The sequence below is a fragment of the Oryctolagus cuniculus genome, chromosome 14, assembly GCF_964237555.1.
Source record: "Oryctolagus cuniculus chromosome 14, mOryCun1.1, whole genome shotgun sequence".
Lineage (NCBI taxonomy): Eukaryota > Metazoa > Chordata > Mammalia > Lagomorpha > Leporidae > Oryctolagus > Oryctolagus cuniculus.
The window spans coordinates 63,688,812-63,977,169 of record NC_091445.1 but is presented as its reverse complement, the minus strand read 5'-3'; the positions used below and the strand labels follow the sequence as shown (position 1 = coordinate 63,977,169).

General features: G+C 47.2%; 2 protein-coding genes across 8 annotated transcripts; one reads left to right on the top strand and one right to left on the bottom strand.

Annotated features, from left to right (window-relative positions):
- The first annotated feature begins 5,993 nt into the window (after window positions 1-5,993).
- LIFR (LIF receptor subunit alpha) lies at window positions 5,994-73,264 on the top strand. Of its 4 annotated transcripts, none has more exons than XM_070056650.1 (21): window positions 5,994-6,198; window positions 29,827-29,986; window positions 31,402-31,501; window positions 33,658-33,797; window positions 39,911-40,074; window positions 44,296-44,470; window positions 46,408-46,662; window positions 47,375-47,504; window positions 47,904-48,073; window positions 50,111-50,256; window positions 51,401-51,563; window positions 53,470-53,540; window positions 54,850-55,063; window positions 57,385-57,564; window positions 60,207-60,308; window positions 60,854-61,021; window positions 63,365-63,526; window positions 64,360-64,453; window positions 65,851-65,929; window positions 66,792-67,280; window positions 67,613-73,264. In XM_070056650.1, exons 2-21 carry the CDS (start codon window positions 29,848-29,850, stop codon window positions 67,745-67,747), a joined length of 3,276 nt encoding a protein of 1,091 aa, XP_069912751.1. In that variant the 5' UTR covers window positions 5,994-6,198; window positions 29,827-29,847; the 3' UTR covers window positions 67,748-73,264. The 4 variants fall into 4 exon arrangements, with proteins under 4 accessions (XP_069912751.1, XP_017200179.2, XP_017200181.2 ...); XM_017344692.3 differs by lacking the exon at window positions 5,994-6,198 and adding an exon at window positions 6,669-6,971; XM_017344690.3 differs by having other exon boundaries at window positions 6,060-6,198; window positions 66,792-73,264.
- Window positions 73,265-92,974: 19,710 nt separating this feature from the next.
- On the bottom strand, window positions 92,975-285,426 carry EGFLAM (EGF like, fibronectin type III and laminin G domains). 4 transcript variants are annotated; one of them, XM_070056648.1, is made up of 24 exons: window positions 284,687-285,032; window positions 220,037-220,146; window positions 218,552-218,635; window positions 215,448-215,474; window positions 206,488-206,605; window positions 205,312-205,447; window positions 175,455-175,621; window positions 142,711-142,826; window positions 141,806-142,124; window positions 140,738-140,838; window positions 139,524-139,624; window positions 137,007-137,151; window positions 133,493-133,682; window positions 129,697-129,822; window positions 128,146-128,389; window positions 123,928-124,039; window positions 119,299-119,415; window positions 116,596-116,776; window positions 110,198-110,221; window positions 107,565-107,643; window positions 104,665-104,808; window positions 97,806-97,889; window positions 94,884-94,987; window positions 92,975-94,075 (listed from the first exon to the last, which is right to left on the bottom strand). In XM_070056648.1, the coding sequence occupies exons 1-24, from the start codon at window positions 284,781-284,783 to the stop codon at window positions 93,921-93,923; spliced, it is 3,081 nt and encodes a 1,026-aa protein (XP_069912749.1). In that variant the 5' UTR covers window positions 284,784-285,032; the 3' UTR covers window positions 92,975-93,920. The 4 variants fall into 4 exon arrangements, with proteins under 4 accessions (XP_069912749.1, XP_051709471.2, XP_069912750.1 ...); XM_051853511.2 differs by lacking the exon at window positions 110,198-110,221 and having other exon boundaries at window positions 284,687-285,426; XM_070056649.1 differs by lacking the exon at window positions 215,448-215,474 and having other exon boundaries at window positions 284,687-284,981.
- Window positions 285,427-288,358: the final 2,932 nt, after the last annotated feature.

Genomic DNA, 288,358 nt, shown 5'->3' with positions numbered 1-288,358 from the left:
ATGCAGAGCAGAGCTACCTGGCGGAGGCTGGAGGAGGGCTGCAGAGACACAGTATTGAATTCAGTCAACACCCAGGAGGACAGCAAGTCATCTGATCTCAGAGAGCAATAAAACCCTGCAACAGGAGTGACAAAGAGAGGGTTCTAATCACCCCAACAGAGACCATGAAAAGGGGCAAATTGGACTGAGATGACAGAGAATGCAGAGGGTGTCCTGCGGGCTGGGGGAGTCTGTATACCGTTCAGCCAGAAGTCAACTTTGCCAGAGCCTCCCCCTACAGCAGCAAGTTGGAGGCTAAATTCTGCGAAGCTCCAACAACTAGGAATGGCAGGAGAGGCTGAGGTGCCAGCACTGACAGTTGGCATATGGCGCCCAGTGTGGAGTTAGCAGTGTGGGCTTGCGGCTGGACTGCGCTGGTTTGGATCCCTAGGTTGTCAAGAGTCGTGTGGCCTCTGGCTAGTTATGCAACCCCTCCTTTGTGAATAGAGATGACAACACTTCCTGTAAGTGTTATAAGGAGATGGGATGAGATAGTACACAGCACCTGGCATACCATAGGTGCTCAATAAATGCTCACTGATGCTACCTAGTGACTATCCTGAGTCCTACACTGGTCTTCCAAGTCATTAAGTTGTAATAACCGTGTATAATGAATTAAACAGGTTGGAGCTTTGATGCAAATCTTCATTATCCTACTTCCTTGGGCATTTGGCACCTTCATTGGGAAAGCAGGAATAATAGCTATGGACCATGGAATGCACCTAGCAGGGGGACTGTTTGTGTTCCTAACCAGATAATCCTCACATTATATTTTTCATCTGAGCGTGAGCTGCACCACTATGCTTGTCTTTCTTAGAGAAGGGGAAACCTAATGTGGTTAGTTAGGCTAATCGGTATAGTCCAGGTGAGGCCCATTTAGGTGAGTAGCGTGGGCTTCTCTTACGCACCTGAATTTGAGTTGGATGGCACTTTGATTTAGGCAGTGGCAAGTGGCAAGGTTTTTTTTTTTTTTTTTTTTTTTTTTAGCTCTTTGAGCATAAGATTCTGTGATTAAATAACAGTCAGAAACCCAGATTTCTTAGCATGTGGCAGAAGAGAAACCCTGGGCTTCTATTGTGCCCTGTGAGAGGCTTGGTCTCAGCCACTTTGCGTTCCAGTGGGGAAGCTGTCAGTAGAAAGGTCTCTGTTTACCAGAGCTTCCCTGGTGAAAACCACTTCTGTTTTCCACTAAGAGACCCAGGCAGTGTAACAGATTAGGCACCAGAAGGAAACCCTGGGGACATTACTGTTACTCAAATTAATTATTGAACCGACTTGTTATTTTTCAGCTATCCAACTTTTCCGAGACCTTGAATTATGCCTGTTGGCAAATGTGTAACCCTTGAAAACTCTTTCCAGCCAGAGACTGAAATAAAAACTCACTGTCCTGTAGTTTTAGGTTTTTGGGGTTTTGCACAGAACATTGAAGGCTGTGGATTAAGTGCATTAGTTAGAATAATATATTCAAGGATTTAAGGAATTGGGGTCCAATTTCGAACCACCCCACTACCTCTGGCTGGACCTCAGCTCAAGCCCTTAATCTTTTGGCTTCTTTCTCCATTTGTACAAGATGCCTCTGGCAATGCACTGAGTGCAGTAGCTGTAGGAATAAATTAAATAATGGTCTTAACATCACCACTGAGAATGGAGTAAATTGCTCTTCTGCAGGATCCATTAGCTCGACTGAGAATATTAACACAGGATTCTGGGTCTGCGCTGGACCCTAGGAAATAAGGCAGCATTCATTTTCATGTTTTGCTTTGCCCTTAAATGACTCTGAACAACCAGATAAGGAGGGGAGGGGACAGGAGCAGGGACAGCAGAGAGGGTGCTAGGTAGAGCAAAAGGGGGGGGGGCAAAAGGATGCGAGACAGGAGATAAGGAATGAGGTGTGGGTGGAGACTGGCGGGGAGGCAGGAGAGGGAATGGGAAATGGGGGTGCCAGACAGAGCAGAGGGGAGGGTGACTGAAGGGCAGGCTGTGTGAAGGCTGTGCCCCTTCCAGGGGCTCCTCCCTGTGCCAGGAGCTTCGGGTCGCCTTCCCCAACCCCCCACCCCCACCCGCCAAGGTGCCCTGGCTCAGGCAGTGAGTTAGATTTAACAGCACCAGGCACTTAACTCTCCCAGGAGCTCGTGCCCCTGAGAAAGTTCACAGAAAAATACAATTCAAAGGTGAGTTTATTTTGGTTCAAGAACTTGTGGAATCCAGGTATAGTTTTTTTCATCACACCCACCTTCCATGAACTCTCTGAAGACCCCTTGCATAGGAAATGGAGTAAGATTCTTGAAGGTGACAAGCCTCCAGGATCCAGGGAGCCAAGTACATGTTAGTCTGCTTGGTGGTGGTGGGGGGGGTCCCTTTAGTCAGGGCTCCTGAAATCCCAGGATTGAGTGACCTTGGCATAGAGGACAAGGTGGGTGATGGCCAACAGCGCGAGGGAAGGAGAGGGAACGACGTTTGTCTCGTGGGTTTTGCAGTGAAGCCTCCGACTGCCGGTTTGACCCTCCATTCTAAGTACCTTACCACCATCCCTACCCCAGAAGGAGGCACCCATATTTGTTTTGAGATTTAGTAGTGGTGGTAGAAATCATATTCATGGTAAGATTCACAGAGGATGTTTACTGCTGGCTTTGTGTCAGGCACATAAGCAATGCATTCTTCCAGAGGGAATTCGAGGTGGGACTATGATTACAAATAAAAATAAAAAACCTCCAAGACAGGAGGACCAAAGAGACATCCATACCCCCTGGTTGAAGGAAACTATGGTAAATTTGACACAGCAATAAATGATTTTTACAGAAATTAACTCATTTCATCCTTGGGGCCATCCCCTGCTGCCTCCCACGACGCAGGGAGCTGGGTCAGAGGTAAAGCAGCCAGGACTTGAACCAGCGTACCTGTGGATACAGGCATCCCAGCTGCAGCTAAATCCATTGCATCACAACACCCACCGGAGGTTGGTGCTTTTAATTACCCTTTTGCTACAAAAGGAAATTGGGTCAACCAAAAGTTGTTATTATATCCTTGGCTTTATTAAAAAATCGGACTTTCAAAAGTAGCAATTTCAGTCATCACTAGAAAAAGAACATAATAGCTCTGTTTGCCACCAAAAGATGGCCCAAACTATTGTTGTCTGGAGTCCCTCTTCACATAGGTGTTTCTCCTATGCTGACCCCTCTGACAAATTCCTCTCACAGCTTGGGCCAGGAAAGACTTTCTCCCAAGTGAAACTCCACTTGACAGTGAGAGTCGTAAAAACCCTCACTTCCCTATTTCACTGCTACTAGGAAGCTGGGAGCTAAGTTTTGTGCTCACAGACTATTGTTTGTCTTAGCCAGTTTTTTTAAAAAAAGAAATTTTTGGCGGGGGGTAAATATTTGTCTTCCATTGTAAACCACCTTAAGTCCCTTTTGGAGAAGGCACAGTATAAATAAACAAAAGACAAACAAAATGCAGTCCTGTTGGGGCCATGCTAGGGATAGAATAAGTTACCAAAAATATTTTGCATAATACTCCTGCAATCATTTTATCTGAATGAGAATATTCTAAACAGAACTCTGGGCAGATCCCATCTTTCATGGTGATTATTACATTTTTTCATGCCCCTCAAATAGCATTCCCAACCACTCTGGGTAAAGACCATCAAATCTTGAGAAAATTAGCTAATTACTCTCATATGTCTTCTTGTTACAGGGATCTAATTAAAGTTTTGACTCTTGTCCAAAACTGTGCTCTAAATAAACCAATTTAAACCTACATTTATCAGTCAGGCTTAAAAGTTAATAACTTTGCTTAATTTGTAGATTTGTATTCAGTTCCAAAATTTCTTCCAGGAACACGGCCATATCATGCTCTCCTGATGGATAAACATTATGCACATGAGATCACATAGCCACAGAAGTCTGTTTAAGGGTCAGAATGTTGGTAATTTAATAACCAAACCCCTATCATCTCAAGTTTGCTGCTGTTGTGAGTGGTCCTTTTAAAGAGCAGAGCCTTTTATTTCCAGAACTTTCATTACAGATGTGATTCTGCTTATTGTTTCACTTAGCATTATTTTGCATTTATGGAATCTCATTACAAAAAGAAAAAAAAAGAAAAGAAAAGCAGGGCGAATAACCAATAGCTGGAGACAAGAGCACAAATAATTAACAAAGAAGCCAGTTCTGCTTATCCAGCAAGTACTCACGGCTCAGCATCTGCTGCTTCATCCCTGTTCAATTTCAGCTTCTTATATAACCCACAATTTTACTTCCAATTATGTGATCTTTCTATTTCATTATTTTATTTATTTGACAGACATGAATGGAGGGAGACCTGCTATGTGGCAGCCTCTTATTATATAAGCATCAAATAGAGCACATACCCATTCTGATGCTTATTTTGCAACATGTCATGAAATCACAAACAGTAAATATTACTTAAAACAGTGTTTACAAATAGACTGGTCTATGACAAAGTAAATAGAAATGCTGTCAACCCATGGCAATTGGAATTGAACTGAAATTTCTTTAAGAATGCAAACTGATTAATTCATACTTTCATGCAATAGAGAAGCAAAATGACAACATAGACAATAGAACCATCTCAAGTAACCCAAACTGGGTTATGGCCCAAATATTGGTAATATATATTTAAAGTCCTTGCTTTATGGCATATAAAACCTATTATTTATGGAGATATAGAATCTATTCTTTCTCATGAAAAAGTGTGTATACCACAACTCTTCAAACCATACCTTAGTCTTACGTGGATAAAACAGTGTTCCTTTGAAGCTATCGCAAATTCCTAAGTGTCTTACCTATAGAATGTGTATACATTAGGGGACGGTTTTCTTGGAAGCCCATAAACTTCTGGGCAAGAATCTTTTCGAGGTCCCCATCCAAGACCCTAGCAGGAGCCTTAGCAATACATTCATGTGGTGGTCTGTTTTTATACAATTCGTCTAAGTAAAATATTTTAACCACAGTCAGCTGAGACCGAGGTCTCTTTCCAAGGAGACTTTCTGCTGTTTTCCCCTGCGTTGGGTGGTGCTAGAGCCCTTTGGGCATGCTTTATTTATTTATTTTTAAAGCGGACCGCCCAAATTGTATAAATTTCAAGCTTCACAAAGCCTGCATGGGCTCCTAGGTGTGACAGCAGTACCACAGGCGTGTTGACATGACTGAGACAGGAAATGGATAACGCCAGACGCATTATCCAGTGTGTGGAGGCAATGGGTGCTAGTGTTTCTTTTTTTTCCTTTTTTTCCTTTGGATTTGATAAGAAAGCAGGAAATCTCTGCGGGGACCCTCCAAGTATTGTGGGCCTTAGGGCCTGGGCTTCACAGGATTCTCCAGTATGAATAATGGTAAATTTCCCAAACCATCAAGAGCTCCAGAACGGGGTAAACAAAAAGCAGGGTACATCTGAAAGGGGTTCCAAGTGCACATAATACAAACACGCTTTCCCAGCAAGGTCTCAGCCACGACAGACAGGAAGCGTTTGGTTTCAGTATTGGAAACACGCACATAACAGAGTGGGCCACTGGGAGCCGGTAGCGCCCACTCATATCTTGCTGTGCAAACAACGTATTTTCCTCTAAGGAATCTACTTTTCGATCAAGAGGGGAAAAGTTGTTTTAGAAAAGAAGTTTCATTTTGCCTGTCTGCAAATTTGCTTTGGGATTTCATCCAAGATTTTTTTTTTTCTTAAAAAAAAAAAAAAAAAAAAAAAAAAAACCATGTCGACCTTGGTGCTGGTGCATCCAGTAAATCACAGTTCAAACAAACAAGCCGCTTCCCTTGAAAGGTGTGTCTGCGCAGTCCTATGGCTCTGCGTGCCAGGGGCTCTCTCTGGCACACTGCTCAAACTTTGCAAAAAATTAATCACGCCATCAAACGCGTCCGGCCCGGAGCGTAAACATCTTCCAGCGCCGAGTCCGCGCCCCCCAAAACGCGCTGCAGCTCACTTCATTTGGTGCATTCCGCTGGAAGAACACCGAGGCCAAGTGAAACTGCGGAAATGGAGACAATGCACCGAGGAAAACTCTCGCCCCATTAAGGGATCCGTTTCTTCTCTGCGCAAATAAGCCCACCACGCCTTCGGAGGCAAGACTGGATGGCTCCAGGATATTCTCAGGATGCACCCGCGGGCCCCTGGCGCTCCGGGAGCGGGAAGGTGACCCGCGCCGCCGCGCCGCGGCCTCCCCCGGGGGTTAGTTCAGGTGCCCCGCAACGTCTACCAGCCAGGCATTCGCCCCGCTCCCAGCCCGCGTCCCAGCGCAGAGCCGGCCGAAGCAGGCAAGGTCTGCAGCGCGCACTGACAGCGCTGCCCGCAGGGCCGCCGCGCGCTCCGGCCCGGCCTTCGGCGACGATTTGGCCGGCCCGGCCGCGGCGCTCCCCCCGGCTCCCTCGCGACCTTGGCGAGCTTGGCCCGGCGACCCGAGCCTCGAGCACAGGCACCACCCTCGGCGCGCGGGATCGGCGCGCGGCCCCGCAGCTCCGACTCCCAGGGGCGGTCCCGCGGGGGAGCACGCGCGCGCGCGCGCGCGGGGCTTCCGGCGGGGGCGCGCGGGGCGGGGCCGGGGGCGGGGCCGGGCCGCGGCGCCCCCAGCCGAGCGGCGTGCAGGCGCCGCCCCCGCGCGCCGCAGTCCGGGCTGGAGCGTCTCCGCCGCGGCAGCCGCTGTTCCCGTTGCCTCGCGGCGGCTCTGGCGGCTGCTGCGGCTTGTGGGGTTTGCGGAGGTCAGCGGGCCGCCCCTCGCCCGTGGCCGCCTGGAGCAGCGCAGCGCTGGGACGGACCGGGGAGCCGAGGCGGCGACGGCGGCGGGTCGTGCCGGGCCCCCCTCTCCTCCTCGGCTGTAGCCTGGGGCAGTCTGCGGACTCCGAGCAGCCCCGGGGCGGCGGCCGAGCGGACGGCGGGGGCATGGCGAGATAGCGGCGCGGGAGCGGCCCGTGAGTGCCGGGGCGCGGGTGGGCGCGGCACGGCGACGGGGAGGCTCGGAGCCTGGAGCCGAGTCCCGAGGGCGCGCGGCGCCGCGAGCGCCCGCGGCCCGGGCCGAGTGGGGGCCGCGCTCCGGGCAGCGCTGCGCGGGGTCCTGCGGCTCTCCCTCGGGTGCGGACTCCCGGGCCGCGCGAACTTTGGGGAGCGAGGTGCGAGGCTGGAGGGTACCTGGGGGTTGGGAAGGAGCCTTCAGATCTGTTGCGTTTGGGACTGGGGCCCGCCGAGCGGTGAGGTGTCCCCGTGCCCGAGCTCCTCACGGAATTCCTTCCTGGTCCCTGCCCGTACTTAGGGTGCGTGGGGGCTTGCCTGTGTTTTTAATGTGCCTTCACTCGAAGGCGCTGTGGTCGTTTTAAACCCAAAGTGTCGGCGGTCAGAGTTGGGCTGTGTGAACGATGCTATTTCTGAAAACGTTGTCGGGCAGCGCCGAGCCGGACGCCTCCACACGCACGCGTGGGCTTGAGTAGTGAAATTCTGGTCCCACCGTCGGTTCCCCAAATCGCATGCGGTCTTCTCTGTGCAGTCGGGTGCCTGTGTTCCGCGCCTGTCTCTGTGTGTTTAATGCAGTCCAATGTTGATACAAAGCGTGTTGTTGAACGCCCTGGGTAGGAAAACACGTTCTTTGCATTTCTTTTTAAGGTGCTCTTTTAAGATGCTTTTTCTTTTCTTTTTTTTTTTTTCAACAGAAGTTTCAGTTTAGACTTTGCCCTCCAAGCTGTGTGTCTTCAATTCCAGATTTGTCTTTAAAGTATTCGCTTGGAGTAAGATTAGTGTGACTTAGCAGTGTCATTTGGTCAGTGGCTCCAGAAATGATCCCGAAACCGAAGCAGACCTCCCTCCCTCCCCGGCAGATGCAGAGTCCGAGTGTCTGTTAGGTACAAACGATGCCTGCCCCTCCCCGTCCGTGGTCACTTTGCTGCAAATCTGAAATCGTATTTCACTTGTATCAGAAAAGGTTCCTTGTCTAAGCTTGGCAAGGGGAAGGAGGGCTAAGTATAGCCCGCGTTTTTATAAACAGGACGCTGTCCTCTCGTTTCTGAGGTGAGGTAGCAGGTGGAAGCTGTGCCTTCGCAGTCTGCGGTATAGCAGGTTGCAGCTCCGCTGGAGCAGAGGTGCGTTTTCAAGGTGAACTGAGCAGCTGTTTCTTTTTCCTCCAACAACTGGCTGGGGCACACTGGCTTCGCAATATGTGAGATCCCATGAGGACCCCCTGAGGACCCCTGTCGTTAGGGGAGACCTATAACCCCCCCCCCCCACACACACACATGAGAACCAGGCACTGGGGGAGGGAACCCACTTTTGTGAGTTTTGCATGGAAGGGTGGTGTTGGCTGAGTGTGTTGGTAAGGGTAGAAGTTACTCGTGTTAGAAATTATCATGGGAGGGCAGGCAGTGTGTTCGCACTGGAGAAGCGTCCAAGGGTATGACATGAGAGCATAGCAGGTCCGCCGGTCCCAGCCGCCCTTCAGCCCCCAGCCCTGAAACCAGGGTCATGTCTCCTTGTGACTGTCTTTCCAGACGGAGCCTAATGCTTGGACAAACCGTCCCTCTGTGTCCTCTTTATTTGTCTTTCTGCACATCAGGACATCCTGTATGCTGACTTCTGCCCTGCTCCCCTCCCCCCAGTACTAAATCCTGGCAGTTCCTATCAGTACCAAAGAGAGCTGTCTCATCGTCTAACAGCTACTGAGAACTCCATTAAGGACGAGCCATAATTTATTTAACCTCTCTTGTATTGAGACTCATGTAGGTTGTTCCTATTATTTTGCTATAAAATTATTGTCAGGCATTAGTTTTTGAGGTTTTTAAGTGGATTCCAGGGACTCCCAGAGGGCGGGCAGCCGTTAGCTTGTCTCTTTCCACAGCATGGCGGGAAACAGAGCCCCTCCCTCGCAGCCTACCTTGTTTGTTCTTTGCACGGGGGCACCTCTGGTGTCTTTGCTGTGAAGTGGGAGCCACTGTGGACAGTAACTGGAGTCAGCTGCAGTAACCACTTAGGAAGGGAGCAGATAGACAGTTTCAAGATGGGCTGTAAGAACATTTGGAGGAGATGAAGTGTTTCTGAGCAAGGAGAGAGGGCTGATACTTTTCCTGCGGTCGGCTATGGGATTAGCTTGTGTTCCCTGGACTAAAAGCCTGCCTCCTGTGGATGGTCAGCCCTGTGGTTTAGTGTGCAGAATGGCTGCACACCTAAAGCGGGGAGGGAATGCTTTTTCAAAATATTCGGCTTTTGCATTTTTTTTCCTAAATGAAAATTTGGGGTCTCAGAGCACCTTTAAAAACAGAGTAAACTATAGTAGTATTGCTTATGCTAGACTGGAGCCTACTGCGTTACAGAGTTTGAATAAGAGCCAGCGTTGAGCTTTGATATTTCCATTATGCTTGTTCTTGATGGTTGTAAGCAGTGATCTTTTGAAAAATTTACTTAAAAAAAATCTGATTCAATCGGTTAGCATATAAAATACTGTCTTTTTCCTTTGTTACTTGCTACCAGTCGTGTTTGTACACAGTTAATATTGTCTGCATTTGCTCTTAAGTAATGATTTATTGGCCATCTGTTACTAGTCCAGGGAACTTGCTGGGGACCCTGTCCTGACGAGTTCCCATCTTAGAGGGGGAACTGGGTAACGAGCAGAAGGGGAGCAGTAAGGGAGGTATTAGCAGATGAGGGTAAGGACTTGGATAGGCATGGGAGCGACAGCACGGGGCTGCGGTTTCAGATGGGGTGACCCCAGCTGATTTGAGAAGTCTATCACCTGACTGTCCAGCCAGGCTCTGGCCCTTGGCATTGCCTAATCAGGTGCACTGCCCACATTTTCTCTCAAATTGTTGCTTTAAATGAATTGTACTTGATTGCTCTTCCATGAAATTGAAGTGTGAAGCCTTCAAGACACACCTTTTCCAGTAAATTACAGTGATTTCTGAGGGATTCAGTCAGCATTTTCACCTTTGATTTCAGGAGAGGAGCCCTTTGCTTAAGTGCCAAGTTTTCAAAGATGCCCTCTCTTGTGTATCGACTTCTAATTCCCGTGGGCGCGTGACAGGCCACAAGGAGCAGTTCAAGGTTTGCGCCCTGTGCAGGTGCTTTTATTCCCAGCGGAGGAATGTGTGCGCGCTCTATTTTAGGGAGTATCAGGAACTTGTGGTATTTCCTCTTCCCAACTTCTAATCTGTTTCTCTTTCTAAATATATGTTCCTTTATATTAATTGAAAGCTGGGGAAGTGTGTTTTAGGTCAGGCAGTTGTTACAGATGTCTAATAAGTTGCTGCTCTCCTCTTGTCCATGACTTCTGGGCTTTTCTTTGCTATAAGGAGTTTCGTGATTTTGTAGAATTGAGAACTTTTTTTTAATTTCTTATTCTAATTGGTTGGTACCTGGACATCGTAACTTGTTTATGTGCTAGATAATTTTCTTTTCCAGCTTTCCCTCTGGGCTCTGTGTGAACTCTAGGTGATGGGTGAGTTCTTGAACGCCTCAATCCTAGTTAAAAAGCCTTGTCCTTTTGTCGTCATGCTTGTAGCGAAAGCTTTTCAGGTACATGGCAGAAGCATGCCATGGTTGCTGTAGACTTCACAGCTTAGGTGTTCAAGTTAAACGTGTATGTATCAGGCATTTTCAAGGAAAGGTCAAGGCATTGGCCTTTAAATTCAGTCTTGCGAGCTGTAAGAGTTCAGGAATTGCAGATTTGTCTTAGAGCGTCTGAAATGACAACCAACAGGGACGTCCATCCCAGTTGCTCGTTGTGCCAGTGCTGCTCAAGTGAGTAAAGCTGTGGTTATGGTTTTGTGTTGGAAGTTGAGGGGAGGGGTGTGGATTTTTCATGTACTGTAGCACAGTGTGGAGGAACCGTGGCTCTTACTCATACTTCTGGTGTATGAGGTAGATGAGAGGAAGAATTGGCTGCGGGCGTGGAGTTGAGAAATGTGGCAGAGTCCTGACAGGCCGCGAGGAGGCAGTGCTGCTTCCTGGAAGTGTGTGTCCCTGTGTCTGTGTGTCCGCGTGTCCGCCCTCTCGCCTCTGAGCCCTAGGAGACCTGCTCTGCCTTCCTCCAGCTGCAGGCTTCTCCAAGGAGACCCTGATCCAAGGACAGTCGGAATGGTGGGAATGTGAGGTGGAAAATAACAAGTGGTGACAGAAGCAGTGGTTCCCAGCTCTAAGATTAGAAATGCTAATTAGGTCAGGGAGTTGAGGACATGGTGTAGACAGAATGGTGTGTGCCCGTTGTGTTGGGGGTGGAAGTAAGCCCGAGAGAGGTGAGACTCCACCGTCAGAACTTGAGTGTTGCGGCCTGAGGGCACTGCAGCGCTGAGGCTGGAGCTTGTTGCACAGGACTGCATGCCAGCTGCCCCAGGGCGCGAGGCCTGGGACCCACCACCGCACTGGGGTTCACTGAACCCTTAGTGTTACAGTGCAGTGCAGGAGTAAAACCACCAGGACGTGTCCGAATCTCTCCAAGGACACTGTTAAGATTTGGGCTTCATCCTACATTGATTCCTGGAAGGTACCTGTGTGGGGGGAGGAGTGGGGAAGCCTGGTTCTGATTTTGTCTAAGAAGTTCAAGGAGCTCAAAATGCAAAAGCTCTTGTAAGTAATAGAAAATTCAGCATTCAAACAAAACCAAAAAGAGTATGGGCTTGGAGAGCCCCAAGGGGCCCTCAGAGCATCTGGTCAACCTCTTAGACCTGGGGGCACTGGGACTTGCAGAGTGCAGTGGTTCCTGACCGGCCTTGTCTGGAACAGCAGCTCCTTGGAGGTAGGAACTCCCTGTACGCGAACAGTGCCTACTCCATAGTGGGCGTGCAGGTAAAAGAATTTTGAGAACTGTCAGTTGCCACATTAGCTATTAGATAATACTTAGAAAATTTGAATGAATATGAAGTTTCATGAGTTTCTTATTTAAAAAAAATAATAGAACATGTTGCTGTTAAAACCCAAACTCTGAAGTCAGACAGACATGAACATGCAGTGTCTTCCAGCTGGGCGCCTGTCTGAGCCTGGCTTCATGAGCTTGCAGCCCTGTTAAAGTAGCCATCTTGTTTAGTTCAGTCTTGGTATTTGGTATCATTGAAGTTTTGTAATTTGTACTTGAAAATATATATGAGGATAATTCAGAAAGTTTATAGAAAATAGAATTAAAAGATAGGCTTATTTTGGTGCAAAAAATTGAAATCTACATATAGTATTTTCATAGTATGCATTTACCATGAACTTTTGAAGATTCCTGGAATACTTTAAAATCTAGCATTTGTTTAGAAAATCTAGCTTGTTTGCAGTTTTTCTAGATGTGTTTTATCAATAGTCTCACTATTTTTAAAACTCATGACCATATAGGGAATTGGTTCTTCAAAAACAAATCCAGCCAACTGGAGGGTTTTAGAAATTGTCACTTTCAAATGGTGCTGGTGGGTGTTTCAATTGTTCTAACTTTCCAGGAGGGCAATTTCATATTACTCATCAAAAGCCTCAAAAATGCGCCCTGTCCGTTAGTCAGGCATTCCCACCACTAGGAATTTAAAGAGAAAATAAAGTTTGTGTACAGAGAGCAGTGTATGGGGTGGCTCCGCCTGCCTGCTGCATGTGTGCGTGGCTTCTTAGCCTGGTGGGAAGTCCACCCCCGGGGGTGTATCAGAATCTGCAGGAGGCCCTCTGACTCACCTCCAGGCACTGATGACCTCCTGGGAAATGTACACACCTGAGCAATGGCTCCCTTTACTAAACTGATTTTTGCAACTTTGTTCTGAATAGTTCCTGAGCAGAAATGGCCTACATGCTCAGTACAGGGAGAGGGAGGGACTGAACTGGGGCCCTCCCAGGTCCTGGAGCTCCCTTTCCTTGCAGCGAGGTAGAAAACGTTTGGAGAGGTGAAGGACATGCCAAGTTTGGGACTGAATTGTGACTGAAGCGTCGCGTATAGGCTGATCTGAGTTTTTGCTGCTGCTGTTTTAGTTCTTGGAGACTGAGTGTGTGCACCTTTTCTACATGTTAGGTAGGAAAATTCCAGAACATAATGGCTAATCGTTTGGTTAGATGATTTTTCTGAGGTTCTCTCTTACCATCCCGCGTTTCTAGTGTGTAAAGCTTGTCATGTGGTAAAGGGGCCGGGTCAGGTCCACTTCTCCCTCACTGGATGTGCACTTGGGCAGCAGCAGTGTTTTTCCTTCCCCGTGAGATGGGAACAATGATACTGAGCTCTCTGTGCCTACAGTAGTGTTAGGTAAACGTTACCTTGGCCTCACTGATCTGATCTGATGATTAAGACACATATATTCATAATAGCACAAGATTCCTAAACCAAGTAGCTTTGTTTTATAAATCCCACCAAACTGTCACGAAAAGTGTTTCAGGTCATTCTGATCATTCAGGTCATTGCTTCTGATCACTGGGAAGCAGTTCGTTGTTTTTATTTACTTTAAGTCTGAAATGCTTTTCGTTGCCATTGAATTTTACTGGGAGGTGATAGCATTTTGTCTTTTTCTTCCATAGCCCTGAGTGGTCCTGTATAAGTTCTTGATGGTGAGCGTCCAGTATCCTTGCCCTTTTTGTAGCGGTAGTAGCCTGAAATGTGATTCCTGACTGGCTCAGCCCTCAGTGCCATTTCTTTGCCAGGTCCTGGTTAAGCATCTGATCAATACACAGTGGCACCGCTGCCTTTGAGTGACATGGGGGTGGTATCACGGTCAACACCCGATTCCTCTTCCTCTCCTCTGCAGCAGGTGTAATGATGTTACTTTTCGGTGACTCACAGCATTGCCTGTTACTTATTCAGCCAAACCCGAGAGCCAAGGCTGGGTTATTTCACCTTGTTGCCTTTCCCAGATGACTTAGTGGTGACTTACATTAAACACCTGTGATTATATCTTGGGCTAATAGGCTTAAAATCGCTACTGTGTCTTCAGTGAAGGAGGTCTTGGAACAGCCTGAGTGGGACTTTGTGTCTCCTGAAGATGATCGTTTCCGAAGCTGTGGAGACAGGGCTCCTCCCTGCTCGTCACGGATGTCCCGCAGGAGAAATTCCAGCGCATGCTTATACTGAGAGGAGAGCAAGGAAGCTTGCGGTGTAAAACGATATTCCCATCTGACGGTCTGCACTGCCACTTTGGTTCTGTAATCAGTTCTGTGTAGAGACTTTGTTTTCCAAAGTCGGCAGCAGGTGTAGATACACAGTTTGTGCAGGTGCCCTGTGTCCATGCCCAAGTGGTGATGCTAGGAGGCAGTCAGGAAAGATGTGTCCGAGACCCTTCCTGGCAACCACTGTGACCTTGACTTTTATTTCCCTCAGGCAATCAAATCCAAGGAGACAGTTTCATGAATCATGTTTCCTTATTGCTGTAGAATCCATGGAAGGTGAAGCCAGGTTACAGGTCCGGGCCACTGGCGGGGCCCTTAGTCTGCGCTTCTCCTGTCTACCTCTGCTCTCTGACCCACTTGACTCCTCCCGCCGCCCCTGGGTGCCAGCAGTTAGTGTTTTGTTTTCAGGGGTGGGGTCACTTTTCACAAAGAAACACTCTGTCTTGTAATGAGATCTACTGAGAGCGTGCTGGCAGGTGGGCAGTGAGAGAGCTGTGTGGATGTGCAGACGTCAGCTGCTGGCCCGGCTTAGCCCTTAGCCAACCCAGCCTTTCCCCAAGGCCAGCCTCAGCACACTCATAGGTCACTCTGGGAGCATTTCAGCCCTCACGTGCTGTCTTCATGCGTGCCACAGGCCATGCTGCTGAGATCCAAACAGGAACCGCGGAAGCTACGGAAGTGGACAAGGCAGGCCTGACCTGCCTTTTGTCTTGGTGCTTTCGCTAGAGACCTGGGAAATATTTCACTGTATTGTAGAGACAGCCGTGACGTTCTAAATGGTGAGTGGCAACTGAGACTTGTCCCTGTTTGGGTGCCAACAAGGAAAGGTGAGAACCATGTAAGCTCAAGGAGACGGCTCTTAGCTGGCTTTGATGACTGTCTTGTGGGGTGTGGGTTTTGAGCTTTGAATGCTCTATTCTGCAATATTGGCAGATAATTCAGCTTTTTTTTTCCCCCCAAGCATATAGTTATAACAAAACCCATGTAAAGGACTAGGCTGTAGGGTCCTAGCCTTAAACTGTGAGATTTGATAGTTCCTTGTCTTTTTCCCTCATTTCTTCTCCTACAGAGTGTAAGTTTTGCATGGTATTCAGTTTTGTTCCCTTTTTTTTTTTTAATTAGCATTTTTATGGGACGCTTCCCCCGTTCCTAACAGTTCTTAAGTAGGTCTGTAAATTTCCATTCTGAGAATGAGCCATAATTTGAACATTTACATTGCTTTCAGTCTTTTAACTAATAGATAAAGGAATAGTCTTTGGGCATAAAGCTTCTCTCTTTTTTTCTTCCAGAAAGTTTCGGATTTGTTACTTCCTTTACCGAGTCAAAACATTAAATATTTTAGACTTTTGATACAGTTTGCATTATTTTGTTCCATATTTGAGTACTGGAAATAAAATATTTGGTCATTAGTTTTGTGCATTATTTCTTTATATTGTATTTTTAAAAGATTCATTTATTTGAAGGCAGAGTTAGAGACAGAGAGATCTTCCATCCACTGATTCACTCTTCAAATGGCCACAACAACCAGGGCTGGGCCAGACTGAAGCTAAGAGCCCGGAACTCCACGTGGGTGCAAGGGCCAAAGGACTTGGGCTATCCGCTGCTGTTTTCCCAGGTGCATTACCAGGGAGCTTGATTGGAAGTGGAGCAGCTGGGACTCAAACGAGCACCCATAAGTGATGCTGGCACCACGGACGGCAGCTTTACCTGTTATGCCACAGCGCTGGCACCTTTGTATTCCATTTTTAACTGTATTAAATATTTTTTAAGAATTATAAAAGTGCTTATTTTTAATAGATAAGAAAGTTCAGAGACTGTAAGTAAAATTAGGAAAAAAATTTCCATCAAAGCACCCAAAGGGAACACTAGATAACATTCTGGATTAATTTCTGTACATCTACATGAGTTACTGTCCATACCTCCAGATGCATTAAATCATGGTTGCAGTGTATGTACATACCTTCTGTAACCCGACTTTTACATTTGAAGTTAATCACCTTCCATAGTGCATGATTACGCATTGTATTCAAGCCATAAATTCACCCATTGAGTTTGTGCAGCAGATATTCTGAGCCCGCGTGTGTTGTGCCGGTTTCTCCAGCTGCTGGGGACGCAGTGCTGAAGAGAGAGGTGGTCTCCAGCGTCCCGGGCAGGCCTTCTCACAGCGGAGGGAGGGCCAGGAAACACAGGCCGCTGAGTTCGATAAAGGACGTTCAGCGGGACACCGTGATGAAGAGTGAGAGGCATGTGCACTGTGTTGTGAGACCTGGGGGCGGCGAGGGGTGGCCCTGCTCCCTGGCGGGATGAGCAGCCTTTCCAAGGTAGTGACAAGCAGCACCCCCCCTCCCCCATTAGGAGAGCCAGGAGGGAGGCCCCACGTGGTGGGAATGGCAGGTGCAGAGGTCCAAGGGGAGCAGGTGTGGTGTGAGTGAGGAACTAAGCCAGGGTGGAAGGAGAGAGGTGTGTGTGAAGGGCATGGAAGGGAAACAGGCCCGGACAGGGGTACAGGAGAGAGCGCGGGCTGTGTGTGTAAGGAGAATCCGCCAGGCGTGAGCTGATGGCCCTGCTGCTTTGTGCGGAGCATTTTGTGCGGGGAGGAAGGAAGGATGTGAGGACCACGTCAGAGGTGTTAAGGAGCAGTGCAGGCGAGAGAGGTTGGAACCTTTCACGTTGAGGGGAGCAGAGGGGATGCTGGGTGCTTCTGGCTTCAAGTGCATCCACACTGTGGCTGGTTAGGGTCTTGGGGGGACAGGCTGTATGCATATCTGGAGAGAAGTGAGATGAGAGGCGGTGTGTACATTTGAGGAAAAGTCAGCGTCTATAAGATAAATCCAAAAATCACTACCTGTAGATTTTCATGTAAATTAGCATGTTCTTTTTTAAAAAAGACTTAAGTATTTGAAAGGCAGAGAGAGAGGGAGGGAGGTTTCTGTCCAGTGATTGACTGTCTAAATGCCTACAAGAACTAGGGCTAGGCCAGGAGTTGAAGCCAGGAGCCAGGAACTCCAACTGGGTCTCCCTAGGGGTGGCAGGAACCTAGGTACTTTGGCCATCATCTGCTGTCTCCCAGGGTGTGCTTTAGCAGGAGCTGCGTTGGAAGTGCCGCATAGCGGAGACCAGAACTAGGTGTTCCGATAGGGGGGATACGGTGTCCTGCCGAAGCACTGGTCCCAGCCTGATCATTTGAGTTATGTGAAAGTACAGAAAGAGAGGGGACCTGCAGGGGAGATTCCATGTGCTTTCAGCAGTCCTGAAATTGATGGACACTGAAGTTCTTTGCACGTTTAGGTTATGGATCACAGGCAGTGGACATCATTTTTGCAGTCTTGCCTCCTACCTGCTGAGGAAGAATTCCTGGAAATGAATGCTAAATTGCATGTGAAGTGCTTGACACACAGCTCGCCTAGCATAGGGAGCGCTCAATGAGTGTTGGCAGCTTTGGCTTTATCTTCCTCCTCCTCCTCCTCATCGCTACTAGCCAGAGTGGAGGCTTCTGATGAAGAGGGCATCGTAAGGTGACAGCTGAGCTCACAGTCGGAGCCTGGGTTCAGACCCCGGCTTTGCTCCCTGAAGCCCTGAGCCCCTGGGCTGGCGCTTCCTCCCTTCCTCACGTGTGGCATGTGCAAGGCCCCACACCCGCTGCACACCCGTTGTACTGAGTGAGTTTGCTGGACTCTTCGTCACGACATCCTTTGTGTTCGCCATTTTGCCCATTCTCTCCGGTCCTCAGATGTGATGGACACAACCACTGTACTTTGCGGTCACTAATGAAAGTGTCAGCGGCAGAACCCGCCGCGTCTGTGGGCTGTGTCACTTCCGTCCAGGGTGTCTCCACCGCTTAGCGCTCTCACGGGCCGGGTGGCCACAGCGCCTTCGCACAGCTCACACGGCCCGAATGTCCTCTTGCTCCTGAATGTCGTTCGTTCATGTAGCGGAAGAGGTCTGGGTCAGGCTGAGGTTCATGTTGTGTGGCTGTGCCCTGCACTCTCCCACTTCAGTAGCTCATCCTGTAAGCGGGGAGGCCTGCCAGTGAGCCCTGGTCTCCAGTCTCTTTCTTCAGGCCTTCTGTAACCTGACCCAGGCTGGAGGACCTGCCTTCCAGACAGGAATGCCCCATCCTTCCGCTAACAGTTCTGCCAGTCGGTTGTCTCGGGTTTGGGTATGGTTTTCCCTGTCTGTCCCACTCTCAGGTCTTCGGAGACTCCGGTGAACAGGCTTTGAGATGTCTTCGGCCGTGGCTTGAAGCTAAATGTGGTGTTCTAGTCCTTTTTTTTTTTTTTTTTTCACAGTAATTTACAATATAAGATGATGCTTAGGATTTTCAGATCTGGGCTTAAATAAAACCATAGAGGAAAACAGAATTTTTAAATCTCTCTTGCCATGCTTTCAGATTCTGACCCCAAAGAGTGTTAGCATATTCCAGCATATTTTGGTCAATGTCTGTACGTTGAAACAAGACTAAATCTTAAAACGGTTCAGTTCAGATTTTGTGACCGTTTCAGCAGCAAGACAAGAATTTTTTTTAACACCAATGAATTTTGAGACAAGTTATTAACTGGCGCCCTAAGAACTGTATTTGGCCTGCAGATGTGTTTTGATTGGCCTGCATGGTTTCTTTTTTTAAACGGAATTAATTGCCAACATTTAAAAATCAGGGGATTTCATATTGGAAATTGAGAAGACCCCTCCTCTTGCATGTGTTATTGTGGGGGAGGGAGCCAGGGAGCATTTGCCCTGCCCCAAGATGAGGATTCCTGTGCCACTGACAGAACTCTGTCGCAAAACGAAAGATAAAGCGACAACAGAGTTTTGAGTGTTTTGAAAAGCTGGAAGATCTGTGACGACTGGCCCCAGTTCCTGGGTGGTGCAAAACACATAGGCGCTAGCTAGAGGCCCCTTCATTGGCTGTCACGGGGCCTGCTTCACTCACTCTGCACGGCAGGCTCTTGGGAGTAGGCTGGAGCTTGCACCTGCTGAGTTAAGAGCCTACCCAGTGAAAAGCCGACTTCCAGTTGGGAGAAGAAAAGTAAGACTGCAGTCATTTTCCCTTTGGTTTCCTGAATATGGACTCTCTGATCTTGGCCGTGACGATTATTAAAAGCGCCTAGGACAGCAGCTGGGCTTCCCTGAGTGACAGTGTTAACCCAGACAGGCTGACGGAGAACAGCAGTCCTGATGGCACTCTACAAGCAACGTGTCCTGAACATAAACCTGTAAGCTCTGTGTGATGTGTACTGTTGGGAACGCGGCCCCAGGTCCTGGCTGTGTCCCTGGGGAGCTGAGACCCGTGATGCTAGCTGATTCGCCTGGGGGGCTGGAGACAGACTGGAGCCTAGGGTTCCTGACTCTGGGGCAGGGAGTTTTTCTGTTCTGCGTGTCACCATTCATTGGGGTCGGAGCTGAATTCGTACTCCCCAGCAGTACCTGTCCCTCTGTGTGAACTTTCTATGCCTTAGTTTCCTTATTATAAAGACAATGAGAATAATGGTAACTAACTCCATAGGATCGTTTTGGTTATCAAATCCAATTTCACATTTACAGAACTTAGGGTACCTGTGCCTTAATAAACAATATGTAAACCCTTGTGAGCTCTGAGCACTACTTGGTCGCTGAAACTGGTGCTATAACTACATAAAGTTACTAGTGGTTTTCCTCTCCCAAAATTGCTGTGAGGGATAGTGTTACTCTGTAGCTTTAAAGGTGATTCAGTCAATAATTTTTTCATAGATTACAGAATGCAGGGATGCCTTCGTAAGGATACTGCTCAGCTTAGTCTTCAGAATGTGAAGAAACAACTTTGGTGGCCTTAAATTGTGTTTATGCCCCCCCCCCCAACTCCATTGTGATGGGTTTGCTTAAGTTACCAAATAGATTTTGAGTATTTACTGGGAACAAAGCCCTCCTAATGTAAGGCTGTTGTAAAGATAAAGCTTAATGAGGCCAGCGCCGCAGCTCACTAGGCTGATCCTCCGCCTTGCGGCACCAGCACACCAGGTTCTAGTCCCGGTCGCGGCGCCGGATTCTGTCCAGGTTGCCCCTCTTCCAGGCCAGCTCTCTGCTGTGGCCCGGGAGTGCAGTGGAGGATGGCCCAGGTGCTTGGGCCCTGCACCCCATGGGAGACCAGGATAAGTACCTGGCTCCTGCCATTGGATCAGCGCGGTGCGCTGGCCGCAGCGTGCTGGCCACGACGGCCATTGGATGGTGAACCAACAGCAAAGGAAGACCTTTCTCTCTGTCTCTCTGTCTCTCACTGTCCACTCTGCCTGTCAAAAAAAAAAAAAAAAAAAAAAAAAGATAAAGCTTAATGGGGAAAAGGGGTAGAGGAAGGGAGGGAGGGAGGGGAAGTCTCCTTAGTACTGGTGTGATAGGACAAGTGCCCAGATTCCCTGCAGTCCCTGTGCAGGAGAGCTAGGAGGTGAAGATGCCCCTGGCACAGGGGGAGCAGGGGGAAGGAGGAGTTTGGTCCTAGTTGCTAATCTGAGCTAGTGGGACAGCTGGCAGACATTTGCCCTGGAGGTTGGAAGAAAGATAAAGGTTGGAGATACAGGTGTGATTTATTTATTTATAAAGATTTATTTATTTTGACAGGCAGACTTACAGAGATGGAGAGAGAAAGATCTTCCGTCTACTGGTTCACTCCCCAAATGGTCACAATGGCTGGGGTTGGGCCAGGCCAAAGCCAGGAACCAGAAGCTTCATCCAGGTCTCCCTTGTAGGTGCAGGGACCCAAGTACTTGGGCTGTCCTCTGCTCCTTTTCCCAGGCCATTAGCAGGGAGCTGGATTGGAAGTGGAGCAATGAGACATAAACCAGTACCCATATGGGATGCCAGCGTCCCAGGTGGTGGCTTTACCTGCTGTGCCACAAAGCTGGTCCCTAAAGGTGCTATTTAAAGCCGTGCACTCACTGTGGACTACGGAGTGACCGTGAGGCCCTTGCCAGGAGGCTACGTAGCAATTTGAGTGACCTGGTGCTAGGGGCCCAAGCCAGAGCGGCGCAAATGGGCATGGGGTGGAGAACAGGGAAAATCTAGGTTTTGGGGCAAACCTGGGGAGTTGGTGGGAGAAGTGAGGAGGAAGGAGGAGTCGGGGCACCTGTTCTGTGGGTGACCCTGAGCTGGCCTGGGGCGTGTGACTGCAGGTCACGTGGAGTTGTCGAGGAATCGGTGAAGTTTCCAGTGGGCAGGAAGCATCAGGATGCTGCAGCCTTCCTGACCGGCCTTACTAGAGTGCGTTCGTGGAGATGAGAGATTGCTGCTTGGTGTGCACTGTGAGGAGGCTGGTCCTGGGGGCACAGCCTGGACGACACAGCTCAGGGAAGGAATGCAGGGCAGAAAGCACAGTGTGCTGGGGCGGCCCTGGCCGGCTGAGGAAGAATAGTGCCTCAAGGGTGTGTGCAGCCCTGGAGGGAAGCAGTGGATTGTGTAACCCATGGCCTTGGGTAACCGGGAACCATGTACTAGGGGAAAAGGCTAGGCTCCTTACTCGTACTGTACACCAAAATTAATTCTCTGTGGATTAAAGCTTATGTGTTAAAAGCCTTTGTATACACTTGAAAGCAGCATAGGTGAAAATTTTTATAATCTTGGCGTGCGAAAGACCTTTATGGTCAGAAACCATGAAGAACCCAACTGATTTATTCAAAGTCAAGCAAAACCCTTGTTGGAGAGTATGAAAGCAGCTGGGAACTAGATTTGCAGTATATAAGTAGTTAATGTGCCTACCGTGGGCCGGTGCTGTGCGTAGTGTGTGAAGCCTCTGCCTGTGGTGCTGGCATCCCAGGTGGGTACTGGTTCGGCTTCCGATTGGCCCAAGTCTGGCTGTCGCGGCCATTTGGAGAGTGAACCAGCAATTGGAGAACCTTTCTCTCTCTCTCTCCCCCCTTCTTTCTGTCTGTAACTCTGCCTCTCAAATAAATACATAAACCTTTTTAAAAAAAAGTGCATGTTGTGATGTTTCTTTCTTCAAGATTCATTTAAAAGGCAGAGTTACAGAGAGAAGGAGAGAGACAGATCTTCCAGTCCGCTGGTTCACTCTCCAGATGGCTGCAAAGGCTAGGACTGGGCCAGGCTGAAGCCAGGACCCAGGAGCCAGGGGCTTCTTCAGCGCCTCCCATGTGGATTGGGGTCCAAACACTTGGGCCATCTTCCACTGTTTTTCCTAGACCATTAGCAGGGAGCCGGATTGGAAGTGGAGCACCTGGGACGCGAATGGGCACCCATATGGGATGCCGGCATTGCAGGCCATGGCTTTACCCACTGTGCCACAACGCCGACCCTGTGATGTTTCTTTCCCAACAAGCAGTAAGGAAAAGATGAATGTAATACCAAATGAGGAAAAATGGCAAAGATAGAATAAGCAGTTAACAAGTAAATCATTGCAAATTACTAACAAATATGTGAAAAGATTTTTTGGCTACATAGTCAAAGGCCATTTGTGGCCTAAAGTTTAGGAGGGAGGTTTTTTTTTTTGTTTGTTTGTTTGTTTTTTTTTTTTTTTTAGTTAAGCCTTGGTGTTGGTGAGAGAGAAGCAAGATACCAAGAACTGCAGTTCTTCCAGGTTTTGTTGAAGGCAGTTTTTTTTTGTTTGTTTGTTTTTGACAGGCAGAGTGGACAGTGAGAGAAAGAGAGACAGAGAGAAAGGTCTTCCTTTGCCATTGGTTCACCCTCCAATGGCCACCACGGCCGGCACGCTGCGGCCGGCGCACCGCGTTGATCCGTTGGCAGGAGCCAGGTACTTATCCTGGTCTCCCATGGGGTGCAGGGCCCAAGCACTTGGGCCATCCTCCACTGCACTCCCGGGCCACAGCAGAGAGCTGGCCTAGAAGAGGGGCAACCTGGACAGAATCCGGCGCCCCGATCGGGACTAGAACCTGGTGTGCCGGTGTCGCAAGGCGGAGGATTAGCCTAGTGAGCCGTGACGCCGGCCTGAAGGCAGTTTTTAATCAGTGTTTGCTGCACGTTGCAAATCTCTCAGGGCAATGCTGTCCAGACAGTTTAGTAATGGAGTGTTTCGCCCTGGTGACAGGAGGATGACACAGGTTTGTCTGGTGTTCCTTATTGATACTAGGTGGGGGCTCTCACTTGCTAGTCGGTCTGACACCCAGTTGAGGTGTGAATAATAAGGTGTTCTTTGGTGAGACAGAGCTTCGGACAAGACAGGTCGCGATAGATGGGGACGAAGTGGAAGTATGGGGGACATGCAAGGGATGTTGCCCAGAGGCAGAGGTTTGGTTGCCCTGAGGCCGTGGGAGCGGAGCGTGTTTGGGGGATGGCTGTGGCTGTGGTGTGGACTCAGAGGCCTCCTTTCAGGGCGTGGTCTGCCGCTCGACCTGGACCTTTGTGCTGAAGCAGCGGGCGCCCGCACAGGGTGCTGAGCTTGGCAGAGACACGTGCGAACTTGCTTTGACGGACGTCGGTAATGACCGGGCTCTTGAGTTAACTGGGAAGGTTCCGCTGCAACCAGGTCTTCCAGTGACCTGGAAGATCTGCAAGCACAGCACATCTGGAAGATAGTGTATTAAAAGTTCCCAGGAAATGCAAAGAAATTAAGACCAAAATGGAGAGAATATTTTATTTGAATCTCAGACCAGTAAGTTCTTCAGGAGACTAGGTGTGCTACAGCATTGACAATGACAGATGACATTTTTATAATGCAGCCAAAGTTGATGCTGTTCTCTTGCTTGCAGGATGCAGGCTGAACTGTGATCCAGTGGACTCCCCAGGCAGTTAGGCCGTCCTCTACTCAGGCTCCCAGACCTTGTCAGTTCACAGTGCCTGCAGCCTTACACTGATGTTTTTGTGGTGCTCCCAGTCGAAGGAATTATTCAGTTCTTTTTAGGAAGTACTTAGTTACCAACAATTGCCTAATATTTTAGTCGCAGTTGGAAAAAAATGCATATGAAGTTAGAAAAGGAGTATTTTCTTTCATCCTTAAGAAGCCACGGTTGCTGATAGGCTGTGTGAACCTGCTCATACTGCATAGCTCCTCAGACTTGGGAAGGAGATTGCATCTCCATTGCTGTGTTCTGAATGCATGTAGTTGTCTAAACCCCAGAGTCATCAGTTCTTAGTACCGAGAGGGTGGAAACTTCATCCAAGTCCCATGTATAGGAGATGGGCCTAGTGGGAGGTCCCTGGATCTGTGGAGGTGTGCCTTTAGAAGCCAGTTCTCACAAGAGGGTTGATTATAAAACCTGTAGTGGGCGCATCCCCTCTCTCTGCTTCCTGTCTTGCATTCAGACTTTTGCTCCATTCCCATCTACCACCCTTGCCAGGCAGCCTTACCAGTGGAGCCTGCCTGATCTTAGGTTGTGAACCTTCCAGACAAGCCCACCTGCTTCCTAAGTAGCCTGCCTCAGCTCTTTGTCGCAGTAGCAGGGATGGCTGGGAGCAGTCCTCATTCTTGCTCCAGCGCTGAGTTTGGAGTGGTGCTCGTGTTTTATTCCAGCAGTCACTATCCCTTGATCTCTGAAAACAGCAGACCACAGAGAGGAATGTAGCATGACCAGATGTTGCCGCTGTGACAGACCTTGAACTAAGAATCTCACAGTAGTGGACCCGTGTTACTTGGCTACCTTCAGACATTTAAAATGTCCTGTGAGGGCCCTGTTGGTTTGACAGGGTGCCTCGGTGCGTGGATTGGGAACCATAGCGTTAATTGATGTACCCAGTGTTGTAGGCTCTTGGATTATCTCACAGCCTCTCAGTGGATAGTGGGGACATACAGTCATTTGTGCCTTGGTGCGGCTTGAGAATCTTTGGCCAGTGCTGTGACCTCAGGGACACATTTGCTCCCAAGGATGTGAGTCTGTGGGGAGAATCTGAAGATCTGCGGGTCCTGTGGGAGAGAATATGGAATTAGGACAACAGTTGCATCAAAGTGTTTAAACAGTATTTTGATGGATCCTCGTGGGAAACGATGACGACAGGGACACTGAGGAGAGTGTAAGTCAGCGGTGCAGATACCGTTTGCCCTTCCCTGGACTCCCTGGCTTGGGCCGAGCTCCCGGCGTCTCCTCTCCCGTGCATGTGTGACCTCATCCGTTTATGTTGCTGTGGAGTGGTTCCAAGCCTCTTCTGCCTCCAGTGCTCCTGCTCAGTGTTTAGTTTATTTGGTGAATTTACGACTAGGGAGTTACCTCCCTGTGGTGGCAGAAAGATAAGGCCGCCCTTGGTGGGGGTCTTTATCCTCTCCCTGGCTGAGCAGCTGTTTCCAGGGCTCTGTGCAGGTGCAAGCAGGCGCCTGTCCCGGTTCCCCACTCCATTCCATCCACCTGTTCCCTCCTCCACACCCCCACCAGAAAAGCAGAAAAGACCAACAGACTAAACAAAGTATGCGGGGGCCAAGCTTTCCTGCCTCCTCTGCACTCCTCGGGTCTCCCCCGCAGAAGACTCCTGAGCCGCCCTGCACGCTGGGACCAGCATTCTCCGAGTTGAGGAGAAGCAGGTCAGGGCTCACGTGTGAAGATGCCGTTTCCACGGGAGGGGGCGTGGAGCTCAGAGGGCTGGCGGTTGACAGGCCGGATCCTGGCCACGGAGGCCCAGGCTCGGGTTCCGCCGGAACTTCACCATGTCCCTGGTGACGTCAGCTCCTACGTCAAGAAACAAACACCAGATTTTCTTTCCATGCAGCAGTTTTATAAATGGATTCTGCATGATTGCTTTTCTTGAGCAGAATGGCGTACTGGTATTTCTGAACCCTCTACAACAGTCCTGCTGTATTGGAAGCAGTCTGGTGGTCTTATGCAACATCTGGTCTGCAGGCCTATTTTCTCTGGCTTGAAGGATGTCTTAAAAATATGAATTAGTTGATCACATTTACAAATTTTGCTATTTTGTACAGAACTCCAGATTTCTACCTTGTCTTGAAAGATCAGAGAACTTGGCACAGCGTTGGCCAGGAGCTGCTGCCTTGAGGCCGGGCAGGTGGGCTGTTGCCCTGCTCGCCTGCTGCCCATGCTGCCGCCCTGAGGCACTGGCCTTCGCACCCTTGGCAGCGTCAAGAGACAGCTATGCTGATGATTAAGGTCCGCTCCGGGATTTCTATAAAAAGCTGCTCTCCCCTAAGAAATAAGGCACCGGCGGGGAGGGACATCAATCCAGGCAATGTTTCTGTCAAGAGAAAGCCGAGGAAAGTTCCACAGGCACCCTTTTGCCCTGAAAGTGCATTGGAAGGTCGTGTTCACGTATCGTTTCAGCCCTCAGAGAAGTCCATCTGAAGCTCTGGTTGGTAGGGAAGTCGCTACCACTGTAACCATACTGTTGTATTGGCCCAAACGACTTGTTCGGAACCTCCTGTGTCAGTGTTACGACAAAAGAAAGTCCTCCTTGTTCTCCTGTTTTTAGGTACGCAAGCTTCGGTGAGGCTGCCCACGAGCACCTCTGTTCTGGGGCTCGCTGGCCTCCTTGGAGAGTCCTGCCAGGTGGCCGCTGTTGGCAGGTGGTGTGGCTGGCCAGCTCCCGGCCCCGGCCGCCTGCTTGGCTCCGGCCAGCACTGATGCAGGGTTACAGCTTAGCTTTGGGAAGTCTCCGGCGCTGACCCTGGGTAGAGCTTCCCTGGGTGTCGTGCCGGTTGAGGCTGAAGCCGGGAGGCGTTAAGTGATTCACCCCCAGTCACACTGCTGATTAGTAATGGAGCTGAGATTAGAGCCCTAAGTGTGGCCGCACCTGCTGCACAGGGGCTTCTCCCTCACCCTGTCCTCCTCTCGCCCCTGCTGGCTGGCGTGGCTGTCTGGCCTGTGTCTGTTTTCTGGAATAGCTGTGAGCTTGCAGTGAGGTGTTGGACCCCTCCCCTTTACCAAGCCTACTACTCGTTCTGTTCTCACCTCTCCTCTTCCGTTGTCTGTGGAAGATTGCTCACCGCGTCATCTTTCCCACTGGTGTTTAATGTCAGCCCAGGGATTGAGCCCCTCAGTGATCTTTGTTTCTGTCTGTCTGTCCATTCCTTGTGTCCTTTTGTTTTTATGGCTGTGCTGTGTTGGCTCTAAGGATACAATGTAGGGGTTTTGGGGTTTTATTTTCCTTTTTTTCTTCAAGTTTTCTTGTTTTCTGCGTTATCCATGTTTCTTCCTGGGAGTGATTTTGATTTTCCTTTTGGTTATCCTGTTTATGTGACTTTCCTTTAAAATGTTAGGCTTTGCTCGTATGTTTTCTGATCCTTGGTTCTCCCTGCCTGTGTAAATACTTAGGGAGCGTTGCATCTGACAGGGAGTTCTTAGTGCTTTGAAGGCCTGGGATGGGAGGTTCCTAAGCGTGCAGCGTGGACAGCCTTCGTGGTCGGAAGCCTCGCCTGTGTGAGCTGCCCTGATAGTCCTTTTAAGTTCTGTAGGGGGTACCTCTGCTTGGAGTGGGGACTGGGGTTGTGTCGAGGTGGACGTTGGCAAACGGATCTTCACGTCCTGCAGTGTCAGCTCTACCTCAACGTACCCAGAGAGGACTCAGCGGGCCCTGCTGTCCACTAGGTGGGGCAGCCACTGTTACCTCCTCTCCTCCCTGCGCCTCGCACAACACACCAGGTGCGGGTGTAGCTCGTGCCCTGTGCTCTCCACCGTTCCGAGTGCTCTGCCCTTACTCACTCGCTTGATCATCCCAAAAAACTTAGGAGTAAGAACAGTTATCACCTCCGCCCCCCGCCCCCCGTGATGGTTGAGGAAACTGAGGCACGGTGCAGTCAGGGTCACACCATGTGTATCGTAGGGCCTGTCTGGGAACGCACAATGAGTGGCATGGCCATGTGGTCAACTCCCCATTGCCCCCGCTCATTAGCCACAGCCCCTCCATCCCCAGATCCATCCCAACCTCCCTACCCCTCACCACTCGCACTTGGAACTCAGTGGTCTCCTTCCTTGTCTCCTCGTGTAGCAGTGAGAGAAGTTTTTGCAAAGTGCAGACTGGAGAGTGGATGTCTCCTGATGAACTCACTCCAGGTCTTGTCCTCTCGACCGCCGGAGTGAAACTCCATGCCCTGGCCATGGCTGGGAGGCTGCCTGTGGCCCATCAGCCCGCTCTTCTGAGTCCTCTCTCCCCTGCTGCCCTCTCCCTGCCCCTTGCACCTGCTGAGCGAGGCCTGAGCCGTCTGGCTGCCATCGGGGGCATCTCTCTCTGCCCCCCACCAGTGCCCTCCTCCTTGCACTGGCACAGACTCTCACTCGTTCTCAAGCACGCAGGAGCACCTGCTCTCTCTCGTTTGTGTTTGTTCCTCCAAGCTAGAGAGAAAGCTCCTCGTGGATGCCACAGGGCCTGGCTGAGGACTCTCCTTGAGAGCTTGGTGACCTTGTACAGTGCCTGCCTCTGCTGCGGCCCCGCCCTGCGGCCCCACCCCACCCCTCACAGTCACCGCTCCTGCCTGTGCTTTCAGTTTGTAAGGGAGGTGTCTTTCAGTCCCGCCCACCAGGATCCCTTTCCCATCACAGTTTTGGGTCAGTGCCTGTTACACTGCAGCTACTTCTGGGCCAGTTGACACCTGCAACCCTCCTCCCCGATACTGTTGCTTACCCTCATTCTTACTCTTTATTTACATTGAAGTTTAGATGAAATGGAAGCTGTGTATCACAAGATAAATGGAAAAGCAAACCAGTATTATCTGTCATAAATAAGTGACTGTGGAAGTTGATGTGTACTAGTTAAGAAAACGAATCCGTGTGTCATTTAAGATTGTCAGAGTTTCAGTTTGTGTGCTTTTCTGTAAGCTGGTGTTCTCCTGGAGTGGAGAGCGGCCAGGGTGGATTTAAGGACTGACATCGTATTGGGTCCCCATGTTTGGTCGTTGGTGTCGGGCACAGCAGGGCATCTGCGCTGTTGGTCAAGTCAGCTTTTCTCAGAGCCTGCTGGCCTGGCTTTCAGCATCTGTGTGCATGGGCACAGGGTGGGCCGTGTCCTCATGGCAGCGTCTGTGTGCACAGGATGGGCCGTGTCCTCATGGCAGCGTCTGTGTGCATGGGCACAGGGTTGGCCGTGTCCTCACGGCAGTGTCTGTGTGCACAGGGCGGGCCGTGTCCTCACGGCAGTGTCAGTGCACGGGGCGGGCCATGTCCTCACGGCAGTGTCTGTGTGCACAGGGCGGGCCGTGTCCTCATGGCAGTGTCTGTGTGCATGGGGTGGGCTGTGTCCTCACGGCAGCGTCTGTGCACGGGGTGGGCCATGTCCTCATGGCAGTGTCTGTGTGCATGGGGCGGGCCATGTCCTCACTGCAGTGTCTGTGCACAGAGCGGGCCATGTCCTCACGGCAGTGTCAGTGTACAGGGTGGGCCGTGTCCTCACGGCAGTGTCTGTGCGCACAGTGCGGGCCATGTCCTCATGGCAGTGTCTGTGTGCATGGGGTGGGCCATGTCCTCATGGCAGTGTCAGTGTACAGGGTGGGCCATGTCCTCATGGCAGTGTCAGTGTACAGTGCGGGCCATGTCCTCATGGCAGTGTCTGTGCGCATGGGGTGGGCCATGTCCTCATGGCAGTGTCTGTGCGCATGGGGTGGGCCATGTCCTCACGGCAGTGTCTGTGTGCATGGGGTGGGCCGTGTCCTCACGGCAGCGTCTGTGCATGGGGCGGGCTGTGTCTTCACGGCAGTGTCAGTGCACGGGGCGGGCCATGTCTTCATGGCAGCGTCTGTGTGCACAGGGCGGGCCATGTTCTCACAGCAGTGTCTGTGCACAGGGCGGGCCGTGTTCTCACAGCAGTGTCTGTGCACAGGGCGGGCCGTGTCCTCACGGCAGTGGGGCTCTGTTTGAAACTGCTGTCTCGCTCTAGGACTAACTGCATCACACCACCATGGATGTTCACTTGGAGCTGAGACGGCCGTTCCAGGGGCTGCACAGTAAAAGAATGAGGATGACCTCAGGTTTCCGGTGGCTCCTAGCAACACTGCCTCTCCTCTGTCTGATGAGTCAAGTAAACGGCCAGAAGAGGGGTGAGTGCCTGACTCGGAGGGCGTGAACAGGTTGCAGTTCTGCGTTCATTTTGATCATGTGGGACACCTCAGGCTCCAGGTGGTTAAAATCTCTGCACTCTCGGGTTTTCCTTTTGAGGCCCTTATAGATCAAAATAGTCCTTTACGATTAAAAGTTAAGCTATACTATATACACAGTGGAACTGACCCCTTAGCGTCTTGCCGGTCCATTCGGCAGTGTGCCTGCCCGCACAGAGTGCAGAGGCTCAGAACCTGCAGTGCTCCATGGAGCTTCTGGCCCCACCTTGGTCGGGCTTCCAGTCCTGCTCTCCACCGGCACTGCTCTGGGGTTGACACAATAGAGAGATCAGAATGAATCTGTGTATTTGTTATCCTGTTCTTTACATGTATGTTACGAATGGCTGTGTAGATTATTACCTAGCTTACTTCTGTAAAGGATATCATTATCCTGCTGTCCCTTGCTTGAGCTTTTACATTTTCTCCACAATTAAACAATGCTCCCCCACCAGGGTCATAAATTAAATAACCATATTGTTATGACTACTGATTTTTAATGTGACCACTTCTAATGCAGTGTTTCTGTTTTCTGTCTTACATAAATAGCTTTATAGTTTATTGCTACCATGAATATTCTATTAACCTTGTATAAAGAGAAAAATGCCCATCTTCACCAGCATGTACAGAGACTGTTCATACGACAGTTGTTCTCCCCTGCCTTCCCCCCTCCTCCTCTTGCCTGCTTGCCTCTCTCTCCTCCCCTGTGTGACCTCCTTTCTGGGTCATCCCACCTGTACTGCTCATGCGGGCCCTCGAGCAGCAGTGATTCACAGACGTCAGCGCTCTCAGGACTGTGGTCCTCCGAATCGGCTGTTGCTCTCGGTTGTTGTAGCCCTGCCTCAGGCATGGAGGAGCTCGTTACTGTTGTCCTGGCCGTCTGAAGGTTGCAGGGGGGGTTCAGTGTCAAGTGTCCTTGGGTAGCAGCAGTGGGCAGCAGGGGGGCTGTAGTGGCTGGGGTGTTTAGGGCTGGGTAGGACTGTGTGAGGCACATATAGCTTACTTTTTTTTTGTACATGGAGCCGTGCAGGGTACAAGGGGGCAAGAATTGCCCAGCTCTGTCTTGGCCCCATCATTGAATCTGCACATTCAGTCCTCTCCTTCCACCTGTGGTTGTTGTCTGGAACCAGGATCCTTGATGGAAGCCTCACGCCACAGTGCAGTAGCAGTTGGCTCGCTTTCGTCTGCTCACTCTCTAGCCTTCCTGGACCCATGCTGCAGATCAAAATGCCTAATCCTGCAGAGTCCTTTCTTGCCCGAGAACATGGACGCTGCAGCCCAGGTGTCTGTGCTGCGGCGCTCTCGCAGTGCGGCTCGGTCAGTAGGAGTGCCGTGTTGCGAGCGTGTTTCTCCCCCTGCAGGGGCTCCCCGGGAGCTGAAGTGTGTGACTGCCAGCTTTCAAGTGTGGGACTGTTCATGGAAAGGCCACGGGACCTTGTACGAAGTCTGCATTGAAGACAGGTAACGGAAATCCTTCGAGAAGTCCTCTGAGCTACTCCGTGCCCTAGTGTTAGGTTGTAAAGATTTTATTTTGGAATCTTAAAAAACAACACTCTGACTCCTAGCTCCCTGTTTGTTAGAAGTTCTGAGTGACCTCAGTAAAGATGTATGCGGAGCTTTGGTTCTTGCACTGCAGGGAGAGCAAGTGCACCACTCGCCGCCAGCTTGCTGATCCGCTGGGGGCACACACTGCTGCCCCAGCTCGTGCTGCCCGCGTCAGCCAGGAGAGGTCAGGAGCAGTGGTTCAGCACACAGGAAGGCAAGGGGCAGGTGTGCGGGGCTGCTGGCATGGTCGATTGTGGCCATACAGGCCCAGTTCCTGCTTGTCACCTCCCTGCCATCTTTACCAGGTGATCTCACAGATCAAGGGGTCCTGGGGGAGCAGCACCATGTCCACACCCCAGAAGCATGACGGAACCAGAAGGTTGATTTTCTTTAAGAGGGCTTCCACCTCACTGGCCAGAACCCAGTCGGATGACCAAAGCTGGCTACCCAGGGGCTGGGCAACGTGTCTTCCCAGCTGGTGCAGGCAGTGTGCCCAGGAAGCCCGGGGCTGGGTTCGTTTTATTAGGGAAAGGAGAAGTGGCTCTGCTGCCACCATCTTGCCCTCCTCGCAGGTGATTGGGGAGGGGGGGGGTTTGTGTGCCTAGAAGCTCCTGAGCCTAGAGTGGAGCCCTGGGGCCGCCTGCATGCAGGCACAGTTCCTGTTGCTTTTCCCGAATCCCAGCAGGCCACTGGGTTGCCTAGCAACGCCAGAGGAGTTCCAGCCTGACTTTCCCAGTCCCAGTTTGCTGATGAATGGTCCTAACATAAATGGAGATAAATGTGTATTTAAATCCGTCGAGTCTCTCCCCACTCGGTGTGTGTTTACTTAGCATCAGTCTCAGCACTGGGGTAATTTATCGGCCGGGCGCTGGCTTGTGTTGCAGAAACAGCCTTCAGATCTTGGCTGCCTCTGGCTGTGTTCTGTGTCCGTGGGAGGTCAGCTGGGGTCTGTGCCTTAGGTCTCTCCCTTAGAGCCCCAGGCTTTCCCAGCCTGGTGGCAGAGGAAGGACACAGGACACAGCTGCCCTGGCTTTCAGAGCTTCCTTCCTGGGCCCACAGAGGTGACAGTCACTCTGCGCCTGCCTTGCTTTAGAGGGGCAAGGAAAACAGGTCTTGCGAGTCAGAAGGAGGAGGCCTGGAAACATGGGTGGGTGGGCCGCCTGCAGAAGAAGCCAGTTCCCAGGAGGCAGTAATGACGCTGGGCTGCCGTGCGGGCAGGGAAAGCTACCTGGGAAGGGCCAAGGGAGCCAAGACCAAGGAGCAGGCAGGTCTGGAGAGGCGGACGGAGTTGTGGAGTCAGCACACTTCATTTTCTCAGCCGAAAACGAGCAGGCAGACACTCCGGCCTGGACGGGGATGGGCACCGGGGACCGGCACTTGCACATGTGCAGTCGAGCCATTTGGGGAATTCCGCTGCTTTGGGGTCCCTGGTGCCTGAGCTGCGTGAGGTTGAGGCGAAGGTGAGCTAGCCCCGCTCAGGCCCGTGTCCTGAGCACAGAAGGGACAGAGGCCTGTGCTGGTGCTGGGTTGGGGCGGAGGTGCGGGAGGCACCAGCAGGCCCTCTGCCCCGCTGCAGGTTTTCCTGAGAAGCTAGAAGGGAACAGGAGTCATCACACCAGGACTGTACACCTGCTCTCCAGGAATGCAGAGGGCCGTGGAACAGGAGAGGGAGGCGTTGTTGTCTGTGGGGCCCCCGGAGCAGCTGTTGAGGGTGTGTTTGGAAGGGTGACAGGTGGGCAGTTTGATGAGCACCCCTGGGCCCCCCACCTTAGCCTGAGGAACTGGCGGCGGTCTGAGCTCCCAGGGTCAGTGAGGAAGGGGCGGGGCGGCTCCAGGGGGAGTGCTGAGGGCACTCTGCGACGGCTGCCATTCCAAATGTCCGGAGTCCCGGCTGTGCCTGCTCACGGTCTACACACTGGTAAAAGCACCACGAGCCTCTGGCCAGTCTTCTGCCGTGGTTCTGTATTCAAAGGAGCCTAATGTCTTTTCCATTGTATTTTGCGTTCATCAAATTTTTATGAAAATTGGAGCATTAATTTCATCTAGCTGAAACTCTGTTTATTCTATTTCAGGTCCCATTCTTGTTATCACTTAGAGAAAGCAAATATTAAGATTCCAGCTCTTCCACCTGGTGATCACGTCATAACAATCACTTCTCTCCATGAATTTGGAAGTTCTAGAAGCAAATTCATACTAAGTGAAAGAAACGTTTGTAAGTATTAGGAAAGAAACTTTACGTTGAAGTAGAACAGTGCTGCTGGTGGTATCACGTTGCTTTCTGCTTGGCAGAAACTTCCTGTTCTGTGAATTTCATTTGTTACATGAGTCCTTTCATTTTCCTAGTAACCTTATTATGGGCAGTCGAGCATCGCCACGTCAGGAAGGAAGCAGACTTGGCTTCTGGTCAATCGAAATAGACACCAGAATTCAAGGTCCGCCCAGCGTGCGCCTAGTGCTCTCCCCGGCCCCCGGAATTTCTCAGGCACTCCTAGCTCTGGAAGGTCACTGACCACCCACTTCCAGAGGAGCGTCCCCTTAGGCAGCCTGTGCTTCTCTTGGGATATGTGGCATGGCTTGTGAGGTGGCTGGTTGCTGTTCCCTGGGGCGGGCGTTTGTCTTCAGCACTCAGTGCCGTGTGCAGCACTGTGCGCGATGCAAGCAAGTGTTAGGAATTTGTTGATGGGACGTCTAGAACAGGGGCAACAAGAAGATTGGGAGAACAGAATAAACCCAGGTTGACAAAGGTAGACATTTTGCTCTGCAGTTAAGACCTTACAGAACTGAGCAGCTCTGACTTTGACTAGCGGAGCAAGCAGGTTTTCAGCTGCTAATGACTGTCACGGGGTGGCATCATAGTGATGTCATGGTAAGATCTCGAAGGACGACTGGCTTTGAAGCCAGGGCAGGAAAATGCGGCTGGTTTGGTGATTTGTCTAATTTGAGGACAGGATGCCTGTGTGGAGTGGTTTGTGTCTGCGAAATATTGTTAGTCCTTAAATAGATTTTCTCTGTGTATGCACAGTATGAACATAACCTGCTAAAGAGAAGACGTGCAATAGATTTTCAAGTTGCTATTTATGTAAATACACATTATTTTTAATGGCTAGGTCGTATTCCGCCAAGTGGAGGTTCCATAAGTACTAAAAGAGATCTATGATTAACATGTTTTTATTTCCAGTGTTTAAATATGACAACTCATGCCTTAATATCTGATGCATTTACATGTTTCTGAATCTGTCTGCTTTACTTAAGCTGAATTCCTAGAATTGAAGTGCTAGATTAAAAACACTCCCTTTTTTAAGACTTTAGATAGCCATTGTGCAAGTATTCTCCAGGGACTTCACAGCTCTTTGTATTGCGTGAACACCTTATCAGTACATCTGCTTCCCCACCTCACTAGGTAGCACTCTCTTATTTTTCCATTCTAATCTGATGGCCCCAAACTGTGTCCTTACTGTTTTTTTTGTGCCTGTGATTATTGGAAGAGCTCCTGTGTCAGCTGTCTTCTTTTCTGAGCTGTCTTTTCACGACCTTCATGAACTGTTCCTCTTGTTTCCCTCATCCATCCACAAGAGCTCTCTCTATGTTGTTCTTAGTAGCTGTGTCATGATTGCTGGAGAGACCTTTCTGAGTTTATAATTTTTAAAAATGTGATATTTTTCATACCACCAGTTTGCATTTTTATATAGCAGAATTCTCCATTTTTATTTATGAGTTTTTGATTTTGCTCTCATGTTTGATTTAAATCTTTCAGCTATCTGGAATTATTTTGTAATAAAGTATGAGGATCTAACTTAATTTTATTGCAAATTTAAAAAATTTCCTGGAGTCTGTAAGAGAGCCAGTTTATGTTGTCTGATTACTTTAGTAGGTAACAAAAATTCTTGCCTGGGAAGCCATTTGAAAATTACAGTGCTAGATAAAAAGAATTAGAAAGGCAAATCAAGACAGACTCTGAGTCACTGCTATTTCATAGGTCATTGTTTCTTCACATAGCTTGTAACTCATTGGTAGCATTTCAAACAGTGATGATGGGCCTGATCATGACTGGAGTAACAGTAGTGAGATGAGAGGAATATAAGAAACGGAGAGGTGGGTGCAAGTCTTAGTCTGTTTAGGCTGCTGTGACAGAATCCCTCAGATCAGATGATGTGAGAACAGCAGACGTTGATTTCTCCCAGTTGTGGGGCTGGGAAGCCTCGGTGTCTGGTGAGGCCTGTGTGTGTGTGCTCCCTGCAGACAGAGGCACAGTCAGGCCTCATCTGCAGGATGCACTCAGGACCTTCATACCGTGGCCTTGGAGATTGTCAGCATAGGAATTCAGTAGGACACACTGAGAGATAGCAGTGCATCAGCAGATCTTTGAGCACCTACAGTATGCAAGGGAAACACTGGCATGCTGTGGTGCCATAGCTGTGCATTAAAAAGCCTGGGCTCATTGACAGCCTGCTACTAAATGAAAGTAGAAAAAACTGTTTTCATCAGATAGGAAGATGGCTTCAAAAGTGTACATATCAAGCAAAGATTCTATAGGCATACACAATGTAAATGTACCAAGGGGGAAAGTATTAAAAAAACCTTGGGCCGGCGCCGCAGCTCACTAGGCTAATTCTCCATGTGCGGCGCTGGCACCCCGGGTTCTAGTCCCGGTTGGGGTGCCAAATTCTGTCCTGGTTGCTCCTCTTCCAGTCCAGTTCTCTGCTGTGTCCCGGGAGGGCAGTGGAGGATGGCCCAAGTGCTTGGGCCCTGCACCCACATGGGAGACCAGGAGGAAGCACCTGGCTCCTGGCTTCGGATCGGTGCAGCACGCCTGCTGTAGTGGCCATTTGGAGGGTGAACCAACGGAAAAGGAAGACCTTTCTCTCTGTCTCTCTCTCTCACTGTCTAATTCTGTCAAAAAAAATTAATTAATTAAAAACCTTTCTAAGGCTTTTAATATCCAATTTTTTAAAAAGATTTATTTGTTTATTTACTTAAGAGATAGTTACAGAGAAAGGGAAAGAGAGAGAAAGGTCTTCCATCTGCTGGTTCACTACTCAGATGACTACAATGGAGCTGAGCTGATGCAAACCAGGAGCCAGGAGCTTCTTCTGGCTCTCCAAGGCAGGTACAGGGTCCCAAACACTTGGTCCATCTTCCACTGCTTTCCCAGGCCATCAGGAGAGAGCTGGATTGGAAGTGGAGCAGTTGAGATTTGAACTGGCACCCATAAGAGATGCCGGCACCACAGGTGGTGCCTTCTAATATCCAAGTTTCTTAAACTAACCTGAAAATTTGGATCACTGTGAAGCAGAATAAATAACATGGATCCTATTTAAAAAAAAGAAAAACAAAAAAAACTGGAAGCCTCCTGTCTCCTGATGTTCTAAGGAAGACAGACCATGTAAATTATGGGTGAAGCCTTACCAGCTCAGAAAAATAAACAGGCAAGAGTCTAATTGAATCCTTTTCCTATCTGCAGAGAGAGCTCTGCATTTCTAGAAAGCAAGTTAACATCATCCTCAGATGCCTGTTTCAGTTTAAAACAAACGCAGACAACAGTTCAGGAGCTATGTAGAAAAGGAAGCCAACTGTGTATTTTTTAATCAGTTGTAATTATGGCCGTTAATATCTGTAGCTTGAAATGTTGGACGTGACTTGTATTTTGAAGGGTAGCCCACTGCTGTTTAGATAACCTGTGAATCGCATGGGCCTTCCAGGAGGGCGGGCAGCCTTGTCACAGATGAGGATCACCTCTGTCAGATCCCCCGGCATTTGGTGGTTTCTAAGTTGCGCATCGTGACGTCTTCAGTTGTTGGGGAGAAGCAGCACATTCTTGGAAGCCCTTTGCTCCTCTCTGGTCACTCTGGCACTCTGACCTTTTATTCTCTTGGCCCTGAGTCAACTTCTCACTTCTCATTTGTCTGCATTTTTTCCTTTCTCCATGAGCTTCCTACTTAGGACTCCTGTAGAGTGTCCTCTGCTGTCGTACACAGCTATCTGAGTGTCGTGTGGTTCAGACGTGAAGGCCACATGCTCTAGGTCCTGTGAGCCCTAAACATTTCCTGGAGAGCCAGTGTACGGAGAAGGTTGGGCTGCTCCTTGGGACGCCTGCCTCTCAATCAGAGTGCCTGGGATAGCACTCCGCTCTGATTCAGCTTCCTACTAATCAAAAAGTGACTGTGAAGCTGTAGAGGATCGCCCAAGTGCTTAGCTTCCTCCCGCTCATGTGGAAGACTTGGGTGGAGAGCCAGGCCCAGCCCCAGCTATCGCAGGCGTTTGGGGAGTAAAGCAGCAGGTGGAAGATTGACTTCTCCTCTCCCTCCCTCCCTGACACCCCTTCCCCTCTCCTCAAATGGATAACTCTTTAAAAACCCAATATGGAGTACTGTGTCCAGCAAATTTAATTAAAACTATTTTAAGAGCTTATTTTTAAGTCCTAAGACTAATTATGATGGTTTGTGATCCAGCCCACTCACCTGCCCTACCACAAAGACACTGCAGCTTCGTGCTTACTGTGACTTTTAAAAAAGCGATCCTTAGGCTTCCTGGGGAACAACTCACATAGAAATGGGAATTTTGGGGTCTGGTGCTGTGGCACAGTGGGAAAAGCTGCAACTGCAGTACTGGCATCCCATGTGAGCACTGGTTCGAGTCCCGGCTGCTCCACTTCTGATCCAGCTCTCTAGTGTGGCCTGGGAAAGCAGTCTTGAAAGATGGCTCAGATGCTTGGACTCTTGACTCTGGAGAAAAAGCTCCTGTCTCCTGGTTTCTCCGGCCGTTGCAGCCGTTTGGGGAGTGAACCAGCAGATGGAAGAACTCTCTGCCTCTGCCTCTCTAACTCTGCCTTTCAAAAAATACATAAATCTTTTAAAAAAGATGACGAAATGGGACTTCTATCGCACCTTCACCTTCACGTCATTTGAGACGTACTAGTGTCTGCACGCCCCTCTGCCCCTTGTCCTTGAAAGCCTTCATTTTGCAGAAAGGAACCTTGCTTGTTTTCCACTGATCCTAAATTATCAGCCATCTGCCCATCGCTGCAGGTAGGGAGGCCTGCAGATTCTCAAGGACAACTTGGTGTTTGTGCTGCGTTTTCTCGTGTAGCCATCCCTCCCTGTGAGCCGCCCAGGTCCATGAGCACGCTTGGTTCCCGCTGTTTATCCTGCAGCCCCGCAGCCCACGGCCCTCTTTGCTCTGTCTTCCTCTTCGCGGAGCCCGGATGACGGCTCCTTGCTTTCATCTCAGTGACCGCAGATTTTCCCTGGTTTCTGCTGCTGCTGCTTCCCTTCCCTCTCTGCACTCTGGCCAGTGGTCCCCGGAGGTGTAATTTTCTGTGGGCGGCCCCGGGGATGAGCGCTGGCCGTGCTCTGTCTGCCTTCCTGGTCCTTTCTTGAGCTGCGCTCCGCGAGTCCCTCCTGATGGTGGTCTGTGGCCCTGCTGTGGCCCTGCTGTCCCACGTCCCCCTGCTGTGTACAGAGCCCCGACGTTCCGTCAGGCGCAGCCAGTCCCTGTGGCTCTGCACAGTGGTTCCTGTTCCTTTTGCCTTTCTCATTGCTTTCTAGTGGAACCTTGAGAAAATAGCGTCTGATCCCTTTGTTCTTAGAGCCAGTCCTTCGTTGCTTTGATAGGACCGTTCCTTGAACTGTCCGGAAGAGTTTTGTCCTTTCTTTTCCACGCGTGGCATCCTAACCCCTACCTTTATTGCTGTAGCCAGGATTTCTGCAGGGCTCTCCTGCTGATCTCCTTCTCGGAGTCTCGGTCCCCTGCATGCTGCGTTGCTGCCTGCTGCTCAGTGAACCTTCGCACAGTAGTGCTTACACCCTGCCACCGCAACAGTGTCCTAGTGACTGTGACAGTGCTGCTGCCACTGAGTGAGACCCAGAACCAGAACCAGCCCAGGGCGTTCCTCCCGCGGCTGCGTCTCCCTGTCGGGTGGGGGCTCTGATGCTGGGAGATACCTGAGAAGGCTGCAGAGAAAATAGAAAGCTTGGCCTTCGCACCTTGCCCCAGTCCGTCGTCCTCTGAGGCCTGACCTACAGCTACACAGAAGGAGCCCTGTGTTTCTCTCTGGTGCGGCCCAAGGGCTCCAGACCTGACAGCAGTGGCGCAGCGAGGACCTCGGGGCTTGGTCGTGGGAAATGTCTTCGTGCAGAATCCTCTTCTCAGGTCTGCCTGATCAATCCCTGGGAGCTGCCCGACACAGATGTTCGCTTTCTGCTTGTTTTGAGAATTTGCTTTTAATTCGAGATGATTTGTTTTTTATCCAGAAGACATAGTTTAGTTAATAAATCTGAAAAATGACCAATTTAACTGAATTTTCTCTTTCATTTTCTTTTTTAAAAGCCTTAATTCCAGAGACTCCAGAGATCTTAAATTTGTCTGCTGATTTCTCAACCTCCACGCTGTCGATAAAGTGGAACGACAAGGGCTCTGCTATTCCCCACCACTCAAATGTCATCTGGGAAATAAAAGTTCTACGCAAAAAGAGTATGGAACTCGTAAAATTAGTAAGTTGTGAAACAGAAACCAGCTTTTTTTTTTTTTTCCTGTGACATTAAAAAAAACAATTTTTTGAAACTTTTAAAGGTTGTATCAGTGAACTTTTGAATTATTCGAAAAGTAATCAGGTATCTTTCAGAGTTCATTAAAATCTTCATGTTCTGCTTCAAAAATTACTTGTGAATTACGTATTAAAATAATGCCTAACCATTAGCAGAGGTTTAGAAATTAAGGGAAGGGGCTGGCGCTGTGGCGTAGCAGGTAAAGCTGCGGCCTGCAGTGCTAGCATCCCATATGGGCACTGGTTCGAGTCCTGGCTGCTCCACTTCGATCCAGCTCTCTGCTATGGCCTGGGAAAGCAGTAGAGGATGGCCCAAGTGCTTGGGCCCCTGCACCCAGGTGGGAGACCTGGAAGAAGCTCCTGGCTTCAGGTTGGCAGAGCTCTGGCTGTTGAGGCCAACTAGGAAGTGAACCAGTGGATGGAAGATTGATCAATCAATCAATCAATCAATCTCTCTCTTTCTCTCTGCCTCTCCTCCTCTCTCTGTAACTCTGACTTTCAAATAAATAAATAAATAGAAAGAAAGAAATTAAGGGAAGTGTGACTCCACCACTTCAGCACCACAGTGTTGTCTCCTGGCCTCTGAACACCATTACTTACTTGAGAGACAGAGAACTCCCATGCTCTGGGTTCCTCCTCTCGTGACCAGGACACCCAGGGCCGGGGGTGGCCCGAGCTCAGTCCCCGTCTCCCATGACCGTGGCAGGGACCTGAGTACTGGAACCTGCATGAGCAGGAAGCCAGGACTTGAACCCGCCTTGTGCTTTTTACATAAATGAAATGAAAGTACATTTAATTGGATCTATGTCCTTTGTCTAATATGATAAAACATATTTTACCAAAGGATTTTTGAGAGTTTAAATATGAATCTGCAAGCTTAAATTTATCAGAACGTGAAATGATGTTCTTATGTTGAGTATATGCTTTTTTCCTCTCTGTTTTAAAAAGCCTGTTTGTGGTTGGTTTCCTTATGAGCTACATTCAGTGTGCTCTTAAATCTAAGGGGTGAGGAAGAACACTAATGAAAGCTTGACAGCTGATCCATAGTGATTTATTTCCCCTTTTAGCTTTTTATTTGTCCTCCCTAATAGATTTATAGTGGGTGTAGTTGTAGACTGAAGAATTGGAAGACCATCTCATGATTTTACAATTTATTTTCCTAATTATATACTCAGATAAGATAGTAATGATAATACATAGGATTATTTTCTATTCATAGCTATTGTTATTTTCCCTCTTTAACAACCTATATGTATATAGGGAGCATAATCATAGTTAGCCTGTACCTGGTGCTTGTCTGCCTTGCCTGACATTGTTCTAGAAGCTCTGCAAGTGTTAATTCTCATTCTCACACGGTTCTGCGAGGGGGATCTGTAGTTCTTACCCGTGTGCAGGTGAAGGTTCAGTGCTGGGGCAGGACTGGAGCCTGTGCCCCTAACCCCCGCCTTGATACTTTGTAACGGGTACTTTTCCCTCTGGATGCCTCCTTTGCCTTTTCACCTGCCCCAGTTGAACACACACTGCAAGGGCCAGGGCAAATCCTACAGCTCAGCTGAGAGCCCATCCTCACTGCTTCAGTGTGAAGTGCTCTTCTCTGAATCTGATGGTGAATCTGTCCGCCAGCCAGCAGCTCGCGCTGATGTGGCTGTGCCATGACTGTCCTAAACCTTCAAGTCATTTAGAATTTTGCTGCTTTACTTCTCACTATTGAATATAAACACTGGCCACTACTTCCCCCACTTTTTAATGTAATATTGTACGTTTCCTGTTTTTCTAGCCCATTCCTCTGCTTTATTAATTCAGTCCTAAATTCTCTCCATGTTATGAGACTCTCCATGATTTTCAAATACACTAGATATTTTGTCAGTTTATCCTTTTAAGTCTCTGAGGGCCTTCTGCCTGGTTTCCCAGCCTTTTTCACTGAGGGCTCACAACCCTGGCTTACGTGTGTAGCCCCGAGTGTGGTTAACAGCAGAGACTGCCTGTGGGCGGGGGTCTCCCAGGGCTCCAGCAGGCTCAGCCCCTACCAGGCAGCCCGAGGCTTGGGGAATTAATACCTAGATAGATCCATAACTTGTTCAGGACAACCCGGTGTCTTTGAGCACAGGCTTTGGGAAGCTGTGGTCAGCCTTACACGTTTTTTCTTGTGATGGAGCCTCTTTTTTCTCAGTCTCCTTTCTTCCTCGTATTTCCTCATTGTGGTGAGAATATGGAGGATCTTCAAAAAAGTTTATGGAAAATGGCCATTATGAGAAAATGCTGCGTGGATTTCAGAATTTTTGTTGCGCCATTTTCCATGAACTTTTTTTTTTAAGTTTTTTTTTTTTTTTTTTTTTTTTTTGAGAGGTAGAGTTACAGACAGTGAGAGGGAGAGACAGAGAAAGGTCTTCCTTCCATTGGTTCACTTCCCAAATGGCTGCAATGGCCGGAGCTATGCCGATCCGAAGCCAGGAGCCAGGAGCTTCTTCCGGGTCTCCCATGCGGGTGCAGGGGCCCAAGGACTTGGGACATCTTCTGCTATCCCAGGCCACAGCAGAGAGATGGATTGGAAGAGGAGCAGCCGGGACTCGAACCAGTGCCCATATGGGATGCCGGTGCCGCAGTGCACCATGGTGCCAGCCCCTCCGTGAACTTTTAAAAGTACCTCCATGTGTTCTGTAGGTTGAATATCCCTTACCCAGAAGAGCTTGAGCCTAGAAGTATCTGAGCTTTGGAGTTTCTCAGGTTTGAGAACGTTTGTGTAGCCTCTTCTGGTGGAGCCTCCCTCGTCAGAAGGCACATGGTGCTCTGAACTCTGTGATTTCTGGAGCGTCATGTTGGTGCACAATACATTTCGGATTTCTGAGTATTCGGGATTTTTGGATCACAGATACTCAAACTGAACTTGTTATTTGCTACTAGAGTTTCTACTAGCCATGGTATCGAGCTTGCAGGTGTAATTTTTTAAGTTTAATCATTAAAAATGTAAAAGCCTGTCCATGAACTAATACTGAGAAAACGCAGAACTGTTGGACTTGTCGTGCGTTGCTGGTGGGAGCACGAAGTGCTCAGGTGAACATGCGGAGACGCAGCGTTTCTGGAGAGAACTGGGGTCTGCACTCAGGCATGATGACTAGTGTAGGCGTAGAAGACAGGGTGGACATCCTGCTGGAGATGTTGGTGACATTGTCCCTGTGTTTCTTCCCATGTATCTGGGTTCACCTGTTGGACCCTCTGTATGTAGTCTACGAACATTGCTGTCAGCTCAGGAACTTCTCTTGTTTCATTTATTTGCTTTCCCTCCACTGTCTCGTTTTCCTAGGACCTCGGTTCTTCCAGAGTGCGCCTTACACCGGCTCTCCTGTTTTCTGTCTACTTTTTTGTGCCATTCTCTGAGAATTTTCCCCTAAACTTTGTCTTCTGGTTCAGCTGTTGAGTTTCTATCAGTTTAGTGTGTATTTTCAATAGATACCTTTTTTTTTTTTAAGGATCTCTGTTCTCTCTCTCTTTTTAATGTACCCTGTTCTTTATTTATGAATGTAATATATTTTCTTATATCTAAAGATATCAATAATGTAATTTTTTCTTTCTGTAGATCCTGTGTAAGGTGCCCCCCTCCATGTTTTGACTTTTTACTTTAATATTAAAATTTTTCTGAACTCTGGTTACTTTTAGTTTAACTGAGGGGTTCTTGAAAAACAAAGAACTGATTGGAACTGTGGTTTAGCTGGATGGGACATGCTGCCTCGGGGCTTCCTTCCTGGGTGGTTAGGATGGGCTGTCTAGTTGGGGAACTGCTAATTCTGCTGTAGGTACTGTATCTTGTGCTGTGGGCCAGCCCCAGACAGGTTTGCCTGGTGAGTACGGGCCTGGCACCCTGGATGCTGAGGCTGACGGGCGGGGCAGGAATGCTTCCACCTTCAGATTATCTAGGCCAGCAGGCCCCTGTGTTTGGAGGGGAGGTCCCCCATCTCTGTTCCCTCTGAGAGCCTTCAGTCCACGGGGATTCGGCCCCAGTTCCCCAGAGTGTAAATCTCCGTTCTTCTGCCAGGGTAAGCGTGGTTTCACAGAAAGGCAGACCCATAGCTTACTCTGCTGGGGACTGGATCGTCTACTGTGTCTTAGTGTAAAGGAAGGCAGAACATACCAGTATTTGGATCTATGGTTTTGTGTTTGTGTTCATTCCTAGGCAACCCATAGCACAACGCTTAGTGGTAGAGACACATTTCATCACTGGAACTGGACCTCAGACATGCCCTTGGAGTGTGTCTCTCACTACGTGAGGCTCAGAAGCTACATTGATGATCCTCATTTCTCTGGTCACAAAGAGTGGAGTGACTGGAGCTCACTCAAGAACATCTCTGGTAAGCTTGTACCAGATTGGGTTCGTCTTGCTTAAGAATATGGTTTGGTTTAATCTGCGTTCTGAAATGTAGTTGGCTACCTGAAGGTCACTTGGGACACTCCCAAGCCCACTCTGCAGGAGGTTTTGGTTTCAGAAGGTGAGATAGGCTTCAAGAATCTGAGCGTTTGAAGAACTTTCTGAGCAACTGGGTAAATACCCAGGTGGGAAAATCACTGTGTTTTTTTTTTTTTTTTTTTTTTTTTTTTTTTTTTTAATGATTACAAGGGTTAGCATTGGGCCTAGCAGCTTAGCCAATCTGAAAGCCCACATCTGACGTTGCATGCCTGCCTGGGGTGGAGTTCTGGCTCTGCCCCTGCTGCAGATCTCGGGAGGCAGTGGTGATGGTTGAAGTAATTGGATTCCTGCCACCCATGTTGGAGGCCCAGGTTGAGTTCCTGGCCATGGCATTGGTGGGCATTCAGGGGATGAACCAGTAGATAGAAGATCTCTCCGTCTGCCTGCCTTGCTCTGTTGCCTTTCAAAAAATATAAATAAAACAACCAGTTTCTGGCTGATTTGCAATTACACAAGAAAACGTAAATAAAGTGCATATGCAGGAAGAGTGTTGGCAGTGCAGGGGGGCGGGGGAGGGAAGGCCAGGGAAGCCATTGAAGTCCTGAAGAGGCTGGACACCGTCGTAGGCAGACCGCTGTAGGGACAGTGCCAAGAAGCAGATCGGAGGAAGGAGAGACCGGAAACAGGTGGATAAACCAGAAGAATGCACTGCCATTGGACGAAAGCTAATGCAGACGTTTATAAACTAGGACACTTGGGTTTAGAAACCGAAACCGAGACGAGATGTGCAGACAGCGCAGAGAGCTGGAGTTACCAGCTGGCTGTGCTTGCTGAAGCAGGAGTAGAGCCAAGGAGTTTGGGAGGCTGGTGGCAGCATTCACCAAGTCTGAAAGTGCATGAACAACTTAGGCAGAAAGAAGAATGTGTTTATTGTGATGAGCTTGAGGCATGTAAGGACACCTCCAGGCAGCGAGGCTCAGAGGCAGGTGACCGTGGAAGACAGCGTCCAGGTGAGGAACTGTTGCTGTGGGTGTAGATTTGTGGGTCTTCCATGTGTACATGTATGACATGGCATTTGTAATCTTAAAGGTTGTAACATATGGAGAAAGGAATGGGGACCCAAGGCATAGCCCTTAGAAGTGTGTGTGTTTAAGGATAGAGTGCAAGGGAGAGAGATGCATAGCCAGAGGCTTAAAAGTAGCCCAGGAAGCTACCCAGAAGAGGAGGAAATTTAGGGGAAGATTGCCGAGAAGTGGCCATTGCCTTGAGCTGTCTCAGTGGAGTGTAGGAAAAAGCCAAATTGCAGGACAGAGCAAGTGGGTAGATAGGAGAACAGAAGTGATGAAAAAGATGGGCTGTTTACAGGGGGTGAGGAAGGTGTGGCTTTTTTAGGATGTGGAGTACTTGACCATATATTTACACCAATGGAAAGGAAGAAATCTGCCCTAATACATAAAATAATTAGAAGGAATTGAATTATTTAATGGGTGATTTTTTATGGTGTGGACTTTTCACCTATCTAAATAAGCTCATGAGTTTTTCACATGTGAATATAAATACATGAATTTGAACCTTGAGACTTGGTAGGCTTTAACCTATGACCTGGGATGTTGACCCATGATCCACTTCTCCCTCACCATCACCCCTTCAGAAGAAGGTAGAACGACACACACTTCTGTTTTTATGTGTAAGTTACCCCTTGGGAACCTGGGGACATACTTACCTCTGGGCAGCCATGGTTAGGACACGTGTAACAGTGTGTGTCACATACTGGGCTCTTTTAAAAGAGGTTGTTTTTTTTTTTTTTCCATAAGAAAGCCTATGGAGACAGCTTTACATTAAAGACTCTAAAATATTTATAATTCCTTTTGTTCTTTCCAGAGATTGCTGATTCTCCTACTAAGGTTTTCCCTCAAGACAGAGTGGTACTTGTAGGCTCAGATATAACATTTTGTTGTGTAAGTAAAGAAAAAGTGTTATCAGCACAGATTGGCCAAACAGTTTGTCCCCTGATCCATCTTGATGGGGAAAATGTCGCTATCAAGATCCAGAATATTTCTGCGTCTGCAAACAGCGGGACAAATGTGGTTTTCACAACAGAAGATAATATATTTGGAACAGTTATTTTTGCAGGATGTAAGTATATAATTTTAAAGAGAGCGTTCCTATTAACCTGTTTTAAGTCCTCCATGAAAACCTTAAATTCTTTTCTTAGGAGAGAGGAGGTTAATTCTGCATTTCCCTTATTTCTTTGCTCTTTATAATGATCTACAGAGGCACTAACACTTCATGTTTTAAAAGGAGTTCTAAGCTTGTTTCTACATAACTCTATCTGTGTGACTTATATGAGTTTTGTAATAAGATTTTGAAACACCAGCTGCTAATGTTTAAATTCTTAGTTAACAGCTTTTTTGAGTTAAGGGTAGTTAGTATACAATATTTCTTAATTCAGCATTGTTTGGAGTTCTTTCATGTAAATTAATTTCCCACCTCAAGGAAGTATATCGTTTTAACTAAATTAAAGAAATTGTAATGATTTTACATAAAGTCTTGGAACAGCAGTGTATCTTCTACACCTTTTAAATAAGAATAGTCCATCTGTCAAATTGCTGTTGGAAGTTTCCAACTGAGCTGTAAATCACTTTTTAATCCCTCATTTCTGATGTGGTATGAACTCTGATAAAACATACTATAGAAACAGTGACAGTTCTTGCATTGTTCAAAAGTAAAATGCACAGCAAATTATTTTTTGCTTTAAGGAAGCTGTGCCAATGTTATTAACATTCAGAACACATTATGTTTTGAAGGGAAATATAGTCTTAACCTCATTATTTCTGTTTCCTATTAGATCCACCTGATGTTCCTCAAAAATTGAATTGTGAGACACATGACTTAAGGGAGATCATATGTAGTTGGAATCCAGGAAGACCAACCTCATTGGTGGGCCCACGCAATACAAGTTACACCTTATTGGAAAGGTATGGTAGCCAGGAGGATATGTCAAGTGACAAGGAGTACTTTGTCAAAAGACATGGAGAAGTAGTCTGTTTCATTTCTATTATGAGACAGATATAAAATACCCACACATGCTAGGTAAAATTGCATCCACTGCAGACACTGTGTGGACATGGGACACTGTGTGCTTTCTCTTTCCAGAAGCCCAGGCAACCCCTCAAATGTGAACAGAGACTTTCTGGGTGGTTGACTTAGAACTGATGGCTTTCTGTTTTCTGTATCATATGTGTTTTTTTCTCTGAGTATGTAATATGTCTGTAATTAAAAATACAAGCTTTTAGTTATTAGAACTATGCCCATTCACTTTTCCCTGCTATATGTTTATCTCTTGCCATTTTGAAATTGTTTCTCTTTTAATTCAGTTTTTCAGGAAAATATGTTAGATTTAAAAGAGTTGAGGCTTCTACAAATGAAAGCTATCAGTTATTCTTTCAAATGCTTCCAAGTCAAGAAGTATATAACTTTACACTGATTGCCCACAATCCTCTGGGGTGGGCAGAAACGACACTTTCAGTTAACATAACTGAAAGAGGTAAGTCGCTACATAAACCATTTTCTTAAAAATAACTTGATAAATGGTAAAATGCCTTGAGATTAATGCAGAGTGCTTTCAGGAAGTGCTGTTTTCTTTATAGTTAATGTTGTGAATTTTATTTTAAATGCTTTAAAATGTGTAGTTTCAAGTTTTAACATTTTACTCAACTTAAATGCAACTTTGAATTAGTCATTTACATGTAAGTGGCTTTATCTAACAGTTGTTGACTTCTGAAAATTTTGTCCCAGTCTTACGTGTTTTGAAGTACTTAGAGACTTACTAGTAGGTGCAAAAATGACAACTTAGAGCCTTCTGAACCTTGACCCTGGTTTTCCATGGTGACATTTTATGTAACTTGATTTAAAGTCAAAACTGGGAAAGCCAGGAGGTTCACACTGGTGCTGTGTTGCTAGCTGGACCGCTGAAGACTTGTGCCCTTGCTCGGTTCTCACGTGTGCGTGCTCGCGCGTGTGCGTGCGTGAGTGGGTAGTGCTAGGCCGTGCATTGCACAGATAGATTCAGTGACCATCTTCACAGTCCAGATGCAGACCTGCCCTGTCACCACAGAGGAGCTCCCTCACCTTGTCCTTCTGTCTGTGGCCTTGCAAGTGTACACACACGTGCACGCGTACACACGCATCCCTGTCCTTTGGCTGCAAGTAGCCTTCTCCTCATCTCTGTTGCTTTGTCATTTTGAGCCTGCTGTATGAATGAAATGGGATAATAGGTAACAATTGGGAGTTGGTGTTTTCAAGAATAAGGTTCCTGAGAACCATTCAAGTTACTGCATGAACAGTTTGTTAATTACCGATTATTTCTGATTTTTTTAACCAACCAGCGTGTTAGTATCTCTAAACAGTGAAACATGGCTGATCTTTGTGACATTCATATGCAGATGCATAGAAGTGGGCATCGGCTCCACACCCAACTCTGCAACATGAAGAGCAGCGGCAGAGGCCACAGGGCTGAGGACTGTTTTTCCTGCCAAGGCCATTTGGATATTTGTAACACATTTGCGAGATAAACAAAGTGGTCACCTTGAAGTGAGCTGGCTGTAGATGCACTGAACTCTGAGCCCCTCCTGTGGTTGTCTTGGCAGGGTCAGAGCAAATGGTTCTGCAGGCCTGGTATGGCCTGCATGCAGATTGGTGGTTCCCCACTCGCCTTTTTTTTTTTTTTTTTTTAAGATTTACTTATTTATTTGAAGGAACTACAGAGAGGGAGAGAGAGAGAGATTCCATTTGCTGGCTCACTCCCCAGATGACCACAATGGCAGGGCTGGGCCAGGCGGAAGCCAGGAGCTTTATCTGAGTCTCCTGTGTGGGTGCCAGGGGCCCAAGCAGCTGGACCATCTTTTGTTGCTTTTTCCCAGGCCATTAGCAGGGAGCTGGATTGGAAGTTGAGCAGCGGGACTCCACCTGGCAGCCTTATGGAGTGCTAGTGTTGCAGGTGGCAGCATTACCCTCTGTGCCACAGTGCCGGCCGGTCTGCACCTGCCTTTCCAACGTATCGTGCACATTGCTTTGCTGCATCTTCGCTCTTGCCAGGATCCTGATCTGCAGTGCTTTAGAACATCCATGCTGCTAGTTTCAGTTTTTCTTCCTTGAAATCTGGTCTTCAGTTCCAGTGTCACAGTCCAGACTCCCCCTACTGTGCTTGCTTTTAAATTCCTGTCGTAGTCCCATGCATCTAGGAGTTAGCATATGCGGCCTTGTTCGTTTTCTTTCTTTTCCGTTTGTCATTCCCTGAGTACAGCAGAAGTTCCTTAAAGGTAGAGACTGTGCCCTGCTGCCCTCTGGTATCCCTACCACCTGATGAGCAGCTGGAGCATGACTTGTTCCCAGGAACTGCCGGCACGAGGCCAGCAGCCAGCTTGTGGAGTCTGTAAAGATCGGGTAGGGTATTAGTGGTCAGCACTCCTGTTTTCTCCTGGTTTTTGTTTTCTTTCGTTCTAGTTTCTCATAGCAGAAGACAGCTTTTTGCCTTCAAATAACTATTTAAAGTGATTTATCTTTAATTTTTTTTCTTTTGCAGTTTATCCCCATACTCCTACTTCGTTCAAAGTGAAGGATGTTAACTCCACAGCTGTTACACTTTCGTGGCGTTTGCCAGGCAACTTTGCAAAGATTAGTCTGTTATGTCAAATCAGAATTAATAAACCGAATTCAGTACAAGAATTGGTGAGTGTGGTTCTTGGTAAATTTCCTTTGTGCTTATCTTAGATAAGACACTTGATTTTCAAAAAACATCAGTTGTTAAGTACAGGCTCTCCGTTTATTATTGAGATGTACTAAGAACCGAGAGAGGGAGATTAGGTATCAGTGTGATCGCACCATTTTGTCTGAAGATTATAAAGGGTAAGTGTGACTTTGTGCACAAGGTTTCTCAGGTCTGGTATAGCACCTGGCATGTAGCTGCTGTTCGATAAATTTGTGAATGAAAAAGCAGGTTTTGCTATAACCTTCAGCATCAGTTAATGCACTCATTGGCACCAGAAAGTAGAAGTGATCTTTAAAACTACAAAGTGCAGCAGTAGGAGCAGTTATAATTGGTAATTAGAAGTCAAAACATGACTTTTTAATGCTTTTTAAATATTTAGGTTGACTTATACCAGACCATCTTGTAATTTGTGGTAAGTCAAAAGTAAATTACATTGTTCTTAAATATTCATTTGGAAATTTACTGATTTCTAGCAAGTCAGTAAAAGTCAGAACTGTAAAACGTAACCTGAAAAGCTGCTTGAAATAAGTGGTTAGGAGCTCAGAGACTTCCCTGAGACATACAGATCTGCCATTTTGTTTAGGATTGCTTCATTTTAATTTTATTTGCTTAGCTTAAGTAACTGTTGACCGTTACTACATATTTCGCACCATTGCTACAAGTTCTGAGTGCACATTAACAGAGACCTAGAAATGAGTGCCTTCCTCTGAGAAGATTCTGATTAATCCTTGGGGTCTTTTCAGGTGGCTAAACTGTATTAAAGGTTTATTGCATCACTGTTGAAAGTTGATTGATTATCACAGTTATGTCATTGACCATCATTAATTAGATTCTAAATTGGGATTAAAAAGGCATGCCAGTTTTTTTTATTGCTATTTCCAAATTGGATTTCACTGCTTGATTGGGCAGTTATATAAGAGTTCAAATACTACAGTGGATAAACTGGCTTTGGTGTTATATTTGCAAACTCAAAAGGACATCCAGTTGATGTACGTTACAAATGTAGGAGACTTTCTTATCAAGAAAATGTGTGCTGGTACATGTGTAACTATTCATATACACATGGCATGTACACAGTGGGTATACATGTTTGTTTTCTAATAGCGGAATGTCACCATCAAAGGAGTAGAAAGTTCAAGTTACCTCGTTCTTGTGGACAAGTTAAATCCATACACCATATACACTTTTTGGATTCGTTGTTCTACTGAAACCTTCTGGAAATGGAGCAAATGGAGCAGTGAGAAGCAGCATTTAACCACCGAAGCCAGTAAGTTACGAGAGGACTCATGGCCAATTATACTTTGTATCTGAAGTTTTGCAACTTTTCTTTAAATAAAATGTTATGACGATGCTCAAATTTTGCAATACCTGCTAATAAAACATCAGACATTTTAAATTAGAGTTTTTAAAGCTTTGTGATAGTAGGAAAAAATGTTTGACACAAACTCTGGGAGAGGACTTCAGAACCTATCTGTGATGTGATCGTGACTGTAGTACAAAGGTGCATATGCATAGGAAATCAGACTTGAAACCAGGGTAAGATTATAGGGTGATTTTCTCCCACTCTTTCTTTCCTGGGATTTTTTTTTTTTTTTTTTTTTTTTTTTTTTTTTTTTTTTTGACAGGCAGAGTAGACAGAGAGACAGAGAGAAAGGTCTTCCTTTGCCGTTGGTTCACCCTCCAATGGCTGCCAGGGCCAGCGTACCGCGCTGATCCGATGGCAGGAGCAAGGTACTTATCCTGGTCTCCCATGGGGTGCAGGGCCCAAGCACTTGGGCCATCCTCCACCGCACTCCCTGGCCACAGCAGAGAGCTGGCCTGGAAGAGGGGCAACAGGGACAGAATCCAGCACCCCGACCGGGACTAGAACCCGGTGTGCCGGCGCCACAAGGCGGAGGATTAGCCTAGTGAGTCGCAGCGCCAGCCCTTTCCTGGGATTTTAATAATGCCTCTAACTTAGATTGCCTTTCTCTTGAGAAAATCATTAATGGAAAAAACTTGTTACAATTTTTATTTGCAGTCTAGATCTGAGAAATGATGCATTGGAAGTCTTGAGTGTAGTATACAAAACTGTGGTATGGGCCGGCACCGTGGCTCACTTGGCTAATCCTCTGCCTGTGGCGCTGGCAAACCAGGTTCTAGTCCCGGTCGGGGTGCCGGATTCTGTCCCAGTTGATCCTCTTCCAGTCTAGCTCTCTACTGTGGCCTGGGAGTGCAGTGGAGGATGGCCAGAGTGCTTGGGCCCTGCACCCGCATGGGAGACCAGGAGGAAGCACCCGGCTCCTGGCTTCAGATTCCCACAGCGCTGGCTGTGGCGGCCATTAGGGGAGTGAACCAACGGAAGGAAGACCTCTCTCTCTGTCTCTCTCTCACTGTCTATAACTCTCTCTCTCTCTCTCTCACTGTCTAACTCAGCCTGGCAAAACAAAAACCTGTGGTATGAACTCAGACAACTGGTGTCCTGAGTATGACAATTCCAAAAACAGAATAGTATAATTTTCAGGAATCATTGGAGCAAAAGCCCTACTTGTACTACATAATGTAGGAAGTATAAAGCTTCTCTTCCCACAATTAACAAACAGTAAAACAGAAAAATGATAAATGTTAGTCCAGATTTTTGTTTTTCTGCACGAAGAATAGAGATGAGGCACTGTGTGGTATACATACGAATTATTTGTAGTATCAGAAATGGAACTTCTGCACGAGTCCAAAGAGGGAATGTACTACCAGTTTTCTATAGTCACGTGACAAATTATCCTAAAATGCAGTGGCTTATAAGAGCAGACGTCCGTGACCTCAGAGCCTGTCCAGGTCAGCTGGCTGGCCCTGGCTGGGGCTCTCTGGAGGCTGCAGTCAGGGATCTGCATGGGGTCTGGAGGAGCCTGTCTCAGAGGGCCCGCCGTCTAGGCTCTCAGCAGGAGCCAGGCAGTGGGGGACCAGGCGGGGAGCCGGGAGGGTGCTGTAAGCCATTCGAGGGAAGTTCAGCTTCATTTTCTAAGTGGGAGCCCCTGAGCTGCTTCACATTTTACTGAACCTAAATACCTGCGAGAGAAGCCAACAGCGCCATCTCAGTTGGGGATGATGCCAGTTGGCGTCTGTGTAGCACTCATCCGCTCCGTGGGCACGCGTGTCGCCTCCATCTCCAGACACTCACTTTCCAATCTCCTTCCTAGTTCCTTCAAAGGGACCAGACACTTGGAGAGAGTGGAGTTCTGACGGGAGGAATTTAATAATCTATTGGAAGGTAAGTACCTCTCTCGCTCGAACATCGAAGTAACTGCTCTGCTGAACTGTTGGCCTTACGTGGGGATTGGGATTACAGGAGTGAGGGTTGCCCAGACGAGCCCGGGCTGCGGAGCAGTGTTGCTGAGAAGTTAGCCTTGCTCCCAGAACTTCCATAGTCCTCCTGCTGCTGCCAATTAGGCATTTTAGTGGTGATCATCTGTCTCGGATCTGAGCATTCTTCAGTTTGGTTTTATGAGGTCTATAAATGACCTGGGGATTTCAGGAATTCCTTCACCTTCACGGCAGTGAGTAACTCAGCCAGAAACCCACTGCAAGGTAGAATCCTAAGCATTGCCTACATTTTTCTTCTTTGAATAAATCAGTGGGTCCCCTACACTGTCGTACAAGTTGGGGTAATTGTCCTGCAAAGCATTTTAGCTGTAAAAATATGTCTGAATGTTCATTTCCTTTTATCCAGTGAGTTCACTTTGGGAAATCCATATTAGAGAATTAATCCCAGTTACTATGAAAAAGGAGAAAAATGGGGCACAGAAAGGTCCACCAAAATTTGTTTAGTATTATGAAAAATTGAGAACTTAGATTTCATTGATTTATAGACTTTTTAAGTGTACTGGTAAAAGTGTCCATGAAACATAAAGCCACTTTGGTATAAAATTACATTATCATGGGCAGTGTATATTACAGAAAAGTGGGAAAAAATTGAAAATTGTATAGTATGTTTAAATAAAAAATCTGGGGCTGGCGCTGCAGGTTAAGCCACTCCGGTGACATCTGCATCCCATATGGGTGTCAGCTCATGTCCCGTGTGCTCCACTTCCAATCCAGCTCCCTGCTGCTGGCCTGGGAAAGCAGTGGAAGATGGCCCGAGTGTTTGGGCCTTTACTACCCGGGTACGTGGGAGACCCAGAGGAAACTTGGTTCCTGGCTTCAGCCTGATACAGTCCTGGCCTTGGCAACCATCAGGGGAGTGAACCATGAGATGGAAGCTCTCTCTCCCTCCATGACTCCTGACTTTCAAATAAATAAATCAGTCTTAAAAAACATTGCTGCTGACACTTAGGAAGTGAGCACTGTTTTGGCTTAATGTTTGAGTTTCTGTTCCTCGTACAGCAAAGTGTGTCTTCAGTGTCACCTCCCTCCCTCTCCGTGGATCTCTCATCTGTGTTCCCCACTGCTAATGACTTCTTTGCTGCTGCGGGACCTCGGCTCTGTGACTGGCTCATCCAGTTAGGCGTGATGGCTTTGCTGAGTCATCGTCTCTCTCTGCGACTTCTTAACGAGAGAATTTATTCGTTTGTCTTTGATAGCCTTTGCCCATTAGTGAAGCTAATGGAAAAATACTTTCCTATAATGTGTCCTGCTCATCAGAGGAGGGGACGCAGTCCCTCTCGGAGATCCCGGACCCGCAGCACAGAGCAGAAATGCAGCTTGATGGACACGGCTACATCATCAGCGTGGTGGCAAGGAATTCCGTGGGCTCGTCCCCACCATCCAGAATAGCCAGCATGGAAATCCCGCACGGTGAGTGCCTGCCATCACCCCCGTGGAGGCCTGGAGAGTAGGCTGGCTGTGGTGTCACGAGCCCCTCTGCTGGAGTCCACGGAGGGTGGGCCGAGAGCTTCATGTCCCCACACATGGAGAGTGTGTGACTGGCAGCTCCGAAGTGAAGCCTGCACACGGGACTGTCACATAATGCCGGGGAGCGGTGTGGGGAGGGGTAGTACTCGTAGGGAGAAATATCTTTGTTTATTCAAATACCGCTTTAAATCCTCTCCAAGGCCGAGGGAGTTCGCACCTTGCCCACTGTCAGGAGAGAGACTCATTGTAACCGACAGAAATTCTGTATTAATAGGAATTCTTGATTGATAACCATGTCTTCAGACAGTATAAATGAGATATCATAGGCTTTAAAAAATGTGCTGTACTTTGAGAACCCACCTGTAAACGCTGTGGACTAGCGGTGACTGGGCCGTTCCCCCTAAGCTGCTCCCTGGACGCCTTTTGAGCTGTGAGCTTACGTGGCCACTTCTGCCTCTTCTTCCAGTTCCCTTTCTTCTCATTTCCTGTTCCCACTTTGCTGTCCCACCCCAAAATAGAACTTTGCTGTGACACCCACTCCTCAAGGTAGGAGAATTGGGCCAGGAGGGTCCTCTGAATACCTTGCCAGCTCTTGACCGAGGCGGTCTTGTTGCTCGCCCTTTAACTGGCTGTTTGCTGTGTGAGGTGGCCACAGGACAGTTAGGAGGAGTGGGCAAAGCACGGCACATTTCACAGATGTGGAGCACTGTCTAGAGCCCAGCTGGCGGTTCTGTCTGGAGAGGCCCTCGGGGCGGGCATGGCAGGTGCCAGGAGCTGGGGGTTAGGACAAGCCACGCTCCCAGCCCTTGGTTTTATGCGCATCCTCAAGTAGATAATGTGTTGATGTTGATGATCTCGCATTGCTGTCGCAGTGATAGGCAGTAGCCTTATTGTATCACTTATTTATTTGAAAGGCAGAAGCAGAGACTTCCCATCTGCCGATTCACTCCCCAGATGCCTGTGGGCCAGCCCAAAGCCAAGAGCAGGGAACTCGGTCCAGGTCTCCCACGTTGGTGGCAGGGACCCAAGCACTTGGGCTGTCACCTGCTGCCTTCCAGGGTGGGCATCGGGAGCAGAGCCAGGCGTGGAACGCAGGCACTTCCACGTGGGGAGGCCGTGTGCCCCGTGCTGTGTTAACTGGAACTCCCTGCTCCACGTGTTCCTCCGAGGCGGTCGTGGCCCAGTCGCCAGCTTGCAGTCACCGCAGCCCGGAGCACATCGTGCTTGTGAGCACTTCTCGAGTCGGAGGCTCCACGGCCTTGGCTCTGGTTTACGTTGTGGCTTTGTAATCACTCTGAGCCAAGAAGCTGTTTTCTGTCCAGAGTCTTCTGTATGCTCCGCCAAATTGTTGTCTTGTTTTCAGTAGCAGTTGCTTTATGAATGCAAATTTTGTTCAAAAAAAAAAAAAACCCTATGACTTTTTACTGAGCCCTTAAATAGAAATCAGTTCCAGAAACTGCTGCTTTTTCTCCAGTGACTGGGAAATTTCCCGCTCCCTCTAACCTCACTCCTGTTGCTGTCCTGCAGCCTCAGGCCCCACGTCTCACCTAGGCCAAGGTCGGGCAGGACCAGAAACAGGATCTCCTCAGCCCCACTCCGTCTGCTGCTCTCCCCCTCTTTACAGTGCACCTGTCTGCAGCCCGGGTCCGTGCGTGTGTCTCCTTACCGGCTGCCCACTGGGCACATCCCTACTCTCCCCTCCTCCCCCAGGAAGCCCACGGTCCCCGTGGCTTCCTTGGAAGAAAGAGAAGGGACTAGTCCATACGTTGCTAACATACATGTTCACTGTGCAACAATTCTGTGTGCTCTGTGCCAGAGGCTGGAGACAGAAACGAAACCCCCACCTCCCCTGCACCTGTGCCGCATCCCCTTAGTGCCCTGGCCCGGGACGTCCCTACCCAGCCCCAGGTGCTGCTTAGCTTCTGTGACCAAGTAAGTGCTGCAGCTGCTATAATAAAAAGAATAGAGCCACACTTTGAATCTTTGAAACATTTATCTAGTTTGAGTCTGATTTTATAAAGAGTTTGGTAGGGTTCTGGCACTGTCAGCGTTCTGGAATAGATTCGGAAGTATTGGCGTTAGTTCCTCTCTTGGCATTTTCTCGAATTCAGGTGCACAGCCACGAGGTCTTGGCCTATCTGGTGGGAGAGCATGGTGTTCTAGTCTCTGTATAGTGAAGTGCTCTCGGCGGCTGTGCATTTTGGTGATCTTTGCCATTTAGCATTGTTTGTCATGCCGGTGACAGACCCTTCCTTCTGTCCCAGATGATCTCCAGGTAGAGCAGGCCGTCGGGATGGGAAGGCGGATTCTCCTCACCTGGCGCCTTGACCCCAAAATGACGTGCGACTACGTGATAAAGTGGTGCAATACCTCCCGCTCTGAGCCCTGCCTCATGGACTGGAAGAAAGTGCCTTCCACCAGCAACGCAACAGTGATCGAATCTGGTAAGCTGAATCGGTGGCTCTCAGTGAACTCTGAGGAATGCCCACGTGGAGCTGGGAACGGCGGAGAGCGCGTTCCCCCTCGCTGCTGGGTGGGTGTGAGTCTGGCAGCTTGTACGTGAAAGGATTCTAATCCCCTGCTCTAGTCATTGCTTGTCGAGGAATTTGTGCTAAGATGCAATCAGAAGCAAACAGATTTAATCTAAGCATGCTCACCGCAGTATTAGTTATAATCATGAAAAGTTGCAAACACCTCAGATAGCTAGTAAGGGAGTGAGTAACCGGTGGTACATCTTGAAATGGACTGTTAAGTAGCGGTAGCACACATCAAAGATGGAACTCGCATGGGGTGCTCCGGAGAAAACCACAAGGCCACGAGTCGGGGCCCTTGCCTGTGTTGGCCCAGGGCTGAGGCTGCAGGCTGGGGGAGACGGAGCAGCAAGGATCTGCAGCCCTTCCATTTCCCTGTAGGAAATGGGGGGTGGAGGAGGGGGGCTTGCCTTCCCAGGGCCTGGCCGCTGCTGAGGTGGCGAGCTGTAAGGCGAGCCGGCTCCCATAGGAACTTAGCCGCTGAGAGCTACTCGGCCACCCTCAGGCCTGCACCCGCCTCGTCCTTTGCAGTTGGAGCCCTTTTCCCAGTTCCCTGTGCCTTCTGAGCAGCTGCAGAACTTGTGTCGGGCCAGGCACCCCAGGGGAGTGACGCTTCCTGAGCCTCTCACCCCCTCCCCTGGTTCTCCCTCATGGGCTGGTGGAGTATAGGACAGCAGGCAGCCCGCTGGGCACTCACCGGGGTGCTGTGTGCAGTGCCATTCGCGGCATCATGGGTGGGTTCAGTTGGCTCCCCAGGGCTATGTGGAATACGGCAAGACTTCTCAACTGCACACGACTGGGCAAAGCTGGGAAGGTCTTAGTAACTCGCTTCCTGTCTCCCTTCCTACCGGAGCCCCCACCCGCCTCTTCCCTCCTGTGAGGCTGGCTGATCGTCACAGTCCCAGCCCATCCTTGTCACTTGGGCTATGCTGGGGAAGGGTGGAGGGGACATTGAGGATGTAGCCAGGGATGCAGGTTTGCGCTGAGATGCGTGAGACGCGGAGGCGCCGGCCCTGTGACAGCTGAGCAGGAACTTTGTGTGCGAGTGCGGACGGGCAGAGGCCCTGCAGGGAGAGAGGAAGCCGAGGCTCAGGGGAGCCTGGCCACTCGCCCCGGGTCACACAGCTGGCATGCGGTAGCACCAGAATTCCAATCCACAGCCAGTCAAAGCTTCAAGAAGCTGCAAACTCTGTCCTCTCTTCCTGCCGAGCCTCTCGAACAGCAGGTAGCACGTGGCAGGCACTTCTTCCTCCTAGGCAGCCATGCTCCCATTCAGCCCTCTTCTGTCTCTCATGACCTCTGTGTGTGTTTCAATACCCTGACCCACTCCACTTCTTTGACACATGGTGGGACCCTGTGGCTTACTGACGACACATAATTGTAACAAAACAGGGTACATTCACCTAAAACCACTCTCAACATCACCCCCCAAAAAAGGTTTTAACACTAAACACATTTGGCTTAGTTTGAGTTTTCCAATAATCTTTACTTAGTACTTGCCAGCACCTAGCAAACATTTAAAGAAAAACTCAGCAAGAAGGAAAGGTAAGATTGAGACAAGTCAGTGCAGTTTTTCTTTGGCTTCTGTAATTTTAGAGGTTGACGGTCTGACTTTTGTGTTGCATGGACACATAATTGGAGAGCTGATGCTCTAACCACACGGGAATGGTGGTATTCTACCCAGTACATGCAATCCCGTGTGCTGTATCTCCCCGCACCCAGCATCTTCATTTTCCCAGGCGACCCCTGAGGTGTTCCTAATGGCCCTTTTCATATTGCTTACCCTGGCTCCCAGGGATCTGCTCAGACTCACTTGGTCTCTGACTGAAGGTTCCATGGCATCTAATGTGTGCTCTGGTACAGTGTGGGATCTTGTCTTGTTCACCTGTCTTCCCCGCCTCTGCACGCCAGGACCACGGGTTACGAAAGTGACCTGGCACCCAGTGCAGGAAGAAGTCCTCATTGCTTGCATTTAAGGAATAAAAGCACTGGTCACCTTTTTTCTCTTCAAGACATTATCATCTTAGAGTAATAATCTTTGCATTACAACAGAAGTAAATTTAATTCTAGTGTAGTGCATTTCACTCTGAATATTTACCAGTTCTGAAAATGATGCATTTTTTATTTCTTCATGTTTTTAAAAGATTCACTTGAAAGAGTTACAGAGAGACAGGAGAGAGGCAGCTATTCCCTCTGCTGGCTCACTCCCCCAGATGGCTGGAATGGCTGGGGCCAGGCCAGGAACTGCTTCCAAGTCTTCCACATGGGTGGCAAGGGTACAGGGCCGTCTGCTGCTGCCTTCCCAGGCACGTTAGCAGGGAGCTGAATCGGATGTAGAGCAGCCGGGACTCCAGCCGGCGCCCATGTGGGATGCTGGATCTGTGGGCAGTGATTAAAAATGCAGGCCTGGCACTGTGGCATCACAGGTTAATTTTTTAAAATTCTGTTTAAAGTTTTGGAAATTTCAGAGAAAGTTATAAATTTTTATTTCTAAAATAAATATTCATAGTATAATATACATTAATGAAAGTTTACTGATTGTGTTCCTCTTATAGATCAGTTTCGGCCAGGTGTAAGATATAATTTTTTCCTGTATGGGTGCAAAAACCAAGGATATCAATTATTACGTTCCATAATTGGATATGTAGAAGAATTAGGTAAGTATTTTTTAGAATTCAAGGTCACATGAAAAATTGAAAGTTAACAACAACAGTAAGATTTATTGGATTCAGATGTTTAGTTCAAAGAAGATAAAATAATTTGATATTTAAAATTTTGTATTTGATTATTCATAATCTGTTTAATGGATATAAGTTTTACTGTTATCTTAAAATTAAATCACAATTAGAATGCCAAGAATAGTTAATGTCCCCTTAAATCCGTTTGGAGAAAACACTGCGTGGGAAGCAGAGGTGAAGTCCTAGTGGCCACTCCAAGGTGCTGCAGAGGCCGCCTCTGCAGATGCGGGTTTTGTCTTGAACTTGTACATTTAGACTGAATGTCTAAAAGTATTTTTTCAATGATTTTGTGTGTTAGTTTCACTGCAGAGAGCTTGTGATAATGTATCCGAAGGTTTCTGTTTGGCTAGAGGATAAGGTTTGAATTCTGGCGTGAGCTGTTTGCGGAGGACAGACAGCTCACAAACACAGCGGCTTCCCGGGGAGGGGACGCGGCCTGCAGTGGTGACCTTGTGCTTTCACAGCCCCGACCGTCGCACCGAACTTCACCGTGGAGGAGACGTCCGCGGACTCCATACTGGTGAAATGGGACGATATTCCCGTGGAAGAGCTTAGAGGCTTCCTCAGGGGATACTTGTTCTACTTTGAAAAAGGAGAGAGAGACGCATCCAAGATGAGGGGATTGGAATCAGGTGAGGAAATCGCCAGTGTGTGAGGAGTGTTTTTTAGACATTTCCCAGTAGTCACAAAATAAAAGAGGAAAGAAGGTATTGCTGAAACTGTCTGAAAAGCCGGGACATACGCACGGGGAGCCACTTTCTGAATGTGCCTGTGTTGTGTCACAGAAGTTACTCAGCCACTGATTCATAGGATACAAGCCATCTCTGATTGGCTTCGTATGAGCCCTAACAGCATCTTTTTTTTTTTTTTAACTGCATTTCAAAAGTCATCTCGTACGTCTAATAGTGGAGGAGAAAACTGAGAAATCCGAGGAATGGCTTTAGAGTCTCCCTCGTAATCTTAGAAAAAAGCCAAAAGCACAGTTAGTGTCTTCCTCCGCCATAGCCTTAATAAGCCGGGAAGCTTAACTGACTTCATTGGAGACTTGTGTATCCAATCAGTCTTCAATAGTACAGCCAGCCCCTGTCGCCTGGTAAATGTGTGTCGGACGGCCATGGAGAATGCTGGAACGTTTATTCAAAGTGCTGGCTCTCCCTTCCGTTCTGTTTCTGCCCAGAGGCCACCGATCCTTACGTCAGAGCTGCCCAATGCGGGGTCATCACCGCAGTCTGAGAGCTTCCATTTCCCTTGATGGTAATCATCTAGTGCCTGACAGAGGAGAAAAGCAGGCTGCACCGGGGTGCTGGCCGCGGGAGTGGCTGTGCTAGGTGGGCCTTTTCCCAGGATGCTGAGCTCTGTGTCTGCTGAACCCTCAGGATTGCCTTTGGTCAAGGGATCCCTAAGTAGTGAATTCTGCAAACACCCAGAGCTAGTGAAGAGCTCGGGAACGTTACACCCAAACCAATTGAAATTGGAGCAGCCGGATTTCCAGTTACGCGCGGTGCATTAGTCACTAAAGTCAGAGTTAAGGGTGCGGGGTGGGCAGGATGTCTCATGAAGCCACAAGGAGAAAGACAATGGGAGAGGCGGGACGTCGACAAAATGAATTCAGAAATTTAGAGGTAAAATTGGAGCAAAAGACTGAAGAGTATGGAAGTGGGTAGTCGGTGTCATTGGGATATAGTGTGAATGATCGTATAGCACCAGTATTAGAGGCGAGTGGGCTGAATAGAAAGGGTTGAGAGCATGGAGTCGAAGGGTCCAGCAGAATGTGTCACTGTGAATGAATGCTCAGACACCTCACACCTGTACAAAAGGACTGGAGCAAAGCAGGGCAGGGAGTAGCAGCAGCAGCCCCACTGTGCAGCGAGGTCTTGAAACTGGCGCGGGAAGGGGTTTCCACCCTGTGATCCCGTACTCTGCCAGTCCATCACCCAGTCTCAGAGTGGAAACGGAGTGGGGAGATCCTGAAAGCAGCAGAGGAGAGAGACAGGGAGCTGCAGAAGGCAGGGTAGGGTGTCGGGGAGGCGGTGGGGGAACTGGACTGTTCTTGTGTTTGGCCTTATGGGAAACTACACTGAATATTCATTGAAGAGGTGGGCAGAATTGGGAACTGGTACAAAGAAAAATCAAACAAATAGCGAAGCCAACAGAAGCCCGGCAGTTGCAGCAGCAGGGGAACTAGAGGGAACAACAGTGGGATCGCCCAGTGTGCTGCTAGTGCCCTGACCGCCATGGGGGGCGGACACACAGTGGCGACGTCCAGGTGCGGAGTCTACCTCTGCCCGTGTAGGACATGAGTCCGTACTGCCTAAAATGGCACAGTCGGCAACTGGCACTCTCAAGCTTGTTCTTGGAAATACAGATGTTGATAACCAAAGAGAGGAGATGGGGCAAGAGAGGGGCTGTGGGGAATTGGCTACTTTTGTTATGAGCCATTTAGTATGAATTATGTGAACGATTTCCTTTTCTGGTTAAAATTTTTAAAACTAAAATGAGTTCGCAGTTGTTGATACCTTTCTTTTGAAGTGCCTCCCGGACTGTCCCCTCCCCCAGGTCTCGCCCTTTCCCGGTCTGATGTCTGCTCTGCTGATGTGTGCGCCTGCTCCCCCCAGAACAGCCTGGGTGGGTGGGGACGGCGGTGGTTTGCAGGCTTTTAGGAAGCAGAGGGAAGTGACATTTGTTAATTGCCTGCTGTGTGCCAGGCATTTTCTTAAAAGATGTGTGAAAACTTCACACAGGTCAGCAGGTAGGCCACAACACTTTGTTCTCAGAGAAGACTCAAGTTCAGAGTGGCTGCAGTATGACCACAGCCTGGCACAGGTGCGCCTTGAAGGCGGCTCTGAGCGGCTGCAGATCCTCGGCCAGAGGTGGCCGGCACCGCATTTAGGAGGGCAGTGGGTGTGACAGGGGTCAGTGCTGATGTGTTTAAAATGGTGCAGAGGCGAGTATCCATATTCTTCTTTTAAAAATAGGTCGTTCCGACATAAAGGTTAAGAATATTACGGACCTATCCCAGAAGACACTAAGAATTGCTGATCTGCAGGGAAAAACCAGTTACCACCTGGTCTTGCGCGCCTACACAGATGGTGGGATGGGCCCGGAGAAGAGCATGTACGTGGTGACCAAGGAGAACTGTAAGTTGCAGACTGCCGTGTCTTGTGTGCTTGCGTGCACGAGGTTCCTAGTGGCTTGTGGTTGATGTAGGTAACCTCCGGCCCGGCCCGTTGTTTCAGCTTTTGTTCCTTTGTGTGGCGAGCAGAGGGCAGTGTGAAAAGGCCAGGAGACTACTTCCTGCTTGTTCTTGTTAGCTGGAGCTCTTCCAAAGCGGTACCTACCTAGGAAGGACTTAGGTATAGCTCAGCACCTAGAGGTCTAAATTCCCAAAAATGTGTAACATGGTCAGCTGCCTTAAAATGTTTTTGTTCAGCTAGTCTGATTTTTTTAAAGATCTAGGGAAAGTTAAAAAAAAAAAAAAAAAAAAGGCGGGGGGGTGGGGCGGCAGTGCTGTGCTTGGCTGCCTCGTTTCCTACCCTGAGTTGGAGTTCCTGTGCAGCTCTTCAAGAAAGAGCCATAAATATGGGGCTGCCTCACACACGGGGGCCCCCTGGGGCCCCCTGGCCACGTTTGGTGACACTTGGTCATAACTAGGACTGCTGCTGCTGCCTAATGGTTAAAAGCCAGAGATGCTGCCACACTTCTGCAGTGCCCGGGCTGCTCCTGCACCCCAGCACAAGGAAGGCTCTGTAGTCGGTAGTGCTGAGCCCGAGAAACACTGCTCTGGCGCACTGAGGCCTCTTGTGTCAAACTTACTTAAGACCTGGAGCTTACATAGTCATAGCGTTCCGGTGCTCCCGAACAGCTTTTTAAATGCAAAATTACCACCATAAAAATCTCATCCTAGCAATGTTTTCAATGCTTTACACTAAAAGTGGCGATTTTTACCGTTTGCAACAATTTCTCTTTCCAGCTGTAGGGCTGATTATCGCCATCCTCATCCCGGTGGCCGTGGCTGTGGCTGTGGGTGTGGTGACAAGTATACTTTGCTATCGGAAGCGAGAATGGTAATGGTGTTGCGTATACACTGCTTTGGTGCTTAGCTGATGTATTCTAGAATAAGCCCATCGTTTGCATTAGTAAAATATTTTTAAAGTTAACATTAGACACAAACTTGACCCAGTATTCAAAGCAGAGTGAAAGTATAAAGTTTTCCTATAGTTTTCGCTAATAATTTAAAGTAATAACAGTTGTACTAAAGATATTTATAGGCATAAATAAGACAGTGGATACCTGCAAGAATTAAGCTCTGCTGTCCTTCAGAAAATCTGGTCCCCTTGGTTGTTTATTCACTCAGTCCGAGTGGCCCCTTCCATGTGCGGGAGGGGACACAGTGAACGACGGACTCATGGTCCTTACGAGCTTAGAGCATGGCCGAGCCCAGGAGCATGAACCTGCCAGCTCCATTCAGTCTGTGTGTGCAGGCAGCTGCCAGAAAGATGGGACCTATAGGGCCGTGTCAGGAGGGGTGGTCAGCCTGGCTGCTCTGGGGAAGGCCCCAGAAAGGTAGGGAGGGCCAGAGTGTTCCAGAGAAGGGCACTTCCATGAGGTCCCAGCTCAACCTCCAGAGCAGTGGAGAAGAGCCGGGCGAGGTGAAGGGGCAGAGTGCAGGCTCTGAGCCACAGGAGCCGCCTGGGCCGTCACTGGCCACCCCATCACGAATGACAGACAGGAGGAGGTATCCCAGCAGTCCCACTTCTGAATCACGAGGCTAACAGTTGTATAGCCGAAGCTCAGCTCAGCTCTTACTATCAGAGTTCACACTTGGAAAACAAGTCTTAAGAAGGGATTTTAGAAGTCAGTGTTTGATTCATATTAACATTTTTGTTCAGGAATTTGATTTTTAATGTTAGCTGTAAATATAGAAATGAGAAAACTAAGAACTCTCATTTGTGTTTGCATTTAGTTCTTGCTCAAAATTAATAACCTACCTTCTCAGCACCGCAAGAAAGGTGCTTAGGGAACACATGGCTGTCCCCTCAATTGCTGCTCGCTTTTAACCACCTTGGCAAAGCAGCCTCGTTGCACCACAGCCGTTTCTTGTGCAGTCCAGGCCCTGTTAAGAGCAAGAGAGCACTGGATATGCAAAAGTATTGGCCAAGTCATGGATCATTCTTACTAATTGGGAAACTTTGGTTCTAAGAACAATGCCTGTGTTTTACTTCAGACTTGATAGCATAGTCACCACTGGAATTGTTTGCCATTTCGAAATGGAATTACCGTAGGGAGTCGATCGGAACCTCTCCGTTGTATAGAAAGCTTCAGCGAAGGCTCACTCAGCATCTCCCACTGCTGCTCAGACAGGCATTAACCTGCATGGGAAGCATCCAGATGAGCTTGATGACTTGCTACTACTGTCTGATAGCACAGTTACTAAACTGACTTGATCATTCTTTATTTAAAGGATTAAAGAAACCTTCTACCCTGATATTCCAAATCCAGAAAATTGTAAAGCATTACAGTTTCAAAAGAGTGTCTGTGAGGTAATCCTTTATTTTCTTCCATTTGTCTTTCAAGTACTGGCCTTTTCATTCATTGTTTTTGTCTACTATGAATGTCTTCCTAAGTGAAAAGTAATGAGAAAATAGCATGCTTTAAATCTGCTGGGTTAATTTTTTTTTAAGATTTGCTTATGGATTTAATAGGCTGAGAGAGAGTCCCATCTGCTAGTTCATTCCTCAGATAGCTGTGTGGGCCGGGCCAGGCCAAAGCGCAGAGGTCAGAACTCCATCCCTGTCTTCAGTGTTCGTAGCAGAGAGGCTCAAGTACTTGAGGGATCAGGTACTGCCACTGCCTTCCCAGGCAACTGAGAGTAGCCTTGACTTGGAAAGGCTTTAACCCACTGGGCTACGGTGGCCACTCCCTTTTAAAATCTTTTTTACTTTGCGTTTACGGAGAGAGAGAGAGAGAGAGAGAGAGAGAGAGAGAGAGAGAGAGACAGGTCTGTATACTTGTTCACTCCCTGGATGCCCATAGCAGTAGGGACTGGGCCAAGGGACCCAAGAACTGGAGCCATTACCGGCTGCCTCTCAGGGTGCACATTAGCAGGAAGCTGGAATAGGAAGTGGAGCCAAAACTGGAACCCAACCCAGGCATTGCAGCCTGCACCCTAACCAGTGTGCTAAGTGCCTGTCTCTGCTGAATTTCTAAAAGCAACTTCAAATAGTTTATACTGTGCTCTTTTCCACTCCTATCACCAGCCAGGAAAATACTGATAGGGAAGCAAAAAAGTGACTTGTCCCAGAGCGTCAAGTGTTTAGCAGCAGCTGTGGTAAAAAATTGATCCCCCTGTTATGAAAGGGACATTACCGCAGCATTTTTAATTGCCTTAAAATTTGTTTCTAGGGAAGCAGTGCTCTAAAAACATTGGAAATGAATCCTTGCACCCCAAATAACGTCGAGGTTCTGGAAACTCGCTCAACAATTCCTAAAATAGAAGATACGGAAATCATTTCCCCAGTGGCAGAGCGTGCCGCAGAGCGCTCCGACGCAGACCCGGAGAACCACGTGGTGGTGTCCTACTGCCCGCCGATCATCGAGGAGGAAATCCCGAACCCGGCGGCCGAGGAGGCCGGAGGGCCGGCGCAGGTCATCTACATCGACGTGCAGTCCATGTATCAGCCTCAGGCGAAGCCCGAAGAGGGACCGGACCTGGACCCTGTGCCGGCCGCGGGCTACAAGCCGCAGATGCGCCTCCCTGTTAACTGTGCTGTGAGCGCCACGGCTGTAGAGGACGACCTGGGCAAGACTGCAGGTTACAGACCTCAGGCGGATGTCAACACCTGGAACCTGGTTTCTCCAGACTCGCCGAGGTCCACAGACAGCACCAGCGAGGTGGTTTCCTTCGGGAGCCCGTGCTCTATTAATTCCCGGCAGTTCTTGATTCCTCCTAGAGATGAAGACTCTCCCAAGGCCGGGGGCGGAGGGTGGTCCTTCTCAAACTTCTTTCAGAACAAGCCCAACGATTAGCCGCGGTGCCCCGGCCCCGAGCCTGCCATCTCAATAAGCTCTTCCTGCTGCTGGCGCCGCGGCGGCGCCGGAGGGATCCTGGGAAGTGTTGTTGGCGGCGACTTGAGCACGCGCCAAGTCCCGCGCAGAGTGTTAACGTGCTTTTCGTGTAGTCCAAAAGCCAAAGTGTACTGACTCAGAATCCTCCGTCCACACAGCTCGAGCCGGAGCCGCTGGTGATCGAGCCAAAGCATCCGCCGTGCTCTGCCTTCCAGAAGCGTGCTGCGGCTGACACCGTCCGGCGCATCCACGCAAGACGAATCCCACAGCAACTGTTCTCTGTGCCGCTGTGAATGGTTTTCTCATCTGTGCGCTCTGTGGCATTGCCAGTGAATTTGCAGGCGAGGGAGGAAGCTGTCAGAGTGGCCTGGCCCCTCCATTCTTGATGAAAACCAAGCACAGATTTTCAAACGTGTAAGATGATTCTCCTCTATCGACAGCATTTACAAAACTTAATATAATTTTTAACATAGCGAGAGCTCTTTAGCGTTTTGTTTGCGTATGCTGATTTCTGTGCCTACTGTATAATGGTGATCAAACAGTTGTCTCAGGGGTACAAACTCGGAAAACGAGCATGACACTGACCAGCCCAAATTGGAATCCTGTTTTCTTGCCATGTTAAGCTGTTCCAAACCTTTCTCTCTAGGTTTCCTGCTAGCATTGGTTAGGGAACTTGATAGCCCTCACATCTGAAGTTTAATTTTCTAGGTTTGCATCCCCAGGTGTTTTAAAAGCCCGTCGTATTTTTGTGCGAGTTATCAGCCGGTGAGACCAGTGATTCATGCTGGGAGGTGACTACTAAGCAATAGACAGCGCCATCAGTGGCCCGTGTCACCCTTCTGTTCCTCCCTGGGGTGCGGCTTTGCGCCCCCTGAATGATTATTGGTTAAAACCATCTGATTCACTCAGATTTTTAAGTGTGACGTGAGAGAAGGCTTCTTCCAGAAACAATTACTCAAGGGCTGTTTCCTATGACAAGTCATAAAACCCATTTGAACCAAGGTGCATGCCCAGGTTAACAGGTGCAGCAGGTGCCTGCTGACCTGGGCTGAGGCCCTTCTGTCCCCTCCCCCTTACCTGGAGTGAATGTGGTTTGAGAAAAGCAGAATGAAAAGCTCCCAAGTCTGTCTTGTATTTTCCCTGGCCTCAGGCTGTCTGCGTGGTTTGTCCTTTGCTAGTTAAGGTGAAAGTACTTGAAATTTTGAAATAATCTGGATGAAGGTATACTTTTTAAAAAGTTCTGAGGTTGTGCTGTATACTTGTAGAAAGTTTTTTTTCTAGTTCATATTGTCATTTCAAAACCATATTGTAGAGAAACATCACAGGGTGACAAGGGATAAAACTCTTTTTAGGTACTCACTGTAGGAATCTCATTTCTCACTGCTAGGATTCAACTAAATTTTCCAGCCTCATGCTACACGGATATGTGCAATGAAATGGAATTAATGCACACATACAATCCATTAAAACTATATAATCACTCACAGAAACTGACACTAATGAACAACTCACCTAAGCAGAGCTGTCCATAAAGCGTGAGCGTCCGCCCCGGAGCCTCAGAGCCGCGGCTGCCTGCTCCCCCTGCCCTACACTGCCCTCCCTGAAGCCTTGTTCCCTGCTGGAACTCAGAGGTCACGCACAGCCTCGCTGTAGGACAAGGTCAGCTGATCTGAACGACGCACAGGAGGGTCAGGACAGAGTACCAGGTCCCTGTCATCAGTCCCCGTGCAGTTCACGTGTAACCATCTGGAGCCAGGACCTGTGTGGGGCTGACAGTTCTTGACTTTACTCTGGGTCTTCAGTTCGTTTCTGTAGACAGCTCAGAGTCCGCTCTCGCTCCCTCCGGAGTTCCCTAACAGGATCGCTGGGTTCCCGAGCAGCAGAGTAGCACTGTGCAATCTGGGCAAACTTCTTCGAGCTTGTTTTATGCTTTGAAGAGTGGGGCTTAGACATACAGCCCAAACAGAGTTCCTTGTCTTTCCCCTGGGGTGGACAGCAGCCAGCGCCCAAGATTTTACCTCAACCCCACCGGTGGCTGTTGGGGGAGCCTCAGCGTGCAGGTGGGAGGGAAGATCCTTTGTCACGTATCTGGTTGTGTGAGAGACCATCAAAATTTTTTAAAAAGAAGTCGTTCCCTGCAGCCCTTCCTGCCTGGGGAAGCACTAGGGAAATCCCCCTCTCTACTAAGCCATTAGTTAGAACATTCTGAAGTCTGAACCAGAAGCCCATCCCATTAGTCTAGAAGTGCATACAGGACACAGCGTCCCTGCTCTTAGAAACTATTTCACTTATAAGCCAGTTCCACACACCGTTCCCCTTTGAAAGAAAAAATATTTAACATCAGAATATTCTTGAAGACTTAGCTCTGACGGGAGACCGTGTGAGTTACGTTCTTAGCGATGAGCGCACATGCGCAATGCGAGCCCTCGGTGCGTTGAACCTGCAGGGCCCTGGCAGTGAGTGTGGCCCCAGCCTCTGCACAGTGTGTTTCTGTGCTTGTGGGACAGAGTTGCTTTGTAGCGGCGGCCGGAAACAGAAGCAGCCATTCACTGGGAGCTGTGAGGGGGAAGCGGCACGTCCTGTCCCACACCAGCATCGCTCTGACACTCATGGAGCTGAAGAACATGGAGCATGTAGAACACCCCGTACTACTGCACACTCAGACACTCTGGGTGGTAAAAATCATTCTCAGAACTCCACGCCACTTGCGTTCCTGCTGGGAGTTCATTCTGCAGCCTCCCGGCTGTCTTCACACTGTACCTATTTAAATAACATCACAGTGCTTGCTGTATTTGGATCATTAACATGGGCTCATTAAATGCAGTTTAGTGAAGGAGCCTAGAGTGTGCGCTCTTGCAGAGGCAATCTGTAATCAGTGTTGACGGTGTCCTGAAGTTCAAGGACTCCCTAACGTGTCAGGATCCAAAAGATGTCCTGAAGTTTTCTATTGCTCAGGCACATAATCTGATAAAACTGTTCTGTCGTCGGTTTGCTCTAAGGTAGCATTTGCTGGTTTTTAAAATTTGTATCCCTTTTATAAGATGCCTTTTGTCTTATTTTGAAAGTGTCAAATTGGCCATGTCAGGAAAAGATGAGGTCCGTAGTGCAAGTTGAGTGAAAGTTGAGTGACTTCATAAGGGCTGAGACCCACCCGGAGCGTGGCAGACTCAACAGAACCTTCCTGAGGGGTGGGTGGGACATGCCGACATCTGAGCGTGTTGGTTCAAAGATGGAAATCGCCTACAGGAATGGCTCCATGGTTTGAAAATTTGGAAAAGACTCTTGTGTACGTAGCACTAGCTGTCTGTCTTCTCTGTGATTTTAAGTGTTCATGGTTTATTTTTATCTGATGGGTACACAATTTGGGACATGTTTGTCCCAACCAGCGCATGTTCTGACAAACGTAGGGACCCATCTCCTTGATAAAATACTCCTTCAGAGCCTTTTACAATGGTATATTCTGCAGAAACGAAGTTTCATGGTGTTAGGCCCATCTTTTATATCCAGAGAAAATTTTTACAGAAAATGATTTGTGGCCACACTTAGAGGACATTTATCTTTTAGACAGCCTTAGAGTATCATTGGAAATGACTTGGCTCGCATTTGGTTTATTTATATCTTCATGAATTATGTGCCAGAGCAATTAATAATACTTACACCTCTCATATCACTAGAAGGACTAGCTTTTTATTTCTTTCAATGAGTACTTTGGTCTTAAGTATTACATGATGATCATATTCCACCGATTACAATACAGCTGAACAAATTGTAAGGCTGGTTACAGAGAGCTAAGAACAATATTCAGTTAATCGACTGATATGTTAGGCTTTATTGTGTAGAGCAAAATTTCAGGGATATGATTTAGTCCAGATCCTTACAGTATCGCGTTATGAGAGGGTTCCATTCTTTTTAACCATGAATAGTGCCTGTTTTTCCTCGATATTAAGAATGCTAATATTTTGGATTGAAAGCATCCAAGTTTTAAGTAGGATTTTACCTGTGTAAGACAAATTCTGTGAAGCAGTTTTACAAAATGAAAAGCGGTGTTTTAAGCCAGAAATCCTCTGCGTGTTTTTCTGAGTAAGTGCCTAGCTAGAGGACCACAGAAGCAGCAAGTTCACAAATATTTACATCTGTAACCGCTAGCTGATAGAGCAGCCAGTGAATATAGGACTTTCTGGTTGCTAGAACTGGATCCACTACAGACTAAAAGATGTGAATGAGCAAAACATGAATTCTAACTGAGCAAATGGATCTTTAATATATTTACATGTGTCTAAGATTGCCTTTGCAGTAAGCAACCAGAACTTCAAGAACAAACAAAACTCTCACACAGACCTTGGGCTGCAGACGCCAGGCATACTTGGTACACCTCACTGAATGGCTCACTCCTGTTTTCATTAAATTTCCCTGTGTCTTTCAAATGTACTTCCCCTTAGAATTATTCTATTTGAGATGAGTAACTTTCAACTGATGTGATATTTTTCCTAAGCATTCCAGAGCTGTATTACAAGAGATGGGAAGATTGCTAGGTGGTCATACAATTTTCATTAGAACACGGGCAACTGTTACCAGTACTATTGTTACAGTTGATCACAGTAGATTGAAAAGTGGCCTTCACAAAAAATTGTTTTCCAGACATTTCTCCCCCAGTTTGAGTCCAGATATTCCCCCAGTTTTTTTATGTAATAAGCTAATGATTCTTTCCATTTAATTTTTTTTCTTCCAACGTGGTATTTAGGAGGAATATTAGTAGAGTTGTGAATAGTTGACACAAGAAACCTGAGTAGTGAGGGGAGGTAGGTATTAAGGGGTGCCCCGGGATTTGTTTCATCATAATATTTCTCAAAAAGGAAAATGGCTTTTTCTTAAATACATTTCAATTCAGAATTACTTGAAAAATACTGGCCTGGATAAGAAAGTAGGTATCCTGAATTCGACTGAGGAAATACCACCTTGAATGTGGTCAACTAAAGAATGAGCTTCCCAGGACTGATGTCTTTGCCTTTTCTTCTCTTTCATTCTCTGGCCCTAAGTCCCTTTAACACTAGGAAATTACCGTGTTTTACTTTCAGAACTGCATTATAGTGAATTACTGTTTACAAAATACACATACTGTGAACAGATACAAGTTTTTGTCTTTTATAAGGTTGTTTGTAGAATGAGTGTTTTGAGAAGATGTTATGTTAATATTTTCAGTTTTTTTATAAATACTAGTAACTGTTTACTAATTTTTGTTTGGTCAGGTGTGTGTAAATGTAGCTGAAAGATGATAGGGAGAAACTGCCCGTCCAGGACCCTTCCCTTTTCATTTATAGAAATGTTACCACTACAGGCTTTTTTAAAAACATGATTGATCAGTTGTGATGTGCTGTACCTAAAATCAAGTCTCATCATATAAAGAAACACTGAAATATACAGGAAGTAAAATATTGATCAAAGTGGATCTGTCATATTCACAGAATTTTCAGTTTAATACGGGATAAAACAACTCCACGTACAGAGGTGACAACTGAAGTGTTTCCTGCCTTGTGAAAATTTTAAATATTACGTTGCTTCAGAATGGGCAATTCGGACATTTCATATCACCATCTAATTTCAGAATTTAGGTTCTGTATCTTCAGAAAACATGATTATAGCAAGAACATAGAATATAAGTAACCTATTACTAAGATACCATAAATATCAGTCTAGTATGCTTGACTGTTAACTAAAGATGTTACTTATGTCTGTTTTTAAAACGTGCATGTATTTAACAATTTTATCATAGTATTGTCATGGAAAAAATAAATATATTTTCTTACATCTTACACTGACAGATTGGGGCATTATTTTGGGGGGGGGGGTTGGTTTTTTCCCTCCTGTCTTAAGCACTTGGGCAAAGTGGCTTCTGCTTGGTTGTAGCTAGTATTTTTATTCTAGCCCCAAAGAATTACAGTGGTTGTGAAGCAGTCATCGAGGGCTGTGGCTGTATTTTTTATATTTGAGTACATTGCTATGCCATGGGTACAACTTTCCACTCAATCACCTTTCTATGTACCAAGAAAAGTGAACATAAAGTACTCAAGCAGTGGGTATCCAGCATTAGCAGTAAACAGTGGTCCTTAAAGTAAGATATTGAATTGATTTCCCCTGAAGGTAGCCTGAGCATCTGCAGGTTCTGGGAATGAATCAGCAATTCAATTTACTGATTTTTAAATCAGTCATCGATTTTGCAACACCTCAGTAATTTTGAGATATAAAATGATCTGGAGTGACTCTAAAAAGGAGAAATGAAGTTCTCCATCCTAACACAGCCCACAGTCACAACCTAGCCGTGACTGGCCCTGGCCTTAACCTGAAGAGGCTACAACCAACTGTAAATTAACTGGGAAACATATGTCAGCATTTAAGCGCCAGAAAGCTCATGCATGGAGTCTGTCGGGGAATTCTCAGTGCATAACCTGTTTCCCAGATGGTGAATGCCTGAGCCAAAATACATAGCACCATCAAGCCCAGGAACTTCAAATAGGTCAAAGACGAGGAGTGATGTAATATTCAGGGGGCAAGAAGAGATGTACAACACTTGTGAAAATGCATAGTATTTAACATTCCACTAAAATGTTAGCTTGCGAACTCAAGTTCTTTACCAAAAAGCTGGAGAAGAAAGTTGTTTTAAATGACCTGTTTGCCTACTGCCCTGCCTCTTGCAGTAAGCAGCAGTAAAAGTGAGTTCAGAGTATTTAGTCTGCCAGACACAGGGAAGCTAAAGTATTACGAGATGCCTTGAACCAATTTTGGATTAAATTGGAGATGATTTTGTCCCTGGGTGATTAGCCTGAGATTAAAGAGACAAGCATCCCAAGGCGATTCTGATATAATTGTCAAGCAGGAACCATGGGAAAATGGGTACCATCCCAGTATATTGGCCTCTCCTAACTACCTAAGCATTTGGAAGGCGGGACAATGTCAGGTTTCAGCTGGGATTCCATCTGGGTTTCCCCTCTGCCTCCAGCCAGCCCCTCCCTGCTGCATTGCCTGGGGCAGGAACCAGACTTTCCCATGGCAATGCAGGGGTTGGCACCCACTCCTCATTCAGAGCTGGGGCGTCCCAGCAGGGAGGCCTCAAGGCAGTACAGTGTGGAGAACAGATGGACTCCTGTGGCCCCAAATGGCCCAGTCACCCAATAGGTGGAGCCCCAGTCTGCTGCCCTGTGCTGGCTGGTGCCAGCTTTCACACATTGTTCCACGCTCTGCGGGGAGGCTGCGCAGACTTAGCCCAGCCCTGAGTACTGGGGCTACCCTGGAGAAGTGCCTCAACCTCTCTCCCCATGTTTCCCTGGGGAAACGCAGGTCCTAAGGCCCTCCTTGGCAAGACTGTGGGAGGGGTGCAGACAAAGCAGGTGTCTGAGGGGGGCATGCCTCTCTCCTCCTGAGAAACCTCAGGCACCCCTCACACTTCTCGGCCAGCACTCTCAAGTCATAAGCGGCTTCAAGCCGGTGTAGACACACGTCAGCCCATTGCCCTGAGTGGAAGCTGCACAGCCCAGGGCCTGCTGGGCAGACCAGAGGGTCCAGGGCTGCAATCCGCCTTTACTCAGGAAATGTCTTCCACCCGCGGTTTCCAGTGGAGACACTGGAGGCTGAGACACCTTGTCCGGGGTCCCCAGGACCTCGGTCCACTGCCCTCACAGCCCAGACTTCCCTGAGCCCCATACCCAGTTCTAAGGCTCCATTTGGTGGCAGAAATTGAGGGTTGTCTCACGGATCTGCCACATCGCCAGGGCCTGAGCAGTGTTTTGTCCATGTGCCTCAGGGGACTTCACTGGTTTAATGTGTTTCCCGAGTCACAGAAAGAGACGATTTTACAGGCGTGACCCCCACCATGGAGTAAGCTTTCACTCTGCAGAGAGGAGTCGGGCACACTGGAGAGGAGGTGCTAACAGTGAGTGCCCTGGGTGGCTGGGGCAGACCTGAACCATGGCTTCTGGCTTAGGTATCTGTTGTTGAATGCAATTCCCTGATTCTCCCCAAGGAAATGTGCCTCCATCCTCTTATCCCTCGCTGGTAGGGGATGAATAGGCTTTATCTCAAGTGATAACAGGTACAACCCTTCTAACCCCTGCCCCATCTCCTCCTCACCAGCTCAGGCTCCGTATCTTTCCAACTTACTTGACAACTCACATGATCAACTACCCATTCCCATTCTGCCTGTCTTCTCACACCAGCCAGCTGGCTTCCCAGGGTGACAGTCTTTAGATTGCCCCCAAGTCTTAACCATCCTCGCTGTGGGTAGATAAGTGGGATTTGGCCCTCAGGCCACACTGCTGTGGTCTCCTACTGTATGTACCAGAAGTAACACACATCTCTATGTACGGAACTCTTCTTCCCTCAAGCCAGACCTCCCTAAATTGCTGGGCCTGTGGTCCCAGCTTCCGGCAAGCATACAGCAGCACAATTAGTTGAGAGCGCCCTATCCCGCCACCTCCTAGTGCTTGCACTGGCCAACGTGGTGTGGCCAGGAGGGCTTCCATTCAAAGCCCATTTCCTTGAGTGTTGCCCAAGGACCAATCTCCTTAAGAAGGGGATGGAATTCCAGGTGGACAAAGCAATACTTACAAAGGAAAAACCACACTACAGGTAAAGGAAGAAGCAATCACGCAATTTTCTTATGCATCATTAGTTTTTTAAAACTTTTTTCCAGAGCAGTTCCAAGATGAGAGAGTAGGGAGGGCCCTTCCTGCTCGAGACCAGGAGAAGATAGTTTTGAAAAAGTGCTAAAAGTAGAGTCTCAGGGAAGAGTTAGGGAGAAACGGCAGAGGAAACTCCACCGAAATCAGAGGGACATGGAAGACCTATGTGGAGGGCGTGGGCACCCATGGCTCAGGACTCAAGCAGCCCAGAGCCTATGTACCATTGTTGGAAAGTGAGGTGAGACCAGACCGCAGCAGTCCAAGCCACTGGCGAAAAAGCTACAGGAAGAGCCTAGAGGGAACCCAGCTTAGGGCCCCGTGGGGGATAGTGTACCAGCCAAACTAAAGGAGGAAAAAAAAAAAAAGGACAGGACAGACACATTTCTTTCTCCCCAATCACTTTACAACAGCATCCTGTAACAAGCCAATAATGCAGGCACCATTGGAACATACTTAATAGCTGTGCCAGCTTGTGTCTGTGCCCAGCAACCAGCTGAGTGGAGACTCCTGACTCTGCTGAGGAGAACTAACAGGGGCCTAGGAGCTTGTGACTGTGGGAGGCTTCCGTATGGGACTGTGAGAAGTGTGTGGGAGGATGCACAGTGCGGCTGGGACTTTGGGAAGTCACTGTGAGAGGCTCCACACACTCAGGGCTTCCTGGTTACCTGAAGAGAGATACTGCTATGGAAACTGAACTTATACTGAGGACTGCACAGATCTTTTGTGTGGTCCTTGGGATGGAGCAGACAAATATGATGCCCACTGAGGCTAGTGCTCAGTTACTGGTCTCCATTGAGGAGAGGAGTTCAGCTGAGCAGGATAAACATCCCTTCTGATTTGAAAAAAAGGACACAGAGAGATAGAAAGATTTACCATGCCAAACCTGGGTATGTCACCTTAGGCACGCCCTTAACCCTGGAGAACTGAACAGAGCTCTCTGGCCACACCCACTACAAGCCTCTATAAAGTCACTGAAGGCAGACATTCCACTTCTCTACAGTCACAGTACAAAGATGAAAGCCACCACAGCAGGAAAATTAAAAAAAAAAAAAAAGGAATATCTCCACAGATGCCAAACAACAAATGCACCAATTCAAGAAACAAGAAAAAGAAGACAACATGAAGTCCCCAAAAGGATATAACATTTCAACACTAGATCATGAAGATGATGAGGTAGAAGAAATACAAGAAATAGAACTCAAAAAATTGATCCCAAGATTATACAGAAGTGGGGCCAGTGCTGAGGCGCAGAAGGTTAAAGCCCTGGCCTGAAGCGCCGGCATCCCATTCGGGTGCTGGTTCTAGTGCTGGCTGTTCCTCTTCCAATCCAGCTCTCTGCCAAGATCTGGGAAAGCAGCAGAGGATGGCCCAAGTCCTTGGGCCCCTGCAACCACGTGGGAGACCTGGAAGAAGCTCCTGGCTTCGGATCAGTGCAGCTCTGGCTGTTGTGGCCATCTGGGGAGTGAACCAGTGGATGGAAGACCTCTCTCTCTGTCTCCACCTCTCTCTGTAACTCTTTCTTTCAAATAAATAAGATAAATCTTAAAAAAAAAGATTACATAGAAGTAATCAGAAGAAATTACACAAAACACTGAAATCCATACAGGACATGGAAGAAACTTTCTCCCATGAAATTGAGATCTTAAAGAGAAATCAAAATGAAATGAAGAATTGAATAGAATAAAAAATGCAGTGGAAAGCCTTAAAAAAAAATCAGTGAACCAAAAGAGAAAATATCAGACTTAAAAGACAAAGCACAGGAAAGTATATAGTCAAACCAAAGCCAAGAAGAGGAAATTAGAAAACCAAAAAACACTGTTGGGAATCTACAGGGTACTTAAAAAAAAAAAAGAAAGAAAAAGAAACCAACATACAGGTTCTAGGAGTTCCTGAAGACACAGACAGAGAGAAAGGATCAGAAGGTCTTTTTAGTGAAATAGGAGAAAACTTCCCTGGTTTGGAGAAAGGAACATCTAAGTACAGGAAGCATATAGAACTCCTAATAGACATGACCAGAAAAGATCCTCACCATGAGACATTATAATCAAACTCACCATAGTAAAACATAAAGAAAAGATTCTAAAATGTGCACAAGAGAAACACCAGATTACTTTCAGAGGATCTCCAATTAAAGTCACAGCATACTTCCCATCAGAAACCCTAGAGGCCAGAAGAAAATGGCAAGCTATAGTCTAAGTCTTAAGAGAAAAAAACTGTCATCCCAGAATATTTATGAATGGAGGTGAAATAAAGACCTTCCATAACAAACAGAAATGGAAAGAATTTGTCACCACCTGTCCAGCCCTACAAAAGATGATGAAGGATGTGCTGCACACAGAAACATGGTTATCACCAGGAAAGAAAGTAAAGGATGCAAATCTCAGTAAAAGTTCAGAAGAAATTCAAAGTAAAAAATAGGAATATTTTTGGAAAGATGGCAGGGCAAAGTTAGTTAACAGTCACCTTGAATGTAAAGGGCCTCAACTCCCCAGTTAAAAGGCATAGACTGGCTGCGTGGATTAAAAAACAAAACCCATCTATTTGCTGCCTGCAAGAAACACATCTCATCAACAAAGATGTATGCAAACTGAAAGTGTAAGGATGGAAAAAGATATTCCATGCCAAGAGAAATCAGAAAAGAGCTGGTGTAGCCATCTTAATATCAGGCAAAATAGACTAACACAAAAACCATTAAAAGAGACAAGGGCACTATGTAATGATTAAGGGATCAATTCAACAGGAAGATATCATCATTATTATAAGCGTATATGCACCTAGTTAGAGGGCACCTGGATATTTAAAATAAATGTTAGTCAAATTAAAGGGAGACTTAGACTCCAATACAATAGTACTGGGGGACTTCAATACCCCACTTTCAGCAATGGACAGGTCAACCAGAAGAAAATCAACAAGGAAACAGCAGATTTAATCAAAACTGTAGACCAAATAGATCTAACAGACACCTACAGAACTTTTCATCCTACAGTTGCGGAATACACATTCTGGTCAGCAGTGCAAGGACCATTCACTAGGATTGACCACATTAGGCCATAAAGCAAGTCTCAGCAAATTCAAAAAATTGAAATCATGCAATGTATCTTCTTGGGCCACATTGGAATGAAGCTGGAAATCAGCAACTCAGGAATCTGCAGAGCATATGCAAACACATGGAGACTGAACAACATGCTCCTGAGTGAACAGTGGGATATAGAAGAAATCAAAAGAGTAATCAAAAAATTTCTGGAAACAAGTGAAGATGACAACACAACATATCAAAACTTATGGGATACAGCAAAAGCAGTGTTAAGAGGAAAGATTATAGCAATAGGTGCCTACATCAAGAAATTGGAAAGGCACAAAATAAATAAGCTGTCAATGCATCTCAAGGATCTAGAAAAACTACAGCAAACCAAACCCAAAACTAGTAGGAGAAAAGAATTAAAATTATAGAAGAAATCAACAAAATTGAATCCAAAAAAATTACAAAAGATCAGCAAAACGAAGAGCTGGTTTCTTGACAAAAATGCACAAAATTTATGCACCATTGGCCCAATTAACCAAAAAAGACCAAAATTAATATAATTAGAGATGAAAAAGGAAATGTAACAACAGACACCCACCACAGAAATAAAAAGAATCATCAGAAATTACTACAAAGAGCTATATGCCAACAAACTGGGAAACCTAGCAGAAATGGACAGATTCCTGGACACATACAACTTACGTAAAATGAGCCATGAAGATATAGAAAACCTAAACAGACCCATAACCAAGACAGTAAAAGGCCCTCCCAACAAAGAAAAGCCCAGAACAAGATGGCTTCACTGATGAATTCTACCAGACATTTAAAGAAGAACTAACTCCAATTCTTCAAGTTATTTACAACAGTTGAGAGGGAATCCTCCCAAATTCTTTCTACAAAGCCAGCATCATCTTAATTCCTAAACCTAAAAAGATGCAACAGAGAAAGAGAATTACAGACCGATTTCCCTGATGAACATAGATGCAAAAATCCTCAACAGAATTCTAGCCAATCAAATACAACAACACATCAGAAAGATCATTCACCCAGACCAAGTGGGATTTATCCCTGGTATATGCAGGGATGGTTCAATATTCACAAATCAATGTGATACATCACATTAACAAACTGCTGAACAAAAACCATATGATTATCTCAATATATGCAGAGAAAGCATTTGATAAAATACAATACCCTTTCATGAGAACTCTAAGCCTATTGGGTACAGAAGGAACATTCTTCAACACATTCAAGGTGATTTATAACAAACCCACAGCAAGCATCATAGTGAATTGGGAAAAGTTGGAAACATTCCCACTGAGATCCAGTATCAGACAGGGATGTCCACTCTCACCACTGCTATTCAATATATTCCTGGAAGTTTTAGCCAGAGTCATTAGGCAAGAAAAGAAAATCAAAGGGATACAAATTGGGAACGAGGAAGTCACCTATCCCTATTTGCAGATGACATGATTCTATATATAGGGGATCCAAAAACTCCACTAAGAGATTATTGGAACTCATAGAAGAGTTTGACAAAGTAGCAGGACATAAAGTCATTACACAAAAAATCAATAGCCTTTGTATACACAGACAATGCTACAGCTGAGAAAGAACTTCTAAGATCAATCCTATTCACAATAGCTACAAAAAAATAAAATAACTTGTAATAAACTTAACCAAGGATGTCAAAGATTTCTATGATTAGAATTACAAAATATTAAAGAAATAGAAGATACAAAAAATGGAAAAATTTTCCATGTCCATGGATTAGAAGAATCAGTATCATCAAAATGCCCATTCTTCCAAAAGCAATTTAGAGATTCAATGCAATACCAATCAAAATACCAAAGATATTCTCAGATCTAGAAAATGCTGAAATTCAGATCTAGAAAAAATGCTGAAATTCATATGGAGACACAGGAGACCTCAAATAACTAAAGCAATCTTATACAACAGAAACAAAGCCAGGGGCATCACAATAGCAGATTTCAAGACATACTATACGGCAGGTATAATAAAAATAGCCAGGTACTGGTACAAAAACAGATGGATAGACCAATGGAACAGAATAGAAATACCAGAAATCAAACATCTACAACCAACTTATATTTGATCAAGAAGCTAAAACCAATACCTGGAGCAAGGACAGTCTATTCAACAAATGCTGCTGGAAAAACTAGGTTCCCACATGCAGATGTATGAAGGAAGATGCCTATCTTATACCTTATAAAAAAAATCCACTCAACATGGATTAAAGACCTAAATCTGCAACCCGACACCATCAAAATATTAGAGAACATTGGAAGCCAGCGCCGCGGCTCAATAGGCTAATCCTCCACCTAGCAGTGCCGGCACACTGGGTTCTAGTCCTGGTTGGGGTGCCGGATTCTTTCCCGGTTGCCCCTCTTCCAGGCCAGCTCTCTGCTGTGGCCCAGGAAGGCAGTGGAGGATGGCCCAAGTCCTTGGGCCCTGCACCCCATGGGAGACCAGGAGAAGCACCTGGCTCCTGCCTTCAGATTGGTGTGGTGCGCTGGCCACAGTGTGCCAGCTGTGGTGGCCATTGGAGGGTGAACCAATGGCAAAAGGAAGACCTTTCTCTCTGTCTCTCTCACTATCCACTCTGCCTGTCAAAAAAAAAAAAAAAAAAAGAGAGAGAGAGAGAACATTGGAGAAACCCTGCAAGGCATTGGCACAGGCAAAGACTTCTTGGAAAAGATCCCAGAGGCACAGGCAGCCAAAGCCATAATTAACAAATGGGATTACATCAAATTGAGAAGTTTCTGTACTGCAAAAGAAACAGAAAAGTGAAGAGGCAACTGACAGAATGGGAGAAATTATTTGCAAACTATGCAACTGATAAAGGATTATTAGCCAGAATCTGCAAATAGATCAAGAAACTCCACAACAAAACAACCCAGTTAAGAGATGGGCCAAAGATTTAAACAGACTTTTTTAAAAGAAGAAATCCAAATGTCCAGCAGACACATGAAATAATGCTCAGGATCACTAGCCATCAAGGAAATGGAAATCAAGACCACAATGAGGTTTCACCTCACCCTTGTTAGAATGGCTTACATATAGAAATCAATGAACAACAAATACTGGTGAGGATGTGAGGAAAAAGGTAGCCTAATCCACTGTTGGTGGGAATGCAAACTGGTAAAGCCACCATGGAAGACAGTTTGATCTATGGCCATACCACTCTGAACACGCCCGATCTCATCTGATCTTGGAAGCTAAGCAGGGTAGGGCTTGGTTAATACTAGGATGGGAAGAAAGTTTGGAAATCTGAATATAGTCCTACCATACAAACCAGCCATCCCACTCCTTAGAATTTACCCAAGCGAAATGAAATCAGCCTGTAAAAGCGCTATCTGCACCTCCATGTTTATTGCAGCTCAATTCACAATAGCCAAGAAATGGAGTCAACCTAAATGCAAGTCAACAGAAGACTGAGTAAAGAAATTATGGGATATGTACTCTAAGGAATACTACACAGCAGTAAAACAAAACAAAACAAAACCCACGACATCCAGTCATTTGCAACAAAACAGATGAACCTGGAAAACATCATACTTAGTGAAATAAGCCAGTCCCAAAGGGACAAATATCATATGTGCTCCCTGATCTGTGACAACTATCAGAGCACCTAAAAGAAAACCTGAGGAAGTGGAACTGACACTATGAGAAGCAACGACTTGATCAACTCTTGTCTTGACTGTCAAGGAACAGTTTATTATTTTATTTTTTTACTATTTTCTTTTTCTAATTAATGCCATTGGTTGAACTCTTTACTTAACAGATAATTATTCATAGGTGTTTAAATCCAATTGAAAACAAATCCCAGTAAAAAATAAGAGTGGGAATAACAGAGGGAGGAGATGTACAATTTGGCACATATTCTCCTGGACTTATCCCTAAGGGTAAAGCTAAAAACCTGCCATGAGATTCCAAATCCCATTATGCTAGGTGGTATGAAGTGATCATTTTAAGTGTATAATTGATCATATAGATAAGAATAAGTGTCAAATGGATCACATAAATAAGAACAAGTGTCTGCTAATAATAATAAATAGAATTAAAAAGGAGAGCATGATCCAACATGGGAAGCAGGCCACACAACAGACTCACAGAATGACAAAGGCCCTAAACAGCACTCTGACCTCAGAATCAGCCCTTAAGGCATTCAGATCCGGCTGACAATCCCATGACAACATTTCAGGCATGGAAAGCCAAGAACTGTGGCAAAAAATGATCTACATGAAGGAATTCTGAGTGAGATCCCAGTGGAAAGAAGAGGCCATCAAAGAAGGAGGTACCTTTCACTGAAGGGAGGAGAGAACTTCCACTTTGCTTATGGCCCTGTCTAAATACTGACAGAGTTTGTGGACTCAAGAGGCTTCCATAGCCTTGGAAGTTCGTGATAAAAGCCTCAGGTGATCACTGACATCATAAATAAGAATGTCAATTGTTAAATCAACAACAGGAGTCACTGTGCACTTACTCCGCATGTAGTACCCCTGTCATTAATGAGTTGTACTATGAGAATTAATGGTCAAACTTTCCTTCAAACAATACTTTATACTTTGTGTGTCTGTGTGGGTACAAACTGTTGAAAATCTTTACTTAGAGTTGGTCTTCTGTATATAAAGATAATTGAAAATGAATCTTAATGAAGAATGGGATGAGACAGGAGTAGGAGGTGGGACAGGAGTGTGAATGGGAGGGTGGGTATGTGGGGGGAGAACTGCTATATTCCTAAAGCTGTACCTATGAAATTTGTATTTATTAAATAAGAGCTAAAAACAAAATTTTCCAGATATTTCCCTATGTGAAAAGATTTGTGTGTGTGCACATATATATGTATGTATAGACACAGAGTGACAGTATACATTCTATTTGAGAACTTGATTCTTAAACATACTTTGAAAATATTTTCAAGCAATGAAGCATTTCCATGGAATTATTCTTTCATAGATTCATTTATGGGGCCGGCACTGTGGTATAGCAAGTAATACCAATGCCTGCGGTGCCAGCATCCCATATGGGTGCCGGTTCAAGTCCCAGCTGCTCCACTTCTGATCCAGCTCCTGGCTAATGTGCCTGGGAAAGCAGAAGACAACCCAAGTCCTTGAGCCCCTGAATCCACATGAGAGACCCTGAAGAAGCGCCTGGCTTTGGGTCGGCACAGTCCCAGTCATTGTGGCCATCTGGGGAGTGAACCAGAGGATGGAAGACCTCTGTTCTGCCTCACCTCTCTATATTTCTGCCTTTCAAATAAATAATTAAATCTTTAGAAATGTATTTATTTGAAAGTCAGAGTTGCAGAGAGAGAGAGAGAGCTGCAGATTCACTCCCTAGATGACTGCAACGGCCAGATCTGGACCAGGCCCAATCCAGGAGCCTGGAACTTCATCAGCGTCTCCCACCACTGCCGGAATCTCCGGTGCTTACCACTCTTTGTTCTCCACCCAGCTTGTGTCGGTATCTCACGTCGGCCAGGCAGTGCCCAATCCCTGATGAGAATGCCCCACCGTAAGGTGGAATACTCCTCAGGCACAGACTGCACAGACCCCTATGTTGATGCTGATGGCAACTAACCCACACCTGCATCCCCAAAACCTGGGTTTTAACCCTTGGTGCCAGGACATAGTAGGTGGGAGAGGATGTGAGCATGGATGGGAGATTCGTGTGAGAGGGCATCCAGCTCCCTGTCCCAGCGCTGACAGGCCCCAGTCACCGAAGGTCACCAGGGACACAGTACACATTGCACTCCCCACGCCATCATGCAACCAACACCACACGCAGGGCAAGCTGTCCAATGGGAAGCCAGAGGAATGCGTCTGCTCCAGACCCCCATCCCACTAACCCCGGAGCACCAACTATCGGACCTTCCATCACACAGGCCCCTTTATAATCCAGCCATGTGTTTACCCTAAACTAAAGGGCTGTTATCTTTCCCAATTGAGAGCCTTATCTTTTCAGAGACAGAAGGTCCAAGGACTCGGAGCTTTCAGTCTAAAGAACTCCAGAGGTTCAGCCACTTGGTCAAAGTCAAGGTAGGAATAAGCCATTTAGCCGGAGTATTTTAACCACAGCTGTTGGCCAGATCCAATCACAGTCATTGTCATCACTCAATCAAAAAATAAAAGAGGCAGGTAACACTAACTACTTTAGGGCACAAGTAATGGAAAAACCAAATGATCCCATTATCATAAAGCTAAAGAGAAAAGTCATCAACAAAATGTAAATAGCAGGGAATAAAAATCTACCAAATTAAAAATGGATAGTGGATCAAGGTCCCTCTCTCCAGGAAACAAACGAGTCTGGCCACCTGGCGCACTCCCCTCTTCCCTTCCTGGCATCTGAGAACGAGCGAGGGCACAGACATTCCCAGGAAAGGAAACTGAGGCAGAACAGGACCAGCACTCCCCCAGCCCGATGGCGAGGGAGGACCAATGGAGGCTGCCCTCTGGCTTCGGGAGCAGCCGTGTGTTTTCTCACTCTTAGCCGGCTCCCCGAGTCCCAGGATCCACAGTGGACCGTGACAACAAGAATCTCTCTGAAGAAAAGCAGCAAAGGCCAGCCATCTTTCTTCCCCCTTCTGACGAGGGCCGCGGTCCATACGGTCCTTTCTCTGCTGGGTTTGTGTCTCATGAGGAGCCCCGACAGGAAGGGTGTGCAAAGCAGGAATGGTTTACTTCAGAAAACAAACGTGAAGGAAGGGAAGAAACAAAACAAAACAAAACAAAACAAAACACAACACAACCCGACAGCCCTAAGAGGGACCCCTGAAAAAAGCCAAAGTGGGAAGAAAAAAACTCCCAGCAGCACTGAGGTGGCTCTAAGGAGGCGGCCATCTTGAAGGCTGAGGGGGGCTGAGGTTTTATAGGCTGTAAAACAGGACGTTCTTCGGGTTGGTACAGAAAAGGGACGGTTTTCATTGGTTGGCTGGATGGTAGTTCCAATCGTGTCCCAACAGGAAACATGAACCTTTCCCCCTAAGATGTACAGAATTCTCATTCTCCAGATCAGTCACCGCAGCGCAGAAAAGCCTTGACTACAAGGACCAACACCTGACACCGGCAGCACTCACAGGCGCTGCGTGCTTGCTTTTTCTTATCTCCAGCTACTGAGGAGGGGCGGCTTGCTCCCTGTCTACCTGGCCAGGACTCCATCACCACGTGCATGGCAGGAGCCCAAGCACTGGGGTCATCTTCCGCTGCTTCCCCAGGCGCTTGAGCAGGGAGCTGGCCCCGAAGTGGAGCAGCCGGGACTTGAACCAGTTCTCATATGGGATGCCGACATCACAGGTGGCAGCACTAGTGTTTTGTGGATACATAAAATTCCAATGTGCAGATGAAACTTTGAATTCTGTTTTCTTGATTTTTTTTATATTGCTCCCATTTTTCCTTAAATAATACATGACTTGGGAAGTCAAACATAACTTTGGGGCATAGCTTTGGTCAGAACTAGGGAATAACTCCTGAGTTTCATGCTGAAAGCTGACTTTTCTATGGTGAAGTGACTTCATGAAGATCTGGCCCAGCGCAGAGCTGTGTGCCCCTGTATCTCGCGTGGCAGCTGGCCTGTGGGAGCTGGCAGCAGGGGCAGCTCAGGGCTCAGACTGGGAGGGAACTGTTGCCTGAATCAATTTCCTCAGTCCCCAGGGCCTCAGCCCAGAACCTGTGCTCCATCCTGCACCCTCAGCCGTTGCTAAAAGGCCCTTGGACCCCAGGAGAGCAGCGTTTTTCAGAACTGCGTATGGGCAATTTAACCTCGTTCATGCTCTAGGAATAGAACTTCCTTTTTCCTGGGAGTCTTTGATGCCTTGTTTAGGAAGTCACAGACTGGCACCTTCCTTACCTGAGAAAGCATGGGACAGCCACGTTGTAAGAGTGAACCTGTTTTTCCACTAAGTATCACTGCAGGTGGGAGAGATTAGATGTTAGAGGAGTAAGGGTCGTGGTAGGTGGGATTCTAAGAGGACCCCCGATTATTGCCTCCTGGAGTGAAGGGTTCTTGTCCCAAGCTGTGAATGTGATGGGCCGCCCCTCCCGTAATTAGGTTCCTAATCAGTTGCCTTGTAGTTAATAAAATGGGAGATGTGGCCAGTGCTGTGGTGCAGACAGCTAAGCCACCACCTGCGGTGCCCCTATTGGAGCACCAGTTCAAGACCCAGCTGCTCCATTTCTGGTGCCGCTCCTTGCTAATGCACCTGGGAAGGTAACAGAGGCTGCCCCAAATACCTGGACCTCTGCCACTCATGTAGGAGACCCTGATGGAGCTCTAGGCTCCTGTTTTTAGCCTGGCTCAGCCCCAGGTATTGCACCAATTTGGGGAGTTAATCAATGGCTGGAATTCATATTCTCCCTCTCATTCTCCCTTTCAAATAAATCTTTTTTAAAAAATCTTTCAAAAATACATCTTTCAAAGTAAAATAAAAATAAATCTTTCAAAAAATAAATCTTTTTAAAAAATTTTTAAAAGATTTATTTATTTGAAAGGTAGAGTTACAGTGAGGCAGAAGCAGAGAAAGAGAGAAAGAAATCTTCCATCTACTAGTTCACTCCCCAAACAGCCTTAAGGGCTGCAAAGCCAGGAGCTTCTTCCCAGTCTCCCACGTGGGTGCAGGGACCCAAGGACTTGGGCCATCTTCCGCTGCTTTTCCAGGCCATAGCAGAGAGCTGGATTGGAAGTGGAGCAGCTGGGACATGAATCAGTGCCCATAGGGGATGCTGGCACTGAAACAGGCAGCTTTATCTGCCAAGCCACAGCACTGGCCCCATGAATAAATCTTTTACAAAATTCAAAAGGGAGACGATCCAGGTGGGCCTGCCTGAATCAGGCAAACCGTTATAGGAGACTCGGCCCTTCCCGAAGACAGGCTCCACCTGGCTCTGAAGGAGCGCGAGGCCAGGGAGCCCTCAGCCCAGGCCCAACAGCACCCGTCCAAGAACCAAGTCTTCGCTATCGTGTGCAGCCTCAGCGTTCTCGTGCAGGGGCTGCCTGTGAACAGCAAGCCCTCAGTGAACCTTCATGAAATGAGACGTGTGGGCGAGGGCATGAGGAGGGCAGGGCTAGGGTGCTGGCCCCAGCGCATCACATCACTGCCCCACCCTCCAGTCCCACAGCCTCCCAAGGGGCTCCAGGCCTCCGGGCTGGACGCAGGTGCACTGCAGCGAGCAAGGCCTCCACTTCCAGGCACAGCATCTTTCCTCCCCGGCGCAGGCGAGGGCCTGCGGTGCACGATGGCCCAGGCTTCTCTTGTTTCTGGCCTGTGGCCGGGACGGCCAGCGGGCACCGTTTCCGGGTTCCACTATTGTGACGGGGCCTCATCCCACTCCCAGCCTCTCCCAAGGGCAGGAGGTCACCTCGCAGGGGCCGTGCGATGCCGCCCACCCCTGCTCCCCTCTGCCTTCGCCTTCGCGGTCTGACAGCCCATTTTCCCGGCCTCTGCTTTCTTTTAGCTGGTTTCCTACCAGGGCTTTCCTCAGCTAATCCCCTGGCCCGGTGCCTCTGACTTTTGTTATTAAATGAGTATAAATGGCAAATTCCTTGAGCCTCCCTGGCCTTCCTCCTCAGAGGCATTCCAACCCGGGTCCTTTCGTAGCCAAGTCAGAGCTGCGGCCCCTTAGTCTCAGGCTGTGCAAGGCGGCCATGGCCGTAGCCTGGGCCCTGGCTTAGTGGTAGCCCCCCAGGGACAGCAGCGGGGGCCCCGACACATGCTGGGACATTTCCGGGCCTTTGTACGCTGTGTGGATCTTGAGTAAAACAGAAATAAGATAGATGAATAGAAAAACCGAGATCTCCTCCCTAAGTGCTGAGCCACAAGGCCCCTCTCACGTCCTTCCAGGAAAGGGCACGTGCTCTGGGCTGCCAGGCACTTTCTCAGACCGAGAAGGCTTTGCAAAGGCCGGCAGGGCGAGGAGGGGAGGCAGGGCGAGGCTTTCCCTGCTGTGCCTGCATCTCCAACTCCTGGCATGGCCAGGGCTCGGCGGCCCAGGGGAGCCCACTGCTGCACAGAAATAGTTTGCAACAACTCCCCTGAGGGAGGGAGGGAGGTTATTTGTGGAGATGCCAGGCAAAGGAGAGAAGGGAAAATAATTCAACCCAGGCTTCCTTCTCTGTGGAAAAGCCTGAATCCCACTCCGATGGGACAGCTCTGGTGGCTGCATTCAGATCTGCTCAAGCCAGCGTTCTTGCAAGATAGCAGCTTTGGCACAAGGCTTCCTGAACACACCTACGGCAGGAGACTGACCAACAGAGCCCTGAAGACTACCCTTTGCCCAAGACCCACCCCCCCCGCACCCCCCTCCCCATATGATCACATCACTCAGGACAGCAAAGCCAGGGAAGCCCCAGAACTCTGCTCAGTAATCCCTGTGCCCTTGGAAGGCTGCCCTCAGTGGAAGGCCAAGGTCACGGCTAGACCAGTGCTCCAGTGCAGCACTGTGGCTGCTCCCTCATGCTGGGACCCTGGGCAAGTCCCTCCGCCTTTCTGGCCAGCTTCTGTCTTGCCAAGACACACAGGCCATGCCCATCTGCCCTGACCCTCCTAGAAGGGCTGTCACAAAAATCAAATATGTCACCATTCTGTGGACATGAGGTCAAGGTGCATCGACTCTTCTGGCCTAGAGCAGAAGCCAGTTCCCCTGTAGAACTGGATTCCGCGATTTGCTGGCCTGCATGTGCAGCCACCTGCAAACTGGAACTTCGCAATGCTACCAAGAGCCACCAGCATGCATGCCTTCCAACGTGCTACTGCTTCCCGGCCTCCCAGGAGCTGAGACGGGGGCACCGGTATTTCCCTCCTTTGTTCGGCACCCGCTCAGTTATGCACACACAGTAGTGGTGCCGGTGAACGCCCCACGTTCTCCATGGTGAGAAAGGAGTATGGGAGTGGACAAAACACACACCCCTTCTCTTGGACTGACTTTGATTCTACACCGTCAGCCGTCTCCCCCAGGGCTCCTTGCGGGAGGAAGCCCTGGAGAACTTCTCTCCTGCTGTAGACAAATTCATCTTACCCTTTTCTCTGCTAAGGGTCTGGGCTTCTGGGGCGTGCCCAGCCAGGACGTCTATTTCCAAGGGCAGCTACTCTGCCTCCCTGGGCCGGGCAGGGCTGGAAGAGGCAGGCGAGAGCCTGGGAAGCAGTGCCTGCTTTGTCCAGCACCCTGTCCTCCAGTATCATCTTTGTACTCCCACTCCCTACTCCTCTTCCTTTGGGAACGCGGCAGTGCTAAAAACAAGCTTTCTGTGAACCATGTTTTTTTCTGGGTTAAAGGCGAAAAATGCGGCGCTTCCTCCAAGTGGAAAGCACTGGTCCCGCCAGCTCTGGGCACATTTCCTAGATCCTTCCTCCCTCACAGGGGGGAGAAGCGAGGAGGGGGTGGGGAGGGAAGGAAAGGGCAGGCAGGGCAGGGGAAGCCGCAGCCCGTGGGCTTGGAGCAGGCCTGTGCTGGGAAACGCAAGGTCAATATGGAGGTGGGACAGGGCCCACCACTGCAAGCGGGCCAGGCAGGCCGGGGCAGCTTCCAGGCAAGGGCGGAGGCCAAGACCCCACAGAGCTTGTCTTCGAGAATCCCCGCCGCGGGAGTTGTGAAAATCTGCGTTAATAGGAAAAGCAAGCACTTGACGACCCCTCAGCGCTCCCGCAGTCAGCCTGGCTTGGGACGGAGGACGGGGAGTTCTGAGGAATTCTCTCCGGTCCCGACTGTGGGACAAAGGCTTTTCAGGAACCCATGCCTCACTGTATCCTTCCTGCACAGGAAGGGGACTGCAGCTACCTCCCAGCTCCCTGGCGACTCCCCAAGCCTCTGTCTCCAGCCAAGAGCCCGGCCGCCTTCGCCTGCATGCCTCTCTGCAGATCCCGCCCTCGGCCTCAGCACAACAGCCAAGTGTCGGGCGATGGGGGACAGGTTGGACAAGCAGAAATGGGCCCAGCTGGTGGGGCTGGGGAGGGGCAAACGCTGCTTCCCCTGGACATGGCCTGGCCATTCCCTGAGAACATCGCAGCCCCCACCCCAGCCATGTCTCACCACTTCTTTCATCAATCCATGATTTGCTGTGATGGACTGATGGCACGATCGGCCCGCTTTTTCAGACCTCCCTGTGTGCATGCCCCTTGCCAGGTGACTTGGAAGCTCCCATGCCAAAGGGAAGAGTCCCTAAGTGCTACGGAGTCTTGTCCTTTATCTCTTGAATCTATAGATTGGGACTAGTCTGATAAGGATTAAGTGCCGGGTGACATTTCCAAATCTGGGCCAGAAATTCAGTGCTCTTGCCCGCTGGCTATCATCATGAGAAGGACAAGCTTGGGCTGGACCATAGTCTGAGGAGGATGGGGAAACACATGGAGCAGACCCAAATCACCTCCATGACACCCAACACCATCCTAAATTAGCAACACCTACACACATGGGCAAATCCAGCTGAGACCAGAAGAACCGCCTTGTGGAGCCCAGCCAAGGTGGGCAGAGCTGCAAAGCTGACCACTCGGGGCACATGGCAATCAACTTCTGCCATACACCATGAAGCGTGCTGGTTGTCAGGCAGAGCCGCTGTGGCAATAAGCAACAGATACACCTAGAGAGAAAACTGGCACATCCTCAAGTCCGAGCTGAGCGCCTCCCAGTTCTGCCTATCAGGTTTGCATACCCACCACCAGCTCTGCTATAAACTTGTTCCACATCTCCTAATTCTCATCTACCAAGAGGACCAGAGAGCCTTGTTCCAAGCTTGGAGTATTCTGTGTCTCACTCGGTCCTCTTACCCCGAGCCTGCCATGCCATCATCTCCTCTTGCATCTTCCTATTCTGCTACCCTCCCACCAAGGAGAGCCCTCATCCATGACCTGTCTCTCCCCCCTCAGCCCCATCTGCTTCCCCCCCAGGGGGAAAGTGGTCTAAATCCTCTCCAGCTTCAACACACGCTCCCAGGCCCCCATCCCTGGGTCACTGCACTTGCCTCTGGATAACACTTGCATGGAACAACTCCTCTGAAAGACAACTCTCCTGGCTTCAACTCAGCTGAATATTTTGCTAAAATCACAATGACTTCTTTGTCTGGAGGCAATCCATTCATAATGCACTATAAAAGCAAGGCTATTACAGCTTGGGAAGCACTGGCCCCAGCCGTCTCCAGGGAACAGGTGTTGAGGCGAGGGTGGCCGGGAGATGGCAAGAGCCATTTCTCTCCAGATTACACTCACTAGGTGACATGGGTTGGACAGGAGGATTATTATTCTTGTTGCCACTACGATCACCGTTATTCCTCAGGTAGGAAGGAACCTGGCTAACAAAGCTTCCCAAAGACAGAAGGCATAAGGCAAACATACTCACCTTTTAGAATTCTTCAAGTGCCTAAAACTGTGCTTTGCACACAGCTCACACATCGTGGCTGAATGATTGCCACACAGACAAGAGTGGAGTCATGGCTGGGACCAATCACACAGATGCCGGCGTCTGTTGGCTCCATTTCTGTCCTCACCGGGTGGTGTTCAGCTCACCTTTCCCTTAGCAAGACCTGCGGCGGGGATTTGCCAGGGGAACAGCTGTCTCTGGGATCAGGGGTGTGAATACGTAGGAGGCAGCTCTGTTTCTCCAGCTCCCCAACCCCACGACACTCCGAGCACCCTGAGGGTATCCTCCACCTCCTGCTCATCCTTGGGGACATTGACCATCTTCTATGTCCTCTGCAAAACCTGTGTGACACCTCCATAGATGAATGAACCAACAATGAAGTTCTAGCTTTCTTTATGCCTTTTAGTCATTTGTTTAGATACCCCCCCTGTCTTAAACCAAAAATGACAGTGGCCTGCCTCGGTAACACATGTTTGTTTTAATCTGCTTATTTTGGAAACTTCATTTCCATCTCCTTGTGCCATCAACATTTCCTGGAGGAGAATGGTTCAGCCCCCCGAGTTGCCCACCCAAGTCATTGGTCCCACTCCACTGACATCACACATGGCCTAAGTGAGTCTCCCTTGGGAGAAAGTTTTTAGGAAAGTATGCAAGAATTCAGGATGGTCCGCTCAAACTTCCAAAAGTATACTGTATGGTAGTCTGCAGCTATAAAAATATACACATACAAAAGTACAGCTACAAAATCATGGGGCCCCTTTTCTTAGAACTGCATTATAAAAAGTGGGGATTTTGCATTGAGAGGAAACTTTGGGAAAGAGGGCCACATTACGATTACAATTCCAGGTTTGTCTCCCCCCAATCTTTATTTTTGTCGAATAGTCAGAGTGTATGGAACCAGCCAGTGAGGAGGGGAAGTGGCTAAAATGAATACTCCATGGACCAAGAAGGGAAATGTGAAGTTCAAGGTCACACAGTCATTCTGCTGTCAGTAAGAATGTCATTAGTCAGGGCAAGAGAGAAGTGTTTCAATACTGCCCCGTGGGTTTCTGTCCCCCCGTCTCTCTCTTTGCACTATGAATCACAGCATAGTCAGTGAGCTACACCAGACAGGCTCTGGAATTTGCACTGATGTATGAACTCTGGCAGCCACTACACATTCAATGGGCAAAGTCTGATGCTCTCGACCTAGAGCATTCCTTTGGGTTTGGCCCACAGAATGTCGGCAGGAAAGGCCACCCAGGGACTGCCGTGCTGGTTCTGTTTCTCATCAGGGTGTGCTCTCCCCTTGATGAGAGCAAACACACCTGGTCCCCGGGCCTCTATGTCCAGCATCAGGCTGGGGCTCAGGGGCCCCAGGGCTCTCAGGTTAGAGGCTCTGTCCCTTGGGCAAGGCCAGCTGGTGTTACTTGGCTCCGCAAGTGTTGATGTTTTTCCCATCCACAGCATCTTCCACGAGGGAAACGTGGTAATCCGTAGACAGGGTGAAGTGAGAGATGCAGCCCACGAGGCCTCTCATGTACTGCCTGCTGGTGTGCAGAGCGATTTCCTTCATTCCACCTGCCAGGAAGCAAGAGGGAGGGAGGGTGAGCCAAGGGTCAGATGTCAGCACCGGACTCTCTCTCTCTCTCTCTCGGAGGCCTTTGAACGCCCACTGACCAGGATATCTCCTGGCTGCTGGGAAGAGGGAGGGTTGGGGGCCCCTTGACCTGTGAAGCACCTCCCATCTCTCTGTGTCTCAGTTCTCCTTGAAGAAATCGATTGACTTGGGTCAGTCTGACACAAAACCAAAGCCTGTAAAGGCACACCTCACGCGTGATTTCTAGCCCCACTGACCGCGTCTAGCATCTAGTAAATTTTGAATTCTGGTGTCATGTCACCAAAACACAGTCTGTCAGGAGCGCTGATGTCATCTCAAACCACAAGAAACCCACCGACGTGGGATGCTTTCAGCTGCACTGTTCAGAAGCCTCCTGTGGAAGAAGCCGTCTTCTCGTGTTTACGTGTCTGCCCTCGTGGGTTACAAGGCGCTCACAGAAATACTACGCAGTCTATTCTGAGAGGGGCCAGAGAGGCAGCTCCTCCTTCCTCAGAGAGAATTCACGGAGCTATTTGGAGTAGGTTCCTGTTCTATAAACAAGAAAAGCATGGCTTTCCTGGCGAATTGGTCCAAAGCACTTGAGTGAGTGCCTTTCTGCCCTTCAGCTATGAGTCAGAAGTTCAGCGAATGGAAGAGTTGAGCATCTGGACAGCTTCCTGATTTCCAGGTATTTGACTGACCCAGTGAAGTGCACAGCCCAGCAAGACAAATGGATGACTAACAAGGAAAAGCACTGGCCTAATTTAGATTTGGCCAAAGGTCACTTACCCACATATAGCGCTCCATTGATGTTGAGCTGTCTCATCATGCCCGGTGATTTCCCTGTCCTGGCTCCGTAGTCATCCACAGTTATCTTTCCTGATTGTCCGTCCCTACACACACACACACACACACACACACACACACATCAGATAAACACACAAAAAACATTTTTTATAGTTTAATTCTTATATTTGTTCTACTGTGGAATGCTATGTTCAACACTGCCTTTTTTGGCACCCATCCCATTGTGCACTTGTTTTAATAAAGATGCATTAAAGCACCTACTATGTGTTTGGCGCTGTGCTAAGTGGAACTGAACAAAATGCAAAATGCAAAACAAATTCCTGGCCCTTGGGAGTTTATAGTTTTCCCAGGATGGTGAAAATTCAAATTGTGAATGATGACATAGTTGTCAATGCTCTGCAGAACACAAGGGTGCTATGGAATCACATGGGCGGAGCCTGATGCAATCCCATGACAATGGAAAAAGACAGGAATTAGTACAGACCGAGCGCAGAGAACAATGGGGTAGGGGAATGGAGAGGTGAAAGATGACGTCAGAAGCAGATGGCACAGGGCACTGTTAAGGACTTTAGAACAGAACCTGAGGTGAGAAGGAGCCAGGGATGAACTTGAAAGTGAAACCAATGGGTGGAGTAGCAGCAGCGTGGTGAGGCCTGCTGAGATGTCAAGTACAATGAGGAGCCAAGAAAGCAATGTTGGTGCATAGAGGATTATTCTAGTGGAGGAATGAGATTGCCTTACAAGTTTCTACAGGACCCACAGACCTCAAAAGCAATGGGAAATACTATGCCCATCATCCAAGGCTACTGTGGCAATCGGATGCCACTCCTGCCAAGTACAGGGCACAGTCCCTGATAGCTCTCGTGCACCGTAAAGACAGGAGAAGAAGGATGTTGCAACTGTTATCATCACTGCATCACCGTCTCCACCCATAAAATGAAGCTTACCAAACCCAAGTGGCTGTGCATACTACTGAGATAAAGTGTGTACAGTACCTGGCACCTGGCAATGCTAAATAAAGGAAAATTCGTTTTCTCTTTCCTGATAGGATTAATGCTTGTGAGGCCAGAATTCCCCAGAACAAGACAGTGCACAAAGCAGGGCTCCTCTTGGGTGGGTGGGTGGGGGTGTCTCTTCTTCACTGTTTTCTCTATCCCTGACCATGGAGCCTGCTGCAGAGAACTAAGGTATCCACTCAACTCTTCCTGTCATGTTGGTACCCATGGCCTTGACCCAATTCCCATGCAGATTTATTGTAGTTCCTTCAAGGCCCATCTCACAATTCATAATATCTGCTTGAGTCCTCCCACCCACGGAGCTCCTGGGCTCAGCCCCTGCTGTTCAGCTCTCACTGTAACCTAAGCAGAAGCATCGATGATGCCAACAGGAAGAGCCTCCTCTGCTGAGCCCTCTGCGTGGGGCCATGCTGGATGCTGTCACATCGGAAGTTTTTCTGGTGCAGCATTCCACTGCCTTCTCCCTTCCAAAGAGCAGAAATGCTGGTTGTGTGTGGGCTGCATCACGGGGTGTCATAGAAAGACCTTTGATCTAGGCTCTGCCCACAAACAATGGTATAGCTTCGGGAAAGTCACTCAACGTCGCATTCCTTAGATGTCTAGGAAGTGCGTGGTTTCTCCACAGCATGTATCTTGATGTACATAATCCAACCACAACAATGGTCAAGATTTCAAAATCCTTCCACAACGTGTAAGTGTTCTACCAACCAGCTCTGCTCAAGGAAACTGAGAGCGTTGTGCGCCTTGATGTTACCAAAGTGGGGATTGTGGGGATCAAGGGTGGTTGGAGCCAAGAATGCAGGCATCTGCTACTCCCCCTTGGTGTTTCTGTGTGCACCCTTTTAAGGATGGGTACGAGAAATGAGGAACTCAGCAGCCACCAGTTTAGAGCATTTGGGAGTTAGGTTGGTCTTTGTGCATTTTGACTTGTATTCCAGAGCATGTTTTGAGATAAAGGCCTATAAATATTTACGATGGGAAAAACATCTCTCTTCTCAACAAGCTACAGTTGGGGCTTCATGGAAATCTCTTTTTCTCTGTCTCAAGGGCTTTCTAGGCCTCTGGAGAGCAGATAAACACACATCTGCCTCTGTGCCCTCATACTTCCTTTATGATACCAAAGACAGGCACAGCAGCCAGAGCAGGGCGCCCCACACAGCTGCTCCCACCACAGCCTGCAGGAGCAAGGAAGGAGCTGGCAGTGCAAAGCCCCGTGCTTCCCAGGCCTTGCTCACAACCTCAGCCACTGAGTCCCCCAGAAAGGGTTATGATAACTTCTCAGGGAACCCCAGAGACTCTGTGTAGCTTATCCTCCCCTGGGACCTGCAGCTAACACGTGGTGTCGCTGTTTCTGTGACTTGGCTTGCCACACGCTTTCGGAAAATAAACTGTTATGAATATGGATCTAGGTCGTGAAACTATAAAGAAGAGCAAGGCAGTGATTCACCCAAAGTTAATCAGAAGTCAGGGTTACTTCTGTGAGGGGGCAAGGTAGCAACTGGGGCTGGGTGAACCACGTACGCCTTCTAAGATCGAAAAAAAAAGGCATGGGGAGAATGTAATGGCCTGTACAATGAGATGCAGAGCATCGTTCAAAGTCCATGCCCTGAAACCCCTTCTCACTAGGTTGAGAGACTCCCCTCCAGCGTGTCCATCAGCAGGCCACTGAGCGGTGAAGGAGTGGGGTACAGGGTCTCAGCCTGACAGCCTCAGTGGAAGGAGGGCACAGGTGGAAGTTGGGAGTCAAAGCCTTGAATGCTCTGGCCCAGGAGTGCTAAGGTGCTGGGCGAGGTGGGGGCCGCAGGTGGAACGAGAAGGGCACCAGGCACCACATCCCACCCCTGCTCAGCTCCAGCCCTGCCCTCCCCCTCCCCCCTCTCCCACTCACCTAACAGCTTTGACTCGGTGCCACCGACCATCGTTGAAGGAGCCATTCACCATGATGGATGCCACACCACTGCCCAGATTGTAGCTGAAGGCATTGGGACAAAACAAGGCAGAGGACAGAATAAAACATCGAAGCACAGGCACACACCCACTCTCCTTGCCGGGAGTTCTTTGGAATTCTGAACTGCAGCTGCCTTCACACAAAACAGTGACACAAACGGTGCTTGACTTGCAGCTTAGCCCATGATTAAAATACTTCTACAAATCTTAATTGTGGCAAAGCACACATTAACACTTACCGTCTTAACCACCTCTAAGGGTAAAGCTCAGTGTTGTTAACCACATGCATTCACGTTGTAGCGCAATTTCCAGAATTCTTTTCAACTTGCAGAAGGAAACTTCTGTTCAGATTAAAGAGCAGCTCCTGAGTCTGCCCTCTCCTCTGATGACCACCCTTCTATGTTTGTCCCACGGATCTGATGATTGTAGACTCCTCATATAAGTGGAACCACACATGCTTTGTCTTTTAGTGCCTGGCTTACTTCACTCAGCATGGTGTCAACAAGGCCAACTCTTCTCTGAAGCGTCACGTATGGAAACATCAGCACCACAGTCCCGGGGCAGGAAGGGCTTTATCACGTGTCCTATACTGCACTTGGTTGCATAGTGGCTACCCCCCCACACCAAAGGCATGGCCACCCTGAACCTCAGAATGTGAATTTATTCAGAAACATGGTATTTGCAGATGCAATTAATTAAGACAAAGTCTTACTGGATCAGGATAACCATAAACCCAGTATGAATGGTCTCCTTACAAGAAGATGAGATTTGGACAGAGACAGATACTTAGGGCAGAAGGCTCTGTGAAGACGGAGATGGGGATTTGAATGATGCACCTACAAGCCAAGGAAGACCAAGGATTGCCAGCGACCAGCAGACCTAACAGAGTCATAGAGTAGATTTTCCAGGGGGAACCAGCCCTGGCAACACACTGCATTTGGATTTCTAGCTTCCAGAACTGTGGGAGAGTGAGCTGTTGTTGTAAGCCATCCAGTTGGTGGAAATTTATTATCTGCAGCCTTAGAAACTAATACAGGCTTTTTTTCCCCAAGACAGAACATTACAGAGTAGGCTGAACCCCAAAGAGATTAAGGGAATTTGCCAAAAATCACAAGGCTAACATGTCCAACTTGAACTTGGTGTTCTATCTGTCCCATTCCCCATTCACTCTGCTGTCAGGTTCTGCCCACCAGCTTCCTAGTTTCTATCTTGGTTCCCAGATTCTCAGATGCCCTAAGGGTATCAGAAGCATGGACATGTTGTTTACCAGAGAACTAGCCCTCTTAATCCACTGTCCATTTGATTATTCTAATTCGATTCAATTCAACAAATATTCAGGGAGTGACTACTGGAGGGCGGGCATTAGGCCAACTGCCTAGACTTTCCCTGGATAATAAGATAAAGCCCATGTACGTAGGCTTGTGAAGGGCGGCGTGTTCCACTCAGGACAACTCTATCCTCATCAGCTGAAAGGAGAACTCTCCCTTATCTCACTGCCCAAGGAACAAGAATGTGGAGGGAAGCCTGGATCCGCTACTGAGCACTCATTCTAAGAAAAGAGCAAGAAGAGAAAGTGCCTGGCCTTGCCCAGAGAAAACACTGTAGGTCATTCCCTTGTTCATGGAGGCTCAAAGACACAGCCCACTGACATTTAACCAAGAATAGAACTCGGGATGACTGGGCAAACCATGGGACAAAGCTGCCACCCCGACCCTGAAAGAGCCACTGTTTTCTAGCGAATTTTCCCACATCAAGTGTCTCCTTGTAGAAAGCAGCCTGGAGGTGGAATTCTCAGATTTCATTATGTGGCGGCCAAATGTTTGAAGCAATGAATGACCATGGAGCCAGGCGAGGAGCTGGTTGGCAGAAACTTGGCTGAATTGCTCTCCTCGGCTTTCCTGCGAGGCAGCTTGGGGTGATGGAGGAGTGACGCCTGGGTCTCCAGGCTTGCCAGCTTACTAGCTCTGTGACCTGGGGAGATCTGCTTCCTGTCTCTGAGCTGAATATCCTCAGCTGTCATAGTACCCGAAGGATGGCAGGGAATGTGAGGATAACCCATAGAAAGCAGACGCACGTAGGAGGAGCCGAGCAGAGATCCCTCCCTCCTCAGCCACAGGCAGCTCGGATGTCACCAGGGTGACAGCGCACCTGAGGAGCCAGCAGGAGAGGTCAGCAGGTGAGGCCTCATTCCTGGAAGGGCAGCCAAGTGAGAACGCACCCACAGGCTGTCAATATGTAACCAAAGCAGCCAGGAACACCAAGATCTCAGGGTCCAGGTGACCTGGGACTGATGGCAGGGAGGCCGGACCAGAACGGTGCTGGGAGAGGAGACCTTTTCGGTTGGATTAGATCCCGGCTGGACCAAGCGTAGGCTTTCTTCCTATTGGTGCTCAGGGTGCAGGGAAGCCAGAGTGACCGCCGCAGACAGGAGCCAGCCCTCCCTGTGGAGGGGGCAGCTCAGCTGGTTTCTGCAGGGCCTGACGCCACCCTCCCACTCTCTCTGATGTCAGACCTGCCCAACGCACTCCTGCTTTCCCGGGGAAGGCTGATAACTCACCCAAGATCAGCTCCCTGCGTTCTGCCACAGCAAATGCCCAACAATCGTGGTTTCCTTCACTAGAAGGGGGGAGGGGGAGCCTCTCTGGGCGGTGACAAGGTGCTGGATCTTGTTCTGGGTGGCAGTGATGCAAGGCTTACCCATTTTACTATTAAACCATACGTTGAACATGTGTGCACTACACACAGCTAACACCTCAATACAAAATGCAAAAATGAGTGAACGCACACCTGGTTTCTCTACCAATGTCCTGTGACTCTGGCCACCTCCCTGAGGGGCCTGTGTTAGTCACGTCTCCTTAACACCCTTTACTGTTGTCAGAGCTCGTGCCTCTCTCTGCTGCATGAAAATATTAGGAAGTTCAAGTTTGGGGTGGAAGGTGGCCAGATAAACCTGCTGGCAGGTGTTATGTCCCACTTATAACCATAAAATCATACTCATTTGAGTAAAGTATTTCGATTTCCTTTTTCCTACTCAATCTGGCACCAAAACTACGAATAAATTTGTTATCCTTTTAAGAGTTCCATTGCGTTTCTGTGTTCCCTAGCAGAAGGGCTTTGAGAACGAAATCATAAAAGGACCAGCATTTAGGTGAGGGAGAGTCCAGAAAGTCGAGAGCGTATTTTCTTATCTCGGGATTCCTTTGGCGTTTGCTCTGGGCCCAGATCATGCACCAACAACCTCAAGGCTAATTTATCTTCTTCACAGGACGACCGACTCTCTGAGATCCAGTGATGAAAGCTCCTGGAGGAGCAGAGCCCGCGTCTCCTTCCAAACAGCAGCTGCTGGGGAGCCTCGCAGTTCAAATGCCTGCATCCGTTATCAGAGTGCCTGGGTTCAATTCCCAGCCCTGGCTGCTGAGTCCAACTCCCCACCAGTTCACACCCAGGGAGGCAGCAGGTGATGGCTCAAGTAGTTGGGTTTGTGCCATCTGCACGGGAGATGTGAAGGGAGCAACCCACTCCCGGATTCAAGCTGGCCCAGTTCCAGCTGTTGCAGGCAGTATACTAGTGAGAAAGGTGGGATCTCTCTCCTTCCCCCTCTCTTGCTCTCTCTCTTTCTCTCTGCCTTTCAAATAGGTAGAAAATAATAATAATTTTATAAGCCAAAATTTATGAAGCAGTTATATTGTGCTAACACCCTCACCTGTCACCTCTCCCAGGTAGGGGCTTTGAGAGCCCAGCATACACACAGCCAGGACAATAATTCCTAGGGTCATCATCACTAATAACTAGCTCAGTCACACCCTGAACTCAAATTCACTCACAGCTCACCCTGAACTTTGACAGACAAAAAGGAACAGAGGCTCAGAGAAGTCAGGTCACTTGCATGGGATCACACAGCCATGGCAATCCTGCATGTGTGACTTCAAAGCCATGTGGGGCCCTGATTTCTAAGACACAGTTCCTGGAATCACCTGGGGTACTTGTTTCCTGTCAGATCCTGGGGCCCACCTGGCCCTACTCCCTCAGCATCTCAGGGAACACAGCAGGATTTGGAACAGGCCCCTGGGCAATTTGCTGTCTGCTGACATGTACACAGTCTTGGCCTACACCACCATTCCTCTCGGTGCCCAGCCCATGGCAATATTGCACAGGTCTGTGCTGGGGGCACAGACGGGGCAGATCACCGCCCAGAGGGAAGGGCATTTGGTGGAGCAGCAAGCATGCGGCTCCAGGCCCAGGCAGACTTCTGCACCTGGGCCTCATCCAGCAGTGCATCTCACACATAGCACAACCAGAAGACTCCATGATCAGAGGGCAAACAGAGCCAATTGTCAGAAGCCAGAAATGCACCCACGACAGAGAGGGGACTGGGAGAAGGGTACTAAGAGCCTGGGTGAGGGCAGAGAGCCCTCCTCCCAGGGCTGGGGACAGTCCTGACCTTCTCCAGGTTTCCTCTCGGGCTGGAGTGGGTGGTGGATAGGCCTCCGCTGGCAATTTTGGGGGGAAGTTGGGCCATCCCACCCAAGGCTGAGCTACTGTTTCAGTTCCCTTTTCTGGGCACAGTCAAGTACTTGAGGCCTCGACGAGGTTAACCACAGGAAAACCACAAGAAAAAGGCTTGGAGGCAGCCAGGCTGAAACTCAGTGTGGGGAGCTCCGTGTCTGACCTCTGAGCCAATGCCGGGTGGGATCCCCAGGGCAAGGGAGCAGACAGGGTGAGAAGCTGCTGTGTACCTGCCAGCCTCCAGCCTACGGCCACACCTATGTCCCCAAAGTCCCCAGTATCATGGGAGCGAAGCACTTAGTACGCTCTGCTTACTTAGGGGCTAGCGTGATGTTGGACAAGTGACAGTTCCTCTCATAATGCCTTTTCCTCACTTTGAACAGATTTATGTCAACCTCCTCTGGCTGTCAGTCATTCCCGCACGCGACTCACACAGCCCCAGATTAAAATGCTCACCTCCTCTGTCGTTCAGCTAGCTCTCCCTTGTCTGTTCCCATTCTCACTAACCTCACAGCATTTCGTGAACCCTCGCGCTAGACACCACAGCGGGGATTACAGGAGTTTGGCGCAGTGAATTAAGACGTCACTTCGGACACTCATGTCCCACAGCAGAGTGCTGGGGTTCAGGTCCCGGGTCTGCTCTCCATGCCAGTTTCCTGCTAATGCACACCTTGGGAGGCAGCAGGTGATGGCTCAAATAGTTGGCTTCTGCCACCCATGCTGGAGAGCCAGACTGACTTCTGGGGTGCTGACTTTGGTCTGGTCCAGCTTTGGCCACTGCAGGCATTTGGAGAAGATGGGAAGTGAACTGCTGGGTGAGAAGTGTCCCACCAGATGGGAGATTTCTCTCCCTCTGCGCTTTGACGTGGGGCCTGTGATTTGGAGATGGAGCAGGGGTGCTTAAACCTTAGCAGGCCAGAGAATCTCCTGAAGAAGTGGTCCCGGGGCCAGCACTGGTTTAAGCTGCACCTGCGATGCCAGTCTCTCGTCTCAGAACATGAGTTCATGTCCTGGCTGCTGTGCTTCCAATCCAGCTCCCTGATACTGCACCTGGGAAGGAAGCAGACGATGGCCCAAGTGCCTGGGCCCCTGCCATCCACCTGGAAGACCTGGATGGAGCTCCTGACTCCTGGTTCCAGCTTGGTCCAGCCCGGCCATTGCAGCCATTTGGGGAGTGAAGCAGCGGATGGAAGAGCACTCGTTTTCTGGCTCTCTTGCTCTCTCTTCCCCTCTCTGCGGCTGTCTTTCAAATGAATAAATCAATCTTCAGACAGAGAAAGGAAAAACAAACGCTCACAGCACACATTGCCGGGCCCAGGCCCAGAGAGTTTCTGGCTTAGCAGGTCGGGATGAAGCCTGAGAATCCATGTAACAGGCTGCCGGGTGTGGCATGCTGCAGCTGCTATTTGGAGGCCACAAGTTTAAAGCCAAGGTTCCCAGAGTTCAGATCTTCAGCACCCTGAGCTGAGGATGAGCTAAAGACTCCTTCCGAACTCGGCGGGATCAGCACCCTCTATTTTTTATTTTTTTCCTATGATTTTATTTATTTATTTGAGAGGTAGAGTTACAGAAAGAGAAGTCTTCCATTTGCTGGTTTACTGCCCAAATGGCTGCAATGGGTGGAGCTGCGCTGATCCAAAGCCAAGAACCAGGAGCTTCTTCCAGGTTTCCTATGTAGGTGCAGAAGCCCAAGGACTTGGGCCATCTTCTACTGCTTTCCCAGGCCATAGCAGAGAGCTGGATTGGAAGTGGAGCAGCCGGGACACAAACATGGGGTACACCCACATGGGATACCGGCACGGCAGGCGGAGGCTTAGCCCACTACGCCACAGCACCGGCCTGGCATCCTCTTCTGTTTCATCCCAGCCGGAGAGTGGGGAGCATACAGAAGGAACACACTAGGACAGGGTCACAGATTTGCTCTGAAATGGGCCAGACTGCAAATGTTTTAGGCTTTGCCATACAATTCTTACCAAAAGTTACTCAAATGTGCTTTTGTAGCAAGGTCACAGTCCTTGACATTACATGGATACCGTAGTATTCCAATACAACCTTATTTACAAAACCGGGGGCGGGGGGGGGGCAGGTTTGGCCCATTTGCAGACTTTTGCTCTAGATTAGTGGATGGATTCTGGAAAGGGCCAGAGGCTCAAGTAAGCCCAGAGCTTCAGGCTACAGCCAATTCCAACGGCCTGTGTTTTTGGCTCATGTTTGGAGCACTGTATTTGGCGTGCTCTGTTCCATCTGAGGAAGACGAGAGGACACGGCTGCACGCAGGCCGGAGGGGCGGTTACCTGAACACCAGGGCTCCATCCCGAAGGCCCAGGGCAATGAAGTCACTGTTGGGTCTCATGGGGCTGTCTCCCCTCCACATCAACAGGCCATCCTTGGCGGTTGTCTTAAACCTCATGAATGCATTTGATCTTGAGCCTGACACCCTGGAAGGAAACACATAAACAAGTCCGCCCCATCAACCACCAACATCTGTTTCTGAGTAATCCCAGTTGCGTTGGCCAGCCCTGAGCAACCAGGTGTAAGGATAATCTTACTTCCAGGAGGTTAGAAATAGTATCACCCTGCACACTTGGCTCCACGCATTGTGAAGCCCCACGGGAGAGCACTTGCTGAGTCACAGTTCAGCAAGTCTGTGGCCAACGCCATTCCCAGGCTGCACCCCTGTACCCACCTCAGGTTTTGCTCTTTCCTATTACTCACAGGCCATGGGAAACCATTCCCACCCTGTCCAGCAGAAAGCAACTTTCCCAATTTCCAAGGGGTTCAAGGGGCAGCGCTCCCCTGGCTTTGATCACTGCTGGGAATGGCCAGCTCTGGTCATGGCTGTCTGTAGGGGCAGGATTTGGACCCAGGGACTGGAAAGGGGTGGGCTCTTAGACAAGAGGGGCTGATGGCTGGAAGGGGTGTTGAAGCAGAGGCAGGGTGGAGAGGGTCAGGAGGTGGTGAGGGAAGAGGGCTGTCCAAGCTCTGGGCTCCTTCCCCAAGCTGGAAACCAGTGCAGGTGTCTGTGTACTGTCACCCACTATTGGAAATGGGCTAGTCCAGAAATTCTCACTACAGGGAGCAGGTTTTCAACCGATGTAGGTAGGGGAGCAGGCATGGGATTCCTCGAACAAAAGGTGAGAGAACAGTAAGCAGAACTTCTTATTGCTAATAGGGCACTACTTGACAAGTTTCTTCTTCCATTTTCCCATCCCTTTGTCTGTCCCACAACCCTGGGTGTGGAGCTGTCAAGTGCATTCTATGGGGAAGAGTGGAGGGACTTTAGTCTTGGATTCCTAGAGCCCAATCTAGGCAGAAAGAGACCGAGTTTGCCTTCCCCTTGGGGGACCTTGAAGTAGTGAGGGGGAAGCAGTGCAGTCCTGGCCGCTTCCCTGGGGATCTGCTTTCCCCTACTTTTGCTCCAGATGCCTTCTTCTCCGAACCCTTGCCTTGGGTCTACTGATTGGCACATGTCAATCAAGATGCTTCCATTTCTTTTGTCAGTGGTTGATTTTGGGGTGGGCATGTGACCCGCAACTGTCCAGTGAAATAGGGGAAATGTTCCAGGTGTGTTCTAGGAAGGATTTCCTTACTTTTAAAAAGAATCACATGACCCAAGCCAGGAAGTCTTGTGTACTTCCACTGGGTGTGGCTGTGTTTTACAAGCACCTGATGGACAGCTGGGGAGGGGCCTCAGAGAATAGGCAGTGGATAACAAGGCAGAGCTAGGGATGAGACCCAGATCCTGGATGATGCAGTTGGTGCCCGAAATTAAGCAACCCAGGATCCAGCCCAAGTCTGAAACAATCGCTATATGAAATAACAAATACTGATCTTGTTTAAGACATTTTAAGTTTTCTGTTATTTGCCACCAAGTATCAGAAACAGACCCTGAACTTGACCTACATCAAGTATACTTTCATACATGTGCACATGCATAAATACCATCAGAACTGCTGTGGTGGGGGCGCCCTACTTCTACTCTGGCCCACCCCCTGTCCCCCTTCCCTGATCACCCAGTATCTCTCACTAAGCTGCAGGAGTTGAAGACCAGGATCACAAGATCCCTGCTTTCTGGGGGAATGCCGTGACCTTTTGTCTTTGCAAATAAAGAGCTGAAGAAGGAGGAGGCTCCCTCCTGGCTGGGAATGTGTTTTACCTAAGTCCCCATGACAAGACAACATAGGTGAATACCTCCTGGGATTAGAGAAAGGAAGCAATGTCTGTCTGGTATGCGATCAGAGTACCAGGGCCATCCAGCGCCCCAGGAACATTTCTCTCAAGCATTTTCATTCTTTGTAAAGTCATCGAGCTCTGAGCCTAAGAGCCGGATGCCTTTAGCTCAAAGATTGGCCTGCTCTGTTATCACGAAGTCAACTTGAAGAGGAAAGAACATTCTAGCATGGTTGTGCTGGGGGCAGAGAGGGTAGGTGGCACATTATAAACTACGAAGAATGAGGGGACATGAAAGGAAGAGAGAAGGTGTCAACTCAAAGTGTCCAAGACAAGCTTGGCTGGTTGGAAGACTTTGCCAGCCTTGCCTCCTGCCATGTGACTAGGCAAAACCAAGGCTGGGCCTGCAGCTCTGGCTGTGACGTGGGCATCTCCTTGGGCCATGCTCCTTGGACCAGCACCTCTGTGAACTGGCCAGAGCCTGATGAGGACATAAGACCTTTGAGGTGGAAGAGTTAGGGTAGGTCCTGAGCCAGCAGGATATGGGCTTGGAGCTGCTGTCTGGGTAGGGGAGCAGCTGGCCCTCTGGCTCCTGGTACTCAACAGCACTGCACACAACGGCTGTAGCAAAGCATCCAGCTCACTGCCCTGCTCATGGAATCACATCACAACCTTGACTTCAGGGGCATCCAATTCTCCTGCTTATCAAAGCATCAGCACTGGAAGGAAGCCCCAGTGCTGGGTCACACGACCCTCTCCAAGCCCACTGGCCAGAGAGGGTTTGCATCAGTTGTCAAGGGATTGGTTTGAAAAACTGATTTTTTTCCTCCCAAGTTTGGTTTGTTTTCTTTTGTTGTGTTCTAGTTTCCATGTTTATTTTGTGCACTTTTTTCCCCTAAGGCCATGGCTAAAGGGCCTTCTTGGAGAATTATCTTCTGGCAGGAAAGATAAGCAAAAGCACTGGGAAAGACATTGAGAAATTGACCTGCGAGGGGATAAGGAAACCACTGTTGAAACACATTACCTCTTGAGGATATCTGGGTTGTCATACATCAGGTAACTCCGGCCTGTAAACTGCGGGATCTCAATGGCTTCTGTGATGGCTGGGACAGAACAGAAGACGGGAGTTATATGGTCTGTTGGCTCTCTTGACCTCTGCACTCACACATGAGGCAGGGAGACACCCAGCAAGCCAGCCCCTGGGACTGTGACATTTCACAACTTGTCAGCCCCTTGCTCTTGGGCTGCACGCGTGCTTGGCCAGGTTCAGAAATACCCGACCTCATGACCTGGCATTGGCTTCCCCACCCCCCAGGGGGCTGGCAGTCACTGCCACTGGCCAGAGCTACAGAGCAGGCCTTGCAATGTGCTGACACTGTTCCCAGTGATTCCTGGAAGCCAGAGAGCAAGACTTGGGCCACGTGGGGAGCAGCTGGGGAGAATCCCAGATGTTCTCCCAGGGAGGTGCAGAAAACAAGCCCTAATCCAGGCCCACAAGGCTGTCTTCATTGGAAGCTAATCCACCCCAGGTAGGACCTCCAGGGACCTGTGGCATGCAGCAGGTGAGGCTTTGACTTGGGTTTATCAATCACTGTCCCCTGTGATGTTTTCTGAGGTCTTTGCCACAGCCTCGTGGAGTAGCAGCAAGAGTGGGGGAAGGAGAAGGCTGGTTATGCCCATTTTACAGCAGAGGAAAATGATTCCTAGAAAGCACCGAGGATTTGTTCAAGATCACATGGCTGAGAGAGCCACAGACCACGAGCCGGTTAGCCTCTTGGTAACTGGGCCTCCTGGTCCCTTTTCACTTTCTGGGATTTTAGAAATCCATTGCCTTTCCCCCAGCTTATCAGTACACTGTTTTTCCGAGGAATCACTCTCCTGCAAAAGAACAGGTTAAGCAGCTGTGTTCGGTGTCACAAGCTGGGAATGAGGCTAGGGGGTTTCTAGGAGAGCGGCAATAACTAAAGATAGAGGAATGGAAGTTTAACGGGATGAAGGCAGAACAAATCTCAAATGCAGAGAAACGTGCACAGTGCAGGCTGGAGGGGAGAATTATCCACTTCTGCAGCTGCTCCTAGTGCTGGGGTTGGCGTTTGGTGCAGTGGTTAAGATGGAACTTGGGGTGCCTGTATCCCATATTGGTGTGCCTGGGTTTGAGTCCTGGCTCTGATTCTGCCCCTGGCTTCCTGCTAATGTGCAGCCTGGGGAGCAGCCGGTGACAGCCGTAGTACTTGGGCCCCCGCCAACCACATGGGAGACCTGGATTAAGTTCTAGTCTCCTGGCTTTGGCCTGGCCCATCCCTGACTGTTGGAGGCATTTGGGGAGTGACCAGTGGACGGAGGATCTCTGTGTCTGGCTGTCTCTCTCTGCCTTCCAAATGAATGAAAACAAATAAATACTTGATTTGTGACAATTAGAGTTTCAAGAAAATATGTGGTTGGTGAAAAAGTCAGGACTCTACTCACAGAACAATGGGCGAGTTTAAACTCAACTTTTAAACATTAAAAAGAGGGAGAGACAATAGCAAACGAATGCCCCTGGCCTGCTACGTCCAAGCCCCCATGATAGCAGGTAGGCACGGCAGGCTCCCAAAATCTTTTCAGGGGAAATTAAAAGGAGGGCGGGAGTGACAAGTAGGGAGGGAAAAGAGAAAAGGGAGCCAGAAAAGCGAAGGAGGAGAAAATTGGCAAAGGTCATTGCTGAGTTAGGCAGCGACGCACTGCCCACTGGTTCTGCGAACAGCGCAGCCCTGGACAGGGTTCTCTGGCCCCCAGGGACAGAGGGACAGGGAGGAGGAGGGCAGCCTCTGCCTGCCCCGCTCCTGGGCAAGGCAGGTAGGAGGAAGAGCTGGCGAGGAAGGGGAGTGGAGACAGGAAGGAGTGGGAGGCAAAGCATCCAGCCTCAGGACAGGCAAGGAGCCCAGGAGCAAACAGCTGTGGCAGAGAAGGAAAAACAAGGGGCCGGCCGCCTGGAGCAGTGGAGGGCACGACCCCTAGGACCCCGACAGACAGAACCGAGGGAGACACAGCAAGGTGGCAGCCCCCAGGCAGGGAGAGAGGGAGAGGAGGAGCACGGAAAAGGAAGGAAACCAGCGGGGGGGGGGGGGGGGAATCAGCCCCCCAGGGAAGGGGAGGGGAGACAGCAAAACAGGGGGTGGGGGCAGGGCTGCCAGGGCAACAGCTCAGGAACCAGGAGCCACGGAGGCGAGAGGAGGATTGGACATCTAAGGGGCTGAACGAGGAGCCCCCTCGAAGCTCTGGCTTGGGCCCAGGGTGGGAGGCACAGCCAGGGCCCGTCCCTGCTGTTGTTGGCCATGGCCGTGGGCCTGAGGCCAACAGCCCTCATTGCCGGGACTCCGCGAAGTGGTCAGGACGTGACTGTCACACATCGGCTCTGCATATGGAGCCCTGACACCGGCTGGCTTAGCCCGGGCCCCAGGAGCTTCAGCAGGAGCTTGGTGGGGGTGGGGAGGGGGCTCCTGGGCCGTGCTGGGGTGCAGAGGGAGGGTCCCCGCGAGTGCTCCCACACAGCCCACCCCCGCGTTCCTCTGCTGCATGTGCTCGGCCTGCGCTGGGCCCAGGACCTGGCCGCAGCCTGGCCTGGCCCTGGCAGGAGCCCAGGGCGTCTCGGCCTCTCAGAGGACTCCTTGTACTTACTATTGAGGCAGTAATTCCCGCACTCTGCCCGGTGCCAGCATGAAAGAGAACAGGGAGAGTCAGACTTTCGCAGCCATTGCGGAACCCCTGGTCGAGCGGTGGGGACAGAGCGCTCAGGGGACGGCTTTGGACCCCTTCACAAAGCCCAGGACCACCTCTCCGGGAACTCAGGCCCCACCAGACTCCGCTGGGCACCTGTGGCACCCGCCCACTCCCTCCCCACTCCCATCTCTGTTGAACTGCTTAGAGGCGGGAGGCAGACCAAGGAGACTTTATGATAATGAGTTATCTTATTATTCTTATCGCTTCAGAAGCTCCTTTGCCTGCCACTGACCACCCACGTCTTCCCAACCTGCAGAGAGAGCTCCTTGCTGAAGAGCTCGGGGCCCTGCCAATGCTTCTGACTTCTCCTGGCTGCAGGCTGCCCGTGAGGAAGCATCGATAAGGCTGCGGCTGCCTCTTTCCCTCCACTGTGCAAAACAGTGCCCTAAACCCCACCCCAGCATCCTTTGCAAGATTCCAGAGCCCTGGTTATCCTGTGATGGACAAAGGGCCAGGGCACGCTCCAGCAGTGGACATGACATGGCGAAGATACATTCAGGTCGGTCAGTTTGCATGGGGGAAAAAGCCCTTCTGTTCAAAACCATGAGAGCTGGAAATGACCTCCATCCAGCCCTGCTGGGCCCCTGTGGCTTACGTCAATACTACTGGGAACTCCAGCGCACCTGGACCCAACCTCTCCGCCCAATTCTCTCTGCGTTCTTTCCCTGGGACGATGGTCTTCCTGACGGTCCCCGGGGAATGTGTCTTGTCCTTTTCGCACCCACAACAGCCGAATGGAAGTCCCACAGCCCAGGCAGGGCAAACTGCCCACCGGAGGAACTTTATGTTCCCCAGGGGATTCTAAAGAGCTGCAGGGACAACCGCCCTTTCACGCATGCTCACAAGGAAAGCGGCTTGCGGGTACCCCCGCCCAGCTCTCCCAACAACTCACTCCTCCAGCTGCAAACTGGGTGGAGGCCCCTGGGGCCTCACCCCCTCCACGGGCAGTCTGCTCCTCCCCAGGGCGTTCGCCCCCTTGTCACACAGTTCTACCTGCGGTGGCATCCTTTGCCCTACAGGACAAGCAACTCCAATCCAAAGATCTGAAGTCTAAAAGGCTCCAGAATCTCAGTTCGGGTACCAACCTGATGGCACGAGTGGAAAACGTCCCACATGACTCAGATGATGGGTAAAGTCAACATGCATGTGCACCACAAATACGGTGTACGATTACCCTCGGGCCATGTGTGTAAGATGTACGTGAGACGTAAGTGAATCTGCATTTACACGTGAGTCTGTCCTCCGGCAGAAATCGCATTATGCATATGCAAACGCTCCAAAGTTTAAAAAAAATCAAGATCTGAAACACATGTGGTCCCAAGTGTTTGGGATAAGGGCTACTCAGGCCACAGTAGGCAGATTCTGTAGCCACAAAGTAGAAAAACAAACTTTGTATGATTAATTCTTCAGCTATTGAAAGACCAGCCTCTGGGCAAGAGACCTCCAGCTTTCCCATTGTTTAATGAGAAGCCACCCTAAGAAGATGAATTCTCTGTAGTATGCATAAAATACGTTTCACTAGTCTGTGCCTTTTTTTTTTTTTTTTTTGACAGGCAGAGTGGACAGTGAGAGACAGAGACAGAGAGAAAGGTCTTCCTTTGCCGTTGGTTCACCCTCCAATGGCCGCCGCGGCCAGCACACCGCGCTGATCCAAAGCCAGGAGCCAGGTACTTATCCTGGTCTCCCATGGGGTGCAGGTCATCCTCCACTGCACTCCCTGGCCACAGCAGAGAGCTGGCCTGGAAGAGGGGCAACCGGGACAGAATCCGGCGCCCCGACCGGGACTAGAACCCGCTGTGCCGGCGCCGCTAGGCGGAGGATTAGCCTAGTGAGCCACGGCGCTGTCCCAAACTAGTCTGTGCTTTTACGTACACAGTCTTCTTCAAGTAGGGTCTATATTTACAGAAGCTATGCTTTTTCATCCTAGGATAAAAAAAGAAGTCATCAGAATCAGCCTCGGCAACATGAGGTACGTCTACCAACTACAGCGTAGAAGGTTGCCTGTGTGGTCCATCGGCATCCACGGGGCGAGCTCTGCTCTCTCAGGGCTGTGCATCCCTGAAGAGACGTGGCCTAGGCTCTGCCATCCACAGCGCACTCAGCAGAGAAACATCGCCATCTAGTGGCCAGTAAGGGTAGGAAAAAGAGGAGCAGTGCTCAGTTCTTTCCCAAGTGGGCTGTTTGCTACTGGCTGGGAGAACCCAGGAGGAAACACCAGTGCCCTGTACCTTTCTACGGATGCTCAGGGCATGACCAAGGCTGAGAAGTTCTGCAGAAGATGGAGCTGTTTGTTTACTCAGCCAAATGTCTTGGACCGCAGAACCTCGCTTGTCATTTTGTGTATGTAAACGTGTGTTGTGTATGCCATAGTAATTCACACTATGTAGAATGCAGGTCTCTACATGGGTTTGGTGAAACTCGCTGTCACCTGCAAACACGTTAGGTGCATGCGTTCCGAGGAACTGGGATACAAGATGGATCACTTTGGATGAGAGAGAGAAAGGGGTCGCTCTGAGGATGGGATTCCTTTTCTGAGAGGAGGCCTTGTTGATAACCCTGGGGAGAGAGGAGAAGGGGCCTGGGTGGTGGGGAGTACATGGTTGGAGGTGTGAGGTGGAGGACGACATCTACAGGTGACAGCCGGCACTGGCACTGTGGTGTCCTGGGTAAAGCCATCGCCTGCGACGCCAGCGTCTCATACGGGAGACAGTTTGTGTCATGGCTGCCCCACTTCTGATCCAGCTCTCTGCTAATGGCCTGAGAAAAGCAGCAGAATGGCCCTAGTGTTTCGGGTCCCTGCCCCCAACATGGGAGACCCAGATGAAGCTCCTGGTTCCTGGCTTTGGCCTGGCCCAGACCTGGCTGTTGTAGCCATCTTGGGATTAAACCAGCAGATGGAAGATTGATATATTCTCTGTCTCTCTCTCTCCCTCCCCCCCTTCCTCCCTCCCTTCCTTTCTCTTTCTCTCTCTCTCCATAACTTTCAAATGAATGAATTTAAAAAAAAAAAAGAATATGAGTCCAGTGCTGTGGTACACTAGGTTAAGCCTCTGCCTGTGGTGCTGGCATCCCATATGGGTGCCAGTTTGAGTCCCGGCTGCTCCACTTCCAATCCAGCTCCCTGCTGATGGCCTGGGAAAGCAGCAGAAGGTGGCCCAAGTGCTTGGGTCCCTGCACCCACGTGGGAGACCCAGAGGAAGCTCCTGGCTCAGATCAGCCCAGCTCTGGCCACTGCAGCTTTGTGGAGAGTGTATCAACGGATGGAAGACCTTTCTCTCTGTCTCTCCCTCTCTGTGTCTATAACTCTGCCTCTCAAATAAATAAATAAATCTTTTTTTTAAAAAAAGAATAAAAATGAGAACCCTCAGAAGTGGGCATTGATGCAGTGGCTAAGACACTGCTTGGGTTGGCCATATTCCATGTGGGAGTGCCTGGTTCAAGTCCCAGCTCCACTGCCCCTTTCAACTTCCTGCTAATGTGCACCCTGGGAGGCAGCTGGTGATTTCCCAAGTACTTGGGTCACTGCCACCCACTTGGGAGACTTGGATTAAGTTCCAGGCTCCCGGCTTCAGCCTGGCCCAGCCTTGGCTGTTGCAGGTATTCGGTGAGTGAACCAGTAGATGGAAGATCTCTGTCTGAGATCCCCCCACAGGTGGGGAGCCTGTGGCAGCCTGAGGGCACTGCAGAAGTTCAGCGGGGATAATGAGGGTCCCCACCGCACCGTGCGTGCCTGCAACTTCCCTGGGGTTTCTCTGAGTGGCCCTTGTCCTCCTGTGCCACCAGGAGATGAGCAAGCTTCAAGCTGTGGCCCTGGTGGGCTCTGACTAGACTAGAGGAAGCCAGCCTCCCTGAGGAGCCACAGAACCACTTACTCTCCGCTTTGGCCCATTTTGCAGGAAAAAGGGCTCGCATGCCATGCGAATACCCCGGCTTGCTGTCCATTCCCCCAGAGCTCACCAAGCTGGTCTGGGGGCCTCCATGGGATCCGCCCTATCACTCCGGTGAGATCTGCTTCTCAATGAACTTGACCCTATTGCAACAAAGCTGCCAACGTGAGCCCCTCTTATCAGCCAGGGCCAATGTTCTACAGCAGGAAACAAGGGCTAACACAATCACAAATTAACCTTTCCTTCTTTTAATGCCCAGAGCTAAATGCTCACTTACACACTGGCCCTCAGTGTGAGGCAAGCCGGAAGTGCCTGTGGTAGCACTGCAGACTTAGCTAACTCAAACACAGATGTGGGACATCCAGACCCAATTTTATGAATGAGCAGGCCTCTCTTGCACTTGAATTTGAGTACTGCAAGGCCATCCTATTAGCTAAATGGTGATTTGCTTGTTAGAATTACAGGATTGAAATCAGGATAATTCACAAATGCATCAATTACTCTTCTTTGTTAAAAAATACATTGCATGTTCAATTTTCAAAATTCATTTAAATCCAAGAAATGCTACTGAGTCTTCTCAATGGAAATCGGTCATCTTTCATGTTCTCCAGGGCTGCTGCAAAACGACTTCCTCTGCTATTACCTGATACCAAAATATCTACCTGTAATTGATAGTTTTTCCCTGAGCCACAGATTTGATGGAAACCCAAGGAACCAGGAAATAGGTAGAGGGGAGGGAAGGAGAGAGGGAGAGAGGGAGAGAGGGAGAGAGGGAGAGAGGGAGAGGGAAAGAGGGAGAGAGGGAGAGAGGAAGAGGGAGAGAGAGGGAGAGAGGGAGAGAGGGAGAGAGGGAGAGGGGGAGAGGGGGAGAGGGAGAGGGAGGGAGAGGGAGAGGGAGGGAGAGAGGGAGAGAGGGGGAGAGGGAGAGAGGGAGAGAGGGAGAGAGGGAGAGAGGGAGAGGGAGAGAACATCCCTTCACAAGCTCACTGCCTTTCTCCCTTCAGGCCTGTTTGTTCTTTCCCTCACTCCCTCTCTCCCTCTCCCCCTCTCCCCCTCTCTCCCTCTCCTCCTCTCCCCCCTCTCTCTCCCTCTCTTCCTCTTTCCCTCTCTCTCCCTCTCCCTCTCTCCCTCTCTTCCTCTTTCCCTCTCTCTCCCTCTCCCTCTTCCTCTTTCCCTCTCTCCCTCTCCCTCTCTCCCTCTTTCCCTCTCTCTCCCTCTCTCCCTCTTTCCCTCTCTCTCCCTCTCCCTCTCTCTCTCTCTCCCTCTTTCCCTCTCTCTCCCTCTCCCTCTCTCTCTCTCCCTCTTTCCCTCTCTCTCCCTCTCCCTCTCTCTCTCTCCCTCTCCCTCTCTCCCTTCCCCTACTCCTTGCTCCCATGCAGGTGAGGGCCACACTGACCTTTGAAACAGGAGACCCACGAGGCCCAACACAACCGACATACGTGTGCAGGCCTGTCCTTGGTGCCAGGACCACAGCCCCTGCAGGTGCAGAAAGCAAATCCAGCAGGAACTCATGGTCTATGACTGCCCTGGCTCTCAGTCAAGGGCAAGATGGGAACTGCATAGCTCAGGCACTTGCTAATGCATTTCCTTTTTCCTACCAATCACAAGAATGGCTCCTTCTGGTTGAGTACTTACCAGGCACTCTTGTAAATGTCTTCGATGCACTGCCTCACTCACAAGGGGACTTCAAAAAGTTCATGGAAAGGTCTTGGTGAAAAATTTTTGAAATCCATGAATAGTTGCTTCATCATATGTACTTTCTATGAACTTTTTGAAGAACCCTTGTATGCATGGATCTCAACAATTTTTTGCACCAAAATAAACATATTATAACAACCTACTGTTATAGAAGTATGTCAGATATTATAACAACCTACTGCTATAGAAGTATGTCAGATTTTAATTCCTATGAAGAAATCATCGGGGGCATGTGTTCTGGCACAGCAAGTTAAGCCACCACCTGTAACACTGGCATCCCCAAAGAGTGCCGATTTGAGTCTGGGATGCTCCACTTCTGATCCAGCTCCTTGCTAATGCACATGGGAAAGCAGCAGAAGATGGCCCAGGTGCTTGTGCCCCTGCCACCAACGTGGGGGACCCAGATGGAGTTCCTGGCAGGCTGGCCCAGCCCTGGCTGTTGAGACCATTGGTGGAGTGAGCCAGAAGATGGAGGAATCTTTCCCCCCACCACTCTCTTTCTGTAACTCTCTTTCCAATAAAGAAATACATTTTTCATTATTAATTATATACAATTAAGCATCCAATAACTAATTGAAATCATTGACCAAAATAACCAGTATGGCTGAACCAGTGTAACCAATCCTGCCATTCAGAGTGGGAGTCCCCCAGCAATCCACCCAGTCCCCCAACTCCTTCGAGGAAGCAGTGGCTTGGGACCCCCGAGGGTACCTTTCTGGCAGTGCAGCCCCTCAAAGCCCAAGGGGCAGTCACACTCATAGCCCTCCTTCCGCGGCCGGCAGCTGCCCCCATGGGTGCAGGGGGCCCCCAGGCAAGGATGGGCAGCGTTGTCCACGTTCACCCCGGATGTGAAGTCGTGTTTCACATGGATGGTTCGGTCATTCAGGACAATCTTGGGAGAGAAAAATGGAAAAAAGTTCAGGATTGGAGGAAACACTTTTGAGGTCTTCCGGAACTCCCTGAACACACTCAGCTGAGCTCCACAGGGCGAGGGCATGGACAATGTGAGAGTGCAGGCCCTGCTTTTACGGACTTGTAAGTGGTGCAGGAGCTGAAGTGCTGGGGATATGCAAGATAAATGACTCCTTTGGTTCTGGAAAATTAACCTCCCAGGGAGCTCAGAAAGGAGTCCCAGGAACCTGAACGTTTGGGTCCTTCAACTGCCAATGCCCCGCCCACCAACGCCATGGAACCAGAATCTGCAGGGGCGCCCAGTCCTCAGTGACTTATGAAAGCCTCCAAGAATCACAATCTCAACCAAAGTTGAGAGCTGCTGTTAGAAAGCGGAGTGAGAGCTCCAGATCGAGGGTCCAAGGGCAGGAATCCCTGGGGAACAGTGGCCGTGGGGGCTGTGGAAGCCACCGAGGCTTCTAGATACTTCTGGCTAGTGCTTCTGTGCCATCTCCTTGAACTCCATCACTGGGCCTCCTTGAGTGTCCAGCTCACTCCTTCTGCCCTCCTCCCCCAACTCTCCTGTGCTCTCTCCCTCTCCCTACCACTGGAAAAATTGGAAGTGAACCGAGGTTACACTTCTTGCCCCGCTGTGCGTGTATTTCCGGGGGGTGAAGGGTTGGGAGAGCTCCTTTGCACCCTTTATCCTACAATGTGGCTCTAGGGAAACTGATGAATTCCCAGTAGGCATTGCAGGGCTCCCTAGTCCCCAAACAAATGGATCTAGGTTTTGCACCTTAACTGGGAAGGTGCAGGTATTCTGAGCTGTTGCTGGCTTTGCAGAATTCAGGGACAGAGAGAACCCCTGCCATAGAAGCCCCAACTGTCCAGGAGGCTTTAATGGGTTAGCAATGGCACTTCCTGCCAGGAATCCATGTCACCAAAAGCTTGCCTGATCCTTGGGGAGCGTGGGGAGAAGACTTGGCCCCAGTCCTGAATCTGAAAAGCTGCTAGGGAGTGGCCAGAAACTTTTTCCCATCCCCACCCCTTCATGATGAAAATGTAGGCTAGTGAAACCAAGCGACAGGTGTTTGAGATGGGGTTAAGCTTGGCCCTGCTTGCTGCCGGCTAGGGCTCAGCCAATGTCTCTTCATGGGGAAGGGAGAGCTGCCCTGCCAGGGCAGTGTGTGGCATGGGAAGGGTGCACAGAGCAGGTGAAACTTCCCAGCATCTCAAATGTGAATGTCAACAGACAAGGGGCACAGCCAATCCTCACGGGCAGACAAGGAAGTGTCTTTGACATTGAGGTTCAGCTACACAGGGAAGCACACCAGAGTCAGGGCTGCACACAGGGACACAAGACAAAAGAGACACAACTCCAGGGGCCCTCCTGGGTGCTGGGTTGTGCCCACCACGTTAGAACCTTCTTCCACCCTTCCTCCCTCGTGTTAGCCTCCCTCACACTTCACCTCACGCCCCAAACCTATCGGTGGCCCACACGGCTCCTTGGTAGCTAAAGGAAAACCGGTGAAGCCAACATCCAGAAGGGAACATGCTGTTCCCCACTCCTTTCCCTGCAGTGTTTGGTTGCCATGAAGGCAGGGGCTGTTGAGTCAAGTTGCCAGAGACCTCCGGCAGCCGCTCGAAAGGGACTAAGCCTCAGACCTGGGGGGATCAGTAGCTCCTCCTAACTGAGTCGTTTTCTCCTGAGCCTCCTGGAGAAGAACTCCTCTATGTTCTCAAGGGCTTTGGGATGGTGAAGACGCTGCTTCGGAAGCCTGTACCCCACAGAGGAGTGCCCGACTTGGAGTCCTGGTCCCTCCACTTCTGCTTCCAGCTTCCTGCTCACGTGTTCCCTGGGAGGCAGCAGGTGATGGCTCAAGTACCAGGTCCCTGCCACCAGGCCAGGAGACCTGGATTGAGTTCCTCGCTTCTGCCTGGCCCAGTCCTGGTTGCTGTAGGCATCTGGGGAGTGAACCGGTGGATGGGGGATCTCTATCTGTCTCTCCATCTGTGTCTTGTTCTGCCCTTCAAATAAATAAATCGATAAATAATTTCTAAAAATAAGGGCTTAGTTCCATGACTGCTGGTCAACAGCTGCTCAGGGATGGGGGTGAACACGAGAGTTTGGCTCTTGAGCAAACTCAAGGCCAACGAGAAGCACGAGCCAAGAGCCGCCGTCGCTGTCCACTCACCCGCTTCCCTGCTGTGGAAGCGCGTGTCCACAGCAACCTGAGAGATGCCTGCTGCCTCCCTCACAGGCCCAGAATATTTTCGTGGATTTTCTATAAAAATCCACCTTTGTCTAGTGGCATGCATGGAATATCGACCTAGCATAGACTCAGGAATGGATGTGGCAAGACAGTGGGGTTGGAGAGCTACGCTGTGGGCATTAGAAAAGTAAAATCCTCAAACTCTTCTCTCACCACCTTCCTTAGGTGCAGCGAGCCCACTGGGCACAATCCGCAGCTCCACTGTCTACAGTCGGGGGGCCCAGGAAGCAGGAGACAGTGAAACCTCTACCTTCTGGATGCTCCCAGTGAATGGCTTGAGGACGCCCGAGTTCTTCTTCACATCGTCGTAACTGGGGACTCCACCAATAAAAATGTCTGTGTTGCACTTAATCTGTGTGAAGCCTCCCTGCCAACAGATCACACACAAAGCACAACATCACTGTAAGGAGATGCTTACGGGCCTCAAACAGGCCTGCGCGGCCACCTGGTGGGGGACCCTGGCGGCAGAGACATCCTCAAGACCCAGCACAGCAAGCTGTCCGCGCACCGGCCTCACCCCTCCTCTCGCTTCACTTCCCTACCTAACACCTGCTGGACTGTTGGTAACTTCCTGATGTTTCCAAGGCTCTGTTTCAGGAATCCCAATAGGAGAATACTTCAAAGAGTTTGTGGAAAAGTGGAATTCAAAGGGAAGTTTCAGGGTAGACATTTGGTGCTGTGGTTACCATGTCACTTGAGACACCCTGCACCCCATATGGGAATGGCTGGGTTTAAGTCCTAGTTCTGCTTCTGTTTCTGGCTTCATGCTAACGTGCACCCTGAGTGGCATCAGGTAATGGTTCACACACGCGGATGCCCGCTACTCACATGGGAGACCTGGATTGACTTCCTGGCTCCTGGCTTTAGCCTGGCCCAGCCCTGGCTGTTGCAGGTATTTAGGGAGAGAACCAGTGGATGAAGTTCTCTGCCTTTTTATTTCTGCCTTTAAAATAAATAAAACTTAACTTAAAAATATTTTGAGACCCATGAATCTCTATTTCATAATAGGCATTGCTCATAAACATTTTGAAGTAGTTTTGCATGCACTTTGTCTGTGGGTCACAGTGAATGTGCAGCCTGCATTACCATTCCTTGGTGCACAGCACACAACATCAGGGCCCTCCTTGTAGGAAAGGGAACCATGTGACCTGCGTTAGCCAATAAAATGTGAGCAGTGAACCGAGTCCATTCTGTTTTTTTTTTTTTTTTTTTTTTGTGGACAGGCAGAGTGGACAGTAAGAGAGAGAGACAGAGAGAAAGGTCTTCCTTTGCCGTTGGTTCACCCTCCAATGGCCACTACGGCCGGCGCACCGCGCTGATCCAAAGCCAGGAGCCAGGTGCTTCCTCCTGGTCTCCCATGTGGGTGCAGGGCCCAAGGACTTGGGCCATCCTCCACTGCCCTCCCAGGCCACAGCAGAGAGCTGGACTGGAAGAGGAGCAACCGGGACAGAATCCGGCGCCCGGACCGGGACTAGAACCCGGTGTGCCGGCACCTCAGGCAGAGGATTAGCCTAGTGAGCTGCCGCGCTGGCCTCGAGTCCATTCTGGACAGAAGCTTTCAGAGCCAGGGAGTGGCTCACCAGGGCCTCTTCTCCCTGCCTCTGTTCCTTCAGCCCAGCCTCAGATTAAAGGTCAGCTAACCACAGGTGGGCACGCTTGGATGCGTGAGAACCAAACCCTCCTTATAAGCTGTTGCTATGCAGGGGTTGTGCATGACTGGCTGTGGCACAGTCTGGCTATGCTGCTGACTAACACTTATTTAGTGCTTGGCCAAAGCTGGAAGCAACATCATTTTTTTCCAATATGATTGGTATCATTACGTTCGGCAATGGTAAGGATGGAAGCTCTTGGAGGCCAGAAAGGGCAGGCGTGGATTGAGGGAGGAGTCCTTGTTATCAAACACAAAGTACACAGACAATCTCAGTGGAACAGGGTACCCCAGGGCGAGACCCCAGAGGCTTCCTTTCCTTGTAGAGGCTTTAGCAGTTGGTTAAACACTGCAGTGGCTGGGCCAGACAGCAAGCGCTGTGTAACATTTACACCTGAACTCAATCAACTCTAGTGATACAAGCAAAATTCTAAAATCTTATAACACTTTGAAATAAACAAAATTTGAGATACCTGGGGGTGAGCACATTCTAGGCACATAAGTTACTATTTTCTTGGGTTTGTGATCCAAGAAGAACAAAGAGTAGCAGCCTTTAATCATTTAATAAACAAAAATCATTTAATAAACAAAAACTAGTAGTGCCTGCTATGTTCCAGGCACTTGTGTTAAGTGCTAGAACAACAACAACAAAAGACCCAGGTCCTAACCTGTAAGGGTTTACACTTTACACTGTGGGGAATACAGGTAAGTACACAGGCAGGTGGTAACCAGCACTGATGAGGTCTGTATAGGTGCCTATGGGTGACTTGGGGAGTATGGATGCCTCATCCCCTACTCCAGACATGGGGAGTGGGGAGGTGGCCAAGGAAGACTTAGAATTGGGGACACTGGAGCAAGCCAGGGTTCTGGAGGGAATGTGGGCAGAGGGCAGGATCCTGGCTTTGGACTGGCCTGGCTCTGGCTGCTGCAGCCATCTGGAGAGTGAACCAGTAGAAGATCTCTCTCTCTGTCTCTCCCTCTCCCTCTCTCTGTAACAAGAGATGCAGCTGCTCCACCCACAGGGGACTCCAGGAAAGAAGAAGAAAACCTCCCCAAGTGAGGCCTGCTCTGCAGGGGAAGTGCTTGGTGTAGGATCCGTCACTTCCTCTTGGCTGGAAGCATTTTGAGCAGACCCCTGGGCTGGGGCTGGCGGAGCCCTCAGCAGCCCTGCCTGCTAGGGGTGGACCCAACCCTGGGATCTTGGTACTTTTCAGGGCTGTCTGCTTCCACTGAGAAGGGTCAGGTTGAGTCTGGACATGGGCTCCTGGGTGCCTACATCCTGGGTTTGCCTCTCAGACTATTCTAACCTTTGTGCCCATCTGCCTCCTAGAGCTAAGACCATCGCCCCTGTCAGCCAGGCTTTGAAGATGGAATGCAGAACTAGGGTGCTGGAATGCAGAACTAGGGTGCTGGATTCCAGAATCTCTCCAGGGGGAGAGACATGATTAAGGTTCAGGCCACAGAGGTCAAGCATCAGGACTTCCCCCACCTGTGGGCCTCAGAGCAGCCTCTGTAGGACATGTCTCAAAGGCACACGCAATGTACACCCCACCATCCAGGGCGGGGGCAGCAGCTCCAGTCAGCTCCACCCAGCTGCAGGCAGTTGAAAAACTATACAGTGGGTGCTGGCTCTATCTTAGTGCTTCTGCAGTGGTGGTGATGGAAACCCTGAGGTACACATGCTCCTTTGTGTCTCCTGAACCCTAAAGGTAAACACCACGTCCTGAAGAGTTCCTTATTTCTAACCAGAGACTTGACCTCACTGATGGTCACGGACAATCCCATCCTACGTGTTCATTCCTGTTGTACAGGTGACTGAAATTGAGGCCTAGAGAGATACAATGCCTTTCTGAACTTATAGGATTAGGCCAGCATATAGCCAGTCTACATCTGGGAGCCTCTAATTCTGTTTTGGATACAAGTGAGCTGTTAGAATTTTCTGGATTATGCCACAAGCGTCCCTGGCTTTGAAATCCACTTCCTTCATCCATCTTCCTTCCCCCTTCCCTTCCCTGCCCTCCTCTTCCTTCTCCTGCCTTCTCTCCTTCCCCCTTCCCTTTCCTCCTGTTTCCCCTCCCCTCTGCCCCTACCTCCCCTCCCTCTTCCCTTCCTCAAATACTTATGGAGGATTTTGTAGGCGTGAAGGGTGCTCACCTCCTGGAGAAGATCCTAGTTTCGGATTCTTCTCTTTCCCAAGGAGGTGCTTGGTTTGCACAGGTCCTCTCGCCACTGTGGGCCCCAACACTGTTCTAGACAAGTGAGTCCTCTTTGCTTCTGTCCTCCTGGGCCCAAGACCTCATTCCCCAGTGAAGGTCTCCCTCCCTCCTTTTCCTTTCTCTGCCAATCCACTGCTGACTGATCAGCACACCCAGCTTCATCAGCGCCCTCTGACCCTTGTTTTGCACAGAAGGAAGACTATTGGGAACTAAGACACTGGCACATCCAAAATTCCCTGTGTTTTTAGGGGCTGTGCATTTTTGTGCACGCAGAATCCTAGCAGGTTATGGTTTAAAGCAAAACTTCCTTTAGCTCCTTTTAAAAGTGTTTTCTTTGGACATGACCTTGGGAACAGAATCACGGAAGAAAGTTGTAAACTTGAGTAGAAACTTTGAGCTTTTGAATCATGAAAGTACACTAGAAGCTAATTAGAAAAATACTTTTAAACAGCTTCACAGTCCTGATCTCCTGTAGGGCATTGCTGTGTTTTACAAGTACAATTAGCTTATTTCTTATTTCCGTATGATTGAAAGCACCATCATTATCACTCTCTCCTCATTGATATGAGGATAACTGTGAGTTGAGAAATGGACAAGGGGTGACTGGGCTCAGCCCACTGGTGCATCATGAGCTAGGTTTTGAGCTCCAGGAGTCTGGTTTTACACTCTCTTCTTGTCTGAGGTGTCACTCCCAAACCAATGGTCCCACCCCACACTACATTACCCTGTCCATAAGTGGGGGGTGAAGGGAGTAGAAGACAATTTTGTAAGGGCTGTGCTTATTAAATATTAATTCGCTTAATCCCTACAACATTATGAAGCTGGTACTACCATTATTCGCCTTCATAGTTGAGGAGGAATAGAAAAGTTAAGCAATTTGAGCAGTGGAAAGCCGGGATTTCAACCGGGGTACTGGCATTTGTGTGCTTAACCACTCTACTGTGCTATTTTTGTACCAAGTAGAAGTCAATCTGGTTCACACTAACCACCAAGAGAAAAGGTGTGTTTCTCTTACCTCTGCCATTCCCTCAACCACCTTCTGCTTATCCACCTGCAAGATCCCATTCTTTGCTGTGCGAGACACCCGTAGCTCGTGCCAGTGGCCAAGGGTGAGGGGTTCTTCACTCCTGTTGAAGGAAGACACGGTGTAAATTTTACGGGTCAACTTGTCTGGGCTAAGGGATGCCGAGAGAGCTGGTACAACATTAGCTAGAACACTCTTTTCTGGATGTGTCTGAGAGTGGGCTTCAGAAGAGATTAGCCTTTGCATCGGTAGATGGTGCAAAGACCCCTGTCCCCGAGTCTGGTGACATCACCCAACCTGCTGGGGGCCTGAATAGACCTGGTAGGTGGAGGAAGGGAGAAGAGCTGAAGCGTCGATCTTCTCCTGCCCTTTGGCATTGATGCTCTTAGTTCTGGGGTTTTCAAGACGCGGGCGGTTCTGAGGCCTTTGGATTTCAACTGGGATGTGCACCGTGGACCTGTTAGTTGTGAGGCCTTCAAGCTTGGGTAGAACTACACTACCAGCTTTGTCGAGCTTCCAGCTTGTAGACGGCAGGCCATGGCACTTCTCAGTCTCCATAATCATTAAGCCAACCCCTCCCAAGCTACCTTTTTCTACATATCGAGAACCAGAGCCTGTCGGCTCTGCGTCTCTAGAAACCAAGCCTGGATTAGCATGTCAGGGGGGATTTTCACCCATTTAGTTATGAGGCGCCTGGTGCCAACCTGAGGTGCACTAATTCATGTAGCAAAAAGAAAACAATAATCCCCACCTAGTAACAACAGCAGATGAGCTACCAATTATTGGATCCTTTCCTGGTAGGAGCACTGCATTTATTGTATTATGCATCCCTTCTAATAATCCTGAAATGTGGGGACAGTGCATCTGGTCTTGTAGACTTGGGTGACACGAGGGTAAAATACAACCATAACTGAGCACAGGCTTGGAAGGGTTCACGAGCTTCCTATGGTGATGGTGCAAAAAAACTCATGTCTGCAAACATCCTTTTTAATGCATGGACAGAGGAAGGAAGGAAGGGAGGGAGGGAGGGAGGGAGGGAGGAAGGGAGGGAGGGAGGGAGGGAGGACGAATAGATACAAGGATGGCTAGATGTGATAAGGCAACTCATGAGGTAGTGGTCAGAGGAATGGTTCCTGTACAATTCTCTGCACTTCTCTATGTTTAAACTTTTTCATCACAAAGTGCTGGGGTACCATGGTTCGGATGTGTCCCCCAAAGTTCAAGTGTTAGAAACTGAATCCTCAAGGCAACAGTGCCAAGAAATAGGGTTTCTCTGTGATTTGGCCAAGAGATTGCTGCCATTATTGTGGGAGTGACTTCATGATAAAAGGATGGATTCAGCCTCCTGCCTCCTCTCTTCCTCCCTCTGTCTCTATCTCTTGTGTGCGCACGCGCATGCATGTGCACAGTGGTTTAAGCTGCCGCCTGAGATGCCTGCATCCCATGTGGGCGCTGGTTCCCATCCCAGCTGCTCCACCTCCTATCCAGCTCTCTGCTAATGTACCTGGGAATGTAGTTTGGGCCCATGCCAGAGGTGCCTGGCTTTAGTCTGGCCCAGCCCCAGGTGTTGTGGCTATCTGGGAAGTGAACCAGTGGATGGAAGATTCTCTCTCTCTCTCCCTCCCTCCCTCCCTCCCTCCCTCCCTCCTTCTCTTTCTGTAACTCTGTCTTTCAAATAAATAAATAAATCTCTAAAATAAATACATAAATAAATAACCAACCCAGTCTCCGGGATTCTGTTACAGCAGCACAACACGGACTGAGAGAAGGGGAGACAGAGCTCGTGTTTTGTGATATTGTGGCAAGGATGAAAATCGCTTTTATAAAATCCAATTACTAATTGAAGGTAGCAGCACTTGAAGTTTAGATGATATTTATGGGAGTTCCATGCGTTACATTAAATAGCGGGGTTTGCAGAAAGAGTATGATGATTGCATGCGTCTTTCCAACGATGCCGCGTCCCCAGCCATCACTGAACCTCCCAATTACTTTTCGCTCCTGGATCCTCTTCAGACAACCATAAGGAATAGCAATGGGCACAATTATTGAAGGGTCACCACCCCCTAACTTGATTTCTTTCTTTTGTGCTGGCAAATGCTTTTGTGATTTGTCCTTAGCAATTAGAATTTAATCACCTTGCCTAAATCAATATGCAATAAAGAAACAAGGGGCCCTTTTTAAGTGGTCTATCTCCATAATAACTAACAGCACCACTCTCACGTCCTGCCTCACAGAGGTCCTTCAGGGTCAACACCCTGCCTTCCCCTAGCACAGGGATATCGATCATGGCTATAAAGAACTCATTCCAACTGTCTCGATTTTTGAATCAAGTTCATAATGAATTTGCCACCTTCTCCTCCTCTTCGAGCTAAAACCACGTGGCCAGTCCCTCAACTTCCTGTAGTTCAGCCATACACTGAATTTTCTTAATGAGCGGAAAGTCTCTGAAATGGTTTTCAAAATAAACAGCTTCCAAGGGAGCGGCTGAGGCATCAACAGGGCTGGCTACTGTTGGCTTAGGCTGGGCCGAGGACGGGACAAGGACCCAGAGGGTGCCTCCTTCCTTGGAAACTCCTGCCTCATTTGCGTCTTCTGACACTCAGAGAACCTGTTTCCCACTTCCCTTTCCTGACAGTCTGGGAAGCAGCAGCTTAGGTCTTTAAAATTTGAAAGCACCTTGTGTCACAAACAGGCATGGAGTTATGAAAGGGAGAAACGCGGGATGTGTAAGGGGTCCTTGGGCCTGGGATGGTAGAGCTGGCGCTGCCGCCACCGAGCAGCAGGACAGAGAGGGCAGCCTGTCCGGGAGGAGGGTTGACAAGCCCTGGCCTTCCCTGCCTCTCTCTGGTCACTCCTCATTGAGAAAGAAGCCACTGCCAATTGCAAGGTGATATTCAAGGTGTCTTCCTTTCTCAACTTGACATGTAGTTCTGAATGACTTGTTTAGGCTGTTTTGCATAATCATATGTAAATGGAGTCAATTAAATACCCACCAAAATTGTCATGAGATATGGGATGTTTTTGCATAATCAGAGGTACAAAAATGTTGTCCAATTCCCAAGGTGGGACATGTCACCTGGGTGTAGCAGTTGAGCCACAAGGACAAAAACTAACCCCGTGCCCTTTTTACAGAATTGTTGAAACAACACTGTGAAGATGTCCCAGCAGCCTTAGAAAATGATCAGCAGTTCAGGGTGATGAACGGTGGTGACACCGCACCTGCAGACTCTTTCTATAAATGACAGGTAAGCAATACGGACGGTGACCGTACACAGCTGCAACTTCCCTTACAACAACACACTGACTGATATCCCGATCCAGGGCACCGCGGAGCAGTAGGAGACGTCCTACTGAATTTCAGAAGGGCAGAATCAGGCAAGTGGAGAAGCAAGAGGCATGCTGCCATTAAATTACCGTGCATCTGGCTTGAAGGTTAAAACCGACATGGGAGGAACGATGTAAGAAGGGGGAGACATAAACAAAGGAAAATCCAATACCTGCCAAGCACAGACACTGAGAAATTCTAAGATACATGGCCTCACCTGTACGAGAACAAGCAGTTTCCTAGATGACCCCACAGTACAAACTTCATAACAGGAGGGACAATTGGACTACTCCTACCAAGTCTGAAAATACCAGCCAGTGTTTTTAGGAGAATCCATTTACCACCACGCTAATCCAACTACTCGCCATATACTGGTCAGGGCACGGATCTTTGTGCTGTTGGTGACTCATTGGCAGTTTCCATTACAGAAATAGTTCAAGAGGAAAGTCAGAATTTAAAGTGATACCACCAAGGACATTTCCCTTCAATGAGATTTGCTGATACTTTTTTTCCTAGCCAACACACATTGGTGAGCGTACACCGTGTGAGGTGATGGTTTGTTAAGTTTATCAGGTTTCTAATGACAGCACCTTAGGACCCAGGTGGAGACAAGGAGTCCACCCCCACCAGAAGCAGGTGGTTCAAAGCATGAGCATGGTTCAAAGCAGAGAACTGCTACCTGCTGGGTAGCCAACTTGTGCAAAGGCAGGAAGACAGAATATAGAGGGAGCCTGAAATAGTTAGGAAGTAGACAGGATCCAGCAGCTGGACCGTGCAGGGGAGACGGGAAGAGGGTAAGCAGGGGGCTGTCGTGGGAGGTTTCTCCACAGTGGTTACTGATTGGCATTTTGGAGGAGGGAATTCCAGCAGGTGGCAGCCCTCACCTGAGAACACCAGTCCCGGAGCCACAGTCAAAGCGGAACTCCACGTGGCCCCCCGCCATGTTGAGGGACAGGAAATCTTTGCTGTCCGTGTCGTAGCTGTACAGGAGTACCCCGTCTCCCGAGTCCGGCCGGAAGGTGATCTCCAACTCCATGAAGGACAGGTAATGCCGGGGCTCCAGGGGCCAGGGTGTGGCGGCGAACGACCGCAGAGACTCTCTGAACTGCGGGATGCTCAGGGTGAAGGCTGGGGAGAAACGCAGGGGTCAGAGAGCCCTGCACCGCTGGTTCTGCCCCCACCGCTTGCTCTGGTCCTCCGGGGTACAGTCCTGCAGCTCACTGCCCAGCTTCCCTGCAGCAATGGAGGACCGAAGGCACTAAAACAGCCACTAGACAGTGGGGACCCCAGTCCCCGAATGATTGCTGGGAGCAGGGCTGCTCCCATGCCCCTACAGGCTGCAGTGATTTGTCATATAAGAATTGGCCTGGGCTGGTGCTGTGATGTAGTGGGTAAAGCCACCACTGGTTCAAGACCCAGCTGCCCCACTTCTGATCCAGCTCTCTGCTATGGCCTGGGAAAGCAATAGAAGATGGCCCAAGTCCTTGGGCCCCTGCACCCACGTGGGAGATCTGGAAGAAGCTCCTGGCTCCTGGCTGCAGATCAGCACAGCTCCAACCATTGCAGCCATCTGGGGAGTGAACCAGCAGATGGAAGACCTTTCTGTCTCTGTCTCTCTCTGTAACTTTGTCTTTCAAATAAATAAATAAATCTTAAAAAAAAAAAAAGAATTGGCCTTCTCTTCTAAAAGCTACTGAATTCTGCAATGCTGCGACAGTAACAGTTACCTTGACTCACATGCCCCGGTCACAGGAGACCTGAGATTGTTACCCCATTAGAGTACTATAGATCCAAGTCTGAATTACTCGTGATGCCACGTGACTAGCTTTGCAGACTGAGTCACAGTTTAGTTTTCATTTTGTAAATCAGGAAAAATTAAAGCATGCTTAAGCCCACGTGGCTTTGTAAAATCTTTGAAATGTTGTTATCTGTATGCATTTTTGTGTTTGCATGTGTGCGCATGCGTGTGTTTCAATGATGCACATATGTGTGTGCATGTATATATTTCCATATCATATTCGGTACTGAGATGTTGAGAGCAGAATCTGTCAGTAGAATAGTACAAAGAAGAAAAAGCAACATCACTTTTGGCCTATCACATTGCTAAGGTTTCTGCAAATACTTTCTCAGTCTTTTCTTTGAAACTGTCAGAAATTAGAACATGCATTTCAAATGCTTTGAATTCGGTCTGACAGAAAGCACACAAGATAAGCTTCTGGCAAGTACTTTGAGAGGCACGAAGAGCCCACCCGCGCTCATCATCTATAAATGAACTAGTCTTTGATCGGTTTGAAACCGGCGCACCTAGAGAGACTCCAAGTGCTAAGAAAGATTCTCTCATCCCTCCCCTACCAGCAACACCGATGTGAAAGCCACATCCACGGGAATTAACACATAGGGAGAATACTGTTGGTGTCCGGGTTCCTCTCTCTCACCGTCTTCACAGTGGCGACCTTTGAATCCGAGCGGACACAGGCAGATGTAGGAGTCGGCCTTGACTGCTGTGCAGGTGCCGCCATTGACGCACGAGGCCTCGTCGCAGATTCCACTGCTGCATTCCCCTAAACACAGAGTGGGAGTTCCACAGCCCATCAGCACCTGGGCCAGTCCCCGGCACGCCAACAGCTGCCTGTCCTGAACGGGGGAGGGGCCCTTCCCTCTCCTGGCCGCCTCCCACCCCGCCCCAACCCACACACACACACACACAGCTGGATTTCGGCTTGTCCTTTCTGATGAGCTACAGAGCCTTTATTTAAATTGCGGTGGTTACAATCTATCACCTAAGAAGTGGCTGGGCAATTTTATGACCCCCGACAGAGATGACTGAGTTGTTGCTGTTCTAATCCATCTCACGGTGCTTCCCCCGGGGAGTGGCTTTCAATCCCTCCGATGCCAGCAGAGGGTTTGTGCTAAAAGCATTCTGATTTCTATGACCCCAATTAGCTTAAGTGCTCCCGCCTTGTTGGTTCATAGTTAGGACGAGTGGGGACAGCAGGGAAGGAGTTAAGCAGCCCGTGTGTAAGCTCATTGACTCATGAGAACTGTGGACTCTGCTGTCTGGGGCAGGGAGGGCTCCGTGATACCTTAGGGCGTGGCTTCCAGAACCCCACCTCCCACCTCTAAAGTTTCCATCCTAGGAGGGCCAGGGAGCAGCCCTACAGCCACACGTGCTGAAAGGCTGCACATCACGACCTCCTGGGCTACTGTTGTGTGCTGCTTTGCTCTTTCTTTTGTCTTTAGGTGGAAGGACCCCAACCCAGGCCAGAGCACCTGGTGATGGAGGCAGGGGTGCCACTCTCTGGTCCCTGAAGGGTCCAGCTGTGCCCCCTCTCACTCCCCCAGTGCTCCACCTGTATGAGCTGGGGACTGACCCCCGTGTGAGCAGGGCGAGTCTCCTTTCCCCACCCATCATCTGCTTCCACTGAACAGATCCAGTCTTCCCTCTTCATTAAGACTCCTAGGAGGAGTGGGCAGGACTGGGCACCGGGGCTGGACCCAGGAAAGGAGCCTGACCTCACATACCATGAGAGAATTTAATTAGGGCCCTCTGAAAGGGCTGCCACCCCAGCCAGGGCAGGGTGGCTCTGTGAATTGCAGCTCAGGCAGAGGGGCTGGGGGTGATGGGCGGCTTCACTGTGGGCACAGCCCTGAAACCACCATCCCCAGCACTCGCAAGTCTCCCAGGCAGACTCCAGCTTTGATCTTCCAGAGCCAAACTGGCAGGTGCCTGTGGCCCCGACGATCCCTGCGGGCTGCGATTCTTCTCGGAAAAGGGCTGACTCCACAGCAGGATGTGGAGTCCTGGGGTTATTTTAGACATGCATGGAAGAAGTGACTTTGCAGAGCGTCTGCACTGGGACGGTCTTATTTTGAAGAGGTGAGGGCGGGGTTGGGAGAGGGCCCGGAAGAGGGTCAGATCCACCACCCTGCCAGGCTGGCGGTGGTTCAGCAGTGTCCGCAGGGATGGCAGGCAAGCAGAGCTGTGAGGGCACGGGGGTGGGAGGAAGCTAAGAAATCCTCCGGGGAGGGACACAGGGCCCGGACGGGCAGAGCGCGCGGCCAATGGGGAGGACTCCAGAGACACAGGGAAGAGAAATCAGCGATTCGCTCTTGAGTTCCAGGATGGAAAAAGACTCCCGCATGGCCTCAGGGTTTGTCGCTTGCAAGACTGAAAGAAAGGCGACAAGAGTGAAGGAAGGAGGGAGGCTGGGAACAGGCACTGGTTTCACAGAAGAAGCCGAGGAGTTTGCTCTGGATAAGCGCGGGGCAAGAAGACTGGGGTCTCCGTGGCTCGCTCAGACCCTCACGGGAAGGAAAGAGGCCCCCAGGATCCCAGCTCCGCAGGCGTGGCGGGGCTATGCCAAGCATGACGCTGGTGTGAGCTGGAGAGAGGACCTGAGTGGGTGTGGATAAGCCAGAACTTGGACAGGAAAAATAGTACAGCTTTATTTTCCCTATCCTCAGACCGAAATTGTTTCCTGCAACCACGGATGCAGGCGACGTACTTGCCGTATGAGCAGGAGTTTGTGACTTGAGACCAGCAGCCCTCCTGGCTGTTGTCCCATTCCACTTGTGGCAGATATCACAAAAATATCATGTAAACCCTCTGTTCGTTTGAAATCGTGTAGTGATTTCACCCACTGTTAAATCATGTTGTTCTTTCATGCTTTCCAGAGAGCCCATACATCATTGTCATATCAAAGCCTAAAAATATTTTATGGCTTATTTCAATATAATTGTTTCCTCTCGTACTATGCTATAGATTAATTTCCTGCACTTAAAGACATCATTCTGGGTCCAAGTGGTTGGTGTGCAGCAGGTAAGATGGCCTGGGTGTGAGTGTCCGCTATGATTCAGCTGCCAGGTCCTCTGGGAGGCAGTGGTGATGAGCCAAGCACCCGAGCACCTGCCACCCACAGGAGAAACCCAGACTGAGTTCCAGGGTCCTGGCTTTGGCCGACCCCAGGCTTGGCTGCTGCAGGCATTTGGGGAGTGAAGCAGCAGATGGAAGATCTCTGTGTCTGTCTCTGTCTCTCTGCCTTTCCAGTAAAAAATATCCTCCTGAGAGGAAGTCCACAGGTTTCACCAGACCGTGAAAAGGGTCACGGTGAGGAAGTGTTAAGAACGCTTGGGCTCTGGAGAAGGGCATCCTGGCTGCAAGGCGCCCAGGAAGCCTGGAAGGATGGGCTCAGAGAGTAGACGGATACATTTACTTCCAAGAGAAGGAAACTCCCAACCCCGAGGGTGCGAGGAAGAAAGTGTGGGTGCTGATGGAGTCAGTGCATCCACCCAGCTGCTGAGCCCTCCTCGTCAAGATAAAGGAACTTTGACCCCAGCTCTGCCTGCTTGTGGATAAGCTATCTGACTCCTAGAAGCCCCACTTCCTTCATCCTTACAATGGGTACAATAATTTCTGCCTCCTAGATAATAATGTCATCTTCTTATATGAGGAGAAAATGAGAGTGAAGAGAAGGAGTTTGTCCAGTGGCTAAGGATTGGAATTCGGGGGCCGGCGCTGTGGTATAGCAGGTTAAGCATCTACCTACAGTGCCGGCATCCCATACAGACACTGGTTCAAGTCCTGGCTACTCTACTTCTGATCCAGCTCTCTGCTATGGGCTGGTAAAGCAGCAGAGGATGGCCCAAGTCCTTGGGCTCCTGTACTAACATGGGAGACCCAGACAGAAGAAGCTCCTGGCCTCTGGCTTTGGATCTGCCTGGCTCCAGCCATTGCGGCCATCTGGGGTGTAAACCAGCAGATGAAAGATCTCTCTCTCTCTCTGTCTGTAACTCTGCCTCTCAAGTAAATAAATAAAATCTTTTAAAAAATAAAAAATAAAGAAAGAATTAGAATTTGATCACTTCTCCTGAAACCGAGCCTATGGAAGCTCTTTTCAACGTGGCTGCACCTGCTTTGCCAATGGACTTGGTGTGTCAGGGTGTGGGGACAGACTTGTTGGCTGCTTTGTCCAGTGAGACCGTGCCACGAGTCACAGAGAGGTCCGGGCTGGCTGCAGAACACAACCAAAGGCACGTGGGACAACACTGTTGCCATATTGTGGTGCTCAGGCTCAAGGTCAACTTCTATGCAGATAGATCCCTCACCTCCCTTCTGAAGCTCTACATCTCCCAGCCCCCCAGGCTTGCAACCCAGGTCACTATCACCTCCCTGGCCCACACCAGAAAGACAACCCCACAGGAGTGTCCCAAACCCACAGGGCAGCTGCTCACCCACATCAGCCCCGCTGAGTGCTTTGCCCAGCGGCCAGGGCCTCATGTCAATTCTCTTCCCATTCACCTCCAGTGACTGCACACAGCCTTGGAAGCCCCGGTTGGTTCCCGTGGCTCGGACCAACCAGTAAGCGCTGGGAGCTCCACCAACGTAGAGCGGCGTCCGGAAAGTGATTTTACTGTACTGTCCCTTTAAGAAAGAGGAAACGTCCATGTCACTAAAGGGCAGATAAAGCAGGACATGTTCCAACGGATGAGGCTCTCTGTGAGCATGTGGGTCACAGCACCCCGGTTCAAGCTTCTGTCAGTGTTTCTCTTTCAGCGATTGCCCGCCTGGGAAATTCAACCATGCTTGCCACAGGAAGCTCAGTGAGCCTGCCAGGGGGCTGGGTTTCCAGAGAGAGGAGTGAGGACTGCCTGGAAGGGGAGGCAAGAGCCGGCCAGAGCCACAGCCACCCCAGCAAGCAGTGGGGCACGCGGTGGACTGCACCAGGTGTCCCAAAGGGCACCCTCATCCCCATCCTGACAGCAGCTCGCTCTGACCCTTGGCCACCCTCTGTACCTCCACAGGGGCCAGCGGTGGTTTTGCAGGTGAGTGGGCTGACCCTGGCCCCTCCCCTGTCCTCGTCACCCCTGCACCATATCCTGCAAGAAAATCGCCAAGTAGATTGTGTTGTAAAATCATCTAAAATTGATTTACGGACACAAACTTTTTTAATTTTTAGTTTTCTTTCTCTCTCCCCTCCCTCCTTCCCTCCCCCTCCCTCCCTCCCTCCCTCCTCCCTCCCTCCCTCCCTCTTTCCCTCCTCCCTCCCTCCCTCCCTCCCTCCCTCCTTCCTTCCTTCCTTCCTTCCTTCCTTCCTTCCTTCCTTCCTTCCTTTTTTTCAGTGTTAATGACAATGAGGTGGGGCAATTTCCAATCTTCTAATTTTAGACCAAACCAGAGTCTGGACTGCAGGTTTTGAGGTTGTCAAATAGAGAACTGAATATTAGGTGGGATGCAATTAAGATGTCCTTGGTTATTATTATTATTATTACAGAAATATATCAATGACTTGGGTAAAAGGGCCAAAAAGGACTTTGGGGAAAGGCACATTGACAGAACATATGCAATGCCAAGAATCTAAGCCAGGGAAAGCAATCTGTATTCTTTAAATGCTCACTACAAGCAAGTAGAAAAGCTACATTTTTGTTTTCTAATGAAAAAAATGAAGAAAACTTATAATGAGTAGACTGAGTGTGAGTGAGGCAGCTGTACTGTGCTCGCAGTGGGTTTAAGGTTCGATGACTTTGTTTGCCAGCCACTGGACTACTCCGCTTTCGTGAGATCAACCATGTGCTCTCTTGGCTTCTTTCAAGATCCTCAGAATTTGCTTCTGGGTCCCATTCTCACTCGCTGGTCCTGTTCCATGATCCAGGATCATAACAAGATATCTGAAGGCTCAATCTTTTTTTCCTAGAACATTAAGTGCATTTCGGGGTAGTTCCTTTTGCAATATCCCAAAGTTCTCAAGCCTGGCCTTTGCCTTTCTTTGATGAGCTTGCCTTCAGGTCCCTGGTGCTAGGCAGAGAAATGGAAATACCCTGGAGTTTGCATTCCCCCAGGACAGCCCTTAACAGTTTGGGAAAACTTAGATATAATTTATATGGTGGAGCTTCCCTGTGGGGGTCAGGCTAAAGCCATCCATTGAAGCACTTCCGGGAGCTCTCTCTTGCTTACTTCCTCCTCTCTCTGTTCATCTTCTCCTCCTCCCCAGCTTCCCCTGGGAACACCCCCTTAACGCAGCCTGTGCACAGGACTCCTCACCCCAGGCTTGTTTCTGAGCTTAAGAGACCCAGCACCTCCCGAGCAGGGTGAGCAAGCATTGCACATCTGTGCTTCTGCTCCTGCCACTGCCGTGGTGAGTCCCAGCGGCACAGGCGCACACGGCGCCCCGAGGGGCCAGAAAACTGCAGCCTTCTTAGGATCAATTCTTATGTCCATTAAAATCCGAGCCTCAGGACTGGGAAAACCAGGCAGGGAAGCTCCTAGAACCCCAGTTCCCGCTGGCTGCTGGATCCCTTGTGTACCCCCTTCGACAGATTTGGGGAAGTGACTTTTTGAACGCCTTCCGCCCGAACAGGGCGATGGCTGCTGAGACCCACTGCACTCCTGCACGCCTGTGTGTGATCGGGGCAGCTAGAAATGGTCTCCCCGCAGCTCTCCTCATGTGGCCTCAGCCTTGGGGGTCCACAGAACAAATCCTCCCCCCTGAGACATTTCCTGCGACTCGGTGACAAAGTCCACCATCCACGCCTTCCTCTTCTCTAAACTAAACAGTAGCGTCCAATCAGCCCTTGAAGGAAGGGTATGTCATCCGCCCGCCCCTCCCAGGTGCTTCTTCCCATTGCTGTGGCGCTCTGACAACGTGATCACAGGTATAAATGGAGTTCTCTCTAGAGGACCGGGGGAAGTGACCAGAATGGAGTTGGATCGTCACCTCCCTTTTTCTGCGTGCTATACTTCTGTTAATGCATCCTGCAATGTCTTTAGTTGTGCCCTGTTCCTTGGTCACCATCGAACTTCCTTGCTTTAAACCCTAAGACATGTTCCCATGTGCGGCTTCTACTGCAGCTTCTCCATACGTCTTTGCATGGTGCTGGACCCAAGTTGGAAGCTTCGTTTTTCCTACGGAACTTCAATGGATCGCGTTAGGCCTATTGTTCTGGTACCAACTGACTCTGTGGCTCATGTACCCTGTCTCCTCCCTCGCTAGCAACACGGGCAGAAGCAACTGCCGGGATCCACACCCGCCAGGTTTGGATTCGTGTCCCTTTACAACCACGAGGGCTGAGATTAAGGGTTTTTTTTCTCTTCGTTTTTAAAGACTTTTGGTTCAGCAAGACGGAAGTTAGAGACATGCACACCAAGGCTTTCTTGCTCCATCTTCCCTTGGAGAACCCGGGCACCGCCTGATTATAATTACAGCCTGGGTTCCTAATCCAAACTGTGTGCTCTCCACACAGCACTAAAATGGCCCAGAGCACAACAAATTGGCGGCGCCCCGGTGATTGGCTGAGTAGCCCAAAAGTCCTGTTATTTTACCACTTCCTCCCAAACCAGGTGGATGGATGGATTTTTCCTGCTTTCGGGACCATTTTCTACAGCCACAGGATTGCGCCATCTCTGCTTTAAAAGGAAGCTTTGTGTTTGGCATTAATAATGGGTTCTGGCCTCCAAGAGAGGCCTCCTCTATCCCTGGCCTTGATGGCCTTGTGGAAAGAGAAACGGCTCTGGGCACACAGCCCCAGCACCCCGAGGGTGTGGGCACGCCACTGAGCCAATACTTGCACCGTGCAGTTTATCCTGGTATATGTGGGCGGGGAATGTGTACTGAAGACCACCGCTAGGGGGCGTGACAAGGAGCTGGAGCCCATCCAGCTTCGTTGCACGGGTTGGCCATAAAAACGGGCGAATTCTGCAGACTCTGCCTTGGCTCTGTTGTGCGGCGACGCCCTCCCGGGACAGACTCACCTGGGACTGGCCCGACACCGGGGTGCCATTGTTCAGTTGTAACAGCCCGTTCAGCCCATCCCTGTAGAGCGTCACCGTGTGCCACGCCCCCAGCTTGATTCTGGCCTCACTCACGAGGATGGCAACTCCAGTTCCGCAGTTAAACCTGGGCCGCAGAAAAAGGAGAGAGGACAATTCTTTGATGCATGAACTCGTTATGTTTTTAGAGTCACAGGCGTCACGTCCAGCCCCTGGCCCCTTGCAGAGTCTCTGCTCGGAACCGGGCTTATGAATCTCAAATGCAGTTTACGTCTGTCTGTACACGGAGAACGGGCCGCCTCCTTCCCAGGGTGCTCTCGGGCTGGGCACCTGTCAAGGGAGGGCTTCTTGTACCTGATCCTCTCGCAGATCAAGCGAACGCCAAGCCCCCAGGGCCCTCTGTTGCCTTTTCTAAGACTGCTGATGCCTACAGTGGGTTCAGGCACAGCGACCTGGAACATGAGTCACTGTGCCCGCGGGGTGCCCTCCCAGGACTTGCCCCAGCTCTCAGTGGAAGGGCCCAGCAGTGCTGCTGAGACGTAAAAAGCCAGGTCTCTGCGTTGGCTTTGGCGAGCTGGCCAGCCCTGCCGTGTGTGTCCTGCCAGGTGCCAATCCAGGTGAGACTCACAGGCGGCCCCAGCTCAGGTGAAAGGTGAGGGACAGAGAAGCACCCTCAGAAGTCTGCGCTATTCTCGTTTGGTTCCCCACCCCCAGAGCCCAGGGGTGCCTGATGGGAAGCATTTCAGTCCTTTCTGGCCACCGTCCAAAATGCCACCACGCCCCTCCGCGTGAGCCTGGGAAGGAAGCCGGCCAGCACTATCCTGTCCTTGCTAAGAGTCGCTTTATCCGCTGCCCGTTTCTTATCTCCTGACCCTGAACAGAGTGGGATGGGGGTGGGACAGTCTTGCCTAGAGGGGATATCGGGATCTCTCAGTGGGAGCTTCAAAGCTGGAAAACTGCTTCCAGCCAACAACGGCCGTGATGCTAAGAGTATGTCCTGCCCGCCGCGTGCTGGGGTCCAACAGGATTACATTCGCTGCCTTGGATCTTGGTGTCTAACTTTAAACTTCTAGGAGTCCAACCATTTAGCAAAGGATGGGGACCCATGTTCTGGCCTAAATGGGGTGCTCAAAAGTTTCCCACTTAACCAAAAGTACTTTTTATGCTAAATACAAGAATGGTCGGTGTTGCTAAAGTGCCTGCTCTGGGGCCTTTTTATTCACTTCTATGGATAAACTGTCTTCAAGACAGCCCCGTGGGGAGATGCAGGCAGGAGAGGTTATCGGCTGAGGGTCAGGCAGCAGTGCCTGGTGCCCTTAGGATCTCGGCTAGCATGCTACGGAGAAGGCCATGGCTGATGCGCCCTGCCACTGACAGACAGCTGCTGCGTATGCCTCTCGTCCACCTGCAAGACTCTGCCCCTCGGAAGACCACACAGAAGCTTCCAAAGCATGCTGGGTGAGAAAGGATGGCGCAGAGGAGGGAAGCCACAGTTCCGCGCAGCCCTGGGCAAAGATGAGGCTGGGACTTGGGCCTCTAGAAAGCGTTAGGGCACAGGGGTGGGGAACACCTGGCCCACAGGCCATATCAGGTCTGCAAGATCATTTGGTCTGGCCCTATCGGCAGGCAGAACTCAAAATACTATGAATATAGCAGATGAATGTTTAGGTTGGCAATTTTGTATGGGCCACGAATGATGTTATAAATATCCAAATGGCCCTTGGCAGAAAAACAGGTTCTCCACCCCTGCTGGGTCCTCCTTGCCTTCCATGGTGTCGGACAGATTTACCACCGGGAGCTTAGGAGAAGCCCACCGGCTCCGCACCGTGTGTGTGTGAGTTTTCCAGGCGGGAGGGGACTTCATTTCTTTGCACAGGATCTAGAGCCTGGCCGGTTCTCTGTGGGCACTCAGCAGCCGGCAGCTGGGGCTGGGGCTGTGGCACGGCAGGTCAAGCCGCCGCCCGTGACGAGCTGGCATGAGCACCGGTGTGAATCCCAGTTGCTCTGCTTCTGATCCAGCTCCCTCTCGGATGCTCCTGGTAAAGCAGCAGAAGAGGACTCGAGTGCTCAAGTCTCTGCCACTCATGTGGGAGACTCAGGTGGAGTTCCTGGCTTTGGTCTGGCCCAGCTCAGGCTATTGCAGCATTTGGAGAGTGAACTGGAGGACGGATGACCTCTCCCCTGCTCCCTCTCCCCCTCCCACCCCCAACTCGGCCTTTCAAATCAATCAATCAATCTTTAAAAAACAAACAAACAAACAAACAAAAAACCAGAAGAAGACCCGGTGGTTGTTGACTCAATGGGTGGTTCCAAAGTTCCCAAACTCAAGTTCCGGAGTTTCCTGATGACGCTGATTGGCCAGTTACTTTGTAAAGTGGCCCAGGCTCATCTTCTCTTCCCACTGGAACCCATCCTGTACAGATCTTAGTCACACAATAGAAATGTAAGCATACTGCAGGACAGGGCAAACAAGTGCACGGCCCTCTAGGCAGCAGTTACCTGAACTGGAGGGAGCGTCGGACGATGGCCAGGGACATGAAATCGCCCCTCCCGTGTTCGCTCTCCCCGCAGTAGAGCAGTAAGCCATCCTCTGCCTCTGCCTGTCAGTGGAGAAACAGAAGCCCCACAGCAATGAGTGAGCCCCTCCTCCTCCTCCAGAAAGCCCCATCGGGAAACCCCGTGAATACCAAACTTGGGCATCTCCTTGGCGACCCTATTTACCAAAGGGCAGGCAGGTGGACTCCAATTAATTCCCAGGTACCCAGCCCAGTTCCTTTTCATTAAATGAACGGCTGCGATGGAAACTGTGTGTGAGGACTGGCAATGTGGGGAGAGGAAGGTGGCACTCGCTCTGACCTGCTCTTTATGTGGCTGTGTGGACCCAGCTGCAGAGCTGTGGGAAGACCATATGTGCTCAGAACCATGGTCACACGGCTTGCCGTCTCGCCAGCATCAAATTCTGTGCTCACAAAGAACATTCCTTCTTTTCCATTATTCTTTTACCTGCACCTTTCTCCCTGTGGGGAGGCATGCAAATTTGCTCCTCCGCATTTTATCAGAACAGGATGGTAAAAAGTACCCAGCTGATAGCCCCTTGCTCGCTGTCTCAGCAGGGATAGGTCACCTCTTGGGCACTCAACACCGTGGGACTCCACAGTGTGGGACCCATTAGGACCCCAAGGGGGGCTCATTTCCAGACCTCCCAACATGTTTGTTTCTTTGGAGCTGCTCTGTGAGCTGAAGTCCTGGGTTGAATTCTGATCTGCAGCCGCTTCCAGTCAGGGTATCCACTGGGCTCTCACCATAGGCCAAGGTTGTGTACAGCACAGCCACTGTATGCATTCAGTTAGGGCCATTCTGAAGAAGGCAGAGATGGGGCTCCTTTAAAGGGGTTTGGGAATGGAGGATATATTCTGTCTTCTGAAATCCTGGCATGGGACGGGTCCCTGTTACATCCGACATCCTCACTGGGCAGCTTTGGGCCAACCGCTTTCCTGGCTCAGAGACAGACCGAACGCACCCTCCTGCTGCACCCTTGAGCATGAGAAAGTGCCCATCATTCCTGCTGCCCTGAGGGCCACTGGAGGAGCAGGCTCTGGGTCGCATGCACCCTGGGCCGCTCCCCCCAGCATTTTCTCTCCCTTTGCCCCTCCCACTTGTTGGAGTAGGTATGCAGACTTCCGATCAGTAATCAAACAGCTCGTCCCTCTTACCCTAAACTCAAGAGTAATCTGAAATGCCTGATAGGAGTTCTTCAGAGGCTCGAAAGTGATGTAGGAGTGGCCAAAAAACTGAGGGTACTGTATAGCAACATCTGGAAAGAAAAAAAGACGACACGGAAAATGCTGTTGCCTCATTTCTTCAAAAGCAAAAAGCAATGTCCACCACTGCCTGGAGGGTACCTGGGGAAACTCCTGCTCAAATTAGCTGGCTGTTCTCTCTGGCTACTTGTTACACTGACTGCTCTCCTTCTTGGGGAGCTGGAGCTTCTGAAACACTTAGAAAGAAACTGCATTGCTGGAGGCTGCACCTGCTTCCCTGAGAAGCAGTCTGCCACTTCCAGACCCCCGTCACCACTTTCCAGCAATGGAGGTGTGTCATGGAAGTTGGCTCAAGGGTTGTTCTCCCAAACCCGCACACACATGCTATGGCTACAGTTTCAGAAGAGATGGGTGCACAGAAAAGCCCACCTCCCCAGGGTGTGTAGGGATGATTGCTCCAAAAGGACTACATGTTGGACAGCCATAGCAATAGGGCTGCTGGGGGCGGGGTTGTGGTGCAGCAGATTAAACAGCCACCTGCTATGCTGGCATACCATTTAAGCAGCAGTTGGAGTCCTGGCTGCTCTACTTCCATTCCTGCTCCCTGCTAATGTGCCTGAGAAAACAGAGGAAGATGGCCTAAATGCTTGGGCCCCTGCCACCCACCTGGGAGACCCAGATGGAGCGCCTGGCTCCTGGTTTCACCTTGGCCTAATCCCAGGCATGGTAGCCATTTGGGGAGTGAACCAACTATGGAAGCACTCTCTCTCTTTCTCTCGCTCTCTCTCTCTCTGAAAATGCCTCTCAAATAGAAAGCATCCTTAGAAAAAGAATTACGGCTTCTATCGAATTATAAGCAATGGAAGCTACCTCCCAGTTTTCAGAGCCAACTTCATGACAAACATGAAGAAGGTGATTATCTTACAGAGCAAATAGGAACCAGATGTAGACTACAAACCGCCCTCTGGCTCCAGGCCTGGCCAACCCCCGACCCCTTCTTCCCGGTCCCCAAGTACCTACCTTCCGAGCAGCTGTCGCCACCTTTCCCCAGGTTGCAGTGGCACCGCGAGCCCCCCCACGTGTAGTCATTGACACAGAAGCTGTCGGCAGAGCACAGGGTTTCATCACAAGACGCGTCAAAGAGCCGGGGCATCGTGGCCATGCCATTCTTCCCCTTCCGCTCTTCTGGAGTGGGCTGGGGGGCGACCTCGGGGGTGGGGAGCGAGGCTGAGGTAGGGGGGATGAGCCTGGGAACAGCCTTGGGGTTAGGCAAGGACGTCATCTTCTTTTCCACCACGAGTTTCTTCTTCCCTCCTTGGGTCGCAGGAAGTGGTTTAACCTGAAGCCAGAGAGGGAAAAGTGGCCAGGAGGAACACAGCATGGTAATGAGGGCTTTCTTTGTGGCTGCTGCCTGATATTGGAAAACACAGGCACTGTCGCTACTTCCAAAAACCCCGAGTGCGGAGGGAGCAAATGGCACTGACGTGTGCTCGGAGACTTTGAGGGCCAGAGATGTTTAGTAGCTTGCCCCGTACTCTGAAAGGCAATGGTAGCACTGATGCTATAGGATTTCCTCTCACTGCAACTAATCACAGATGCGGTACTTTGTTGAGGGGTTGTTCGTGTCTGAGTGATACCTGGTTGTGTAAGATTTCACTTGGCGGGAAATCTAGATATGGTTTCACCAGGCTGTGAAGTCTGCCAGCAGGGCCCGTCCACCTGTCCATGGAACATCAGCGTGGTTGCTACTTCTCTAATGTCCCTACTGCTAGCTGGTGATCACATGGGGGCCTCGTTGTTGGAGGAAACAAGGAAGTGTTAAAAGCAAATGGGCTTTTAAAAAACACTTTTTAAGCAAAGTGTTCACAGTCCATTGGCTAAATTGCCTTGTTTGGCAAGAAAACAAAAGCACAGATAATTGTTACCTCCTCAAAGGAAATATCCAAATCTAAGTCATCTTCAAATCCGTCATCATCATCACTGATTCCCATGTCGGTGACGTAATGGGGTCCATAGCGTCCACTGCCTGCTTCCTCGGTGCCTTCCCAAAGAAAAGTAGCACAGCTTTGATCAACATTTGCCTTCGCTCCGTCTTCTATCCTAACTCAGCCATAGGCACAGCTGTGCCTTATGGATCAGCAGGTACAGGAAACATACAAGGAATTCAACACAAAAGAGGAAGCATCCATGACCAAAAACCATGAGAAATGTTTCCTCTAGCAATAAATCAGGGAACTATGCCAATTAAACCCAGAGAGAGCTATCAGTTTATACTGCAGGCTGGCAAAAACGGGAGGCAGGCAATACAAAAACACCAACAAGGAGGGGATCAGCGGGGACTCAGCTGCAGACGTTAGAGGCATGATCTGATCCTTGAAAATATTTAACTAGGTAGAAAATGGTTCTGGCTTTTGACCCAGAAACTCCACTTGGACTCACAAAACCTAGAGAAACCCTTGTGCACGTGTTCCCAGAGGCATGTGCAAAACCAGTTCGTTAGCAACAGAATTTGCCATAGTAAAAATTTTAAAAATGCCCCAAACACTTGCTTGCTATTTACAAGAATAACCCACAACCCAAATGTCCATCAACCCAGAATGGATAAGTGAATTACAGCTCGTCTATGGAATGCAGAACTATACAGCAGGGGAAATGAATGAGCCACGTGATGCATCATATGGCTCAATCTCACATGACTTCATGCAAAAAAAAAGCCAACTTTCAACAGATCACCTCCAGTTTGACACCACTCAGGAAAAAATCAACAGACAGCAAAGCATCATGTATTATTTAGGGATCCATAGGCATGTGATTTAAGCTCTCACAGAAAGCAAGGCAAGGACAATCACAAAAATATCTAGTGGAGGCTGGAAGACGGATGTGAATGGAGCATGATGGGCAGGGGCCTCAGATAGTAACATTGTAATATTTTATAAGGTAACTGCTGCCTGTGTGGATGTTCTGCATTTTATTTATATATGTATATATAATGTACTATGTATAAGAGCACGTGATATATGTGTTTTTACTATATACTTCATTTAAAGTTTTTGGAACAAACAAAGGAGATTATAATAAACAGTCCTACATCCTACAGAGGCCCCATGTCGTATGCTGAGGCCAATGATTTCTATGGTTCTTGGCAGGACAACGGGGTCTTTCAGAGCCAGACAGCAGGCTGCAAAAAACCCTAGTGGATAAGACAAGGCATTTTCCTTAGATTTTCTTTTTTATCTAATTGAGGTGGTGGAGAGGGAGAACATGCAAGAGTGCTTCCTCCCCTCCTCCACTGGTTCACCTCCCAGAAACACGCTGGAGACAAGAACCCAGTCCAGGTCTCCCATGTGGCTGGCAGGAACTCATTCCTGAAGCTATCATCACTGCCTCCCAGGGTCTGCACTATCAGGAATCCAGGAGCAGGTGCAGGAACAGGAGCTGGAGCCCAGAACTGAACCCAGATACCCTGAGGTGACGTGGGGGCCGGGTGTCTTAACTGCTAGGCTAATAGTTGTCGTCCACAAAACCCAGTGATCGGGCCGGCGCCACGGCTCAATGGGCTAATCCTCTGCCTGTGGCGCCGGCACACCAGATTCTAGTCCTGGTTGGGGTGCTGGATTCTGTCCAGGTTGCTCCTCTTCCAGGCCAGCTCTCTGCTGTGGCCAGGGAGTGCAGTGGAGGATGGTCCAGGTGCTTGGGCCCTGCACCCCATGGGAGACCAGGAGAAGCACCTGGCTCCTGGCTTTGGATCAGCACGGTGTGCCAGCCGTAGCGGCCATTGGGGGGTGAACCCATGGAAAAAGGAAGACCTTTCTCTCTGTCTCTCTCTCACTTTCCTCTCTGTCAAAAAAAATATTTTTTTTTTTAAACAAAACAGTGATCTGCAAGAGCCCTGACTCACGCTCCACACAGGCAGCAGCACAGCAGGTGGTGGCCTTGCAACAGGCCACTCCATGTGGGCACAGCGACCGGCCCTACACAGAGCACACCTGGCCCCAGCTGGTAGGGCACACACAACACCAGCAGCAGAGGCTCCCAGAGGCTGCTGGTGCCCACCAGCTCTTACACATCCAGTGCTTGGACCACTGATGGAAAAAAAATATGACACTTAAGTCAGAGATTGTCTTTAAAGGCGTTCAGCTCTCCAAATAAGCTAACCAGAACATCTTTCTCACAACACCAAAATCACCTCCTCATCTTCACCCATTCTGGACACTAAGAAAATGTACAGAATCAGGGTGTCTTAGAAACCACAGATCTTTATTTCCCACAATGCTGGAGGCTGGGAAATGCAAGACCAAGGAGCCAGCCAACTCGGTATCTGGTGATGTCTTGTTACAGAGGACAGCTTCCGTGTGTCCGCCCATGGAGAAGACACACACGGCTCCCTCGGCCCCTTCTGTAAGAGCACTGATCCCATTCATGAGGGCTCCACATTCGTTACTTAATTACCCCCTCACGGCCCCGCCTCTCCACACCATCACATTCAGCTTAGGATTTCAATGAATGCATTTGGGGAATACTCAGACCACAGCACTTCTCTAGGCCAAATGGCAAGCAAGTTGCAGGGAGTCCTTCCTGTCCTTTCTCCTCTGGGGGAATCCTGGTGTGCAGGTGATTTGGAGACAGTGGGGAATGAGCTGTTCTCTGGGCTCAGGCACATCTTGGCAGAGGTGGGATAGCATAGGGGAGGTGATACTCTCACCTCTTTCACGTCAATTCCCCACAGTTTAATTTAAAACAGCTCAGCTGACAGTCAGCTGGCATTCAAGCCCGTCACAGCCAGATTTATACTTCAGCATGTGTATATACATGTGTTCTCTCAAGACACCTGCATGCAGCCCAGCTGTGTGCCAGCTGTGTTCATGGAAAAAGCCCTAAGGGACAGCTCCTTCCTCTCCTCTCTCTCCTTCTCCTATCTTTCTCCCTCTCTCTCTTTCTTCCCTTGGTCCTTCCCTCACTCCCTCTCTCTCTTTCCTATTCAGAATTGTCACACTTCAGAGGAAAGCATCCATTTGGCAGTAAAAGAATTACACAGTGTGTACCTAAAGAAAGCTGCTTGTGTCTTCAGCTGGTGGGTCTCTGCTTCCAGGGTGCTTGTAACACACTCTTGACATTCTTGTACATATTGTCAGCAATGCCCAGATCCTCTTCAACTTCATCGTTATGGTGTGCTATCTAAGTCTAGGCTTCTTGGTCAAGGAGTCAAGGACCTCAGTGACAGCAACACCTCTTCTGCCTCCATCACCATTGTTTATGGAAACCCACTGCCTCTCTCCTAGTTACCTTCAAGTGTTGCATATAATGCATTTATAAGCTTTTCAACAACCTGCAGTACAAATATGACTGACCTTCTTTGGTAGATAGATAAGTAAACTGAGGTTAAGAGGGGTTAAATAATTTGTTTGAAACCAACGACTTAGTAACTGGCTGAGCTTCACTCAAATCTCAGGTCTGTCTATCAGAGAAAACAACACCATGGAGGTAGAAAGAGACTGGGACTTGAAGAGTTAACGCACATTGTTCATTTTCAGTGGGTCAGGAACTTTTCATATCTTGCCTCTCTCAATCCTCACAAAATCTTATGAAACTGGCATTATTATCCCCATTTTATCAGGTGGAGATAAAAACTCAGAGAAATTAAATAACTATCTCAAAAGCACAAAGATAATAGATGGTAAGGCTAGAATTTATCCTTGGTCTCTCTTTTGGCTACTTATCAACCAACTCCAAATCATGTTTTCAGCTTTTTTTTTTCCTTTACAAAAGCCACATTATGGTGAAACTGGTTTACCAGCTGAACACAGCTTGTGTTTTCTTACTCATGACCTTGGTCAGTGTTCTCCATGCTACCATCTTGCCTCTCCCCCCATCTCCTCACATACATCCTGCCCATCCTGCCCCTTGGCATGAACTCTGCAGCGACAGAGTGGAATGAGCACCGTCAAAAGAGCACAATCTGGTGATGACATGGAGGACACCACACTCTCCTGGGAAGAAGACAGCATGGCCAAGGTCAGGCCAGGCCATCTCCTGGGACGGGGCTCTCTACCCTTGGATGTTGGATGTATGCCCCTAACCCTGGGCTCAGAGTGAGCTTCCAGCACTTGATGACATGAACGGATGCTTAGAAGGGTACTTACATCTTCTGAATTCCCAGCTTTAGAATGCTGCTTTTGTGTTTTCAAATGCAATTATGAACCCTGAGAGGGCAGGGACCACATTTTAGACTTCTTAACATTCCTTCCCTTCCATTATGTAGCTAACATTTCCCATATGCACCAAAGGCCAACTCCTCTCCCAGGCAGAGGAGACACTGCCCACAACACTGAACTATGGTGCGACTCTATCTTGGGCCAGGACCATTTAATTGGGGAGGAATCTGGAGAGGAATGCTTACATGGTAGGACTCTGTCCCAAACCTAAAGACAGCCCCACCAGCCCCCTAAACTTCTACCAACCCTGTGCCTTTCCACATCACAGAATTAGAAGTTTGGAACTGAAAGAGATCTTAGGTGCCATCTGTCCAACTTTCTTAGTTTATAAATGTGGAAACAAATCAAAGGTATGTGTCTCATTGGCAGAAGATCCCAAACTACAACCAGATCACTAGTTCAGTCCCCAAAATGCTCCATCATGTCTATATATTTTGGCACTAAATATCTAAGATGCTTTAGTCAGAAGAACCTGGAATCCAGAGAAGCTGGGTGTTGGAGTAGAGGTAGCTTCCCTATCTTTATCTTGGAGGGAATTCCTTGGGGAGAAGGACCACAGCTGCATTTTGCTATGCGATGTTATCATGATGAGAATGGCGATGATTTCTGCAGCCGGCATTATGGTGCAGGGAGTTAAGCTGCCACGTCAGATGCTAGCATCCCACGTTGGAGTGGTTATCCATGTCCCAGCTGCTCTGTTTCCAATCCAGCTTCCTGATGAGGTGCTGGAAAGTTCAGAAGATGGGCCAAGTATTTGGTTCCTGCCATCCATGTGGGAGGCCAGGGTGGGCTTTATCCATTGAATTACACATGTCTAGCTTTGGTCAACCAGTCCACTTTACAGAGGAATAAACTGAGGCTCTGAGTCCACGTGATTGGCCTGGAGTGACAGCTCATTTATGGTAAAGCTGATCTGGAATTCTGGGCTCCTGTTGATGTACCCTAGTACCTTTGCAGCATCTTCCACTGCCTCTCATAACAACTCGGGCTAAAAGTCATTTCCTAACTTTAATATAAGGAAAGACACAAACACAAAGAGAACCAGGCACAGCATGACTCAAAGAAACCTGGAATTAAAGCTCACTGCTCGTTCCCTGACAACTCACCACCTCAGATCTCAAATCCACGGCATGCATCAAGATCTCACCAATGCTTTTTCCAAAGTAAGCACAGAAAGTACAGTCCAAGCCAGTGATAAGAATTCTCCCAGTAGCATGGGGTTATTGTAATTAAAGTGCATAACTTATCTCTTTCTACTTGGCACTTTGTTAATTAGGAAAAGAGAACATTAAAAAGGAGACATTTATTAGAACCTGAATAACCTAGCCACTAACTGAATACAAAACAAGTTCCAGGCTTATTCCACTGCAGGAAAAAACTATAAACAAAATGGAAATTTTTGTTAGTAGACAAAAAGAGGACCTTTATTTTATAAAACCTTGTATGTTTGTTTTACTTAAGGCATCAGGGGTTTCCTATAAATCATGAGTTTCTCTGATATAGCAACAGGAGGTACTTTGAAATATCTCCAGACACAGGATCCAAATGACTGTGCAAGGACACGTACGGCTGTGTGACCCTGGGTAAGTCACTTCACCTTTCTGGGTCTCATGGTTTCCAACAAAACAGGGAATGGAATTGGCCTGCTGAAGTGCGAGGTCCTTTTTCGCTCCCCCTCTTCATGGAGGAACGACACAAAACCCTGCCTAGGCTTCATATCCGAGTCACGGCACCATTATGTCGCTCCCCGTCTTCGTGGAGGAACGACACAGGACCCTGCGCTGTTCTTTCGTCTGCTCGGCCCTCCCCGGGTTTGCTGCTGGTTCTTCCCGGGTTGGCTACCGACCCTTCCACCTCCGTGGAAGGGCGGTTCCCCCTGCCACATTCCCCACTTCCGCGGGGGAGCGGCACACCGCCGGCTGGCTCTCTCGGGGGCTGCACAGGTGTTCCTTCAGATAGATGTTCCCCTTAGATGTTCCTGGTGCATGTTGTCTCTCTCCTCCTTTATAGTCCTCTTCCACCAATCCCAACTCTGCTACCCACACGCCGAGTACGCTGCTCTCCTCCAATCAGGAGCAGGTCCTACAGTTTCTTGGTTGAACTGGAGGCAGCTGTGTAGAAGCTGTTTCCTTCTCTCCCAGCGCCATATTGTGGGAGAGCAGATGCATAGAATGTCTTAATTCCAGTAACTTAGTCTAGTCCGAGTTGCTCCCCACAGTCCTTTCCAGGACTAAGGTTCTCTGAGCCTAGAATTCACACCTGATGTAGAAGGACCTGGCACCACCAAGAAAAATCTGGGAAAGAAACTACAAGATAATGTTACTTACTTGTATAAAAACTGAAACAGTGTAGCATGGAAGTCAGCTGTGCTGGGGACTGCAGCTATGTGTTCCATGTGATAAATCCCCTAGAAGATGTGCATTGCCATCACGTATCAGAATCCATCCTCAATCAAAGGGACCAGGTTGTACATTGAGACCTTTCCCTTAAGAACGCTTAGCAGCATGAGGGTGGTACTCTTAGACCCCATTCCTGAAGCTCCAGGCATGAGAAGAGACTTCCCCTAAGTTTTGTTGGATTCTTACCCTTTCTCTCTGTGTGGTGGAAGAGATGGTGATTCAGCCGCTGGGGGAAGCACTTGGCTCACATTTCTGAGTTGTGAAAAGCTTCGCTATCAATGGAACTGGGGCAAGGAGGGAACTGAGGGCCAGTTTGGTCCCTCATGTCTTCCATCTCCACCTGAACTAGTGCAAGGCGGTGAGCTGGGTAGGGGGAGTCCTGTGTATTCCCAGTGTCCCCTCAAGAGCGCCCTCCTGTGGTGGAGAAGTAAGTTTGCTAGCCACCAGGACTTACAGAAAGTCATGTCTCCTGAGCCAGTGGAAACAGGGATGGTATGTGATCCTTCATCTACTGGCTGAGTGGTCTTCCTTGTCGACTGATTCTGAGAGTGGGCAGACGGGAAAAGTGCTGTTCACAGGGTCTCCTGAAAACCCCTAACACCCATCAGAATCAGACTGACGGGAGAGAAAGGTTTCCTCTTGAAGCAACATGGAACCAGGTCATCCCCTTGGTGCAATGGTCAACAACTAGTCAGTTGGATGGAATGATGACAGGTCAGACCTGGGGCCTGAGTCTCCGCGAAGTCTCCCCAAACCTTTGTGACTTGGCTCAATGCTTGTGCCTCACCTGCATCCATTCCTCCTCCCTACCCTCGACCGATCACCCTGTATCTTCCTTTTAGTTTTTTTCTCGACACCCATGCTTTCTTCTGCCTCAGTGTTTGCACCTGCTGGTCCAGATGCTCTGAAATCTCATCTCTCACTGGCCATCCTGTTGTCTCTTAAATTCTTTGATATCCAGGTTCAAACTCACTTTCACAGGTATGTCTTCCTTGTATTCCTGGTAAGGTCAGGTGCCATTCTTGTTTGTTCTCATGAGCTCCTCTTGGACAGCCTGGAGTTTGCAACTATATGTTACCTATGTGATGATTTAATGAATGTAACGCCCCAACCAGTTGTAAATTTCTTGACGAAAACATGACCTATTTTGGCTTCTATGGTATACCAACACCTGGCTCACTCCTGGCACTCTGTAGGAACTTAAACAATGTAATGGGAGTAGAAAGGGTAAACTTTTGGGTAGTTTAGGAATAACACAAGTACATGATAACAGCAGTCACCTGAGTTCTGAACAGTGCAAGTCCAGCCACAAGAGGAAGCATGCAAAGGGTTTAAAAGCTATGAATAACCCTTTCCAGGCTCTTAAGGGAACCATCCTGCAGAGTTCTCTTGGGAAAATGATGGGTACCTAAGAGGCAAATAGTCTGTTGGAATTTCCCTTCCTTCTGTATTTTCTTGGGCTGTGAAGCTGGCTGCAATGGCTGGAACTGCAGCAGCTGGTGCATTCCCAGGGGAAACAGATGGTGCTGGAACAACAAGATTAGATCCATAGCTTGGGAAATACTGCAAGTGTGGCTGTGCTGTGTCGGGAAGTCACAAAGCCCAGCTATGTGCCCAGGGCCACAGCCTTCTGGATCAGTGTGAGTCAGTCCTGGTCAGTAGCAGCCTCTGAGGCACAGGGACCCAGGGTCTGCGGGGATGCTGCAGGCTTTCCTCTGCTTCTCCATCTCCCCCAGACAACTTGCCTGAACCATCTCCTTCCAACCAGAATGCAGGGGTACTGGCTTGTGGGGAGCAAACCGGACTAGACTGAGTTACTGGAATTAAGACTTATTCTATGCATCTGCTCTCCCACAATATGGCGCTGGGAGAGAAGTAAACAGCTTCCGCACAGCTGCCTCCAGTTCAACCAATAAACTGTAGGACTTGCTCCTGATTGGAGAGCAGCGTACTCGGCGTGTGGGCAGCCGAGTTAGGATTGGCGGAGGAGGACTATAAAGGAGGAGAGAGACGGCATGCACCAGGAACATCTAAGGGGAACATCTAGCTGAAGGAACACCTGTGCAGCCCCCGAGAAAGCCGGCCGGCGGTGTGCCGCTCCCCTGCGGAAGTGGGGAATGTGGCCAGGGGGAACTGCCCTTCCACGGAGGTGGAAGGGATAGTAGCCAACCCGGGAAGAACCAGCAGCAAACCCGGGGAGGGCCGAGCAGACGAAAGAACAGCGCAGGGTTTTATGTCGTTCCTCCATGAAGAGGGGGAGCGACATAATGGTGCCGTGACTCGGATAGGAAACCTAGCTCGGATAGAAAACCTAGGATGGATAGGAAACCTAGGACGGATAGGAAACTTAGGAGGGAAGAAACGGGAAGAATTGGGAAAATACCGGAGAGAGAGACTAGTAAATAGCCTAGGGAAAAGCCGGACGAAAGAGGTGCCGGAAGAAGCTATTGAAAGCCTAGGCATAGACTCAGATACGGACTACAGGGGGAAGCTGGGAGAAATCTCTAAGGTCGAAAGCGAAAGTGAAAGCTAGAACAAACAGACTCGGACGCGGACTCTGGGGAGAGGCCAGGAGAAATGAGGGAGGAATATCGTTGGAGGAAAGTTTGGGGAAACATACCGGGTAGAGAAAAATGTTAGGGAAATTGAAGCCGCGGGGGGCAGGCCAAGGCGGAAACGAAAGCCACTTTGGGATTCTCAAGTTAGCCCGGGAATAGGGGGCGAAAAGTTGAAACCAGAAGCTGAAACGTAAGCCAGATTGGGATCCGTCTGATTAGCCCGGGGAGCAAAGGACGGGAAGCCAGATCGTGGGGCGGAAACGTGAGCTGGGTTGAATTCGCCAGGCTAGCCCGGGGAACTTAGATTGAATGCTAGTGGCGGACACGTAAGCTACGCTGTGTGACTCGCGGAGGCTGCCGCGCGCAGACAGAGCGTGCGGGGCTCAAGTACATAGGGAACGCTGGGCTAAGTGTGAGACCGCGGAGTGTGCGCGCAAAGCCGAGCCGCGCAGATGAGAGAGGCGTGGGCTGAAGTGGCTCAGAGCTGGCGAGGCGCCGAGAAGCAGCCTCGGGGCGGAGTCCGCTGGCGGGGCGAGGAGCCGGGAAGCCGCGCGGAGCCGTGAAGCTGCCGGCAGGGCGAGGCGCCGGGAAGCTGCAGGGATAAGAGAAACAGAAGTTTAGAAGTAAAGTGAGAGAAATAGGAATGCTGGAAGATAGAAGTAAAATGGGAGAAATAGGAATGCCTGGAGATAGAGAAATAGAGAAATAGAAAGGCCTCCCCTCAACATGGCAATGAGAAAGCTTGGATTCGGTCTGCCTGATTAAGTGAGGCGATGAGCACCTGCGGCGGCTAGCAGCTTATGCGCCGCAGGTCACCGAAGACAGGCACGAATTAACATCAGTAAGGCTTCCCCACAATACAACAATTAGGAGGCTTGGATTCGGTCTGCCTGATTAAGGCGGTAAGCACCAGCAAGCAGCTCGACCAGAGTATGAGCTGCAGGTCACCGAAGATAGGCACGAATCAACACTAATAAGTCTCCCCCACAATACGGCAATGAGAAAGCTTGGATTCGGTCTGCCTGATTAAGGCGGTAAGCGCCAGCAGGCGGCTCGACCAAAGTATGAGCCGCAGGTCACTGAACACAGGCACGCATCAGCGCCTAAAAACCTCCTCACAACATGGCGAAGAGAGGACCTGGATTCGGTTTGCCTGATTGATAGGACTTGTAAGAACCTGTGGGCAACTCTAGCAAGTAGAGCAGAGTGTGTGCCGCGGGACACCGAAGACAGGCGCATATCAACGCCAAAAATAAAAAGAAAGGGGGATCTGTGGGGAGCAACCGGACTAGACTGAGTTACTGGAATTAAGACTTATTCTATGCATCTGCTCTCCCACAATATGGCGCTGGGAGAGAAGTAAACAGCTTCCGCACAGCTGCCTCCAGTTCAACCAATAAACTGTAGGACTTGCTCCTGATTGGAGAGCAGCGTACTCGGCGTGTGGGCAGCCGAGTTAGGATTGGCGGAGGAGGACTATAAAGGAGGAGAGAGACGGCATGCACGGAGGAACATCTAAGGGGAACATCTAGCTGAAGGAACACCTGTGCAGCCCCCAGAGAGCCGGCCGGCGGTGTGCCGCTCCCCTGCGGAAGTGGGGAATGTGGCCAGGGGGAACTGCCCTTCCACGGAGGTGGAAGGGATAGTAGCCAACCCGGGAAGAACCAGCAGCAAACCCGGGGAGGGCCGAGCAGACGAAAGAACAGCGCAGGGTCTTGTGTCGTTCCTCCATGAAGAGGGGGAGCGACACTGGCTCGATAGTAGCTGGAGTGGGGCCGTCGGGGGAGAGCAGCCCTAAGTACCTGTCATGGGCAGATCTGCTCAGCACACACAACCAACATCCAGAGCCCTTGTCTTCCAGGGCTTCTCTGATTCCTTTGTCTTCCTGCACGTACACACCTAGGAAGCACTGGCAGCACTGAGCCCCCCAGGGGGCTCCTCCTCAGGAGGAACATAAACCAGTCAACCTAGCCAAGCTGCTGTCTTTCTCCACAGGAGGCTCCCTTTCTGAAGATAGTGGGGCTGCAGGGAGTTCAACCGATGGCCAGAAGCCTACGTGACTTGCACCTGCTGCTCTGGGGCTGTTCATGGAGGGGGATACAGAGGCACAGCTGTCAATGCTCTTCACATACATACTGGGAGTAGAAGCAGATGGGAGTGGATTGAAGAGCGACTAGGAGGTTATGAAAAATGCAAGCACTGTGAATGTATCACAGTAACTCTGGGTCAAAGGAAAGCAGAAATGGGAAGGTAGGTGGAGGGTTGAGAGGTCAAAGGAAGCTTTTCTGTGAATAGGAAATCTAGCCTTATATGCTAATGGGAATGACCTAGTAGCAAAGATTAGATTGACAGGTGGATTCAGTAAGAGAGAGGAGATAACTAATACAGAAGTGACATACACAGTCACTCGGCACATAAAGACATTTCGGTCAACAGTGGACTGCACAGACCACAGGGGTCCCCTAAGATTACCGCAGGCTGAAACGTTCCAGTGACTCAGTGACACTGTGGCTGCTGTGGTGTTGTAGCCCAGTGCATTGCTCACATGCCATGGTGATGTCGGGGTAGACAAGCCGACCGTGCTGCCAGTCGGGTGCAAGTCCACGCACAGCAGGCACTACCTGATCACGAGAACTGCCACTTACTGTCTATGTGCTATCCTATCCTTCTTAATCATTGTTTCAGATCAAAATCATTTTACTGTGAAACAGTCCGCTGTGTCACCACAGTAGCACCCGCATGCAGCTTGCGCTCCCTGTGTCTTGACTGCACCCAGAGGCCACGGCCACGGCGAGTGACTGACCTATGCCATCCAGGTTTGCGTGAGTGAATGCTACAAGGTTTGCTCAATGCAGCAATCGCCTAGCAGAACCATCCCCCTTGTGACGTGACATGTGACTCTAGCCTGGCCTCCAGTTGGCTCACTACAGGAGAGGGCTCAGGCCACACCCTGCCTTTGGGATCCGTGAGCTAGAACAGGGACACTGACATAGCAGAAAGAGGGGAGATGGGCTCACAATCCGGGGGGTGGGAGACACAGATGTTTCCAACTCTCCGTGGATTTTCTGTGCTTCTATAAGTGGCTTCATATTTGGGGATCATCCACAGTTCCAATCTCTTTTAAGTATTATGACGAAAAAATTGTTCAATTCAGACCCACTTAAACCCTCTCATCCTTTCTCACTCCTGTGAGACAAAGAACTAGGAAGAAATACTTATCAACATGAAATTCTGTATTCCGTTAGACGACTGATCAACTGTAGGAGTGAAACAAAGACATAACTACAGACCTGAGAGAGGATTTATTGAAAAGTGTATCTCAAGAAAAAGTACAAGGAGAGAGTAATATGCAAAGAGTTGTGGGCAAAGAAACTGATGAGTGTAGAGAAAAATATAAACAAGCGATTACAAAATATTTTAAATGCCTAAACGTGTGACTAGTAACAACAAGGTGGAACAAAAAATACTCCAAAGCAATGTGCCAGACAAGCAGGAGATGATGAGTGCATTAGAGCCGCTCAGGTCTTTTTACGGTTTTGGAGGATAACATGTGGATGTGCTCTAGACTGTTAAGGTTGGAAAGCTACAACTGATGGAGAGTAAATAAAGTAACACAAGATTTCATCCCAATAAAGGGACTATTAAAGATAGGAAAATACAGTCAGCCCTACAGAAAATAGCAAACAGAAACAAATATCTTCCACCAAAAAAAAAAAAAAAAAAAAAAAACACTGGAAAAAATGAAGTAAAGTGGGCGGCGCCACGGCTCACTAGGCTAACCCTCTGCCTGCAGTGCCGGCATACTGGGTTCTAGTCCCGGTCGGGGTGCTGGATTCTGTCCCGGTTGCTCCTCTTCCAGGCCAGCTCTCTGCTGTGGCCCAGGAAGGCAGTGGAGGATGGCCCAAGTGGCTGGGCCATGCACCCGTATGGGAGACCAGGAGGAAGCACCTGGCTCCTGGCTTCGGATCTGTGCAGCACCAGCCGTAGCAGGCATTTGGGGGCGTGAACCAATGGAAGGAAGACCTTTCTCTCTGTCTTTCTCTCTCTTACTGTCTAACTCTGCCTGTCCAGAAAAAAAAAAAAAAAAGTGAAGTAAAGCACAAAATTGTAGAAATAAAACATGTCAACAACTATAATAACTGTAAATGCAATAAACTTGTTGCTTAAAAGACAGTGCTTTATCTGATTGGATTTTTAAAAGTTGAGCTACGTTGTGCTTCCATAAAGTAACCAAAATATGAGACACAGAAAGATCAAAGGTAAAACATGCCACAAATATCCCAGGCAGTAGTACCTCGTGTAGCTATGCTATTACTGGACAGGAAAAGCCTTCAGAGAAACAGGGAGAAGCATCATTAATGACAAAGATGGCTATTAAATAATGATTAAAAGAATCACCAGGAATATAAAATGATCTTCAATGTGTATGTACCTAGTATTAAAACTGCACAGATATATCAAGAGAAAAATTGAGACAGGTGCAGAGATAGAGTGGGAAATTTTAATGCACCTCTCTTTGTAACTGATAGATCAAATGGACAAAAAATTAATAAGGACACATAAGAGTTGAACAATGATATTAAAAGTCTTGATAAAAATTTAAACAGACGTGAAGTATAAGAGACTTAGCAATAAATCTGATAAAAGCTATAAAGGACTTTTAAGGAGAAAAAGAATAAAGTGCACAAAGACTTTGAAGATGATCCAAATGAGATGAAACATGATCATGATTGTATAATTCTACAGAATAAAAACATCAATTCCTCCAAAAATGAATTTATATATTGAATATATGTTTAATTTTATCTCTCAAAATATTTCTGATTTTTTAAATCCCCAAAAGTTTTTTAAGAAATTGAAAAATTGGTTCTAGAATTTCTATTGACAAACAAAGGCTCCAGGAAAGAAAGACAATTTTAAAGAAAAACAAGGTGGACTAGAATTATCTACCAGATGCCACATCATGAAGTGTAGAAATTAAACATTGTGATGCTGAAGTATGAATGAGAAGTTGGCAGAACTCAGAAGCAGATCCAGAAAGGCATGGAGATCTGATACATCAGAAAGATGTCAGACAAATTAACAAGAGGCAGGAGAATGATTCAATAAAGGGTGCTGGGGAAACTGGCTATCTAGATGGAAAGAAATATTAAATTTGGTCCTCCATACCTAAAAGTAAAGCCTATGTAGATTAAAACTCTAATACAAAGAGGAAAATTTTAAAACATTTAGCAAAAACAGTAGGCTACTGCCTAATGACTTTGCAAAAAGGAATTAGTTTTAAAAAACAGAAAGCATAAATCACAAAGGAAATTCTGGTATGTTTAACTACATTAAATTAAAGTACCTCTACCTGGTAATGACTACCCTAACTCAGGTAACAGGTAAGTCACAAACTGGCAGAAGATACTTGCAACACATATTACTGAGTAAGGATTCATATTTAAACATAAATATTTAATATTTATTAAAGACATTTACTAACATATAATCATATGCCAAAATATATTTATTATATAGGTATAAATAACAGTAAAAATGAACAATCACATAAGTAGTCAATTTATACAATGAGATAAAATTACACTGAACCTCATTAAAAATGGAGAAGTGCAAATCAAAACAATAACAATGTATCATTTTATATCCATCAGACTGATCTGAATTAAAAGTCTGGTAATACCAAGTGTTGGCAAGGATGTAGGGCAAGAACTCTGAATACATTGCCAAACACTCTGAGGTGTGTTTGTGTCATACATAGGAGAGCTGAAGATGTGCCTGCACTGTGGCCCAAAATTCTACATCTAAGCACACGCACAAGGAAACACGCAAGACGGATCATTTCAAGACTGTTTGTAATTGCAAAAATTGAAGCAACTTCAAAGTCTAACATCAAAATCATTGATGAGCAAACTGTAGCATATTCATATGGCAGAACACCAACTATGCAGCAATAAAACTGAACAAACTAGAATTTTGCAATGCAACGTGCATAAAAGCAAAAACAACTAATATGGTGGGAAAAAAAGAAACCTGTTATGCCACCCTATTTATAAGAAATGCTAAAACATTCAGATCAATACTTGCTGTTCACCGATACACACATACGTGTTAGTAAAATGATTAAAGTCTGGAAGGGGAATCCTAAACATGAGATGCAAGCCCCTCTCCGGAAGAAGGAAGGGAATAGCGTTGGGAAGATCACAGGGGAAACCCCCATTCCTATAAGATCTTAACTTCTGTAGCACCACAGAAAATGGGGCACCTGCTAAGATCTGACAGGGATGGGCTGTGGACATGTAGTATGTTCCTGGTATTTTTATTTTGCTTAAAATAATTCATAACATGGGGCCAGCGCTGTGGCGCAGTGGGTTAACTCACTGGCCTGAAGCACCGACATCCCATATGGGCGCCGGTTTGAGACATGGCTGCTCCACTTCCCATCCAGCTCTCTGCTGTGGCCTGGGGAAGCAGTAGAAGATGGCCCAAGTCCTTGGGCCCCTGTACCCACGTGGGAGACCCGGAAGAAGCTCCTGGCTCCTGGCTTCAGATCTGCACAGCTCTGGCCATTGTGGCGATTTGAGGGGTGAACCATCGGATGGAAGACTTTCTCTCTGTCTCTCTCTGCCTCTCCTCTCTCTGTGTAACTCTGTCTTAAATAAATAAATAAATCTTAAAAAATTTCATAACAAAAATAAAATGGGGGCAACACTGTTGCACAATGAGTTAAGCCACTGCCTGCAACACTGGCACCCTATATGGATGCTAGTTCGAATCCATGCTGCTCCTCTCCAGATCCAGCTCCCTGCTGATGAACCCGGGAAAGCAGTGGAGGATGGCCCAAGTACTTGGTCACCTGCACCCACACAGGAGACCTGCAAGAAGCTCCTGGCTCCTGGTTTTGGCCTGGCCCAGCTCCAGGTGTTGTGGTCATTTGGAAAGTGAACCAGCAGATGGGAGATCTCTGTCTTTCCCTCTCTCTCTGTAACTCTTTCTTTCAAATAAATAAATCTCAAGAAAATAAGAAACCAATGCCTAAATTTTCTCAGGAGAATGCCAATGTACACCTAAAATAATAAGGAAAATCTACTCTGTAGAAATTTGAAGCTTGAAATGGGAAATGAGTTTGAACAAATCTCCCAGAGTGCTGAGAAAGACATCAACGTGATGAATATCAGGAGAGAAAATGCTAGCTAAGGGTGTGGACATAGAGGACAGGAGCTACCTAAGGGGCTGTGGTGTTTTGCTGGTATTTATCAAAATAAAGCAACAAAAATATGAATTGAAAACAAAAAATTAGGACTTGTATGAAGTGGGGAAAATAAAAACCTTGAGAATAGCTTGAAAGGGCTTATGTTTCAGCCAAAATGAAGAGAACTACACCTTCATAACTACTGACAAAAGTTTTATGGAAGCAAGAAAACACTTTAGGATGATAATTTCCATGTAAAGAAGTTGGGACAGTCAAATGGTTGATGTTGAAATACATCATGCAGGAGGTCATGTGTCTGGACTGCATCTGGCTCAGAGCAGGTTAGGAAGGCCAAGGGAAGTTCTACTACAGAGAGAGAGGGAGAGGGAGGGAGGGAGGGAGGGAGGGAGAGAGGGAGACTGACTGAACTAACTAGAATTCAACTACTTCAGAACTGCCCCTTTGGAGGCAGGCAGCCAGCCTAGCCCTAGGACACCTGTGTCCCACATTGCAGCCCCTCGGGTCAGGCCCTACTTTTGGCTGGTGATTCCAGCTTCCTGCCAGTGCAGATCCTGGGAAAGCAGTGGTGATGGCCCAAGTGGCTGTGTCCCTGCCAAACACACACACACAGGAGAACTGAACTGAGTGCCTGGCTTCAGCCCTGGCCTGGCTGAGGCCTGGTCATTGTAGGCAATCTGCGAGTGAACTGGCAGGTGGGCACTCCGCCTGTCTGTCTCTGTCTGTCTGTCTGTCAAATTAATAAATTAAAACATTTGAAAAGTAACTATCATTTTCAACTGTGATGTAGAAGACAAACATCAGCTATTCAATCGCAGAATATATATTAGTGGGTTGTCTAGAATATACACAGGACTTTGCTGAATAGTTCTAAGGAACATGTTAATCATCAATGCTTCCAATTTTCTAAAGGTTTTCCTTCTGTCAAGTTCAATCATTCCTGCAGAAAATCAGTTACACTACCACGATTCAAACTGACATCCTTAATTTTAATGGGAATCACTAGGAATCTAGCCATACAAAAAATTTCCTTATTTACCACGAAACTGGTATGACAGTCACTATTCATTAAAACACTCAAAATTCCTTATTCAATAGCTCTGCCCTCTAACTATTCAGGGAAAAAATGATTTTCTCTGAAAAACTGGCTTGTGTCTGTCAGTTAGAGGGTTCTTTTAGACCTTGACTTCTTTCTTGTTTCTGCTAATAGGAACACCAAAGTTAAGTGGCTTCCAAGGCTTAAATTACTGTCTCATCTCTAGGTTTTTGAAATTTTATTTATTTATTTGGAAAGCAGAGAGAAAGCTCAAACTATCATTCGCTGACTCACTCTCCAACTAGAGCTAGGCCAGGCTAAAGACAGGAGCCTAGAACTCCATCCATGTCTCCCACAGGGGTGGCCACTGTCTGCTGCCTTCTCAGCGGCATTAGCAAGAAGCTGGATCAGAAGTGGAGTACCCAGGACTCAAACTGCCACTCTGATATGGAAATCATATTGTACTGAGCAGCAGCTAAGTCCACTGTGTCACAGTGCTTGCCCCATCTCCAGTTTGGATACAACTATGTCCTCTTCCTGTATCTGATTTCTGATTAGCTTATCATACTTTTTTTTTTTTAATTGAGGGGTGTGTGTGTGTGTGTGTGTGTGTGCATAAACTTTCTCAAATCATTTCAGCACAAAGTGAACTATCCACATTTTAAAAGACAATCTAGGGGCTGGCGCTGTGATGTAGCAAGTTAAGCTGCCGCCTGCAGTGCTGGCATCCGATTTGGGCACTGGTTCAAGTCCTGGCTGCTCTACTTCTGATCCAGCTCTCTGCTATGGCTTGAGAAAGCAGAAGAAGATGGCCCAAGTGCTTGGACCCCTGCACCCACGTGGGAGACCCAGAAGAAGGTCCTGGCTCTTGGCTTCGGATTGGTGTGGCTCTGGCTGTTGTGGCCAATTGGGGAGTGAACCAGCAGAAGGAAGATCTCTCTCTCTCTTGGCCTCTCCTTCTCTTTTTGTGTAACTCTGACTTTCAAATAAATAAATAAATCTTTAAAAGAAAAAATCAAGTAGTCGGCGTTGTGCTATAATGGGTCTCCCTGTAACTCTACCCTTTTAATAAATAAATCATTAAAAAATAAAAATAAAAATATAATCTAACAGAACCAGTGTTGTGACATAGTAGATAAGCTGCTGTCCACAATGCCGGCTTCCTACATGGGTACCAGTTGGTGTCCCGGCTGCTCCACTTCTGACCCAGCTCCCTGCTAATGGCCCAGGAAAAGCAGCAGAAGGTGGCCCAAGTGTTTGGGTCCCTATAGACTCAGATGAAGCTCCTGGCTTCGGCCTCGCCCAGCCCTGGCCTTTGCAGCCATCTGCGGGTGTGAACCAGTAGATGGAAGATGTCTCTCTCTCTCTCTCTGTGGTCTCTCCTTCTCTCTAACTCTGACTTTCAAAAATAAATAAGCAAACCTTTTTACAAGTAAATAAAATAAAATGCAAACATGTTGAGTTAACTCACATGACCCAAGTGTGCACGGCTCTGCCACTTCACTGTAGGTGGAGCTCAGCAGTGACTACGCCAAGGGGAGTCCTACACATGCCCCCCAGTGCAGAGAACCACTCTCTTCATCCAGATCAACCTGCCGTGCTGCCTGCTGATGCTGGAATAGAAGCCTGACTCACGTCCTCATCGGTAGCCTTGTCAAGCCCAGCACTGGCTCAGAACCCCACAGAGCAGCCACGACAGGAACAAGCCAGCCTCTTGCTGGCTCATGAGATTAACTTGTGCCCAAGGAAACTTCTCAAAGTTAACAGGAATGAGAGTAATCTCTTCTCAGAACCAGTCAGCTTTAGAGCACAGTGGGCTAAGCCACCACGGCCTGTGACACTGGCATCCCACAATAAAATACCAGTTGGAGTCCTGGCTGCTCCACTTTTGATCCAGCTCCCTGCTAATGCACTTGGGAAAGCAGCGGAAGATGGCCCAAGTGCTTGGGCTCCTACACCCATGTAGGAGAACCGGATGAAGCTCCTGGCTCTTGGCTTCAGCCTGGCCCAGCCCTTGCTGTTGCAGCCATCTGAGGAGTGACCCATTGGATGGAAGATCTCTCTCTGTCTCTCCATCTCCCTCTATAACTCTGCCTTTCAAGTAAATATTTTCTTAAAAAAGAGTAATCTATTCTCATTTTCAAATAGGTATGGTGTACTGGTTACACAAAGATGGAGAGGACAGCCCAGGGGTGCAGCCAGTGGGGGTGGGGACGTGCAGCATGAACCTTCAAACCCATTCTCCATTGGAGAGAAAACCATGGCATGCGAAGGCTGGGAGCTCAGCGCCTGCCTGATGAAAGCAATTACCCGGCCGGCTCGCCATGGCTGACTTTCCTGGAACAGTCTCTAAAGCAGGGTGCACCCTACACCTTGGGGAAAATGGCAGCTCACTGAGATGTAATGCATAGAGAAAGAGGAGGAGGCAGAAGGGCAAGCCAAGCCTCTAGGGAGTGGGGACAGCTGGAATGCCACCTGCTGAGGCAAGGGTTCCTGCCATGAAGCCAGGAGCAGCAAGGCAAGATGGGTAGGCAGGGGGTGGAATGTGGAAGACTTTGAACCTCAGGCTAAGGAGTGTGGCCTTTATCCTGTGAACAAGAATGGATGAGGGAGCCAGGATAGGGGAGGTGTTTTCCCATCTGTGCACCTATTTCTTTCAACCCCTGCACGAGGCCTGTGCAGCAACACTCAGCCCGTGAAACCCTCTGCCTGGATTCTCTGGTTCCTCAACCCTTTGGGGACACCCCACACTTTCTTAGCCACACAGAGACACCTCACTGTGAAACCTTTGCTCACCCATGTCCTATTCCCCAACCCACAAAGGTCAACTGCTGCCTTCCTCTGTGTTTCAGACTTCGTTTCTACTACACACACTCCAATCCAGTGGCGTCTATGCATCGGCTCACTGAACTTGACCATGAATGCTTGGACGGCAAGGACTGCTTCAGTTCTCTTCAAAAAGCATTTGGCAAACAGGAATACTTGTGCAATTAATGTCTGCTCTTTTGGGTGACTTACCTAATACTGCCTTCCTTTATCCTTTTAAGTGCCAATAATAAATAGTTTATGGGATGCTCTCTTCACTGTCCTTACAAACCTGACTCAGTACTGTTCAAACTACAAATTTCAATCCATTAGTGGATTGTGAAAATCACTCTGCAGGCCACAACCACAGTTTTTCAAATGGAGCCAAAAGGCATCAAAATGAAAAGCTCCTCCTTCAGCAAGGCTGACTACCCGGTTGTTAGAGACCCGTGCACACACACACGGCTATTTCTGAAAGTTTGTGTGTCCTGGACTGCCTTGCGAATTCCATGCTCTTTCAGTGGGCGGCACTTCCGGAAGTCTGAGAGCTGCTTTCCTCTAATTGTTTCTTTTTAGCTATCAGTTAATTCTCCAGGTTGATGCCCATTTTTCCCGGAGCCGGGGTTAGGTTTTCTAGCTTTGTTTTTTGGTCTTTCTTAATCCCACCACTGTTACTGGCGTGTTGGGGGGCTGTCCAGTGCACTGCAGTATGACCACAGCCTCCTGGCTGCCAGCGACACCTGCCCCCTAACTTCCACCTTTTTTGACTCTTAGAAACAAATTTAGTCCTTGTCAGGACCTGCAGGCTCCACACAACTTGGCTCGTGGTCCCTGGCTAACATGTCCTCATTTCCGGTCACTTTCCTCCTCACTTACCACGTTCCTGTCACATGAGTCTCCTACTATCCCGAGCCCACTTTCACCCTAGGACCTTTGTCCTTGCTGTCCCGCCACATGGAAGGACTCTGCTCTGGTCCCTCCAAGGGCAAGCAAGCCTATGCCACACAGCAGCTTCCAGCACCCTCTGTGCACTCATGCCTATTCTTTTCCTCTTGGCAATCACCATCATACACATTATTTATGGCATATACTATAATATCAACTTTGCTATTTACTGAGATGTGGCACCCCACCTTGCTGTCGATGTTTACTGCTAAAACCCCAACACCCAGTCACTGCCTGGAATAGAGAATGAGGACACGTTTTTAAAAGGACTTGGTGAATGGGTGCTCCAACAAGCAACATAATCCCTGGAGCCTCGGAAATACTCTTTCTTGAACGACACCAGAACAGTTAACCCAAAGCAAACAAACAAAAGCAGAAGCTAAAAGGCCTGGCAACTTCAGGCTGTTGATAGTTCCTCTCATCCCTCACTCTCCTACTTTTCATTGTCTTAATTCTTTCTGCATTTACAGCTCTTTATTTCATTCTGGAAGGAAATGTATTAGTTTTCTGTATCATTAGAATCCAGCATTGATTACAAATGCTCAGATCACTGAAGAAATGTCTATTTTGGCCTTGAGCTCTTCTCATGGTTGCAAGAAGTAAAATCTAAAAGTAGCTGCCCTCTCCTGTTGGGTTGGGACTAGCGAACCTAGTGGAGCTTCTCCCTGGGGCTTTCATTCCCACCGCTTCCGGGACTCCGCACAGATTCTGCAGGGTTCTTCCAGCTCAGAAAGTCTGGGAACTATCGCCATCTGCTGGATACATTGCAAACTACCATCATGGGCTGGCTGACTCCTGAGTTGCTCTCGAGGGTCGTTCCCCGACACTGGTGAGTCTTGGACTCTTCCCTCGGCCTCTGAATTCCTATGCTACCAACCACGTGATCAAGCCCGGTCATTCGAGGAGTCGTCCACTGGGCCAAATGGAGACAGAGTTGCACTTTCCAACAGGGTAGATGGAGGTAGGGCTGCACTTTTAAACAGGGCAGAGCCAGGGCTGGCGCTCAGTGGCAGCAGTGATAGGTGCTCTGAGACAGGCCTCCGGCTCTTCCCATTGGTGGGAATGAGGCTGAGACGCCCACCAAGTTCCAACATGATGCCCAACAGCTCTCTATAGCAGATGGCAATTTTTTTAAAAGTATTTATCTCAAAAGGCATATAGAACATTCCCTGTGAGTAAAAGATTATCTACTGTAGCATGAATGAAAGGCTAAATTATCAGGTAAGTCGCTTGAATGTCCACTGTCATCCACGTTGCTGCCTGGCTGTGCACATCCATCTCCCTCCATAGCTAACTAGAGAAGGAATGGTGTTGGCCCACTCTGCTTCCCAGAGATACCTGAAGAGTAAAGTGAACTTGCAGAAAATAATATTGAAGGTCACAGTTAAGAGGCCCGGCTTTGGGCCAGTGCTGTGGTCTATAGGGTAAGCCTCTGCCTGTGTTGCCAGCATCCAATGTGGGGGCCGGTTGGAGTCCCAGCTCTTCTACTTCCTGACCAGCTCTTCTACTCCCTGCTGATGGCCTGGGAGGGCAGTAGAAGACGGCCCAAGTGCTTGGGTCCCTGTACCTGTGTGAGAGATGTAAAAGAAGCTCCTGGCTCCGGATAGGCCCAGCTCTGGCCGTTGTGGCCACTTAGGGAGTGAACTAGCGATGGAGGACCTCTCTCTCTCTCTCTCCCTCTCTCTCTAACTCTGCCTCTCAAGTAAATAAAATAAATCTTTTAAAACAGGAGAGAAAACCGTTTGTAATAGTGAAATATCCTAAATATCCATCAGTAAGGAATTAAATAAATGCAGCAGAGCTTCACAATGGAACACACGGTCATTATTAAAGTTAATGATGCATTTATATTTAAAATGTATATAATATTTCGTTGGACAGCAAAACTCTATGCAGAGTGATCAAATCATTGGATTAAAAAACAATGCTAGGAGATACTATCCACCAAAATGTTAATAGTGGTTATGTCTAGGTGCTGAGATTAACAATAATTTTAATTTTTTAAAGATTATTTATTTGAGAGGCAGAGCTACAGACAGAGGGAGGGAGGGAAGGGGAGGGAAGGAGGGAGGAAGAGAGAGAGAGAGAAATGTCTTCCATCCACTGGTTCACTCCCCAATTGGCCACAATGGCTGAAACTGCACCGATCTGAAGCCATGAGCCAGGAGCTTCTTCTGAGTCTTCCTCGTGGGTTCAGGGGCCCAGGTACTTGGGACATCTTCTGTTGCTTTCCCAGGCTATTAGTAGAGAGCTGGACGGGAAGAGGAGCAGCTAGGACTCAAGCTGGCACCCTCATGGGATGCTGTTGCCGCAGGCAGAGGCTTAACCTCCTATGCCATAGCACCGGACCCATCATTTTAATTTTTTAAAATAGTTTTCACATTGCTTGAATTTTTTTTCTAATAAGCATTATAAAGCGCAATCACCTCTTCCTATTTAGAGATAACCAAAAAGTTCCTTCAGCTTTAGGGTTATTGCAATGGTTTTCCTCATTCCCTGCTCTTGTCCTCGACTCTATTCTACTATGAATGATTTTATTAAATCCTAAGTAAGGTTGTTTGCTCCTCTGGCCAGGTTCCCTGGACCTCCCAGTCTCTGCATCTGTCTGCAAGAAAGCCAAGTTCAATGGCTCCTAGCGGCCCCCAAGGTCCTATGCCCGCTCTCCAACAGTGCCTTCCCTCTCTCTGTTCTCACCGCCCGCTTCCATGGAGCTCCTTCTCCTGCCACACTGGCTTTCTTGCTCATCCTTAAACTCCCCAGGGGAAAGAATACTTTAGAAAAAAGGAGTCCCACTCATTTTAGGAACCGAGAATAGAAAAAGTAATCAAACTGGGTTCTTATCCAGTGACCTTGAAAAGGCCACTGAGTGAACCTGGGCCTTGGTCTCCTTGTGCCCGCAAGGGGCAGGCAGGTCTTTCCAGCTCCAGGAGTTTCTAAAGTCTTTATGAGCTTGTTTATGAGGTCTCATAACATTGGTGTTGAAGCCAATATGCTAAACACACAAAGAAGGATGAGATGTCTGTAGCCTAAATTTATGAGTAAATGGCCAAAAACTAATCCATAACCTGTGGATTCCACACAATAGAATCTACATTCTCCTATTCTATGAAATGACACCATTCCTCCTTTGGAGGATTCCTTCCCTCTGTTCCTCAGACCCCATCTCTGCCCTGTGCCATGCCCCTGGCCAGCACCACCAGGAGAGAGAAGGAGGGGGAAGGAGTCAGAGGATTCCCCCAACTTTTCCCCCTGGGCTTGTGACGTGCCAAGTCTCAGGGCTACAGCTCTCGGGCCCAGTGGCCCTCCCTGTCTGTCCAGAGGCTGGTAATTGTTCCCTCTAGAATTCTTTGCATCTACCCAAACTTTTGCAAAGAGATCCTGCACTAAGCTCCTTTCAAATCACCCAATTGTGTGTGCTGGTTTCCTGCTAGGAGCCTGGCCACACCTAAGATCACCAGGAAAGTCCGCTTTGCTCCAGCAGTTGCTTCCCAGTTGCATCTATTTGCAGCTGTTTGCTTTTGTATTTGGTGCTTAACCATAGGCGCGCCACAAGACTCAACCAGCGCGCACGGCATCTGTCCTGTATGTCCGTCACTGTGCTAAGCTGACTTCATATACCTCCTCTCTGTGCTAAACCACAAATTGTGGCCCTGTCCTCTGGTCTGAGCACTTAAGTGATTCAGGAATTCTGATGCTAGGATAACAATCCCCATAGAGGATGCTGTAAAGCAAAAAGTGTTCCAAGGGAAAGAACTGAAGAGATTAACTATGAAATGGTGCATATAAGGGGAAGAAAACAAAATGGATAATAAACAAAAATGACAATAGTAAGACACGTGTGTGTGTGTGTGCGCACACACGTGCAAGCCTGTGTGCATCATCTCAATGTCTTAATGTTTACAGTCCACTGAGTGGAATAAATAGTACACAGTTGTGTATCCTGTGGCCACTACATATCAACCAAGTCCCTGAAGAGACGCTATGTTCAAACTAGAACAGCATTGTGGGTTCCTTTGTATTGGAAAATTCTAGTCCTTACGTTCTTATCCTGCACTCCAGCCTTTCTCCTCTGTCTCGAAAGAGGGGGTGAAAATTGGTGCTGATTATAAGTAAATGTATGGTAATGTAAGATGTGCAAAGGCCTCAGAAGAGCAATTAATAGGTAGCAGGTGTTTAAACAGCAAAGTGAATCATTCCCTTTAGAGCCAATAACGTTGTGCAAATGAGCGTTACTCAGATTTACGTGCATGGAGGCATTAGCAAATCAATAGAGCGATTACAGTGGAGGGCACCCTGAATGTAAAATCCCAGCACCAGTTATGTTTATGCGCACATGCACACTTAAAATGCAGCTTTGTTTTGGCTGGGACGGAAGCAAATGATTTGTTTTGCCTCCTGTTCCCTTTTTGTCTTATGTTCTAAAGATTTACGCATCCAAGAAGCTCACCTGTTTATAGGCCTAACCCAAGCTCCTGAAGCAATGCTCATCACAGCAACTCTCTCTGTGTGGTTCTCTCTGTCTCTGTCTCTGTCTCTCAGCACAGACTCACTCCCGTGTGATCAAGTGGCAGCTTTCTAAGAATATTCACATGGCATGGGCATTTAGTCTAGCCATTAAGATGCCCACGTCCCACATCAGAGCACCTCTCCGGGCTCCTGGCTCCACCTTGCTGCTCACGCGATCCTGGGAGGCAGTGGTGACGACTCAAGCACGTGGGTCCTTGCCATCCTTAGGGGCATCCGCACTGCGTTCCCAGCTCCAAGCTTCGGCCCACCCCAGCCTTGGTTTTTGGAGACATTTAGGGCATACATGCTCTTTCTTTTGGTCTCTCTCTCTCTCACCCCATCTGTGTCTTCAGTAAATAATAATAATTAAAAAAATAATAAAAAATTAAAAACCCAAATTTGTGAGAAAATTAAATCACAGAGATCTCTATCAAGGGAAGAATCTCATTCATCTGTGCTAATGCATACCCTTCAAGCTTGACAAAATGGCTGCCAAACATCCTGGAGAAGCTTATGGAGACGAACAATCTACAGCTCTATAGCACCGAGGTCAGAACAACATTCACAAGCCTAAATCGGCCTTTGAACCTGACCTAGTGGTCGTCTTTACGTGTTTAGATGACTGGAAACAAATGTTTACAGAGAATAATTTTTGTATGACATGAAAATTATAAGAAATACAAATTTCAGTGTTATGGTCTTATTGGAATAGAGTCATACATATTAATTTATTGTCTATGGCTCCTACAACTGCAGGGCTGGCCTGAAAATCCAAAAATATTTATTATCTTGCTCTTTCAAAAAAAAATCTGCCGATCCTTGTCTAAATAAATGGCTCACTTTGGGGAGATTCAAAACCAACCAACCAACCAAGAACGGAGGTCCAATACTGTAACTCTGTAATTTTCTTTCTCTTTTTCCTTTTTGTTTGAATCTAGGATGGGCTTACCTGGTGAGAGATATGCAATTTTATTGTCCAAGTTCATTGTGACTTGCAGTTTCAATTCTCTGCTGTTCTTTTTGCTACAGTCTTTTAAGATTAACCAACCAACTGAAGACAAAGAGTTCAGAAAACACCACCCAAAGTAAACCACTGTCCTGTGCTAATTATTTCAAGTTGAGTGCATTTAGGGAACAGCATTATCTGTCTAAAGACAGGGCCTCCTAGAGGTACCTGACCACCTGAAATCTCATCAGTTAGGGCAGATAAACCTCCTATCACAGGAGGGGGACAGGAGGGCTGAGGACACCGGCCCAGACAATCTCTTCCCAGGCCAGCACCTATTCTTCTAGGAGAGCCCATTCTTCTTTCCAACAATCATTTACTCTCCTCTAGTTGGCCTACAGCTCACTTTCCCTGTCCCCTAGGAAGAGGGCTTATGAGCTTCCAGATCTTTCTGGGTTTTGGGTTCTTTCCAGGGACACAATACATTCGCACACGTTCTCTCCTTTGAATCCACCTCTCACAGACTGCATTATGGAGCTTCAGAGGGTAGAGGGAAAGTGGTGCCTACCCTACTCAACCAAGACTCAGCCCAGCCATTCTCGGACCTAAGGCATCTGGCTTCTGCCAATCCTTCTCTTCTCAGTCAGGGACGTTTTTGCTCTTGGACTTTTCTTCCTGATTTCTGCTGTGTTACATCTTCAGGACCCATGACCAGAACTCAGGACACAGAGTCATCTAGAGACACTGGTGGCTGCGCACGGTAGCTACACCATCCTTCCATCACCATGCACAATGGACATCCTTGTTATGATTTCCTGCATTGTGAAGCACCCACAGACGACGGCTTTCACAGAAATCCACTGCTACGAGCCAGGTGGACTTGGCTCAGCTCAGCGGAAGAGGAAATTTCTGAAACCATGGAATAAAACGGGACTACAGGGAGAAGAGTAATCGAAAACCAAACCAAAGCAAAACTATTTCTCCTGCTTCCCTCTGCAGTCCCAGAGGGTCTAAGGCCATAATTAGGATGACAAGGAGCGGAGGGGAAAATGTCCCTCCTCTTGTCACCCCCTCAGCAGCAAATTCTACTCTTTCCGTCACTAGAATCTCTCAAAAGCCCCTCTGCTGCCCCAACTTCCTTGAATTTAAAGTCATGGGTTTGTTCTCATCCTTCTTTCCACTTTCCGTCCCCATCTTATTCTATTTATTGGCTGTGCCCTCCTGTAAGTCACATTGCAACTCTCGGGGTTCAAATTTGCCTGTGCACCTTGCCAACAGGGCACTGCACGTGGCCTTCGTGGACTCCCAGGACACCGTTCTCCTCCCAGCTCCTCTTTGAACACCCCCACGGTAGCAGCAGAGGGTTGTCCAACCTCCAAAGCAGTCCCGGGCTCTGGGCGCCTTAGCCACCTGTATTCAGGCATGGGCTCAACATAGATTTACTAAGCGCTGCCTTTGCACATGGTATTAGAAACACAGCATTGAATTAAGTCATTCCAGCTCCATAGGGAGCTCATCAGAGAGGGCAGATACAGACAATCAAATATATGAAATAGTTCCAGGCAGTAAAAGCGCTGTGCAGAAAATGTAGCGGGGGTCACAGGGCTGGGTAACAGAAGCTTTCAGAGGAAGTGACATCTGAGCTATGGGATGGAAGAAGAAAGATGGGGGTGCGTTGTGGGGTGGGGAGAGGGGACAGTCCTGGTTAGGAAAGATCCAGGAGAAGAAAGCCCCTAGAAAGGCAAACAGCATGCTGGAAAGCCCAGAGGCAGGAGAGTACAAAATGGATTTTGCTGGGAACAGAAAGAAGCCGTCTGCGGGGAGTGCCCTGGGGATAGCAGGTTCATTCCAGTGCAGAGCTGACTCACTCTGTCTGCTGTACTGCGGTGCAGAGGGAATACAGACAGCCAGTGCTGCAGGGTGCTAGGACCAAGACCCACACCCAGGGAAGGTTCTATAATCCGAGAGCTGGTCGCACTCGACAGTTGCAAGTTATTGTTCATTGCATTTCCTTTGCCTTTGGGAGCAAGAAAGACAATGGGACTTTTGGACTTCTGCCATTTCTGCTCCATACTGTTCATTTCTTTTGTTACCTGACTCTACCCTTGATAAGTGGGATCGCAGGGAGGCACTGACTGCCAGATGGGGTGAGCGCATGGCCCACACTGCCCCGAGCTGTGCACACCAGTGGCTCAGTGACAAGATCAAAGGCAAGTTACGATTGCTGGTGTAGGGGGAAAAAATATGGTAAGATCAGGGTGAGAAGCGATGGATCGTGATTTTGGTCTTTTTGATACTTCCTCCTAGAAACAAAGTGTGCATTGATTTGTGTGGAGAGTGGTCCATGAAAGATACACGTTAATCCAGGTTAGCATCCTTAGTGTTCAAGGTCACTAAAATGATTCTACTTCTCATCAGAACACCCGAGCACTGCAGTCCTGATACCTCCTTCCTTTCCACTTGACGTGTGGAGCTGAGATGTAGGTGCTGTGTGACGTGTGGAGCTGAGATGTGGGTGCTGTGTGCTCAACACGTCTCAGCACTCCCAGGAAACTCCTGGAAGCATCCTCCCTCCTCCCGGGGGCCTAGTACCTGTAACCTGGCTTTCCTTAGTCACCTTCAGAAGAGCAAGGAAAACCTTCCAATAACTCATTAAGGTGCTAATAGCTGCTCTGACACTAATAAGCCCAATGGGAAGTAAATACCCCCTGGTTAGTGGGTGGGGCTTCTGCCCGTTCTCTCTTTTTATGTAACAGACAGAGTTTAGGCCTAAAACACGCCATAGAGGAGCCCAGAGTGTGTCTGGTGAGATCCAGGGGCTCTCGTTGGGGACCCTGTGCCTCACAGGTTTCCCTGAACTTTCTGTTGAGAAGTTGGTTGCCAAGAAAGCAAAGTGGCATCAAATCAAGCCAACATTCACACAGATGGGGAGGAGGGCAAGGAATGAGAAGCAGGAAAGCCCGGCAGGTAGAAATATTGGTGTCACCAGTGCATATTCCATTGATGTGTGCAATTATTGTTAATCAAACATTTTTAATGTTTAAATCATAAGTAAATTAATAAATATTTGGCTGCTTTGACTTGGGTCCAACCAATGAGGAGAGCTGCTGGCCATAAGCCACCACGGCTATTCCACGGGCTTTCAGTCCTCATAATACGTGTGAATCACGATACTGTGTATACAATATACCCTGTGAATTTAAAAGGCAAAGAGAAAAGAAAAGATAAAAACAACTCTTAGAGGTTTTGCTGTCAAGGCCCCTTTGGTGCTCAGATTCTGCATGAACTGGTCCCTGCACTTGATTTCATTGCTGACCTAAATGTTCCCACGCTGCACTGCGGCAGCAGAATGCTGACCTCTGAACTTGAATCTCACGCAGGGAAGTAGCTTTGTAGTTAGCCAAACCCAAGCTCAAATCCCGCGTTTCCAGTGATCATTCTTGGCAAACTGTGGAACCTCTCAAAGACTCAATGTTTTTAATCGGTGAGAAAGGATCCCAGTCCCCCATCACACAGGTTTTGTGAGAATTAAATGGCTTTCCAGGTGCGGTGCCCACCACATGATAGGCATTCCAGCGGCAACTCTGACATTTGGAATTTATTATAATTCGAGTAAGTGCTATTTGGGAATTGGGTAATTTTACATGTAGGAAAAATGTGTTTCAAAAGCAAAAATAACAGTTTAAAAAATGTGAATGTGCCAGAAAAAAAAAGTGTTTGCTAACACTATGAGTGATTATGATCAAAACTGTAATTTAAATACCCAATCACAACACATTCTTACGTAATCATGAAACAGACCATATAATAAATGCTATACTGTTATTCTGATTTGAGCAACTGTATATACCTAAAAGTCACAAAACTATTTTTAAGATCATTTTATAACTGAGTTTTCACTGAATTATCATAGCTTTGTCCATCTGCCTTGCATGTAATTACTCTGAAATAAAATTTTACTGTACACGTGAGACCCATTACACATTTTCTTATACTTTTTATATACCTTACCCCCACTTAATCCGCGAAACTGGGAGCCAGCAATGGGGAAGTCAGGATGAGAACCTGCAAGGCCAGACCAGTGTTTCTGGACGAGAGATGCCCCAACCCATCTGTCCTGGTGCTGCTGCAGCTCCAGGCTCCACAGCACATCCAAGGACAGCACGGGAGGCTTTGTCTCACCCTTCCTCTCCTGTCTTGACCCCGTGGAGAGAGGGAGACCAAGGGAGAGCCCGAAGGAGGGCAGCAGGGAGCAGCTTGCAAAGCAGGAGCAGAGGTGCTCAGTGTGAGTGGAGGGGTTGGGGTGGGCACACAACAGAGGGCAAACTGCTTCCAAGTCTGCCTCCAGTCCTCTTACCCCAATTTTGGGCTATACATCACAACACTGAATTAAAGAACCCAGCCTCGATCTTATCCAGGAATGGAAGAAGGCCTGCCTTTGCAACAGAACTGCTAACATCTCTTCTCAAAAGCAGGTGCCTCGGCTGGCGCTGCGGCTCACTAGGCTAATCCTCTGCCTGCGGCGCCGGCACACCAGGTTCTAGTCCCGGTCGGGGCGCCGGATTCTGTCCGGGTTGCTCCTCTTCCAGTCCAGCTCTCTGCTGTGGCCCAGGAAGGCAGTGGAGGATGGCCCAAGTGCTTGGGCCCTGCACCCACAGGGGAGACCAGGAGGAAACACCTGGCTCCTGGCTTTGGATCAGCTGCAACGCAGCAGCCATTGAAGGGTGAACCAACGGAAAAAAGAAGACCTTTCTCTCTGTCTCTCTTTCTCTCACTGTTTAACTCTGCCTGTCAAAAAACAAACAAACAAACAAACAAAAAAAGCAGGTGCCTCATTCCTCGACTTGTGCCTGGGTAGTTTTAGCTTATGAACACCAAACAAGAGTGAAACAATTTCTGGGTGATGGAAGTTATGGCGTGTGGTGGGGGGATGGGCAGTGGGTGTGGATGTGGATGTGTTATGAAGGTGTGGCCTCACGGGAGAGCTCACGTTCAAGGTGAAAGTACATGTTGGTTTCAGAAAAGCCAAAATCCCTAGGATTTGGGGAAGTTGGAGAATCTACCCCTAGAAAGAGTGGTGGCCCTGGAAGTTGGCTGTTTGGGGATTCTGTGAGGACAGAGGAAGAGCTAATTCAGCCCGACTAAGCAGGAAAAACCAGGCTTTTGCTGGCCTGTGCAAGGCCGACCACCAGGCAGAGCAGGGCTCCCCATCGGGTGAAGAGGACCTCGAGGAGGGGGCAGGGCTCTGCTGGAGGGATTTTAGTGGTAATTCTGCAAAGATGAATCTTTAACGAAAAAGCACCAGCATTTCGGTTCTAAGAGCTCCCCACTCAACAGGGTTCTACATTTATGTAAACCCCTCCCCGCCCATTTCCAAAACACAAAGATTTCTAAGCTGGGCTGGCCTTAGCCCAGTGGTCTAAGCCCTTGGTAATTCAAGTACATTTCTTGACCTCATCTGGGAACTTGTTCAAGTTCTGGTCCCAGACCAGAAACAGAATCTGATGCTCAGCAAAGTCCCCAGGTGATTTGATAAACACTGACCCCAGCTTTCCCCCTCGGGGCCCCAAGGGGCATCGTGAGAACTTAGACCATTGCTATACCCCAGTGACGACAAGTCACTCCGAGACCATCAAAAGAGGGGTAGATATTTCTTAAATGACTTTGATCTGCAGGTGAACATTAACCCAGAAGAGTTTGGGAGCTTTGGGTTTTTGTTCTATGGATCCAAGATCAGCTCATTTCGTCAAAAAATAAAGAGAGGGAAATGCCGTTGTTTTGCTCTGGGGCCCGTTGCGTGATCACGAAAGAAAATTGACCTCAAACTCCCCAAAGAGGATACAAAAATAAATCTCCCCCTGACCTTTGGACATAGAAACAGCCTGAGTCCTTGCAGGAAGCCTGTACGTTTCAGAGGGCTGGGGAAAGAGCAGGAGGCATTCTGAGGCTAGCCCCTTTCCAGGCTTCCTGTAGGGTATGAAGATAGCCCAGTCAGGCGAGTCCTCAGGAGGCAAGCCCTGCAATGCCTTCCTTCTGCAGGCCAGGTACTCACCGGGGGTTCGCACAGTGTCGCTGGGCCGGCTGCGGGGGCTGGGGCCGTGGGGATTCACGGCCCGCACGGCAAACTGGTAGTTGGTATCTGGATCAAGGCCCTTGATGACCATGGAGTCCATCTGGATCCGCTCTTGGATTAAGGTCCAACTCTTGTCAATATCTGGCCTGTATCAACGAATAAAAACAAAAAGCAGTAGTTGAGAAATACCAAAGGAAGGGCAGCTAGCTGGTTGTCTAAACTCACAGCGTTTGCACTCTGGAAGCAATGCTCATAAAAATGAGTTAACATTTCCCATCCGAAAGTGATCCTGATTTTAAATCTTGGGTCATCATTTGTATGTCCCTGCCAATAAAAGCAACTAGATCATTTTTAGGGCCGATTTGAAGCAGTGTTTAAAATCCATCTACTCTTCCTCCCATGGCCTTGACTATGATGAAACGGTCCCCACAAAGGAGTTCAGTTTTAAGGCCCCTGCCTTCCAGATGTTTTCTAAACAAGGCTGCCCTTGGCAGCCTTAACCCCAAAGGTCAGGAGAGCACAGATTCCATCTATCACAATCTGCTCACAAATAAACAAATACAAGCTTTACAGGGTGACTAATTGCACAAATCGCCATGGGAAAACCTAGGATGACGTGGTTCATGGACATTCTCACTCTTAACAAATTGTGTAACCTTGCCAGCTTGTGGAACCGCCACACGTCCTTTGGAGGAGGCTATAGAAAAGGCTTTTGCTTAGAGCTCTCTTCTAGGACTCAACATATAGAGGGGAGGAGATAGAAACAGCAGAGGTCAAATGATGGCTCTACCACTTGTCAGAGGCTATTCAACTTGTTTAAGTGTTGGGTTTCTCATCTGTAAAATGGGTATAACAAAAGTACCTATGTAAGAAGGCTATCACAAAGATTACCTGAGATATTAATTCTTGACATAGTGTTTGGCATCACATTGCAAACACCCAGCATGCACTAGTCATTAGTTGAGGGACTCACCCAAGCCCACAGCAGATCATCCATGGCTGCCTGCTTGCTCTACCCCTGTGCACTTCTACGTGGCACCACTAGCTCATGCAGTTAATCAGCGCTTGAAAGCCTGGGGTAGTAGATCTCAATAGACATTTCTCAAAAGAAGACAAGCAAATGGCCATAGGTTTACAAAAAAAAAAAAAAAAAGGCTCAACATCACTAATCATGCAAATCAAAACCACAGTGAGCTATTACTTACTCTAGTGACACTAATGATTATCAAAAAAATGAAAAAAATAACAACAGCTGGCAAGGAAGTGGAGAAAAGGCAATTCTTGTCTGCTGTTGGTAGGAATCTAGATTAGTACAGCCACTGTGGGAAACAGTATGGAGGTTTCTCAGAAAACTAACAATGGAGCTCCTGTATGACCCAGCAATCCCACTACTGGGTATATGTACAATGGAAGTCAAATCTGTCCGGAGACATCTGGACTTCCAGGTTTACTGCAGCACTATTCACAATAGCTAAGAAATGGGAACCACCTTGGTATCCATCCAGTAATGAATGGATAAAGAAAATGTGGCATATGCACACAATGGAATATCACTCAGCCATAACAAAGACGTGATCATGTCATTTGCAACAACAGAGATAGAACAAGAGGCCATTATAGTAAATAAGCCAAGCATCACATGATCTCACTCATATGTTGAGTGAGATGCTAAAAGCATGATGGTTGTCAGAGGCTAGGGAGAAGAGTGTGGGGCACATATGATCAAGAGGTACTAAGTTAGAGGTAGATAGGAGTAAGAAATTCTGGGGTTCAATTGAACAGTAGAGTGACTAGAGATCATACTAACATACTACACATTTCTCTATTTAAAAACTTAGAAGATGAGATTTTAAATGTTTTCTGCATAAAGAAATGATCACTATTTGAGGAGATAGATATATTTACCCTGATTGGACATTAAACAATGTATACATATATGGAAAATCACATAGTGTACCATAAATATGTAAAATATTTATGTTACTTTTTTAAAATAAAAACATTTAAAAAGGAAATATGGCTAATCTGAATTGAGATGTGCTGTAAACGCAAAAGGTACCTGGATTTTAAAGATAAACAGCTTGTAAACTATCTATTATCAATTTTTATACTGGATACATGTCAAAAAGGCAAGACTCTGGGTGCCGTTGTGAGGAGTTAGAAGGGTTACCAGTTAGGAAGGGCCTCTGTGGGAATAAGGAACCAGGTGTTCCTTGTTGATGGTGATTTCTGCCAGCTGCTGTTTAGACAGAAGATACTGCCCCAAGAAAATGAAAAGACTGATAGGGAACAGAACAGGTCCCCTACCCCTCAGTGACCCTGTGAGAAGCTAGGCTCTGGCACCATACCAGAACACACCACACAGCCCCATATCTCAAGTACTTCGCCACCAATGAGGTAGGTAAAATCTGCCTTAATTGGTCAAGTCAACAATATTTCTCAACTGTCACTTCTCCCAAGCAGTCAACATGGTAACATTTGTTAACTGGCCAGGAACTATGAGGGCTACACAGGAGACACAGAAAAACAAAGCAAAACAGATGCCTAACATATTGAAACCATTTAGGAGAACTGATCAACTGATATGCAGTTCCAACATAAGCTCCCAATACCCTGACCTAGATGGACCCCTCCCTCCAGGACACCCAACCCCTTGGAATCCCCCCACCCCCCGGCAAGCAGGAGTCTCTGTTTCTCAATAAGATCTGCTTTCTCTTGTTTTGCTCATCCCTTCATTGTCCACATCATAAATCTTCACCCCATGAGACAAAGAACTGACTCCAAACTCCTATAACACTGTGGGTTAAGATTCATTCCTAAATTAATTCCACTTGATTTTTTAATACCTTTTTAATGCCATTTCAGAAAACATAAACTTCAATATAAGCTTCCATTGCATTTCTGTTGGATAGTGCTGCTGTACACAGACATCTAGCTGCAAAGGAGAATGGGGAGCATTCTGGGTAACGAGAATTGCAAGGCAAAACTTGGCAATGATGGTGTATGGCTGGGGGACACTGGAGTAGCCTATCGCAGAGGAGGGCTTGTGCTCCCAGCTAAGAACCACTACCACTCAGCAAAAGCTGTCAAAGGACCAAGCATCAGCCTCATGTTTGAACTCACTTTACTTTTTTTTTGACAGGCAGAGTGGACAGTGAGAGAGAGACAGAGAGAAAGGTCTTCTTTTTGCCGTTGGTTCACCCTCCAATGGCCACCATGGCCGGCGCACCGCGCTGATCCGATGGCAGGAGCCAGGTACTTCTCCTGGTCTCCCATGGGGTGCAGGGCCCAAGCACTTGGGCCATCCTCCACTGCACTCCCTGGCCACAGCAGAGAGCTGGCCTGGAAGAGGGGCAACCGGGACAGAATCCAGCGCCCCAGCCGGGACTAGAACCCGGTGTGCCGGCGCCGCAAGGTGGAGGATTAGCCTAGTGAGCCGCGGCGCCACCCATGAACTCATTTACTTCTTATTGTGGGGAAATTAGGCACAGGAAGCAATTCAAATATCGCGCCTGTAGGGAAATTAGGCACACGTGGCAATTCAAAGATGGCGCCCAAAGGAAGTAAGGTGGGCAGTACCCAAAGTCGTTTACCACCAAAGCTGATTGGCTGCGCAGCATCAGGGGAGGTGACGACAACTGATGATGAGTGTACAGACATATGGCTGGTCCTGTAAAAAGTTGGCCCATAAAATGACCTTTTAAGTAATTGGTTGGTCCTTATGCCCTGCCCCAGTAATCCTGTGGTCTTGAGCTTTAAAAGGTTTTGCTATGTGTGCAATAAACTGAGTTCTTGTTTGCTTGACTTGACTCCCCGTTGCATCTGACTGTTCCCGGGATCAGGGGGCTGGGGAACAGGCAAACAGCGCACTTACCTTTTTTTGGACCCAGTCCATCTTCATTCGGGTGGACTAAGACCCTGCACTTACAACTACCCTTTGCAATGAGTTCTACCATTAAACACCAACATTGCTTCAAAGAGGAGGCAGCTAAGGCCCTGAATTGTTAGTGCCCAAGGTCACATAGCTGAGAAATGGTGAGGCAAACCCAGGTTGATAGGATAAGATCCGATTAAGAGCATCCTTGCTACTTGATAAAAAGAGGGGGTGCGAATGGGTAGGGGCTGCTCCCCAGCCACTCTGCTGCCGGGTATTTACAGGAAGGTAGGAAGCCCATTTTGTAACACTTGATTTTTGTCCTCTATGGAAAACTTACCTGGCAAGAAAAGAGAGACTCAAAAGAGAGTGAGCCACAGATTTCTTTCCTAAGTGTTCACTTGGTAGGTAAAGGGAGTGCTTAAGCCGGGTAAACAGCTGCTTTCGCGTGCTCACGGTGCTGAGCAGCAGCTGGAGGGGCCCAGTCTCCCAAGAATTTGCGTGCTGGGAATGGCAGGGTTCACAGGGCACGCCCGCTGGAGGAGGCGGGGCTCTTCCAGAGGATGCTCCTTCCCTGGAGATGATTCCTAGGCAAATGAACTTTATCATCAAAGAGAGCATTCCCAAGAGTTGAAGGAAACTCATTTACAAACTTAAATGAGAACAAAATCACTTCACAGGGAAAAGCCACAGGGGAGACCTAAAAGCGAAGTCAGAAAAGATGTGATCTTTAGATAAAACTCCCCTGTTCTCCTCTGCTAAGCTTCCCCTGTGATGTTTACAGAGGAAATACCCCTATCTCTTCTGAGACCCACTGCTGTATATCCTGTGACTGCGATGATCTGCACCCATCTTCATGTAAAAAGGACAGCCAAAAACTTACTTTACATTTGTCACTTATTTAATGCAAGAGAGAAAACTATTTTTAGCGAATAAGAGATTGCAATCATTAACATTTAATTTCATTAGATTGAGAGGGGAAGGCTCATGCAGATTGAATGCCAGTTCAAAACCTTTAACATTTTGCTTCTGATTCTGCCCTGAGTTTCTCATTAGAATGCTTTTAGTCTCTCTAAGTACAAAAGTACAAAGGTGAGGCTTCCAGTGATAACCAGGCAAAAGTTTGTCCTAAGTCATCAACAATGGCTTTATCTTCTTGGGCTCAAGAACTCAAGAAAATGATTTTATCCTAACTACAAAGCCACCGGTCAGATATCACCATAGCAACAGCTCCCCAGTACTTTCCCCCACAATGAAAAGGCTACAGGTAGAGAGAGGTTGCCTGAGAATGTGCACCAACGAACACAGGGAAGATTGACAGGCACCAGCAATGCATTCACTTCAAGAACTTTCCGAGTAGTGGGATAGCTGGGGTCAACAGGTCACTCGGCCTGCTCTTGGGGCTAGGAGGGTGCCCTACACTGTGGTCAGCAATGTCTTCTCAAAGCACAGTGAGGCAATTCAAGTCATACAGATGTGGCCCATTTTGGTTGGAAAAGCACCTGCCACCGGCAATGACACTATGAGAATCCAGCTTGGTTTTCAGGGCTGGATGGAGTCTTAGATCCAGATCGTTTGGTCCAATGACCTAAGTGTCTAAGGACATTTAGATATTATGTGCAGTGTTTTCTATATGAACACATCTCATTTTTCTAAGTCCTCAGCTTTTATCAGATTCTCAGAGATAGCCACAACCCCACAAGCTTTCAAAGTCATTCCTTTAGTCTAGTCTCTCTCTTCACCCAAAGGACACTGAAGGAGATTAATTTACCAAAATCACAGAACCACTGGGTGGTATAACTTTCAGTTTTTATCCCCTTTCTTGTGACAACTTGACAACCTCTCCCATCACCAATCTCAACCTTAGTGAAAAACCATTTTTCTTAGTATCATCAAACCCAGCAGGTGGCTGACTTGGGCAAGTCAATTGGCAAGTGATTAATGATGATCAACCAGGCAGCCATCACAGAAGCTATATTCTGGGAGCCTCCAAGGAAGTGTAAACACAGTACCTTTTTCCAGAAGCTTATAATCCAACTGGGGGCATAATACATCTGAGGATCGACAGGAAGCCAGTGCCAAAGAGCATATTTTAAGAGCTGAATTTGAGTGGGTCAATGTGAACTAGAGACCCAAGAGTCTCCGGGGACTAGGAAAAACTTAAGTTAGCTATTGAATGCATTTTAATTTGGAAGACTGAAAGGGGAAAGAACTCCCTTGGGTGGTGGAGCAACCAGGACAATATCAACTATGTGTGTGATGCAAGTATGTGAAGTGCTAACTACATGGGATATCCAAATATCCAAATAACTATATGGGATATCCATGGGTCACTGATGTAAATGACTATTTAATCTATACAGAAGATGGGGATGGCACATAAAAACACCAGCTATTAGGAGATAAATGAGCATATGAGTATATGGGGTCTGTCCTCTACTTAACTAACATGGCCGATTAAGCAATGATGCACATTTGTTGCTACCAATTGATCTCCTGGCTTAATTAGAGTCATCTTTGTTGAGTTCCGAGTCTATTTATGACTTTTGTGTTTGTTTTTATAATTTAATAATATACAAATCAGTGAAATGTGAGTATAAACATACAGCTGATAGCTGTGTTCACTGTTTTTGAAGACTCAATAGAATAAACAAAGATGGTGGAATAGGGAGGGCACTTACTGTTCTAGCCCAGGAGAAGACAGTTTAAAAAGAGCTGAGAGAGTGTAGTCTCAGGGAAGAGTTAGGGAAAAAATGGCAGAGGAATCTCTATGGAAATTAGAGGGACACAGTGGACCTACATGGAGGGTGTGGGCGCCCATGGCTCAGGACTCCAGCAGCCGAGAGCCTGTGCGCCAAAGTGAGGTAAGGCCAGACCTCAGCAGTCCAAGCCACTGGTGAAAAAGTTTCAGGAAGAGCCTAGAGGCAACCCAGGTTGGAGCCCCATGGGGGATAGTGTACCAGCCAAACTAGAGGAGAAAAAAAAGGACGGAATGGACACGTTTCTCTCTCCCTGATCACTTTACAACGGCATCCTATAATGAGCCAATAGATTGGGCACCATTTTGGACATATGTAACAGCTGCATCAGCTCCTCTCGGTGCCCAGCAACCAGCCAAGTGGAAACTCCTGACTCTGGTGGAGAAAACTAACAGGGAGCTGGGGGCTGGGAGCTTGTGACTGTGTGAGGCTTCTGCATGGGACTGTGTGAAATACTGAGGATGTGTGGGAGGATGCACAGTGTGACTGGGACTTTGGGAAGTCACTGTGGGAGGCTCCACACACTCAGGGCTTCCTGGTTACCTGATGAGAGACATTGCTAGGGAAACTGAACTTACACTGAGGACTGCACAGATCCTTTGTGAGGTCCTTGGGAGAGCGGATGAATATTATACCCACAGGGGCTACTGCTCAGGCACTGGTGTCCTTTGAGGAGAGGAGCTCAGCTGAGCAGGATAAATTTCCCTTCTGATTAGGGGGAAAAAAAAGGATTTTCCACGCCAAAGCTGGGTGTGTCACCTTAGGCACCCCCTTAACCCTGGAGAATTAACAGAGCTCTCTGGCCACACCCACTGCAAGCCTCTAGAGATTCACTGAAAGCAGGCATTCCACTTATCTACAGAGTCATAGTACAAAGATAAAAGCTGCTATAGTGAAAAAAAAAGAAGAAGAAACCAATGGAAACCAAGGAGTATCTCCACAAATGCCGAATAACAAATGCACCAATTCAACAGACAAGAAAAAGGAAGACAACGTGACATCCCCAAAAGAACACAACACTCCAATACTAGATTGTGAAGATGATGAGATGGAAGGAATGTGAGAAATGGAATTCAAAAAATTGATCATAAGATTATGCAGAAGTAATCAGAAGCAAATGCACAAACTACTGAAATCCATACAGGGCATGAAAGAAAATTTCTCCCATGAAATTGAGGTCTTAAAGAGAAATCAAAATGAAATGAAGAATTCAATAGAACAAATTTAAAAATGCAGTGGAGAGCCTTAACAACAGAATCAGTGAAGCAGAAGAAATATCAGATTTAAAAGACAAAGCACAGAAAAGTATACAGTCAAACCAAAGACAAGAAGAGGAAATTAGAAAACTAAAAAACACTGTTGGGAATCTACAGGATACTAAAAAAAGCCAACATATGGATTCTAGGAGTTCCTGAAGGCACGGATAGAGAGAAAGGATTAGAAGGTCTTTTTAGTGAAATAATAACAGAAAAATTCCCTAGTTTGGAGATAGAAAGGGACATCCAAGTACAGGAAACACTCAGAACTCCTAACAGACATGACCAGAAAAGATCCTCACCAGGACACATTGTAATCAAACTCACCACAGTACAACATAAAGAAAAGATTCTAAAATGTGCATAACAGAAATGCCAGATTACTTTCAGAGGATCTCTAATTATAGTCACAGCATACTACTCCTCAGAAACCCTACAGGCTAGGAGAGAATGGCAAGATATAGTCCAAGTCTTAAGAGAAAAAAAACTGTCATCCCAGAATATTTATGAAAGAAGAGACCTCGAATAGCTAAAGCAATCTTGTACAACAAAAACAAAGCCGGAGGCATCACAATACCAGATTTCAGGACATACTACAGGGCAGTTGTAATCAAAACAGCATGGTACTGGTACAGAAACAGATGGATAGACCAATGGAACAGAACTGAAACACCAGAAATCAACCCAAACATCTACAGCCAACTTATATTTGATGAAGGATCTAAAACCAATTCCTGGAGCAAGGACAGTCTATTCAATAAATGGTGCTGGGAAAACTGGATTTCCACATGCAGAAGCATGAAGCAAGACCCCTACCTTTCACCTTACACAAAAATCCACTCAACATGGATTAAAGACCTAAATCTACGACCTGACACCATCAAGTTACTAGAGAACATTGGAGAAACCCTTCAAGATATTGGCACAGGCAAAGAATTTCTGGAAAAGACCCGGGAGGCACAGGCAGTCAAAGCCAAAATCAACTATTGGGATTGCATCAAATTGAGAAGTTTCTGTACTGCAAAAGAAACAGTCAGGAGAGTGAAGAGACAACCGACAGAATGGGAAAAAATATTTGCAAACTATGCAACAGATAAAGGGTTAATAACCAGAATCTACAAAGAGATCAAGAAACTCCACAAAAACAAAACCAACAACCCACTTAAGAGATGGGCCAAGGACCTCAATAGACATTTTTCAAAAGAGGAAATCCAAATGGCCAACAGGCACATGAAAAAATGTTCAAGGTCATTAGCAATCAGGGAAATGCAAATCAAAACCACAATGAGGTTTCACCTCACCCCTGTTAGAATGGCTCACATGCAGAAATCTACCAACAACAGATGCTGGCGAGGATGTGGGGAAAAAGGGACACTAACCCACTGTTGGTGGGAATGCAAACTGGTCAAGCCACTATGGAAGTCAGTCTGGAGATTCCTCAGAAACCTGAAGATAACCCTACCGTTCGACCCAGCCATCCCACTCCTTGGAATTTACCCAAAGGAATTTAAATTGGCAAACAAAAAAGCGGTCTGCACCCTAATGTTTATTGCAGCTCAATTCACAATAGCTAAGACCTGGAACCAACCTAAATGCCCATCAACGGTAGACTGGATAAAGAAATTATGGGATATGTACTCTTTAGAATACTATACTGCAGTAAGAAACAACGAAATCCAGTCATTTGCAACAAAATGGAGGAATCTGGAACACATCATGCTGAGTGAAATAAGCCAGTCCCAAAGGGACAAATACCATATGTTCTCCCTGACCGGTGACAACTGACTGAACACCAAAAAGGAAACCTGCTGAAGTGAAATGGACACTATGGGACACGGTGACTTGATCAGCATAGCCCTGACTGCTAATGAACAACTTAATACATTATCCCTCTTAGTAGTTTTTTGGTCTGTTCTACTTAATATGACTGGTTTAATTCTGTAATTAATACACAGTTATTCTTAAGTGTTGAAAATTAACTGAAATGTGATCCCTGTTAAACATAAGAGTGGGAATAAGAGAGGGAAGAGATGTACAATTTGGGACATGCTCAAGCTGACTTGCCCCAAATGGTAGAGTTAGAAACATACCAGGGGATTCCAATTCAATCCCATCAAGGTGGCATGTACCAATGCCATCTCACTATTCCAAGTGATCAATTTCAGTTCACAATTGATCATAATGAAAGGACTAAGAGTCAAAGGGAGCACATAAACATGTCTAGTACCTGCTAACACTAACCGATAGAATAAATAAAGGGGAGAGTGATCCAACATGGGAAGTGAGATACTCAGCAGACTCATAGAATGGCAGATGTCCTAAATAGCACTCTGGCCTCAGAATCAGCCCTAAAGGCATTCGGATCTGGCTGAAAAGCCCATGAGAGTATTTCAGGCATGGAAAGCCAAGACACTCTGGAAAAAAAAAAAAACCCTAAATGAAAGATCTCTGTGAGTGAGATCCCAGTGGAAAGAACAGGTCTTCAAAGAAGGAGGTACCTTTCTCTGAAGGGAGGAGAGAACCTCCACTTTGACTATGACCTTGTCTAAATATGATCAGAGTCAGTGAACTCAGGGGGCTTCCATAGCCTTGGAAACTCATGACTGGAGCATAGGGAGACTACTGATGCCATAGACAGGAGTGTCAACTGGTAAAGTCAACAACAGGAGTCACTGTGCACTTACTCCTCATGTAGGATCTCTGTCCTTAATATGCTGTGCATTGAGATTTAATGCTATAACGAGTACTCAAACAATCTATTTCACTTTGTGTTTCTATGGGGGTGCAAACTGTTGAAATCTTTACTTAATGCATACTAAACTGATCCTCTGTAAAAAAAAAAAAAAAAGAAAGAAAGAAATTATCAACTCCCAACTTGACTCTCACTGGGATTAAACGTGACAATAGGTCTGATCTGATTTCATCATCATTTAAAAAAAATCATCTATTATTTTTCACTTTATGTTTCTGTGTGGGAGCAAACTGTTGAAATCCTTACTTAATGTATACTAAGCTGATCTTCTGTATATTAAGATAATCGAAAATGAATCTTGATGTGAATGGAAGGGGAGAGGGAGTGGGAAAGGGGAGGGTTGTGGGTGGGAGGGACGGTATGGGGGGGAAGCCATTGTAATCCATAAATCGTACTTTGGAAATTTATATTCATTAAATAAAAGTTAAAAAAAAAAAAAAAGAAAGAAGGTGAAATAAAGACCTTCCATAACAAACAGAAATTGGAAGAATTTCTCACCACCCGTCCAGCCCTACAAAATATGCTTAAGAATGTTTTGCACACATGGCTGGCGCCATGGCTCAATAGGATATTTCTCCACTTGCAGCGCCGGCACACCGGGTTCTAGTCCCGGTCGGGGCACCGGATTCTGTCCCGGTCGCTCCTCTTCCTGTCCAGCTCTCTGCTGTGGCCTGGAAGTGCAGTGGAGAATGGCCCAAGTGCTTGGGCCCTGCACCCGCATGGGAGACCAGGAGAAGCCCCTGGCTCCTGGCTTCGGATCAGTGTGGTGTGCTGGCTGCAGTGGCCATTGGAGGGTGAACCAATGGCAAAGGAAGACCTTTCTCTCTGTCTCTCTCTCTCACTGTCTACTCTGCCTGTCCAAAAAAAAAAAAAAATGTTTTGCACAGAGAAACATGGTCATCACTATGAAATAAGGTAAAGGAAGCAAATCTCTCAGTAAAAGTTCAAAGGAAATTCAAAGTAAAAAAATAGGAATAATTTTGGATAAATGGCAGGGCAAAGTTGTTACTTATCAACAGTCTCCTTGAATGTAAAGGACCTCAACTCCTCAGTTAAAAGGCATAGACTGGCTGCATGGATTATAAAACAAAACCCATCTATTTGCTGCCTACAAGAAACACATCTCATCAACAAAGATGTATGTAAACTGAAAGTGTAAGGATGGAAAAAAATATTCAATGCCAACAGAAACCAAAAAAGAGCTGGTGTAGCCATCCTAATATCAGATAAAATAGACTTTAACACAAAAACTGTTAAAAGAGACAAAGAAGGGCACTATGTACTGATTAAGGGATCAATTCATCAGGAAGATGTAACTATTATCAATGTATATACACCTAATTACAGGGCACCTTGCTATTTAAAAGAATTATTAAGGAATTTAAAGGGAGATATATACTTAAATATAATAGTAATGCGGAAACCTCAAGATTTGATAAAGTTGAACTGTTGAGAAACTTAAAATGTTAAAATTGTGACAGTTGATGTACAATGTAATACTTTATCCATTTTAGTATTTTTTTTGTTCTAGTACCATTGGTTGAACTCTTTAATTAACACACAATTATTCTTAGGTGTTTAAATTTTAACTGAGAAGTGATCCCTGTGAGGAATTTGGAAAACATTATGCTGAGTGAAATAAGCCAATCCCAAAGGGACAAATACCACTTGTTCTCCTTGATAGGTGACAACTAACTGAGCACCAAAAAGGAAACCTGTTAAAGTGAAATGAACACTATGAGAAACAGTGACTTGATCAGCCCTCACCCTGACTGTTGATGAGCAACTTAATATGTTATCCCTCTTAGTATTTTTTTTGTTTGTTCTACTTAATACTTTTGGTTGAATACTGTAATCAATACACAATTCTTCTTAAGTGCTAAAACTTAACTGAAAAGTGATCACTGTTAAATATAAGAGTGGGAATAAGAGAGGGAAGAGATGTGCAATTTGGGACATGCTCAAGCTGACTTACCTCAAACGGTAGAGTAAGAAACATACCAGGGGATTCCAATTCAATCCCATCAAGGTAGCATGTACCAATGCCATCTCACTCGTCCCAGTGATCAATTTCTGTTCACAATTGATCATCATGATAGGACTAAGAAACAAAGGGATCACATAAACAAGAATAGTGTCTGCAAATACTAGCTGATAGAATAAAAAAGGGAGAGAATGATCCAACATGGGAAGTGAGATACACAGCAGACCCATAGAATGGCAGATGTCCTAAACAGCACTCTGGCCTCAGAATCAGCCCTTAAGGCATGCGGACCTGGCTGAAAAGCCCATGAGAGTATTTCAGGCATGGAAAGCCAAGACACTCTGGAAAAAAAAAAAAAAAACTAAATGAAAGATCTCCGCGAGTGAGATCCCAGTGGAAAGAACGGGTCATCAAAGAAGGAGGTACCTTTCTCTGAAGGGAGGAGAGAACTTCCACTTTGACCATGGCCTTGTCTAAATATGATCAGAGTCAGTGAACTCAGGGGGCTTCCATAGCCTTGGCAGCTCATGACAAGAGCCTACGGTGATTACTGAGGCCATAAACAAGAATGTCAATTTGTTAAGTCAACAACAGGAGTCACTGTGCACTTACTCCTCATGTAGGATCTTTGTCCTTAGTGTGCTGTACATTGAGATTTAATGCTATAACTAGTACTCAAACAGTATTTTGCACTTTATGTTTCTGTGTGGGAGCAAACTGTTGAAATCTTTACTTAATGTATGCTAAACTGATCTTCTGTATATAAAGAGAATCAAAAATGAATCTTGATGTGAATGGAAGGGGAGAGGGAGTGGGAAAGGGGAGGGTTGCGGGTGGGAGGGATGTTATGGGGGGAAGCCATTGTAATCCATAAGCTGTACTTTGGAAATTTATATTTGCTAAATTAAAGTTAAAAAAAATAAAAAATAAAAATGATTAGATGACTAAAAAAAAACAAAAAAAATTGTGAGCTAGGAAAATGCAAGATTACTGTTAAAGCGTGAGGAAGACATTACAAAAGTCTGAAAGGATTTTGGCAACTGACTCTAAATTTCTGGTTCACTTGAAACATCTCAGGGTAGAAACTGCAGGTGATACCTCATTTATGTGCCTATTCAAGACTATCAATGAAGCACCCAAATCAATAAACATACATTAAAATAAAAGAATTAATGTACATTTACAGAATTGCTCTTAAAATAATGCTAGGGCATAATGTACCTTTTTAAAAAATATGATTTCTGATTTTTATCTGACTTAAAAAAATTTGACCCTCCCTCACAATCCCAATAACATAAGGACTTCTAAGGTAGGTGAATGCATGAGTATATGACAGTACTTCAGAAAATTAGTAGAAGAATATAATTAAAAGATTTTTTGGTGCAAAAAAATTTGAAATCTATACATGCATTTTCTCATAATGTGCATCTTCCACCAATTTCACTCATAGTTACATATGCATGGATTTCAAAAAATTTTTGCACCAAAAATAAATTTGCCTTTTCATTTCATTTTTCTACAAACTTTGAAGTCCCCTTGTATCTACTTATGCACAAGACATACAGACATTTGCATGCAAACACACATACTTTTCAAGGTCTTTCTCAGGATGGAATTTGATCCAAAAGAACATAAAATTGGACTCTAAAACACCTTGAAAGACTTTACTGAAGGTCTTGTGAGAAAATGGGAAAGAAAAGCTAATTAAATTTCCTAGATATTTTGCCTCTGCTCTAAATAAGTGCTGAGAAACATTAATGACTATTGTTCGATTGAGTTTTGAAATTATTAGCTTGCCCGAATTATCCATATCTAGGGAGGTTCACATGGGTAAACAGGCAAATGAGAATGTGGGAAGGAGTTTCCTGAACAATATATATGGTTAAGAAAAAGAAAATTTGATGGGAAAAAAAATCCTCAGGGCAATATAAGAAGGCTCAGCTCTGTTGTCTTACCTATAATTGGGAAAACTTTCCTATGGAAAAGTTAAAAACACAGAAAGGGATCTTAAGAGTCCAAACTATGAAGTACTCTAAGCAGTTGTATTCACAGTAAATAGAAAGGGGTGGGTGTTCGGCCTAGTGGTTAAGATATCAGTTAGGATGAGATCTCCCACACTGGAGCTCCCAGGTTTAGTTCTTGGCTCCGTTCCCAGCTTCCTGTTAATGTAGACATTAGGGGGGCAGCAGTGATGTCTCAGGCAGTTGGGTTCCTGTTACCAACATGGAGACCTAGACTGAATCCCTGGCTCCCAGCTCTGTCCCCCAGGTCACTGTGGGCATGTGGGGAATGAACCAGCAGACTGGAGCTCTCATTTTTGGCCTCCTTTCTCTCTCTCCTGTCTCTCAAATAAATAAGTCAAATAAAATAACCAGAATAACTTTAGGGAATATAAATAGGTGCTTCAGATACGGCCTCCCCAAAATAAGATTCATCACTAAATAAAAGTTCGAGATATTTTCAATATATAGAAACACAAAAGCATGGGTGGGCATTTGGGATAGCAATGAAGATGCTGCTTGGGATGCCTGCATTCAGTATCAGAGGGCCTGGCTCAAGTCCTGGCTCCTCCACTTCCAGCGCACCTCCTACTAATGCATACACTGGGAGGCAGCAGGTGATGGACCAAGTACTTGAGTCCCTTCTACCCTTGTGCAAGATCCAGTTTGAGTTCCTAGAGCTTGGCTTTGGTGTGGCCCAGCCATGCTGCTGTGAGCATTTGGAGAGTGAGCCAGCAGAAGATTAATCTCTCTCTCTCTCTCTCTCTCACTCTGCTTTTCAAATAAATGAAAATAAGTAAATAAAATTTGAAAAAAAAAAAAAGAATTACAAGGGCACAATCAATTGATACATTAGATTCTCAAGGTCATAGCAAAGACATGATAATTACTATAACACAATTCTCAGGTTAATGTGATATTAATATAAAGGGAACAGATTCGATGTAGTTCGTAGATAAAATTCTAAGAATGTAATGCTACTTCCTTTCCTCCATCCCTCCCTTCCTTCACGCTAGATTTGTAAAAGTTGGTTGTGTAGTTATAAGACAGAGAAAATGTGGTGTGACAAAAATCTCAGTGAGGATGGGCAACAAGCATGAACTTTGAACACTGGTTACCTGCTCAATATGAATTTTCTGGACCAGCTGTTGTTGAAAGGCCCAGTGCTTATATCCCATGGAGAAGTGGTTTTGTACACTGATCACATGGTGGGAGGTGCTCTCTACCCATCTCCACAGGGGCAGAATTCACCACTTGGCTTGGGTGGACAACACAGTGAGCATGGGGCAGGAGAGACAGATGTGTGTCAAGGAAGGTGGTGCAGACTCCACTGAATTTTCCACACTGGACTGGGAGAAACTGATGGTAGCTCATAAGGAGCAACACTTTTTGATGGTGATTAAGAATGACTGATGAAGCTGGCGCCGCGGCTCACTAGGCTAATCCTCCGCCTTGCGGCGCCGGCACACCAGGTTCTAGTCCCGGTCAGAGTGCCGGATTCTGTCCCGGTTGCCCCTCTTCCAGGCCAGCTCTCTGCTGTGGCCAGGGAGTGCAGTGGAGGATGGCCCAAGTCCTTGGGCCCTGCACCCCATGGGAGACCAGGATAAGTACCTGGCTCCTGGCTTTGGATCAGCGCGGTGCGCCGGCTGCGGCGGCCATTGGAGGGTGAACCAACGGCAAAGGAAGACCTTTCTCTCTGTCTCTCTCTCTCACTGTCCACTCTGCCTGTAAAAAAAAAAAAAAAAAAAAAAAAAAAAAAGAATGACTGATGAGGCCTGCCTCCGAAGTGACGAGCTCCTCATCAAGGGCCATAGCAGAAGTTGGGTGGTCATGAAGCAGGGATGACAAAAGAGTAAGTGTTTTCTCAATAGGGTAGAGGTTGGACTTAGTTCAGTGTCTCTGACCTTGTCACACACTAAGAAATACTTTTTTGCATAGTAACCCAACGTGCTTATGCATTCAAACATGTATACACAAGGGAGTCGTCAATAAGATCACAGATTTCAAAAATTTTTGCACTGGGCTGGTGCTGTGGCATAGCTGGTTAAGCTTCCACCTGCAGCACCTGCATCTCACGTGGGCACTGATTCTAGTCCCAGCTGCTCCTCTTCTATTTCAGCTCTCTGCTTATAGCCTGGGAAAGCAGCAGAAAATGGCCCAAATGCTTGGGCCCCTGCACCTGCATGGAAGTCCTGGAAGAAGCTCCTGGCTCCCTGTTTTGGATTGGCTCAGCTAATGCCACTGTGGCCACTTGGGGAATGAACCAGCAGTTGGAAGACCTCTCTGACTCTCACTCACTCTGTAACTCTGTCACTCAAAATCTTGAGAAAAAAATTTTTTGCACTAAAAATAAATATCTTTAAGTTCATTTTCCATGAACTTTTTGAAGTGTCCTCATATGCTTATAACTTATGTATGGATACAAAACTGAAAAAGTCTCAAGGAAAATATATTTATCCTTCCATCACTACTTGCTTTGCTCTTTTCTGTCTCTCTTTTTCATTTATTTTCTTTTCCTGTTTTTTTAAATGCTAGTAAAAGCCCAGGAAATTAATCTTGCCCCTCACTGAAGCGTTGTGGTCCTCAATTTTTTTTAAAAGATTTTATTTATTTATTTGAGAAGTAGAATTACAGACACTTAGAGGGAGAGACAGAGAGAAAGGTCTTCCTTCTGTTGGTTTACTCCCCAAATGGCCACAACAGCCAGAGCTATGCCAATCTGAAGCCAGGAGCCAGGAGCTTCTTCTAGGTCTCCCATGTGAGTGCAGGGGCCCAAGGACTTGGGCCATATTCTACTGCTTTCCCAGGCCATGGCAGACAGCTGGATTGGAAGAGCAGCCGGGACTAGAACCGGCACCCATAGGGGATGCCGGTGTGGCAGGTGGAGGACCAACCTACTGTGCCACAGTGCCAGCCCCATTGCCCCAAATTTGATACACACTGGACTAGACATTTCTGCTACAACATCTTAGATGGCATTTCCAACTCTAAAATTCCAACAATAGAGAAAACAGTTTCCTCGGGGAAGAATTTATTATTTGCAGTGAGATAAATCTCCAGAAAGTAGCAAATGAAGCCTGTCAAATGTCAAAGATGCTCTGGATACATCACATGCCAGAGAAACGTCATGCCATATTTTTGAGTGAACCACACTATGATAAACATTGGATGTTGTGACCCAGTAAATACTACACACACACACCCCTTAACTGAAACACAAGTTTCACAAAATCATTCTTATTTTTACTATGCATGATACCTTCTGGTATTTTCTCTTCTGTTTTATTACATTTCATTTTGAAAGAACAATGAGCTAAGACCCCCTCAATCCATGTTGCTACCTTCTAAGGAGTCACCACTTCTCATTTGGCAACCCCTGTTCTAGAAAGTTGGAGCTGAAGTTCAAGTACGTGACAGACAGTAACTAGGAATTTGGGCTAAATGTGGTTAAATCCTGCTAGGAAAATATTTTTGAGAATGGTATTTGTTGGAGCACAAAATTGTCCTCTAGGGAATATAGTAGACCGTTTGGGATGGCCTTGACAGTGGAGGCCACTCTATTGGCCACAGAGGAAGTGGACCAAAAGCCTACTTACAGCACAACCACATAAAAGGATACTTTAAGAAAGTCATGGAAAAATGGAATTAAAAGGTATTTATTTTTGTGCAAAAAGCCATGAAATCCATGCATAGCCTTTTCATAACAGGCAATCCTTATGAACCTTTTGAAGACCCCTCTATGAATGGATTTCAAAAACTTCTGTAACAAAATAAACTTATCTTCCAATTCCATTTTTGCCTGAACTTTATGGAGTCCCCGCATATGTGTGGCCTTTTCTCTCAGCACTGAATCTCTCACTGCACAATCTAATGCTTTCTGGAGGACCCTGGGTTATTTGGTGACTCCTTTCCTGACTATTTTCTCCCATTTCAGAAACAGAATGAATAAGACTTCCTTCTGATCTATTCCACACCTTGAACTTGACACTATGGTTATACTGACTATATCATTTCTTATGTGATGCAAGGCTCATTAAGCATGGCGACTTTGTCTTACTCCTCTCATTGTTCCGTGGGATGTCTGTACAATCTTTCAAAAAATGCAAATACTACCAGTCTCTTTCACGCTTAAAACTTTCCATAGCTGCCTATTCTCTGCAGGAGGAGGAATACAAGTTCTATTAGGCTGCCTTCTTGGTCTGGCCCTTGCCTGCCAGTCTCTCACTACACAGAGTTCCAGGCTTTCTAAGCAATTCCAAGAACAAGTTCTCCTCGCCTCCAGGCCATTGCTTACGTGGCCTCTGTCCTCAGTCCTTCATTTCCCTCCTTCCTCCTCCTTTGCCTGGATATCTCTGACATGTCCTTCTTAGCTCCTGGAAGAAGCCGGCTCAGTCTCCTTCAACACCAGGTTCTGTACCTCTAGCCTATCTGCGACACTCCCTCTTCTGGACTAGGCTCACCTGCATTCCTCAACAGACTGTTCCCAATGGCAGGAGTGATGGCTCATTCACCCCTCAATCTTTCACACATGCTTTACATACCTAAGATAGTCAATATACACGTTTGTATGACTGTGTGATCATAGCAGGCATGCAATAAAAAATGGTTGCCTTGTTTTCAACTATCTTCAGAATTCGACCTTAGGAGTAACAGCATACCCTAAACCCAACCAATTGCAGCCAGCTACTACTTTTTATAAAGTTTTAGTGGGGTACAAACACATCCAATGTTTTAGGTATTGTCGGTGGCTCCTTTCCAATTGCAATGGTTGACACAGAGTTCTTTACTCTGGCAAAGCACAAAATCTTTAGGATCTGGTCCTTTGAGAAAAAGTCTGTCAACCCCTGGTCTAAGAAAATATCTTCAAACTTACATATGCCCCCTGGTCTAAGAAAATATCTTCAAACTTACATATGCCCCTTTAACAGTCTGAGTAAACCTACAAATCCCTTCTCAGAATAAGGCTATATCTACATAAAATAAATTCATAAGAACCAAAGGATACGAATTATATGAAAAACAATGGCCAGATCATAAATATCATCATATGGTAATACATAGGCTTCATGATTAAGATATTAAATTACAGAACCCAGCAAGGGATTTAACACCTCTGATAATTTCATGGCAGTGGTAAACATAAGTGGTATTTTGAGACATGTGCAGCAATGGAATGAGGCAATGCTTGTGATTCTAATAGTGACAAAGTCTTAGCAATTGTGATCCCCAGATCCCCAATACCCCTGTGCTTTGTTGTCTACATGCAGGTTTGAAGTGACTGCTGCATTTCAGTTGATGAAACTAAGAATGTAGCTTTCTGCTAACCAAAGTCCTGGAGGCCCTGGGGGATCTAAGGACTACAGGTGCAGCACCCTGATCTAAGAGAAGAGACATGAACCCCAAGATGAGCCAGGGCAAGCATGACAGGAGACAAAACCTCACACTCTGAAGAACCCAGGCTCTGTCAAATTTACAGACTGATTTTACTCAGGATTCGTTCTGCACTAAAATGAACTGCAGAGAAAAGCCCAAAATCACTAAGTAGTGACAGTTGTTTTTTTTAAAAAATATATATATATATATTATTTGACCTTCAACTTTCAGTCTCTTTATTTATGAATTGGTTCAACCCAGCCCAAATGCCAAACAGATGGATAGAAAGGGGTAATGATAAACCCAGCCGGCAGTGTGTCCCAGGCTAGGCCACAGAACAGCACACTTTTCATTTACGGTTTACAAATGGCTCCCAAAGCTGACACACAAGATTTCAATTTACGTCAACTGCCATCAGTCTGACTAGGAGTTATCTATTAGCCATGCTCACGGTAGGAGGGATCCATTTGTGGAACAGTAGGTCAGACTTCTGCAGAAAACCCGCTGGACTGCCTTTCATCCTGAGCCTGAGAGGAGGGTCATGGCGATGACCAGAACTTCTGGAAGGAGTGTCTGAGGTTTTCCAATTCAAAACCAAAGGCAAGAAAAAGAAATTCTTCACCACGCACTACTTGTTCATACGAAATCTCAGTGCCATCCGAGCAAGCCTATTCTTGCTTAGCTCTAATTCTAAGACGGCTGATGGTACTGGAGGCTCACACGTCGTCAACAGCAGAGTTTCCCAAACTCGTCCCTGAAGAGAAATGTGGAACTTTCTTCTTGGCTTTACCCATTCTCCCCCAAATGAACTACTTGCCTAAGAACATTTCTTTGAACCATTTCAGTTAGAATTGTGGGAGGCGAGAAAGCTGCTGTAAGGCTGAGTGACCCTTCAGTCGTGCAGGCACTGCAGCCACTCTTGCTATGGACTCTACAAATGCAGTGCCAAAAGGGGGCAATTCACTCACTTAAGCAGAGCTTGGGAACAAAGTGTGCATTCCATTCTGAAAGAAGAGCACACCGGCAGCTTTCAAGTGTGTCATGAAACCTGGATATTATGAAGCTCAACCATAGAGCAATCCCCCCTTCATGATGAGAAAGCGGGTGTAGTAAGAAGGGGGGCCGGGAGAGGGGTGCAGCTGTGGTCGGCGAGAGGATGTGCCTGTGAGATCCATGGTGGGCTCCCCTGCTTTTCCTTTCGGCAGTGAGGTACGATGCTGGTTACTGTTGAGGCCTCCAATATTATCAATAAGGAATTCATTGAACCACTGTAGCTAATGATTTTTAAATGATCTATACAGCTTCTAGTGTGGCAATACATTTCCATGAAGCTCATTGTAAAAGAATCACCATATATGACCCCTCTCCCCAATGAGCCACTCTGCTAAGTGCTGGAGACACATTTTTCGCCATCACAACCCTTCCGACGTAACTACTACCCTCAGTCACGCTTCGCAGCTGCAGAGACCAAAGCTCATAGGATTAAGCACCTCGTTGGAGGTTCCAGTTGGCTGTTGGCATTCTCTAGATTCAATCCCATGACTGCCTGTGTCCAGATGTTTGCCAGTACCCACAGTGCTAAGTGCTGTGTTGTACGTACAGGAGCAGGTCCTGCCCTCATGTTGCATGATAGGCAGATGGGCCTTGGACAAGTAATTAACTAGAAGCATGCTGAGTATGGCAAGGGAAAGTTGCAGATATGCATAACCTAGTTTGGGAGTGCAGGAAGGCAGTCAGGGAAGGCTTTCTGGAGGAAGCAGAGGAATCCTAAAGGATGAACAGCAGTAAGCTAAGAGGGGACAGGTGTTGGGGGCCAGCAGGCTGAGCTGCTGCTTGGGATGCCTGCATTTCATATTGGAATGCCTGGTTCAAGTCCTGGCTACCTGTGTTGGATCCGGCTTCGAGCTAATGTGCACCCTGAGAGCCAGCAGGTGATGGCTCAAGTACTTGGGTCCCTGCCACCCATGTGGAGAGACCTGGTTGGAGTTCCTGGCTCTTGGCTGCAGCCTGGCCCAGCCCCAGGTGTCAGAGGCATTTGGGGGAATGAACTAGTAGATGGAAGATCAATCTCTGCCTTTCAAATAAATAAATAAATTTAAAAAAAGTCAGGTAAGTAAAGAGGGAGAACAGCTTTTCTGAAAGAGAGACTTAGAGCCAAGTGTCATTGTTGGAACAGCATTTGGCTCCCCAAACTCATGAAGATGTTTTCACACCAAAGTCTCATGTTAACAGCCATTGGTGCTAATGGCTGAGAGGTTAAGGATGGACAGTGTATTGATCACATTATGGTGTCTGAAGGAGGGGTCTTTGGGATATGATTGGCTTGGACAAGGTTGCCAGGGTGGAGCCCCGTGTTCCTTATCAACAGATGTGCATGACTGTGGAGGGGGAGGGTCCTTCCTTCTGCTTCCTGGCTCACCATGTAACTGTCCCTCTGCCATCCTTGACCTCAGCAGGTGCCTAACCCAGTGTGGCTCTGTGATATGGGGCTGTGAACCTCTAGAACTGAGGGCCATAACCTTCATTCTTCAAGCAGCTCCTTTTGGGTATTTGAAAGTAATGAAAAGCTGACTAACACACCAGGAGAGAACTACCGGAAAGAAGGAAAGAGCCATCGTGAAAGCCATAGTAGAAAAAATTTGCACTGACTGAGCCACTACTGTACACCAGGCACTGTTCTCAGCATTGCCATGTGCATCAACCCAATTACTTTCACAATACCCTGTGGGCTAAGTAAATTATCCCCATGCTGCTGAGGCTCAGAGAAGTGAAATCAATCACCCATCTAAGATCACCTAGCTGAAAAGTGGCAGGGGCAAGGCTTGCACTGGGGAGTCCATCCCTGTGCACTAAACCACCAGTCTAGACTGCCTCACCCATGTCGTAATGACAAGCAGAGTACAGGGTGTTTGGGTGTTACACAGTCCAGCCTTATTTTACATGTGAGAACACGGAGAACTGGAATCAAGCCACTTTACCAAGTTGGTCCAGAGCTGTCTCCTCTCACTCTACATTTGGACAAACTTCAACCTCAGAGAAGATACCAAGAATCAGGCTACAAGTTTCATTTCTGAATGCAAACTCCTTTAACTTTCACAGCCACACATCAAAGCACCTCATTCCTTGAATTATTCAAGGAAAACCCACAGTCCTTTCAGCTTATCTTCCAAATTCCAGACTCCACCTTCATTGCTGTAACAGACCTTTGCAGCGTCACTCCCCGTGTGGAAATCAAGTTCACTGGCTACTTGCAGACTGAGGAAGAGTTCATGATGGGATGGAAAGACAGATGACTTTTGACAAAAAAAAAAAAAAAAAAAAAAAAAAAAAAAAAAGTCAGTTTGTGAAGGTTACATGACCTCGAGATTCTCAAGTGAAACCAGTGTGCAGGCAGGCACCATAGTCAGACTAGAAGCAGCCTGTGTGAGCTTGGGGTTTGCAAGTCTTACCCTGGAAGGCATCTATAAGGGGCCAGGGAATTATTTAGGCAGAAAAGTGTAAAAAGGAGAACAGAGGAAGCCTCACCCTTTCTCACTTATTAGTATAACTGTTGTGCTGAGATTGAGAGGGCAACATTTCATTACCTATCTCCCTAAAACAGATAAAAATATTCTGAAATTTCAAATGCATGCAAAACAAACCAGTGGTGGACTTTAAAATATTATTCACTAGTTGTGTCGGATCAGGGAAAACATATGGTATTTGTCTTTTTGGGATTGGTTTACTTCACTAGGTATAATAGTTTCTAGTTGCGACCATTTTGTTGCAAAAGAGAGGATTTTTTTTTAACAGCTGAATAGTACCCCATAGTGTATATATACCATAATTTCTTTATCCAGTCAATTGTTGTTGAACATCTGGGTTGATTCCCAACATGTAATATATTGGAGAGAAATAGACATTTTGATAAAGGATGATTGTTTATGGCCCTTGTCTCTTCCATTGAGGAACAATCTTTTGTTTAGTTTTCTTTCCCTTCACAATATTTGCTGAACTCCTTTGCTTAGAGCAAGGTTAACCATGCGGTCACTAAGTATACTGATAATAGATCACTGTAAAAATTAAGAAAGGGAATCTGAGAGGGAGGAGAAGGGTTGAGATGTGGGCGGGAGGGAGGGGAAGTCCCACTATGTTCCTAAATCTGTATATATGAAATATGAGACTTGTATAACTCAAAATTTTAAGAACCATTATTCATTTATGTATTTTTATTTATTCAAAAGTCAGAGAGAGAAGGAGAGAATATCTTCCATTTGTGGATTCATTCACCAAATGCCCACAACAGCCAGAGCTAGGCCAGGCTGACGTCAGGAACTCAGAACTCAACCCAAGACTCCATGTGGGTGGCAGGGACCCAAGTGCTTGAGCCATTACCTGCTGTCTCCTAGGTTGCAAATTATGAAGAAGCTGGAATTGGAAAAAGAGTCAGAACTTGAACCCAGGCACTCTGATATGGGATGCAAGTTTCCCAAGCAGTGGCCTAATGCTCACCCCCAGTGGGAGACTTTTCATTGAAAACATTCATTGAAACTTTGGTCTGCTCTTACAGCAGTTGACAAAACGAAGCTCTGACACAATTTTAACCAGTCACATGACAGCTAAAGAAAACCTAGAATAAGTCATATGAAAATCATCTTTTCCCTTCAACCAACCCAGTGGATACCATACATGAAGCATGGCATCCCAAAGATCAATGGTGAGAGACATTTTCCCAGGCCTTTGGCTTGACTACGAGAGGGGAACTCACCCTGGGGAAATTCTTAGGTAGAACGAGGAAAGTTTCTCAGATATTTATAGTCTAAATATTTCAAAACATATGTAGCTATATTTATGCCCAGTCCTTATTTTGCTGGACAGAAAACATTGACGGCCACAACGAAATTTTCAGCACTACTTTTCCTCAAATGAATGGCTGTCCTATTTGAGAAAAACAGGTGACAGGTTTTTTTTTTTATTATTAAATGTAAAATATGCTACAGCCTGAAGGCTTACTTAGAATTTGCCTCTTCAAATCTTTTCTACACAGCTCAAAAATTAGAAATCTATTTGCATCCAAGAAGTGAATGAATAGGCCAATTTTAGGGGAGATTATGAAGATAACCCCCGTTGAAAAGCTGCCTGCCTGAGTGGGAGACCACACTCTTGTCTGAGGTCATCACGGAGAGTACACCTTCAGGGTGCTCACACCACAGGTGGCCCCTGCCATGGGGGAGAGAGAAGATGAGGGACAAAAATAGCTTTGTCTTAGGCCTATGACTCAAGGGATAATCACAAGTGTATCTACCTGAAATAGCATCAAAACCATCAAACAAAGGCTGGTGTGGTGCAGTTGATTAAGCTGCTGCCTGCAATGCCAGCATCCCACGTGAGCGCTAGCGCATGTCCCAGCTGCTCTGCTTCAGCTCCAGCTCCCTGCTAAAGAGTCTGGGAATGCAGTGGAAGATGGCCCAAGTCCTGCCACGCATGTTGGAGACCCTGACGGAGTTCCAGGCTCCTGGCTTTGGCCTAGCCCAGCCCTGGTCATTGCAGCCTTTGGGGAGTGAACCAGCAGATGGAAGATCTCAATTTCACTCTCTCTGATTCTCTCTCACTCTCACTCTGTCTCTCTGTAACTGCCTTTAAAATAAATTAAATAAGTCTTTAAAGAATAATAAAAAAGAAAAAAATACTAGCAAATACTCATCAAAAGTACCCCCAGATCCTTGTCTCCTGTAATTTCTCAGGTTAATCTGTTATTGTTAGACTATCTATTAACATCATCTTTGATATTGTCATCCCCACTGAATAGCAAGCACTGGGGGCAAATGATGTCTAAGTGTCTACCATCTCAGAGGGAGGACTGGAACCTAATCTTCAGTGACAACCTGGACAAGAGCTTTACATGAAGATACAAAAATCTGAAGAGAACCTCTCAGATAAACTGATTTCTACAATTACTTAGCCATGGTACAACAAAGGCCTGCCTCTTGGCTGTAAAAACAAACTCTTGGCTCACCTCGAGACCATCACATGTGTTTTTGTATACAGAAGGTATCTGGGGAGAAGGAATTCAACATTAACATTAAATGAGTCTCTCTGGGGGAAAAACAGAATAACTGAAGAACCCGAAAAGCTTTTCATACTGTCTTAATCTACTGAGGCTTTTATAAAAAAAAAAAACACAGTCAGCCCTCTGTATCTATAAGTCTGACATCTATGAACTTTGGAACAATAATATTTAGGGAAGAATTGCATCTATACTGAACATGTGCAGATATTTTTCTTGTCATTATTCCCTAAACAATACAGTCTAAGCAAATAATTACATAGCACTTATGCTGTATAGGTGCTATCAGCAGTCTAGAGCCGACCTGATGTGTACAGGAGGATGTGCACAGTCTATCTGCAAATAATTCACCCACAGATTTTGGTAGGCATGGGTGGTGGCAGTGGAGGGGTTGTCTTAGAACAAATGGACACAAAAGAATGACTGCACCATAAACTGGGAAGCCTCTGAACAGCAGAAATTGCCTTCTCCTAGTTCTGGGGGCTGACAAGTTCAAGATCAAGGTGCCAGCAGGTTCAGGGTCTGGTGAAAGCTCACGGTCTGGTACCCTCTTGCTGGATCCTTCCATAGAAGAAGGTGTGAGGGTCTCTTTGGGACATTTTGTATGAAAGGCCCTTGGTCCCATTTATAGGGGTCCTACCCCCATGATCCAATCACTTCCCCCAAACCTCATATCCTAATATCATCACCTTCAGAGTTAGGATTTCTGCATATGAATTGGGGGTGGGCCACAAGCTTTCAGACCTCAGCACACACTAGTTGCAGTTCCCGATCTGCAGCCCAGGAAAGCTCCCTCCACAGTTACTTTCCGGCACTCACCTGTAAGGGAAAGACCCTGAGATGTTTACCAACGGGCATGTTTGCAGTCACACAGTACATGCCACAAACACCCCCAGGATCTGCTTCCTTAACCCACACGCCAGCATAGCCATAAGTGTGGAGAAGTTGTACCTCCAGAGCAATCCTCAAACAACGAGAGGACAGAAGCCACCGGGTAAACGTGTCCTGTCTCTATGGACAAATGTGAGAGGCAGTCTGTAGGCTTCAGAGATCACCATGGAATCAAACCTCTGTGATATGGCTTTGCCTGTAGGTGACTTCAGTAACATGGCATTATGCACCACCCTCTTTTCTTGACTCATTCTCCTCACTCTCTCATTACTGCTTCCAGACTACGGGCACCCAAGTCCTTATCTGAGGTTCTACTCTGGGGTTGACCCCATGCCTTGAGAGGCATCGAAGTCAGGAGAGGAAGTGACTTGCGCAGGGCCGCACAGCTGGCAAGCACGAGGGTCAGCGCCCTCTCCTGGTCCTCTGGATTTCAATCTGATGACTTCTTTCTTCTTCCACCTCAGATGTGTGCCCTTGGCTAAGAACCTGCCTTTTGGGGTCCAGTGCTGTGGCACAGCAGGTAAAGCTGCTGTCTATAGTGCCGGCATCCCATGTGGTACCAGTTGGGAGTCTCGGCTGCTCCACTTCCCATCCAGCTCCCTGCATCTGAGAAAATAGTGGAAGATGGCCCAATTGCTTGGACCCCTGCACCTGTGTGGGAGACCTAGAAGAAGCTCTTGGCTTCTCTGGGCTTAGACCTGGCCATTGCAGCAATTGGGGGGCGGGTGAACCAGTGGATGGAAGATCTCTTTCCCTCTGCCTCTCCCTCTCTTTCTTTAACTGTGCCTTTCAAATACAAAAAATAAATACTTTTTTAAAAACTGCCTTTCTTTCTTTTATCAATGTAGCAGATACAGAGAAAGCTTTAAAAAACACATATTTGAGCACAAAATTAATAATAACTTTCAGATTTCCTGGGGGGGAGTTGCACACATGATCTGCTAAATTATCATACAGAATTTTTATATTTTTAAAAATCATAAAGTACTGTGTTGGCTGGGGTTGAACTTACTTGCATAAGTAAATTATAAATGTTTTGTCCCAGGTTTTCCAGATGAGAAAACTGAAGTGTTAAGATGTTCAGTGTTGCACATTTAACTGGTATTGGCACCAGAATTAGAGTCCTTGGTATTCTAGGCATATTCCAAGTTTTGCCTACCAAGTCTATTCAACAGCAGGTGGAGATTATCCTCAAGGAAGAGCATCTGGGGCTTTGTAGTGGGTACATATACACACACATGCATAAGATATTCATACATACATATATACACACATAATATACACACACATGCATATATACACATCATATATTACACATACATAAGATAAGTATATATGTACTTACTTTAAAATTTCCCTACCATCTGTTCCCACCTTTCCAGTAATTAAACAGTTTTCCTTGGAGGATCCAACCCTCTCAAACCTTCCATCCAGGACCTCTGGGGCCCACTCGTCATTAGTTCTAGAGGTTACAACGTGACCAGTCCTTGACCAAATGGTGACTTTTCCCCACCCTGGCCGCAGGGATTGGCTCTGACAAAGGAAAGGCACCTAAGCATGACCAAGCAGAGTGAACACAGAGGCTCTGCTGGGCCTGTGGACAAACGGTTGCATTCTTTCCAGGAAGGAGCTGAGCTATTCGCCTACAAGTCTTGAGAGGCTCTCTTGCTACCATAGTGGAAAAGCTGGCCTGAAACAAGGCCAATGAAGCCAAGGGCTGGATGGAAACAAGTGCTGAGACAGCCGGGGTGCAGTCTCTCCTGAAGCCCAATTTGCCACTAGACTTTCCGGTCACAGGAACAGACGCACAGACGCTCTGCTGCCTCAGTTTCCCCTTTCCAGCTTCTGCCACTCGTGACTGAAGGAGTCCGGCCTGAAACAAGCTCTGCACTTGAGCTTTAGCAATCCCGTGCAGGCTTCCCCGCTACACACACAAACGTCTGTTTTCCACTCCCAACAAAGACACTTGGAAGTCATGGAACAGAAGCAGAGCTCATCAAAACCTGGCAGAATCCTTTGTCCCAGCTTCAGAGAGCTTGAGGAATGAGGAGCTGCGCCAGTCCTTTTGTGGAGCTGCGAGGTGGCAGGGCCTCAAATACACCCCATCATCATTAATGCACAATCCCAACGCCACGTGCATTGTTCCCAGACAAACTCATCAGCCAGCACCTCAGCGCCAAACCAGGCTGCAGCCAGAGTTCAGGGGAGGCCTTCAACTGGGTATTCCTTTTGTTCACCTATGCTTGTTTCTCTCTCTCTCACTCTCTCTCTCTCTCTCACTCTCTCTTTGCATAAAATTATATACCAGCATTGAGATCCATTGCTTTTACATCTGTAAGCTTTGTAAAAATGTCTAATCATCATTATTATTGTTATTTTGGCATTTCCCCCATGACAAGCTGAGGAACAAGAACTAGACAGGTAGAGAAAAGAGAAAAAGGGCTGAGAGCAAACCAAGAAACACAGCCCAGGGCAACAGGGATAGGAAGGAAACCGTGGACTGTGAAGGGGTCCACCCATCCCTGAGAAAAACCGTCATCAAATATTTATTTCAAGTATAAATAAATAGGTGTTTCAAGGCCAGGAACAGCACTTTCAAGTGAGAAGAGCAGGCAGGCTTGTTGGTCATGGGGATCAGGAGTTTGCAGGCCTAGCTGAGTCTTTGGGTGGATAGGAAATGGGGAAGAGGCAAGGGACAGGGGACAGGGGACAGGCACCTGCCATTGAGGCGGGGTGATGACAGGTGCTGGCTGGAGCAAGAATACGAGCTCCACAGCCTGTGCGCTCTCTCACACACACGTGCAGGGCAGACCCACACGGGACTCCCCCTTGAGACTCATGTCCCCCTCAGAACACCTGCATCCCACTTATTTGGCTTTTGAAAGTGACGTGCAGCCTTACCTGGTGAATTCCACAGAATAGTGCTGAATAGGGGAGCTTCCCTCACTCTCTCCAGGCTTCCAGGAGAGGGCCACTTCGGAATCAGAGACCACGACGACGTGTGGCTGCTGGGGTGCAGCAGGAGGCAGGCAGGAATCTGGGCAGGACAACAAGCACAACTAGACTTGGCTGGTGGGCCCAGCTGCTGGAGGGATTGCAAACATAAAAAACACATGTGCTTCCTCCAGCCCACACAGCTCCGCCCACAACAGCCTCAAAATCTAAACCAAGCCGACACGCACAAAAAACTCATCACAGCTGGAGTCACTGTGGAACCTTTGAGTCATCGGGAGCCACTCTCCCCTTCTCCAGCACCTGTGCCTGGGAACCCAACTACACTGGGACATGTAGGAAATCACTGTCAATGGACGCAATGACAATCTTCAATCACACTCTCACCTCCTAACAACCCTTCGTTTCCATTTGCCTGTTGGAATTGATATTTACCTACTAGGAAAAATTAAATGGTTGGCATTCTGGCCACTGTGTGTGTGTGTGTGTGTGAACTCCCTCTATGATCAGAATATACAGCATGGAAAGACATCTGGGAAACACCCTGGTGTGTGAAGAAGTAGGAGTCCCCCATGATCCTATCACCGCAAGTAGCCACTGTCAGCATCGTCCTATCCAGAATTTTGCCCCTCCCAGCCTTTGTTCATACTATTGCTTGGGCCTGGAAGACTTCATCTGCCCTCCTCTCTTATGCATTTCCCATAATTCCAGCTGGGGATGCATCAGAGCCACTTGCTGCCTTCTCCCTCCACAGGGTGCCTTGTGGGCAGTGGCAGATCCACCCCGATTTGCACCCCAGTGTGCGGCCCAGGGCTGCCTCAGTGAGCACAGATGGATTCCTTTTCTCTAGCAGCCTTTCCTCCCGCTCCCCCTCCTCACATGCCTAATTCCTACTTGCCTGCTACATCTTCACCCGGTTGACGTCTGCTCACTGGACGTAGCACTTACTTAGATGATGTCTTGACTCACCCAGTAAGTGCCACATGGGCTGTACATTGGTCACCACTGAATTCCCAGATCCTACCTAGCACACTGGAGTGCAGTATGTCCCTACTGATCTCTGCTGAATGAAAGAAGGGCAGCCTGGCCCTTTGCTATTCCTAATGCATTTAAACAAATTTTTACCTCGCGACAAGGTGGTGACGTGCCGAGGAGAGCTGAGCCGTCCTTTGCCAGCCTGGCTGTAAGCAGCTACACTCACTCGATATTCAGTGCCTGGTTGCAAATCTCCGATCACTTCCTCCTGGCAATGACCAAACAAGAGAGGTGCCAACAATCAGAAGTTCTGTTTGCACAAACCATGAAGTTTCTATCACCTTTACCTGCTGAGGCCCCTGTGAAATTGCTTGGGCCGGAGGGAGTTTTGCTTTGTGTGGGATTGGCCCAGTTTTAAAATTTGCTAGAAGGAAAACATTGTGAAATATTTTCCAAGATTGGAAGATTATGCTTTACTGGAATGTCCACACTGTTCTAGAACGGGGTCCCCGTCACACTGTCAAACCTTGCTCTCAACCTCAGAATCCTCTGATCGGAGCACGAGGCTGCTGGAGTGCAGGTAACAATTTTTCCCAGGGTTGGATTTCCTTCTGCCTCGCAGACTGCAGAGGCTCATGCACTAACCACCAAAGCAAACTGAGGTCTTGATCTGTACAGATGGACATTGCTGTCAAACAGCATCAGAATCACCCAGAAGTTCTTCTCAAAACAAATTGTTGAATCTGGCCCCCCAGACTTTCTGATTCAATAGGTTTCGGTTAGGACTTGGGGATTTGCATTTTTAACAAGTTCCGCGTGCTGTTGCTAATCCAGGGATCCCCTGTTGAGAACCACTGGGACTGATGATGGATGTGTGTGTGTACGTAAACTTCCCCGACACGAAAGGCCCTTACCAGAAAGCCCCAGTTGAAGAGGATGTGCCCTGCCTTGGGTGTTGACAAAAGTGATATGCTCCTGAGGTTGCAGCACTAAATGCTTGAGTGGGGGCCCAAGTCTCTTCAGTGAGAAATAGCATCATGTGGTAATGCCAAGAGCTTTGGCACTGGAGTCAACCAGACCCAGGTATGAATCCTAATCTAGCCACTTAGTGCTAGCTGCAGCCTTGATAGGAAACTCCTTGAGCTTCAATTTCCTCCTCTGTAAAATGGGTATGACATGTGAGTATCTTGCACGATCTTAATGTTTGGGATAAGGTTTGTGCAGTAGCTGGGATGGCAGATGCTCTCGAATGGGTTGTACTGATTATTGTCTTGGGTATGCACAGACCCTCTTCTATGATCACTGAGGTTCTTCTCCACTCCAGGGCCAAAGCCCAACCTGTGACACCTTCCCTCAGCACGTGGACCTGGCCATCTCACCCTACTTACTGTTGTGCCACTACTGGAACACTTTTATATACATATTACAAATTGTTACTACCTCTGAGACCCCAAGCCATTTGAGGGCAGGATTGTGTCTTAAATGTGTTCCTACACTCCACAGATGACAAAGCACTCACTGTTGCTAAGAAAAATTACGGAGATCCAAAGATGTATTTTTAAATAATGATCTAATACTTCATACAGTAGTTTTTAAATACTAACTACACATCAGAAACATCTGCAGAGAGAAAAAAAAGTGCTGGTGCCTGGATGCCACACCGGGCTAATTATCACTGTGTCTGGGGACAGACATGGTTCAAAGTTCTTCAAAAGATTCTACTGTGAACCATGGGTCCGGGGCATGGTCACCACCGATGATCTAAATCCCACCTGTTCCTTCTCCCCTTTGTCTCCTGTATCTGCCTTATCCTTCTTCTATTCTCACTGTGCTAAGTCTCTCCCAGCAGCCACCGTCCCCTACCACGTGCACGCCTGGCTCTTTTCCTCAGAGGCAAACTTCTTGAAGGGCTGTATCTACCCTTTCACCCTCTAGTCACTCCTCACCTGACTCCCATCTGGCATCCAGCTACTACAAACCTCCTGGGACACTCTTACCAAGTCCTCACCGTGACTTCGTAGTAAATCTAAGGGGCGTGTCTCAGCCTTGCTTCCAATACCGTTCCCACCTTTGCTTCTGAAGTCTCTTGGCTTCCTTGGGAACCCTGACTCTGTTCCTCCTTGGTGTCCTTCTATTTCTCTTGCTGCTCCTTTCCAGGCTCCTCCACCCTCTTCTCTTTCTCTGCCCCTTCTAAGTGTTGCGAATTCCAAGACGACCACCCATCATCATCTTCATCTTCTCTTCTCCTACATAGACTCTTGCTTGGGTAAACTCACTTCCTGTTCCCTCAACTGCTGGCACCACCTTCACATCTCCCAGTTCCACACCTCTGGCTCTGGCCTGCCTCTTGATCTCCAGGCATGCATTTGTGGCTGCCTGTTGAACATTGCTACCCCAAAACTAGCAAGCAATGTAAGTTTAACACAACCAAAGCTCAACTAATCACTCCTCCTCCTCCTACCACAAACAACACTACACATTGGCTGTGTCGCCTTGTTTCTCCCTTTCATTACCCAAGCCAGAAGTTCTTGCACCTCTTACACATCACTTGAATCTGCTCAGGTCATTTCATCCTTACAGCCATGGAAGTCTGAGTTCTGATAACTAAGTGATGCACTCTTATTCTTCCTGCCACATATACTGCCTGTACCTCCTACCTAGACTCCACGCTGCTCCGGTAGAGTTATCTTCCAAAATCCCCAGTCACTTTCCACTTCAACAATTCCCGGGGAAGAGCATAGTTGTATCCCCCACCCATTCCAGCACCGTGCCATGCCACCTCCCCTCCTTGCATTCTTCATTCCAGTCATTCTTAAGAACTTGGCAAGACTCAAATTTATGCCATTCAATTCCTTGCCTCGGGGCCTTTGAACTTGCTGCTCCCTCCACAGGAAATGCCCTCTCCCTGCTCTTCCTGAGCTCAACCTGCTCATCCTTCATGGCTCAGCTCGGCGGAGACATTACCTCATTTCTCTGACCCCAGCCCCTCCCCTATGATTCCCGGGCATCTTTGATCTTAGCACCACTCACCTTGTATTGTAACTGCCTGTTCATTTGTCTCCTTCTCCCTACCCACTTGAGGGCAAGAAGTGAGTTTCTCTCTCTGGCATCTCAAAGCTTAGCATATCATCAAACACAGACCAAATGCTCACGACTGCCTTTTGATGAATGGATAAACAAATTGAAGTGAAAACAAAAAACAAAAGAATCAAGGGCCATGGTGTTCCTTATACACAGATTACCTCATTACCACAGATCCCTGAATTGTGATTGATAGCATCAGTAGCTGCCAAGGTTTGAATGTGTCCATCCAAGATCCTATGTCAGAAACTTAATCCCTAAAGCAACAGGTTGGGATATGGAGCCTAATAAGGAGCACTGGGGTCAGGAGAGCAGAGTCCTCAGGAATGGACTGTGACTGGTACTGCGGCAGTGGGGTGGATACCAAGAGAGGGACTGGCTGTAACAGTGAGCACAACCCCTTGCTGTCCTGCCCTTCTACCTTCTGCTATGGGATGCAGCAAGAAGGTCCCTACCAGATGCTGAGCAGATGCCAGCATCATGCCCTTGGACTTCCTCGCCGTCAGCATCATGAGCCAAAAACATTCCTTTTCTTTATAAATTACCCAGGCTGTGGGATTCTGTTATAGCAACATAAACAGACCAAGAGAGAACTCTGCCCCAGGCCCTGGAGTCAGTAACTCTGAAGAGGACTGATTTCCTGTAGTTCATTTCCACCATGCCTTTCTGACCTGCTGCCTTCTTCCATGTCCATCTTCACTGCCTCGCTTAGGGCCCTTGGACTCCTCACATGGGCCATTCCCACAGCCTCCTCCAGGGCATCTGTCTCCAACATGTCCCTTCCTCCCCTTCCTCTCATTTTCTCTCCATCCCACAAGCAGCTTCACAAAGCTAGAGACCTGCTTTCATAGCGCCTTGTTCCTATTCTACTTTGTGCATCCATGCATGCCAGCTCTACCTTCTATCAAGCTGGGCAGTTAAGAGACTGGAGGCTCCACCACCCCAGTTCTTGTTCCACTCCCAGCTCCCATTCCGGGCTTTCCCCATGGCAGCAGAAACACTTTCAAACCAAGGCAATGCTTTCACAGGTGACAGCCTTAGGATGCTTTTCTCTGAGGGAAGTCTTCATGCTGTAAGAAGTGGGGGAGTGATGCTGAGGCTTCAAAAGTTATGCTAGGTATTAGATATGAGCCAATGTTAAATCCAGCTATGATTAACTATCATTTGTAGGGGTATTTTCTCTGTTCTAGGGGCAAATGCACATTTGCACACATACCCTTAATTCTTGCTTCAGTTCTGTGATGTAGCACTCTTATATTCTTTTACAGAGGAGAAAAATCACAATTACAGGCAAAATAGTTCAGTTTGCTCAAGGACATATTTTTAATATGCAGCCAAGCGGGGATTTGTGCTCTGATCACTTTGATTCCAAGGCCCAAGTTCTAATTGGGTGTATGAAAAAGACTAAGTAATGTTTACAACAACAGGAAGACTTACCAAAAAACACTGAAGACCATGTTATTACTACTTTATGTAGAACGTGGAAGGTAATGTGTCAGAAATTTAATGTTACCACCAGGGTGGGCATTTGGCCTAGGAGTTGAGATGCCCATGTCCCACATTGGACTGCCTCAATTTGTTTTCCAGCTCCAGTCCTGATTCTAGCCTCCTGTTAATGAAATTCTTGGAAGGTAACAGTGGTGGCTCAAGTAATTGGGTTCCTGCCACCCATGTGGGAGACTTGGATTGACTTTCTGGCTCCCAGTTTTGGCCCCAGTCTAACCCTGGCCATTGCAGGCATTTGGGAAGTGAACCATGCGTGGGAGTTCCCTCTGTCTGTCTGTCCTCTGCCTCTCAAATCAAGAAAAATTTTCAAAACTCTACCACTGAAATCTAAGAAAAATTATTTATTGAATTTCTGTATATAGATTTTAAAACACTAAACCTCTTTATTAGACACAGATTAGTGCTACCTGCTGCTGGGTGTATTCTGAGAGGCAGAGCATTAACATCCCCAGATGCTGTTTGCTGCCTAAGCCTTTCCCCGTGCCAACATGCTTGCAAGCTGTGTTGGATCAAGCTGTGAGGATCAAGGGGACTGAGTCCCTGGGGCCATGGAGAGGGGTTGGAATCCCAACTGTGCTGTGACTGCCTCCTCTGACATCTCTCCACCTTCCTCACACGGTGACTTGGGGGATGACCTAGGAGTGGCTTGTAAAATGCTCCACAATTCCAACTCTGGACTTCTGTCCTTAAACATCTTGCCTCACTACTTTAGCCTTGTGCTAAACTGGAGAAGATGCTGAATACACTGCTTTCCAAGTAGAAAAACAGTGTTTTGCCATTTTTGTTGCCTCATGGAAATTTGAAAATGAGTCAAGATTTTCTCTCTCTCTCAGACTTTATTTCTGAGCAAGACGGGAGTGAAACACAGAGTGAGAGAAGCTTCATTCCTGGAGCAGAGGCCAGAGAGAATTCAGCAGTCTCTCCTGATCCTCCTCTACCTCTTTTTTTTGGGGGGTGGGGGGCAAAGTTGAGCTCTTTGCTGCAAAATAACCCTGCTTTGGGCTCATCTACCCCTTTCTTTCCCTCTCAGGACCACTGGTGGCTGTCGTGCTATTAGCATTTACATTTGTAGAGGAGAAAAGCAGGGGAAGTCATGTCGCAGAGCCCAAGTAGAAGGCCTGAGCAACCCTGAGCCCCAGGACCCTTCCTCTTCCATGGATTGCCATTACAACCAACTTCCTTCTCATGACTGGCATTGGCATTAACAGTCTGCGATCATATAGCATTCTGGAATTCCTGAAATCTTTGCACATCGTTACTTCTTTGAATCCTCACGAACAGCCCCAATAGGTCAGTTCTAATAGTTCCAGCTTATAGATAACCAAAATAGATCCAGAGAGCTTGTATAACTGCCCTTGGGGTAGCAAGGGGTCTGGTTTCCCTTAGAGAACACACCACAGTTTGGTATGTTTCCAACTCTCCAACTTCCAGACCCAGCATGTCTCATTCTCAGAGGACCTTGCTTTTGCAGATGTTCAGCTGCCTTCTCCATGACGACTGTACTAGTCCCATCCCTTCCACTCCTAGTCTGTGAGCTGGATGACTCTGTCTCCTGGCACCCATTCTCTCCTTCCTCAGAATGCCCATATGTCAGCTGGGCCAGTTATTGAAGAACTACATTTCCCAACTGCTCTTCCTTCTAGGTGTGGCCATGTGACTCAATTATGTCCAACAGAATTCCAGTCAAAATGCTGAGTCATCCCTTAGGGGAGGGGGTACATTCCATCTTCTTTTTTTCTCATCTATTGCCTAGAACATGGCTGTGGTGGTGAGCCATTTGAACCATGGAGAGGAGGGCATAAAGTGTTAGCAGAACAATGGGATGGAAAGAGACTGGGTCACTGATACAGGGAAATCATCAGAAGAGTCCTAAATCGGTTATATCCAGGCAGTTGTATGAGGGAAACATAGATACAACAACATATTTTGTTAGACTCTCTATTATGTTGGGTTTCTGAACCTCTCGTCTTATATCCTCACTGATACATGACCCAATGTACAGAAATAACCTTGGTAGGCAGATAAGAGAAGCCCCCCCAAAAGGTGAGCCCATTCTCACCTTGCATGGATGAAACTTTGTTAAATAGTTCTAAACTTAAGTCTTTGATTCTAATTTCAGATTCTCAATCTACATGCTTTCTTTTCCTACTGCTAGAAAGCAGCTCATTTGTTTCCAGAAATGAGGCTACAGGTTGTCCTCTTTGCTAGATCAGAAGAGCAGTGCTAGAAGAGGCATGAAGTGGGGGAAGGCTTTGCACTATGAGCCAGGAGACCCAGGCTTTGCTGTCAAACTCATGCAGCCTTAGGTATGCTACTTGGTCTCTCCAGGGCAAAGGTTCAGTGATTCAAACACTATGATTCTTTAAACAACCTTCATTGTTAGCTAATAAACTTGGATTCAATTTCACAGTTGACCCCACAAGGCAAATTTCAGCCTCCTTTGCCTTAGCAACTGTTGAGGACACCTAGCATCATCTGATTGAAGGCAGCAGAGAAACAGAAAAGAGTTCCCTTCCAAGCATTCTCCTTCTGATGGCACCAGGGAATACTACACAGAACAGAGTGGATGGAGGAGTTGAAGAAATTCCTATCCCTTTAGCGGTCACAGAAAGTTAGCATTTTCCAGGGCGTTGTAGCAGAGGCAGCACTGGCTTTGGGTAACAAAAATCTCTCATGTGCAGATCTGTCCTGTGTACAGCAGGGAAATTAGCATCCCTGATGTTTGTCCACTAAAATGCTCACACATATTTCTATGTGCCCCTTAGAGTCAAGGTACCTCTACTTGGAAACCATTGCTGGCCCATTCCTTCATTTTATAGCCAAAGAGAGATTCAGAGGATCTCACTCTTGCTCTGGGGACACAGCAGGAACAAGATCCCAGTTTTCTGACTCTTGGCTAAGTTTTGTTTCTCTGACCTTAGATAAGACCCAGGTAGAATCACTGCTCTGTGTCAACCAGACCAATGGATTCCAAAGCAGGATGGCGGTGCCTCCCCAGGGGTGAGTAAGACAATCTATGATGATAGAAGAAAACTCCAGCATTTTCTATGTCTGTTTAATCTCTAAAATTTTCTGGGGTTTTCTAATGTGTATATTCATATAATAGCATATATATAATTTATAAATATACATGATATATAAAATATATTGGTGATAGTATGCATGATAAAAAAGTGTAGAGACCACCTGCTCTAAACCTCCTCTACTATTTATAACTCTAAAAGATTACCAAATTGCCCTGATTTGCTCTATTATTTTGCTTTCCAGGATGAACCATTCAGATTTTTCTTAGAAAAAAGATAATAGTGCATGTGAAAGGCTAACCAAATCAGAAGCTTCTAGAGGAAGATTAACAACCAACACATCAGAATTCCACATTATCAGTGAAATCATTTTAGTCAACTTATAATTTAAACCAGACTAACTGCTTGTCAACCTGATCCTGTTTGGCACTCAATCCAGAAATCAAATCTACCATTTGTGGGGGCGGAGGAGGGCAGTTTTGCAGTATTGCAAAGACAATCTAGAATTGTTAGGATGAGTAAGGAAAGGAAAGGCTATGTGGGAGGAGTGTGTTTATGGGGGTCTACTCCCAGTGTTCTTCTCACTTATTTAACTATTTTTGGGGAGTCAGCACTGTAGAATAGCAGGTTAAGCAATCACTTGTAGCACCAGCATCTCATAAGACCATGGGTTTGAGGCTGGCGCCATGGCTCAATAGGCTAACCCTCCACCTAGCGGCGCTGGCACACCGGGTTCTAGTCCCGGTCAGGGCGCCGGATTCTTTCCCGGTTGCCCCTCTTCCAGGCCAGCTCTCTGCTGTGGCCAGGGAAGGCAGTGGAGGATGGCCCAGGTGCTTGGGCCCTGCACCCCATGGGAGACCAGGAGAAGCACCTGGCTCCTGCCATCGGATCAGCGCGGTGTGCCAGCCGCAGCGTGCTGGCCGTGGCGACCATTGGAGGGTGAACCAATGGCAAAAGGAAGACCTTTCTCTCTGTCTCTCTCTCTCACTATCCACTCTGCCTGTCAAAAATAAATAAATAAATAAGGTCATGGGTTTGAGTCCCTGCTGCTCCCTGCTAGTGGCCTGCAAAAGCAGCAGAAAATGGCCCAAGTGCTTGGGCCCTTCTACCCATGTGGGAGACCCAGAAGAAGCTCCTGGCTTCAGCCTGGCCCAGACCTGACTATTGTGGCCATTTGGGGAGTGAACCAATGGATGGAAGTTCTCTCTCTCTTTCCAAAACTCTACATTTCAAATAATAAATAAATCTTTATAAACATAATTTTTTTTCTCCTTTCAAACTGGTTTCACTTAGGCTTGGGGCAGTGTTTAAATTACTCAGCCTTTAAAGAGGTTCCCTGAACATTACTTTGCCACTTGAGATGAGACAGCATAACACAGCCCTTTCTAAATTGTTGCAAATCCATACTGTATGCTTGATGGTCCCAACTCGCACTAGAACTGACCAGCCCCTGTAGGGAGAGGGTGGGGCAGGGGCTTAATTTTTCCAAAACATACTTACAAAAATCACTGGGTGATCACGTTGCTCCTGGAGAAGAGAGAAAACAGAGGCAGCATGAGGAAGAAGAGAAAACTTGCGAGTCTAAAATGAACCCATAAAGCGTCTGCCCATTTGGCTAAGTACACCCAAGGTTCAGCAAACGCACACCTTTCACTGCCGTGTGACATCGTCTGGCCACTTACTCAGTCCTTATTCCCTGCCAGGTGTCAGGCTGAGGGCTCTACCACCATTACCTCACCTAAGACTCAGCCTGTCCGCACGCTGCGGGATGACATGATACAGCACAGAGCTTCCCACTCTCTGCTCACGCACACGTGCTGTCTCAGTAATATGTTTACAGCACTTCTAGGCCAAAAGAAATGGCCGACAGTTCAACTTATCAAGCAGTGAGATCCAAGCAACTTGGTAGTAGCAGTCCCATAAATATTGCTGTTTCCCTTGAAACGTTTAAATATTCCACAGCATTACCATGAATGCTACAGAGCCACAGGACACCCTGGCTCAGAGCTTGGGAACAGTGGATCAGTACTATTCGAATCCATACATTGCTGTTGGGAAACTGAGACCTAGAAAGCATACCAAGTCTCTACCTCTCTCTCCCTGACTCATGCCCTTTGCATCTACCCCTTGCTTCCTCTCTCTAGTCTATAAATTCTGCAATTCCACCATCCACCCGAACACACACGTGTGCACACACACACAAACACGTGTGCACATACACATGTTCATTCTCTGGGTTCAAACCATTCTCTCTTTGGTATGTCCCTCCCTCAAGTCTGAATTTCCAGAAAATGTCCTACTTCAGTTCCCAAGTTGTAACTCTTGACCACTTGTTCCCACACCCATCTCTTCCTCTTCAAATCTTTAGTCTATTAAGTGGCATGCTAATGACATCTGGCCTTATGCTGTTCTCTGATTTTTTTTATCAGTGGGAATGATAAAACAAGACATTGCTCCCAAAACACTGGCAGGACTTTATCGTGTGCTAGGCATACAGAAGCCACTATGCAAGTCTGTTGAAATCAGCAAGATGATTGGATGCTAGAACGTGGTAGCACATTCTAGTGGCTGGAATGGAGAGAAATTTATTTATCATAAAGGTCAACAGGAATTATAACTCCCATCTGGATGGCTTTTTACAGTTTACCGAAGACTTTTCCACATACAGTTCTGTTTGGTTCTCACAGCAGTATAATCATCACATCCCATTCCCAGGAGAAAGTTGAGGACTAGGCAAGGTTAAGTGACTTTGGCCAAAGCTACTGACAGGTTGGCTAAGTTCCAGCCTGGGAGTGGAGAAAGCAGGTGTGGAAGCCCAGGGTACTGGTCCTCCTCCAGGTCAGGTTTCCTCTGTTTTGGGTTTTCACTGCAGCAACCATCACAGAGATGCCGGCTTTCAGCCCAGGCTTCCATAACATGGGCAGGATCTCCATCGCAGATTCCAAGGCACCTGTCCCCGGAAGTGTGCCCTCAGTACCTAGCCTGTGTTCCCAAAAGTGCAGTGAGTCCTGCAGGACACAAGACCAGGATGGCTGGGGAGACCTTGGTGGGGTCACTGGGTTTGCTGAAAGTTCCAGGGCTGTCAAGGGGAGAGAGACCCACGACTTGTCATGTCCTACATGGGGTCAACCCCATCTGCCCCCCTGAGGACAGAGCACTCCATCAAGGCTGGGACCAAGGGCTACTGAAGCCAAAGAGGGGAGCATCAGCAAAAAAGTCTATTTGAGATCAAAAGCATATCACACCCGATGCAAGCACCCCAAAAAAGGGCAGCTCTTCTTTTGGACTCTTGTGAGCTCTGGTGAGAATAACTCGAGCTGCGGCTCAGAAGTCAGGCCGCCCTGGGCTTCTAGGGGGCTTTGTCACGTATAATGTGGGATTTGGGGAAGTTACTTCACTTCTTTGAAGTCACTTCAAGTGTCAGTGTCCTTGTCAGTCAAATCAAGTCATCGGGGAATTGTGAAAATTGAATGGCAAAACATGCATAGAGCATGCGGGATCGTGTTCAGCTGGTATACACACTCCATAAGCAACAGTTACTTATCGAGGCAGTAGATGACAGCTAGGTTGCAAGCCGCAAGCTACATGCGCCCAGCAGGCTCCTATTAAGCAGAGGTCACAAGCATTCTGCATTGCACTATAGCAGCATCACGGGCACGGGAGGTAAAACTCCTTGGAGGGCAATCCGAGGGGCTCTGGCCTGGAGAGAGAACTGGAAACACAGGAATGGAGGAGGAGAGTGAAAGCAAAGGCAACAGAGATGCCGAAGGCGAGAGGTTCACCCAGAGGGACCTTGACAGGAAACAGATGAGGAACCAACAATTGGTTAGTGGAAGGACAGGATGCTGGGCTTGAAAAGAAAAATATACAACTTGCCCATCTGAATACACACTTCAAATTGCACCATTTTCTTCGCCATTGTGTCTCCAGGCAGTTGGGAAGATACAAATGCATCATATTTATTTATAAAGCTTTATTGGAATTTCAAAACTTTATGAAGAAAAGAACAGGGAAAACAGCTGTAGAGTGGCTCTTTCCTGGTCTGAGAAGATGGGGTTGAGTTCAGGACTTTTTGGTAGACACCTGCTTTTCTCAAGATATAGACTGCCTGGCACAGAGGTAATGTACATGCGAGATATTTGGCAATTAAAAAAATTATTTGAGACACAGACACACACACACACACACACACGCACAGATCCCATCCTGGTTCACTCTCCAAATGCTTGCAATAGCTGGGGCCAGGGCCAAAGCTGGGAGCTAGGAACCCAATGCAATCTCCCTGGATTGTGGGTGGCAGGCATCCAACCACTGGAGCCATCCACTGCACCCGAGGGTTTACATAAATAGGAAGCTGGAGTCAGGAGCCAGAGCCAGGAATTGAATGCAGGGACTCTAATGTGGGACACAGGCATTCTAACTGGTGTCTTCACCACCAGGCTGAACACCATTCCCCCTAGTCCCCCCGAAATCACACAGGGCTATACGAGCATTACTATGGCATGTGCAGCAGCCCCCAGACACCAAAGTAGAAATCCAACTGAATTTCCCCAAATGCCAAGCGCCCAGGTGTGTGGAGGGGCTGCCAGGAAGGAGATACTCACAGTGGCCAGGGTGTCCTGGCTGAGAGGCACCCCATGCGACCGCTCCCGCAGGAACTTATCCGTGCCGACTTCAGAGTAAAAGACCTGGAAAAGAGGCAGACACCCTGGTGAGGGCAGAACCCATAATTCTCCAAGATCAAAGGTTTGAACCCCATTCACAAGCATGCCGGGTTCTGAAGTCCATGGCCTCATCTCTTGCACACTGGCTTTGTAGAACAAACAGCAGCCATACCTGGAAGGGTTGCAAACCCAGGCCAGGAAGGAAGACGGCCATCAGTGAAGTGCGATGGAGAGGGGTCCAGCCAGCTCCTCTTGCTTTTGCCCAAACCGTGACCTCCCGGGGAAGCTGTCATGTTCCCGTCTTTGAGGTGAACAAGTCCAGAAAAACAGCAGGACCAGGCCATGACCAGTGGCTCCTGTTCCTCAGTGGAGTGGTACAGAGTGGGGGAACCCAGCATCCATGGGGGAGCTGGTATCCATCCAATGGGCAGCTCAGCTTCAGTGGGTCAGGTGCCTCACTGGCATGTAGACACAGTGTAGCTAGCTCTACCTCTAACCCGGAAATTCCAGAGCTCCAGATACCTGTCTGAGATGTCCTGACTTCTACCAGTGAACTTGGTTCTAAAAAGCTGTGCACAGAGAACATTTTGATGAACTGCAATCAGCCCAATCCATAACCCTGACAGATAACAATGCACTCCCTCTTCCTTCTTCCCTTTCACCTGCCCACTCCTTGAATTCAGATTATATTGTTGACAACATTCCATGGTGATCCCCTACGCTTTCCCGTGTGTCTGCTTAATTCTCCAAATTTGGCCATGGGCAGCTGGATAGCAGGAACCATGTTTTCCACTTGCTTTATATTTTTCCATCACTCAACAGAGAAAGTACTGAATAGGTCTCAGTGGATTAATGCAGATGCAACACTCAGGAGTCTACAAATGTTTTTAAGTGGGGAGTATTTCTTCTAGTGTTACAGAGAAGGGGGTCATTATTAACATGGGAGTACTCATACAAGGAGTGAGCACCCCTAACCCAAAACCATGAAATCCCACAGTTCCAAAATCTGAAACTTGCTGAGCACTGACAATGACATCACAGGAGGAAAAGTGCACAAGCTGATCTCATGTGACAGCTTGCAGTCAAAACACAGGGGCACTAAAAATACCCTACATATAAAACCATCTTTAGGATATGTGTCTAAGGTATACCTGAAACATAAATGAATTTTGTGTTTAGCACTTGGCTCCCAACTCCAAGAAATCTCATTTTATATATATATATATATATATATATATATATATATATATATATAATTTGCATACATTCGCAAATACTTACACATTGATAAAAACTCTGAAATCTGAAGCATTTCTGGCCCCAAGCATTCTGGTCAGGGAGACTCCATCTGCACAGGAGTTGTCAACAGAGGCTGCACAGTCACCTGCACTCCCACGGTACCAAGCACCATGCCCATGTACTCACCGTGTACCCGACAATGGGGCTCCCAGGGTGCTTTGGCATCTTCCACTGGATGCTGAAAGCTGTGCAGTTCAAGGCTCCAAGCTTGATGTCAAGAGGAGGCCCCACCTTGCCTGTCCCGAGATGAAAGAGATCGTGTTAGAGGCTCCATGCATCCCATCTCTGGTGCAATCACACAAGATGGGAAACAGACTTCCAGGTAGCTCCATGGGCCAGAAATGCAGCCATCTCTTGGCTCCACCACCTACGTTGCAGCTGACCTTGACACAGCTTTTCAATCCCCTCCCAACCTGGCCTCAGAAGAAAAATCAGCCAATGAATGCCCCCAGTCCCTTCTCTAACAGCTAAGAGGTCAGGGACCAGCAGAGGGAGAGTCAGGGTAGCAAAATTGAACACTTCTGATCCGACCCTCAGAATATGCAACGGATTAAAGCAGGTGATCTATTTGCTCAATAGCATGTGTGTTTTATATAGATCTGTCTGCTTATACAGTTAGTGTACTCCTATCACAGAACCTTTAACAAATATGGTTAGGTATAAAATGGGATTTAAAATATTCAGATGTTTGGGGCCGGCACTGTGGTGAAGCAAGTTAAGCTGACGTCTGTAACACGGGCATCATTTATGGGTACTGGTTCATATCTTGGCTGTAGCACTTGGGCAAAAACTCTACTATATAGAGTGTGCTATACAGAGCATGCATGCACATTGACTGTTATTCCACTGATTGACATTTAGGTTGCTTTCAAAAGTTTACTGTTAAAAATAATGCTGAAAATACTATGTATATACCTTTTAGGCACACATGCAAGTATTTCTCTAAAAGTTTATATATATATGTGTGTGTGTGTGTGTGTGTGTATATATATATATAGAGAGAGAGAGAGAGCTATATTTATAGTTATATATAACTTTTAGAGGTGTCCAGCCTAGATAGGGGACAAACATTTTAATTTTTACTAGCTACAAACTTATTGGTCTCCCAAAAGAGATTAAATGAATGAATATGTAAGTACACTCAATTATTTAATTTGGATAAGTTCTGAAAGCAGGATTCCTTTATCAAAGACATTCTCCCCACCTTGGCACTGTTGACATTGGGGGCTGTGTAGTTTTCTGTGGGTGTTGTCCTATATTATAGCGACCCTAGTCTCTACCCACCAGATTACAGTAGCATTCCTTAGGCAAAAATATTCCCAGACATTGCCAAATGTCCCCATTGAAAACCATTTATTAAAAGAACTAATTCTGTGGCCAGTGCAGTGGCTTAGTGGTTAAGCTGCAGCCCGCAACACATCTCATATAAGTGCCAGTTTGAGTCCTGGCTGCTCCACTTCCAATCCAGCTCCCTGCTAATGTGTCTGGGAAAGCAGTAGAGGATGGCCCAAGTCCTTGGGCCCCTGCACCTACGTGGGAGACTCAGAAGAAGGTCCTGGCTCCTGGCTTTAGCTTGGGCCAGCCCCGGTCAATGTGGCCATTTGGGGACTGAACTAGCAGATGGAAAATCTTTCTCTCTCTCTCTCTCTCTCTGTGTGTGTGTGTGTGTGTGTGTGTGTGTGCGTGTCCCTCTCTCTCTCTCTGTAACTCTGCCTTTCAAATAAATAAAATCTTTAAAAAAAGAATTAAGAGATCTTTAATAAACATAATCAAATGTACATCTAGAAAATTAACCAATTTAGAAATACACCATCCAGAGAATGAAAAGACAAGACATAAAATGGGTGAAATGTTGTAACAGACATATCTGAGAAAGGGCTGCAGTCCAAAATATACCAACATAGTAGACTGCCATTTAAATCATCTCAAAAATTCAGATTTTGAGTCCAGTCCCCGGTGTGATGGCACTTGAAGATGAGGCCTCTGAGGAGCAATTAGGTAGTGAGTATGTGGCCTCCAAACAGGATTAGTGCCCTCATAAAGGAGATTCCAGAGAGCTCCCCCATCTCTTCTGTGTGAAGACACAGTGAGAAGACAGCTGTCTGGGCATTAGGAATTAGACCTCACCAGACACCAAATCCATCAGCACCTTCATCTTGAACTTCTCAGCTCTACGGCTGTGAGAAATGAATTTCTGTTGTTTATACACCACCTAGTTCATAGTATTCTTTTACAGCAGCTGAATAATTTAGGACAGAAAAGAACTGTTCAAACTCAACAGTACGAAAACAACTGGATTTAAAAATGGGCTAGAGACCTTAATAGACACCTTCACCAAAGAGGATACAAGATGGCAAGGAAGTACATCCCATGGCATATGTCTCCAGGGAATTGCAAATTAAAATAACAATGAGTTGCTACTACACATATATCAGAATTGCCAAAATCCAGAACACTGACAACACCAAATGCTTGCAAGAATATGGAGCAGTCAGAACTCTCAGTCATCCCTAGTGGGAATGAAAAGTGGCACAGCCAATTTGGAGGGTGGTTTGGCAACTTCTTTTCTTTAAAGCTTTTATTTAACGAATACAAATTTCATAGGTACAGCTTTAGGAATATATTCCCCCCATACCCACCCTTCCACCCCAACTCCCGTCACACCTCCTACTCCCTCTCCCATCCATTCTTCATTAAGATTCATTTAATTATCTTTATATACAGAAGACCAACTCTATACTAAGTAAAGATTTCAACAGTTTGCACCCACACAGACACACAAAGTATGAAGTACTGTTTGAAGACTAGTTTTACCATTAATTCTCACAGTATACCTCATTAAGGACAGAGGTCCTACATGGGGAGCAAGTGCATTGTGACTCCTGTTGTTGAATTAACAATTGACACTCTTATTTATGATGTCACTGACCACCCGTGCTCTTGTCATGAGCTGTCAAGGCTATGGAAGTCTTTCGAGTCTACAAACTCTGTCGGTATTTAGACAGGGCCATAAGCAAAGTGGAAGTTCTCTCCTCCCTTCAGAGAAATGTACCCCCTTCTTTGATGGCCCCTTCTTTCCACTGGGAACCCACTCACAGAGATCCTTCATGTGGGTTATTTTTTGCCACAGTTTCTTGGATTTCCATGCCTGAAATGCTCTCATAGGCTTTTCAGCCAGATCCGAATGCCTTAAGGGCTGATTCTGAGGTCAGAGTGCTGTTTAGGGCATTTGTCATTCTATGAGTCTACCGTGTGGTCTGCTTTCCATGTTGGATCATTCTCTCTTTTTTAATTCTATCTATTGTTATCACCAGACACTTGGTCTTATTTATGTGATCCCTTTGGCAACTTCTTAACAAACAAAATACTCTCACAATAAGATCCAGAATTCCTTAGTATTGACTCAAAGGACTGAGATAAACTCATGTCCACACAAAAGCTGCACATGAAATGTTTACAGCACTTTACTCATGACTTCCCAAACCTGGAAGGAAACAAAACACCCTTCAAATGCTGAATGGGTAAACTGCAGTATAGCTAGACAACAGAATGTTATTCCAGGCTAAAAAGAAGTGAACTTCCAAGTCACAAAAAGATAGGGAGGAAACTTATGGGCCTATTATACAGTGAAGAGGAGCCAATGTGAAAAGGCTATGTCCTATAGGATTGCAAACCATACGAGCCATGGGAAAAGGCAATGCTACCGAGACAGTAAGAAGATCAGTGTCCCCAGGGACTACAGGGAGGAGAAGGATGCAGAGGCAGAGTCCGGGGTTTTTAGGGAAGTTCAATTACTGTGTGTGTAATCTACCAGTGGGTGTCTGTCGCACATCTGTGCAAAGTAGCAGAATGCACAATACCAAGATGGGCTCTTGGTTGTGTCTGTTTGAGTTCACCAATGGTAACAAAAGAGACACACTGATGGGGCTGTTGACAGAAGGCCATGCATGCCTGCTGCAGAGGTACCGAGTAAATCTCTACACTGTCCTCTCAATTTTGCTATGAGTCTAAAATGGCTCTAAAAACATTCCAATTTTTTTTAAAAACTGTAAATTTTATAGGAAAGAGTTGAATATTTTTCTATCTTTTGGTGGCAACTTTTCCTTCTCTATTCATGTATCTTGCACATTTTCTGATTTGGCTGTTGTATTTTTCTTCATATTGTTGGTTTACAAGAACCCTGGATATGTTCAAGATCTGAATCCTTCACCAGTATTTCCTCGTGAATTTTTTGTGCTTGGGTCCCCTGTGTAACACTGGCCAACTTTATTACTGAATTAAGAATCCCATGCTAGCACAACCTAAAAGGTAGATGGAAGAAGGGAGAAAAATAAGGAAATGATTTACCAGTCCCTTGCTAAATCATAAAAAACACAAGGTAAGCACAGTCTCATCCCTAGTTCTAGGAATAACACTTGCTCCCTTTACTCTGGGAAAAATTGCAACCCATTGAAGCAAGCTACTGGGGTCAGTAAGAGGGGAATCAGAACTCATACCCCTGTGTATCTGCAATGGTTCAAAACAGAAAATCGAAAACACTCTTTGGATAAGGTAAGTAATAGAAATTGGTAGAAAGGCTAGAGGGAAGGATTCAGGTACCTCCAGAACAGGGAAGTCTCTGCCTCCACCCTCACTAGTGCCCTGACTGGCCACAGCTGCCTCCAGACACCCACCAAGCTGACAGTGCTGTTGCCTGGAATGATGAATTTCAAGCTTTGATGGCCCTACTTGGCTGGAGAAAGAGCAGTCAGAAAGTGACCTCTCCCTCCCTCCTGTCTTCCATATCTCCTAAGAGTACATCTGATTGGTGGACCTCACACAACATCGAAAATACTGGACACAATGGGGTCTGGACAATGTAGTTTTTATTTCTTCAGCCTCTGCATTAGAGACACTACTTAGGAGGATACAATGGATGGTGAACAAGACGATCTGCAGTATGCATGACATCTTGGTATGAATGGAAAGCATGAATTCCAATATGCTGTCCTCTTGCCGTTCAGATTCTCTAGGGAAGTATTTACGCAAGCCCTGCAGGCACATAGTTAGGTCTGACTGCTATTGGCATTTCACTCATTTATCTGCTCTTTCCCACATGACAAATAAACACTGAGCTCTCTTCACACACCAAGCACTGGGTAAGTCCAGAAGGCTACATTAATAAGGAAGAGATGTGGGAGCAGAGGCAAGGTAGCAGGACATTACAGCTGGGTATAAGCAACATGAAACTTGGGATGTAGAGGGCACTCTGGTGGCCCACAGGAAGGATGTACCTGGCTCTCCCTGAGAGATGAGTAAGAATGAGGAAGACAATGTGGGCATGGGAAATATGTCCCATGCAAGCAAGCAGCATATATTCTTTCCTGAACAACTACATATGGGAGTGGCATTTATCCTAGTGGTTAAGATGCCCATATCTCACGCTGAATTCCTGGGTTCAGTCCATGGCTCGGGTTCCTAACTCCAGCTTGTTGCTAATGCAGACCCTGGGAAGCAGTGGTGATGGCTTATGTAATGGGATTCCTGCCACCCAAATGAGAGACCTGGATTGATAGCCCCACTCCTGGCTTTGGCTCAGGCTGTTGTAGGCATCTGGGGAGGGAATGAGTAAATAGGAGCACCTCTCCTGCTGAAATAAATAATATATTAAAAAAAAAAAGAATAACCAGGTACATAGACCCACTGGGGCTCCAGGATTGAACAGATATGGGTAGAAGAGGAGGAGGAAACCAGGACGGTTCCAAAGAGTCTGGCTGGAGCAGCACGAGGAGGAAGAGGAGGTTTGTGCCACTGACTCAGCTGGGGACACACTGACGGCTTTTCCTGCCCATGAGACAGGAGGGCGCTCATCTGCAGCTGGTGAATGAGAGTGGTCAGGCGAGCATTCTGACCAAATACTGCAAACATTCCTCATAAACCAGTTAAACATGGGAAATCAAGTTATTCCAAAAAATTGAATTTTTTTTTTTATTTTTGACAGGCAGAGTGGACAGTGAGAGAGAGAGAGACAGAGAGAAAGGTCTCCCTTTTTTTTGCCATTGGTTCACCCTCCAATGGCCACCACGGCCAGTGCACTGCGGCCGGCGCATCGCGCTGATCCGAAGCCAGGAGCTAGGTGCTTCTCCTGGTCTCCCATGCAGGTGCAGGGCCCAAGGACCTGGGCCATCCTCCACTGCACTCCCGGGCCATAGCAGAAAGCTGGCCTGGAAGAGGGACCACCGGGACAGAATCTGGCACCCTGACCGGGACTAGAACCCGGTGTGCCGGCGCCGCAAGGCGGAGGATTAGTCTATTGAGCCACAGCACCGGCCAAAAATTGAATTTTAAAATCAGGTTTTCTGAACAGGAACATTTCTAAGCTCAGAAGGAGTTAAATAAATAAATCAAAAGAAAAGCAATGGACTCTAAATCATAAAACTTTCATTATACTCTTCAAAAATTACAAAAGAAAAATCCAAAACAACAGATCAAGGGGTAAATAACTGTAGCAAAATGACAGGCCAAGAGATCTCTTTATTATAAAACTCATACATATTGATAAAAACATATTCAGACCCTAATAAATAAAATATGAAGAGCTAACTCACAAAAGAAGGATAGGTTAACACACACATAGAAATATTCAGATTTGCTAGTTATTAAAGAAATAGTTTTTAAAAAACTGAGATGTTCTTGCTTATTAAATTATCCAAATTATTTAGGGGAGAGTAACTAATGCTGACAAGAGTCCATGAATGTGCTACTCTCAAAAAATTACTGATGGCAGTGGTAGTGAGTAGATGGGCGTTTTGGAAGACAACACCAGATGCAATTCAGTGCTATTAATTTGCTGCTACCTCTGGGCTCCCAGAAGTGTGATTATTGTCTGCTGTGAGGAAAGACTCTTCCTAGCAGAGAAGGCTGAGCCCATAAAGATGTGCTTCATAGAATCACTCGGGAGACAGGAAAACCATCATGGATCTGAATATGCATACACAGGGCAACAGGTCGATTATGGTGCACTGCCTACATGTATGCAAACATTAAAGCTGAGATTTTACTCATTCCAATGTGGTATCTTGGGCTGGATCTTGGAGCAATGAAAGGACATTGGTGATCAACCTAGTAAGAGCTCCATGAAGTCTGTGAGTTAGGTGGCACCAGTGTACTAACACTAGGTGGTACTATTACTAGTCCATGTTTTAGACGTGGCTTCTATCCTGGATTGTATGATGCTAACCTGGGGAGAAACTGGGTGAATAGTGTATTGGAATTTTCTCTACTACTTTTACAACTCCTCTATAAATCTACATTTATTTCCAAATTAGAAAAGATTATTCTAAAAGGCAAAACTTGCATCATACTGTAGCCAAACTGTAATGCAATGTTTATAAGCAAAGAGTATATTCAGTGGCCACCATTACTATTATTGTAGTCACATAACACATTCATTTGGAAAGTAAACCAAAGGTAAGAAGAAAAGGCTAATTACTACATTAGCATGGCTGAGATAAAAAGGCATTTTTCTGCCCTGCTTTCTTGTATTTGGCAAGTTTTGCAGACTGTTAGTTTTTCACAATTTAAAAAAACTACTTTTAAAAGTATTTTTGTATCCAAAGACCAAAAGTTATATGATTGCGGGTGTAACCATGCTCCCCGATTCTAAAGGAATTCCACAAAACAAAGCCTTGTGAAGTGTGCACCGGCAGGGTTAGAGCAGTGCTCTCTCTAGTTCACCGTCTGTTTCTTTCCACTTAGCTGTGAGGCCAAAACGCTGCAATTCATAAAGCAGACCCACTGGCTCTGAACAACAAAAGGCAATGTACCATGCATCCAATGACGTAGTGGCAGCACAGGCCAACCAGCCCCCAGCCCCCGGTGCCCAGGAAGGAGGCGAGTGGCACTGAGAACAGCATTGCACAGAGCTGCCTACCGAGCTCCTGTGCGTCGTCAGGGTAGAGGACATAGGGTAGGTGCCCCTTTGACGGCTGCTCAGAACTGAAGATGTGCCGCTCTTGGTGCCCTGGGTTCTCTTGGAGAGCCTGAGTCTCAAGGGCATCTCACAGTGTTGTCTCTCACCTTGGAGCCTCACGGAGGTTGGGTCCTGGGAGACGGCTCAGGCTAAGCCCCGCGTGCAGGGTCCTGGCTCCCGTACCTGGGAGGATTCTGAGGCAGAGCTGGCCGGAAGCCCAGGGCTGCCAGCAGGATGTCTTTAAGCTCTCCCTGCCCCCACACGATGATTGGAAGATGGCTTGTTCTTTCTCTGAATAACTAACATCTACATAATACTACAAGTGGTATTTTAATTTATTTACCCATCTTAAAAAGGGAAATAGAATAAAGTGGAATAAATTACAGAAAAAAACTCCATGTTTTTCCCTTTCTCGTATTTTTTAAACAATGCACTCTTTTGAGATAGGAGTTTTCTTTTTTCTATTGTTTAAGATTTATTTGTTTGAAAGAGTTACAGAGAGAGGGTTTACTCCTCAGATGGCTGAAATGGCAAGCATTGGGCTAGGCTGAAGCCAGGAGCCAGGAGCTTCATCCTGGTTTCCCACATGGGTGCAGGGGCCCAAGCACTTGGGCCATCTTCCATTGCTTTCCCAGGTGCATTAGCAGGGAGCTGGATTGGAAGTGGAGCAGCCTGGACACAAATAAGTGCCCATAAGGGATGCTGGCATCATGGGTGGTGGCTTAACCAGCTACATCACAATGCTAATCCCTCCCTTCTTTTAATCTATGAATTTATTTTTTTTTTAGAAATGACCCAATTGCCTATCAATAAAGAGTTAAACAAACTGCGGTTTATCCATGCAGTGTACCCAGATCTCTACTGCTTGAACATTTGTATCCTGAGAGAGGGATTGAGAGAGGGAGAGGGAGAGGGAGAGCGAGAGGGAGAGCAGAGGAAGAGAGAGAGGGGGAGAGGGGGAGGGGGGAGAGAGGGAGGGGAAGAAAGAGAGAGAGAATCAAGATACAGAGAACTTTGTAAATTTTAAAACAATTTTTTTACTTTTATTTAGCAAATATAAATTTCCAAAGTACAGCTTATGGATTACAATGGCTTCCCCCCCCCCATAACTTCCCTCCTGCCCGCAACCCTCCCATCTCCCACTCCCTCTCCCATTCCATTCACATCAAGATTCATTTTCAATTATCTTTATATACAGAAGATCAATTTAGTATATATTAAGTAAAGATTTCAACATTTTGCTCCCACACAGAACATAAAGTGTAAAATACTGTTTGAGTACTCGTTATAGCATTAGATCTCAATGTACAGCACATTAAGGACAGAGATCCTACATGAGGAGTAAGTGCACAGTGACTCCTGTTGTTGACTTAACAAATTGACACTCTTATTTATGGCATCAGTAATCTCCCTAGGCTTTTGTCATGAGTTGCCAAGGCTATAGAAGCCTTTTGAGTTCACCAACTTCGATCTTTTTATTTTATTTAGACAAGGTCATAGTCAAAGTGGAGGTTCACTCCTCCCTTCAGAGAAAGGTACCTCCTTCTTTGATGGCCCATTCTTTCTACTGGGATCTCACTCACAGAGATCTTTCACTTAGGTCCTTTTTTTTTTAATTAATTAATTTTTTTTTTTTTTTTTTTTTTGCCAGAGTGCCTTGGCTTTCCATGCCTAAAACACTCTCATGGGCTCTTCAGCCAGATCCGAATGCCTTAAGGGCTGATTCTGAGGCCAGAGTGCTGTTTAGGAGATCTGCCATTCTATGAGTCTGCTGTGTATCCCGCTTCCCATGTTGGAACATTCTCTCCCTTTTTTATTCTATCAGTTAGTATTAGCAGACACTAGTCTTGTTTATGTGATCCCTTTTACTCTTAGACCTATCATAATGATCAATTGTGAACTGAAATTGATCACTTGGACTAGTGAGATGGCCACCTTGATGGGATTGAATTGGAATCCCCTGGCACATTTCTAACTCTACCATTTGGGGCAAGTCAGCTTGAGCATGTCCAAATTGAACATCTCCTCCCTCTCTTATTCCCACTCTTATATTTACAGGGATCACTTTTCAGTTAAATTTAAACAACTAAGAATGATTGTGTGTTAATTAAAGAGTTCAACCAATAGTATTAAGTAGAACAAAAAAAATACTAAAAGGGATAAAGTATTAAGTTGTATATCAACAGTCAGGACAAGGGCTGATCAAGTCACTCTTTCTCATAGTGTCCATTTCACTTCAACAGGTTTCCTTTTTTCTGCTTGGTTAGTTGTCACCGATCAGGGAGAACATATGATAGTTGTCCCTTTGGGACTGGTTTATTTCACTCAGCATGATGTGTTCCAGATTCCTCCATTTTGTTGCAAATGACCAGATTTCATTGTTTTTTACTGCTGTATAGTATAGAGTATATATCTATAGAGTACATATCCCATAATTTCTTTATCCAGTCTACTGTTGATGGGCATTTGGGTTGATTCCAGGTCTTAGCTATTGCGAATTGAGCTACAATAAACATTAAGGTGCAGGTAGCTTTTTTGTTTGCCAATGTAATTTCCTTTGGGTAAATTCTAAGGAGTGGGATGGCTGGATTGTATGGTAGGGTTATAGTCAGTTTTCTGAGGAATCTCCAGACTGACTTCCATAGTGGCTTTACAAGTTTGCATTCCCACCAACAGTGGGTTAGTGTCCCTTTTTCCCCACATCCTCACCAGCATCTGTGAAACAATATTCAAACATGAGACAGCTTGTGGTCTTCCTCTCATGGCTGGCCTAGAAATCATCTTTCTTAGATTTCTAAATCTGTTGCTACTTGCCTATATATATTTTGGTTTCCACATTTTATTGATCCTGTCTTCCTTTTTTCAAGAAAAATGTTTTTAAATCTACTTTCATTTTATTTGAAAGGTGGAGAGACAGAAATCTTCTATCATCTGGTTCACTCCCTTTTGTCTACAACAGGCAGGGCTGGGCCAGGCCAAAGCCAGGAGCCCAGAACTCCATCGGGGTCTCCCATGTGGGGCACAGGGACCCAGGTACTTGAGCCATCACCTGCTGGCTCCCAGGGTGACATCCAAGCTGCACTGGAGGCAGAGCAGCCAGGACTTGAGCCAGGCGCACCTCATAGTGAGCAGGGGTCCCACCCGATGACTTAACTGCTGCTCCAGTCACCCACCCCATTGCTGTCACCTGCTGCTTCTCTTGTCTGGCTGGTGACCATTCTTTCCCCTGCTGACAAGGATTATAGCGGGGACTGAAAGGACGGTCACACATCTGTCCGTGCAGTCTACCCTGTCCCCAGATGGCAGCTGAGTTTCATGACAATAGGGGACAGAAGGAGGCATTATTCCCACTTTACAGATGAAGAAACTGATCTCTAGAGTCTGCAATAGTGGCACAGAAGGAGGCAGAGACAGCGAGGAACAAGGTAGAGAGGGGTTTCTTCCCAACACCCTGACACCAGTATTTTCTGTGATTCAGCCTGGCCTCCCCCGTCAGCTCCCACGACAACCCCCCTCTCTGCAGCTGCCACCACATCCACATTGTGGCTCCCAGAACCTGTTTCTCCAGCCCAGCCCTCTCCCCCCGAGGGGCGGGCCTATATGCCCAATGGCCAGGTGGGCCATGTGTAAGGTGAGCTCTCCTATGGCACAGGTGAGAACTGAATGCATCATCTGTCTGACCAACCTGAGCCCCTCCAGGAATCCCATAAAGAGCATCACAGGCCATCCTGACTTCTAGAAGCCGGAAGTCACCCTCAGCCTTCACTGGTCACACCCTCTCCACCTTCTGCTCTTCGTGGACACCTCAGACCCCACCTTCACCCTGTGCTGGGGGCAGCATCGCTAACCACTCAGAGCTGGCTGTGCAGGGGGACCCACCTGCCACTTTCTCCAAGTCTTCCAGAGCCTCTGCTCGAGAATCTATGTCAGGACATGAAGTTTTTCTTTCTGTAAAGCTGTTAAATGCAACGTGAGGCCGGCGCCGTGGCTCAATAGGCTAATTCTCTGCCTGCAGTGCCAGCACACCGGGTTCTAGTCCCAGTCGGGGTGCCGGATTCTGTCCCTTTTGCCCCTCCTCCAGGCCAGCTCTCTGCTGTGGCCCGGGAGTGCAGTGGAGGATGGCTCAGGTCCTTGGGCCCTGCACCCGCATGGGAAACCAAGAGAGGCACCTGGCTCCTGGCTTCGGATCAGTGCGGTGTGTGGGCCGCAGCGTGCCGGCCACAGCAGCCATTGGAGGGTGAACCAATGGTAAAGGAAGACCTTTCTCTCTCTCTCTCTCTCTCTCTCTCACTGTCTACTCTGCCTGTCAAAAAAAAATGCAACATGAGGGTCAAGGCCATAGGTCTGGGGTCTCCAAATCTCACGTGTGGGAGGGGTGTATGAATAGGGTTGAGGGTAGTACCAAGGGCTCCTCATCAGCACTTGCACACAGCACGCTTGCACATGGCATTTTCTCTGTGGATCTGTCTGTAATGTTCCAGCTGGGGCCATCTGAAGTTGTGTTTGCAGAGGAGCCCGTTGTTTACATATAGATTGTGTCATGATTGGGCCCCGTATGGAGGGGGCAGGCTGCAGGCAGGAGTGGCCCCAGCCTTGGGTTAGAGATGAATTCCAAGCCAGCATGGGTGATGGGCCTGGGAAGCCCAGAGACTTCCTCAGGGAAAGCCCCACGCGTGACCTGGAATCAGCTTCAGAGACACAGAGACACTGAGACACGGCTGTGGTCCCAGCTGGGTCAGGCAGATCAAAGTCCTTCTCCAAGTGGCTTCCAACCGTCAGAGTGAGAACTAAGGGGGAATGTACCCCAACCAGACTCCCTTCTGCAACCTGTGAGTCATCAGGAGAAAGCCAGATCTCAGCATGGGACAAACAACAAAAACAACAAAAACCCACCACGCTGCACTCTCCCAAACTCTCAATGAAGCAGAAAGATTTCTGAAGTCTCCTGGGATCATACAAGAAACACACCAGTGCTTCCTCACCATCAGCAAAAATCCAAGTACTAGATCACTGACATGGGGGACAACGAAGCTGTAAGCAGCTAAATACAAAAGCAGCACATTTCCCTGACAAAGGCTACCAATAACCAAATATGCTATGCCGCAGAACACTAATTCTGAAGAAATGTCACCTGTATTATGCCCGCTCTGAAGATGTGCTTTTCTAAGCCAAAAGCCTCATTTCTCAAGAGCTAACTAAAGAAAAATGTGTTTCTTTGCCACAAGGGAGCTGTATTCTTGAGGTTTCTTCTTTGAGGACTTTCAAAACTATATTAGGGTTTTTTTTTTTTTTGCATTAGAAACTCATGAATAATTAGGTCAATCTCTTATGGTAATTTTATTTCATAAATACTTCAACTTCCCGAGCAACATTCATCTCTGATTCAATTAGTTTTGTAATCCAATTCATAAAAACACTTCAAAATGCAAACAAAAATATTGTCTGTGACAGAAATATATTGCTAGCTCTTTAGTGATTGGATTTTCATGGACCCAGGTTATATTCACTGATGCAATGGAGGGTGCTAAAAGTAACTAAGACTCATCAGAAAACAAAAACCCTATCTCCATCTTTCTGAAGCTTGCCCCGACTATTATTCTTTCAATAGCACCACGGATATGTAATTAAAGAGAAAATTAACCCACTAGCTCCATTTCTGAGATAAGGTCTTCAAGGCCTTATGAGACGGACCACGTTCGTTCCAGTTACCCAAGATGAAATGTTCTCCCACGCTGAGGGGCGGCAGGAAATGCTTCCCAGAGCTCTGCCAGCATTTCTTTGTGGGCCAGTTACCATTCACACCACAGCAAAGCTGCCCCTTTGAAATCTCCCTTTCACATAATTCCATAATGGAATCTAGCATTCCAGAATATCCACTATGCCAGAACGCAGTGCTAGAAAGCAAGATATCATTTCTTAGTGGGATTGCAGAGTGTGCCTTACCATTACCCCACAGGATTTTAGAATAGTTTATCATTCCAGAAGGTAATCTGCCACTCTAGAGTAATATTATTTTTCCAGAGAGTGATATATCATCCCAAGTGTAATTCCAGGATGAGCTTATCATTCCAGAGTGTAAATTCCAGAATGAAAGCCACCATCCCAGAGCGTCATCTGTGTCTCAAGGGCGTCATTCCAGAGAGGAGGCCACCATTCCGGACTGCCTCGGTCACTTCCTTACCAATGGGCTGCAGTAGACAATCCCTAAATTCAGGTCCCTCCAGCTCTGCCAGCCTATGATTCTCTCCCTAAACACCACATGGGCGAGTGTCTGAAGACTACTGAGGGCGAAGACAGAAGCGAGTCCCCCAGAACCGTCCACTGGGGCAGCACTTCCTTAGAACCAGGAAGACATGGATGCTGATTGAAGAGGTCTAGTTTGGATCCTGCCCTGGGCAACCCTCAGGAGCATAGGCTGAGAGGGTGCACCTCTGGGGAGTGCTCTACCCACTTACACATCACTGCTTTACTCGAGGCAGGGGAGGGGCGGGGGAGGTCTACTCAAGACCCCAGAATTCCCTGCTGCCCATTAGACTCCCTGCCCAGATGGGCCAGACTGTTTGCTGGTCCTCAGTGGCTTCACCCCAGGTTGACTGTGCAGCTACTTGTGTGTGCCCTTGGGTGAGAGAGTGGCCAGGGGGTTGCTATTGGCCAAGGACAAGAAGTGGACAGAGCCAGGACTATAGGCTACGGCATAGTACCTGTGGGTGACAGCATCCTTCACAGAAGGGCAAAGAAACTTGCTGGCCCAACTATCAGGGGCCAATTTCCAGGCCCAGCTCTACCTCCTAATTCCAGTGTAGAAAAATTTAAGGCAAAAACCAGCTATTAAGTGGCTACTTAATGTGGGAGCCTGTAGTACGATCTGCTTTCACTGACTCCAGCTGGCTTCTCACCACATCACCCAAGAAAACAAGCAGGAAGGCTGTAAATCTTCAAAGACCTCCTGTCACACCACACACACACACACACACACACACACATACAACATGCATGCTCTTTTAATCTGCTATGAGGAAATCAACTTACTAAAGACCACTCAACAATGCTGAGAGGACAAAGCATAGACTCTGAAACTTGATACAGGCATCTGAACAAGAATATCATGTAGAAATATCTTACAAATTTTACGTATTACTTATTTTCATCTTATTTGATTGAGATAGAGATTTTTCAAATGCTGATTTACTCTCCAAATGCCCACAACAGCTGAGGCTGGGCCAACCGAAGCCAGGAGCTAGGAATGCAAGCAAGGTCTCCCACATGAGTGGCAGGAGCCCAAGTACTTGAGCCATCACCTGGCACATTAGCGGGAAGCTAGAATAGCAAGCAGAGCCAGAACTCGAACCCAGACATTCCAATATGGCATGGCCATTCCAATATGGTGTCTGGAGCAGTGTCTCAACTGCTGCCCCAGATGCCCCACCCTACAGTCTAGAAACTTTAAAGCTGGGAGGGAACTTCAAATCCTTCCAAGCCAGTGGCTCTCAAACTGCCATCAGAATCCCCTGGAAGGCTTGCAGGAAAGATTGCTGGGCCTCACCCTGAGTTTCTGTAGTAAGTCAGGGGCCTAAGGATTTGCATTTCTAGTAGCTTCTCAGGAAATGCTGATATTGCTCATTTCTGAACCACGTGTCAAGTCTAACCTCTGGTTTTAATCTTGGGGAAACTACAACTCAGAGAATCTGAGTGTCCTGTGTGAAGACATAGTAGTTAGGAAGAACTGAAATTAAGACTTGGATTGATTGAGTCCCCAGCTAGGTACATCCTATCTGGCAGCACCGAGGGCTTTCCACCACCAAATTGCACAGATCTCTCTCCAGGATTAATTTTTCCCTGGCCCTCTTCTACAGCTGTCCAGTGACTCCCAGCTCTATTTGTTGCTTTACTATGGATCACATTCTTCCCAATGGACATCTCAATAACAGAGGTTCTCAACTGGGGAAGATGTCCCTATGGAGGATTTCAGTCTCTCCAGGTCTGCATTAATGACATTGTTGCATGACATTTGATGAGGGTCCCCAAGGGGGCTGAGGTGCACCAGCTCCTGACTGAGCTCCACTTTGAGTCCCAGTCTTCCAGCTGGCCTCATCCATTCCTACAGTGTCGTGAGGCATCTGCCAACTATGTCTTTTCAGATATGCTTGGCATATCTAATGGCTCATGTTGGCTCACAAACAGCCTTAGTCCATTTTGTGTTGCTATAACGGAATACATGAGACTGGATGCTTTATAAAGGAAATATATTTATTTGGCTCATGATGCTGGTAGCTGGGAATTCCAAACAGCATGGCATTGGCATCTGGTGAGGAACCCCTGGCTTCACCACAAGTGGCAGATGGCATCACATGGCCATAGCATGCATGAGGGAGGAAAGGGAGAGAGAAAGAGAGTGCACATGGCAAAAGAAAGCAGGAGAGGAAAAGGGGGCAGGCTCATTCTTCTACAAGAACACACCCGAAGACACTGATCCAGCCCTGTGAGATGAACCCGCTCTATGGGACCAGTGTTAACCCTCTCACAAGGCTGGTCATGACCCAACCACCACCACCAGGTCCCACTTCTTTTAAAAGTCCTACCACTTTTCCATGCCGATAAATTGGGTATAAAGCTTCAACATCTGTTTTGATGGGAACAAACCACATGCAAATAATAGAACATCCCAAATACCAAGTGTTCCAGAACACATTCTCTGCTCCCTTCAAATCACCTCCTCCTCCCTTGTCCCCAGCAGCCTAGCAACTGGGGAGCATTATTAACTCCTTCCTCTGTTTCATTCCATATTAGACTCTCCATGCTGCCCCAAAGAGCCCATAGAATGTAAGTCCCATGAGGTCAGGGACTGTTGTGCTCTCCATTTATCCTTGGTACCTACAATAGTCTGTGGCACACATGCATTCCATAAATAGTTGCTGCTTAATGGACTAAATGACTAAAAAAATCCCTGTTCTTCTGGCTCTACTCCCATGACCTTATCCATCCTTCTGTCAGTCAGTGTTGACAATCCCTCAAGTAGCAACAAACCTGAATTTTCTCTGCCAGGTGTGTGTGACGTCAAAGAGACCACTAGGAAAAATAAATCATGGATAAGTGAAGGTCATCTGACCACCATCAGACCTCTGTCTTGGTTGGGACCAGAGGTCATTCGCTCCAGGCTCAAGACCTCTTGAACCAGGCGCAGGTTCCAGTCATTCCTGCTCTGGGTTCCATGAACCCCTGACCACCCAGCGTGCATGGGGCAAGTCTCTTTCCTGAGGTCACCTGCACTCATGTCTGAATATGTACTGCCCCTCTGCCTTTCAATAAATCCTGTTTTTCTGTTCACCTCTACCCATGCCTCCTGGCTGGAGTCTTAAATGTGGGAAGACAAGAAGCTGGGTGAAGTCTAGCCAGGAGCTCTCCAAGCTCAGCCAGGACTCTTGATCCTCACGACACTTCCTCTTGTCATCATAACCCTCTTTCCAGAACACTCCCAAGCCTTGGAAGTGGAGAACACAAAGCTGGTAACTCTGGCATGCCCAGCTCAGCCACTGACCTTCGGGGAGAGCAGCTTTATCCTTTCTCCTGTTCTCAGGATCAGGTGTCTGTCCTGTTTCCTCTTACCAACGCTGGCTTCCAGACACATCTGGCAGCACATCTGGTGAGGGAGTGTCTGGTCTACACTGCCTTAGCAGGCTGCTTTCCCTTTTCCCTTTGTGTTGGACCAGAATCCGGCCTCTTCAGTGTTCATGATGGCAGCAAGAAACACTGCAAAGCCTTCACTCACCTCTGGCTCCTTCCTGGCGAAGCCATGGAGGTGGACAGAATAAGAGCTTAATAGTTAATAAGCTACACGAGGCTGTGAATAATCGGAAAAGGCTTAAAATTTCCTGCCTTGCATGAAATAGAGATCAGTACTCCTTTAAAACTAGAAAAGAAACTGACCATCCTCCTTTGCCCTCAAAGCCAGGAACTTTGAAGATGATAGGTTCATAGTGCTGTCACAGACATTTGCTAAAGATGACAATAAAATAACTAATTTATTGGCTACCATCTCTAAGCCTGATATTCTGGGTATTTCACAAAGAGAGTCTTCCACCTCCAAGCTCATAAGACATATTAAGGCAAATAGGAAAAGGACCTCCCTCCCCGCCCCCATTCTGGCCAACAGACCCTCAAGTCAGGCATAAGGTGGAGTGAGCAGATGTAACTTCCTCCAGACCTCTCACTTCCATCCATACTCTCTTCCCATTCTACTCTCTGGTGAAAAGTTTTGGTCTCAGCAACCCATGGTTGAACAAGGGGACACCGGGCTGTTTCACAGATTGCTGCCCTCTCAGCTACACACAGCACTGTATTGTCCTTTTTAACATTTTCAATTCATCTGCAAGGTAAGTGTTGTTATATGCATTTTCAAACAAGGAGACTGAGGACACAGTTTTGGACATGCTCAAGGTCAAAGAAAGTAGGGAAGTCAGGATGTGATCACAGGTCTCTCTGACCCCAAGATCGATGCTTGCAGTTACTTCCAGGATCACAGGACAGAACAAACACTGGCAGGCTACAGGGAACACACAGACCAACTCTAGGGGAGCAGTGGATGGCAGGAGTCTTTTCAACTGCATTTCTGCTCATTCTGTCCTTGGACCAATACAGCAGGTCTTTCCCTGCCTTCCACTCGTTCTCATGCAGATCTTAAAAAGTGACATCAGAAAACTGAGAAACTTGGGGTCCTGGGGGGCAAACCCAAGGAGACAAATGAGGAGAACAGCTGAATTGAACTTCATGTGTCAAGGGCATTCAAGGGGTGGTGAGGAACATGTTAGAACGTGGACTTTGGAAGACAGCAAATTCTGAAGGAATTGAGTCTGCCATGTGAAAGGGAAGCCAAAGCTTTAACGAAAATAGCTAAAATCACCAAGCTTTGGAAATGAAGAACAGCAAGAGCTAAAACGTATTGGTCATTTATCATACGTTGGCTACAGTTCAAGGGGCTTTGGCTGTATCGATCCACCATTCCCCAACAACACTCTATGAGGTGGGTCCTGGCACTCTTCTCTTTGAGGATGAGGAATCTGAGAAAGCAGCTATTCCAAGGTGATCACAACAATACGGGAACTGCTACAACTCCAGAGCCTTGGGAAGTCAGGCATGGTGCTCGGAGCTGGAGTCTGATGGGAGATGGTCATGGGGACAGTAGTTAGCCAGGAAGGTGCAGGCTCAGAGAGAGGGAAAAGGCTACACGTCAGAAAGGCAAGAGAGCTCTTGCAGTTGCTCTGAGACCTGATAGGGATGTTCAGGCCAACTGTCATCAACCAGCCAAGGAACAGGTGTTCTACACCTATCAGTAGGCTGTGCTAATACTAAAAATAACAACAACTGCTTTAAGGACAGTGTACTGTGCTTAGATACTTTATGTATTTTAGATGAGTTTATCTAATCGTCAGAAGAACCTCATTTTATAGATGTGAAACTGAGTTTAAAGGGGACTAAATAACTTGGCTCCTCATGTACCTTTTGGGCAGCAGCTAGGATTCTAGAAAACAGCCTCTCAATCACCATGCTCCATAATACTCCCTCTTGTTGGCAAGGACACAAAGTTCCCCTAATCTGCTTCTCATTTCAGATAATTTGTGTCAGGTCTGCCCAGTCGAGAACAGAAAGGTCTTATGATTGATTGAGAAAGTATAATAGGAACATTTCATGCATAAAATTTTAAACACAGTGCACTTAGTATGCTTTTGCAGGATGAACAGCTGTACAGCTTGGGAAGAGACAGAAGTACCACAAACATGGACTGTGCCCACTTACATTTATGATCTTAATGAAGAAAAGAGAGCAGTGTAACGGAACAGTAAGATCTAAAGAGTTGTCTGTTTCCTGGCACAAGCAAAGCAGGTCGCTGGTAGTACAGAAGAGGGAACCATCAAGCCTAGCCTCACCAGGAACTATAAAACCTAAGTTAAAAAATCAATACCCAGGAAATGAGATTTGAGATATGCAAAGTCACCTTAAAGGGATGTCCTTGAATGAAGTACAAAGCTAAATCATCCCCTCCGTGGTGTCCTGGCTGGTACTTATTTGATTATGGAGTGCTCCTGTTACACCATTCCATTAGATATTTTAACTAGTCTCTGCTATTAGTCAGGACAGGCCTAGTTGTACTATCATCACACTGATCCTAAAGCACAGTGGCTTACCACAGCAGTTTATTTATCACAGATTCTACGAATACCAAGGCTGTCTCCTTAACACAGTGGGATCACACTAATGGAGCCCTCACCATCTGGAGCCTGCTGAAATACAGGCTCGCTCCTTAGGCTACACTTACCATTCAGCAGACCTAGTCAGATGGCCTCACCTAAATTCAAAAGGTATCCTGTGGGTGGGTGGAGAGGTTTTATGTGGAACACAGGAAAATCAACAGTCAGAGAGGCAAATACTGGTGGTGCCCTGTCTCAGATACCAAATGTCTGGGACAACCTCCCGGGACCCATTCACATCTCTGAGTGTCTCTTTTCAACTAAGAGCAATCACTCCATGACCACCCAATGCCCAGCGATGGGCCAGGAGAACAAAACCATCAGACACTCACAACAACACATTGCCTATAACTTCACATATTCACATACTTGTTCTGGCTCTGCTGGGCTGTCTCTTGAAATAGTGGACTTAAAATACCCTTCACCTATAATTAAAACACTATGGTATTGGCATAAGAATGGACAGGCAGATCAATAAAACAGAACAGATAGCCTGAGAATGTATAAAAACTTAATTTATGATAAGAAAGGCGTCTTGGATCAATGGGGAATGGAAGAATTATTCAAAGGATGACATTAGGACAGTTGGTTAGCAAATTAGAAGAGAAAATCAATTGCTAGCCTTAATTCATACTACACACCAACATAACTTTAACTCCAGATGGATTAAAGAATTAGAGAAATAGACATTTGTAAAGCCATAAAGCAAGATGATTCTCCCCATTCATCCTATCCACCCTAGCGTAATTACTTTTAAGTTTTCTTTAATAGGAGAACTCAGACACAAAAAAGATTATACCACAATTTCTAAAAACCATTTCTTCCAATGAAAACATCAACCAAAGTTAAAATACAGCCTGGGGACAAATATTTGTTGACAGACAAAAGATTAATATCATTTACCATATAAAGAGCTCATTCAAAATACAACATCAATATTTTATGGTCCACAGAGAAAATGGACAAGGGGCATAAATACACAAATTACGAGAGAAGATCAAATTCTAAATTTCACAGGAAAAAAAAAGCCCAAACACAAGAGTAATTAAAGAAATACAACTTATTACAACCCCGAGGACCACAGCTTACCTACAAATTAAAATGAGTTTTTAAAAATGATGAAACCCAGTTTTATAATGGGAATATTTGTATGATTTTTTTCAAGTTCTATTTAATTCTTTATTTGAAAGGCAGAGTGATAGAGACAGAGTGAGAGACAACAATATCTAGATGGCCACAACAGTCAGGGCTGGGACAGGCTGAAGCCAAAAAGTAGGAATTCCATTTAGGTCTCCCACATGACTGGCACAGATTCTAGTACTTGAGCCATCATCCACTGCTTCCTAAACGCATTAGTAGGCAGCTGGATCAGAGCAGAGCAGCCAGAATTAGAACCAGCACTCCATGTGGGATACAAGCATCCTAAGTGGTAGCTTAACCCACTGCACCATAAAATGCACTCCTTTGCACACATTTTGATCAGTGGTTTTACCTAGCATAAATCTTTCGGAAAGTAATTGGGCGATGTAGGGTAACTCTTAAAGGTATATCAATATGCTCAAGTATTTGCTATGTCTCACAATCCATCCTAAGGAAACAGTGGCAGACATGGAAAATGAAGTTTCATGCATGAGTGTGTCCATCTCAAACACCTAAATTTATAAAATTTATAATAACACATAGAAATGATCTTTATGATGTATAAAAACAAGACAGTCATGAAATGAGTGTCCATATAGTAAAAATTATACAGAGAAAAATCCTGAGAAAAGTCAGCAAAAGCCTCATTGTGGTTGGCTCAAAGCAATGAAATTTTCTTTCTACTTTTCCTCTAAAGGGCATATATCACTTTTATGATAGAAAAAATAGGCATCTTAATACTTGACAGTAATAACTGAGTGTTGAGGGTATTGGACACCAAAATCAAGACACAAGCACTTACAATGAATGGCAGAAGAATCAGATCCCATGTGTGTTAGATGCCAGAAACCTTCCAACTGATTCCACAGATACCTGGGTAATATGTTATTATCATTCCTATTTTGCAGATAAGAACTTGAGGCACAGAGACACTGAGCAACTCTTCCAAAGTCACACAGCTGGCATGGGTTGGAGCCAGGATTTGAACCAAAGTGAGCATTTGTACAACATGATAAAGAGACAATTACATTGAATCATTGTGACAAACCTACCAATAACCCATATCATTACATTTGGTCGATGAGAAAACCGAGGCTATGAGTCTTTATGTGTCTGTGAGTACAGGCTGGCAAGAGTGAAGCTTGTAAGTGGACCCAGACATTGACTCTGAATCCCCTGCCCCTTCCGAGCCACTGGATGAAACGGGCTTCTTAAATGAACAGTACACACAGGTCCTCACTCTTCTCATTTCCCCTCTGTGCTCCCTTTTCTTGCATTGAGAACATAGACTCTCAGTTGCTCCATTTTCCAGTTGCTCAAACAGCTTTTGTATCCGTTCTGTCCTTTGTTTCTCTGCATGCTTTGCAGTTTTTCTCAGCATTAGCAATTCCAAGATTGCCAACACTGCTGTGTGTACTTTGATAAAAACCTTGGTAGGGAGAGGACCATAAGTACTTTCCAACATTCTGTAGATGACTCTACTTCCATTCTTGCTACATTACTGCCCAAAACAGGAAAACACAAAAAATCTGAAGAAAAAAAAAGAGTTGTCCATCAATGAACTCTGACTAGACAAACACACACATTATTCAACCTTTAAAAAAGAATAAATCCTGCCATTTATAATCACATGGATGAACCTGGAGAACATTGTGCTAATGAAATAAGCCAAGTATAGGGTCCAGCGCTGTGGCACAATAGGTTAATCCTCTGCCTGCGGTGCCTGCATCCCATATGGCCACCGTTTCTAATCCCAGCTGCTCCTCTTTCGATCCAGCTCTCTGCTATGGCCTGGGAAAGCAGTAGATGGCCCAAGTCCTTGTTCCCCTGCACCCTCATTAGAGACCTGGAGGAAGCTCCTGGCTCCTGGCTTCAGATCAGCTCAGCTCCAGACTTTGTGGCCATTTGGGGAGTGATCCAGCAGATGGTTCTCTCCATCTCTCACTGTCTGTAACTCTGCCTCTCAAATAAATAAAATTAAAAAGAAAAGAAAGCCAAGTACAGAAAGATAGATATTACACCATCTAAAAGTGTTGAACTCATAGTAGTAGAGAGTTGGAAGTGTTTACCAGGGAACAAGGATGGGGCAAATGGGGAGCTGTGGTCAGAGCCAATGTTTCAGTTGCGAGAAATAAGTTCCAGAGATCTGTCGTACAACACGATGACTATCGTTCACGTACACTTGAAAATTACCAACAGAGTAGATTTTAAGTATTCTTACTACAATTAAATACATAAGGTAATGTATATGTTAACTTGACTTAGCCATTCTGTACACTATATACAATTTTGTCCATCTAAATAATACAGCTTTAAAAACACAGACAAATGACTGCTGGATACAAAATGTGCCCAGTGCGGGTCCGGCATTGTAGCACAGTGGGTTAACCCCTGCCTGGGACACCAACATCCCATTTCACAGCTACTCAGCTTCCTATCCAGCTCCCTGCTCATGTTCCTGAGAAGGCAGCAGAAAATGGTTCAAGGGTTGGGGTTAGGGTTAGGGTTATAAACCTATCCATCTACCACTACTGCATTTTCAATCTCTAGGGTCACCACATTCTGTTGTATGGTTAGGCAATGCAATGAATAACTGCTCAAGCCAACACAGTAACCCTATAGATAATATGCAAGCCATACCGTATCTTGGTTCCTCTTCCAAAATTCAAAATTCTTTTTTTTATAAAGATTTACTTATTTATTTGAAAGTCAGAGTCATACAGAGAAAGAAGGAGAGAGGCAGAGTGAGAGAAAGAGGTCTTCCATCAGCTGGTTCACTCCCCAGCTGGCTGCAATGGCACCGATCCGAAGCCAGGAGCTTTCCATGTCTCCCATGTGGGTGCAGGTGCCCAAGCAATTGGGTCATCTTCTACTGCTTTCCCAGGCTTTTCTTAGAGTCAGTTTTCATCACCTTGCTTTCCTTATTGCTATCCCTGTTCTTTGTTGCTTTTTTGTTTTTGTTTGTGAGCATCCATTTTATGTTCTGGATTCATAAACAGTTTGCTTAAAAACCTTGGAACAACTTAGTAAAGCAAGCATTAAACAGCTTTGTTTTTTGTATGAAGATATTCAAGAGAGAGTCAGTTGCCTAAGGCCACACAGCTAGAAAAATGCCAGACTGGTGATTCCAATGCAGATGTGTCTGCTTCCCAAAGTGGTGCCCTTCCCACTGCACCAAGTGGCCAAGTTTTCTTCCTCCGTCACGAGCAGGAGCCACTCAGTCAGAGCTTTACCAAGGGAGAAACAGCATAGTGAGGATGTCGAGAGGTGGCCTCACTGGTAGGCAGGGACTCCCATCTGTGGGAAGGTTGGAATGAAAGGGGGAGGAGTAGGGCTGGCTGATTTTTTTTTTTTTTAAGTTTATTTTTGGCTGCAGACAATGTTTGAAACTCAGGCATTTTTTTCTTTTCGTCATCTGCATTTCTCATGAACTTTTTGTTTTTGTCTTTAAAGATGTATTTATTTATTTGAGAGGCAGTGTTACAGACAGAGGCAGAGGCAGACAAAGACGTCTTCCATCTGCTGGTTCACTCCCCAAATGGCTGCAATGGCCAGAGCTGGGCCAGTCCAAAGCCAGAAGCTTCTTTCATGTCTCTCACGTGGGTGCAGGGGCCCGAGCACTTGGGCCACCTTCTGCTGCTGCTTTCCCAGGTCATAGCAGGGAGCTGGATCAGAAGTGGAGCAGCCAGGACTTGAACTGATGTCCATATGGGATGCTGGCAACATAGGCAGAGGCTTAATCTACTATGGTACAGTGCTGGCCCCACAGCTGACTGATTTTAAAAGAGTGCTTGGGCTATAGCACTTTTACATGGTAATAGCTAGTATAGGGTTTAGTTTGATGTAATTGCAGCCATCTTGGTTCTGACCACCATCCTGACCTCTAGTTGACCTTGGCACTCATTTCAGTACCCATGGTGTAAACAAAGGCATTGAGACAACCTCCTACTCCTATCTGACCCCTGGAGTATCTCTTAACTGATACCTGCAATGTTTTTCATGAATGTTTTTCTGTCCATAAAACCATTTTTCTCTTGCTTTGTGGCATGGGGTTCCTCTTGTCTTGCAGCTGCCCAAGACATATTTTTGTCCCTAAATTTCTATTTAATAAGTTATATTCTGTGCCATCTTGGATTTGCCCAACTCTTTCTTCAGTCTCATGGCCATTTCACCTTTGGCATCCAGCTCTCCAATAATGGGGTTTTTCCAAAATAGCATCCCTTCTGCCTCTATTCAGCAGTTGTGAGAAGGGAAAGGTTTTGATGAGGGCAACTTGAGAACAGCCTAACAGAAGAAGTTTGTTTATTCCTAAGGGGACGTCTTTCTAACATTTTTTTCTGGGAAACTATTCCTTCCCACACAAAACTATGGCAATGGAATAACCAGATCTCCCCCAGAAGCTGAAAGCAAACAGAGCCAAGCATCAGAGCAGACCAGAACCCCAGAGTCCAGACAACAGTTAACGTCAAGGACAGCCACTCCCAGCCTTCAGACCAAACAGGGCAAAAAGACCCAAAGCCAGTGTAATTCTGATGGTCAAAACTGTTTGAAAATACTGACTGCTGAATTCACAGACCCTAATGCATATAATCCTATGAACATCTAAGCAGTTCAAAACCTTATTTTGGTTGTACCACTAAGCAAAGAGAAGAATCGTCATCAAGAGGATCATATGCACTTCAAAAGATCATGAAGGGGATTGCTGGGTCTCCTAGAGTGATAAACATTTAAGTGCAGGGTGGGAAGAGGGGTTGGGGCCACGATGTGGCCTCTGCATTACAAAATAAAGCCCTGGATATCCTCATTTCTCACTGTGAAAAAAAAAAAAAAGGATCATATGCAGAGAGCTGCAGAAAAAACAGGGCTACATGAGAAAATGGAGCCCAACACAGACTGATGAGTGCTACATCAGCTACTGGGTACAACAGATAAACAAATAACCCAGACAGGAACACAGTATCTGTTACTGAGTAACAACCCAAAAAACTTTAATAGGTTAAATTATTATTATTCATTTATTCATGGTTGTTTTTTGTTGTTACACAGACACCTACTCTAATGGCTGCTGGGCTCCTCTGCCAGATAGGACAGCAATGCCCACCCATTAATTCTGTCCTACACAGAAGGGCCATCAGCAGCGTCTTCAAAGATGCCAGACTCAACTTCTAAGTATTTCTTACTACTTTGGTGAGGGAAGTATCCTCTGAGCATTTCTGGTCACAGTGAGAGGATGATAAGCAAGTTTTACATAATAAATCCTCTCCATCACTATGTTCCTAAAACTGTATATATGAAATACATGCAATTTATATACCTTAAATAAAATTTAAATACATAAATAAAAATCTACTCTTGTGTTCTAATCTCCCTAATTTGGATTCCCTGGAATAATACATAATTTTTTCTATTTCGATTTTACTTATCACAATTTGTCAGTCTCCTCTCATGACATTCAGGCATAATAGATATTTTTTTATATTTTTTTAAATTTTATTTATCTAAAAATATTTCACCCAGAGCCTACTGATCTTTTCCAGTGTGGACTGGCAGCTCTATCTAGTAAATATTTTTCATTCTAGCATTTCCTTTCCAGCATTAGTTTGCAGACTCACTGTATATCTCTCCTAAATTAAAACTTATTTCCAGAATATTATGTCCTGCTTCTTGGATTTTGAGTTATCTCCCTTGTTTTGGTGGAGTCATCCTCCAGCCATTTCCTGAGAAAGGGTCCAAGGGAGGTCAATGCAACAAAAGTCTTCTGTCCTTAACACTTGATAGTTTGGCTGGGTATGGAAATTGTAGGGCAGAAATCATTGTCCTTCAGAATTTACTGCTCCACAGTTTTCTTGCAGCTGGTGGTGTTGTTGAGAAGTTCCAAACTATTTTGATTCTTTGTGTTCTGTTTCCCATTCTTCTTCTTACTCTCTAGGATTTTGTAGCATTTTCTTTCCTGGTATCTATTTCCATCCATTGGAAATGGCCTTTTTGATCTACAATTCATGTCCTTCAGTTCTATTATTTCATTGATAATATGTCCTCTATTTTTTCCTGTTCTTTCTTTGCAAATGTGTTATTTATAATGTGATATGCTAGACTGAGGTATCAATTTTCCTATCTTCCACTTTTCCTTTTTTTTTTTTTACCATCTCTTTGTCTTTGTGTTCTACTTTCTAAGAGATGTCTTCAACTTTCTTTTTAACTCTTGTAGTAAGCTTTTCATTTCTGATATCATTTCACTAAAATCCCAGACCTTTTTTTTGTCTTCTGATTATTATTTCCTTTTATATTATTATTTCCTCCTCATGTTTCATGTTTGTAATGTCTTTGCCTAAGGGTCCAAGTAGAAATAATTTTTTGATGAATTTCTTCCACATTTTCTTCTCCCATAACCTCTATTTTCTTCAAGAGGCCTTTTTCATTGTTTTAGTATTTATCCTTCATGTTAGGGCCATTCTTTAGATGCCTGGGAATCTTTCACTATCTACTCATATTTAAGTGTTCATAAATAAAGAGCTTATTGTAAACTTTGTGTATTTGAGTGGGGTTTCGTGACTGTGAACTTTACTGGGGCTGTTTCAAGACTTTTCAATATCAATAGTTAGAGCATTCTTTTTAGGCTGGTCAAACCCCAGAGAAGGATTCTTCAATATCCTTCCTGAAAGGAGAACTCTGTTTTCCAAAAATATAAGAGTCTGTGGCAGGCATTTGGCATAGTGATTAAAATGCTGTTTAGGATGCCAGCATCCCATATCAAAGCCCCTGGATTTAAGACCTGGCTTCCCTTGTGATACAACTTCCCAATAATGCACACCCTGGGAGGCAACAGATGATGGTTCAAGTACTTTGGTCCCTGTCATCCATGTAGAAGACTTGCATTAAGTTCCAGGCTCTGGATTCAGCCTGGCCCAGGTCTGGCTATTGCAGACATCTGGGGAGTGAATCAGCAGATAGAAAGATTCTATAACTCTCATTCTTCCCCACCCCAAATTTTCAAATAAGCAAATAAAAAATTAAACCTAAAAATATAGGAGCTCAGTGGGATTAATATTGGAGGTCTTGGCATCCAGTAGACATAAACTTTTCATTAGGGTACTTATATTGCCTGTTGTGGTAGGTGCTCCCACTTCACAGAACTTTAGCTTCACTGGTCTTTTGGGAAGAAGGGCGCACTGCCCAGCTATGCAAGTGTTAGAAAGAGATCTGGAATTCTCCTTTTCAATGACAATTTCAGTCTTTAATTTAGGTTTCCCTTTCATCTCCCACTTCCAGGAGTACCTGATGCTAACAGAAGTTTAAGCCATCACCTGAAGTACTTGCATCTCATATGGGTGCTGGATCCACAGTGCCAGCTGCTCCACTTTCAATCCTGCTAATGTACCTGGGAAAGCAACAGAGGATAGCCCAAGTCCTTGGACCCCTGTCACCCACATTGGAGACCCAGAAGAAGCTCCTGGCTTCTAATCTGCCCAGCTCTGGCCATTGCAGCCATTTGGAGAGTGAACAAGCAGATGGAAGATCGATCTCTATCTCTCTCTTTCTCTGCAAATCTAAGATTTATTTATTTATTTCAAAGGCAGAGAGAGAGAGAAAGGAGAGGGAGAGGCGAGAGAGAAAGAGAGAGAGAGAGACTAATTGACTCTGACTTTCCATCCGCTGCTTGACCCCCAAAATGGCTGCAATGGCCAAGGCTGGGTTAGGCTGAAGCCAGGAGCTTCACCTGGATCTCACAGGTTGGTAGCAGGGGCCCAAGTACTTCTGCCATCTTTCCTAGCTTTTCCTAAATGCATTAGCAGGGAGCTGGATCAAAAGTAGATCAGCTGGGAATCAAACCAGTGCCCATATGGGATGCTGGTGCTGCAGGCAGCAGATTAACCCACTGTGCCACAGCACCAGCCTTGGTGTTTTCTCTTTCACAAAGTCTTGTAGGGTAAATCCCAGGAAAAAGGAGTGTGCATGCTGCTTTTCCACACTAGTGAGTGCTTTCTTTTCTTTTTAAAGATTTATTTATTTATTTGCAAGTTGGAGTTACACAGAGAGAGGAGAGGCCGGGGAGGGGGGTGGTGTCTTCCATCCGCTGGTTCACTCTCCAATTGGCCACAATGGCCAGAGCTGTGCCTATCCGAAGCCAGGAGCCAGGAGCTTCTTCCACGTCTCCCACATGGGTGCAGGGGCCCAAGGACTTGGGCCATCTTTTACTGCTTCCCCAGGCCATAGCAGAGAGCTGGATCAGAAGAGGAGCAGCCGGGACTTGAACCAGCACCCATATGGGATGCCGGCACTTCAGGCCAGGGCGTCAACCCACTGCACCACAGCGCCAGCCCCTAGTGAGTGCTTTCTTACCTCTGCTGTGAGACGGAAGGACAACCCTCCCCAGAGCTTTCCTCACAAGCAGCTGTGCAGGAGAGTGGATGCCACCTGTTCAACCCTGGGATCCTGCGAGTCCAGAATGAGCCCACTGCTGAATCTAGGCTATGAGGCAATGAAGATAGCTAGGGAACCACGACTGATGAAATCCCCACTCAGACACTTACAGCCTATTCAGAAAATTACCCTGGGGCTGAAATAACCAAGGCTTTGTCACTTACCAGGTGTGAGAGAAGCTTTAGAAAAATCTATATTGTTCATTTTACAGTTATTTGAACATGAGGAGAAAAGGTTTGTTTTCCAGGTGCTCTTTTTATTCCCAGACACCTCAAAAAAATCTCTTAAAGAAATAGAGCCTGCAATATCAAGAGCCGGAAGAAGTGCTTCTGAACTAGTGAGGAAAAATAAACCCAAGGAAGAGAAATAAAGTTGATTTCTATTTTAGAAAGGAGCAGGGAAGTGACTTGCTGACTCCTTGCTTCATGCCAACAGTGGCATAGAGTAGCCATTATTATTGCTCTCATAACTCAGTCAAGGAAATGGGGGCTCAGAGACTTGCCCAAAGTCACAGAGCAGGCCAGTGGCCAAGCTGAGATCTGAAAGCAAGATCGCCTAACTCCCTTGTCTGTGCCAGGGCCAGCCCTGGAGAAATCCTGGCTTCTGACCGCCACCACTCTCCATTCTGTGTTATGAGGTCTACACAGCTCGTTGAGACTGACCCCTTCCTATTACACGCTCAGCTGGACCTTTGGGCTGTCGAGGGGAGGGGAAGATTGATGTCACCTGTATCCCAGGCACTGCACTATGACCTTGCCTGGCGCAAGACACTGAATTGGATTAGACACGGCTGTAACCAGCTCACGGAAAATACACAGAATTTAATAGATGTCCCTTCTCCAATCTCTCTCTTTTTCTTCCTATTATTCTCATCTTGTTCCCACTGCACTCTACTTCCAAGTCCTGTGACCCAAGCAGTAATTTCTGTTGCATTTTTCTATGATAACCCCGGTGTTGAAGGGTGCCATATTCCTATTTAAAGGATCTGCACTATGAATCATTTAGATCTGCTGTGATTTCTGCCATATTAAATACAACCCCCTGACCCTAGTTCTCCTGGCAACTCTAACCCACTTCTTTCCTCTCCTTTCCAGCAAGTCTCCCCAGTTCCTCCCTGCCTATTTCCCCTTAAAGCGTCCTCAGCCACCACACCACCGAGATGCCTTTCTTCAGAGGCACTCACGTCCCCTGCCTCTGCTAACTCCAGGGGCACCTCTCCGTCCCCACGGTACGTAACCTTACCAGTGGTTATGAGCTGATCACTTGTCCCTGCTCACACACTTTCATCAGTGCCACGCAGGATCTCACACCTTCCTGTTTTCCGTGTGGTTTTACCTAATTCCTTCTGGGAATCTCCTCTTGGTTCCTCCTTGGCTCTCAGACTTAGTGTCTGGGTATGTGCGCTCCTCCCTCATCCACAGCTGGCTTTCCACACCATGACTGTGCCCACGGGTTCTTCACTAGACTCTAGGCTCACGTGTTGCTGCCTCCCTGACGCATGTGGGTGGCTTCACAGGCATCTCAAATGTCACGCACCTAAGACAGAACTTCTGATGTCCCGATCACCAACAAACCTGCTTAGCCATAGCCCGGCTCATTGAATTGAAGCAAAGTCTTTCCTAGTAGTCGCTCAGGCTAAAGATCTCAGAAATGTTCTTGGCTCCTTCTTCTGTTACTCACATCCCACAGACTGTGTGTCAGGAAATCCTGTTGGCTCAATCTTCACATCCAGTCCCATTCAAGCACTTCTTGCCACCTCCACTGCTACAACCCCAGTCTGAGTCACCATTTTCCCTCTCCTGGAAGACAGAAATAATCTCCTAACAGGTTTCCCTGGGTCTATTTTTAGTCCCCTTGACTCTATTCTCAACACAGCAGTCAGAGAATTACTCAAAGAAGGAACTCCAAGCAAACAAGTCCTCTGATGGAAACCTTGCAGTGTCTCCTCACATGACCCCGCAGACTCTGCACCCTCTGATCCCCACCGGCAGCTCTGCGTTCTCTCCCCTGCCCCTCCTCTCCAGTCACCCTGGCCTCCTCGGTGTTCCTGGAACACCAGACCACGTTTCCACCTTGCAACTTGCTGACTGCCTCACTTCCTTTAACTCGACAATGTGCTCAGCGGGACCAAGCTGACCACCCTGTTTAAAACCCTCAACCTCATGGGTTCCAGCCCTGCATCCTTAATCCCCCCTACTCAGCAGTGCTTCTCAATTGTCTTTAGCACCAATATCCAGTCAGGTACTTACTGTCATCCTATTTATAGTCTTTGTCTTCCCGCTAGAATAGATGATCTATGACGGCATAGAACCTGTGTTTTTGTCCACTGAGGCGTCCCCAAGCACCCCAAATGATGCCTCATACATAACAGATACTCAAGTGAGGCTTGTCTAACACCACTTTAGGGGGTGAGCCAAGAAAGAACGTGCATTCCTCAGTTGGCTCAACTGTTAAGTGGCAAGAAAAGTTAAGCCTATTCCAGTATGGTTTTAAAGATTTTCAGCTTAGGATTAAATTAGCTAACACAGGTAAGGAACTTACACAATGCTTACTGTATAATAAACATTCAATAACTTTGGCTATTATTTGGTAACCTACATATTGTACTGATATTTATTTTTGATGGTTTCATGGAAACCTTAGCTTTCCCATTCACAGGCATGCTGCAGGGCTACATAATGGTTAACATGTACTAGCTGAATATCATCTGAATATCATCTGAATACACTGAATATCATCTCAGAATCCAAACATAGGAGATTAGAAGTGACTTAAAGCCTGAGATGGCCCAAGGACAAGCACTCGTGAAGGCCTGTGCTCATTAGGACTGAGAGAGCTGTTTGCAGAGTGCCAGCAATGACAAACAGCAAGAAGGTGAGAGATGAGGTACAAGGGGCTGGGATGTTTTACATCATTTTTCACTAAAGAGCCACGGCAGAGAGGACTTGGGAAATTAGCTCCAAAGACTGCTCTGACACTGCTCAGATACAGCTGGAATCTTCATCAATTAAGAGCAAAGCCTTTAATAATACTGATCGCCATACAGACTTAAAAGAAGAAAACATCAAAGACAGACTCACTGCCAGTAAGAGCTGAAGACTAAGCACACAGAAAATCACGTTCCCCCCTTCTATAAGCAGACAACAGCTCCTCTATTATCTGTGCTGTCAAATTCAGAGATGTGTTCCATCCGAGGCTACAGGAGCCCGGGAGGGATGCTGGTGGGCTCAGAGCCACTCTTCCCATGGTGTTCTCTGCGTGCAGCGTAGGCTTGGGCTGAATGGCACTGGATACTGCCTGAAATGCACTATACAGATATTGTCCTTGGGAAACGGATGACAAGCAGATCCCAGCTGCAGGCGGTCTCCTCCTTGGCCACTTTTCTCTAGCAAGTGATTTAGGATCTAGGGGCTGAGGGTGCACAGAAACAGCTCTGAATTTTTAGTGGGAGCTTTCACAGCCCCAAAATTATTGGTGCTGTTATTTGAACAGAGAGTCCAGAAACAGGAGGCTCAATGTTTTGCTGCTGCTCACAGGTACTCATGACTGACTTGCTAGATTTTTCCCCGGGAAGTGTGGCTGTAAAGATCAGGTCATTACTGCACAGAAAGTCTCAAGCGAGTTTGGATCAGAGCACATAATCTTAACCAGTATCTTGATTCCAACGTGATTTGCTGTTCATATAGCCTAGTGTTTAGAAAAATTCCAAAATCCACAAGGCTCAATCAAGAGGTATAAAATATCTGACAGTTAAATGTAAAACAAAATTATGTAATTTGAAATTCATTTCCAACAGATAAGGAATTTTTAAAATTCTGGAATTTTTCTTTGAAAAATATCTATTCATTTTCTTTGCTCTTTTCTTTTAAGATTTATTTATTTATTTGAAAGTCAGAGTTACGCAGAGAAGGAGAGGCAGAGAGAGAGAGGTCTTTCATCCGCTGGTTCACTCTCCAATTGGCCACAACAGCGGGAGCTGTGCCAGTCCAAAGCCTAGTCTCCCACACAGGTGCAGGGGCCCAAGGACTTGGGGCCATCTTCCATAGTATTCTCAGGCCACATCAGAGAGATAAATGGGAAATGGAGCAGCTGGGACTCGAAACCAGCACCCACGTGGAATGCCGGCACTGCAGGCCACAGCTTTACCCACTACGCCACAGCACCAGCCCCATCTTTGGCCATTTCTTAACAAGACTATCTGTTTTGTTGTTGTTGAGATTCTTAAGCTCTTTATATGTTATGTATAAATTATGGCCTTTATTAGGTAAAAGGATGAGTCTTTAATGATATCATAGGATTACTCAGCACTATTAATTTAACTATACTGTTATCTTTCTTTACTTTTATAACCTTTATTTTGAAGTAATTTTAGACGTATAAAAAGTAGTAAAAATAATATGGAGAGTTTCTATATCTACTTCACACATCTGTCCCTAAGATTTAGTCTTACATAACATAACACAATGATAAGGTCCCTAAAATTAACATTGATTCAAATTTTTCCAGTTTCCCATTAATGTCCTTTCTCTTTCAAGATCCAATCCAGGATCTCATATTCCATTTAGTTGGCTTGTCTCCTTAGTATCCTCCAATCTATCAATTAAATCATTCCTCGTCTTGCAAGGCGTCGACATTTTTGAAGACCATTTGTCTGTGGTTTTATCCAATTTCCCTCACTTTGCCTTTGTGATGCTTGCACATGGTTGGGTTGAGATCACACATTCTGGGCAGGGATACACAGAAGAGATGTGTATACATCAAGGGGGATACACAGAGGGATGTGCATACATCAGGGGTATACATTGTCAACATGGGTCATTGATGACATTAACCTGGGTCACACAGATAAGGTGGTATCTGCCAGCCTTTTCCACTAGAAGCTGCTATTTTCCCTTTGGAAATGAATCACTAGCATTGGGTGGGGCCTACATTGTTCTGTGAGTTGTCCTGTTTCTCTCAAACTTTTGCCCACTAATTTTAGCATCTTCCCTACATCAGTTATTGCTATATTTGCCTGGGTGATTTTCTATTTTCCTCACTCCTACATTTATTAACTGGAATTTTTTTGTTTAAAAAAAGATGCCATTCTCCACAATGTCCCATGAACTTCATTTTTTAATCATCTGTCTAGACATAGTAGCTGGCAGTTGGTGGGACCTAGCTATGATTCTTAGTCATGGTGTATTGTCATCAGTATGACTTTTTGGCAAGCAATTTACTGCTAATCATACTTAAAGTACCAAAGCTTAAGAATAATTTGCTTTCCATTGGCCTAGGCAGAGACTTTTTGTGTATGATCCCCAAAGCAAAGGCAATAAAAGAGAAACCAGGCAAACAGGATCACACCAAACTAAAGAAGCTTCTGCACAGCAAAGGAAATGATTAACAGAGTGAAGAGACGAATGGTAAATGGGATAAAATATCTGCAAACTATGTATCTGATAAAGGATTAATATCCAAGGGCCGGCACTGTGGCACAGGGTTAACCACCTACAGTCTGGCATCCTATATGGGTGCCAGTCAAGTCCCAGCTGCTCTAGTTACAATCCAGCTCCCTGCTAATGCACCTGGGAAAACAGCAGAAAGTGGATCAAGTGCTTGGGCCCCTGCACCTATGTGGGAGACTCAGAAGAAGCTCCTGGCTTCAGCCTGGCCCAGCAGTGGCTGCTGTTGCCATTTGAGGAGTGAACCAGCAGATGGAAGACCTCTCTGTCTTTCCCTTTCTCTCTGTAACTCTGCCTTTCAAATAAATAAAATAGAACTTTAAAAAAAGGATTAATTTCCAGAATATATCAGAATCTTAAGAAACTCAACAACAAAGAATCCAGTTAAGAAATGGGCAAAGGATATTAAGAAATACAAATGGCCAATGGGCACATGAAAACAAGCTCAGGATCACCAGCCATCAGAAAATACAAATAAAAACCACAATGAGGTATCACCTCACTCCAGATAGAATGGCTACTATCCAAAAATCAAAAAATAACAAATGCTGGTGAGATTGTAGAGTAACAGTACCCTAATAAACCATTAGCAGGAATGTAAACTGGTACAACCATTACAGAAAACAGTATGAAGATTCCTCAAAAAACTAAGAATTTTGGCAGTGGGAATTTTAGCAGTGGGAGTGATTCTACATGGGAGCATACCTCACTTCAGCATGGCACAGCAATGCTGGATCTCCCATGATTATACTGAAGAACGGCTCCATCATATATGTTTTCTTCTAGGAACTCAACTCTATACGCACTTGGCAGTAAAGGTAGATTAGGCCACTGATCACAAATATTTAATCTTCCCACCCCGACATGGAAGTAATATGTTCCCGCACCCATCTCTATTGAGGCCAGCCATATGATTTGCTTTGGCTCCTGGTGAGCAGAGTATATCTACTTCTCCACTCCTTACCTTAAAGCTTAGCAATATGACTTGTTCAGCTAGTGAGATGTTAGCAATCATGCTACAGCAAGAAGCATGAAATGGTCTTGCACACTTGGGTTTTCCTTGTGTGCATCTGTCATTGCCTTGAGAATTTGTTGCCCCTTTAGCCTGGATCCCAGAACAGACACAGCTAGAGCAGATTTGAGCTTATTCCATAACAAGGAATCAAGCCCAGAAGAACTTGAGCTTGAAACAGCACTACACACCTAGGTTCAGCCTAGACCAGCCTAACCACAAACAACCCACAGAGACATGGTTGAGAATAAATGATAGCACTTATAAGCCATTGAGTTTGGGTGTGGCTTACTGTCTGTCAATAGTTGGCTGAAAGAGTAATTTAAACAAAGAAGGAAAAATGAATCCAAGAGAGCTTGTAAGTGACCATCCGGAGGGAGTGTGAAAGGTCCAGAATCCACTGTTCCTCAACAGGTCTCAGCTCCCACCTCCATATCTCAGAGTATCAATTCCACAACATAATTTCTTTCTCCTACAAATGAAAGTCACATTTGAAGATGCCAAATGCCATACATTGCACTTTGTGCAAAATTGTAATAGAAAGACTAGATTTCTAGAGTACGCTGACTGTGAAATTTTGAAAGAATGCACTGACCTTAGTGAATAACCCCATGAAGCCTAAACAGCGCCACCACTTACAGCCCCAAGAGGCACGTATGGAGACACTTTGGGAACCAGTAAGGGGCACCTGCTGAGGCAAAAGCATGTTTTCCCTGGCTTCTTGTGTGGATCACTGTTTGTGAATCAAAGTATTTCAGGAATGGAAGAAGACCTAAAGAAGGAATTCCTGGCACTGAGTCTCCGTACAGAGCCGGTTCAACTCCAGCAGTGCTCATTTGTGAAAACCACTCGCAGCTTCCATAATGCAGGTGGCTGACTTTCCTCCTTCCTATCGTTCTGTAGGTTCTGAGCACTGTTGGCCTTAGTTGTTGGATGAACAAGGAAACAGAAGTTCCAAAAAGTTGAAGGTTTTGTCTACAGTCACACAGCTGAGATTGGAGCTAGGATTCAGACCTAGACCTTCTGATTGAAACCCCATGTTCTTCGCCCCGCACCATGGCACAGCAATTAGAAAGCAGTTTCATAGGCTAAAACACCAGATGAACTAACTGGTTAAAAATCAAAAGGCTTATTGGATTAGAAGTTCTCAGTCAAGAGCAGTTCAGACTCTTGCAAGTGGAAATGAAAAACACGTGCAGTCTGGGCTCAGCGGCAGAAATAAAAGCTGCAACCTGAAAACAAACACACAAAACAGGAACAGAGATTTCAGTAAGGCTGCTTTTCACCAGGGCAGCTCTCAGCGCTAGGCTCCTCAGAGAGAGGAATACACAGAGCATGCTATTTTTCAAAGATTTAGTTATTTATTTGAACGGCAGACTTATGGAGAGAAGGAAAGAAAGGGAGAAGGTGGGGGAGAGGGAAAGCCTTCCTTCCACTGGTTCACTCTGCAAATGGCTGCAATGGCTAGGGCCGGGCCTGTCTGAAGCCAGGAGCCCTGAGTTTCCTCCAGGCCTCCAGCACGGGTGCAGTGGTCCAAGCACTCGGGCCACCTTCCACTGCTTTCCTAGGGAGCTGGATCATAAGCAGAGCAGCTGGAACATGAACCAGTGCCCATATGGGATGCCAGCATCATAGGCACCAGCTTTACCCACTATGCCACAACACTGGCCCCCCGAGAGTGATTTTTGTAAAAAGAACTAGTCATGATCCTCCATAGAAACTCTGCCTTACCTAATGTAATGATCACAAATGTTTCTAGGACTCTTTATGCTCTTATTTCTTTTATTTCCTTCCAACACTGCCACACAATCTGACTCCTGTAGAAAGTTCTGCTTGATGAACGACACGCTCCACCCTACTGCCAGCCCTGGCCAATCTGTTTACACAGGTGCATACAAAATGCTCATAATATGAACATGAACCTGTGCACAGCACGCTTAGATTGCCTATCCGTGTACACAGGGGTTCTATCTCTTTAGCAGGTATCTGATCCATGTGTGACATTAACACAGAAATAATGGTCAACCCATCAACCTGGGCACTCAGGGATATGCAGGGGAGCGAGTAGGGAAACACATGTGATCTATTAACTGGGATGGATTTCAGAACCGGGAAGATGAAAGCCAACTTTTCTGCTGCCTTTACTTGCCAGAGACACATAATTGAGCAGCTGATTTTTTTCAACATTTTCCTTCTAGACTTTCTATTTAAGTAAGCAGTGGTGACAAACCCCTGAAACGCGACAAAGCCATTATTCCAACAAACTCTTACTCAGCCATATATGAACAAAGGAGCAGTCAATAAAATCAAAGGGCAACTCATTTAAAACAGATAAAAGGAAGTGCCTTTTTTTTTTTTTTTTTTGCCCACTGCATAATTAACTTATGAATTTGCTGCGTAGGACATTGTTGAGGCAAGTAGTTTGACTTTTTTTTTTTTTTTTTAGAAAAGGATTCATTGGAATGCAATCTATTTCTGTACTTGCAGGGAATGGGAGGGAGATGAGAAGGGTCACCCAACTGTGTTTAGAATGAATCGGCCCCTATGACCAGAAGCTCCTCTTTAAGCTCAGAATTTCAAAACCAAATGGCAATGTTAGTTAACAGGGAAGGCCTGGGGTTAGTTACCATGCTAGAAATCCTAGTAGGATGCCAAAGCTAGAAAGTGACTCCACGGATGAGACCAGAGCCCCCGATTCTATGGTGACGTCCTGTCATGGAGCTCCAGCATGCAGTGCAAGTACGAAATGAATTCTTCAGTAATACAACACTTGTCATTCTGAAAACAAGGGAGAGGGTGGCTATCTGGCATAGTGGTTAAGACACTGGTTGGAATTCCTGCTACCCGTATCTGAGTGTCTGGGTTTGAGTCCCTGCTAGGGTCTGCTGATGCACAGCCTTGGAAGCAGTTTTGATGGTTCACGTGGGGGGGTCCTTGTCATCCATGTGGGGATCTAGACTGAATTCTTTGCTCCTGGCTTCAGCCTGGCCAAGCTTTGTTGTGGGCATTTGGGGTGTAAACCAGCAGGTGGAAGGTCTCTTTCTCACCCTCAGCCTTTCAAATAAATATAAATAAATGCAGGGAGAACCAAGTTGAATTTCTTTCTTTATTCTATGCCTTTCCTAAACCATTAAGAGTGCATCTCTGAATTTCAAAGGAGAATACTTAGGGTCACTTCCTTTTTCCAGTTCTGAAGCAAATAAAGGCAAAAACTTTTTTTTTTTACAGAGTTAGACAGTGAGAGAGAGAGAGACAGAGAGAAAGGTCTTCACCCTGCTGGTTCACCCTCCAAATGGCCACCACGGCCGGTGCACTGCACCGTTCCAAAGCCAGGAGCCAGGTGCTTCCTCCTGGTCTCCCGTGAGGGTTCAGGGCCCAAACACTTGGGTCATCCTCCACCAACCGCCTGGGCCACAGCAGAGAGCTGGACTGGAAGAGGAGCAACCAGGACAGAATCTGGCGTCCCAACCGGGACTAGAACCCAGGGTACCAGTGCCGCAGGTAGAGGATTAGCCCAGTGAGTCGCGGCCAGGCAAAAACTTTTGTCACCTCCTGATCATTAACAAGCCCTGGTATATGGTTTGGGGTGTCAGGTTTCCTGGTAACTGCCCTTAAATGTGTGTTCTCTTTCTCCTGTCATCTGTATCCCACTTGGATTCCTAATGCAAATAATAACTGGACATATTTCCAGATGTGATACAGGGAGCAGCACCTGCTACAAATGGCGCAAGCCATCCTGCCATCATTACACAGCACTTCCTCCTGTCCTGATCTAGCAGGTGACACTGAGAGTGGCAACACTGATGCTGGAAGCCAGGTACATGGAGCAGCTCGTGGTGACATCGTAAACAGAGACAGGGAAAACCACCTCCTCCTGAAATTTTTGGGTAAGGTCAGCCAATATGAACAGAATGCAAAATAGGTATATAAGTTTACAGTCATATTTACCTTCTTTATTCTAGCAAATATTAGAAGAGGTTGAATAAAATATAGTCCAGGCCCTCAAAGAATCTATAATCTAACCCAGAGAAAGACCTATAAATGCATCTCTGCCACTCAGGACAGTACAGGGTAAGTGCTACAGGGCCATATCAATTATTTCAGGGTTTGAGAGGAGGCACCATTCCTGAAGATCAAGGAGGGCTTCATGGAAGCAACATACGTGTGGAGCAGAGTATGGACAGGATTTCAATGGAGGCTCTGAGGCAAAGGGAACACCAAGTGGGAGGAGGAATGGCAGGAAAGGTACGGGGGAGGGAAAAGGACTAGATGCTCGGAGAGTGGTCAGCAATCCATTTGGCTGCAGCGCAGAGCCACCCTAGCAGTAGTAAGAACTATGAGGGCAGCGTGGACAGGGAGTGAGTTTTTGGAACAAGGCTGTTGGGGTTTACATCTGACTCCCTGCCCTCCTTGAGTAAATAACTTCACCACTCACTAGCAGACACTGTCAGCGCTCATAACCCTTCCAGTCATCACCGCCGTTCCAGGAAACAACCCCCTCCCTGAGCAGCCCAGGGTATCGCGTGGCTGACAGCCGGTTCTCGGCATGTGGGCAGGGCAGGTGCTAGTGCCAGGAAGCTAACGTCTCCAGAACAACCCGTGGCCAAGGAGGGACAAGAGTTGGTGGAAAACTCGCTCGGCTCCTTGGCCTGCAATGTAAAGCTCTGGCCTACAGCTTCTCACTGAGCCCTGGCTGCCCACGGCGGTGGCTCACTCACTGTCTCATCACTGACTTTCTGACCCTCCTTGCTGATCGCACAGTCCCTCCTTCTCCCCTCCTCACTTGGCCTCCCGGCAGCCAAACCTTTGCCTTGCGGTCTGATTTGGGAGAAACCTTATCTCAGATTGTCTTTAATTCTTGGTTTCTTCTTTTTGTCAAATGCGGATAAAATGCCTAGCTGAGAAATTATCACGAGAAATAGATGAGATAAAGAGCCAATGAGGGCGTGTGACAGCATGAGTGCTTAATAAGTGTTATCTATTCAATAAATGTTAGCAATCCATGAGTTCTAGGCTGTCTGATATGCTGGGAACTGCTGGAAGTTTTTTTAAGTAAAGGAGTTCTTTGAGAAAGCATCATGGACTCCCTTGAAGCTACGCTCTGGCTGGTACTTCCTGGCTACCTTCACAGAAGCCTGGTCTTCGATGTAGGCTTGTGACCTTCTTTGCCGGTCCCTGGCCTTCACTATACAGTTCTGTCCTTTGTCGGAGGATAGAACAGTGGCGTTCTCTGGTGCTCCCCAATGTCCACTTCTCTACTTGTTCCAAACACACGAAGGGGTTACATGTTCCTGCCACGTGACTGGTTCTGGCCAATGTATATGAGGGTAGTTAGTGGAGCAGAACATCTGTCAGGGGGCAACTCTTGTTTCCCATAATATATGATGACAAAGTAGCAGGAACCACAAGTAATTTCTGCTTCAAGCCACAGGGAGTAGGGGCTTGTTTGTTTCTTTAGCATAACCTACTTTATCCTGACTAATACAGATGGCTAGGAGTCGGAAAGCCTGAAGACAAGTAAGTTATGGTCTACTACAGGCCTCAAGTAATAAGAGTCTGAAATAAGGCCTGGAAGTCAAAATGAGAGAAAGGGAAATGAAAGAGCAATTGCCACAGAAGATGAATTAGCAAGCAGAGAAGCAAAAAAAGAATCAAAGATGACTCCAAGGTTTTGGGCTTAGGAAACTGGAATGAAGATGGGACCATAAGGAAAAAGCAAGTTTGGAGGAGAGGTGGGTGTTGAGAGATGGCTGTGAGACATGAATTTAAAGGGATTCTACGTCAAGCCACCAAAAGAAGCTTCCCTACTGAACCTGCCCAGGGGGGCGGGACTGGGGACTAATGATGAGATGAGCCACAAAGGCTTTCCCTGGGGTTGCCCTCCTAACACTGTGCGGCAATCACAGACCAGTTCTGGGTAACAAATTTGGGGAGCTGATCCTCTGGGCCTCTGCCCATTAACACGAGTGCTCTTTCTGCCAACAACTGCCCCAGTGTTGATGAAATAACACACATCGGGTCCATGCAAGAAGAGGTATTGGCCAATATCGTTAGTATAATACTGTAAACAATTTGATTAATTTAAAATTGTGTAGACAGCTGAATTATGTGACACATAAAGGAGGAAAAAGAAAGCATCTGTCATCTCCTTTCTTGGGATCTGAAAGTGTTTTACCCCATGAAAACTAACATTCCGTCTGCTTGAAAGTTCAACGTGTAACTGAACAGCACCACTTCTAAGAATTGGTAAGAGTCCTGTATCTTTTCAACATAAGAACCAAAGTCCCGCCCATGCTGCGGCTCACTAGGCTAATCCTCAGCCTTGCAGCACCGGCACACCAGGTTCTAGTCCCTGTCGGGGCGCCGGATTCTGTCCCGGTTGCTCCTCTTCCAGGCCAGCTCTCTGCTGAGGCCAGGGAGTGCAGTGGAGGATGGCCCAAGTACTTGGGCCCTGCACCCCATGGGAGACCAGGATAAGTACCTGGCTCCTGCCATCGGATCAGCGTGGTGGGCCGGCCGCAGCGGCCATTGGAGGGTGAACCAATGGCAAAGGAAGACCTTTCTCTCTGTCTCTCTCTCTCACTGTCCACTCTGCCTGTCAAAAAAAAAAAAAAAAAAAACTAAAGTCCCAGAAACTCAAAACTCCACTCTTAGACCTGAAATGTAAACTATTCAATCAACCTCCTGGCTATTATAAAGTCTTATGAAATTATTGAGCTTTTCCAGCTTAAAGCGCAATTGTGAAATGAGGGCTATTTGAGCAGAAGGTGAGAAAAATAATATGCATAATAGATAATATCAAAGTGGAGACCCTTTCTTTCCCAGCAATTTTTTCCATTTTCCAGTTTTGAAACTGACCACACTTCTTTATAATCCCAAAGTGATGGCTATTTCATGAATTATATTTAGAGTACTATGAGATGTCAAGAAAATTGAGTAATACAATAAAACAGCCTTACCACAGATTTAAAGTCCTTTTACCTTTAACAATTTTCTTTGAAATCTGCAGACCATCTAACCTGTGCAGTGAATGTTCATTTATATGGAACCACATTAATAAAGATCTATATTAAGAAATTATCCTGAAAAACCTTTCAGCTTTATAATTAGTTCTATAATCTGTAATCAGATGATTTAAATCTAATATAGTTAAATTACAAACTAAGTAATTTCTATTTCCACCAGTAATCATAATATCTTTGGAAATTTCCAAAGCAGTAATGAGTTTTAGAGAAATTACTGCATTTCTTATCCACTTTATTCCCAGAAATTAGTACAAAACCTGATAAATGGTATTTGCTAAATAAACCACTGCTGAATGAATAAGTGAATATATAAACATGAATAACTAATTAGCAAAGTCACACTGATTAGTCAATGCCTCCATTCAGGGCATGAATGATACCCTCACTTCCTTGTCTCAACTCAGAGCACATGTCCATTTCTTTCTGATTGGTTGAGTATCCATTCCCATGGGATGATGCCTTTGCCTCACTAATCATTAAACAGAAATGTGCCAGCCTCTACACAGTGGGCTACAAGATCACTGGTCTAAGAGCTGGAAGGCAAGCGGTCTGGTTCTGCTACTCCCATCAACCTTTCTGAGTTCATTTGCATATACAATGGAGATCTGCCTTGTAATGCAAGCTACAGCTCTGTGATAGGCACACCATTGGCATTATATGACTTAACTCATAAAACTCTAAAAAGGTAATTGATTTATCCCTATTTCATGCATTCCAAAAAGCCCCTGGGGCTCAGAAAGAGTAAGGAAGTTGCTCAAGGTAACAAGTCTAGGAGGCAGGATTGTAAAATAGGTCTGACTCTAGACTCTCTTGCTGAGGATTAATCACACCAGTGGTGATGGTGAACACACAGACAAGAGTCAAACCCTGAAGCACCATAAAAACACAGTTTATTATTATTACAGTCTGTCAATCTCCTATATTTCTATCATTGCCCTCATAGACATCTCTTATCTAAAGCTTATGAACACCATATAAGAGATCAAGTCCCTGACTTGGCAAGAGCTCTGTGGTGAGCCCCAGCCAAGTCTGCTGTGGTTAATCCCTTCTCGGTCTGTTTAGATTGGACATGACTTTCTGAGCAGGTGAACCTATGGTCATCATTTTGGAGGTACAGATTTTCTACGCAGGAGTAATGCCACATTTCCTAGTTATAATCCATGGAAAGCGTCGTGAGATGGCCTGGCAGGACTTCACACTGAGCTGGAAGTCTACCATGGCCACCAACTCAAGCACTTCTTCCTTGCAAAACAGAGTGACTTAGGAAGCTGTGCCTACCTCCCCGAGGCTGATGCCTCTTATTACTCTTTGCTGAGAGCCTACTGTTTGTGCCTATTGGAGTGAATTGCACATGTAGAAGATTTGAGTCTCCAGGTGTTCATGTTGGTCACGTCTCCATCCCTCCCTCTGTAGAGCAACTTGAGCCTGCAAAAGCAGAAGGGAGATGTGGCTCCAGCCCAGCCTGCTTTGGTGAAATCTTGACTCTTACCTAACCTCTCTCTGCCTCCATCTCTTCAAGACGGTCATGGGGTAATACCTACTTCAAAGGGATGGTAAGAGGAATAAACATGTTACTATTTCAAGTGCCCAAAATAAAATTGCCATGTAACAAAATTGTGTAAATGCTTAGATTTCTTTTTAAATCCTGAGGTTTCTGATCGCCATAATTTTTACATGTGTGTATCAGAACAGAAGAGGCAGGTTTTAGGAATGGGTGGTTATTCATTGGAAAGAATTCCATCGACTGGAACACCAACAAGGCAAATTCTATTGACAATTTTGTTAGGGTTTGGCCAAAGCTTGTGTATAGCCTACTCTGAAGAGATTACCTGAGTAAAACAAGAGTGTGAACAAGAGGGAAGGAAATCTATTCTCAACAACCCTAAACACATCAGTTTTGTAAACTGCTGTGAACAAAATAAAGTCTACCTTGGTTACTTCCTGCATGAACTAACAGCCTCCATTCTCTCTGCCAAATAGACCAGGACCTGTGCTGACAGGTGCCAAAGCCCCATGGAAGGCTTGGGACTGGCTAGGGGGACACTCTCCGTAAGGCCCTTGTACATCTTGCTCCCCTGCCCTCCATGGCTACACATGTGAAGTGCCTGCCAAGTGTCAGCTGTGAGGTTCCCACTTGGCATTTTAATCACATGACTTTTTATTTTGTAAACAGATGAAATACAAGTATACCAAGAAAAAGTTGTGTCTGTGAAAACTAAATTGACTGCTTTAGAATAACTCCATGGAAGTGGGTGATTCCTAAAAGCAGTTGCTACAACTCCAAGATGGGGAAAGCTAGAGACATTTTCCATGCAGAGAATGGACTATGACTACAGTGTGTGCTTGAAGGTTGACCAAGAACCCCAACTGCTGGGCTCTTATTTAAAAAAAAAAGACTTTGCCTACATCTCAACATTGCCAAATAAACTTCTCATTACTACCTTTTAACTCAAAATAAAATGAAATAAAATCTATGCGAAAATCATCCTCTTAACTTTTTTAATTAAGTAGCCAATTCTATTGGAATGAATAAGAGGCTCTACTGTAATTATATGGAAATAATTATTCTTGATAATAACTGAGTTACTCTTCCTTTATAACTGAGCTATTATAATTATTTTGAAATATGAGCAGAATGGGGGTTCTAGGATGTGAGTCAAGGCCATAAGATTTTCTATGTTTGTGTATTTTAGATACAGTCATGTATCTCAAGCAGAGGGCTTACTGAGGGATGTCTTGCTTAAAGATTTATTTGAAAGGCAGAGAAGGAGGGAGAGAGAGAATGGGAGAGAAAAGGGGAGGGAGGGAGGAAGAGAGGAAAAGGGGAGAGATAGAGAGAGAGAGCTATTTTATCTACTGGTTCACTCCCCAAATTCTCAGAACAGCCAGGGCTGGGCCAGGCTGAAGCCAGGAGTCAAGAACTCCACCCGCATCTCCCACATGTGTTGCAGGAACCCGAGTACTTGGGCCACCATCTCTTGCCTCCCAGGTGCATTACTGCAGGAAGCTGGATCAGAAGTACAGAGCAGGGGCTGGCAATGTGGTGTAACCAGTAGAGCCACTGTTTGCAGTGCTGGCATCCCATATAGGTGCCAGTTCTTGTCCCAACTGCTCCACTTCTGCTCCAGCTCCATGCTATTGGCCTGGGAAAATCAGCAGAAGATGTCTCCAGTGTTTGGGCCCCTGCACCCATGTCGGAGACCTGGATGAAGTTCCTAGTTCCTGCCATGAGCCTGGTCCAGCCCTGGCCATTGCGGCTACCCGAGGAGTGAACGTGCAGATGGAAGAGCGCACTCGCGCGCTCTCTCTCTCTCTCTAACTCTGTCAAATGAATAAATGAATGAATGAATGAATAATAAAGAAGTGCAGAGCATCCCAGACTCCAACAAGGCACTGCAATATGGGATACAGGTCGTGACCCAAGCAGCTTAACCCACTCTGCCACTCTGCCTGCCCCCGATGGCATTATCTTCTCAGGAGTATTTGCAATTAACGTGGAACCTCTGCAATTACCGGAGGACCTGCTTTCATGTCTAGCATAGCACACAGCTCAACCACTGTAGTGATCCAGTCTTTGGAAAATGAATCAAGCTATTTGCCAGGAAATGAGACTTTCAGCAGGAAAAGCAGACACTAATATTGCTAATGAATGAACAAGACCGCAGAGGGAGCAAATACAAGAGAGCAGCCGGTCTGCTGGTGTGCACTGCCTGAGGGCTTCGGGCAGACCAGAGTTCTAGTACTCTACTGCTCATCAACCAGATTTCTTTTTTTCATCCTGATTTTGGCCCTCACCCTGTGTTTGTAAATAAAGTTTTATCGAAACACAGACATGCACGTTCATTTACATATTATCTATGGCTGCTTTTGTTCTATAATGGCAGAGAAGAGTAGCTGTGACAGAGCCAATAAATAGAAAGAAATGAAATCTGTGCTATCTGGCTCTTTCCAAAATAACTTTGCTAACTTGGCTCTAAGGAATGAATTCTATACAAGGTAGTGCTCCAAGAGGTATGGCTATAACTGTATTTTTAAAAAAAGGTTCTGGAACCCTGCCATAGTGGATTAATTCCTCAAGGTTATCCCCAACAATGAGAGGCAAGCCAAGTGATTAACTAAGCCACTGACACTGTCCTATGACACAAATTTCTCCTTCACAGGTGCCTCACCTCAGAGCAGGCTACAGAGATCCTCCCAGGCAGGATTCTGATACTGCACAAAGACCAGGGGACGGAAGACTTGGGTCCCAGGGCAGATTCTACCCCAACTAGCTATGTGATTCTTTAGCCCATACAGGGTGACACAGTTACCCTTAATGTCCCATCTAGCACTCACATCCAGGGATTCTATGACGCCAGCCCAGGGAGCTGTGCCATTACCTGGACTTACCTATAGCTGTGCTAACCACCATGCATATAGTCAGCGGGTACTACATAACCGCCAGTGAGCTTTACTGTTTTGTGAAGGCCCAACCTTTAAACATAAATGTGGATTCTTCCTCATTACAACAATCAATGACCTAGAAACAAGTTCTAAACAATAGGGCATAACTATAAGAAACAAAGACAAATTCCTATTGGTCTTTTCAACTAGCACAAATGAATACAGATTTTTGTTTTTGCTTTTCCAGTTATCAGTGGTGCTGGCTTTCAGATCCCAGCCCTAAGCACTTGTCCTCCCTGGGTATCAGCAACTGCAGAACTGGTGGCTTAGTCAAAATTTGGAAGTTGATGTCGAGACTTTTTTCCAGTGAAAATTTTCTTGGCACATGGGGACTGAGAACTGGAATTCAGGGTTTGGAGGTTCCAATCAACTTTTTGTCTTCTTCCCATAACATACATAAACCCTGTGTGTATGTGTCTGTGTTGAGGGGACAGTGGTCTATCAAATTGACATTCAGGGTTGCGTTTCCAAGTCAAAATGGTCATCTATAGGTCTGGGAGAACTGTGGCTATCTGCCACAACCTCACAGGCCTCATCAAATCACAGCTGCTCAGCTTGCTTCCAACCACCAGGATCTGCAACTTCTTGCCTGGTACAGGCAGAATCCCTCCTCTGCCCATAAGCCTGGCCAAATGGGAGTGCGGGGAATGAACAGCCACCTTCCCGGTAGCTGTCCATCAGGGAATGATGGGACTGGCATAAATACCCCAGCTGCCACACCTACTCACTTCCCAGGTGGGCTAACAGCCATGTGTTCCATCCATGCTCTAGAGTTCCTCAGGGATTTAAGCTCCAATTGTCCTCCTGTAACTCATTTGATAAGAAAACCTTTGTGGCCTTCCTGCCTCCTGACCCATCTGCTGTTTTGTTTGCACTTCTCAGATAAACTATTTTCATTCAAATCTTTGCCTTAAGTTCTATTGCTGGAGATTCCAAACTAAGACAATGGGTGTGACCTAATTAGTCCTTTTTGGTTTGAGTAACAGGAATGTTCAACTGTACTACTCAGTAGAACATGAGCTATGAGACATTTAAAGCCCAGAAATTAGAACAAAGTCCAAAAAATATCAAGAACATAAAACTCAGCAAAAAGCTAAAACTAAAGAGCAGTGGGAGAAAGTCCAAGTGTTCTGAGGTCTTTCCCATTAGGTCAAATTACTGGAGTTTTAAGAGGTTAGCTTGAGTTCATGGAGACTTTCTCAAGAAGCGAAGCATTAACTTCCCTTCCCTCACATGTGTCCAGAAACCTCTGGATTCTTAGAAATGTTTTACCATTTTTACTTGAATAGAAAGAACGATAAAATGATAACTCTATCTAATTTCATAGCTACAGCATATCAAAACATAGTAAATTCATTTTTGGTCGATCTTCCAGAACACCCACAAGTCTTGCATATGAACCCACTCTATTGGGAGAGGGTAGTGAACTTTGGGGGAAGGTTGATTCTCTGGCCCCATCTCACCCAGATGCAATGAGGGGAGTCAGAGTCAGATTCCTATCAGTCTTCTTCCAGAAATGTCATGCTCAGGTTCCTCCCTGTGCCGCTCCCACACAAAGACACATGGCTCTTACTGCCAGGCACGAGAGGCACTGAGACTGACCAAGTGTGACACCTTACTCTGATTATGCTATGATTGGGATGGCTAGATATAGCAAACAAAAGCATCCTAGAATGCCAAGGCAAATTTGAATTTCAGCTAAACAGTGACTTTTTTGGTATAAGCATGCCCCATGAAATATTTTGTTACAGAATATTATTTGTTTGGGGCCAGGCATCCATCCTAGCGGTGAAGTCACTAACCCACATCCCGGATAACCACACATCCTGGATCAGAGTGCTTGGGTTTGCCACTCAGCTTCCCTGGACTCCAGCTTCCTGCTAATGCAGACCCGGGATGGCAGCAGTTGATGGCTCAAGTGAGTGGGCTCCTGTCACCCATGTAGGAGAAATGAATTGCATCCTCACTTGGCTATGGCCCTGGGTCACTGCAGGATTTTGAAAGTGAACAAGCAAGTGAATGGAATCAATCTCTCTTTTTTTCAACTTTTATTTAATAAATATAAATTTCCAAAGTACAACTTTTGGATTATAGCAGATTTTCCCCCCATAACCTCCCTCACACCTGCAACCATCCCATCTCCCACTCCCTCTCCCATCCCCTTCTTCATCACAATTCATTTTCAATTATCTTTATATACAGAAGATCAACTTAGTATATATTAAGTAAAGATTTCAACAGTTTGCACCCACACAGAAACACAAAGTATAAAGTACTGTTTGAGTACTAGTTATACCATTAATTCACATAGTACAACACATTAAGGACAGAGATCCTACATGGGGAGTAGGTGCACAGTGACTCCCGTTGTTGATGAATGAAATCAATCTCAATCTCACTCTCTCTCTCTCTAAATAAAACTTTTAAAGAAAAATTATTTGTTTGATCCAACAGATTTTTTAAATAAAAGTATTTATTGTTTACCTGACATCAATATTCAACCAGGCACCCTGTATTTTATCTGGTAACACTAGATATGATGCTTATTTATCATTTAAGTCAGTTCATACATTAATACAAATTTAGCATAATAAATGCAATGGAAGGAATATGTTTTAATTTGTGTTTTTATTTCATCATGGTAAGAGCAGGTACTATAAGACTTAGGCTTTGCTAGATTTTAAGTGTAAAGTATAATCTTGTCAGCAGGCACAAGGTTGTACACGAGATCTCCAGACCTTGCTCACAGGACTTCTATGAAGAGTACTGGCCATCACTGTAATCATTTCTCAACATCCAACCCTACACACTACATCAGACCGTGGGGTCTCAACGTGCTGCTATCCAAGTGGCCAGTGGTGCCGGGTCCAGAGGCCAAGTTCACCCTCGAACAATCAAGATTTCTACTACAACAGTTACTCCATGAATTTACAACAGGCATCCGTAAGCTAAATCAGACCTGATCCTCAGAGAATTCTGAATGCAAGCTAAACACAGATCAAAACCTTACGGGTATGCCTAAGGAGGAAAATCGTGGAAATAGGGCATGTATTACAAAGCAGTAATATCAAAGGTATCAATTAGGGTCCCAGCAGGAAGAAGAATTTACATAATTAAAAGAAGATTGTAATTAAAATACTACTTACAGAGGTGTGTGCCACTTTAAGGAGCCACTGGGGGTACTGAGGAAGGCAGAGACCAGCAGCACTGAGAGCTGTCATTACCCCAGGGCTAAATGTGTAGCCAGAAAAGAGTGACACTGAAGTTAGGGTGGGATGCCCCGGAGAGCCATGAGCTGCACTTTCGCTGAAACACAGTGGCTGCCAGTGAAACGGTGCCCCAGGAGGGAGGAGTGTGTGTGTGTGTGGGGGGGAATCAGTTCTCTTCCCTGCTCTCCTCTGACCTCCTTCCACTGTCTTCCATTGGCAGAGCCCAAGAGAAGCCAGAGGGCAAGGCCATCCGCAAGCGCTGAGGTAAACTGTGGAGTGAGGGCACCAGTAGAAAGCCCACCAGCACGTGGGTGCAGGGCAGAGAATGCTGGAACGGCACTTGTCACGGGCAAAGAAATAGTAGTCGCTTGTTTCCTTCCTATTGGTTCACCTTTTCTCTCACCTTATTATGAAAATATTCAAGCGTGCAGAAAAGTGAAAGATTTCTAGAGAGAACACGTCTGTACTCACCACCTGCATTCTACCACTAATATTTTCCTGTACTTGCATTTTCATAACAAATCCAACAATCTATCCCTCTCTCCATCCATCAGTGAATCTTATTTTTTGATGTCATTCAACGGCAATTTCAAACATCAGTACACTTGGCCTCAAACTTCAGCATCAGGTTGTTTCTTTGGCTCATTTGTAATTGCTATTATAATGCAGCTGGTTTTCATACACATCCACACCCCCCTCAAGAAATCAATTAATGAATGAGTCAATCAATTGGTTGTTTTCCATTGGGTTGCCCAGGGGCATTCAATTTGTCAGGTACCATGGTCCTTACAAAACAAAGCCTAAAGAAAACCTTTGCCAACAAGCCTAGCTTTTGGCTGCTTTATGTTCCAGGGATTACAGAATTGATCTTTGTAAGCAAGACAGGGTCAGCACAATAAAAAGTACAGAAGAACATTGAAGAACTGGAGGACTCTTTCCCTGGCGACCTCACAGTCAGATCTCATTACGTGAGATGGACTGGCTTCGTCCCTCCTCCTGCGACCTGACCTTCTCAGTCATAGCGCTGATGTCATTCCCACACAAACCTCATTTTCCTTTGGTTTTAAAGACAGATGGGGAAAGGGGGGTGGTGGTGGTGAACATTGGGCTGTTTTAACCCCTCCTCGCCCGCTGTCTTTGATGTATGAGTAAATGGGGCTGACTTTGCTTCTTAACCTCTGAAGACATGATAAAGGCAGGTCAGAGGCAGCTCCATGTGTCACTTCAACCTCTACTTGCTTTCTGGATATCAAAAATGACAGATTTCACAGCATGGACTCCATCAGAGTCTCCTTAAAACCCTGCAATTCCAATATCCTTTGGCAGCATGGAGGTGAGATTTAAATTACATACTGCTGCAGACTCGCTCCCTGGGGCATTCTCTTCTCTAAATCGCATTGCAGTGTGGGTTTTCGAATGTCTGTGTAGATTGAACAAAAATGTTGGCACGTGGAGGTGACACCCTTTCTGTATTGTGCTAGAGGAAGGAAATGAATCCAGGAGCTGGGAGCAGGATCAAATTAATCACATGAGGTGAAAATGTATTTGCCCAAAATGAGGCCATCGCTTCCCATTCTGGAGCTGTCCAAGAAAGGCTCACCACATGCAAGACACTTCAACGGGCAACAGAGGGAAAATAAAGGTTCAGAAGTCGTAGGGCTTTTCTTGACAAAGCTATAAATCTAAGACAGGAATCAGGTATACCTATAACATAATGAAAGGCAGAATGGGAGATGGATGACTTTAGGAGGGGAGAGTGCACAAAGACCACAGAACAGGGGGTCATTGCATTTCTACAGGCAAAGATGAGGGAAGGCTATTCCAGTGTTGGGGGTGGGGGAGCAACATGTGGACATGATTCAGCTCAAGGAAAGCAAAAAGGAGGTCTCCATAAAAGCAGAGATGTGGCTTGGCTGGAATACAGGCTGTAGATTCCATGAGAAGACAGGAAAGCAAGTTGGGGCCACACAGTGATACCTTAGATGCCCAGCTTTAGCATTTAGAAGGCAGTGGGGAACAAGAAGAGTATATGAGGAGTATATAAAGTACAAAAGTTACAGGATGGGGGCCAGCGCTGTGGCTTAGTGGGTTAACACCCTGGCCTGAAGCGCCAGCATCCAATATGGGCACCAGTTCGAGACCCGGCTGCTCCACGTCCTATCCAGTTCTCTTCTCTGCTGTAGCCTGGGAAAGCAGGAGAAGATGGCCCAAGTGCTTGGGCCCCTCCATGCACTTGGGAGATCCGGAGGAAGCTCCTGGCTCCTGGCTTCGGATTGGCACAGCTCCGGCCGTTGCAGCCAATTGGGGAGTGAACCGTCAGATGGAGGACCACTTTCTCTCTCTCTCTCCCTCCCTCCCTCCCTCTCTCCCTCTTCTCTCTCTGTGTAACTCTGAGTTGCAAATAAATAAATCTTTAAAAAAAAGTTACAGGATGACAACTGCATCTTGGGGAGATCATTCTGGCAATGAGTAAGAAGGAAGGGCAGACATCATAGATAGCATCTTTAACATTTATTCTCTTAATCCCACAGTAAAGAAGGTAGCTAAGGAATATTTTTTACATTCCAATTGCAAAGAATCATTTAGGAGTTTTGAAGTCATTTCGTTGAAATAGGGAGACCTATTCCTACCACTGTGGCTTGAGCCATTCTTCTTAATTTTGGACAAAGCCCAAAATAAATGTTGGTCATTTTTATGAAACAAGAGGCTGACTCTGGATCTTTCATCAGTGACATGAGGTTTGTGACTAATCTAGACACCCAAAGTCATCATTTGGTGCCATAAATTCTAAGAATTCATCATATTACATTAAAGAAATGAAATTCTTTTCATCTCTATTTCCATGGGCACCTAACTCCATTATACATTTGTGTCAATGTTGTCAATGTTTAACAGACTATATCACACTATATGAAATATGAAAAAAAACTATCTGGGCATATACTCTACAAAGTATAATGAACCTAATCAGTGTGTACCAACTTTGGGTTGCCCCTTACATGCCAAATATTTCGGTTCTTTCATGAGCTTATCTTCAGTCATCATTCAGTTACCACATAAGACCCATGTAGTTGGCATTATGAGACTTAACTTTCAGACAACAAATCTAAGGCACGTAGAGACCACATACTCTACCTGGGATCAGACAGCAACACATTTTAAAGCTAGAATTCAAACCCAGAGTGGTCTGGTGAAAGTCTTGTTACAATTCTTACAAGCTGAAGGGATGGGATATGTGTGTCAGTTGTGGCTAAAGCCTTTCAATTACTTTAAAATAGCTGTCAAATAAATGCTGTTTCAAACTAATGATTTATTTATTTAGCTACACCAATTCAGTGGAGTTTAATCTCCCAGAATATCAAAGAGACATTTGAGAAACTAATAGAAAGTCTTGAGACTTGAATGATAAACTCTGAAAAGCATCATACTGACAGTCTAAAAAACAGCAGTTGCTAATAAAGAGGGCTGAATGGTGAAGGGGTAGAAAGCTTAAGCCAGGCTGAGTCATCTGGCTGCACCCTGAGACCCCCAAAGAATCTTCTAGACACTGAGGAGGATTCTGGGGTGCTTCCCCAGCTGCCATACCTGTTTTTCAGTAGCAAACAGCCCATATCATCAAGTATTTTTCAGAATAGCATTCCAATCCCCCTAATCCCACACTGCCCTCCAACCAACCCAGCCCCCCACACCAATCCGCCAGGAGCATGGCCGAGCACAGGTCACAGCTCCTTCAACACAAAGTCTAGTGACACACAGCCCCTCCAAGAGAGGTTAGATGCATGAGGACAGTGTCTCGTCTGGCTGCAGAGCGAGCTGCATATGTTGCAATGAACAGACCCTCATCCATTCACTGCGGCAACACCTTTGGGTGGACAGGAAGTAACAAGCATTAGGGGTCAGACAACCTAGGTTTACATCCAGATTATGTGTGCTTCCTACATCATCTGCCCTGACTCTCCAGGAGAACAAGGATCACAAAACTCAAATGACATCCACTCCGTGAAAGGGCCTTGGCCAGTGCGGGTTCAACGGAATGGATCAATTTATGGTTGTTGAGATCAGTCTGCCCTATCCTCATCAAAGCAGGCTGTGGTGTCTACAAGGTGATTTTTATATTTTAAGAAGCATCTCTCAATAAATTATGCTACCAGGAACAGTTCCTTTTGTTGTGGGGCATAAGTAGAAAGAATTTTGAGATGACTGAGTGGGGAGTAGTAAGAGTCATAGTTGTGGGTCTAAGAAACTCACTCTAATCCACTGAATAGTTGGCTTACCTTTTTGCAAGAGATTTAAATGAAGCCCTTTTTGCAAAATTTAGGACACAGGTAATAACATATAGCATATACTCACTCAGCCATATACATATTTTTTAACTCCATTGCACACTGACCTAAGTCCATTCAACTGCTTATTTTTCAGGTTATTTTGGTCCCTAGCAAGTAAAAACAGATGATAGCTATTTGCTTTCCAACCAAGTTGTACATCACAACGAAAGCAAATTACAGACCAAATTCTGACACAACACAGATATGCATGAGCAACAAGAATCAAAAATTATCATATAACCTGCTCTTTTAAATGTGGAGGAGCAGGGCCAGCGCTGCAGTGTAGTAGGCTGCTCCTCTTCCGATCCAGCTCTCTGCTACAGCTTGGGAAAGCAGTACAAAGATGGCCCAAGACTTGGGCCCCTGCGCCCAAGTGGGAGACTTGGAAGAAGCTCCTGGCTCCTAGCTTCAGATCAGCCTGGCTCCAGTTGTTGCCACCATTTGGGGAGTGAACTAGTGTCTCTCCCTCTCTGTCTGTAGCTCTACCTCTCAAGTAAATGAACAAAATCTTTTTAAAAAATTTGGTTGAGCCTCTTTTTAGGGATACCAAAGCATACTAAAATTCTTTTCTTCCTGTGTACACAGCTGGCCTACATTTCCCAGAATTCTTATAGTTAGGTTGGGGCCACATGACTATGCTCTTGCCTTGCACATAAAACTCTCTCATACAAGCCTTTTTTTTTTTTTTTTTTTACTTTGCTTTCCACATTGGAAGCCCATTTTGAAGATGGTGGCATTACAAGGTGGACAGATTAAAATCACCACTTGGGGGAAAGGAGCCCAGGACAGCTGCCCAACCAGAAACAAGCATTTTGCATTTAGAAAAAGATGAAAAATAAATTTTGTCCCAAACCAACAAGATGTGACACATTTATTACAGCAAGTAGTGTTAATTGTGCTGATTCCCACAAGCACCTGCTTGTACCTGTGGAAGCAGATGCATGGGTTTCCTAACGGCAAGATAAGCAAACCACCTAGGGTGGCCACACTTGTGAATCCACAGCTGTGTTAGAAGAACACGGAGCTCCAATGTCATCCAGCAGCTCCAAGGCAGCCTAATGGCTGCACTTGCTGGATTCTCTAGTTTCCCACAAGAATAGAGGGCAGCAGGCGTTTAGCCTGGTGGTTAAGACACCTGCCTTCCGTGTTGGAACACTGGTGTTCACTCCTGATTCCAACTTCATGCTCATGCCGCCCTGGGAAGCAGCAGCCACAACTCAAGTAATTGGCTTCTTGCCACCATACTGGAGATTTGGATTACTTTCCTGGCTCCCAGCTTTGGCCCTGGTCCAGCTCTGGCCATTCAAGCATGGGAGGAGTGAACCAGAAGATAGCAGTGTGCTCTCCCTCTCTCTCTCTATCTCTATTTTATACACATTCTCATACACATTCTCTCTCTCTCTCCCTCTCCCTCTCTCTCTCTTTTTCTCTCTCTCATTTATTTTTTTAAGTAGAGGAAGATATACCATCTTTGTAATTAATCACAGATTTCATCAATGAAAACATTATATATAACATAATCTATGCTAATTAACAAACTTCCTAACGTGAATCTTTGAGATCATCCAAAATATTTTTGCAGTCCCTTTGGGAGTGAATTTCATAATAAAGTGCTTCAAATGATAACTCTGCATCCCAGAGGGCAAGCTCCTGTCTATGGCAGAGAAGTTCCAAAGATGTAACCACTGGTACCACATCATGGTTGAGAGATGAAAACAGAGTAAACTCTTCTGCCAGGCCTGTGCCCTCCAGCCTGAATTCTTCAAGCATTAACTAAACTTCCACAGTGGAGAGATTAAAGCAATTCATATGGTCACTATTTATATTGAATAACTTAAAATAAATCACAGATAATATAACAGGCACCTAATGCCTAGCCATCACCCTTTTTATTTTTCTCTGCTCACTCCAAGAATTACAAGCAAAGGATCACGGGACCTATTTCTAATTGTAAGATAAGATCAATAAAATTAGCCATCTGGCCATGGACAGCTTTAAACCCAGGTTATGCTTAAGTATTATGTTTCCAACCGTCCAGATGTTACGTAAAAGTGTCCGCTGATACAACTCCTTTTGTACAATGTAAACCATTAAATGGCTAATATAAACTTATTGCACCAAGAAAAATAAATAGCATTAACATTGCATTAAATCTGATTTGGGATTCTGGGTGCCCCGTCAGCAAACACAAGTGTTAAAATTTAGGTTGCTCAGAGTTTGTTGAGTCAGCATCAAGTGTCTTTGTGTGAGTAGAGAGCAGGGAGACTGGAAATGAGATCGAAGCATCTGAAAGCATATCCTTGCTTGGTCTGATTGGTCAAGATGATAATAATAATTACCACGACTATTCTTAGATAATACAGGTTGAGCATCTTGTATATAAAATGCTTGGGACCAGAAGTGTTACAGACTTCAGATTTTGAAATATTTGCTTACATAAGAATTATGAGATATCTTGGGGAACAGAAACCAACTCTAAAAATGAAGTTCATTGACATTTTACCTTAACCATGTAGCCTGAAGGTAACTTTATACACTGTTTTCATTGTGTCTGTGTTTTAATTACAACCTGTTACACAAGGTCAGGTATAGAATTTTCCACTGGTGGCATTAAGTTGGTGCTCCAAGTTTTGGATTTGGGAGCATTTCAGATTTTGAATTTTCAGATTAGGGCTGTTTCACCCATAACAGCCTCTCCTTATTTAGCACTTCAGCTCTTTCAAAGCACTAGTCTGATTTATTTCCTTTGATTCTTAAAATAAGCTGGTGGGGTTATACGGGGTGAGTAGGGGCTTTTTACATTTGAGCAAGCAGAAGAATCCTTAGTAGGAGGTGCACTGAGCCGGGTCTATCTATGTCTTTTTACAAGCCACTGGTAGTGGCTCATGAATTATTTGAATCAACTGATCAATGAGCAAAACCTGAACACTTCTTAGCTCTCTAGCTCCAAGAGGACTTTCACTGACTCCCAGCCACACAGCATTCTAGGTGGTAACTCTCCAGAAGAGCTGCTCTCCCCTTCCACATCCTACTAAGCACTGCCCAAGACAGTTCCCAAGGAAAATTGCCAATTACCCCCAGGATCACTAGCCAAAACAGGTAATCCTCTCCAGCGAGACCACACACTCATTTTCCAAACTGAAAGTCGAGGTACATGGTTGACCAGAAAGTTTTCTGATTTCAATGTATTTGAAGAACTTAATACAAATTAAATCACATGGAATCACACATGAACATGTATGGTAAAGGGAAAAAAGTGCATGAAGTCATAAATGGCTATGCTTATGACTTCTGAAACCTGGAAATATACACGCAAACTTTCACGTTTAGTTTTCGTCTTGTCCAGATTAAAGAACCCCAGTTCTTTAAATGTTGCCTTCAAATGTCACTCTTCTAACATTTTTAAATGCCTCACCTTTTGCTACCTCATTTATCCTCCCAGTAACTCAGTATGGTAGATTCTTTCCTTAGCCTTGCTCTAAGGATGAGCAAACTGGGGTTTACAGAGTTTATACATCTTGCTCAATGTCACCAGATAATTAATGCAAAAGTGTCAGAGCCTGCGACTCTGTGCTCCTGCCCAAGTCTTCCCGCTCAACCAGGAGGAAGCAGCTTCAGAGCACCAAAGAATTGGCTGCCTGGAGGTGGTGGTGGTGGGGGATGGGCTAGAGATGTCAGTTACGTAGAGCATAGCACAGCTTTCCATGGAGGGTGTCAGGTGCCTTAAGAAGACTGCAGGGCCTGGTGTCATGGTGTAGCAGGTTGAGCCACTGCCAACAACGTCAACATCCCAAAAGAGCATTGGTTCAAGTCCCCGCTGCTCCATTTCCTATCTAGATCCCTGCTAATGCTCCCGGGAAAGCAGCAGCAGATGGCCCAAGTGCTTGGGCCTCTGTACCTGTGTGGGAGACCTGGATGGAGTTCCATGCTCCTGGCTTGGGCCTGCCCAGCCTTGACTGTTACAGGCATTTGGGGAGTGAACCAGCAGATGAAAGATCTCTGTCTCTTCCTCTCTGTGCATAACCCTTCCTTTCAAATAAATGAAGGAGAGGAGAAGGAGGAGGAGAAGTCCACAGATTTCAAATCCAACTTGCAAAGAACCCACTGTGAGCCTGGGTGCTCTGGTTACAATAAGGATGCTGAGTGACACCGAGATTGCCGGTGCAGTACAGCGTACTCGGGGTGGAGCTACAAGGAACGGTAGGCGGAGGAAGAGTCCCAGTGCCGTGGACCATTCGCATCCGCACCGGGCCACCTGAAGTTTCAGTTAAAAAGCAGAGCCCTGGGCTGCCCTCTAGAAATTCTTATCCACAGAAGAAGTTCAGGAATAATTTGTCTGCGGGGGGCCTGGGACCTGCTCACAGCCAGCCCCCCACAGAGCGCCCTCTTCTGGAAGAAATTTGATTTGACTTTCCCCTGAGTCCTCTCCTAGGATCAGAGGTTCCAAAAGGGGGGCTAATAACTTTCCACTCATTTCAGGAGGCTGAAGCTGCCACACATGCAGGTCCACCTTCAAAAGGGAGGGCCACAATCAGTGACATCCAAGCAGGGGCTGTGGCTTCCCCTACACACTACCATTGTGGCTCTGCTATGATTCCTTACACTTACCCTGTTTCTATCCTTGAAATAGCAGGTGCACCTTCAGCACATGCAGCTTGACAAGCAGAAACCAAGACACGTGGCAGGGGTCTTGACCAGCTCAAAAGGCTTCCTGCTGCAATCAAGACACCACATCAGTCATCTAGCCAGCTGGGAAACACGCCAGTCCTGCTGACCCAGTGGCTGAGGCACAGGAATTCAAGATACTCGAAGGACAACCTTGGGAAGCAAAGGTCCCACCTCAGCCTCAGACACCTGAGACCTTGGCTTCCAGAAATCTGGCTCAGAGTCACCGGGCCACTCTGGGGATAGAGTAATCCATGAACAGATGGACAACAGCTCCCTGAAGAATTCTAAAGCTATAAAGCCCTGAGCTCTGGGGAAGAAAACAAAAATGAAAAAACACCACTCAGTTCCTTTCCATCCAGATCACTCTTCCCTGGGCAAGCGTTCTAAGAAGTACTGCCTCCCATTAAGCTGCATTGACCTCTGTGCCCGTCCACCACCCAGGGATTCAAAGGAAAGACTGAGAAAGACACACAGAGAGGTGGCCTCTGATAGGAATTAGACATGATGCGGAAATCAATAGGAGAGGTAAGAGGCTGGCAAATGAAGAATCAGAGGGAAATATTTCTGCCACATTGTTGCAACTGCGCAGGGCACCAGTGGCTCCCTGCTGGGAAGATTTATGTATATCACCTCCCTGGTGGCCTTTATGAAGCAAGACCACTTGGCTCAGCACTGTGATGGAGAGCAGTGGACTAGAAAGGGACAGGGAGGGATATCCAGGAGAGATGAGACCCCCAGAGGGCACACTTTGGAAACAGGGCTTGGATGACAGTTATAATTGAGGAAGTAGGCGCCAGCATTGCGGTGTAGCAGGTAAAGCTGCCACCAGCATCCCCACATGGGTGCCAGTTCATGTCCTGGCTGCTCACTTCTGATCCAGCTCTCTGCAGATAGCCTGGGAAAGCAGCAAACAATGGCCCAGGTGTTCCGGCCCCTGCTACCCATGTGGGAGACCAGGAGCTCCTGGCTTCAGCCTGACCCAGCCCTGACCACTGAAGCCATCTGGGGAGTGAACCAGAGGATGGAAGATCTCGCTCTCTATGTAACACTTTCAAATAAATAAATAATTTTTTTAAAAAAAGTGAGGAAGTAATAATTAGTCTCTTGTGAATTCCAGGTTGATTGGTGTAGTATTAGGGAAGCAGACCAGGATCTCAACCCCTTGCCCCTGACCCCTGACCACTGACCCCTTAGCCATTCAGCGCTACATGAGTAGCAGCAGAAACCATCTAGAGGTGTGCATGTTCTTCACCAGCAGCCAACCAAGTACACTGCCTGTGGGCTGACTCTTCTCTCCCAGGCTTTTGTTTTGCTCCTTCTCAGTTTCCCCAGCTCTTCGTTTTAATGCAAGGATAGGGACAGGGAAGTGCCACAGAAGCAGAAATGATGATTAGAGATCTGTGTCTCAGTAAGGATGCCTGTGGACCCCCAGATCCTCCAAGGAAAGACAGGAACTCTGAACCTTGACTTGACCTTCTCCCATGGACCCTGGGACCTCAGGCACCCCAGACAGGCAAGAGGAAAGGCAGAACCCAGTTGCATTCTCCAGCCCCCTCACCATGCCAGAGAAAATCAATGCCATGAGGTTTGTCTAAGGAGAAAGATAGCACCCTTAGGCTCCATAGCTGGGAGGGTTGGTCTTTAAGCCAGCAAGCCATTGCACTGGGGCTCAGTGCTTATCCTGAGCACTTGGCACCAAACCCCATACCTACCATGGCAGGACCAGCCCCGAGGTCGGCAACGTCAGAACCTTACAGAGACAAAAAAGACCTATGTCCTGTCTACCGCACGAGGACATGAGCAGGCTTGAATGGCACCAGCCAGTGTGGAAGGAGCCAGAGATCACCTTGCCTTTGAGACACCACGCCCCACTACTAAACATGAGAGTGCTTATACATCACAGTGCTCGCCCAAGCAATGTAGCAACACAGGTTAAACCACCACTCCGGACCCCTGTGCCGCATATAAAAGCGCCTGGTTGATGGCCCAGCTGTCCCACATTTCTGATCCCAGCTTCCTGCGAATGTGCCTGAGAGGCAGCACATGATGGCCAGGTGCTTGGGTTCCTGTGGCTCATATGGAAGACTCAGATGGAGTTCCTGGCTCCTGCTTCAGCCTGGCCTAGCCCCGGCTGTTGGGAGCATTTGGAGAGTGAACCCGCACATGGAAACTCTCTCTTTCTCTATCTTAGTCTCTAGCACACTTCCTTTCACATAAATAAGTACATTCTAAATTCCTGTTCCACCACAACTAACTAGTTGTGGAACCTTGGGCGAGATATTGAACCTCTCGAAGGCACAGTCTCCCTTTAAGTGAAAACAGGATAATAGCACTTCCCACCTCCCAGGGTTGTAGGTAGAGTTGATGAAACAGATCCGAATCAGCCTGCTCTCTCAGCACAACGAAGCCCTGCACCAGGGCTACCTGTTACTGTTCCATTTGGCTTCACTTGCAAACTGTCATTTCCTGGGAGCCTTGGCAAAGGCAGAGGCTTCATTATCAATGTTCAATGTGAGAAAGCAAGCTACCTTGGGGTAGAGATTGTGTTGGACCCACATTGGGCTCAGGCTTGAAGCTGCTACTTGGGTGTTTTCCTCATCATTGGTAAGTGGAGACGGGGAATTGTCCGGTGAATTTTGAATACAAGCCTTCTCTAGCAAAGCCATAGTTATCAAAAGTAGAGGTAGGAATGTGAAGAGACAGACAGGGAGGGTCATGCAAACAAAACAGCTGCTCTGGTCCTCCCGCACCTTCAAAGTGCTGCACACAGGCCGATTTCTATTGAGGAAACAAGGTACAGAGAAACTCCCATATGGATAGAAGCAGGGTTTGTCGTGTCTGGGGAAGATTATAAATTAGCTGGTTGCTGTTCACATCACAGCCAAGCAGGGCACATTCAGTTTTTCATCTGGACCAATTTTCCGGATCAAAAACCAGTCTTTCCAAGGGATGTAAATGAGCCCAGGAGGAAAATGTCCCCTAAAGTTTATGAAGTAGCTGTCATTTTAATCTGAGAAGCTTTCCAACTTGAAAGCCAATGTCTGGATAAAATTACAAAGTAATGAAAAAATTCTTCTCAGCCGAACCCAGCCTGAACATGCATGCTTCTACCTCGAATCCGATGCTTTTAACACGCCCAAATCTTTAACAGGTAGAGTTGCGTCTATCAGAACCCTAGCTATGCTTCAGATAAAACCAAAGAGCCCACCATGGCATATTCCTGGCATGATCAGCAGGGTGAAAGCCTGAATGAGCCAGGAGGAACATATTTTTAGGAGAAAATCTACCAAAAAAAGGGGGGGAAACATGATGAATTATATATGCACTTTTATACAACAGGCTTTTGTAAAATACATTTTTTTTCAATAATTCTGCTTCAATGTATTGAAGTCTATCCTTAAAAGAACGTTACCTACAGCGCTCATGCTTAAGAACTATGGCTATAGCCATGCAATACTCAAAAACCATGACTGGCTGGCCTCATGGGAATAAACCTGCAGAACGCACTTGATCCTGATGTGGTTGTCTGAAGGAGGGAAGCTGGCAGATCTTTTCGGAAATGCTTGGTGTGTGTGTGTGCGCGCGCCTGCGCACGGGCACGCATGCAGAAAAGAAACAATTTAATAGAATACTCCAGCCCCTTCTCCCAGTAGCCCCAAAATGAATCAAACAGTGTTGAAATGGGATCGCTCATCACTGAAGTGTGGTACAGATTACGATAATGACCCTAAATTTCAAGGCAGGTGACAAGGCACAGGTGAGCAAAGATACAGCCAGAAGACGGACGGCTGTCTCCCAGCGCTGAAAGGCGAAGAGTCTGATTTCCAGAGACCAAGGGGGCGATCCTGAGCAGCGAAAGTGTTTAAGCAAGCTACAGAGGAACCTCCCAAGATGATTTTGCTTGTCCTCTGATAAATGTTCCCTGGTTTACCTCTTTCTTACAGCAACATTTGTGAAGACAAGCTACCCATTCTGGGAGGTTTGACAGACTGCATTCGAATAAAGTTATATGATATAGTTTTCCATTGTTCCCAAGATATAATTAATCCCATAAGACAATCTTGCTTACACAGTAAGCTAAGAAAAAACAGATTGGTCACAATTCTAAATATGGTCCCAGCAAGAAAAAAAAAAAAGAGTGAAAATTGTTATTAGGAAACAATGTTTACAACTTCATTGTTTAGAACGTTCGGATTCACTCTCACAACACAGGCCCCCACACAGTGGGCAAAATCACACAAAGACTTTGTAGCTCTTTAAGTGGAGGCAATGCAAGTTACTGTAGTTTCCCGTTCTGTCCACGCTTTGTAATAGCCTGCAACGCATGCATCTTGGAAGAAATGGCAGCGCAAAGGTGGGAGTTCAAAACACCATCCAGCTAAGCCGCTGGGGGCTCTTTTCTGGGCAGGCAGAACCAAAGGGCAGAAGATCCTAACAGCACAGCCCCCGTCCCTACACGGTGCGTGGGCAGAGAGGGCTCCAGGCAAACCTTCAGCCGCTTAACAGGAAATGGCTGGGCTCGGGACAATATGAATTCAATAAAAATGTTTAGAGACACAGGAGGAGCTGTGTGCCTGCTCGGCACGGCTGCAAGCCTGTGCAATCAAGGTAGCATTGCTGCTCCTCGCTGCCCCAACTCTTAGCTTCACAGAGAGCACCACCTCCACTGTGTCTGGAAAACAGATCGTTCCTTCAACAGACACCCCTGGAATGGCCGGGGCTGGGGGAGGGCGAGGCTCGGTCTCCTCTGAGCTTCGAGCAGAGCCGAAGAAGCTGGCTAAGCCGACGCCGCTCCGGGGAGAGAGGGGGCAGTGCGCTGCCCGCTGTGCGTCCTCGCCCAGCACCGGGACCCGGGCGCTCGGGGCGTGGTGTCCCCGGAAGGACTAGGCGCGTTACCTGGTTTTCGGAGAGCAGCTCGGAGCGACACGGTGCCTGGTCGGAGACTGGTAGCAAGGAGCAGGAGTCGGAGCAAGACACCTCCGATTACCTCCATTTCGCCGCCGGCTCCGGCAAAGTTTCACCAAGTCCCGGGCGCACAGAGAAAGGGCGTCTCCTGGGAGATGCGGTCCCGGCGGATCCCCTGGCTGGGGCGAGGGGGTGGAGGGCTGACCCGGCTGGACCAGAAACGGTGCGGGAGTCCGGACGGCGGCCGGGCGGGAGGTCGGCGTGGGGAGTGCAGCCGGCTCGGGGCGGCCGGGCTGCTCTCGAGGAGGGGGCGGCGGCGGCTGAGGAGGAGGCCGACGGGGAGGGCCGGGCTGGCCGCCGCGGGGAGGGAGGCTCCACTCGCCCGGGGACGCGATTACGATCGAGCGGGAGAGGGGCAGGCCTTGAAACCCTTGGCCCCGCGCGCACCTCGGGAGCACACAGCCCTCCCCTCACCCTCTCCAGCGACCCCAGCTCAGCCCTTCTCCGCTGGTGACCTAGATTGGGGCCTGGGAGGAGCCGACTTCGACCACTAGAAGCGTGGATCCGGGACCCTCTGCGCGGTCCTGATCCCGAAATCTTGGGTCGTCTCCCAACCCCACTGGCTGGACCCTCCTCCAGCCGCGCCCTCCTCGGTCGCTTCCACCCAGCGGGGCGACTTTTCCCAACACCTCGATGGCTGTCCTTGTGGGTCCAGCGCACGTGCGGGAAGCCTGGAGTGTTTATGTTGGGGGGGGGGTGTCTGTGATTGGCAGGTGCGGTGGGGGTGACAGGAGGAGGAGCAGGGACGCCCAGGTCTGGGGCGCTAAGAAGATCAACTGGATTTAAGGCGCGCAGATGGGGCATGGGGCCGAGCTGCTCAGACCCAGGGAGATTAGGGTCCCGCGCAGAGGAGAGAGGTCCCCTCCAGGCAGGGGAAGGCAACTTGAGACCCTCCAGGGAAGGAGACAGAACTCCAGGTTCAGCTGGCAGCTAGCAGGGGAACGCAAGCTCGACCCCTGGTGGACCAAGGAGACCCGCGGGAGAGAGGACGGCCGCTGGCCAAGCTGGGAGCTGGGGCGAGGTGCGACGTCAGGATCAGGGGCCCCGCTCGTCGCCCTGGTCGGGGAAAAACCCTTTTGTCGCCCTGCGTATTTGCTAGCCCAGGACTCAGATTGCGCCTGGGCTGGGTTTCGTCGGAGTGCCCCATCCGGGAACCCCCGTGGCCGCCCACTGTGGCGGCGCTGACCTGCGAGCCAGCGCGAAGAGAAAGCAGATACAGTAAATAAACTGAGAGCGAATAAACTCGGAGGGAGACACAGCGCTTGCCAGGTCCTCTGCAAAGATCAAAGGCCCCAGGAAGTGCCTTGCGGAGGGAGCCTGCGGCGCCAGCTGAGCCCGCGCGCTGCCCCATCCCGCCCCGCCCCGCCCTGCCGCTCAGTCCGGGCTCGGTGGGCGGCCTCCCGGCACAGTCCACCCGTGCCTGGGAGATGGATCAGAGGGGCCAGGCTGACCGACAGACGTGCCCCTCCCCGCAAAGATCTCTCCTCTTTCAGGAGTGAAGTGTCCTCTGGCTAGGGAGCCTGTAGAGCCCAGTCTTAGCAAGGCTAAGATTACCTTGTCCTCCACGCGGGCATTTTCAGCCGTTCAAAAACACAAAGTCCACTCCAACTTGAGTATTTGGGAGTCTTGGCTGTGACAGAAGCGCTTGTCCTCTTACACAGAGCTGGAGCAAAACAGTCTGGAATCTACTTTCAGCATCCTCAGCAGATGGTACCACAGCTGGTTTAACTCCACCTGTGAGAAAGAACAACTCCTACCACCAGCCCAGAAGTTGTTGGACAGCTCACTTAGCAGCAAATGGTTTCTCATACCAGACCTCGAGCTGCTGGCCATGCAAATACCTCCCATGTTGGTTCTGCTCCTTGCTACTTAAAAATGATTCTCTCTAGTGAAGAAATTGGAAACGATCATCATTATTATTATGGCTAGTGTTTAAACATCTGCTATGTACCAGGTCCTTTAAGGACTTTTAAATCTCAATCACAACCATACCACGTCGATTTCGTTTCTCCTATGAGTCCCATTTTGCAGATGAAGACACCAAAGGGCCAACAGGTTAAATAACTTGCCCCAAATGGTGCAGCTCCCAAGAGACAGACCTGTGATTGAAACCAGCTGATCTGGTTTTAGAATCCAGGCTTTTAAGGAGACCCATGAGGACAACAAGAAGCTAAAGATCTGGGTTAGTTCAACCTTAGGCTCTGCCCAAAATATTTCTCAAGGAAGTGAATGGGCCAGATGAAATAGTTTCAAAATTCCACAGTTCTCTTTCCTTTTATTAGCTGATAAAACAGATCCACGTAATCCAAGCCCTTTCCACTGGGAAGGCGACTTTTATAAGACCTGACCATTTTGTCCTTTGCCAATTTTACCAGCTTCTTGCTGGGGTCTCCGGCATGTGCCCACTCCACCACCTCATCCCTGGCAGGGTATTAACTCCCTAACATGTTTGGAGTTGAGAAACAGACTTGGTATCTGCAGAGGCCCCTTTTGTTTCTTACTTGATGGGCTTGCCTTGATTAGAGTTATATTTGCCTTCTGGGCCTCCAAACACCAGGTAGTCAGGCCATGGCGGAAAGACCTAACTTCTTAACATCTGCTTGTGACAAATCTAGGGCTCCTGTCACATTGCCTTCATTTCCTTCCTTTGCAACACAAACCCTGCTCACCAAGGTGCCCTCTGCTTCCAGTTGGAGGACCAGCTGAAGACAAATGCAGACTTGCCTCTCATTCTCTGCCTACTGAAGAGGACAAGAAACTGAATGTTTCATTTTTTAAAAAATCTGTTGAAAAATCTCTTGAGTTCTGAACTCAATTAATAAGGTCTCCAGCAGAAGGGTGACCTCCTCACTTTGCTCAATATCATGTAAGAGGAATCTGACCCTTGCTCCATGGAATAGATTTGGAAGCTGTTCTAAGACGGCAAGGCCAAGCTTACCAATTACAGAATGTTTACTAAGACCCCAAATAAGAGGAAAAGACATCAGCATTCTCTCTCGATTAGTTCATGTTTTTAATTTAAGAAATTAGTTTTTATTTTATTTGAAAGGCAAAGGGGGGGCGTGGTTTGGAGAGAGAGTGCCTCCATTTTTTGTTGGTTCATTCCCCAAATGCCCCCAACAGCATGGGCTGGGCCAGGCCAAAGCCGGGAGCCAGGTCTCCCATGTGGGTGGCAGGGACTCAAAGAGTCGAATTAAGTTAGAATTGGAAGAGAAGCCAGGACTCAAACCCAGGCACTCTGATTTGGGATGAGAGTATCCCAAGCAGTGTCTTATGTGTTGTGTCACATGCTTGACCCACAATATATTTTTGAATAATCATAAGGATATATGAAATTTGAAATATGCAAGCTGGCTAGTGAAGATAACTTTGCTTGCACTCTTCCCTTCCTCAGCAGCAACTGCTATTACCAGTTTCTTAGATTTCTGAGAGATACACTGTGCACTATTCTATGCGTGTCAAGCCAATTAATATGTATATTTACAAACAGCACCTTCTATGTACCTTTTAACTTAAATATCTTTCCAAATCAGCAGACACAGGTCTACTTCCTCAGCCTAACTGCTAACAGTCCGTTGTATGATGTGCACTTCATTTGTTCTT

Excerpts from the sequence above, each read along its gene's own strand:
- LIFR (XM_070056650.1), top strand. The coding sequence starts at position 29,848 with ATGGATGTTCACTTGGAGCTGAGACGGCCGTTCCAGGGGCTGCACAGT. Across the intron at positions 57,565-60,206 it reads CGCAACAGTGATCGAATCTG|ATCAGTTTCGGCCAGGTGTA; the intron begins GTAAGCTGAATC and ends TTCCTCTTATAG. Across the intron at positions 61,022-63,364 it reads GATGAGGGGATTGGAATCAG|GTCGTTCCGACATAAAGGTT; the intron begins GTGAGGAAATCG and ends TTTTAAAAATAG.
- EGFLAM (XM_070056648.1), bottom strand. The coding sequence starts at position 284,783 with ATGGAGGTAATCGGAGGTGTCTTGCTCCGACTCCTGCTCCTTGCTACC. Across the intron at positions 220,147-284,686 it reads AGCTGCTCTCCGAAAACCAG|GCAAGGTGGGGCCTCCTCTT; the intron begins GTAACGCGCCTA and ends ATCTCGGGACAG. Across the intron at positions 128,390-129,696 it reads AGGTCGCCACTGTGAAGACG|CCTTCACCCTGAGCATCCCG; the intron begins GTGAGAGAGAGG and ends GTTTCTCCCCAG.